The sequence below is a fragment of the Bos indicus genome, chromosome 2 (genome assembly GCF_029378745.1).
Source record: "Bos indicus isolate NIAB-ARS_2022 breed Sahiwal x Tharparkar chromosome 2, NIAB-ARS_B.indTharparkar_mat_pri_1.0, whole genome shotgun sequence".
Classification (NCBI taxonomy): Eukaryota; Metazoa; Chordata; class Mammalia; order Artiodactyla; family Bovidae; genus Bos; species Bos indicus.
Window position 1 is genome coordinate 111,926,765 of NC_091761.1, and position 288,358 is coordinate 112,215,122.

The 288,358-nt window shown below is 43.2% G+C and overlaps 3 protein-coding genes and 2 pseudogenes across 4 annotated transcripts; 2 read left to right on the forward strand and 3 right to left on the reverse strand.

Annotated features, from left to right (window-relative positions):
• Positions 1 to 40,737: 40,737 nt before the first annotated feature.
• Positions 40,738 to 95,825, reverse strand: WDFY1 (WD repeat and FYVE domain containing 1). The gene is made up of 12 exons (XM_019977689.2): positions 95,630 to 95,825; positions 74,171 to 74,238; positions 68,224 to 68,297; positions 60,987 to 61,041; positions 59,332 to 59,482; positions 57,455 to 57,567; positions 55,264 to 55,390; positions 54,169 to 54,274; positions 49,175 to 49,276; positions 47,393 to 47,523; positions 45,148 to 45,256; positions 40,738 to 44,112 (listed from the first exon to the last, which is right to left on the reverse strand). The coding sequence occupies exons 1-12, from the start codon at positions 95,764 to 95,766 to the stop codon at positions 44,053 to 44,055; spliced, it is 1,233 nt and encodes a 410-aa protein (XP_019833248.1). The 5' UTR covers positions 95,767 to 95,825; the 3' UTR covers positions 40,738 to 44,052.
• A 4,786-nt stretch (positions 95,826 to 100,611) lies between these two features.
• LOC139179042 (U6 spliceosomal RNA) lies at positions 100,612 to 100,706 on the forward strand (annotated as a pseudogene).
• A 790-nt stretch (positions 100,707 to 101,496) lies between these two features.
• Positions 101,497 to 109,461, forward strand: MRPL44 (mitochondrial ribosomal protein L44). The gene is made up of 4 exons (XM_019977700.2): positions 101,497 to 101,706; positions 103,529 to 103,997; positions 107,900 to 108,078; positions 108,915 to 109,461. The coding sequence occupies exons 1-4, from the start codon at positions 101,528 to 101,530 to the stop codon at positions 109,084 to 109,086; spliced, it is 999 nt and encodes a 332-aa protein (XP_019833259.2). The 5' UTR covers positions 101,497 to 101,527; the 3' UTR covers positions 109,087 to 109,461.
• A 10,981-nt stretch (positions 109,462 to 120,442) lies between these two features.
• Positions 120,443 to 191,012, reverse strand: SERPINE2 (serpin family E member 2). 2 transcript variants are annotated; one of them, XM_070773129.1, is made up of 9 exons: positions 190,887 to 191,012; positions 150,588 to 150,868; positions 147,310 to 147,537; positions 139,994 to 140,191; positions 129,714 to 129,912; positions 127,606 to 127,706; positions 125,355 to 125,441; positions 122,231 to 122,314; positions 120,443 to 121,074 (listed from the first exon to the last, which is right to left on the reverse strand). In XM_070773129.1, exons 2-9 carry the CDS (start codon positions 150,844 to 150,846, stop codon positions 121,037 to 121,039), a joined length of 1,194 nt encoding a protein of 397 aa, XP_070629230.1. In that variant the 5' UTR covers positions 150,847 to 150,868; positions 190,887 to 191,012; the 3' UTR covers positions 120,443 to 121,036. The 2 variants fall into 2 exon arrangements, with proteins under 2 accessions (XP_070629230.1, XP_019833280.2); XM_019977721.2 differs by lacking the exon at positions 190,887 to 191,012 and adding an exon at positions 190,279 to 190,455.
• A 21,105-nt stretch (positions 191,013 to 212,117) lies between these two features.
• LOC109575851 (GTP-binding nuclear protein Ran-like) lies at positions 212,118 to 213,370 on the reverse strand (annotated as a pseudogene).
• Positions 213,371 to 288,358: the final 74,988 nt, after the last annotated feature.

Consider the following 288,358-nt stretch of genomic DNA (forward strand, 5'->3'; position numbering starts at 1 on the left):
AAGTGAAAGTGAAGTCGCTCAGTCATGTCCAGCGCTTAGTGACCCCATGGACTGCAGCCTACGAGGCTCCTCCGTCCATGGGATTTTCTAGGCAAGAGTACTGGAGTGGGGTGCCATTGCCTTCTCCGAGTACTCTAGAAGAGGATTATTTAAGAAATAATTAAACCCCAGGCTATGGGATGAGTTTGCCTCCTGACAGAGGATCTGCAATTTACTGTAAATTTAGAAGAGCTGTTTTCTAAGCAAAATCTACCCCCAAGGTTCATTTTCTTCCTATCTTGGGCATTTTGGGCTTCAGTCTAAACTTTGTGCCTCCTGCTTGCTATCTGACTTCAGGGCTCACCCCTGTCCCATTCACCTTGCCCATTCTGCAAAGCTTCTGCTTTAAGGATATTGTTGCCATTGGAAAGAGATGGGAATGCTAAAGGTGAGGCTTAAAGCTAAAGAAATCTTGATGCTCTTGTCATGACAGTTAAGTAAAAGATAAAAGCAGAAGAAAATTCCCTTACTATGTGGCCCAGACTAGGAAAAGTTTGGTTTGAGAATCAGAGCATCCTTTGTCTGTCTTCCCACATGACCTTGCTGAGAGGGGCAGAGGATGCTCTCCTGGGCTATTTCTCACTAATGTTCTTCCCTCCACACCCTAAATCACTCTTGGGGCTGGACACTTTACATAAGTGGTCTTATCTGGCCCTCAAACAGCCTCCAAAAGAAGGAGTTCTTTGCCCACTGTACAGATGAGAGCCTGAATCTCAGAGGCATTGAGATCAAACCAAGCACAGACAGCTAATCAGAGGCAGAACTGAGCCTGGAATCAAGGCACTGAGGTTCAAGTTGATTCCTACTGAAGCCTCATACCTGGTAGAGCCACACAGGACACACACTGGGGAATAAACAATGTTTATTCAGAACACCCATGGGTCGTAGTGGAATAGCATGCATTTTTGAGTCTTGACTTCCCTAGCCCATCTTTGCTCCCTTTTGACCTTCACAGCAGGTCTACTATTAAGAAGGCCAATCCCAGGGAGTACCCAGAGGCCCTGTAAATCAAGATGCTTTACTGGGGAGATGGTCCTGAAAGTGCCTTTGATTCTAAATCTGCTGTCATAAGCAGAAGCCAGAAAGCATGGTACGTGACACATGATTCAGATCAGGTCGTCTGTGAGCTGATTCGTGTAATTCTGTGCACAAAGCCCTGGTATTAGATCAACTCGATTTGTGAGTTTCACTTCTCAGATGACTCTATAACTGCACATTAACAGAAAGAACAGAGAATACAAAAGCCACCATGAGGTTCACAGAAGAGGAAGGGGGTGGCGGTACAAATCAAGGACATGATAATAAAGTAAAACACTGATAGTCCATAAACGAGAATACTGACTGTCTGGAAATTGAGAAAAGTCAAACTGCTAGTTTTACAATATAGAAGGAACAAAGAAGAAGCCAGCTTCAAAGCCAGCCTGTGCAATTCCTCCATGGCAGCATGCATTTGACTAAAGCCCCGCTGTTCTTCAGTGTGTTCCTATTAGTGTCTTAAGCAATCAACATCCCCAGTAATCCCCTCTGAATTGTCTAGGAATTCACCTTGTCATGGGGAAACTTGTGACCTTATGTTTTTAGAAAACTTCTTCTCTTCTCAAAACTGGACAGTTTTATTCCAAATAAAAGAACCTTATCCAATGTATCTCTAAAGAATATTTTCAAAACGTTTTCAGTTAAAAAATAATATAGGTTCACTGTAGGTTTGGAAAATATAGGAGAGTGTTATTCTAAAGCCTCATTCCTAATCTTACCATCAAGAAATAAACACTGTTGGAACTTCCCTGGTGATTCAGTGGTTAAGAATACGCCTGCTAATGCAGGAGACATGGGTTCGATCCCTGGTCCAGGAAGATCCCACCTGCAGCAGGGCAACTAAGCCTGCACGCCACAACTACTGAAGTCTGCACACCCTAGAGCCCGTGCTCTCCAACAAGAAAAGCCACTGCAATGAGAATAGCAACTAGAGCAGCAACTAGAGAATAGCCACTGCTCACTGCAACTAGAGAAAGCCCTTGAGCAACAACGAAGACCCAGCACAGCCAATGTACAATGCATTAATTAATTAATTTTTTTTAAAAAAAGAAATGACCACTGTTATAGTTGGTGTATTTCCTTTTAGATTTGCATTTTACAGGCATAGAGGACAGAGCAAAATTTAGTTTTTAAAACAAAAATGAGAATCCTACCATATGTACTCTTTTATATTCTACTGATTGTTTTCTTGTTTGGGGCTTTTTTGGGGGCTGAGGGCAACAGTTACTGAACAAATATTAATTGAGCATCTGCTTTGTGCCAAGAATTGTGTTGGCCTTTGGGCATAGAACAGTGAGGCAGGGGGAAAGATATGAATGGTCCCTCTCAAGATGAGTATGCAGTGCTATAGGGAAGATAATTTTTTTTAAATAACATACATTAGTATATAATTATCAAAAAGAAAAAGTGCTATGCAAACACGTTAGAAATCCTGACAGACATTTACTTTTCTCTCCAGGATCCATTCTCCCTGCTGCCTGAAATCCCAGTTTTGGTTTGGAGACCCAACATACACATAACTCTTCGCTTCAGGAGTAGCACATGGCCCGACAGCATCCTGGCAGATCAGAGTGCTTTTCCCCAACAGAGACAGTGATTGGTCCTGGAACAGGCATATGCTTGGAGTTAAGTAACCCAAGCCATCAAGACTGAATTCTGGGGTATTAATTGGAATCCTCTTGGAGAAGTATATCCACTTTTCCCACTAGATTTGAAGTTCAAGGAGGAAGCTGGAGCCGTTGCAGCCATCTTAGCACCATGAAGAAGGAACATCTCTTTGAAGCCATCACCAAAGAAATGGGGGCCAAGAGACAAGACGATAATCAGGTCCTCATGACACTTTTTGAGTCTCAGATCAAGCCTGAATTTTGCAGTTACCTGAACCAGTTTGGTTGTCACCGTTTGGCTGGGTAAGATGATTCAGGGAGTAAATGAGTCAGGAAAGGTTTCTCAGAGGAAGGGAAGTATAAGATGAGGCCTGAGGCCTGTAGCAGAAGCCAGCGTGAAGGAAGCAGCTGAACGGAAGAAATAGCGCGCAGGGTCCTGGAGCTGATGGAGCTTCAGAGCACTGGACAAAGAAGCTTGAGCACACGCAGGGCCTCGGAGGCGGGATTAAAGATGCAGCATATGAAATCAAGAAATGAGAAGCCATTGAAGGCTTGCAAGTAGACAAGGGCCAAAATTGTGGCTTAAAGATGTTTATTAACAATCCCACTTGCTGTGGTTTGGACAGCCGCATGGGCGGCAGACAAAAGAGGATTCAAAGAGACTTAAGTGGTCTTTACAATGTTTCAAGTGAGAGATGATGCAAGCTTCAACCAGGAAGCTTGGTAATACATTTTTATGTAACATTATTTTGTGAGAATCTCTCAATATCAACTTCTAGTTAGACACACACATACACAGGGAATTCTCTGCTGGTCCAGTGATTAGGACTCTGCCCTTCTACTGCACGGACCGTGGGTTGGATCCTTGGTCTGGGAACTTAGATCCTACATGCCACAAGACAGGGCCAAAAAAAAAAAAAATTAATGAAAAATACATAATACTTAATAGTCCATTCTTGAGCTATTCATGTTCTAGTCCCTTATAAGAAACCCGTCATGAAATTCTAGAAATCTAAGTCCTTACAACTAAATACTGAGATTGTTTCCACTTCTTATGAATATTACAATGGAAACCTTGTACATACAATTTTTCTCCAAGTTTCTGGTTACATCAGGATAAATTCATAAAATTCAAACTATTTTTCAAAAGAATAAACCTTTTGAAGCCTCTCTCTATATATCCATCAAAAAAGAGTGTCCCAGTTTATACTGGTCTACATTCCCACCAGTAACAAACACCCCAGGTAACTCTTGAATTAAGAATAAATTTCAGAACTTTCCTGGTGGTCCAGGGGTTAAGAATCCACCTGTCAATGTGGCAAACACAGTCCTGGTCCAAGAAGATCCCATGTGCTGAAGGGCCACTAACCCCTTGTTCCACAACCACTGAAGCTCTCACTCTAGAGCCCCTGCTCTGCAATAAGAGAAGCCACTGCAATGAAAAGCTCTCGCACATCACAACTACAGAGTAGCCCCCATTCCCTGCAACTAGAGAAAGCCTACTTGCAGCAACCAAGATCCCAAGCAGTCTAAAATAAATAAATAGATAAATAAAATAAAAGTTCAGTTTAAACAAGGTTGGGGTCTCCCAGATGATGCTAGTGGTAAAGAACCCACCTGCCAATGCAGGAGAGTTAAGAGACACAGTTTCAATCCCTGAGTCAGGAAGATCCCCTGAAGGGAATGGCAGCCCACTCCAATATTCTCACCTGGAGAATCCCATGGATGGAGGAACTTGGCAGGCTACAGTCCATGGGATCACAAAGAGTCAGATGCTACTGAGCAAACAGCATTAACTTACCCAAGTCAGTGTCTGGACCTCTCTCATTTTCACGCTCACTTCCAAGTTTAGCTGAGATGTGGTGTGAATTAAGATAGTGTTTCAAAGCCGCTAGTGTGGTTTTGCACCAATTTTTGAAGGGCACTAATGTCAGTCAAGGGCTTCCCTGGTAGCTCAGCTGCTAAAGAATCTGTCTGCAATGCAGGAGACCTGGATTCGATCCCTTGATTGGGAAGATCTTCTGGAGGAGGGCATGGCAACCCACTCCAGCATTCTTGCCTGGAGAATACCCATGACAGAGGAGCCTGGCAAGCTACAGTCCATGGGGTTGCAAAGAGTCGGGCATGACTAAGCACAGCACAGCACAATGTCAGTCAAATAATTCCTGTTTCAGTTTTAGACAACAAGAATCTATTGATGTTTTTATAGCAGGGGCAAGGATGTCAGGAGGGGGAGCAGTGGAAAAGGTTAGCAGCGTGTGGCTGCAACAAAGCTGTCCTTGAAAGAGATAAACTTGAAAAGGTATTTGGCTGCAAGGCATAAGGACATGCTGCCAGAAGGAGTTGTTCAAACTGGATGCCCAATCAAGTGGGACCGTAAGTGTCTTTTTTGAGATCTGAAGAGAAACTAGTAACTTGGCCAAGAAATTCAGTGTGTGAATGTGATTTAATTTACTGACATGCATGTGAATTAACACACATGTGCATACACACACACACACATATTCCAATGAAAACAAAGTTTCCACAAGCAGTTCCTTCAGGTAATGTCTTTTATTGATTACTGAGAAAGCAGTACACAAACTTTCAAGTTGTTTCCATTTCTGTATAAGTGTGTTTCCAACATGTTTTTCATGCCGTAGGGATTTATAGAAAGAGGGTGTGAACTCCAGAGCCAGAGCTGTGGTGAGGTTGGGACAGATCCTTGAGGAAGATGGGAAAGCCAGAAAGTCAGATGCTGTAGGTTCACCGTCACCCCTACAAGTTCTTGGTGGGGGTACTTTGAGTAGGCTCCTCCCTCTTCGGGGAGAGTCTTGGACTGCCAAGCCCTATTGGTCCGTCCATGAGTTAATTACATCTATTTTCTCTAGAGACCACAAATGGGCTTTAAAAGCATAGCTACGTGCATATCACTAAGAGTGGACTGCTCTAACATCCCATCTTGACATACTGAAGGATTCGTGCAGACATTGCAAATCCCTGAGAATGTGAACTTATTAAAGAATGAGGAAAATATCCCTGTGGTTACCTGCATCTCTGCCTCAGAGGTTTAATGGTACTTAACCAAATGATATATTAATATCTATTGATTAATACTATTCAAATGTTTCTTTATCACACTGTAACTTCCAGATTGTCTTTAGAAAAGAAAAAAGGTACAAAGTATGCATTTGTGTGTGTGTGTGTGAGATTAAGCAAAATGCTTCCTGATACTATTGAATTCTTAAAAGTAATCTTTGGAATCTGACTTTGGAATCTTTGGAATAAATGACTTACTAATGTCATCAAAGAAGATTTGTCAGGAAATGAATAAGGTTATTCTTTTTTTCTAATCATAATGGTAATTTGGTTAAAGGCTAACTAAAGTAAAAATAAATGGAATGGGAGGAGTAGTTCCTGGGTTTCTCATCTTGTTAATCTGGTCAAATACAAGATACTTCAACTAAAGTAGGCTGATGGTTATCACTGCTTCACTGAAGGAGAAAAGAAAATGGAATGCGGATACAACTTGACATTGGCTGGCAGTTACAATTACGATTAAAAGTGCAGAATATGTCAGTGTAATGGATGCCAACTAAGCTCAAGAGCCTTTGAAACAATTCCTTGAGAGCTGTCCTTTGATCCTCCAGTCATGTTCAGAGACTTGCCTTGGTTTCAAAGGATTGGCATAATTCCTGACAACAGCACTGCACTTTTGTCTGACTTATGCCACCATTTTCTCCTTACTTATTCCCACCCTACTTTGGAATTCTGAATGCTCAAACAATTGCCATGCTCCAGGAAGCTCTTGTGGCCACTCACGATATCCAGTGGTGATGCTGATGAGTTGCCTAAGGCATAGATATGTTGTTTGGGGGCAGATTTATAACTGGGGAGGAGGGGCCTTCACTGAAGCTTAATGCCACAGTGGTATCATCATTGCCAAGTGCAAGTGTTAGTCACTCAGTCATGACCGAATCTTTGCAACCCCATGGATTGTAGCCCACCAGGCTCCTCTGTCCATGGAATTCTCCGGGCAAGAATATTGGATTGGGTTGCCATTCCCTTCAGAGGATCTTCCAGACCCAGGGATTGAACCCAGGTCTCCTGCATTGCAGGTGGATTCTTTACCATCTGAGCTAACAGGGAAGCCCATCATCATTGCCAGTCTCCTGTGAAATATACTGGACTCCATGGTTGATATTTAAATTTCATATCACTGCAGAATCCTTAGTCCTGATGTTCCTGATAAGCAACAACCTTTGGTTTTGTAGGATTTAGTCTAACTCCCCAGGTAATCCTATGGTCATGTGTAGGATGAGCATGCCTTCAGAATCATTAGATCCATGTATATGTTGGGCAAGGGATTGAACCTCAAAGCCAATGATTTCAAAATCCAAGGCAGGGAGTGGGAAGGGTGATGAAGAGTCAGAATCACCTAGTCCTCAAGTGAGTAGGGACAGGGAAAGAGTGGAGAGTTAACATGGCCCAGGGAAATGTGCTAGGATTGTCTTACGGAGGAGGAGTTTCTGCAATCAGATGCCCTAAGTGCAGAGCAGGTGAATTTGGGCAAGATGCTTAACCTCACTGCACCTCTATTTCCTCATCTCCAAAATGGAGATAACCATTGTCATGCCTCCAGGGATTCATAGGAAATTAGGATTCCCTGGTGGCTCAGATGGTAAAGAATCCATCTGCAATGCAGGAGACCTGGGTTCAATCCCTGGGTTGGGAAGATCCCCTGGAACAAAGGGAATGGGTACCCACTCCAGTATTCTTGCCTGGAGAATTCCATGAACAGAGGAGCCTGGCAGGCTATGGTCCATCGGGTCACAAAGAATCGGACACGAATGAGTGACTTTCACTTTCACTAAAGACACTGGCTATAGACCATGGGGTCACAAAGAGGTGGACATAGCTGAGTGACTGAGCATAGGATTAAAAAGTTCACACTCAATAATTACAGTTGCTGCTACTAGTAGTAGTTAATTTAATTAGTGTTAACTTTATCTTTTTTAATTAATTTATTTATTTTTTATTTCTGGCTGGGCTGAGTCTTCGTTGCTGCCTAGGCTTCTCGTTGCAGTGGCTTCTCTTGTTCTGGAGCACGGGTTCTAGAATGCAGGCTGCAGTAGTTGTTGCATGGCTTAATTGTCCCAGGGCATGTCTACATGCCCTGGGCTTAATTGTCCCAGGGCATGTAGAATCCTCCTAGACCAGGGAATCAAACTCCTGTCCCCAGCACTGGCAGGCAGACTCTCAAGCACTGTGCGTGCATGCTCAATCACTTTAGCTGTGTCCAACTCTTTGTGACCCCGTGGACCATAGCCCACCAGGCTCCTCTGTCCATGAGATTTTCCTGGCAAGAATACTGGAGCAGGTTGCCACGCATTCCTCCAGGGGATCTTCCCAACCTAGGGAGCAAATCCAAGTTTCCTTCATCTCCTGCATCTCCTGAATTGCAGGCGATTCTTTATTGCTGAGCAATGGGGGAGCCCCTCAACTAGTGTACCACCAGGGAAGTCCAGCATTAACTTTATTTAAAAGCTGACTTATTTCCTTACTGATCAAAACACCTTTTCCAAAGTCTGATGTGCCTTCTTAAAAGCATGTTTCACAGAAAAAAAAAATTTTTTTTAAGCATATTTCAAAGCCATGGAAAGAGCTGAGTGGGATGGAATGGTAGCTCCGTGTCTCCAGCCAGCTTGTCCCCAGCAGTGCAAGCCACACTTGACTTTCACACAAAACTCAAGCAATAGGCAGAGTAACAGTCTGCACACACAAGCAGGACTTGGGTGATCACATGGTCTCAAGAGTGTTTAGGGTCAGTGATGTCAATGCATAGGGGAGATGATCACCTAAGAAAATGTCAGCTCACTGTCTGTTGCATTCAGGAACTTATGAGAGAATGCTTTCCCTCCTTTGTTAAAAGAGATCAGGTTTTCTGCCTTATAATTTCTGTCCTTATAATGTTATGCCATCAAAATACTTAATTACATGCTGGCTTTTTTAAATAATAATAATAATTAACATTTACTAACTGCTTACTGTGATATCAGTGGAAGACTTTAAATGTATTGCCTTATCTAATACAGTTATCCATTGATATGGGTTATATGTTTATAATTGCATTTTTATTGAAGTATAATTGATTGACAATGTTGTGTTAATTTCTGGTGTACAGCAAAGTGATTCATTGTGTGTGTGTGTGTGTGTGTGTGTGTGTGTATTCTTTTTCATTTTTGGCAGTGCCTCACAGCTTGTGGGATATTGTTCCCTGACCAGGGATTGAACCCAGGCTTTCAGCAGTAAAAGCATAGAGTCCTAACCACTGGACCACCAGCGAATTTATGTTTCTCATACTCTTTTCCTTTATGGCTTGTTATAGGATAGTGAACGTCGTTCTCTGTGCTATATAGTAGGACCTTGTTGTTTAACTATTTTATATATACTGGTGTGTATCTGTTCGTTACAAATTCCTAGTTCATCCCTCCACTGCTTTCTCATAGTGTGTTTTCTATGTTCGTGAGTCTATTTCCGTTTTGCAAATAAGTTCATTGGAAATAAGTTCATTTGTATCACATTTTTGATTCCACATAAAAGTGATATCATGTGATATTTGTCTTTATCTGACTTACTTCACTTAGTACGATAATCTCTAAGTCCGTCCATGCTGCTGCAAATGGCATTATTTCATTCTTTTATATGGCTGAGTAGTATTCCATTGTTTATGTATACCGCATCTTCTTATCCATTCATCTGTTGATTAACATTTAGGTTCCTTCCATGTCTTGGCTATTGTAAACAGTGCTGCAATAAACACTGGGGTACATGTATCCTTTTGAATAAGAGTTTCCTCTAGATGTATGCCCAGAAATGGGATTTCGGGATTATACATTTAGATTTTGTTTTACATAGTGGCTACACCAATTTACATCCCCACCAACAATATAGGAATGTTCCTTTTTCTCCATACCTTCTCCAACGTTTATTATTTGTAGGTTTTTAGTGATAACCATTCTGAATGATGTGAGGTGATACCTCATTGTAGTTTTTATTTATATTTCTCTAATAGTTAGCAAAGTTGAGTATCTTTTCACCTGCCTATTGGCCAACTGTATGTCTTCTTTGGAGAAATGTCTATTCAAGTCTTTTGCTCATTTCTTGATTGGGATGTTTTTGTTGCTGCTGCTGCTCTTGTTGATTTGTGTGAACTGTTTGTACATTTTGGAAATTAGGCCCTTGTCAATCACTTGGCTTTTTTCTATTATGGGTCAGTACTCTAAAAATAGTGTTAGTAGGTACTAGATAATGGCTGTTAATTTTGTCTTTAATATAAACATACTGCCCTTTTGATCTAGGATTTTAAGACTTGGGTGAAGCAAACAACTAGCCGGAATTCATTCAGTGGTGAGGTTTTCTATGCAGGCTCAGTCCCTTCTTTATCTATTTTCTTAAACCACATGCTTTTCCTCTTTGGCTACTCATTTCCTCTCTGGTCACACTTGTTTCATTTTGTTTCCACCCTGGTCACACATTTTGAAAAGTACTGAGATTGCTCCAGATATTGTGTATGCTGTTATCTCTCCTTTGTACATGAGGAAACTGAGGCTCAGAATGATGAAAAATTGTTAACATCCCCTCAGTGGTAAAGTGCAGATAGAGCCGGGGTTCAGATTTGGGTAACTGTGGCTTCTAAGACCATCATCTTTCCACTAAGGTGATCTTTCAGCCCCCAGCACGTGTTTTATCCAGACTTGAGCCTTTCTTTAGTCTTGTCCCCTTCATCCCCAACTCCAAACCTTCCAGTGCGTTAGAGGACAATTCTGTGTTTTGTTTTGCCATGCCACATGGCACGTGGGATCTTAGTTTCCCAACCAGGGATTGAACCTGCACCCCTTGTGTTGAAAACTCAGAATCTTAACCACTGGACCATGGGGAAGCCATCAACCACAATTCTGAAGAGGCTTCCCAGTCCTGCACACATCATTCATACCCTTCTTCAGACTGAGGTATGCAGTCTCTACCTTAAACATGGGTCAGAGTCCCAAGGATGGGAAGGGTGAACTCAAACCCATGAGAAAGGTCCTGCAGTGGGAAGCTGTGAGAACTCTGGCCCTGCTCACTAGAGCCACTGAACTCCAAATTTTGGTGGCACAGAAGTAAGAAGAGCCCATGCTACTTCTCCCCTGCCTAGAGAAATGCAGTCTCAGGATCTCTGTTCCAGGGCTTAGAGTGAGGGCTCAGATTCTACTACAGGCTTTGATTTCAGTCCTGGTCTCACCATGCACTAGCTCTGCCACCTTGGACTGATTGCCTAGCTTCTCTGTGCCTCGGTTTCCTCATCTGTAAATGGAGATATAACATCAACATACAATTCAGTCTTGTTGTGACCATGAACCACAATAATTGTACCTGAAAAATATCTAGTGTGGTGCCTGGTACATAGTTGTTACTGTTTCAATCACTAAGCCGTGTCCGACTCTCAGGGACCCTATGAACTTTGGCACACCAGGTTCACCTGTCTATGGAATTTTCCAGGCAAAAATACCAGTTGTTGTTCAGTCACTAAATTGTGACTCCTTGAGATCCCACGTACTACAGCACACCAGGCTTCCCTGTCCTTCACTCTCTCCTGGAAATTGCTCAAATTCATGTCCATTCAGTCAGTGATGTTATCTAACCATCTCATCCTCTGTCACCCCCTTCGCCTCCTGCCCTCAATCTTTCCCAGAATCAGGGTCTTTTCCAGAAAGTTGGCTCGTCACATCAGGTGGCCAAAGTATTGGTGCTTCAGCTTTAGCAGCAGTCCTTCCAATGAATATTTAGGGTTGATTTCCTTTAGGATTGACTGCTTCCCTGGTGGTTCAGATGGTAGAGAATACTGGAATGGGATTGCCATTTCCTCCTCCAGGGGATCTTCCTGTCCCAGGGACTGAACCCAACTCTCACATGTCTTCTGCATTGGCAGGTAATTCTTTACCCCTGAGCCACCTGGGAAGCTCCTGGTACATAATTCAGTTCAGCTTAGTTCAGTCGCTCAGTCGTGTCTGACTCTTTGCAACCCCATGAACCACAACACGCCAGGCCTTCCTGTCCATCACCAACTGCTGGAGTCTATCCAAACCCATGTCCATTGAGTCGGTGATGCCATCCAACCATCTCATCCTCTGTTGTCCCCTTCTCCTCCTGCCCTCAATCTTTCCCAGCATCAGGGTGCTTCAAAAAAATTAACTGTGTGGGGGACTTCCCTGGGCTTCCCTGGTGGCTCAGATGGTAAAGAATCCTCCTGCAATGCGAGAGACCTGAGTTCCACCCCTGGGTTGGGAAAATGCCCTGGAGGAGGGCATGGCAATCCACTCCAGTATTCCTGCCTGGAGAATCCTCATGGACAGAGGAGCCCAGCAGGCTACAAGTTCATGGGGTCACAAAGAGTCAGACATGACTGAGCATCCAATGGCTAATACTTCATGCTGCCAATGCAGGCAGAGCAGGTTTGATCCTTGGTCAAGAAGCTAAGATCCCACAGGCTGTGCAGTGCAGCCAATAAATTAAAAAAAAAAAAAAAAAAAAAAACAGTTCTTGTTGATACTAAAAGTTTGTGATTTATTTCTTAGGCAAAAACAAAGATCTCATTCAAACTTTCTGTCCCCCAAGACCAGTAGAAAATTTGGAGTTCTGAGTTTGCCCTCTGTCCTGGCATCCACAAAGGCAGTTATTTTTCAGTTCACTTCTGTCTGGAATGCTCCCTATAGGAGGCTCTCCTCAAGAGCACTCCAAAGGCAAGGTAGAAACTACCCCTCACTTTCTAACATAAATGATTAGAGACCTCACAGCTTGTGAAGACCCCAGAGTCACTTCCTTATTCACAAGCACCACGTCAATACGCCACCATTCCTTTCTTTGCTAAGCCCAATTGTACTATCCTGTACTTTGCCCCTACTAGTTGGAGAAGGCAATGACACCCCACTCCAGTACTCTTGCCTGGAAAATTCCAGGACGGAGGAGCCTGGTAGGCTGCAGTCCATGGGGTCGCCAAGAGTCAGACACGACAGAGCAACTTGACTATGTGCTGGGCACTGAGTTAGGTGCATAAGCCCCATTGGATGAAAGAGACAGCATCCCAGTGGATCATAATCTAGTAGAGAATGGAAAGTAACCAGTATACCAGCAAAAACATTATCACTGGAAATTGTGATAAGTTCTATGATGGATAAAATCAGAGACCAGAGTGTAATGGGGAATCTACCTAGAAGAGGAATAAAAGGAGAGACTCTCTGATGAAGAGACATTTAACCTGTGGGCTGAAAGGGGACCTGCCAGGTAAAGGGGAAGGGAGAGAACAGATGAGTGCTTGGAGGGACAGAAGGGAGGCAGGTGGAGCTGGAGCACACCAGGGAGCAGAGCATTTGTCAGGCAGGAGATCCTCCAGGTTCCACTTTTACAACTCGCCTCCTGTTTGCATCTCATGGGACACCAAGACCTGAGCTTCAGGCTGAATTTTTACAATTAGACTCCTGTTTGCTTTTTCTGAGAGGGGAGATAGGAGGGCTCCAGGTAACGCATTTACCATCAGCCTCCTGTTTGCATTTTAAAATAGAAATAACAACAGAAACAGGGTAGACAGTCTTTGTCTCCTGTAAACACCTTAAGATAACAGTCAAGGCAAGAACAAAGAGGGAAAAAACCCTGTTTGAGTAAACGATTAAGGGATCACCACTCTCCCTCCGCCCACTTCTTGGGGCAAGGGAGACACTACACATGCTAGAAAGTCTCTTTGGGGTCAAAAGTCAGAATAATGCCAGGCTTGCTCCTCCCAGAAGCCTTCCCATCAAGATCCATCTTGGCTGAGGAGTGAGTGCTCTGCTCAGGAGAGTATCTTAAGACAAATTAGCCAGAGGGGGACAGAACAAGATGATTGGCCTAAAGGAAGACAAAGACCCAAGAAACTGTCCCCATATACCGCAGCCATGAAATTAAAAGATGCTTGCATCTTGGAAGGAAAGCTATGACAAACCTAGGGAGCATGTTAAAAAGCAGAAACTTTGTCAACAAAGGTCCATGTAGTCAAAGCTATGGTTTTCCAGTAATCATGTATGGGTGTGAGAGTTGGACAATAAGGAAGGCTGAGTGCCAAAGGATTGATGCTTTTGAACTGTGGTGTTGGAGAAGACTCTTGAGAGTCCCTTGGACTGCAAGGAGATCCAACCAGTCAATCCTAAAAGAAATCAACTGAGTCTTCATTGGAGGGACTGTTGCCGACGGGAGGAGCTACCCCACGCCCCAACACTGGAGGCCAGGGGCAGCGGCCAGGAGGAGCTACCCCTCGCCCGGGACAGGGATGGCAGCCGGGAGGAGCAACCCCACATCCAAGGAGCCATGGCTGCGCGGGTGCAGGAGGGCCTAGAGGAGCTATCCCACGTTGAAGATCAGGAAAGACGGCAGTGAGGAGATACCCCTCGTCCAAGGTAAGGAGCAATGGCTGCGCTTTGCTGGAGCAGCCGTGAAGAGATACCCCACGTCCAAGGTAAGAGAAACCCAAGTAAGATGGTAGGTGTTGCAAGAGGGCATCAGAGGGTAGACACACTGAAACCATACTCACAGAAAATTAGTCAATCTAATCACACTAGGACAACAGCCTTGTCTAACTCAATGAAACTAAGCAATGCCCGTGGGGCAACCCAAGACGGGTGGGTCATGGTGGAGAGATCTGACAGAATGTGGTCCACTGGAGAAGGGAATGGCAAACCACTTCAGTATTCTTGCCTTGAAAACTCCATGAACAGTATGAAAAGGCAAAATGATAGGATACTGAAAGAGAAACTCCCCAGGTCAGGAGGTGCCCAATATGCCACTGGAGATCAGTGGAGAAATAACTCCAGAAAGAATGAAGGGATGGAGCCAAAGCAAAACAATACCGAGCTGTGGATGTGACTGGTGATAGAAGCAAGGTCTGATGCTGTAAAGAGCAATATTGCATAGGAACCTGGAATGTCAGGTCCATGAATCAAGGCAAATTGGAAGTGGTCAAACAAGAGATGGCAAGAGTGAACATCGACCTTCTAGGAATCAGTGAACTAAAATGGACTGGAATGGGTGAATTTAACTCAGGTGACCATTATATCTACTACTGTGGGCAGGAATCGCTCAGAAGAAATGCATTAGCCATCATGGTCAACAAAAGAGTCTGAAATGCAGTACTTGGATGCAATCCCAAAAATGACAAAATGATCTCTGTTCATTGCCAAGGCAAACCATTCAATATCACAGTAATCCAAGTCTATGCCCCAACCAGTAACACTGAAGAAGCTGAAGTTGAACAGTTCTATGAAGACCTACAAGACCTTTTAGAACTAACACCCAAAAAAGATGTCCTTTTCATTATAGTGGACTGGAATGCAAAAGTAGGAAGTCAAGAAACACCTGGAGTAACAGGCAAATTTGGCCTTGGAATACGGAATGAAGCAGGGCAAAGACTAATAGAGTTTTGCCAAAAGAATGCACTGGTCATAGCAAACACCCTCTTCCAACAACACAAGAGAAGACTCTACACATGGACATCACCAGATGGTCAACACCGAAATCAGATTGATTATATTCTTTGCAACCAAAGATGGAGAAGCTCTATACAGTCAACAAAAACAAGACCAGGAGCTGACTGTGGCTCAGATTATGAACTCCTTATTGCCAAATTCAGACTGAAATTGAAGAAAGTAGGGAAAACCACTAGACCATTCAGGTATGACCTAAATCAAAACCCTTATGATTATACAGTGGAAGTGAGAAATAGATTTAAGGGCCTAGATCTGATAGATAGAGTGCCTGATGAACTATGGAATGAGGTTCGTGACACTGTACAGGAGACAGGGATCAAGACCATCCCCATGGAAAAGAAATGCAAAAAAGCAAAATGGCTATCTGGGGAGGCCTTACAAATAGCTGTGAAAAGAAGAGAAGTGAAAAGCAAAGGAGAAAAGGAAAGATATAAGCATCTGAATGCAGAGTTCCAAAGACTAGCAAGAAGAGATAAGAAAGCCTTCCTCAGCAATCAATGCAAAGAAATAGAGAAAAACAACAGAATGGGAAAGACTAGAGATCTCTTCAAGAAAATTAGAGATACCAAGGGAACATTTCATGCAAAGATGGGCTCGATAAAGGACAGAAATTGTATGGACCTAACAGAAACAAGATATTAAGAAGAGGTGGCAAGAATACACAGAAAAACTGTACAAAAAAGATCTTCATGACCCAGATAATCACGATGGTGTGATCACTCATCTAGAGCCAGACATCCTTGAATGTGAAGTCAAGTGGGCCTTAGAAAGCATCACTACGAACAAAGCTAGTGGAGGTGATAGAATTCCAGTTGAGCTATTTCAAATCCTGAAAGATGATGCTGTGAAAGTGCTAAACTCAATATGCCAGCAAATTTGGAAAACTCAGCAGTGGCCACAGGACTGGAAAAGGTCAGTTTTCATTCCAATCCCAAAGAAAGGCAATGCCAAAGAATGCTCAAACTATTGCACAATTGCATTCATCTCACATGCTAGTAAAGTAATGCTCAAAATTCTCCAAGCCAGGCTTCAGCAATACGTGAACCGTGAACTTCCAGATGTTCAAGCTGGTTTTAGAAAAGGCAGAGGAACCAGAAATCAAATTGCCAACATCTGCTGGACCATGGAAAAAGCAAGAGAGTTCCAGAAAAACATCTATTTCTGCTTTATTGACTATGCCAAAGCCTTTGACTGTGTGGATCACAATAAACTGTGGAAAATTCTGAAAGAGATGGGAATACCAGACCACCTGACCTGCCTCTTGAGAAATTTGTATACAGGTCAGGAAGCAACAGTTAGAACTGGACATGGAACAACAGACTGGTTCCAAATAGGAAAAGGAGTACGTCAAGGCTGTATATTGTCACCCTGCTTATTAAACTTATATGCAGAGTACATCATGAGAAATGCTGGGCTGGAAGAAGCACAAGCTGGAATCAAGATTGCCAGGAGAAATATCAATAACCTCAGATATGCAGATGACACCACCCTTATGGCAGAAAGTGAAGAGGAACTCAAAAGCCTCTTAATGAAAGTGAAAGTGGAGAGTGAAAAAGTTGACTTAAAGCTCAACATTCAGAAAACGAAGATCATGGCATCCGGTCCCACCACTTCATGGGAAATAGATGGGGAAACAGTGGAAACAGTGTCAGACTTTATTTGGGGGGGCTCCAAAATCACTGCAGATGGTGACTGCAGCCATGAAATCAAAAGACGCTTACTCCTGGGAAGGAAAGTTATGACCCACCTAGATAGCACATTGAAAACAGAGACATTACTTTGCCAACAAAGGTCCGTCTAGTCAAGGCTATGGTTTTTCCTGTGGTCATGTATGGATGTGAGAGTTGGACTGTGAAGAAGGCTGAGCGCCGAAGAATTGATGCTTTTGAACTGTGGTGTTGGAGAAAACTCTTGAGAGTCCCTTGGACTGCAAGGAGATCCAACCAGTCCATTCTGAAGGAGGTCAACCCTGGGATTTCTTTGGAAGGAATGATGCTAAAGCTGAAACTCCAGTACTTTGGCCACCTCATGGGAAGAGTTGACTCATTGGAAAAGACTCTGATGCTGGGAGGGATTGGGGGCAGGAGGAGAAGGGGAGGACAGAGGATGAGATGGCTGGATGGCATCACTGACTCAATGGACATGAGTCTGAGTGAACTCCTGGAATTGGTGATGGACAGGGAGGCCTGGTGTGCTGTGATTCATCGGGTCACAAAGAGTTGGACACGACTGAGCAACTGAACTGAACTGAATACTTTGAGCCCCTGATGCAAAGAGCTGACTCATTGGAAAATATCCTGATACTGAGAAAGACTGAAGGCAAAAAGAGAAGGGGTTGCAAAGGATGAGATGGTTAGATAGCCTCACCAACTCAATGGACATGCATTTGAGCGAACTCCGGGAGATAATGGAGGACAGAGGAGCCTGGCGAGTTGCAATCCTTGAGGTTGCACAGAGTCGGACACGATTTAGGGACAGAACAATATAAAGGAGTTAAACTTCCCAAAGGCGTGACTCTCTCTCTCAGTCCGCCTGTGGATCTTTCTGCACGTACTTTTCTTTACCAATATACTTCTTCCTTTTCTCCTTACCTTCTGCTTCCTCGACTGAATTCTTTCTTGACAAGGCAGGCATGGACTAGGGATCCAGACCCTAGCTGCTGGCCTCTGTGGTCTAATGGTTTAGGATTCCTGGTCTGGGAACTAAAATCTTGCTCCCTGCTACTGCTCAATGACATTTTCTGCTGTGTGTGTCCAAAATCAGTTGGAGAATATCTTGGTCCCAAGTGAGGCAGGCCTTGAGGACTCTGGTAGAGCTAGGATTTTATTTTTAAAAAACCTTACTTCTTTTACCTTTCTAAACAAAATGGGCCTTAGGAAGCACTGCTATCAATAAAGCTAGTGGAGGCAATGGAATTCTAGCAGAGCTATATAAAATCCTAAAAGATGACCCTATCAAAGTGCTACACTCAATAGGTGAGCAAATTTGGAAAATCCAGCAGTGGCCATAGGACTGGAAAGAGTCAGTCCTCACCCCAATTCGCAAGAAGGGCAGTATTTAAAGAATGTTCAAGCCACCGGACAATCGCATTCATCTCCCATGCTCCTAAGGTCATGCTCAAAATTCTGCATTCTAGGCTACAGCACTATGTGAACCAAGAACTTCCAGACATCCAATCTGGGTTTGGAAAAAACAGAGGAACCAAAGATCAAATTGCCAACACTGACTGGAACATAGAGAAAACAAGGGAATTCCAGAAAAACATATACCTCTATTTCATTGACTATGCTATAGCCTTTGGCTGTGTGTTGTGCTGTGCTTAGTCACTCAGTCGTGTCCAACTCTTTGTGACCCCATGGACTGTAGCCCACTGGGATCCTCTGTCCGTGGTGATTCCCCAGGCAAGAATATTAGAGTGGGTTGTCTTGCCTTCCTCCAGGGGATCTTCCCAACCCAGGGGTTGAACCCAGGTCTTCCACATTGCAGGCAGATTCTTTATCATCTGAGCCACCAGAAAGCCCAAGAATACTGGAGTGGGTAGCCTATCCCTTCTCCAGGGGATCTTCCCAACCCAGGAATCAAACCGGTATCTCCTGCATTGCAGGCAGATTCTTTACCAGCTGAGTTACCAGAGAAGCCCTAAACATATCTAGAAACACTCATTTGGAGAAAGATGTTTTCATACAGTTTGGGTGAAAATGAAGCCATCTGACAGAACCATGCCATAAACAACACTGACAAGTACAGACTTCCAGGCTGGAATCCTTCCCAAGCCCATAGTTCCCAATTGCCTCTTTCTGTCCAGGACCCTGGCCACACTCTGTGTTAAATGGTCACCACTGGGTACATCTTCTGTTTGCCGTTAGTGTGAGGGAAAGGAGCCTGGATCTGCTGGTAGCCCGTCTGCAGCCCATCCAGGAACAGGGGCACCGGGGTGATGGGCACTGAGTCTGGCTGCATGGTGTACCCTGCGAAGCGGGAAGGCAGGTACTGCCCCTGATGGGGCACGATTTGGCTTGCTGGGAGTTGAGCATGACGTTCATGGGCATGTTCATGTACACCTTGTTCATGGTGCCCTTGGGCAAGCAACAGTTGGTCTGGGACCTGGTCAGGGGTGCCTGGGCCCCTGAGTTGGCCCTGGAGCTGGACTGTGTGGATCATAACAAACTGTGGAAAACTCTTAAAGAGATGGGAATAACAGACTATGTTACCTGTCTCCTGAGCAACCTGTATGCGGGTCAAGAAACAATAGTTAGAATCTTGTATGGAACAACTGACTGGTTCAGAACTGAGAAAGGAATACAACAAGGCTGTTTACTGACACCCTGTTTATTTAACTTATATGCAGAGCACATCATGAGAAATGCTGGGCTGGATGAGTTACAAGCTGGAATCAAGATTACCAGGAGAAATATCAACAACCTCAGATATGCAGATGATACCACTCTAATGGCAGAAAGCAAACAGGAATTAAAGAAACTATTGATAAAGGTGAAGGAGGAGAGTGAAAAAAGCCGGCTTAAAACTAAATGTTAAAAAAGCTAAGATCATGGGCATCCAATCCCATCACTTCATGGCTTTCTATTGAAAGGGAAAATGTGGAAGCAGTGACAGTTTTCCTCTTCTTGGGCTCTAAAATCACTTCAGATGGTGATTTCAGCCAGGAAATTAGAAGATTGCTTGTTGGCAGGAAAGCTATGACAAACCTAGACAATGTGTTAAAAAGCAAAGAGATCGTTTTGCTGACAAAGGTGCGTATAGTCGAGGTTATGGTCTTTCCAGTCACATGCGGTTGAGACAGCTGGACTATAAACAAGGCAGAATGCCAAAGAATTGATACTTTAGAACTGTGGTGCTGGAGAAGACTCTTGAGAGTCCCCAGACAGCAACGAGATGAAAACAGTCAATCTTAACAGAAATCAACCCTGAAGACTCATTGGAAGGACTGATGCTGAAGCTGAAGCTCCAGTACTTTGGCCACCTGATGTGAAGAGCCAACTTATTGGAAAAGACCCTGATGCTGGGAAATATTGAAGGCAGAAGGAGAAGAGGGCAACAGAGGATGAGATGGTTGGATGGCATCATCAGTGCAATGGACATGAACTTGGGCAAACTCCGGGAGATGGTGGGGCACAGGGAGGCCGGGCATGCTGCAGTCCATAGGGTCGCAAAGAATCAGACATGGCTTAGTGACTGAACAACAAGAGATAAATGGAGAGACTTCTCTCTGCAGTCCAATGATTAAGACTCTGTGCTTCCAATGCAGGGGACAGGGTTCGATTTCTGGTTGGTGAACTAAGACCCTACCTACCGCAGAGGGCAGCCAAAAATTTTTAAAAACTTAAAACAAAATGGCACCCAAATCTCATTAGTTCCAATGACTAACAAATTCATGAATAGAATGTTTGTCCCCTACTCCTGTCTCCCTTCTCTGAATCCTTTTATAAATGGTGTCACCCATCTCAGCCCTTGGCAGTGGAGTTATTTGCTTATCTGAGCCCCCCATAAGCAACACAGGAAATCATTTTTCTTGGAATAGGGAGTTTTCCACATTTACCACTGCTTCCATATGTAATCACTGAACATTTGCCCACATAGTTCTCTTGCATTAAACTACACTTCCAGGCAAAAAGAGGAGTATACATATTAGCTCAGAGCTTGTTTACTCCTTGCAAGGAAAGTTATGACCAACCTAGATAGCATATTCAAAAGCAGAGACATTACTTTGCCAACAAAGGTCCATCTAGTCAAGTCTATGGTTTTTCCAGTGATCATGTATGGATGTGAAAGTTGGATTGTGAAGAAGGCTGAGCACCAAAGAATTGATGCTTCTGAACTGTGGTGTTGGAGAAGACTCTTGAGAGTCCCTTGGACTGCAAGGAGATCCAACCAGTCCATCCTAAAGGAGATCAGTCCTGGTGTTCCTTGGAAGGACTGATGCTAAAGCTGAAACTCCAATACTTTGGCCACCTCATGCGAAGAGTTGACTCATTGGAAAAGACTCTGATGCTGGGAGGGATTGGGGGCAGGAGGAGAAGGGGATGACAGAGGATGACATGGCTGGATGGCATCACCGACTCGATGGACATGAGTTTGAGTGAACTCCGGGAGTTGGTGATGGACAGGGAGGCCTGGCGTGCTGCGATTCATGGGGTCACAGTCGGACACAACTGAGCGACTGAACTGAACTGAACTGATTTCTGGTGAAATGAAGCTCTCAGAGGAATAAATAATCTTTTCTGTCTCTGCTGGACTTAAAGACTAGACTCAAACAGTCTTAGGAGAGTTAGGTGTTAGTATAGCTTTCAAAGAAGACCAAGAGTGAGCTGATTTCAGCCAAAACATGGCAGGAGAGACCCCGTGTGTTCATTCTGAGTAATAGCGACTGGCATGAACCTGGTTTTCCCCTGATTAGAAACAGAAAGAATAAATCAGGAGCTTGGAATGAACACAATTCACTACTATATACGACAGATGACTGATGGGGACCTGCTGTCTAGTCCAGGCAGTTCTACCTAATATTCTGTGATAACCTATATGAGAAAAGAGTCCATTTATTTATTAATAAAAACAAGTGACATTTCACATTAAAAAAAAGAAAATTATAGAAGTGTAAAAATGTTCTTTATGCACCAGAGCCATTCTTAAGAAGTTTATTTTTTTTCTCTGTAATTAGTTGCCATATTTCCAAATACAACTTAAGAAAGTCAGCTCAGATTCAGTGGCACTAAGAAATAGGAAGTTAGTCTTACAAATGCATTCCAATATACATTAGGTGCAGACAAGTACAGTTTGAGTCCACTTACATAAGTTACCTGCATGCATGCCTGCCAAGTTGCTTCAGTTGTATCTGACACATTACAACCCTATGGACTGTAGCCCACCAGGCTCCTCTGTCCGTGGGATTCTCTAGGCAAGAATACTGGATGGACTGATATGCCCTCTTCCAGGGGAACTTCCCAACCCAGGGATCAAACCTGTGTCTCTTACATCTCCTGCATTGGCATACATTCTAAGTTGTTTCAGTCACGTCCAACTCTTTGTGACCCTCTGGACTGTGGCCCGTCAGGCTCCTATATCTGTGGGATTCTCCAGGCAAGAATACTGGAGTGGATTGCCGTGCTCTCCTCCAGGGGATTTTCCCAACCCAGGGATTGAAGCCGCACCTCTTACATCCTGTATTGGCAGGCAGATTCTTTACTACCAGAACCACCTGGGAAGCCCATAGACAGTACCTAGAATAGTCAAATTCATAGAGTCAGAAAGAACATTGGTAGATGCCAAGGGCTGGGAATGGGGTGGGGAGCGAGGAGTCAGTGTTTAATGGGAACAGTGTTTCAGTTCAGAAAGTGAAAAGTTCAGGAGATAGATGATAGTGAGAGTTGCACAACAATATGAATGTACTTCGTGCCACTGAAATGTACAGGTAAATATGGTTAAAAGAGTATGTATTATATTATGTGACTTTTACAATAAAAAACATTAATAAAATAAATGGATCTGCAGGAAAAAAAAAAGAAGTTGGGTCAGTAATGAGCTGTCTTTCAGCCTTGATGAGACATGGTGTTACCATCGGTGAGCATAGTACATTTGGTCCATGTACTATCCAGCGGCCATTTCAACTCTCAACTTTCAGGAGCCTGTGATGACGACTGGAGATCTGGGTTCTAGTCTTGCCTTTGCCTTGGGTGGTTATGTCACTGAGCTTCACCCGGTCTCAGGGTCAAGAAGGAACTAGGGGATTGGATTCGGTGCTCTTGTAGGCTCTTCTCAGCTGTGTTCAACTAGTAACTTTCAAAACTTCCACCCAAATTCCCAGGCCTGAAAGAGTCCCCACTGCAACTTGTCCAAATATATGGCACTCCCCAAGCTTGGCTGTCAGTGTTTGGGAACACTGTGGTCTCTGTTCCCAAAAAAGACCTGAGTACAAAAGGCCAGTCAGGAACCAGGGAAGACAGATTCAGACATGAAACCATGGGAAGCATGTTGGACTCTTCAAATACCCTCTCATCAAGCAGGGCTGGGAACTGGGTGGAGGACCTGCTTGACACTATCTCTCCCTGGATAAGGACTCCCAGACTCCACCTGCTGGGCACGAGGGGCCTCTGAGTGTTTTGGAGGCCTCTGAGATACATTATTATTCCTTGAATTTCTAATCTTCTGGCCCAGGCTGGTGCATCAAAAAAGTGCAAATTTATTGGGCATTGAGTGTGGCAGGCAATGTTCAAAACATTTTGCATATATTAACTCATTTCACCTTCACTACAAGACCCTCCGCAGGCAATTACTGTCCCCACCACCTGGGTAAAGAACTCTTAAGCCAGAGGTTAAATAACCAGTTTGAGACCACACAGCTCCTAAAGGAACCTCAAGTCCAGGCAGTCGGCTCCACAGCCCATGGTCTTGGTCACCACCAATACTCTGAACCCCCACAGCTCTGCAGAGTGGCTGCTTAATGAATACATGTTGAGTGAATCAATGTTGAGTGAATGCTTGAATGAATCAAAATGCAACTCACTTCAAGATTCAAGATCCCACTGAGCAGTGTTCCTAGGTTCCAGATTCTCCCAGCCCCTTCCCTTCCTTTCTGGCCCCTATGCGCTTCTTGGCCAGCAGGTCAATTCCCGGCCCATGGAAGGTGTTTGCCCTTCATGACTACAGATCACTTGTAGCCACCTTTGGAGAGGCGGCCTCACCCATAATCCGCAGTCCTGCTTATTCAGATTTATGTTTATTTTTCTCTAACTGATAACAAGTACCGCTGGGCCTGGGCTAAGGAACACCTGCGTGCCCTGCCCAGTATAGGCATTTTGTTAAAGCATCCAGTGTTCTCTTTAGGCTGTGAACCAGGAATTCAGGATGCCATCAGGCCACACACCTTAACTCTCCACCCTAAAGTGAGCCTTGCTTCAAGGAACGTGTCTCACACACACCTCTATCCCCCATCAGCCTCCCCAAAGCAGGTTCAATCTCCACTTTAACTCCATCACTTCTAGTGAAGGGAAAGAGGAGAGAGAAACTAATATCTAGTACGAATGCTAGGCTAGCTACTTCAAAAACTTTATGCTTTCACATATACAATATTATTGTACTGATTCTACAGGTAATTAAAGCAATGAACAGCCAGGATGTTTGCATAACTCACCAGTGTTAACCTAGCCAGTGAACAGCAGTGCTGGAATTCAAACCAAAATACATGCTCTTTCTACCCCATGCTGTCTTTGAAGGTGCTTATTAGCACTTCCCCTGGGCTTCCTCTAGGATGCCAGAATCAATGTTTGGGTAGGAAAAACAAAACAAAACAGTATTTAAGGACCATTTATTTATCTGCAAAATAGGAATTAAAATAGTTCCTACCAGAAAGGGTTCTTAAAAGGGCTAAATGAAAAAACCCAAATAAAGAATTTAGCACCAAGATTAAAAAAGAATAAGCACCACGACCCTTCCTCTTCCATTATTTTCCTCCTCTATCTCCTCTGGACAACAGGTGAACAAAAACTGGACCTCACACAAGAGAAGCAGTAACACCAGGCCATTTGGAAGATGAAGGAGCAGTGTGGTGGTAAAAGAAAAGAAAAAAAAAAAAAAAAGAAGTAGGTGGTGTAAACATGTAACTTTATATCCAGACAGGCTTGGTTTCAAATGAATACAATTTAAAATCATGTGCTGGGACTTTCCTGGTGGCACAGTGGTTGAGAACCTGCCTTCCAATGCAGGGGACATGGGTTGATCCCTGGTCTCAGACGGTAAAGCGTCTGCCTGTAGTGCGGGAAACCCGGGTTCGATCCCTGGGTTGGGAAAATCCCCTGGAGAAGGAAATGGTAACCCACTCCAGTACTCTTGCCTAGAAAAGTCCACGGACTGAGGAGACTGGTAAACTACAGTCCATCGGGTCGCAAAGAGTCAGACACGACTGAGAAACTTCACTTTCTTTCTTTCTGGGAACTAAGATCCTTCATGCTGCTGGACAACTAAGCCCCTGAACCTCAATGAAGACTCAGCACAACTAAAGAAATAAAATAAGTAATCATATGCTAGCAAATATGTTTTCAGTAGAGAAATTAGTTAAGTTCTGATTCGAAATTTTTTTTTGGCCACGCCACTCAGATTTTGTGAGCTTAGTTCCTTGACCAGGGAGCGAACCCAGGGCCATTGCTAGGAAAATACTGAGTCCTTATCTCCGGACCACCAGGAAAACTAAAAATTTTTAAAGAACTGCCGGAAATTCAACAGAGAAAATCACACATGCAAAGAGAAAGCAACAAATAACAAAACACAGAGTTCTGAGATGCTGTGTTGTCAGAATTGGGCCAGCCCCGCTGCCTAGTGGGCTACAGTCCATGAGGTTGCAAAGAATCAGACACCACTGAGTGACTGATGTTCCCATACTGAAAGGTCTTCCAAGGTGGCACAGTGGTAAAGAATCTTCTTGCCAATGCATGAGTCACAAGAGATGTGGGTTTGATCCCTGAGCTGGGAAGCTCCCCTGGAATGGCAATGCACTACAATACTGTTGCCTGGAAGATTCCATGGACAGAGGAACTAGTGGGTTACAGTTCATTGGGTTGCAAAGAGTTGGACACGACTGAGCACACACACCCACACACATCCATGCTAAAACACAAGCACTGGATTAAAAAACAAAATATAATTCAATTCTATGCCTACTTTTACCATTTTTTACAAATTTCAGCATAGCTGGTTGCTCAGTCATTAAGTTGTGACAGACTCTTTGAGACCCCATGAACTGCAGGACTACAGGCTTCCCTGTCCTTCACTATTTCCAGGAGTTTGCTCAAACTCGTATCCATTGAGCCAGTGATGCCAGTCAAACATCTTGTCCTCTGTTGTCCCCTTCTCCTCTTGCTGACAGTCTTTCCCAGCAGCAGGGTCTTTTCCAGTGAGTCAGCTTTTCCCATTAGGTGGCCAAAGTATTGGAACTTCAGCTTCAGCATCAGTTCTTCCAAAGAATATTCAGGACTGATTTCCTTTAGGATTGACTAGTTTGGTCTCCTTGCTGTCCAAGGGACTCTCAAGAGTCTTCTTCAACACCACAGTTCAAAAGCATCAATTCTTTGGAGCTCAGCCTTCTTTATGGTTCAACTCTCACATCCATACATGACTACTGGAAAAATCATAGCTTTGACTATGTGGATCTTGGTGGGCAAAGTAATGTCTCTGCTTTTTAATATGCTGTCTAGGTTTGTCATAACTATTCTTCCAAGAAACAACCATCTTTTAATTTTGTGGCTGCGGTCACCATCTGCATTGATTTTGGAGGCCAAGAAAGTGAAATCTGACACTGTTTCCACATTTTCCCTATGTATTTGCCATGAAGTGATAGGACCAGTTATCTTAATTTTTTTAATGTTGAAGTTTTAAGTGAACTTTTTCACTCTCTCTTTCACTCTCATCAAAAGGCTCTCTAGTTCCTCTTTGCTTTCTACCATTAGAGTGGTATTATCTGTGAGGTTGTTGATATTTTTTCAGCTTGCAAGAAGCTATTCTTTGAAGGTGAACATTTTCAAGTTTATTTTTATAAAAATATGGCAAATGGTAAGAAACAAGCTTATTAAAGTGTTTTAAGATTACAGTTATAGGGAGCCAATGTAGGAAAAGCTGTAAATTAAAGATGAAAAGATGAAATGGCATGGACCTCCTCATGGTTCATAACATTGTATAGGAGGCGGTGATCAAAACCATCTCCAAGAAAAAGAAATGCAAAAAGGCTAAACGGTTGTCTGAGAAGGGCTTACAAATAGCCGAAAAAAGAAGAGAAGCAAAAGGCAAAGGAGAAAAGGAAAGATATATCTATCTAAATGCAGCATTCCAAAGAATAGCAAGGAGAAATAAGAAAACCTTCCTAAGTGAACAATGAAAAGAAATAGAGGAAAACAATAGAAGGGGAAAGACCAGAGATCTTTTCAAGGAAATTAGAGATACCAAGGGAACATTTCATGCAAAGATGGGCACAATAAAGGATAGAAACAGTATGGTCCTAACAGAAGCAGAAGATATTAAGAGGAGGTGGCAAGAATACACAGAACTATACAAAAAAGATCTTAATGACCCAGATATCCATGATGGTATTATCACTCACCTAGAAACAGACATCCTGGAGTGCAAAGTCAAATGGGCCTTAGGAAGCATCATTACAAACAAACCTAGAGGAGGTGATAGAATTCCAGTTGAGCTATTTCAAATCCTGAAAGATGATGCTGTGAAAGTGCTGCACTCAATATGCCAGCAAATTTGGAAAACTCAGCAATGGCCACAGGACTGGAAAAGGTCAGTTTTCATTCCAATCCCAAAGAAAGGCAATGCCAAAGAATGTTCAAACCACCACACATTGCACCCATCTCACACACTAGCAAACAGTGTTCAAAATTCTCCAAGCTAGGCTTCAGTAGTACATGAACTGAGAAATTTCCTTCCAAGGAATAAGTGTCTTTTAATTTCTTGGCTGCAATCACCATCAGCTGGTTCCATCACTTCATGGCATATTGATGGGGAAACAATGGAAACAGTGAGAGACTTTATTTTCTTGGGCTCCAAAATCACTGCAGATGGTGATTGCAGCCATGAAATTAAAAGACGCTTACCCCTTGGAAGAAAACCTATGACCAACGTAGACAGCATATTAAAAAGCAGAGACATTACTTTGCCAACAAAGGTAGTCTAGTCACAGCTATGGTTTTTCCAGTAGTCATGTATGGATGTAAGAGTTGGGCCATAAACAAAACTGAGCACTGAAGAACGGATGCTTTTGAATTGCGGTGTGGGAGAAGAATCTTAAGATTCTCTTGGACAGCAAGGAAATCCAACCAGTCCATCCTAAAGGAAATCAGTCCTGAATATTTACTGGAAGGAGTGATGTTAAAGCTGAAACTCCAATACTTTGGCCACCTGATGCAAAGAGCTGACTCATTGGAAAAGACCCTGATGCTGTGCAAGATTGAAGATAGGAGGAGAAGGGGACGGCAGAGGATGAGATGGTTGGATGGCATCACCTGTTTGATGGACATGAGTTTGAGCAAGCTCCAGGAGTTGGTGATGGACAGGGAAACCCAACGTGCTGCAGCCCATGGAGTCCCAAACTGTTGGACATGACTGAGTGACTGAACTGAACTGATCCATGTTTTAAAAATCCTTAGTATGCAGTAGCTGCTGCATAACTTCCTACTCAGTTTTGTCATTTTTTCCAGAGAATGACTTTATTAAAGTTGTATATCTAGACATAGATCTATATCTTTATCCCATAGGGCTGTTTTACTAACCAATCTAATTAGTCCTTTGCTAACCATCTTCATATCCTACTCAGTGTTCCTGTATCAACACCAACTAAGGAGTCATCTCCAATTAATGGAAGCTTCCCTGGAAGATGGACTTTTCCTTCTTGTTAAACTCTGGGTATCACACAAAGACCCTGTAATTTTAATTAAGATCCAGATAGATTATCAATAGTCCCTGGACAACCAAAATTTCAGCGAATGATTTCTCTCATTCTGTCATGTGATATAAAATCCATTGCTATATTCCTAGTGTTTTTCTTAAAACGGTGCCAGAAACTAAATATGTGAAGAAGATATTTGAAAAAGTGAATAAATAAACACATGAATCAATATTTACCCTCTTTGAAAAACGGGTTCTTCAATGCTCTACTTTTTAATTTGACTTTGTTGAAAGCACTAGTCGGCTCTAAGTAATAACCCAATATTCTTTCATTTCACCAAAGGTATATAGAAGAATATATTGGACATTTTTTTCCATTGAATTAACTCTGAACTCTGTGATGGTGGGAAAGATTAAAAAAGGGAACAAAGCTTTAAGAAGTACACATACTTCCTTTTATGGCATTTTGGATACTTGATTTCTAGACACTGAGCACAAACACTGAGATAAATTCTATAATGGTATCTTATTTTCTGAGATGTAAATGCCCTTCTGAATCCTGCCATGACTTAGTTTTGAGGCTTAGGCAATAGGTGGAAATATTCAACACTGGATTTAATTAGAAGCTTTCACTGAATTCATTAGGATGCAGATAAATAGTTTACATTGGGAGATTAAGGAACAATTAAAATGATTATAGGACTACAGAAACAACTTTGTAACTAGTGAGAATTCTCCTAAGTGTGTAATTGCATTTTCAACACAATTAGGTGCTTAATTGTGTACAATCCTTAATTAATACACTTTAACACATAAACCCTTAGATTGGGGGCCGGGGGGACTGTCTTTGTCTACTGCCTTTTGGCAATCTGAAAAATATATGGAGTTTTCTCTTTACCCTTTACCCAATAGGTTGCTCAAGTTTTGAATGGTGAACCTAGAGTATGTCATACAGAGTGAAGTAAGTCAGAAAAAGAAAAACAAATATCATATATTAACACATAAATGTGTTAGGGAAGCACACTGAAACAGCCCACCCTGGCCAGGCACCATAGTAACCATTTGCATGAGTTGTTTTACGACAGGAGGTCCAGATAAGGAATAAGGAACTAATAAGCCACCACCAACCGTAGAGTTCAAGAAAGGTCAAAAAGTGACACCACATGTCCAACCGCCTCCCAGAATCCTTCTCTCTGCCAGCCATCTTGGCTGAACAAGGCGTGCACCACCAGGAAGGACTCTGAGTCAGAATGATTGGCTAAAGACAACTGGGAAACTAATCCCATCACCATAAAACCCAGATTGCAAGCCAGAGTGACAGAGCAGTTCTCCTGGGTTCCCTTACCCTACTGTCCTCCGCCCTGGCACCCTTTCCCAATAAAATCTCTTGCTTTATCATCACGTGTCTCCTTGGACAATTCATTTCCGAGTGTTAGACAAAAGCCCACTTTCAGGCCCTGGAAGGGGTCCGCCTTCCTGCGGCATACGTGTCGACTAAAAAAGATGCACAACATGAGAATTGCAAGTTAAGTCTTATTTGGGGCAAAATGAGAACTGCAGCCTGGGAGACAGCACCTCAGATGGCTCTGAGAGACTGCTCTAAAGAGAGAGTGGGGGAAGATCAATATATGTGATTTCGGTTAAGAGAGAGTTCATGAAATCAAGTGTTTATCTTATTCTACCAGACACAGGAAGCTGATGTCACCACGAAGGGATTCAGTGTTTTTCTAGATATGAGGAAATGCAAAGATTGGGATCATGAAATTAGTTCCTGAGAATGTCTATCTAAAGACCTGTTTCACCAGTTTTCCTGGAGCACAGAGTGCCTCATTCCCCATCCTGAACACCCTTTGGGTGTGTTGAAGGTCAGCAGCTACAGCAGCACAGGATTCCATCCCTTCAGAGGCAGATGGCAAATGCCTTTCCTTTGGTTCAGTTCAGTTCGGTTCAGTCACTCAGTCGTGTCCAGCTCTTTTCGATCCCATGAAATGCAGCACGCCAGGCCTCCCTGTCCATCACCAACTCCCGGAGTTCACTCAAACTCATGTCCATCGAGTTAGTGATGCCATCCAGCCATCTCATCCTCTGTCCTCCCCTTCTCCTCCTGCCCCCAATCCCTCCCAGCATCAGAGTCTTTCCCAATGAGTCAACTCTTCGTATGAGGTGGCCAAAGTACTGGAGTTTCAGCTTTAGCATCATTCCTTCCAAAGAAATCCCAGGGCTGATCTCCTTCAGAATGGACTGGTTGGATCTCCTTGCAGACCAAGGGACTCTCAAGAGTCTTCTCCAACACCACAGTTCAAAAGCATCAATTCTTCAGCACTCAGCTTTCTTCACAGTCCAAGTCACATCCATACATGACCACTGGAAAAAACATAGACTTGACTAGACGGACATTTGTTGGCAAAGTAATGTCTCTGCTTTTTAATATGCTGTCTAGGTTGGTCATAACTTTCCTTCTAAGGAGTAAGCGTCTTTTAATTTCATGGCTGCAATCACCATCTGCAGTGACTTTGGAGCCCAGAAAAATAAAGTCTGACACTGTTTCCACTGTTTCCCCATCTATTTCCCATGAAGTGATGGGACCGGATGCCATGATCTTCATTTTCTGAATGTTGAGCTTTAAGCCAACTTTTTCACTCTCCTCTTACACTTTCATCAAGAGGCTCTTTAGTTCCTCTTCACTTTCTGTCATAGGGGTGGTGTCATCTGCATATCTGAGGTTATTGATATTTCTCCCGGCAATCTTGATTCCAGCTTGTGCTTCTTCCAGCCCAGCGTTTCTCATTATGCACTCTGCATATAAATTAAATAAGCAAAGTGACAATATACAGCCTTGACGTACTCCATTTCCTATTTGGAACCAGTCTGTTGTTAGCAAATGCCCTTCCTTGGTAAGTGCCGATTTGTAGTTGACATGTGGAATCTAGAAAAATAGTACAGATGAACCTATTTTGCAGGGTAGGAATAGAGATGCAGACATAGAGAATGGACTGCACATAGGGTGGGAAGGAGAGGATGGGATGAATTGAGAGAGTAGCATTGACATATATACATTACCGTGTGTAAAACAGATAGCTGGTGGAACCTGCTGTATAGCACAAGGAGCTCACTTAGATGGGTGGGATGGGGGAGGTGGGAGGGAAGCTCAAGAGAGAGGAGATATATGTATACATAAGGCTGATTAACATTGTTGTAAAGTAAAAACTAAAACAACACTGTAAAGTAGTTATACTCCAATTAAATATTTTTTGTAAGTTTTGAGTGGTTCAAATTCGTGTAAGTATAATCTGTTTAATATTTATAAACAATGGTTAAAAGTTTGACTTTTTTTTAACCTAGTTAAATATGAAGATTTGAGAGAACACTATATTGAAATGTACATTTCTTAATTTTCATTGATCTAGTTTTACAAGTTGGGTTGAAATGTAGCAGGAAAAATTCTTCAAGTAAATCACTGTATATCAATGATGTCCAGGTTTTATGAAAACTAACAGGTTTTTTGGGAGCAGAGGCAGAAACACAAAATTTTTTAAAACAGTCAGCACTCAATAAAAAAAAAAAATCAGCCAAGAAGTTAGGTATAATTTCAAAAGAGAAAAAAAAATCAATAACCTTCATATATACAATTACCAATTAGAGGATATAATGAGAAGCTTTCAAATCAACAAAATGAAAAGAAAAAAACATTTGGGAATAAATTTAATACAAAATGTGAAAAACTGTAAAGGAGAACCAAAATCACTGGCTGGGGAACAAAGATTCTCCCACCAAAATAGTGGGTTTTGGGGGATGTGATCCTATTAAGAGTCTAGGAAGGTATCTATACATGCTGTGCTGTTCTTAGTTGCTCAGTCGTGCCCAGCTCTTTGCAACCCCATGGACTGCAGCTTGCCAGTCCACGGTGATTCTCCAGGCAAGAATACTGAAGTAGGTTGTCATGCCCTCCTCTAGGGGATCTTCCAAACTCAAGGATTGACCCCAGGTCTCCCTCATTGCAGGCAGATTCTTTACTGTCTTAGCAACCAGGGAAACCCAAGAGTCCAGCAGACATGGGCATTTATGCAGCAGTAACTCCTCAGCCAGCCCTGCCACTGTTTTTCAATATCCTCCTATTGCATAGAATAGAAGTCTATGAAGATTTAAGAAAAAAATGTAGTTTATCAGGCATTCATAATAAACAGATCATCTGGCATCATAGAGAATTCACATGTCAAAAATAAAATGGTGCCAAAATCAGCACAGCAAAGATCCAGAAACTATAGGTAACTTATATACCTATGCTTGGAAACCCTAGGTATTTATTACTAGATAACTATAGGTAGGACTCAAAGAAACTTGACTTCAACAATCTTTGGCAGCAATGTGTTCGAGCTATACAAGATAATAAAACAGTAAGAACAGAAGCCATTCAAGTTGAATGGATTAAATCAAGTCGATTTGTAAGTATAAGGATACTGGAGAATATATTAGTTCAGAAAAATGATTTAGAAGGCAGTGACACTTTTTGTCGTTGTCACTAATTTGTGTCTGACTCTTTTGTGACCCCGTGGGCTGTAGTCTGCCAGACTATAGGCGCTACAGTTCCTACAGGCTACAGGCTCCTAGGTCCATGATTTTTTCCATGCAAGAATACTGCTGTGGGTTGCCATTTCGTCCTAGGGGATCTTCCCAACCCAGAGATCCAACCCATGTCTCCTGCATTGGCAGGCAGTTTCTTTACCACTGCATCACCTGGGAAGCCCTGTGATACTTTTTAGTCAATATTTTTGTCCTACACAACTGCATAGTTAAGCAACATATTATGATAAAGTAATAGTGAAAATGCCAGCTGCTAAGGTCCTAGAAAAAGACCTTGATGTTGACCCTGATGCTGGGAAAGACTGAAGACAGGAGAAGGGGTCAACAGAGGACGAGATGGTTGGATGGCATCACCAACTCAGTAGACATGAGTTTGAGTAAGTTCCAGGAGATGGTGAAGGACAGGGAAACCTGGTGTACTGCAATCCATGGGGTCCCAAAGGGTTGGACATGACTGAGCGATTGACCAACAATAACAAGGTCCTAGTGGAGGAAAGCTCCCTGCTCCCCCTCCCCTCAACTAGGGTGCAGCAGAATCAACAGGCAGTAGAGTCGAAATGGAATTGAATTCTGGCTCCTCCTCTTAGTAGGTTGGGCAAGGTCACTGAACTTTAATGTCTCTGAACCTTTCAGAACTTTAGTTTCCTTCTCTGTAAAATGAGGATTCATCCTCATTCATGAATGTTGTGTGAAATCAAGCAAAAATGCACAAGGAGTATTAGTTCAGCATCTGGTCCAAATACGCTGGGTTCTTTTTTGTGGTATGAGGTTCAGATAAAGGTTCCCAGCATCTACTCTTCAGCTCAACAACTGATCATAATTCTGAGCTATATGTGAGCTTTGGCCTTCCAATGCTCAGGGCAAACCTTGGAGCCTTTTCTGACTGAGCCACTGTCACTTTTTGCCTCGATTACTCCCCATTCTTGCCACTACAGGCAAAGAACAGCAGAGTGGCTGGTGACCCTAATGTAAGAGTCAGATCACATCGCTCCTATACTCAAAACCTTCAGATGGCTCCTACCTCATTCAGTAAAAGCCAACATCCTTGCAGTGGCCTCCATGATCCAGCCCCCACGAAGCCCTCACCGTCTCTGCTAACTCTCTCCTTCATTCAGACCACTGCAGCCACTCTGTGCTCTTTGCTGTTTCCTGACACACCAATCTAACTCCTGTCTAGGAACCTCTGATCCAGCAGTGTTCCCTGCCTGGGAATTCTGACAAATTGCCCCTCACCTACACACTCCATTTGCAGAAACCTGCTCTGTAGCACCATTAGAGTATGGGTGTGTGCTCAGTCGTGTCTGACTCTTCGAGACCCCGTGGACTGTTGCCTGTCAGGCTCCTCTGTCCATGCCATTTCCTTCTTCAGGGGATCTTCCCAATTCAGAGCTCCAACCCACCTCTCCTGCACTGAGATTCTTTACCAGTGTAAAGAATTCTTTACCAGTGAGACACCTGGGAAACCCACCTTCGAAGTATGCTATATAATTCATCTGTCTTTTACGTTTATTGTCTCCCACTGCAAGAATGTAGACTCCACAAGAGCAGGATCTTTGTTTAGTTCATTTTTTTTCCCCAAGGATCTAGAATAGTACCTATACATGGTAGATTAATTTTTCAAAGAATGGTGTTGTGTCAACAGAAACACAATATATATGATATGCATCTCATAGTAATGTTTCAGTGCTTGGAAAACTGGAAATTCCGTAATTCAGAACTCCCTATGCCCTAATCATGGTATATAACTTACATTTCCATAATGGGCAAAAACACTGAGAAAATTGAGCCCCCTTAAATATGGCCCATATAAAATCTGAATGTGCTTAGTACAGACGGGGTTAATTCAAAACCAAAGTCAATGTGGCCAAAATGAAAACCTCAAAGAAAAATTTGGAATGGAAATAGAAGGATGAGGCTAGGTGGGCAGGAAAATGGAGGAAATATGAAGAAAAAAATAACAAGGCTCATGACCCATTAACTATAGGCCTGTAGAATACTCATGCAAAAAAAAACTCATTGTTTCTGAATCAGCTCACAATACTACGGTGACTTGGGTCCACTTTTCTTGCTAAGGTTGGAGGGGGAGGGGAGGGGTAGCACTCTGCCCTCTGGTTCCCAGATGGGGAATTAATGGCTCCTTGTTCAGGTTACTCTATTGCTACAAAACAAATCACTCCACAACTTAGCAGCTTCAAACAAGTACTTTATTTTGTTGACAGTTTGTGGATCTGGAATTCGGGAAGGGCTCATCTTGGTAGTCCTCAGCTGGGTGTCTCTCCTGCTATGGCAGTTGGCAGCTTGATCTGCAGACATCTGAAAGCTCAGCTGGGCTAGACGTCCAAGAAGGCACACGCACTCAGCTGGCAGTTAATGCTGGCCATCAGCGAGAGCTCAAGCTTGGCGGCTGACCAGACACCTGTTGGTCTGAGGTGCCTGGTGTCCCACAGAGAACCAGGTGGAAGCAGCAGGGCATGTTCTAATCTAGCCTCAGATATTGCAGAGTCCCTCCTGCCACATTCTATTGGTGAATCACTAAGGCTGGCCCAGATTCAAGGGGAAGGTACATAAGACCCACCACTCAACAGAAGGAAGGTCTAAGCATTTGCAGAAGTATTTTAAAATCACACACCGCTTCAAGCACGAAGCTGCAGACTGGTTACATCTGATTAGGTCTTATGATGATCAGAAACCCGGAATTAGTGTTTGATGTTTTAGAAGTGTCTCATGTCCCCTGTGTACTTAGCCCCTGTAATATCTCCCCACTTTTCTCTAACTGTTCCTTCTGGCCGCTGGAAACTGTTTGAGTAGCTTGGAAGGTAGGACAGGGTGGGCAGGAATGATGGCAGTGGAGGAACAGGAATTTCACACTACCGACTCACTCCCTAAGAAAATTCACCTAAGTTCCTTGTCATTTACGCACACGGCATCCAAACTGTACACATACAGGTAACATTATGTATTTATTTTTTAAAGTATTGCTAGTTAAAAATTTTTTTTTGGCTGTGGTGGCACAAGGCTTGCACAATGAATCTTTGTTCTCAGGGATGGAACCCATGCTTCCTGACGTGGAAGCACAGAGTCTTAAGTAAGCACTGGACCACCAGGGAAGTCCCACATCATTCATTATTGATTGCCTACCAAGGTCTATGCTGTTTGCACAAATTCTCTGTCCCATAGCAGTTAGAGAGATGAACACAACAGCTGCGTGGCTAGACCAGAGTGAGCGAGGAGAGCAGAGGTCAGGGAGGTGATGACTGGATTGTTTACAACTAGGGTGTCTACCGTGGGTGGGGTGGAGTTTTGAGGGTTTTGTGTCCAACAATGGCATGATCAGAGTTGTGTTTTAACAGGCATGTTGAGAAAAGGCTGGTAGGGGCAGGAGCTGGGGGACAGGTTAGGAGGCCACTGGCACAATCCAGATGACAGGGAACTGAACTGTGGTAATAGGAGCTGGACGGTGAAAAGTGGCCGTACTGGGAGGATGCACTTTGAGGGCAGAGCCACTAGACTTGTACTGAGGCTTGGGTCTGCAAGCTTGTCTGTTATTTCAACACATGTTTGCAATGTGGGACTCATTACATAGATACAGTTGATAGACTCCTGCAGCAAAAGACAATTCAATGTCAATAAAATACAAACAACAGGAAAGTACGTTAATAATGTAGAAATAAAGTCCCAAGTCACTTGAGAAAAAAATTATTTTTATGCAAGTAAATCCAGAAATAAACAAATTTGTTTGACCATATGCTTTTTCCTCTGGAGTGGGTTTCCATTTCCTCCTCCTGGGGATCTTCCCGACCCAGGGATCAAACCTGCATGTCCCGCATTGGCAGATGGATTCTGTACCACTAAGCCAACTGGGAAGTTCCCTTTTGACACCACACTGGGTTAAGTCCACCAGATATTTCTACTTCATTTTAGAAGCTGCTCTCTAATTAGTTCCTCCAACTCTAGGTAACAGCTCAAGGAAGAGCACACAAAACCAACGCATTCAGCCTAATGTGGCATTCTCAACGGATGGGGAGAAACTCGGGTATGATGGGCAATGACAACACAGAAAGGCTAGTCCCTGCCTTCCAGAGGCTGTCTGGCAGGAACCAGTGCACATGTTAGCAGGCCATCACCATGCACGTGGCAACTTTCCTGTCATGATTTAAAGTATGTGGTGGGTACAGAAGAGTTTAAATAAACCTGCAAGTGTTGGAAAATCATTTGCCTTTCTATGACTTAAGTTATCTTGAATTCAACAAATTGTGCAATCATGCAAGTTTTAATATCACTGCATTAACTGGGAACATCTACGGAAATACTTGGTTACCATTATATTGTCAAAAGAATTATCATATTTAATAAGGGAATGACACTCTGAATTCTGAAACAGTAAAATCATGAAACATGTAAATGTAACATGAGACTCCATTAGGTGAGTTTGATTGTTTCTAGAGTCTACAGGCTACTGGCCATTCTTAAATGTTGCAGGAATAGATGATAATCCTCATTATGAGGGCAGATCTAAATACAAATCTGTTACAAGTGTCATACGCTTTAACAGCCATACTTTAGAAGAGTGATTCCCAAGTTCTTTCAAATTTTTGATTTGGGGGCATGCCTACATTATTGTGCATTAATCTATTTCAGATAAAAATAAAATTTACTTTCTAGAAGGAATTTAACCACTGTGAAATTATGTAAAAATAACAGAGAATCATTAAGTATCATAAAGCATAGATTAAGGATCCCTGTTCTTCAGAATATATGGGAAATGATTGGCTTGTAAGAAATTTTGGCATTATGTCACCAAAGAAGCCACTTTTTAGGGCCACCGCTGATTCATGACTGGGGGGTAAATAGAGTCCTAATGGCCCTCTCGATCTCAAACACTAGGCTGTGGGGAAACATGCCACACAACCCTTGTTAACAGTATAAATAAACCTCTATTACTTCGTCATTCTTCAGAATGTCAAGTTCAGGATTTAAATGTTCTTCAAAGAAAGGTTTTTTTCAAAGAAAGAGCTAGATGGGGCACTAGAAAGAGGAGCATGGGTTTTGAGGTCAGATGGACCGCAGCTTGACTCTTCAGTCTTCCACTTGGGTTTGACCTGGTAAACTTTCTCTCAGGCTCCATCTCTATGCTACAAATGATAGGACTCATGGTCTCAACTTTTATGGGAAACCATATGTATCAGTATGGGACAAGCCTTCTAAGGGATGGTCTGTATGTGTGGTGAAAGGATATAGAAAGAGATCTAATTATACTGTTGTCAAGGAAACTTAGGGACTAAAGACTGGCGGTTGGGAAAGGAAGCATATCTCAAGTACCTACATTCTCCTCCTGAGAATGTTTTCACAAGGAAGCCAGGTAACACCTAAAAGGGAAGGCAGGACACAAGAACTCGTCTTGTGTCTTGCTTCCACTTTCCATCGTCTTGTGTCTTGCTTCCACTTTCCAAGTAGAGACCAGCTCACCCTCCAGCGACCTTGGAGACACGCCTATCAGGCCGTCGTGACAGCAGCAAGGTCATCCACCAAACTTTCTTCCTCTGCATCCTGTCCACTAAGCAGCCTTCCTGGGGTGACTGGGGTTCTATCTAGACTGTCCCACAGAAACTCAAACATTAATAAACTGGAATTTCATAGACTAGGACACTAAGTTATGCCTGTTTATTGCCTGTGCAAAGGAACCAATTCAAGTATTGGCAATGGTATGAGGATATTTGCAATAAGAGTTAAAAACTTAGAACAGATATTCTTTGACCTAGCAATTCCTACTTCTAAGAATGCATCCTAAGAAAATAATTGGAAAAATGTGCAAATATGAATATACAAGCATGCTGAGTTTAGTATTTTTAAATGTTTAGTTTTATTTGAAAATTTAAATATTCTAAAAATGTATAACCTAACTTCAATTAATGGGATCAGTGAAATAAAGGATGGTTTAGTCACATAATGGAATAATGGAATACAGTTGTCCAGGCTAGATTATACTGCAGCTAAAAATCTGTGGTGTTGGAGAAGACTCTTGAGAGTTCCTTGGACTTCAAGGAGATCAAACCAGTCAATTCTAAAGACAATCAGTCCTGAATGTTCATTGGAAGGACTGATACTGAAGCTGAAAACCCAATACTTTGGTCACCTGATGGGAAGAACTGACTCATTGGGAAAGACCCTGATACTGGGTAAGACTGAAGGTGGAAGAAGGGGACGACAGAGGATGAGATGGTTGGATGGTATCACTGACTCGATGACATGACTTTGAGCAAGCTCTGGGAGTTGGTGATGCACAGGGAAGCCTGGTGTGCTGCAGTCCATGGGGCCACAAAGAGTCAGACACGACTGAGCAACTGAACTGAAAACCCTTATCTCAGCAGACTAAAACAACAGAAGATTTAGTAACACCCACTGTAGATCCAGAGCACGTTGGGTTTCATGGGATGGCTTGGCATCCCAAAGAAACTGGTGGTTAAGCCTCTTACCTGCAATTAAACTCTCCTGACTGCACGTCATGGGCTGAAGCAAGTCACGTGGGCTTACCTACCTTCACAGAGTAGGAGGCTGACAGTCCCAGTGCATGGGCACAGAGCCAGCATCCACTTCGACTCTACAGCAGCTGATGAGGCTAATAGGGGGCACAACTTTTGGGCATGGGGCAAACTCTCCACACTACATCAGGTGTGGCAAGAAGGTAGGTACATATGCATTAAAAAAAAAAGCAAAAATACTGGGAAGATATATGGCATAAATTTAACAGTGGTGTCTCTGCATGGTTGCATGCACTAAAGGACTTTTTAAAAATAAACATTTTAAATACTTTTGTGGTATTATCTTTTTATTTTCCTTTTTTTTATTGCAATAAACATATTATTATATTTTTTTCTTTGGCCACGCTGCACACTTTGTGGGATCGTAGCTCCCCAACCAGGGAGGGAACCAGGGCCCCTGACAGGGACAGCACTGATTCCAAACCACTGGACCACCAGGGAACTGCCAATAAACATTCTGATGATGAGAGAAAATAAAGCTTTGGTTCTTAAAAAAAAAAAAAAAAACTCTCAATAAACTGCTGTTCTGATCTCTAAATCAACCCCTCATCAGTTAAGCCAAGGACTCTCTTCTCCTGGATCTGAATCATCCTGTTTCTTCATAAAACTGAGCTGTTTGTGAGGGGACCCAGGGCAGAGCTCATGCTGTCTCCACGAGGCTCAGTGCTCTCAGGGGGCCTGGGTATCCTGAGCAATCTCACTCCAGGGCCTCATAAACTTCAAGACAGATCATACCTACTTCCTTTATACCAAACCCTCATTACACGCTAGCACATTAAGGCACGCGATATAAAGAAGGCACGTGCTTTTGAGTCAGACAGACAGACAAGATTCACTTCGTTTTCTCATTTGTAAAATGGAGAAAACAGTGCCTTGCAGAAGTGTTGCCAGGATTAAATAGTACGAGGTCGGCAGGGCACCCAGCACACAGGCAGCACTAAACTCATGGTAGTTACTCCTGCTGTACTATGTCCAGGTCAAACAGAACAAAAGCTAAATTAAACAACCGGGTAACAAGCAAGGAACATTTTATTGTATGCATGTTCTCAAAAAACCCACAAAAACAGAACCCACAAACAGGAGCAAAGAACAAAGGTTTCTAGCTCTCTGGGACACGCAGGGCACCCTATCTTATAGAAACGTAGCTAGTAGTACAAGACAAAATGTACTAATCAACATTGCCCTTTGCCTCCCTAGTCAAAAAAGTCTAGAGAGAAAAACACTTTAAATTGTATTCTAATATAAATTTGTTGCACAATTAAACATCAACTTACTCAAAGAGTTATTGTGTAGTAAACTGCAGAAAATAGAGTAGGCATTCAATAATCTGCTCACAATTAACAATTAAGCAATAGACACACAAATACAGCATGTATTACTTATTTGTTAAACTTCACATTTAAAATGAGCAGACGGTTTATCATTAATAGTAACCGGTTTCTTACATTTTAAGAGATACCAGATCCAGGAATGAAGTAGGAAGTAATTAATGAAAACTGCTTTTAGAAAATAACTCCTTGAATCTGAGCCACTGTGGTTTTATTCCATACTTAGGCCAGTTTCAACAGTTTAAATCTGTACGTACTACCAAACTGAATGCTGTAGGGGGAGAACAAAGTGACACCACCTTCTAAAGTATAAAGCAGTGTGTTTCGTTTATGGCCTCTAGGCAGCAGGACAGAACTAAGACACAGTAAACAGAGATTTACAAGTAATGAAGAGTCTGCTTCCATCTAATGCTACAAGAGTATATTCCTATCGCTTCCACTAATAAAGAGCAATTTTAAAACATGTTTAGAAGGAAGAACTGGAAGGTCTTGATCACGAACCTTTTGTTGTTGTTGTTCAGTCGCTAAGTCGTGGCCAACTCTGCGACCCCACGCATACTAGATCTAAACAGAAAGATCTTCTCTTAACATTCTGTTCTTCGTGATCCCCAAGTGGGACTCTGCAGGAGCATTCAGGAATGGAAAAACTGGTAAACCATTATTTGAAGAACTATATATTGTCAGTGACCCGTTTAAAAGTAACGCAGTCAAAATAAGGCAATAACCAGAAGTCTAACTATATGTGCCCAATCACTAAAATTTTTCCCCACCTCTATAAAAAATATTACCCCATTTACTACCTTGTGTGTGACAGAGACAAGGCAAGCCTACCACATGTGTGTTTAAAACAAAAAATGGTAGTAAGCTCTGGTGGAAAGAAAATATATTGAAACTTTCTCCTTTCCTTTTCCAGATACCTGGCTCCAATTCTTCCTGACACAGACCTCTCCCTCTTGACTTATGTTAGTTTAACCCCTAAGGAGGCACTGTATCAGCCTTACACTCTCTGTGAAACATTAGGTTTTTCATTAGGAATCTTTTAAAATAAAAAAAAGTCAAAAAGCTATGGCATATCCTTGACAGCTGCGAAACTGCTCAGTCTACCACAGCATCATAAAATCACATTTTACAGAGGCTGAAAGAAAGCAAAACCATCGTGTAGCATTCTTCAGCACGGCAAGAAATAGTTCATATTCTCTTTTCCTTTCAGGACTTCAGAGAATCCCCAACACAGCACCTTTGTGTGTATGAGCCAAACCATTAACTAAATTAAGCTGACATTCAACACTACCGTTCAAGTTACCACCACTTGATTTTTCTCCTGGATTATGTCAAGAACACACATTCTGCCAAGGGCCTAGGGCAAGTTTTGAAAGAAAACATCTTTTTCAGGTGATACAACACAAAAATTACAAGGAGCAATAAAACCCTTCAGTCTTATTTCTAAAGGCAAGTCGACATCTACTGCAGATCATTCTAGAACATGATGACCTGACCTCCTTTCCTAATTTGTGCCACTGGCCATTAAGACATCTTAGTTTAATTGCCTGTCTTAAACTGTTATTAAAAACACACTTTCATTAACAACTGTTATTTAAAACTATCAAGTCCCTTAGTTATGTCACACAGAATGATGCTGTCTTGGTTTGATCCCCTAAAAGCAATGCAGTAGTATTTTTCTATATCCATCAGTAAGACTAACAAAAATACTGCTGCTATCTATTTTAAAATCTATCCTTAAAATAGCCCTAAAGTAACAAGACACATGTACTGCCGGTTAAAAACAAATAAATATCTGAATATTAAAAGACAGGCTCCCCATTTCCTACCTCTTCCCCAATCCTAGTACTAAGTGGCCAAAACCTTTTAAATTAAAATGCCATTTGATAACAAAAGATTTTGCTAACTGTTCTGGGAATAACTTACAAGTTAGGAATACCTGTGCAGGACCTTGTTAATAGTCACTGCTCTGGGTTACCAATTTCCTTCTACGAAATAAGTTTTAACTAAAAGTCAACCTAGTTTAAAAAGCTTTGGAGTTCTCTTCTGAGGTGTCTACTGAAGTGTCACGGTATTTACAGGGGCTCATCTTGGGCTGCAAATAGACTGTGTCTTTCAGGAGGACTGGGCTGTTCCACGGAGCAGACTGCTCGTTTCCCATCCCAGTCACGCTGGTAGCTGGGTTTTCCATTAGTCATCCCTAATTGCAATGAGAAAAAGTCAGGCGGCTTGTGCGAGTCCCATGTTAACAGCACCATAGAGACATCTTGTCCTCAGAGCACATCTGGGGGACAGGGAAGGATGTGGACTCCCTTGGTTAGTATAGACACTGTACAGCTCACTTGGTGACAACAGTAAGGATCCGCCCACGGCACGCTGGCTGGGATGAGAAACAACTGAAGTGGACCACACACTAAGTGCAGACATGGCACTACCTGGAGAGGACAGGTACCATCAAGAGGTTTGTCAGTGACTAGGGGCAGAGAATGTTCACAGACGCCAGTGGACGAGGAGGGGCTCTGGGTTTCTAAGACCCCTGCACCCCCCCAAGAGAGAACGCAAGTCCTCCTCCCTGGACCCCTGCTCTGACCACAGAGATGCGTGGGAACCCCCGAGGGCCCAGCAAGTCTGGGAGGAGGGGAGTGTGTTTGCACTTGGAATTGCTTGCAGAAACTTCTAGGCTTTAAGTCTTTCGTTCAGTGTTTTTCTTCTGAAACTCTCGTGTGCTAAATTACTGTCTCGGCACACATCAGCTCACTGCTCGCGGGACGTCTCGCTGGAGTAACTCCACTCCTTGGGGACCCGCTATGTCAGTCCCCACGGATAGTTCCATAAATGCCCAAAAACACACGTTCACGTTTTGTTCTTTATAAAAATGCTGATTTGATTTTAGTGGCTGGCTGTCCATCCACCTGAAAGGGACTGTGGAGCTAGAGGGAAGCGTTGTGTGTAGGGGAAGGTGGCCGCCGTGAAGACTCAGACCCCGCTGGCCCCTGCATCAGTGTGGAGAGAAGCCGGTTGCCAGACTGCAGCCCACCACGGGCGTCATGTCCCAAATCTGCAAGAGAAGGAGGGGGAGGACCTGGAGAGGTGGCACTGGCTACGTGGTCCCACAGGAGGACAGACAGCTGGTATACTGGCCCGCAGGTCAAGACACACAGCTCAGCCTCTTCTTTCCCTATAAAGCTTCTGGAGATTTACACAGTGACAAGACAATGTGGTTGGCTAGAACACAAAAAAAGCTTATAAGCAGTATTTCTCTCAACACCTGCGAATTACATCATAATAATGTTTCACTACAATTTACTTTTATTTTTAATAAAAAGCCCACTGGGAAAAAGTCCATTTTTAAAATTATGAAACAAATTATGACAGTTTTATGGGGTTTCTCAGGTGGCTCAGTGGTAAAAGAATCGACCTGCCAAAGCAGGAGCCACAGGAGACATGGGCTCAATTCCTGGCTTGGGAAGATCCCTTAGAGGAGGAAACGGCACCCCACTCCAGTATTCCTGCTGGGATAATTCCACAGACAGAGGAGGCTGGTGGGCTACAGTCCACGGGGTCACAAACCGTTAGAGACAAGTGAGCGGCTGAGCACTATGCAGGCATGGCAGTTTTATAACTCAAGAATGGCACTAAGGATAAAGCGCTCACACTCAGTTTCTGTGCTAGTCACTCAGGGATTTAACAAAGGAAAGTATGGTTATTTCTTATAAATGGGGAGTATTCTATCCAGGATAAAGGACCATTAGCCAGGGAAGGAGCGACCAGAGAACGACGTCAGCTAAGGCCAGGCAGTGGGAGGGAGGACCCTGGGGCCGGCTCAGGGCAGATAGCGACAGAGAGGTGGCAGACCCTCACCAGCTTACTTGGAGAGACTGAGACAGTGGAGGGAGACCCCACTGGACTGAGCCACCGGGAAGGGCATGGAAACTCACAAACATGCAATTTGTTAGCCAGGGCTTTCACCTCGCCATGGGGAGTTCATCCAAAGGGAAGGCGAGCTTGTCCATCTGAACTGCCTTACACACTCACAGCATATCAGTGGAGCAGTCTGCACGGAGGTGCTAATTGGGACAATTAGGCAGCTTACCTTCACCACGCGGTCGGTCCCGCAGGTCACCATCAGGCCCCTAGCAACATCCATGGACATGTGGGAGATGTTATGTTTTCCTTCATGGAAGGTTGCTAGAGATGTCCGACTAACAGAGAGAAGAGAGGCCATTTAAACTCACCCGATGGTTTCTAGAGCTGAGGGATGAGTCGTCTTAGCAACATAAAGGAAATGTTTACGGTAACAGTGTCAAAATTTGCTCCCCGAAATGTGGCTATGGTTTTGAAAACCAATTTTAATTAAAGGATGACAGAAAGCCGAAGTTGCAGGACTGGTTTTCTGGGGGGTTTTTCTGGTCTTTCTGTTTGTTTTTGGTTGTGCCGTACAACCTCAGGGATCTTGGTTACTCAACCAGGGACTGCACTTGCACCCTCGGTGGTAAGAGCAGAGGTCTGACCACTGGACCTCCAGGGGATTCCCAAAGGCAGTTTTATAAAGGATTTTCCAAAATTCCCAAAATATTTGATTTTCTTTTAGTGGAGAGGCTTGTACATTCCTAGACATCAGAATTGAGAGAGTCATTTCCTAGTCAGGTTGATAGGGAGTCTAGGGGTCCCCAAGGAGAGGGGTCTGGAATTCTCAAGGAGGAAGAAAGGACAAACTTTTTTTCTTTCTCCACATTCCTTAGGATTATATAACAATAATGTATCCTGCCAAAGGACAGTCTTTAGATTCAACCTTCTGTTATCTTAAAATGTTAATTATGGGAGTAGACCTGGTCTTTACAAGGATGTATCTTGCCTGAGGACAGTGTTATCTTAAAATGTAAATTATGGGAGTAGGTCTGATAAGGTCTTTACAACCTCCAGACATTCTTTGGATTATATAACCTCATTGTCAACACTAGCAAGCGGGTACTCTTTCTGCCCCCTTCTGATGCCTATGTCAGAAGCTTTCTCTATCTCCTTTATACTTTAACAAAACTTTATTACACAAAAGCTCTGAGCGATCAAGCCTCGTCTCTGGCCCCGGATTGAATTCTTCTCCTCCGGGGACCAAGAATCCCGCTGTATTCGCGTGATTCAACAACCTTTCAGAATGAGAACCTTTAACAGAGAAGAGGAACTACACTGCATGAGATCACAGGCTGCAGGCTCCCCGCTAATCCAGGCTGGAGAGGCAGTGCTGCCCCGGGGTGCTGACCCTCACTCTACTCCAAAGCCCACACCCTGGCCACATCACCAGCTCACTGACCAAGAGCAGTGGTGGTGTCACACCAGCCTTCCTACTTGGGCATCCACCAAGGTGTGCCCAGCTACTGCTTTCAAAGATGATTCAAAAATGAGCAGAAGTAGAGAAGGAAATGGCACCCCACTCCAATATTCTTGCCTAGAAAATCCTATGGACAGAGGAGACTGGAGGGCTATGATCCATGTGGTCGCAAAGAGCCAGACACGGCTTCGTGACTTAGCATGCATAGCTGAAATTAACACACCAAAATAACTCAACTGCATTTCAATAAAATACATTTTTTAAAAAAAGGAGCAAAAGAAAATGCTGGTCCTGCCTTCATGGATCTATCTGATTCAGAACTGAATGGGGGACAGACATGTCTTATACACAGTTATTTAAGCATAGATCACTAGGTCAGACTTTATGTGGGAGAGAATGTGGGTCTCCAGGGTTTTCCCACTAATAAATTGTCCATGAGTGTGAGCACAGGTTGAAGCCGGGGTGCCTCTGTAGAGCGCCTGCTCAGCCACCCACCAGTGTACACACAGCCTTGACCCTCACAGCACTCTGAGTGGCTTGGAGTCTCAGGGCCGGCCACTCATAGCCTGACCGGTCTGAGCAGAATCATTCCTTCAAGTGTTTGGGAGAAACTTGTGTTAAGTCACAAAGCCAGGGCAGAATTCTCTCCTTGGAAACTGTTTACAGGAGACAAAAGATCAATACAGTGGATCCTTGAACAACACAGATTCAAACTATACTGGTCCACTTATATCCGGATTTTTTTTTTTACTAGTAAATATCATAGCACTAAATGATCTACAGACCCATGGATAGGAAGGTCTAAGTTATATCCAGATTTTTATACCCAGTCAGACCCAGAGGGTCTAAGGTATACGCTACACCCAACTCTTTAAGTTGTACCCAGATTTTCCACTGCATGGAGGACAGGACCCTAACCGTTGTGCAAGGGTCGACTGTGTATCCATGTCATTTCCCAGGCTCTCCCACTGCAGATGAACACACAGTAAGACAGAGACAGGCAAACACTCACTCCTCGTCCTTGATGGAGTCGTAGCAGGAATCACAGACTCGGACCTGGAACTCGAAGCCCATGACGGGGTAGCTGGAGCGCTTGCTGCTGCACTTGCCACAGACAGCCTGCCCACACTTCCGGCAGTGATGCTTCCAGAAGGAAGGAGGGAAAGGGGGAGTTAACCTCTTGTTTTAAGGTACGTGGTTTCCCTTCAGAGCAGGGGAATGGGATTGGGGATGATGTGCCTTGAATGATACTGCAAAGTCACTTCAGTCGTGTCTCTTTGTGACCCCATGGACCGTAGGCCGCCAGGCTCCTCTGTCCATAGGATTCTCCAGGCAAGATACTAGAGTGGCTTGCCATTCCCTTCTCCATGAATTATAATCACCCCTAATTCAGTGTATCAATTAACACACCAAAGGCTGACGATTTCAACACTTTTAAGGATTTCCAAATATCCTTGCTTTGTTATTGGTGAAATACTGATTTTTATTCTTTCATATTTTCGGCCTAGATGACAACAAACGACGTTTAAAACCAAGTTCAAGCTCACTTAGGAACCCAAATGGCTAGAGACTTTGGGAAGGAAAAACAATCCTATAACAAAGAAAAGTTTTAAATGGAAGTAAAGTTTTAAATGTAATTTGCCCTCATTAAGAAACAAACATCCATAATCATGTTTCGTTCTTTCTTTTACTCTTTCAAATGATGATTCTGAAAATGAGATTCAAGAACATTCCAAAATAGTTCAGCTATTATCACTACTTTTGACATATATATATTTTTAAACCACTGAAATTTTGTGACCCATACCTTTCCATGCTCTTCTACTAGCTGTTAACTCATAAGATTAAAATTAATTCTCCATGTTTCCTTTGAATTAGGGCCTACTTCACCCACCAGTTACTACCAGCCATGTGTTGTGAGAACAAGGCTAAAGACAGAATATTGCTGCAATTTCTGAGCGTTAGAATGTTATGAGTGATAAAATAATTCCTACACTGGCAGTCTTATATCTGACCTTGCTACAGAGCAGCTTCATAAGTAAAACTTTATTGACACACACAAACTGCACCAATTCCTTAGAGAGGGTACAACCCATAAGAAAAGCTATTAAAATTGGCATTCCATTTTTACTTACCTGCACAAATTCACATTCAGTCTGAGTGAGTGGCTACCTTCAAGCTTGCTATAGAACTATGCTTTTTGTAGAACTTTAGTATTACATGAATACCTAATGGTAACAGCTTCCTTGAAATCTATAGGCTATCTGGAACACGTTTTTTCAATTAATTTACAAAATTAAAAAACAGTACATACTTGAAACATGCTTAACAGAAATGCTGCGGGTACATGCACATGGAACAAGCTAAAATTCTTACTGTCAGAATATTTCAGCGAGGGCTAACCTGTTACTTTTCGTCTGTTCGTGAAAGTTTAAGGCTTAGAGGCCGAGTTCATTCTGACTTTGTGCTGGGCTGGTACAAATACTAACTTTAACAAGTAATAGCCCTAAACTCAGAGCTCTTTCATCCCTTTACAAACAGGCTCTGGGGGTTTTCTGGACATCCCTGCTTTTCCAGAGCAGGATGAGCGATGGCATACTTTGGGAAAGTTAAGTCTCACTATAACCCCAGGAAAGATCTGCTCATGTTTGTCACACAATGATGGTGACATCACAAACGTAGGAATTAACAGCATTCATAGGGAAAAGTGTGATTCGAAATAAAATGTTAGACTAATCATATAAATAACAAAATATGAGATTAACACAGTGACAACTGGATGCCAGCTACTCACCTGTCTCAACCCCAGTGTCTTCGTGTCCCACATCTGCTTAATATTCCAGAAAAAGGGCTGTTCACATTTCTGACAAGAATCACTTTCCAACCACTGAGGAGCCTGGGGGAGGAGAAAGTCAGACCCAACATCAGAGCATCTGCTGATTTATACCAAGTTTTCAGAAATTAATACAACAGTTCTAGACCTCACTGGGGTTCTTTTTTTTTTTTTCTTTTCTATGTATTATAGCTGTTTCCATATTCATTCAATATTATGTTTGTGTTTTGAGTAATCTTTGCCATTTTTGCAATGTTTTCAAGATTGTTTAATTTTAGATTGTTCTACCTATAGACAGGAGGGAGGAATTCAATCTGCATTATGAACTCTTAAGAGTTGTCCTTGCATATTTGACCTCAATCACTTGGCATCATATATATGCAATAAAAACAGAAAATACTCTAAGATTATACCAAAGATCATGAAGTAAGGAATAATCTTTTCTTGATTCTGAAAGTTAACACTCAAGAAAAGTTTATCTGATAAGAAGAGACAATATGGGAGAACCAGAGAAATCAAACTACACTGACTCTTAAAAAATCTTCAGTGAAGATGGTCAGCTTTACAGATTTGACAAGGTGGTTTAAAGAGTTGAGTGCCCCTAATTTTTTGTTTCCTATTGCATCAAAACCTTTGGCTTTCCTATTTCTTATTTTAGATATGGCATTACAAGTATTTCTACATAAGACAGCCATTACAAAAGTCTTTCTTCCTGGAGTGGGGGTGGAAAAGGGACCCACAAACAGAATGAAGCAGGCTAAGACAGAAGAGCCTTCCGTAAATGACTGGGGCAATGCTGGAAGTGGGAAGGGAGGACAGAAAGAGTGAAGAGGAAATGCATACCCACGTGACAAGGTTACTACCCGATGTAGAACTGCTCATTTCTGTGATCAGGGAAGAGAGGAGGGGGTTTGAGAACCCTGCCTGTGAACAACGTCCCTCAAGGAAAACCCATGACACAGTGGGGCCTGCTGCCAACACCATAGGAATGTTTAATTGCAGTGGAAGGAAAGCAGGGCCACTGTCTAGTCTTAGTTTGTGACACAGGCCAGTGTAACTCCAGCAACACCACCCGTATGTGGAGCAGTCACATGGAACAATCAGCACAAAAATGTCTTCATGGCAGCGATATTCAAGCATGAGTACACCATGGCTAAGGCTGTGAGCATTAAATGCAGTGCTTTGCAGTGCCTGGTATACAGCAAGTGCCATATAGTCCACCAGTGTGCTTCGTTCTCAACACAACCCTAGGAGATGCAGAAGAACATTCTCTCAGTTTGACAGGCAAAGACACTGTGGCTCAGAGACTGTGGTGGCCTGTCCACGGTTGGTCAGTGGGCGGAGCTCCCAGGAGATGCAGGAGTCCCGCCCACATCTTTGTGCTTGTCCACTGCACTCTACACAGCCTCTGGACATGGTCCTCTTCATTTCAACAGGGTCTCCAAACATGTTTCTGGAATATGACAACCAATGGGACTGAATTCCTGCCCTCAGGGAGCATAATTCTGTCTAAGGGTTAGGGAAGAATATCATTTTGCTGAGCTGGAAGGGACAGGGACACAAGGAAAGAAAAAATATGCTTAAAATAATCAGATAATGGACAAAAAAACAAACTCAGAAATATATTTTTGGAACATATTTTAATATAAGAAATAACCATGACTTTGTTTCTTTTAATAGGATTAAGTGTTATGGTATAGGCTCTCATGAACCATCCTACTGAATGCTCATTCTCTAAGGAGAAAAAATTTTCTTTTGTGCTGAGAAGAGCAAAAGAGAACATTATTCAAGTATTCTGACTATTGCACTCTCTTTTCTAAATCTTGTTCCACCTGCCTAACCTGGACAAAGATGATGTAACAAGAACCCCAGGGCACTGATAATCTGTTTTGCACTAATGTATAAAATACTTCCCATTCTGTAACCAGCTAGCTTCAAATACAATTTCTTCATGTGGATTTATTATGGCTACTTGCTCATTTACGTCTCTTGCCTCCTTCCAAAAAGGAGTCCCTTTGATTACAATCAGGCAGGGATCGTCTGCTTCCAACCTGCCTGTGTGGTGGCCGACAGCCACTGTGGGTTGGAGATGCCCCAGTCAGTGTTTCCAGGTGACTCAGAAAGAAACTCCCAGCAAGGGCTGTGGGGCTACAGAATCTGGGGTTAATCCTCTCAGCTGGTGCCTAAGGAAGTCCTACAAATTGTAGAAAACCCTAATGCAAGGTCAGAATCTCATATACCACAGGCTGCTTACTTTTGCACTTATATACTCAGTTGGTAAAAACAAAACAACAACTAAACCAAAAAGTCCTACTAAAAATATTGCATCATTTTGACATAATTTTATTTCCCACCAACACTGCCAACCACTGAGACAGTGTTACCAGCCAGTGTGCACATGATTTGGGATAATTGCCTATAAGTGATTCAGAGGAAAAGAGTCCTCCCCTACACACACAGGAAGCACCTTGAATGAATAGCCCCCAAAGAGAAGATAGGACTCTCTTCTTTCCCTAGAGGTACAAATAACCTCACACTCACATAACCTTGGAGGTAAGAACCCTGCTTCTACTTTCCACTTTTAAAAGGACTTAGCAAGGATGAGAACAGTGGACTGAAATCCAAGTAACTAAACCCTTACAAGAGCCACTAGTAGCATCAGGCCCCGATGGTCTCCTCCCTCCTGATTTAGGGAACACATCCTCTCCCCATCCTCCCCGAGTTCCTGCTCTCTCAGAATTAGATTGAAGAGCAACAAGTCTAGGAAACAGGGCCTGGTGCACTGCAGTGCATGGGGCTGCAGAGTCGGACACAAATGAGTGACTAAACTGAACTGAGGCAACAGTGCAGTACACTAGCTGCTGATGTTGCGTGAAACTAGGAGATGACAAATACATAACCCAGTTCAGATAAACATTTGCAAAGGCAGTATTACACATTCTGTAATATTGAGTCAATTTTACATATGTTTAATAACAAGTTATTCTAAGCCTTACCAAAAAGCTTTTTAGAAAATTCAAATAGAGAAATTAACCAGCAGATATGCCATCAATATTTCCTCTGACTTGTCTCACAAGGTCACTAAAAAACTAGCAATCAGTACTCCAGATTACGAACGAAATTTTATTATTTATATGGGAATCTACTTCCTTCATTAGATTGCAAGTTTTTGGCAGGCAAGAATCTTTACGTATGCTGCTGCTGCTGTTGCTAAGTCGCTTCAGTCGTGTCCAACTCTGTGCGACCCCATAGATGGCAGCCCACCAGGCTCCCCCGTCCCTGGGATTCTCCAGGCAGTAACACTGGAGTGGGTTGCCGTTTCCTTCTCCAATGCATGAAAGTGAAAAGTGAAAGTGAAGTCGCTCAGGTGTGTCCGACTTCTAGCGACCCCATGGACTGCAGCCCACCAGACTTGTCCATCCATGGGATTTTCCAGGCAAGAGTACTGGAGTGGGTTGCCATTGCCTTCTCCGATCTTTATGTATAGAGCACAGTAATTATAAAGCCTGCAAGTGTAATGTCCTGTAAAGTAATGTCGCTGTTTTTTTTTAATAGACGGAACCCCTCTGATTATGTCCCCGAGGGTATGCTAAAGATGCAACTGTATTCAGGGAGAATCAGACTCGCAAGTAATCAGAGGCGACACAAAGCAGCATGTGCAGGGCTTGTGGGGAATGCTGCATTCACGCCCAGCATCCACTGCAGTGGGCAGCAAGCTGACCTACACGCTGTATAAAGGACAGCACTTGGAACACATCGCGTGACATCAGAGTATGAGTTGTTTCTGATTAGCTGCTCAATTGTGCAACCCCATAGACTGTAGCCCTCCAGGCTCCTCTGTCCATGGGATTTTCCAGGCAAGAATACTGGAGTGGGTTGCCACTTCCTTCTCCAAGGGATCTTCCTGACCCAGGGATCAAACCTGTATCTTCCTGACCCAGGGATCAAACCTGTGTCTCCAGCATTGGCAGGCAGATTCTTTACTGAGCCACCTAATATGCACCACAATACAATATCATTTACGAGGTATATGTGGCTAAGTTTCCAGACTTTAGGGCTACCGTTTAGCTAATCAGTAAATGTGTCTGAGGTTAAACCATAAGACCCTAACCCCCTCACAAAAAAATCTTTGGAATCAATGCCACTCTCTACACCACAGGTGGTAGACGTCACTTGGGAAAGACAAATAACACCTATGCCGGTAAAGATGAGAATGGAAATCCTGCCTGGAAATCATCTGACAACATCTAGAAAAAGCCTTAAGACTGTATATACCCTTGACCCGAAGGGTCTATTTTCAGAATTTTGTCTGAAATAAATAACTGAACAATCACACAATGACAAGGTCAAAAATGTTCACTGCAGCATTATTTAAAATAGAGAAAAAGGAGAGACTGTTTATAGTGTCTGTCTAAATAACTGGAGGAGAGCTTAGAAGCCGTCTCATTCAATTATTTCACTTGATGGAAGAAGGAACAGAGACGAGGAAATTAAGGCACTTAAACTCAGGTCTCCTGAAAAGAACACTAGAGTGACACGGACTCAGTGGGACAGAGCTCGTGGGAAATAAAAGCAGAGAATGGGGAAATATTTTCCCAGATGAGCTATGTCCCTGGTGAGTGTCTTGGGGACCCCATGGCAGATGTGGAGCACCACCCTGGAGCACCTGCCTGCAGTCCATTCCCTGGACGGGCTGGGCTGTCTCCAGCGTCCTCTCCATGCACTTCTCTGTGAAAATCAGCCCAATGCCCCATGTGTGGTTACTGCTTGTCCCCGTGGAAACTCTCCAGTGAGTAGAGGACACAGTGACGGTGACATACAGGACCGCATTGGACAGCAACCAGTAAGCACAGCGGGGAGGAGCTGGGACTGCCTGCATCTCCAGCCAAAGGGTGGAAAACCAAGAGGCGGGCTGTGGGACCTCCCCGGGTCAGCCCTGCCTTGCTCCCTCTTACCTCCTCTCTGCTGACATCCATGTTCCACACTGCAATTCCACCATCCGAGGAACAGGAGACCAGCTGCCTCGTGAGCTGCAGGTAACACAGCGCCTGCACTCTGTCACTGCAAACAGACAGCAGTCACTGCCTCAAGCTGGGACACACGCAGTCTCTATGCAGGCTCCAGGGTCTCCCCTCGCTGGAATCAGCAACTGGCATTTTATCACTAACTAGTTGGTATGGTCATCTGGATCCCTGTATATACGTTACCAGGCATTCTATAATGTACTATACAGAATAACAGTTACTATGAAATAAATGCTACTGCTTTCAAGTCCGTCATTAAGAACTGCAGGTCAGAGAGGAGATGGTGACCATAGTTTTCTGGACCAACCACTATAATTTCTTACCAGGTGCACAAGATTGTTTCTGAACAAGTAGGTCTTCAGAACTTAAGAGGTGTTCACCTCTTAAAGGAGGTGTAACTCCCTTACTTACATAATCCGTAAGAACTAGCAATTGAACACGATGGAGATTACTGGTGTGCACGTGTGTGCACGCACACACTCTGACAGGGTAAGGGAGTCTGCCCTGCTCCTGCATGCTTGTCTGGTTCCTCTTCTGGATGCCCTAGGAAACAACCTCCTGACCTGTAGATTTGTGGGGAGAAGCTTTCCTCTCCTTGGCTGCTTTTCAACTTGACTCTGCTCGTAGCCAAGCAACAGACAAGCCTACCCAATGACGAGGAAAGGGTTCCTCTTCAAGACTAGATGGCAAAAACCTGAGCATTAAAATGCCAGAGCTTAGGCGAAGCAGGACTGGGTCAATCCAGACATTATTCCTTAATGAAATTCACTAATGAGACTGGCTTAAGTGTCGTACCGCAGGCCGTCTTCCAAGGTCAAAGTCCCCATCCATGGTCTCTAACTCACATTTGCCTGAAGCAGACATTTCACTGGGGTGACTCCTTGGCAGAGAAAGGTGGGAGAAAGCCCTATCACCTGGACAGCTGAAAGGATGCGATTTGGAGACAGTGGTCTCAGAGTACTCATGCCTCCCCCCGCCTCGCCCCAGCTCGGATTCCACCCCCACCCCCGCCCCCCAGTCACGCACTGGTGGCCCTGGAGCAGGAGTGTGCGGCCCTTCCTTCCCCCGATGTCCCACATGATGACGCTGTTGTCAGACGCTCCTGAGAAGAGTAACCGTTGAATAGGGTCCCACCAGAGGCAGGCGATACTCCCTAGGGGTGAGAGAGGGAGGTTAGCTGGAACACTCCACTGGCACACAACTGACAAGGGAAGACTGAATCAGGACCAGCTGAGTCTGGATGTAAAATGGATCTTCTTGGTATAAAAGGGCATCTAACACTTTATCATGAGTCACAGGGGAGACACAGCACAGTCCCTACCCAAGCTACAAGAAGAGGATTTTCAGGAGTTGTATATCAGACTACTCTGAACACAAAGGTGTTTAAAATAAGATTTTCCTCCTCTATACCAAAAAACTATTTTATAGCTGTAAATGAGGGTTAGTTCAGAAAAAGCTTTTGAAGGGGAAAAAAAAAAATAGCTACCAGTATCTAAAGAGCAAAGGCAGTGAAGGTTTCAGGAGTTTTCTGATTTAAAAGTCTGGATTATTCCAGGTCTCTGGGACCTTGTGGGTGTCCTACTCCAGGATGCCTCTGTTTAAGGAAATTAAGTGTCTTAGAGGAAGGGAAAAAAAAGTGAAATCGTACCACACAATTATGCCAAAGAATGCAGGTAAAAATCCAAATCCTACGTTTCACATTCTGTATTGACTAAACTTACTAAATTTGATACCCTTGGGAAAACTCTTTCTTTCTACAGATTTCTCTTTCAACAGATCTCTTCATTGTTCCATTAATTGCTGCTTGCCTAGAAAAAGTAATAAACTTATTAAACCAGTCACACAAGCTAACAGTATTTTTGGTGGGTGTATAGAAAACTGGTAAAGCCATATTCAGAAGCAAACCACAAGAGACTTGTTTCTCACAGAAGCTTAACCAAAGTGAAAAAAGAAGTACTGTGCAAAACTGGCTTCAGGGATCAATTCTGTAGAAACCTTAGCCCTGTTTGATCCTATGACCCACGTTTTTCAGCTAGAGCCTAACAGCAGACAGGCCAGCTCTTTCTACATGAACCCTGCTGAGCAGTTATCAGAACTCATTCTGTCCTGAGCAACCCAGAGAATACTTAAGAGCCTGGGATCATGAGACCATGAGTCATAAACAGAAAGTGGTTTCTGAGGGCCTGTGTTTTCCTGCCTTTAGATTTATCTACTCAAACTTACTGTCCTTCCCTCCCCCTTTTCCTCTACAAGGTCACAGACCCAGATTTATCTAAATAAATTACCTACAGAGGACATTTAAACTGGCTATACTTAAAAACACTATTTTCATAAATCAATCCATCATTAATTCCTTCAACAAACTCCTAATTCTTCAATCTGAACCAGATGGCCTCAAAGCTTCTAATGTTACGAAATACAGTCAATTGAGCTTTAAAACCTTTCCACGAAGCCCTGCCAGATCACTCTGCTACAGAAATAACAGAATTCCGCCCAATCATTCTTTTCCCTCGGTGCCTCCCCAGTGGATGTTTCCCAAATAAAGACAGAACCAGCTCATACACTTCCAATTGTACTGACGGACCTACTGTGTCTTGGTGTCCTAGAAAGCAACAAATTTAAAATAACAATCTTTTTCCAAAGGTCTTACCATTTACATAAAATTTTAAAAAGGGGAACAAAATTAAATTACTTTAAATTAAATTTAAATTTTAATTAAAGAAGGGGAACAGAACAGAAAGTAATGTCACATAAGTATTACAAATCTAGAAGGGATCATGACACCTAACCCCATACCTTGCCTTCACTTAGTTTTCATAAGATCTTCTGGGACTGAAGTCCCACATCTGGCCAGTCAAACTGAAACCTGACAAGATCTTAGGGAGCTAATCATTCATGAAACCACAGAGGCAAGAACTAGATTTGGATGCCCATATTGGGTGAAAAGGGCTTCCCAGGTGACGCTGGTGGTAAAGAAACCACCTGCCAATGAAGGAGATGTAAGAGACTCATTCGATCCCTGAATCAAGAAGATCCCCTGGAGGAGAACATGGCAACCCACTCCAGTATTCTTGCCTGGAGAATCCCCATGGACAGAGGAGCCTGGAGGGCTACATACAGTCCATAGGGCTGCAAAGAGTTGGACATGACTGAAGCGACTGAGCAGGCATACATGCACACATATTAAGTGAAAAACAGCGGTGATCACACAGCCTACCTTCATGTCCTTTAAGGGTGGTAATAACTGAACAGGTGCTCTGTTCAAGTTTCAGCAGGGTGATCTGTCCAGAGTAATCACCAACAAACGCATACTGAGTATCAAAGTCGTATCTGTGGAGAAGCAGTCAAGGATGTATAACACAATCCATCTCAAAGTTACAAAGCAGAAAATGTACATTCTATAAAGGGTAAGCACAAACCTAAAACTCTGAGAAAAGAAACACTCCACTGAAAATCATACAGCATGGAAACACCAAAGGAAAAAATGCTTTAAGCTAGAATTATCAGGAAAGTTAATATTCATTCATTCAATAAGCATTCACTGAGTACCTGTTATTATTTCAACTAATATCCTAGGAATTGGCAACAAAAAAGATAAAAGAGCTGATATATATAGAGAGAGACATAAAAATAAGTAATCATATTATAGTAAAGTTTTAAAATGTAAAATATTCAATAATGAAAACAGTCAAAAAGAACTGGAAGAAAAATGCTTTTTATGAAATTATCTCTGGAAATAATGTAAAACTGAGAGCAAATGATGGGAACTCATCTTTTGGGGGGCCTAGAGGATTTAGATTTAAGTGAAGAAGATGGTTTACTTTAAATTGCTGTGAAGAGTTTAGCCGTCCAAAAGGCAGTCATTTGGGGCAGTAGCAAATTTAAAATTTAAAAATATATTAACTATTGGTAACAACTTGCCATTAACACTCAGTTACTCTATGGCCATAGCAGTTTGTGGTAAATCAGGTGTCTACACACAATAAGATAATTACTGTTTTAATTCCAAAACATGGATCAAAAGGAAGACCACAGGCTGGACCACAAAGATGTAATTCTGTGCTATTTTCTATCAATCCATATGAAACACATAACAGAAAAGCCTATATAGCACATGATATATCTGAGTAGTCTTCCCTTGTTTGATTCTAAAGTGTATGGTACTATTTTAAGTATCTCATGATGTACGTTCATTTGTAGCAAACATTTTTATAAAGGCTCTCAATGGAAGAAAGAATTTCACTACACCAGATGTCCAACACGGAAAGAGAAAATACCATGGGGCGTTTGCCTGCGGCTGACAGCCTTGACCTTGCCAGCACTAAGATACATAGCTACCACAGGCAGCCTGATGCAAGAGCGCACTCTACATGAAACGAATACAGCAGCAGAATTTCAGAGCGGCAATTTCTTAACATCTGAGGGATCCAGTGGCACCTTCGAGAGTCATATAAGGATTATGAACCCTCTTCAAACACACACAAGAAAATGAAAAAACTCCTTGTAGCCCTTTTATGAATTCCAGGGTCACAAATTCTTATATTCTCTTGCCAGGTCTGCAAATAACCCACTACTAGAAGATTCATTCCTTTTTTTCCCTCTTTACGCAACAAAAAGTCTTTTCTTTCACTTCAAAAAGCAAGGGAGTGAAGGAGGGGTCTGTATTAATGAGGTTTAGATTTTCTGAGATTTCTATATTAAAACACCTATGGCACACCCCAGCAGAGAACAGCAATTCATTTATCACTTTTAATAAACCGTTTTTAAAAGTATTTCATTTGTTTGTTTTAATGTGGACCACTTTTAAAGTCTTTTCTGAATGTGTTACCATAGTTTTTCTGTTTTCTGTTTTGGGGTGTTGGCCAAGAGGCGTGAGGGATTTTAGTTCCCCGACTAGGGATGGAACCTACACCCTCTGCATTGGGAGGCCAAGTCTTAACCACCAAGTCCTAATAAACCAATTTTATACCCAAGAAAAGAGAGACATAAATTCTTCGATTTTATGTGAAATATGTAGGAATCATTCAGCCTTTAGGTCTCAATTAGCAGTTGAGGATCAGATGCAGAGCTAACTGCTGAGACTGGGAAGGATACTGCAGACACGAGGCCCAGGAAGAGAAGAAGTGCCTCCCGAGCATGTTCCCGCTGCGGGTGCACATCCAACTGACACACTTGTCGTGGCCAGTGCTGATCACCCACTCGGTGGCCAGGCTGAAGATGATCGCCGTCACCCGGTTCTGATGAGCTGCGGGAGCAGAGAAGAAACACGACCTGGGCAATCCAGTCTCAGTGGGTGGGAACTGGGGGTCCCCTTCTCCACCCAGTCAGCCTGCAGACTCACAGGCTGGACAGGCCCACCCTGGAAAGCCTGCACTCTCAACAGGCGGCAGAGAATCTGCCCGACCCCCAACCCATGATCTAATGGGCAGGCTCTCCGAGGCCCTGCCCTCTGCCTCCCTGCAAGGGAGGAGACCATCAGAAGCTAAATATCCTTTAAAGAATAATGCTCAAGAGGGATTCAAATAGTATATCAGAGGACAGATTAAAAAAAAATCTCAAACAACTATCAATGAGTTTCGTATGGAAAGCAGTAGTCTTTTCTTAACAGAACAGGTTTGTTTGTTTTTGTCTGTACCTTTAGTGCTTTGACTCTTTAGAAAACAGTGGCATTGTGAAAAGGGCAACTGAAATTTTCTGAAATAAACTTTTTATTATTTCTAAGATGAAGCATTTGTAAAGTTCCACATTCCAAAGTAATAGCTGAGAATGAGGAAGTATTCTATTACCTAACTTCTGGAATATTTCTATCTCCAGGTCAATTTTAAGCCATACCAGGGCAGTGACCTGTCTACGTGGAGCAGGGTCTTGCATACAGCTGGTGTTTAATAAATGCCAAGTCTGATGAATGAAGTCAGAAGCTAGACAGAGACACATCTGACCTTACTCTCAGCTGTACAGGCTGCTTCAGAAAAACAGAGGGACTGTTTCTTATAAATTAACCAGAAAACACTACAACCCCCTGGAAATGCAGGCGTAGTCATGTAGACATTCATAAAACATAACAAATGGCCAATATCAAATAAAGTTTAAATAATTTTAAAACAGAACTATTTTAACTATCAAACTGGCAATAAGCATTTAAAAAGAACAATGAAGACTTAATGAACAGGCACTTTCTCGATCACTACTCATTAAAATATTTACACTATTGCTGGAGAGAGTTTTGCAAAATAAATCTAGAGTATTAAAAAAAAGTTTTAATGTTTGATCCAGTTATTCTACTTTTAGTAATCTATCTTAAAGTAATAAGAGTTATAGGATCTGAGTCAGTAACCATCAAGGACACACACACACATATATATGAAATCACTTTTATACATATATATATATATATAAAAACACACAGATATATATAAACACACATGCCTATGTACATATCATCATATGTCTTAGTATGTGTTATCAAAAAATGGGAGCAGTACACATTTTCAAAAATAGAGGAATGGTTAAACTAAATCTGACACACGCACCCAGTGGAACAGTATACAAAATTTCAAATGTTAATAAGCAGGAAAAGGATGTGTAAATAACTCTGAAGAGATAACAGCCTCTCTTAATAACTGGGGTAACCAACCTTTTAAAAAGTTAATGTGAAAATCTAATTTTGATCATAAGACATGGTGTTCTAGTTTATTTTTGTGTGTATCTACATGTATATGTGTGCAAATGAGTGTGTGTATTATAATTACCTGGGTAGGTCTTGATAAAGTTCATTTTATTAAAATCTTCAGAAACGTGGAATTCCTAAAAGTAAAAACATGCAATAAGAGAACAGTTATAGTTTTAAAAACAATAGGAACTCATCTTCCAAAAGGATGTAAAATCTAAAACTGGCCATCACCAGCCTTATGACTCAAGACTGGCTCCACAAGAACAGCAGAGAATTGCTTCTTGGTCCTGTCCTTGCAACACTATTTATTTTGGAACCAGACAAGTAAAGAAAGTGCTGCTGACCACCACAGAATTTTTGTCTAATTCTTCCTCTACAAATGAGTGCTCTACACTTCCTTTCCCTCTAATTGCAAAGGAGGCATCCTGTTAACTTTGCTGTCTTGGTATCACTAAAAGTTTCTCAAGATGATATATCCAAAGCAAAGTGATATACAAAGACCCATTACTAACAGAGTTCTCAGTACCAGTGAAAATAAGGCATTGGGTATCTGAAGCAACAGAAGGGGCATATTACATATATTTAACACACAAACACACACACAAAAAAGAAATTTAAAGATTGTGGTAATTTTCCTTTTTTATCTCCCAAAGTTTTTATGGACTGTGTAATACTTTATAACTAGGAAAAATAAAAAGTATGCGCTTCTTAATGAAAAAAAATGAGCCTCAGGCATAAGACTAAGATAAAACTCTAAAGAAAATACACTACTTAAAAATTCTATTGATCAGTGCTAAATTGGTAAGCTCTTAACTGTCTAGATAACATGGACATTATGAATTGTTGATTGGTCAGGATGAAAAAAAATCCACAAAGGAATACTGATTTCTTGTTCTTCATCTTGGTTCTACAAAGTACAAAAATGTATCGGCATTTTATACATACTAATCTTTGCTGGGACTCATAGCTCAGTCAGTAAAGAATCCGCCCACAATGTACGAGATCCAGGTTCAATTCCTGGGTTGGGAAGATCCTCTGAAGAAAGAAATGGCAACCCACTCCAGTATTCTTGCCTGGAGAATCCCATGGACAGAGGAGACTGGCAGGCTACAGTCCAAGGGGTCACAAGAGTCAGACATGACTTAGCGGCTAAACCACCACCACAATCTCTGATGGGAAATCAACAGTTCAATACTAACTAATGCTAAATTGGACTTACAATGCCCCTTTCAACCGAAGAGCTGTAAGAGTTTTATATGCCATTCTATAATGGCAGTAGAGAGTACCCTTGAACCAGGAGCCACAAGAAGGGTCCCTAGAGAAAAAAATTCATGGCCACTGCCATTCCTGGAGATGTTATTTGAGGCCTGCACTCCTGGCCTCTTATTATGTGTAGGCACATCACCATATTCTGATAAAAATCTTCAGAAGGAGAAAAACGAGACCACTGGCATTTATTATCACACAACGGATTTACAGCAGCAAAAAACTGGTGGGCATCAACCCCCAACCATGTAGATCCCCTACCCCGCCCTCCGTTCTCACCGCCTGTCTATTGTCCAGTGAACTTCTTATGCAGACAGCCTAGCAGGAGAGCCTAGCTCTTTCCTTCCTGGCTCTTAAACATACTCAAGACTTCTAATTTAAAAAGCAAAACAAGTGAACAAAAAACCCTTTTAACAATGCTAAGAGTTTCTTTGCCGCGCCCCCCAACCCCATCCCAGCCAAAACCTTCTCTATAGATCAGCCCACACTCAACACTGAGGCTTTCTAGCTCCTCACCCCAGTCACCCTTCAATCCACTGCACCCCAGGGCACCACCCCACTGCATGGAAACGGCTCTCCCTGCAGCCACCAGCTGCTAACTGCCATCCCCAAGGTCATGTTCCTGTCTTGATCTCATCCTCTCTCTGCCCCACCTGAAACCTACTGCCCCTCCAGCTACCATGACCACTGTCCTGGCTGGTCCTCCCACCCCTTGGCCCATTTCGCATCACCCATGAATGGTGTCTCCCCGGTATCTTAACTGCACCACTGATTCCTCACTGTCCTTTTGCTCTAAATGCCCTCTCCCCGCACACCCTTAAGCCATTTCTTCTCAATGATGCACCATCCACCAGACACTCAAGCCAAAAACCCAGCTGTCATCTGGCTTGCTCCTCTCCCCACCCCTGCACCCAACCTGCCACAGCTGCAGCTCAAGACATCTGCTTCTGTCCGTCATCACTGCCACAACCTTCTCACCCAGATGGCGACAACAATTGATATTTCCGCCTCCATTTGTAAAATTTTTGTGGCAGTATAATTGATTTACAATGTGTTAGTCTGTGCTGTACAACAGAGCCGAACAGGCACACATATATAGCCACTCTTTTTAGATTCCTTTCCATTATAGGTCATTACAGAGTATTGAGTAGAGTTTCCTGTGCTATATGGTCTATTATTATTTACCTATTTTATATACAAAAGTGTGTATATTATCAATCCCAATGTCTCAATTTATTTCTCCCCTCTACTTCCCCCTCTGCTAACAACAAATCTGTTTTCTACATCTGTGACTCTATTTCTGTCTTGTAAATAGATTCATTTGTGCCATGTTTTACCATGCACATGGAAGCGACATCATATATTTGTCTTTCTCCACCTGGTTTACTTTGTATGATAATCTCTAGGTCCATCCATGTTGCTGCAAAAGGCATTATTTCATTCTTTTTATGGCTGAATAATAGTCCATCTTCTTCATCCATTCATCTTTCAATGGACAGTTAGGTTGCTTCTATTGTAAACAGTGCTGAAATGAACACTGGGGTGTATGTTATCTTTTCGAATTAGAGTTTTCTCTGGATATATGCCCGGAGTGGGATTGCTAGATCACATGGTAGTTCTATTTTTAGTTTTTTAATGAACTGCCATACTGTTTTCCATAATGGTTGTACCAATTTATATTCCCATTATCACTGTAAAGGGTTCCCTTTTCTCCACACCCTTTTCAGCATTTATTGTTTATAGATTTTTTAATGATGGCCATTGTGAGGTGATATCTCATTTTAGTTTTGATACGTATTTCTCTTGATGTTGATCATCTTTTCATGTGCCTCTTGGCCATCTGTATGTCTTCTTTGCAGTAATATCTATTTAGATCTTCTGGCCATTTTCTGATTGGGTTTTTGTTTTTTTTTAACTTAGAGTTGCATGAGGTGTTTGTATATTTTGGAGATTAATCCCTTGTCAGTAGCTTCATTTGCAAATATTTTCTCCCATTCTGTGGGCTGTCTTTTTGTTTTATGGTTTCCTTTGCCTTGAGAATCTTTTAAGTTAAATTAGGTTCCATGTGTTCATTTTTATTTTTATTTTCTTTACTCTAGAAGGTGGATCACAAAAGATATTGAATGCGATTTGTGTCAAAGAATGTTCTGCCTGTGTTTTCCTCTAAGAGTTTTATAGTGTCTGGCCTTATACTTGCATTTAGGTCTTTGGTCCATTTTGAGTTTATTTTTATTTTTGGTGTTAGAGCATGTGTGGTTTTTTTCGGCTGCACTGCATGGTTTTGCAGGATCTTAACTCCCTGACCACAGAAGGAAGAACCTGGGCCCTGAGCAATGAAAAGGCCGAATACTAACCACTGGACCACCAGGGAATTCCCTCCCACCTCCACTCTTGTTGCCCTCCAATCCGTGCTCCACTGAGCAGCCAGGGGGATCTTTGTAAATTAAATGACACCATTCTTCTGCTGAAAACCCTGGAAGAGCTTCCCACGGGTTTACAAAACTGAAAACCTCACCCCGACCCACAAGGCCTTGAATGACCTGCCCTCAGCCCACCTCACCCCGACCCACAAGGTCTTGAATGACCTGCCCTCAGCCCACCTGGTCCCATCACCCCCAGAGCTGCCCTGTCACTCAGCACCAACCAGCCAAGAGGATGTCCTCCAAGTCCTCAGACACACAGAGACGTCCTGCCTTGCGCCTCCACACATACCTTCACTCCTGGAAAACCTGCTCTGCCTGGTTGTCTCCTGCCTGCCCTTCAGGCCTCAGCTGGATGTCACAGCCTTGGAGCGGCCCTCCTTCCTGCAGATCCTGTCTGCTGGGCGCAGGGCCACACACCTCTCTGGACCCTCTCCTTCCCAATCCTGTTCATTTCTCCACAGTGCTCAACACGACCTGCAATGCGATGCTCACTTGTGTATTACCTGTCCTCCTTACTAGTCCAAAAGACCCCTGGGAGCAGGGCCCATGTCTACTTCCTTCTTAATCAGCATTCTGCAGGACACCCAATGCTGAGTAAAATCTGAACGCACGGCTCTCTCTGACCTGCTCTAGCCACCTCTTCAGTCTTAAGACGTTTCATGCTGCCAAACCACTTCATTCTTTCTCTCTGCACACACTCTGACCTTGAAAACCTCTCTGTCTTTGCTCGTACAGTCCTCTGTGTCTGCAAGTCCTCCTCCTCCTCTCCTGGTTAACTCCTCGCCACCCTCTAGGGCTTAGCACAGTTACAGCTTGGCCATGCCACTCTCTCCGGCCAGGTGAGTGCAGGCGCCGGCCTGTGCTCTCACTGCTCTGTGTGCATTCTTCACTTTACATGTGATGGAACCCCACTAGCCAAATCTTACTTATTGTTACCATTCCCAGTTCTGTAAAGCAGTGCTACTCAAAATGAGGTCTGCTTCTTTAAAGCAGAAAATTAGGGAATGAGTGTTCAGAAAACTTTCCAGCAATTTAATATCATCATGACATTCAAGCGGATAAAGTTAAAAGTGAAAGTCATCCAGTCGTGCTAGACTCTTTGCGACCCCATGGACTGTAGCCTCTGTCCACAGAATTCTCCAGGCAAAAATACTGGGGTGGGTTGCTATTCTCTTCTTCAGGGGATCTTCCCGACCCAGGGATCAAACCTGGGTCTCCTGCATTGCAGGCAGATTACCATCTGAGCCACCAAGGATCCTTCCAAATTTTCTCCCTTAATAATGTAATATCCAAAATATTAACCAAGCAAACTAAACTCAAAGCAAACCAAAGGAAAAATCTGAAACACATTATCAGAGACTAGAAAAATAATAGAGAAATCAACAGAGAATCAATGAAAACTGGTTCTTTCGAAAAAACTAACAAAATTGACAAACATGTAGCTAGAGTGGTGGAAAAAAAAGAGAAATGATTCAAACTACTAAACTCAGGAATGAAAAGGGGACTATTAAATCTTATAGAAATAAACAGGACTAAAAAAGGCTGCTATCAACAATGATTTCCCAACAAATTAGATAAGCTAGATATCATTTCACACTGACTAAGAAATAAACAAAATCAGAAAATAATAAGTGTTGGTAAATATGTAAAAATTTAGAACCTTCATAGATTGCTGGTGGGAATGTAAAATGGTACAGTAATTTCGAAAACAGTTTGGCAGTTCTGTAAAAAATTAAATACAGAGTTACCATATGACCCACAATTCCATTCCTAGATGTGTATACCCAATAAAATGGAAAACTCAGGTTCACACACACACTTTTATGTGACTGTTCATAGCAACATTATTCATAGTAGCCAAAAGGTAGATATAATCCAACTATCTATCAACTAATGAATGGATAAACAAAGTGTGGCATACAACAGAATATTATTCCACCACAAAAAGGACTGAAGGATTAATTCAAGCTACAACACAGATGAACCTTGAAAATATGATGCTAAGTGAAAGAAGCCAAATATAAAAAGCTATACATTTTATGATTCTATTTACATAAAATGTTCAGAATGAACTCAGAAAGTATATTACTGACTGCTAGGAACTGAAGAAAGGGACAATGCAGAGTGATTGCTAAAGGATATGGGATTTATTTTTGGGGGTGGGAGGCACTGATAAAAATAATCTAGACTATTAACGGTTGTATAATCTTGAAACTATACTATAAAACCACTGAACCGCACACGTCAAGCTGGTGAATTTCATGGTATATGAAGTATATCTCAATGAGATATATGCATACGCACCCTGTGGCTCTGACAGTAAAGAATCTGACCGCAATGAGGGAGATCCAAGTTCAATCCCCGGGTTGGGAAGATCCCCTGGAGAAGGTAATGGCAGCCCACTCCAGTATTCTTGCCTGGGTTATCCCACGAACAGAGGAGCCCGGCAGGCTACAGTCCATGGGGTCACAAAGTCAGACACGACCGAGTGACTACACTTTCACTTTCAATTTTGTAACTATACTATAAAACCACTGAATTGCACACTTTGGTGAATTTTATGCTATATGAATTACATCTTAATGAAATATATACATACACACACACAATTAGACTTACAAAAACACCAATCTCTAATAAATTGAAAATTTAAATATCTGGTCCTGAACCAAAGATGGTTTGAGAAGCACTGCCTCAAAGAGTTACACGAGTTGTTGGCCGAATGACTGGTCCCTGATCTTGTTCTTCTTCTCCCTCCTCTGTCATACACACACACACACACACACACGCATGCGCGTGATCTCCCCCACGTCCTCCTTGCCCCAGTCTCCTCCTTCATGGGCTCAGGGATGGGGCTGCCACGCGACTCATGTTTCCTGTACAAAGGCTGTGCATTGTGGGTTAGCCTGAGAATCAGCCATCAATCATCAGAGCTCCATGGAGCTACAGCTGGTCCCTGACTTAGGATGGCTCAACTTATGATTTTTCAGTTTTACAATGGTGTAAAAGCGGTACACATTCAGTAGAAACTATACTTTGACTTTTGAATGTTGATCTTTTCCCAGAAGGGTGATAAGCCGTATGATCCTCTCTTGTGATGCTGGACAAGGGCAGCCACAGCCCCTATTCAGCGTCCTGAGGGTGAACAACCGACACACTTACAACCATGCTGGACTCATACAATCATTCTGTTTTTCACTTTCAGTACAGTATTCAATAAATTACATGAGATATTCAATATTTTAGTATAAAATAGGCTTTGTGTTAGATGACTTCATCCAATAGTAGGCTAATGTAAGTGTTCTGAGCATGTTTAAGGTGGGTGAGGCTAAGCTATGATATTCAGTAGGTGTATTAAGGGTATTTTCAACTTACGATATTTTTAAACTTACAATGGGTTTATCAGAACAAAGCTTCGTCATAAGTCAAGGAAAATCTGGAGTTTATTAATTTATTAATTAATGCTAGTTAATTCTAGAATTAATCCATTTTGGGGTCTACCATCTGTACTGAATGAAACATTTCCTAATGCCAAACAACTGGGCATTCTTTGTTAACTTTATTTAAACTGTCCAACAGTGAACATGGGGAGGTCAATACAATGAATACATTCTGGAAGCTACCTACCATCACAGCTCCATTATCCTGGCCCACAAATATCCGTCTACTATCATGATGGTAAGCCATAGCAGAGCAGGGAGCTGCCAGAAAGACAAAGATCATATTATGAGCAGAGTTAAGCACGTTAAGTCATTGTTCAAGGTACTTTATTAAAAAGAGCTATATGACTTAGGTTAAAAAAAAAAAGAGGGCAAAGATGTTTTATTTTAAAAAATGTTATTAAATTTCTTTCTGCTGTTTTAGTTTCAAATTTTAACTTTAATAACCTTCCAAGTTACTTTTATGACTTTGGGTGAAGCGAGTCAGCGTGAAGTTTCATCTGATTGAAATTCCTACCTAGTTCTGGAAAGGTGTGGGGACCAGTGTTTAGAGCAGGCGATCTGCCACCCAGACTCTGTGGGTCATCCTGCCCCTCCTCCCTTCCCCATCACAGGCAAAACAGTGGCGGGCATCTGTGGAAAGAGAGGTGTCCAGTACCACAATTCCCATTCCAAGGTATGTGAGCAAACTGGGGAGGCTACTTGGGGATTACTTGTTGTTGTCTTTTTTCCCCAATGGTCAAAAAAGGTTCCGTTTTGCAGTGACTCATACAATCCCAGCTTGTTTCTTTGTCTAAAGCAGCGTCATGTGACTGAGACAGCCTGACTCTTCCCTTAGACACGACCCTTCCAGGTTCCACCTAAACTTCTTCCAGAAAACGTGTGCCAGAGAATGAGTTTCAGAAAGGAGAAACTCTAAATCCCTTCCTTCTGCTAAAAATCAAAATTAAAGTGATTTAGAAAATGGAACACTTGGAAAAAGAAATATTTGGGTTCACTTCAGCCTTAAGAATTTTAATTGACCACGGAAAGAAATAAATGCCAGGAAACAAACAAACTCGAGCTTACTTTGAAATAAAACGTCTTATAAAAAAGTAAAAGAGAAAAATCCTATAAATGAAGTTACCACTTGAAAACAGTTTAAAGTTCTCTAACTACCATGGCGGATATTCTCCACCACAGGAAGAAAACTGGAAGAAAAGCTGGATTGTACTCAAAGGCAGAAACATAGTTAGCTGCATGATCAGACTATAGAAAAAGACTATTTCAGTTGCATTCCAAGAACTATGTCGTTGAAATGTAGATACTAAAATTGTCTAACACCTAACAATTAGAATAGACTACAAGTTTGTACACCCTTATCCACCATATTGATGTTTGAAACTACAAAGAATGATCATGTTTAAGGATTATAACCACAAAGATACACATTTGTTTGTTTTAGTCACTAAGTCGTGTCCAATTCTTGCAACCCCCCGGACTGCAGCCCACCAGGCTCCTTTGTCCATGGGATTTCCCAGCCAAGAATACTGGAATGAGTTGCCATTTCCTTCTCCTGACCCAGGGATCAAACCCGCATCTCCTGCATTGGCAGGCAGGTTCTTTACCACTGAGCCACTGGGGAAGCCCAACGATAGATGCTATTGTCACACAAAATGCTCTTTAATAATCACACACAAAATTATCTTCAACAATCAAATGCCTTTGATGATTTTAAAGATTCACTGTCATCATTTTTGCTTGCTTTTCAGTTGTTACTAAATCTTAATGTTTTAGTTTTAAGCTTCTTTTCTTTTATGCTCAATCCTATAACAAACTGAACATGAATATGTAAAACCTCTCCTTTGTGTAAAAATTACAACATGCTGAGTAATTTTATAAGGTTAGAGACATCTCACATTGAAAAAAAAAAGCAAGCCTTCCTGGTTTATTTGTTTAGTATATAAAAATGCTCTTTTTTCCTAGAAGGGAGGCTTCTAGTGAGATAAACTTTTTTTAAAAAGATAATCTTTTTTTTTTTAATGTGAATGTTAACATAGTTTTACAAACAAGGAAAACACAAATCATCTTTCAAATCAGAGACCTTTTAAAAAGGTCAATGCAGTACAAAATCATTTGCTTTAAACTCTAGTTTTATAAACAAAGGGTTTTCTGGAATACAGCCAGTCTCATTCATCTATGTATTCTTTATGACTGCTTTTGATTCTGCAATGGTAGAGCTGAGAAGCTGCCACAGAGACTGTCTGGCCCACAAAGTCTAATATTTATGTCCGGTCCTTTGTAGGAGAAGTCTGTGGACCCACCCCACACTGTGGTGAGCAGCCCAGTTCTGGAGTTGGATGCACATGGACTGGAATTCCAACCTCTGGCCTCAGTTTCCTTGTCTACTAAATGATGAAAATATCATCTTTCTTATAATAGCTGTTGTGATGATTTGGTAAAATAGTACCAAGAAAAATGCATGAGACACAGAGAAGATGGGCTTTCCAGGTGGTGCTAGTGGTAAAGAACCCGCCTGCCAAAGTAGGAGACATAAGAGACACAGGCTTAATCTCTGGGTTGGGAAGACCTCTTGGAAGAGGAAACAGCAACCCACTGCAGTATTCTTGCCTGGAGAATCCCATGGACAGAGGAGCCGGGCAGGCTACAGTCCATGGTCCACGGAGTTGCAAAGACTTGGACATGACTGAGCATCTGAGCAGCACACACAGTAGAAAGAGAAACTGACAGTTACACTTCTCTTCAGCTAAAGCAGATTCTCAAAGTTCTTTTTGTTACGTGAGGATTGTTATGATTCATAATTGGTCCACGTACAGCGATATTCTAAGGTTTCACTTACTGATCACCTCTGTTTCATCATGGGGAACAGTTTAAATCCATGGATGACCACTAAAATGTCAACTGGTGAATCTGCAGTAGTTTTTAAATGCAACATGGCACTTTTCTTCTTGGGTTTTGAATTCAATTTTAAAAGTCACCCTAAAACAGACAAGCAAATTTCTCAACATTCATTCATTCTGTTTTCTTCTGGCAGTGTTCCTGCAGTTTCATCCACAGATACTGCTCTAGCTGGAGGTCATAACCACTATCCGGAAGCAAAAGGCTGCATGCATGTATACAAACACCAAGGTGTCAGTCACCCACGGCAGAGAAGCTGTGCCTGTTCTGTCCTGTTTTTTCCTGATCCTTCCAGCCACAGAGTTCTGGGAGCTACTTCCGGAGGATACAGTTAAGCCAAGATAGCAAGGGATGGCAATGGAGAAAGCAAAGCCATGTGCCCAAGACTCAAAAGCCAAGGAAGAGTGTGTGCTGCTGCTGCTAGGTTCTGGTGTCCCAAGAAAGAAATCAGTTACAAAGTGAACTAAGAATTTGGGGGAAATGCAAGAAAAATCCATCTTAGACTCTCCTTGTTCTAAAGGCATAAACTCCACAGTTGAGGTCTCAAGGAGACTGAGCTATGGCCAAAATCTGAAGTGTAAGCGAAGGAGGGAACAATCACAGTCAACAGCATTAATAAGACCATCCACAAGGATGACAAACCATCTCCCAGCACTGTCAGAGGTCCCCGGGTTGCCGTGGCTATTTCCAGCTACGGACCCATCACTGGACCATTGGAAGTAAGGAGTTACTCATCTAAGAGAAGCCTTTTTTTTTCCCCAGTTGAGTAAAAGGTAGGCTCAGAGGATGAGGGTGCTCCATCTACCTTTGCCCCACTTCCCCAAAATCCCAAAGTAAATTTATTAAATGGAGAAATTTGTATACAGGTCAGGAAGCAACAGTTAGGACTGGACATGGAACAACAGACTGGTTCCAAATAGGAAAAGGAGTTCGTCAAGGCTGTATATTGTCACCCTGCTTATTTAACTTATATGCAGAGCACATCATGAGAAACGCTGGACTGGAAGAAGCACAAGCTGGAATCAAGATTGCCGGGAGAAATAGCAATAACCTCAGATATGCAGATGACACCACCCTTATGGCAGAAAGTGAAGAGGAACTACAAAGCCTCTTGATGAAAGTCAAAGTGGAGAGTGAAAAAGTTGGCTTAAAGCTCAACATTCAGAAAACGAAGATCATGGCATCTGGTCCCATCACTTCATGGGAAATAGATGGGGAAACAGTGGAAACAGTGTCAGACTTTTATTTTTCTGGGCTCCAAAATCACTACAGATGGTGACTGCAGCCATGAAATTAAAAGACGCTTACTCCTTGGAAGGAAAGTTATGACCAACCTAGATAGCACATTGAAAAGCAGAGACATTACTTTGCCAACAAAAGTTCGTCTAGTCAAGGCTATGGTTTTTCCTGTGGTCATGTATGGATGTGAGAGTTGGACTGTGAAGAAGGCTGAGCGCCGAAAAATTGATGCTTTTGAACTGTGGTGTTGGAGAAGACTCTTGAGAGTTCCTTGGACTGCAAGGAGATCCAACCAGTCCATTCTGAAGGAGATCAGCCCTGGGATTTCTTTGGAAGGAATGATGCTAAAGCTGAAACTCCAGTACTTTGGCCACCTCATGCGAAGAGCTGACTCATTAGAAAAGACTCTGATGCTGGGAGGGATTGGGGGCAAGAGGAGAAGGGGACGACAGAGGATGAGATGGCTGGATGGCATCACTGACTCGATGGACGTGAGTCTGAGTGAACTCCGGGAGTTGGTGATGGACAGGGAGGCCTGGCATGCTTCGATTCATGGGGTCGCAAAGAGTCGGACACGACTGAGTGACTGATCTGATCTGATCTGAAGGACATTTACTGAGACAATGGCCACTTCATGTTCCACACTGAGTAACCAAGGTGACCCACCCACAAATAAAGGCGAACGTAGGACAGAAGATACTACTGCCTGCACGAGAGACCATGATTAGGGTTTCAGGTAGTCTTAACACGCTACATACATACAATGAAGTTTTACTTTTTATAATAGTTTTTTATAACTATTTTATAATTATATAAAAGGGTCCTTTTATAATAGTTAGCTTTATACCAGTATTCCAAAAAGTCTACTTCATTCTCATTGAATGGTTATCAAGACAGAAGGTGACCGGCCTGCCCAAGCTGTTAGTGGAAGGTAGGACAAAGGAAAATACTGATAAACTACTAATCCTTTGTGGAAATATTTATAGGATTGAAATCCCGCAGGTACCCTGCAATAAATGAGAAAGTGCTAGCAAGACAGGCAGTGCTTGGAAGGGTGACTCAAGCTGACGGAATAGAATCTGCTGAATAACTGGCTACTCTGCGTTTGTAACACACCCCACAGGCCCTGCAGTAACTCTTCATGGAGCTGCAGTGTCCGAAGAGTTTGGCCCTGGCAAGCACTCTTCTTTGGAGAACTTCATAATGGTCTTCAGTAACAGACCATCAAGCCTGCCCCAGAACCGTGTGTCTTTTCCCAGGGGGGGCTTCTGCACATTGAAACCTTAACTGAGGAAAATCTCCTCATTAAGGACCAAAACCACCCAGAAATAAGCAGCTATGATGCCTTCCATGTGGCCACTGGGGTGGTAGGACTCGATTCCAGCTTGGACCTGGGTGGTACCACATCTTTTTTTCAAGAAAGGGATGGAGAAGTGGGAGAGAAGGAGGCAAAGCTTAGATTGGCAGGAAGGGCAGGATTTAATTGCAATTTTATGTCACTACATCTCAGGGCTCTTCTAAAATTTCAATACAAAATCTTTATTTTTGGGGTTTATTTTTAGAACATGTTTGACTACTAAGAAACAAAAATCTCCATTTAGGATGTGTCGTGCCTTGGACCAAACTTGCCAACAGTACCCACAGTTTAAGAAAAAGCAGCACAAAGGCCAGGAATAAGACAAAGGAGTGTTCAGAATCTGATTTAGTGTCAGTATCGGCTATTACTAAGTAGAAAACTACTACTAATATAAGTTGGCAAAATGAAGACAAAGGAAAATGGGGGAGGTGGGCAGCTTTCCTCTTCCTATTTTTTTTCCCCAAGTTTTGTTCAAGTTGATTCAGTTAAACCAGTTGACTCAGCTTCCTTTTTGCAAAAGAAGGGGAGTCTTCCTGCATTTTAACACAGAATGCTGTAGGTATTAGGTAACCAACAAGCTCATTTTGAAATTTAAATCATCAAAGACATTCTTCTTGGGTGGAACAGAGCGGCTACTCACAGGCCATTGTGTGGTAAATGCTGGGCCAGTACTGACCGCTGTCTCTTTTCAGCCATACTCGGATAGTCCTGTAGAGAAAAGAAAAGAATGAGTAGTCTTTAATAAATTTATCCTCTTTGCCACCCAAGTAAACTTCTTATTTTCAATACTATTTCCCATTGACCTTATAACATTAATCAATTGGACAAATTAGACAAATACACACACATACACACACATAGAGAACATGGTATATTATACTAGTATGTACATGTACACACATACTCTACATATTTATTGTTGCTATTCAGTCACTCAGTCATGTCTGACTCTCTGCAACCCCATGGACTAGAGCAAATCCAGGCTTTCCTGCAGGCTGGCCAAGAAGTTCACTTGGTTAAGTGACTACACTGTTCAATAAAGTTCTTGATGAAAATGAAAAATATGTCTTTTATTTTTACTTACAAACAAATGAACTTTTTGGCCAACCCAATAGCTACCTACAGTTATGTCTATACATGGTAAGTTATGAAAGAACTAGGAGTCAGGATTCTAAATAATATCAATAACATGGAAAGTGCTCATTATATAGCGATATACAAATAACGCTGAGGACTACTGATTTCTTGGCAACCAACTGCAAACTTGGTGTCTTGGCCATCCCACCCAAATGAGGAAAGCAGCTGAGGTAAACAGAAAGAAAATGTTTCTGGAGAACTGGGAGAGACCTGCATACAGAGTGGAGCCCATTATCACTGTTCATTCACCGAGAGTTCCCAGCCATCTCGGCCTTGGGAGGAAACCCTTCCACACCAGTCCCTGGGCCTCTCCTTTCACCAGAGCACACGTGGGAGATGAGGAAGTCCTGCCCACAGGTGGGCAAAGGACACACGACCAAAACAGCCCAGGTTTAATATTTTGGCTCATTCCCTCAGAAGAACAATAAGGAATGCCTCTCCTGCACTCCACCTAGCCTCCTGGAAGCTCTCGGGCTCATCCCCTTCGGAGCAGGACACCGGCCGCCTTGCCCAGCACAGCCGTGCTCTGCCTTCGCCTTGAGTCCCAGCTCTCTCTTGTCCCTTACTGTCAGCTCTGTCACAGCCACTCTTGTATTTCCAACAGCAATGAGATTCTGGCTCACAGCCAGCACTGAATTAATGTTTACAACCTTGAGCTAGAATACATTAAGGCTAAGTGCTGACACTCTCTGTTTCCATTCTGTTTGAAGTTCGAGACAAGGAAGACTGGTCTCTGAGGATAAAAACTGGAACAGTGGCTGCTTCCGGGGTTGAGAAAGGACAGAACACAGCAAAGGGATACGAGGGAACTTTCTGGGGCCGTGTCAGGCTGTGGAAAGGTGGTGATGTGGGTGTATGCATGTGTCAGAATCTGCCTAGCTTATTTAAGATCATTGTGAATGATTAGACCGTAATAAAGAAAGACTATATGTTGACCCTCATTTATCCAAATAAATAAGATGACTGAGCAGCACAGGGGGCATCATGCTATTTTATATGTGACCTGGAGACAGGCCTTGGTGTATGAACTGCCATTTGTACAACACGTCCCATCTTCCAGCCACGGCGGACTGGTCACAACAGAATCTTTGCCAAGTTGAATCCAGGATTTTCCTCTACATTATCCCACCTCTGATCACCACTGGTCAGACCAGAGAAGAGATTAGTCAGTTCCTTCCCTGGGAAATCAGAAACCAGGAGAGAGAAACAGACTCTACCTCTCCAGGAGTTGAAATGACTATTTCTGGCCACACGTTTTGCAGTTTGGACTGGAGAATTCTGTACGTTAATAAATGGGGAAGAATGAAGCCGACCTATGAAGAGAAGCTGGAGACAGTTCAGGTGGAGGGGCCTCACACCGGCTGCTCTTGAGGCCCCTCCTGTGTTCTGAGGGTTCTGTGAGGCAGACACCCCAGCATCCTCACCACAATCACCCTCAGCAGCCTCAGCGAATCTGAGTGATTTTCATCATTTGCAATCAAGCAGGTACTAATATACCACGTCTGCATGGGCACCATGAAGACATGGTGACATGCAGTCTCTTTGTTCAAGCACCATCAAACGAGCTTCTACGTCACACGGTTCACAAAGCAAGAATCAGGCAGACTCCTCCATGAGTACCTGTACTGTGATAGGAAGTTCTAGGAAGTTCAAGTTCACATCCAAAATTAAAAGGGAAAGCGAGACACAGATCAGACTAAAGCATGTGTAAACAGATCTGTACTGTTTACTGTTTGTAGTTCAACATCTTAAATCAAAATTTGACACTCTGAGGTAATGTTTAAACCGCTCTGTTACTATTTGTGGGTTCTTGGTTACTGTTCACGATTATTTAGTTTTCTTCTTCCACAAATCTCAGAGGTTAAGATATTTCCATGAACAGAAGGAACAGAACAGGAAGAGAAGGGGATGACAGAGGATGAGATGGGTGGATGGCATCACTGACTCGATGGACAAGAGTTTGAGCAAACTCCAGGAGTTGGTGATGGACAGGGAAGCTTGGCGTGCTGCAGTCCGTGGGGATGCAAAGAGTCGGACAGGACTGAGCAACTGAACTGAACTGATGGAACAGATCTTTCTAGTTGGAAACCATTTAAATGAAGTTATGAAACAGAAAAAATACTTAATGGCATGGGAAAATGTTCATTATACAATGTTAAGTAAAAGGGCCTATATAAAATTGATAAGTGCAGTATGATACCAACTTTATTTTACAATACATCTGGTCAAACCTCTAGATCCAACTATCAGTCTATAGGAAATGCAGAGGAACACAATAACCACCACCACTGGGGTTTATTCAGCAAAAAAGCAAGACTACAGGAAACTCTGTACACAAATGACCTAGTTTCTTCAACACACAATTTGCAAGGGGGGAAACACAGAGATGGAGGACCAGCCTACCACTATAGAGGTTTAACAGACACATCAAGTAATCACCATGTGGAGACTTATTAGATCCTGATTCGGTCAAACTGTTACATATACATGCCTATATTATCATGCTGCTGCTGCTAATACTAAGTCGCTTCAGTCATGTCTGACTCTGTGCGACCCCACAGACAGCAGCCCACCAGGCTCCCCCATCCCTGGGATTCTCCAGGCAAGAACACTGGAGTGGGTTGCCATTTCCTTCTCCAAGGCATGCAAGTGAAAAGTGAAAGTGAAGTCACTCAGTCGTGTCTGACTTAGCAACCCCATGGACTGCAGCCTACCAGGCTCCTCTGTCCATGGGATTTTCCAGGCAAGAGCACTGGAGTGGGGTGCCATTGCCTTCTCCAATATTATCATGAAACAGCTGATAATAGGAACACTGACTAGATATCTGATATTAAAAGACACTGTTCTTTAGATGTGATAACAGTGTTGTAGGTTTCTGCTTATTTTTTAAGAAGTAATTCCAACCTAAGACACTGGGCCTTGCCTCTGTTCTTGGCACGTCCACCAACATCCAACCCTCACCACTCATGCCTCAGTGCACCCTCCTCCCATGTTACCTGGTGGGCTCCTCCCTCCAGACCACCTTGGGTATGTCAACTACTGGCGACAACTCCCAAGGAGCCACACATCCCATTGCCCCTGGGCTCAGAGACCACCAGTGGTAGTCTCAAATCAGGGGTTCAACTGACATGCTTGTGATTCCCACACCCAGACCCTGCATCCTAGCAAGCTGTCATCCTCAGGTGCCCAAAATACCGAGCTCAGGTTGTATCAGAAGCCCTCGTCCCTCACCTCCCTACCAAGGACTTTTCTCTCCAGGCAGTAGTCCCCCTGGGCAGCACACCACAGGATGAGTAGCATTTGGCATGGCCTTCCACATCTAAGGGCTTCCCTGGTGGCTCAGCTGGTAAAGAATCTGCATGCAATGCGGGATACCTGGGTTGGATAACTGGGTTGGGAAGATCCCCTGGACAAGGGAAAGGCTACCCACTCCAGTATTCTTGCCTGGAGAATTCCATGGACTATATAGTACATGGAGTTGCAAAGAGTCAGACACAACTGAGTGACTTTCACTTTCTCTTACCTAAAATCATCAATAGACGCTTATAATGATGATCCTTAGGCCTGAAATGGGAGAAGGCAATGGCACCCCACTCCAGTACTGTTGCCCGGAAAATCCCATGGATGGAGGAGCCTGGTAGGCTGCAGTCCATGGGGTCGCTAAGAGTCGGACACGACTGAGCGACTTCACTTTCACTTTCCACTTTCATGCACTGGAGAAGGAAATGGCAACCCACTCCAGTGTTCTTGCCTGGAGAATCCTATGGACGGAGAAGCCTGGTAGGCTGCAGTCTATGGGGTCGCACAGAGTTGGACACGACTGAAGCGACTTAGTAGTAGTAGTAGGCCTGAACTACTAACACAGTATCACATTTTGTTGACAGTATTTTGTTACTTAGTATAGAATGCTTATGGATACATTCCATTATATATGTTCAACACAGGGGATGAAACAGAAGGAATTATAAGAAGGTAAAGGCCAACTCTCCTCTAAGCATTAAATCTGCTCCAGGAGGGACTTCCCCGGTGGTCTGGTGGCTATGACTCCATGCTCCCAATGCAAGGCCCCTAGGGTTCGATCTCTAGTTGGGGGACTAGATCCCGTGTGCCGTGAGTGAAGAATTCACACGCCTCAACTAAGAGTTCACAGACTGCAACTAAGATCCAGTGCAGCCAAATAAATAAATATTTCTAAAAATTACATTAAAGCCTGTTCAAGGATTCTACTCCACTCGCAAACAGGACAGTAAAGGCCAAGGCACTTGGAGATGAGGGTGTCGGGCAGCACCTTCCTTTACTCAAAGCGATTAACAAGCTCCCTATCTGTGTGGTTTTAAGGGTCTAAAGATCAGAATGTGGACATATTCTAAACCCCCCAAAATCAACCCCAAAAGTTGTAGTCACAAATGCGTCAGTAGTTCAATGGAGGCCTCAGGGGACGTGCTCTTCCCTGTGTCTTCTTGAAAGAAGAATGATTTCAGACAGCAGAGAAGCTGCCGTGAGCAGAAAACCTTAAAGTCACCTCTTCCATTAAATCATCTAACCTGAAAAAATCACACTTAACTTCATGAAGCTTCAGAATGATAAACTGGCCCAAGGTCAAAATGCGACCTACCTAGACCCCAGGAACTCTGAAACACAGTAGTATTTCCTTTGGAGGACAAACATCAGACTACCATGTGGTCTGCACCCAGCTCAAGCGGACACACTAGAAAATTGGCAAGACTTGTACTATTTGTTGGGGGTGTTTCACCTGAAAAAATTTTTATCACATTCAGGCTGAGAGAAGACCATCCTTGCTTGAGAATCAGGTTTCAAACCAGGCAGCTGACCTTGATAGCTGGCTCTACTTCCATATTCACACGTTCTATCTAAAATTCCTTCTTGCTCTTTTTCCAGGCATACTCCTTTACTTCCTTGGGTGACAAATTAAAATCTCCCACTTCTGAGATAAAATCAAAACAATATTAAGTTCAACTCCTAATACTCCAGCACGCTCAAGAAACTGTGTATTAAACAAAGTTGTATAACTTTTATTAAGTAATACAGAAATTTGTTTTGTATTTAGGATACGTCTCATTGGCTTACAAAATGGTTATTAAAACAGGCTTAAGTTGGGCTGTTTTATTTTTAAAAATCAACAAATTCCAGACTAAAAAAATTTACTATTAAGCAAACTGGAAACAAAATCTACTATTCACAACAATACAGTTTAGCAACATTTTATAGGCACAAGCTATTAAAAACTCCTGAATGATATTAATAAACTGTATCAAAGTATCAAGACCAGATGGCTTTATTTTTACAAAAACTACCTTCATGAATGTCTAAGCCATACTCTCTGTGTTACTCGATCAGTCGTGTCCAACTCTTCGCAACCCCACAGGCTGTAGCCCGCCAGGCTCCACTGTCCATGGGATTTTCCAGGCAAGAATACTGGAGTGGGTTGCCATTTCCTTCTCCAGGAATCAAACCTGGGCCTCCCACATTGTGGGCAGATTCTCAATCATCTGAGCCACTAGGGAAGCCATGCTCTGCACCAAGATAAAATAGCTTCCTTTTCCTTCACTGTTTTGACAACTTACACCCACTCACCTAAACTCATTGTACGTTTTGCTTGCTGCTTATTCTACCCATTTTTCTAGTAGAGGGATTTTCTTGGATAGTCTAAGACTGTGTCAATGTAGAAAAAAAATTTTAGAAACGTGTTCATTTTGCCAAGCTCTATGTTTAGGTTATTTTAAAACAATAGCCTGAAACTTTTCCAAAAGGTACTTAGAAAGGAAATGTGTCATTTCTTCCAGAGAAGAAATGTGCTTTTAAAGTGCTTTTTAAACTTCCTTACACTCCTGCTGATCGTGTGGAGGGCCCTACCATCAGTCTCCTTTGCCCTCCTAGTCCGAGAAGCACGAACTCACGTAGGGCTGCAGAGTTTTTCATGGAGAGAAAACAAAGAGAGGTCTCTTCGTAAGAGATCAAATCATGATCTTATTTGTCTTGCTGTTCACCCCAGTGGATCATCATTCATTTAATTTCTGGGAAAATGAAAATGCCAAAGCTGGATTATATTTCTTTATTTTAAATATTTCAGACTGAAACTGCTGAGCAGGGCTAAGCAAGGAACAACTGAGAACAACAATAACGTGCCATTTCCAGGGTTCTCATGATGTTTTGTCAGCACTGCACATTAGAACTACTTCTGTGGCAAGAATCCTGTTCCATTTAGTGAGAAACACATTACCTACCTAATAATAATAACAGTAATGATGATGATGATAAAAACAATAAACTGATTTAGGAATTCCAGGCTTGGTAACTGATCTGCAGAAATTTTTTAACAGATGAAGAGAAAAGAACTATGTATTTTTAAAAGTTCACATGAGCCTTATTCAAAAGAGTAAAAATTAAAGGAAAATGCCATATAATCAAATCGGTTAATGACATATTAATTCAATAGCCTATATAGTCACTAAGATGAGTTATGATGACCATGGTAGCATGAAGAAATGTTTACAATTTTTTTTAAGCATAATAAAAGATAATGGAACTAAATTCCACAGCCACGCTGAGTCAGGCTGGGCAGAGAGGGCAAGAAGGCTGATGAGGGGCAGAAAGAGAGAAGTGAACACGCCTTCAAGGTAGACTAGGATTTTGGCTTCTGAGGAGGGCAGGATGGGGGGTGGTCCCCAGAGAAAAGATGTGGAGCAGCTGAGAAGCAGGAGGACAGCAGGGCCACCAACTATTAAACACTTCGTCATAAGCCTTGGGGCGTCCCTGGTGGCTCAGACGGTAAAGAATCTACCTGCAATGGAGGATGCCTGGGTTCGATCCCTGGGTCAGGAAGATTCCCTGGAGGAGGAAATGGCAAACCACTCCAGTATTTTTGCCTGGAGAATCAATCCCATGGACAGAGGAGCCTGGTGGGCTCAAGTCCATGGGGTTGCACAGAGTCAGAAACAGCTGAACGACTAACACTTTCATAAGCCTTGAGGTACATAGGTCTTATTTTGTCTGATTTTTCAAGTGTGGCTATCTCAAATTCTAAATGTAAAAACCGTCCACTCCCTGGAAGTGTGCTTAACAAATTGTTACCACTGAAAGCAAGAGAGGGTGAGGAGTGAAACAGGATCAGCCTGAAGCTCTGGGCAGCTGCAGGCACTAGAATCAGTGCTGGCGTGCTCACTCACTCAGTTGTGTCTGTGGTCACTGTCTGTGAACCCATGGATTGTAGCCCGCCAGGCTCTGTCCATGGGATTCTCCAGGCAAGAATACTGGAGTGGGCTGCCATTTCCTCCTCCAGGGGATCTTCCCAATCCAGGGACCAAACCTGCATCTTCCGCAGCTCCTACACTGGCAGGAGGATTACCACTGAGCCACCTGGGAATCAGAGGCAGTTTCAAACAGGATACAACCACTTTATTTTTAGTGTGGCAGACTCTGAGAGGCTCTGTGGCTGCTCAGAGTCCAGCTGATGTATCCATGGAGGTCAGCACAGAGGGGTGAGGAGGGCTTGGACACAAGGGCGAGAGGTGTTGGGTGGATGGGGCCTTGAAAGCAACAGTTACTCCCTGGGATCTGTGAACAGGGGCAGGGCAGAGCAAAGAAGTCTGGGGCAGAAAGGCAGGAAAGAGAAGGCACCAAAAGGCAGGGACTCACTGGCCTGAAAAATATAAGCAATAAACCATGCCTCTGTGCATTCAATATCATAGTAATCCAAGTCTATGCCCCAACCACTAATACCGAAGAAGCTGAAGTTGAACTATTCTACAATGACCTACAAGACCTTCTAGAACTAACCCAAAATAAAACGTCCCTTCCATTATAGGGGACTGGAATGCAAAAGTAGGAAGTCAAGAGTTACCTAGAGTAACAGGCAAGTTTGGCCTTGGAGTACAAAATTAAGCAGGGCAAAGGCTAATCCAGTTTTGCCAAGAGAACACACTGTTCATAGCAAACACCCTCCTCCAACAACACAAGAGACAACTTTACACATGGACATCACCAGATGGTCAATACCAAAATCAGATTGATTATATTCTTTGCAGTCAAAGATGGAGAAGCTCTATACAGTCAGCAAAAACAAGACCAGGAGCTGACTGTGGCTCAGATCATGAACTTCTTACTACCAAATTCAGACTTAAATTGAAGTAGGGGAAACCACTAGACCATTCAGGAATTACCTAAATCAAATTCCTTAGGATTATACAGTAGAAGTGACAAATAGATTCAAGGGTTGAGATCCCATAGAGTGCCTAAAGAACTATGGATGGAGGTTCATGACATTGTACATGAGGCAGTGATCAAGACCATCCCCAAGAAAAAGAAATGGAAAAAGATAAAATGGTTGTCTGAGGAGGCCTTACAAATAAATGAGAAAAGAAGAGAAGCTAAACGCAAAGGAGAAAAGGAAAGATACACCTATCTGAATGCAGAGTTCCAAAGAATAGCAAAGAGAGGTAAGAAAGCCTTCCTCAGTGATCAATGCAAAGAAACAGAGGAAAACAATACAATGGGAAAGACTACAGATCTATCTCTTCAAGAAAATTATACATAACACGGGAACATTTCATGCAAAGATGGGCACAATAAAGGACAGAAACAGTATGGGCCTAACAGAAGTAGAAGATATTAAGAAAAGGGGACATGAATACACAGAAGAACTATACAAAAAAGATCTTAAGGAGCTAGATAGCCATGATGGTGTGATCACTCACCTAGAACCAGACATCTTGGAATCTGAAGTCAAGTGGATCTTATGAAGCATCACTATGAACAAAGCTAGTAAAGGTGATGGAATTCCAGCTGAGCTATTTCAAGTCCTAAAAGATGATGCTGTGAAAGTGTTGCGCTCAATATGCCAGCAAATTTGGAAAACTCAGCAGTGGCCACAGGACTGGAAAAGGTCAGTTTTCATTCCAATCCCAAAGAAAAACAATGCCAAAGAATGTTCAAACTACCGCACAATTGCATTCATCTAACATGCCAGCAAAGTAGTGCTCAAAATTCTCCAAGCCAGGCTTCAACAGTACGTGAACCAAGAACCTCCAGATGTTCAAGGTGGATTTAGAAAAGGCAGAGAAAGCAGAGATCAAATTTCCAACTTCTGCTGGATCAGAGCAAAAGCAAGAGAATTCCAGAAAAACATCTACTTCTGCTTCACTGAAAATACTAAAGCTTTTGATTGTGTGGATCACAACAAACTCCGGAGAATTCTCAAAGAGGTGGGAATACCAGACCACCTTAACCGCCTCCTGAGAAATCTGTATCCAGGTCAAGAAGCCACAGTTAGAACCAGACATGGAACAATGGACTGGTTCCAAATTGGGAAAGGAGTATGTCAAGGATGTATATTGTCACCCTGCTTGTTTAACTTATATGGAGAGTACATCATGCGAAATGCTGGGCTGGATGATGCACAAGCTAGAATCAAGATTGCCAGGAGAAATATTAATATCTTCTGGTATGCATATGATACCACTCTTATGGCAAAAAGTAAAGAACTCAAGAGCCTCTTGATGAAAGAGAAAGAGGAGAGTGAAAAAGCTGGCTTAAAACTCAACATTCAAAAAACTAAAAGATATGGCATCTGGTCCCATCACTTCATGGCAAATAGATGGGGACACAGCGGAAACAGTGACAGATTTTATTTTCTTGGGCTCCAAAATCACTGCAGATGGTGATTGCAGCCATGAAATTAAAAGATGCTTACTCCTTGGAAGGAAAGTTATGACCAACCTAGACAGTATATTAAAAAGCAGAGACATGACTTTGCCAACAAAGGTCCATCTAGTCAAAGCTATGGTTTTTCCAGCAGTCACATATGGATGTGAGAGTTGGACTATAAGGAAAGCTGAGCACCGAAGAATTGATGCTTTTGAACTGTGATATTGGAGAAGACTCTTTAGAGTCCCTTGGACTGCAAGGAGATCCAACCAGTCCATCCTAACAGAAATCAGTTCTGAATATTCACTGGAAGGACTGATACTCAATTTGAAGCTCCAATACTTTGGTCACCTGATGCAAAGAGCTAACTCACTGGAAAAGATTCTGATGCTGGGAAAGATTGAAAGGAGGAGGAGAAGGGCACCACAGAGGATGAGATGGTGGGATGGCATCACCGACTCAATGGACATGAGTTTGAGCAAACTCTGGGATATGGTGAAGGACAGGGAAGGCATGCTGCAGTCCATGGGTCACAGAGTCGGACACCACTGGACGACTGAACAACAATAAGAACAACTGCAGAAACGTGCTTAACTCTTAGAGTTCACAGTGAAGAACCCCAGTGGCACAGGCAACACCTTCTGCCTTCTACCGCATCGGGAGTCTAGAAAAATTGTGGTCTGTTGAGTACATGCTGGCCACATCCTCTCGACAAAGATGCCAGCCAAGACTTCTGTTTTATACTTAGGGAAGCAGAAGCCAGGAGGGAGAAAGCCCTACAAATCAAACAAGCCAACAGCAGCACTGGATCAGATTTTCTGACTCTTGTCTACTTATTCTGCCAGAAGGTGATGAAAATTCACATTTCAAGACAACACCAATGTAAATAATTCAAAAGTAAAGACGCTTCATATGGCAATTAATACACAGAACAATTTTCTAAAGGGCATTCAGAAAACTCTACATTTTATCCTCCAAAGCTGATTCCTTTTTTCTCCAAATAAATGCAGAATGTGGAAAAGTCTAGGTTCAACCCCAAAACTCTCACTTGGTTAAAAAAAAAAAATAATAAAAACCCAACTTCTGCGCTAAACAGGAATAGTGATCCTAACAAAATTTCTCAGTACCTTAAGATCAACTACAGTATCCAATATGGTATTTAAGTGCTTGGGGTGGTAAATTGCAAGAACAAGCCCAATTCTTACCCCTCCCTGCTTGTGTGCGCTTTACAATGTGCCCTTGCAGTTCTTCCCAACAAGAGGTGGAAACTATTGCTCCAACCTTGGAGATGGGCTGTCCTGAGACTTGCTTTGGCCCAGAGAACGTGGCTGCAGCAATGCAGTACCGGCTCTATACTGGGCCTGAGTAAAGGCTACGTCTACATGAAGAGGGATTAGCCCGCTAGAGGATGGATCACAAGGAAGAGAGCTCCAAGTGTCAGGTGATGCCATCCTCTACCAGTCTGTGGCCAGCAAGCCCCGTGAAGAGACTGGCTGAAATGAGCAGGGCCAACACGTGTATAAGCAAGCCTGGCTGTGAGCAGGTGAACTGTCTAGGGGATTCACAGGCTCACAAGCAATGATGACACTTGTTGTTTTAAGCCTCTAAATTTCACGACGGCCTGCAACACAGCAAAGAGCTAACCGATACAATGCTGCCTGTTCCAAGTAGTACATCTTTAAGAATAATTAGGACTCTGACCTTAAAATTGGAAATAAAAACAGCATTTGGCATTGACCAAGTGCCAAAAATTTCAGAGTACTTAGTAAACACATTAAGTCCACTTTTAATTTTAACTGAGCTCTAGGATCCTCACTCTGCTGCTGCTGCTGCATCGATTTAGTCGTGTCCGACTCTGTGTGACCCCATAGACAGCAGCCCACCAAGCTTCCCGTCCCTGGGATTCTCCAGGCAAGAACACTGGAGTGGGCTGCCATTTCCTTCTCCGATGTATTAAAGTGAAAAGTGAAAGTGAAGTCGCTCAGTTGTGTCCGACTCTAGCGACCCAATGGACTGCAGCCTACCAGGCTCCTCCGTCCATGGGATTTTCTAGGCAAAAGTACCGGAGTGGGGTGCCATTGCCTTCTCCTCACTCTGCTCAGATGCTAATTTGATTTCCAAGAAATTGAAGTTATGCAAAAGCACAAATGATCGTATTACTCTTAATTAAATATTACTCAATATTTTTCATCCTATCAAGAATAAGAATTCTGTATGTTCCTTTAACTTACTGGAGTAGATACATAAAAAGCAGACTAAAACCAACAGGTTTGAGAAAGAAGCACCTATTCCAGGGAGACGAGTCTGTGACCTGCTCACAGATACTCCTGATGAGGAACAAAGGTTCCTTTGATCTTTTCTAGCCCCTTGATTTCACTCTGTCAAAGAACTGGTGAAAAGCGAGTTAAAAAGATACTTTAGGAAATCACCAAGTTTATAAAATCTCATTTACATATGCTACAACACAGAGAAAAGACAGATTAAAGCATAATTTTCCTCCTGAAAAGCACTGGCTCTCAAACCAGGAGGCACCTTGTGCAAGTCACGATTAATACCGTTTTCAAACCTATCGCCCAATGAGAACATACATTTGGGTTCAGTACATATTATTTTCTGGTATGGTTACTTTGAAAATCATGCCCATACTTTGATAAAGAGATTCAAATAGCACACAGGTATTTCTATAAAATCCCAAGGCCAAATTCTACCTTGCCTGATACATCAGCATTTCTAAAACCGGCTCTTTCAAAAAGCTCTCCAAAAAACACCCTAATCATCCCCAAATAGCTAACTCAAAGCAATTTAATCATCTTTAAATTGTAAACTGATATACAGGGCTTATTCATTGAATTGGCTTAAAAGAATACAGAATATAGCATGTGTTACAAATTAAGCCCCAAGCCTGACTTTTTTTAAACTTGGAAAAAATAGTAAGTTTGGGGAACTCTGATTTTCCAGTCGCTCTTAGGATTGCTGATGCTATTTTATACCTTGATAAATGACCAAACATTTGTGTTACCTATGTCAAAGGATGTGTTTTCCTAGTCTGACAGTATCTCCAGGGTTACAGATAAAAATGCATAACTCTGATAGCCCGAGTAATTTCTACTGATGTAACACTAAGATGTTGGCCTAAAAGGGAGAGGAGGAAAGGATACGGTACAATGCTGTTTCAGTGGCTTCAGTTGTGTCCGACTCTTTTGTGACCCTATGGACTGTAGTCCACTAGGCTTCTCTGTCCATGGGATTTCCCAGGCCAGAATACTGGAATGGGTTGCCATTTCCTCCTCCAAGGGATCTTCCCTACCCAGGGATCCAACTCAGGCCTCCAGTATCGTCAGCTGGGTTCCTTAACAATGAGCCACCAGGGAAGCCCTAATGGTACTATCTGTTTTTATCAAACAAACAGCAGTTTCCTTCCAGCCAAGTCTCTTGAACTCTGCCCTATTCATTAGTATGACAGAAAGCAGCCTTCCTCTTTGAATAACAAAGGGAGAAAACACTAGATTTTTACTGAATTAACTAAACTGAAAGGCAGGGAAACTTGCCTCTTTTGAATAAAGGAAAATCAGATTGGCTTAGAAAATTTAAATTTCCATCCCCTTCTACAGTCTAGGGAAGGAATCCTGTCCATGACACTGGTGACCCTCAGACTGCTGATTCTGTCACCAGCAGACTTTTACCCAGGGGCAAAGGGCATGTGCACCTTTGCCAGCCCCTAAATTAGAATAATGGCTCCACAAGCCGGGTGGCTGGGTCTTCCACCTAGAAGATGTTTTCTTTCTGACTTGAGGAACCATTCCTGTTGCTGTTTCCACTGTCAGCCTCAAAATTATCTTTTGTGACCTCTGTGCCACCCAGGAGGGTAAAAGCTATTTTACCCTGTGAGCCAGTGTGAGGGTAAAAGCTATTACAACCTCTGAGGAGCAGGAGAGGATGGAGTCAGTCCAGGTAGGGTCCATGCAACATTAACTTCCAAATTACAAAAAAAAACCAAAAACATTCCAAACTCTTCACAGCCTTGAAGTCTTGAAACACAAGGGCAAACAAACTTAAAAGAAAAACAATTGGAGACAGTGAGGCTGTTTTGCAATTCTGGTCCATGCTTCTTCCAGATTTATTTACTGAGGGTTTTCTCAAATTAACATTTGAGCAACTTCCCTGGGGGTTCAGGGGTTAAGATTCTGAGCTCCGGATGCAGAGGGCCTGGGTCTGATCCCTGGTCAGGGAACTGGATGCCACACACCACAACCAAGAGTTTGCATGCTGCCACTAAGACCCAGCACAGCCAAATAATTAAATATGGGAAAAAAATAAAACAAAACCAAAACCAAACTACCATTTGAGAGACCACTGACCTCCTGCTTTCCTTCTGGGAGTCTGGGATTTCGGCACATGTGAGGCAGAGGCTGCCTTCAGGAACATCCCCCAGTGAGAGCCTGGGTATCTTGAGCCTCTAACCAGCTTGGAGGTAGCCAGTGTGAGTATTTCACACGTGTGGGATGACTCCAGGCTGGGGGAATGGAACGTCTCCTGAGAGTTTCTACAGGGCCTGGACTCCTGGAAGCTCACGCTTGGTTTCCTCTGGACTTCACCCCATACCTTTCCCATCATCGATTTTGTTCCCTGTCCTCCCACTGAAATACAGCGCGGCCGTGAGGATGACCACTCAGTGGCAGTCCTCCTCGTGAATCAAGGAACCTGGCAGTGGTCCGGGGGGGTCCCTTACACAGCAAGCAGGGCAAGGACTTTTATAAGTGAAAACATGTGACTGACATGACTTGCAAGCGACCAAATATGGAAATGCTGAAAAGGCATGACTCAAAGACAGTTATAAGGTCTGTAAGGGACCCCCAAAGTGGAAGTTCTCAGTTTATACACAAAACCAGAATGTTAACTGCTGTATTTTTGTTGTCTCGCAGTGCCTAAAAATAGACTCTTTCATTTGTGTTACAAAATAAAGTGAAGAAGTGAGAAGTCAGAAGCCTGGGCAGGAAAGCATCTATTGCTCTGAAACTGTTCTATTCAGGCAGGAAAAATTTCACATTATTTACACACACACACATATATACCAGGGGCTTCCTATATGGCTCAGTGGTAAGGAACACACCTGCAATACAGGAGACGCCAGAGATGCGGCTTTGATCCCTGGGTCAGGAAGATCCCCTGGAGGAGGAGATGGGAACCCACTGGAGGATTCTTGCCTAGAGAACCCCATGGACAGAGGAGCCTGGCGGGCTACAGTTCATAGGGTTGCAGAGAGTCAGACACAACTGAGCACGCACGCACATGCATACTCAAAAGTCACCGTAAGCAAAGACATGTTTAGCTTCTGATGAGATTAAAGCAATTAACTGCAAAATAAATGGGAATGAAAATAATAATAGCCAACACACATGAACTCTGTGCCAGGTACAGTTCTAAGTGTTTTACATGTGAATTCATCTAATTCCCACAATTAGGAGGCTGGAGCCTTTATTATCTCCATTTTACAGATGACAGAACTACAACACTGGGAGAAAAAAGTAACCTGCCCAAGGTCACATGGCTAGGATTCAAACTCAGGCATTCAAGATTCAGAATCTGTTCTAAACTATGCTATGAAAGAAAATGATCTTAACAATGAAAACCCATTCCTAACGACACAGCAATAGATGCTTTCCTGCCCAGGCTTCCAACTTCTCACTTCTTCACTTTATCTTGTAACACAAATGAAAGTCTATTTTTAGGCACTGCAAGACAACAAAAATACAGCAGTTAACATTCTGGTTTTCTGTATAAACTGAAAACTTCTAGCTACACCAGGTTTCTTCCCAAGGATAACACTTAAAAATCAAGTTGCTTGTTTATTTAGCATTGTTTCTATAAGAACAGCTACTAAATACACAATTTTCCTTCAAACCATCTTAATATGCCTAGAAATGTCTAAAAGGAAACAAAAAAATAAACAGCTAATGTTTATTAGGGGGAAAATGTTTATTGGCGGGGGGGAAGGAAGATGCTACCAAAAATATTTTAAAAGTTGGTCTTCTGTGATCTCTATTGCTTACCAGCCTAAGTGCAACATCCTAAAATATCTTAAAATATACGCAATCTCTCTTTGTTTGACTTAGGCCAGACAAAACAATTTCTTGCAGAAATCAACCTTGACCTTTAGGCCCCTGAAACAGTAGTATCAGCAGGCATCTCTCCAAACTCTATTTTTCAAAATTGAAGATAGCTAGCCCACAGCCTTAACTTACTGGTAAGACTTTTAGTAAGATTTTACCTTTAAAAAAATGCTATCTATCCTTTTCAACCAACTGTCTAAATATTTGGTGCAACTCCAAGAAGTTCAGAAAGCAAACGTGTCTGGGGGATCATTTCCAATTGCCTCACAACATTTCAGTTCTGTCCTGAAAGTACAGTCTCATTTTCTGTTTCTCTGACCAGAAAAATGACTGCTGCAGTTAAATTCTGAAACGTAATACTGAGGTTATTACTTTTATTTTTACAGTTTCCTGACTAGAAAGACAGTCATACTCCACTGACTCAAGAATATCTTTTTTTTACTTTACCAATGTATCGTTTTTCTACGCTGCATGCTCAGATATTCTAGTTTCAACGTGCAACTTTTGAAAACTAAAATTTAAAAATACTAAGGTTTCATGAATAACGAAGCTTAAACAAAGGAATTTGTGTGCATGTGCTTAATCATTCAGATGTGTCGCTCTTTGCGACCCCATGGACTGTAGCTCACCAAGCTCCTCTGTCCATGGGATTTCCCAGGCAATAATACAGGAGTGGGTTGCGATTTCCTCCTCAGGGGATCTTCCTGACCCAGGGATTGAACCCATACCTCCTGCATTGGCAGGCAGATTCTTTTATCACTGAGCCACCTGGGAAGCCCCAACAAAATACAAATGAATCCGCATGAAAGAGCAGCACGTTCTCTGTTAACCCTTCAGGGCACAGTAATCCCTGAATGTTTCTGATTAGACCCCTAAACTTGCTGCCCAAACCATTAGCAGTGACTCCAGGTCCCATGGAATTAAGCTGAATCCTCCATATTAGTTTATTACTCCTTGGGGGAATTCTCTGTATTTAGCACTACCAGATATAGCTCGGTTTTACTAGGAAATAGATGGGTATATGTAAATGGCTCCAGGCAAATATATCCCATAAACTGACAAAAAAAAAAAAAAAAAAAAGAGGACAAGGTATAAACAGTATTCTTTCCCAGTGCCTCTCCACAGACAAGCACGACGAATAATTCTCTTTTGCGTAAAGCAATTGCCCTCCAAGTGTGACCAGCAGCATCAGCATGGACATCACTGGGAACTTGACAGAAAGGCAAACTCTGGGGCCCAGCCCCAGACTTACTGAACCAGGATCTTTGTGCTTTAACAAGATCCCTCTCCAGGTGACCCTGATGCACATGCAAGCCCTGAGAACCACTATCTAGGCAAATCAGACGAACAAGTACATTAAGCCTAGACAAGGGTTTCTCCAACTCGGCATTAATGACATTTGGAGCTGGCCAATCCTTTTCATGAGGGACTGTCCTGTGTGTTACAGGATGTTACATCCTCTACCCCCTAGATTCCAGGAGTACCCTCCCCCAGTTATGACAACCAAAATATCTCCAGATATTGCCAAATGTCCCTCCCCCAGAGGGCGGGGGGGAGGGCAAAAGGCAGAATCCTAGCATTTTACACTTGTTGCTGGAGTCATCAACCACTGACACTGCCTCAACTCAGGTTCTCCAAACGTGTAGGCCCGGCAGAAAGAACCTGGGCCTCAGAATCAGACCTGGGTTCAAATCTCATTCCCATCATTTACTGGCAACGTGACCTCGGGTATTAATAGTTACTTCAGTGCCCCTTGCACCCCAGTTTTCTAAATGGCCAAACGCTCATTACAATAAGACACCTACACTACATGTTCCATAAAACTCCCAGTAGGACCCGCAATAAAATGCACTGATATCTCCACAGTAAAACAAATGAATATTCATGCCACATGGGATAAATACAGATTACAAATACTCTCATCTATGGAGGTCAAGTTTTAGCACCAATGAGTTTTCAGGCCTAACTCACAAAAACAAACAAACAAAAACACCTCTGACTTTTACAATACCTTGAATTTTGGAACTGTTGATAAGAGAAAGTGATTGAAACCATCTCACCAGGAGATGTGAGGACTGGATGCAGTCACATACACTGGTCCAATTCTCTACTGAAAGAGGGAGGGGACTTTTAAAGGTTAACTATTGCTATTTTTAAAGTACAAATGCTGGGGGACTTCCCTGGTGGTCCAGTGGCCAAGACGCCATACTCCCCATACAGCGGGCCTGGGTTGGATCCCCGGTCAGGGAGCTAGATCCCACATGCAGTGGTTAAGAATCCGCCTGCCAATGCAGGAGAAGAAAGAGATGCAGGTTAGATCCCTAGGCCGGGAAGATTCCTTGGAGGATGAAATGGCAACCCACTCCAATATTCTTACCTGGACAATCCCAAGGACAAAGGGGCCAGGCGGGCTACAGTCTATGGGGTCACAAAGAGTCAGACATGACAGAGTGACCAAGCACACATGATGCAACTAAGACCCCCTCGTGCCAAATAAATGAGTAAATATTTTGAAAAAAAGAAAGATTTCACGTACACATTCTGAGGGTATCATTTGCTTGCTTTAAACTCTTTGATGGTCTCTCACTGCTCGCAAACTGAAGTCCAAATCTTAGCAGTGGCACACAAGGCAGATCCTTCTATAACTGGACACTGGGCCTTCAGCTCTCAGTACACTTTCCGCTCTGGGCATCTAGAAATAACCATGGTTCTGTACCGCCTGTGATTCCCTCCTGTCCTTTCCCTCTGCCTGGACCAGGGTAACAGAGACCACTCCTTTCACCAGTGATATCTCTTCCAGGAGGCTTTTCTTGAATCCCAGTGCTCACCCAAGGACCCTCCTTCCCCTGTGTCTCCCCAGCACCCAGGGAGTTGAGAGCACAGGGCCATCTCTTCACCATACCATCCAGCCCTTTGGGAACATCAATTTCAGCATGTTTTCTACCCACAGATCTAAGACGGGCCTGCCACACAGAAAGTGCCCAATAAATGCTTGTTTGATGATAAATGGTGGTCAGTGTTCTATTTCCTGGCTGGTTCTAAAAGGTCGGGGGCCATAAAATCATGAATCAGAAGTTATATAAGGGCAAGTGCTATGACTTTTGCTCTTTGTTCTGTCCAGGGCCTGGCACTCAATAAGGAGATTATTTCTAAATCTATAAATGAGTGAATAAACAAACGACTGAAGAATATGACACAGACTTATGACAATGTGAAAACAAACCACCATATCCAACAACAAAAAACCTCATAGCCATGTGCTTTCATAAATCTCAGAAAGTGTAGAACCTGTTTCAACCAGTGTCCTGCCTCCCAGGAAGTTCCATGGGCCTGAAACACAAATTAAAAACCCAAGGCCCCAACCCCCACCTGGTCCAGTCCTCTGCCAGGACCCTGCTGTGCCCCCATGAAAGTGTTTCCTGGAACACTTCAGTCCCAGAGCAGCTAAGTAATCACTTTCCATAAAACACTGATCAACACTGCTCCTGGCCAGTAATCGCAAATACTCAGCAATTTACCCAACACACATAAGTCACGACGAAAATATTTTACTGAACAAAGACAGCTAACTTGTATAAAGTGATGTCTCCATCTATGTTCACATCATGCAAATATCATTATTGTGTCCTTTGTCTTTTTTTTTAAACAGTTCCCTCTTCTCCCTGAGAAGGACAGGAGACTTAGCAACTGAACAAGAACAATTTCACCCTGTGGCTCAGGCACCCCCCTGTCTCCCACTCCTTCCTGGTGACACACCCACATTCAGGTTTAACCAATCACTCTCCACCTCGTTGGCGGTCAGTGACTGGTAAATAGCCTGCTCACAACAAACTCACTCAAAAGCCAAATACAAAGGTCAAATAGGCACTGGGGGCTTCAGGTTTCCTCTTATCAGTGGGAGCAGGCCCTCAAAACTACCGACTTCAAAAACTAGACGACAAAAGGCTGTACCGTGCCTCCCGCTTTAACAAAACAGCACAACCTCCCTTCTTCCAGAAAGACTTTCCTCTTTTGCAATATCACCGTTTAAGAACACTCACTGCAGCAAGGAAACAGTTTCTCTCAAAAACATCAGTCATTTCCTCCAAATTCCCACAGTAAAGCCACTAACCTTTGAAACTTTTAAGGGTTTACAAAACGCTAAAGTTACAACACAAATAATCTCTCTCCCATACAATCACAAAACCCTAGAAAGACCAGAGAGCTGGACTGGGGAATCTTGGAGTGCATTTCTGGCGTCACCAGAATCTCTGTGCCTTTCTACGAACCTGTTTCCTCTTGGGGAGAATGAGAAAATCGCATAGGATCAGTGTTTCCCAAAGTATGATGGGCAAGACGCCCTGTTAACAAGACAAGAGCTGACTTGAGGTGCACAGAGATGAACGTTTTAGCCATCCATTTTTTATGGAAAGGGATAACTGGTTTTCCATTAACACTGGAAATATCAAATTTCTTTAAAAATAAAAGCATTTTTATTATTCTTAGAGTCTTAAGTGAGTCACTTCTGGGGAGGGGCGGGGGGGAACCTTGTTTTGTAAATAACAATTCAAGTGGTTCTAACAGCTGTGGAAAAGTAACTGATCTAGAGACCTGGTGAGCGCCAGAGAGAGGTGTAAACCCCAGCATAGAGCAGAAGAGTGCTGAAGCCCCGGGAGGTTTGTTTCAAGAAAGGGATCCCTGGCACCCGGTCCCTCGGGAACCAGAGGCCAGTCCTGGCTACCAGAGAAGGCGGCTTGGAACGGACCGCGGAGGAGACGCTTCCAGCTCTAGGCAAAGGGGGTGGGCTGCGCGCGGGGGTCCCGGGCTCGAAGGGTATACCATGGGGGGTCTCGGACCGGAGGGGCGCGGCGGAGATGAGGGTCCCTGGCTGGGAGAGCGCAGTGGCCGGGGGTTGGGACAGGTGTCCCGGACCGGGAGGTGAGAAGCACAGACTGGGGTCTGAGACCAGAGAAGCGCGGCGGCGGGTCAAGACTAGAGGACCCCACAGGCGGGAACTCGAGGGAGGGGGTCCCGGCGACCAAGAAGGTCTGGCGGGGGGCGACGGGCCGTGGGACCCGGGGACCGCGGACGCCCCCACGCGGAGAGGGCCAAGGCTGGCGACCCCCATGGCCCCCATACTCGGGAGCCGGTGGAATCCGGGCCGCCCTCGTCGCGCCTCGGCCCCGCCGCGCACCAGCCGCCGGCCCTACCTGTCCTCGCTGGCCGTGATCACTCCGTCCTCCTTGGGGATAAGCAGCGCGGCCGTGACGGCGTCCTGGTGCCCCTCTATCTTGCTCAGCAGCACCGGGCGGCTGCTCTGCGGCCTGGAGTGGATCTCGGCCGCCATGTTCGAGCGGCGGCGGCGGTCTCCGCGACGGGCGGCCCATCAGCTGACTGCGGGCGGGCGGGGACCAGTTGGGTTTCGCTCCGGCTCCCTCGGCCGCGTGGGTGCCGCGCCGCCGTAAGCTCCCGAGTGCGTCCGCCGCCTACCGTATTGGCTGAGGAAGCCGCGCAGATAAAAAAATTACGTGGCCAGGAGAGGCCTGTAAAGGGCTCGCCTGAGAAGTGGGGGAGGTTACAAAGTTCGAAAAGGAAACTCACGGACCCAGGAATGGATTGAGCAGTTGGCGGTGAAAAGGAATTGTCCCTCAAACTAGAACCTATCGAAAATAACAATACTATACTGTATCCATTCTAAGAAGCCTTTGTTTGGACCACACCTCCATTCCAGACATGTTAAAGTGCGAAAAATAAGAATGCAATTTAGAATCTTTGAAAGGCACTCATTGAGTGGTGATTGTATACCAAGCACGATCCTAAAATCTTTATTGGGTTCAGTCAGTTCAGTCGCTCAGTCGTGTACGACTCTTTGCGACCCCATGGACTGCAGCACGCCAGCCTTCCCTGTCCATCACCAACTCCCGGAGATGGCTCAAACTCATGTATCAAGTCGGTGATGCCATCCAACCACCTCATCCTCTGTCGTCCCCTTCTCCTGCCTTCAATCTTTCCCAACATCAAGGTCTTTTCCAATGAGGCAGCTCTTTGCATCAGGTGTCCAAAGTATTGGAGCTTCAGCATCAGTCTTTTCAATGAATATTCATGATGGATTTCCTTTAGGATTGACTGGTTTGATCTTGCAGTTCAAGGGACTCTCGAGTCTCCTCCAACACCACAGTTTAAAAGCATTAATTCTTTGGCCTCAGCTTTCTTTGTAGTTCAACTCTCACATCCATACATGACTACTGGAAAAACCATAGCTTTTTTACATGGGTTATCTTCATCCAGATAACAATTTAAGAGGTGAAGAGGTAAGTGCTCTCGCAGTCTCACTTTGGAAATTACAAAACTGAACCATGGAGAAGTTGAATCACTTGTTTAAGGTCACAAAGCTATGAGAAAGAGAAAAGCAGCCTTTGACTTCTAGGAGTTGGCTTGGTACTGTCAGTCAGACTTGGGTGTTGCTAGGAGCTGGCTGGGTGCTCACAGCTAGTATCTGTGGAGCATAAATGTTGCTGAACCAAATTTGGATCTGTTAGCCCCAAGCACAGCAAAGCTACTGCCACCACACTGTAGTGAAGGAAAGTCAGAGTTAATTTGCAGGTTGGCTTCCCTGATGGCTCAAACACTGAAGAATCTACCTGCAACACAGGAGACCCAAGTTTGATCTCTGGGTAGGGAAGATTCCTCTGGAAAAGGGAATGGCTATCCACTCCAGGATTCTTGCCTGGAGAATTCCATGGACAGAGGAGCCTGGTAGGCTATACAGTATGTGGGTTCACAAAAGAAAACACCAAAACAAAAAACATGACTAAGCAGCTGTGTAAGAGAAGCAAGGAGAGCAGGCAGCTCATGCTCAAAAGAGCCAATTCCCAGAATGGCTTTCAGTGAAGGTTTTAAAGGCAACATTTGGGGTAAGGGTTGCGACTCATGACTTTCTTCTGGTTGCTTGGTGGTGACTGGCTATGTTTAGAAATCTTAATCATCAACCTTCTGGTTTCCACTTGTCTAGGGTACTGGTACTTTTGGTCAGCCTGTAGACACCATTCTCCACCTGAGTGGAGCGGGTCTTAGTTTCTGCAAAACAACTCAAAGATATGCATCAGATTGCTAGACTCTCCCTTGAGGAGGAACAAGGACTGTTACCACTGAACTACTGTTTAAGCTACTATTACTTTTCTTGATGACCGCTTTTCCTTTGTTTCTGTGTTCCCTCACTCCCCTAATTAGTAACCACTCTTTGGAACTCAGGAAAGGTCAGTGACTCCAGCCTTTTTCTGTAAACAAAAAACTGTGGTCCCCCGTTTCCTTTAATACTCCTCTCTCCAACTATATTAGTAGATCATTTATTAGAGTATTTCTCTCAATTAATGAAATACTGCAAAAATAACAGTTCCTTGTGCTTTCTTCAATTTATTTGAATGATATTCCATGAATTTTCAGTATTTCACATGCAATGTAACACAAAGCCCAATCACAATCCCCTCTCACCTCTTCTGAGAGAACTTGCTTCACCCAGAAATACATAAGCTTGTTTTACCATATGTGTCATATCCCTCTTTTCTTCTCTCCCTCCCCATAGGGAACCCTTTTACAAACTGGAATGAACCATTCAGATTCTTCCTCTTGATAGGTTAAGCTAAGAGATCTGAACTGAGTTATATGACCTGTCAAAGAAAAATGAGAGCTGGACAGTAGTTAATACATTCTATTTAGGAACTATTTAGGAACTATTCCCCTAAAAATAGGGGAAAAGACACACCAGCATAGAACTGGGCTCAGTTTCCAATACAGCATGGACAAGTGGCGATTTTTGAACTGTGGTGTTGGAGAAGACTCTTGAGGGTCCCTTGGACTGCAAGGAGATCAAACCAGTCAGTCCTAAAGGAAATCAGTCCTGAATATACATTGGAAGGACTGATGCTGAAGCTCCAATACTTTGGCCACCTGATGCGAAAAACTGACTCATTGGAAAAGACCCTGATGCTGGGAAAGGTTGAAGGCAGGAAGAGAAGAGGATGACAGAGGCTGAGATGGTTGGTTGGCATCACCGACTCAATGGACATGACTTTGAGCAAACTCCAGGAGTTGGTGATGGACAGGGAAACCTGCCCTGCTGCAGTCCATGGGGTCACAAAGAATTGGATATAACTGAGAGACTGAACTGAACTGAAGTGGGGATTTAAAGCCAAGGCGTAGGGTAGAGGTCAGTGACTAGAAAAGTACCAGGAGGAAACATCAGGGGTACTAAGGGATTCTGCCTAAACTAAGTTGACAAAATTTTTACAAAAGGCAGGCCAGGGTGATCAGACATAACTGGAGGATAGTAAGGTTTATGAATTTGATTAGATATCAAGGATTGTCAGACATTGGGTGGGAGGAGCCTCTCTAAACAGACTTAACTTTATTGCTGAAACTGTGATGCAGGCCTGTCAACAGGGCAGACTGGAGCCTGAGGTGGAAGCCTTGTTGAGAAGAGGGCTTAGAGAAGCCAGACTGAAGTTTGGTCAAGGAGAATCTTTGCCAGATCCTAACACTGGAGATTCTTGAGCTAAGTCGTAGCATGCTTTGGGATGGTTTTGGTCACCACCTCCTGTACATTGTTATGAACCAGTTTTCAGGGAGATGAATGTAAGTGAGATGTGTCCAGGAAGAAAGGAAGGAAGAAGATTGATTACAGTGGAGGCTGACTACAATAACCTGGGAGAGGGGTAGGCTGGCCATCAGGTAGCTCCTATGGAAATAAACTGAAAGAAGACTTGCCACCTGGACAAAAGAGGGTATTTGTGGAAATAGGAACAACTGAAGACATAGCAGTCCAACCTGGGTGACTATGGGGGATGCCATTAACAAGTAGAGAGATCACAGAAAGAGGTGCTCTTTCAATATCTACATGTTTTGTGGGCAGTTCAAAATTTGAGGATTCAGTCTTCTTTTGTGACTTAATATTAAGTTTAAAAAATAAATTAACAGTTTGGTAAGAAAGCAATATTCATTGGAAGGACTGATGCTGAAACTGAAGCTTCAATACTTTGGCCACCTTATGTGAAGAACTGACTCATTGAAAAAGACCCTGATGCTGGGAAAGATCGAAGGCAGGAGGGGAAGGGGACGACAGAAGATGAGATGGTTGGATGGCATTTCCTACACGATGGACATGATTTTAAGCAAACTCCAGGAGATGGTGAAGGACTGGGAAGCCTGATGTGCTGCAGTCCATGAGGAGGCAAAGAGCTGGATCCGACTGAGTGACTGAACAATAAAGAAAGTGATATAATGATATTGCTAAAGAGTGAAAGATAAAGAAAAAAAATGACATAAATCCACTGTTCCCATTTTGACCCATTTCTCCCATCCTCCTCCCCCTTTTGCTGTAAAACAGTTTGTACTTAGATTGTTTTTAAATAAAAATGTTTAAGGAAGGCTTCTGGAGACATGCCAGGTAAATATTTGTCCATAAACAGCTGCTAGATTCATTGTCTTGAACTCTTTAAGACTACGCCTTGATAAGAAGTATTTTCTTTTTAAGAATTTAAGAGTTTTCTTTAAACATGAAACAGCTTGTCTTACTTTAATTAGGACAGAAGGAACAAGAGCAACAGACAAGATGAAGAAACTTCTTCCAGAAATTTCTGGACCCCAAAGCCCATGAAGCTCTGTACACTCAAGAGTGATTAATATCCAGGTAGGAATAAAAAGGTCAAATTACCAGAGATAAAATTGTCAACATCCATTGGATCATTAAAAAAGCAAGAGAATTTCAGAAAAACATCTGCTTCACTGACAACGCTAAAGACTTTGACTGTTTGGATCACAACAAACTTTGGAAAATTCTTAAAGAGATGGGAATACCAGACCACCTGACCTGCCTCCTGAGAAATCTGTATGCAGGTCAAGAAGCAACAGTTAGAACTGGACATGGAACAACGGTCTGGTTCCAAATTGGGAAAGAAGTACATCAAGGCTGTATATTGTCACCCTGCTTATTTAACTTACATGCACAGTACATCATTTGAAATGCCGGGCTGGATGAAACACAAGCTAGAATCAAGATTGCAGGGAGAAATATCAATAACCTCAGATATGCAGATGACACCACCCTAATGCCAGAAGCGAAGAGGAACTAAAGAGCCTCTTGATGAAAGTGAAAGAGGAGAGCAAAAAAATCACTTAAAACTCAACATTCCAGCTCGCGTCAGCACATATGCTAAAACTGGAACGATACAGAGGTTAGCATGGCCCCTGCACAAGGATGATATGCAAATTTGTGAAGCATTCCATATTAAAGAAAAAAAAAACAACAACTCAACATTCAAAAAGCAGATCATGGCATCCTGTCCCATCACTTCATGGCAAACAGATGGGGAAAAAATGAAAACAGTGGCAGATCCTCTTTTTCTTGGCCTCCAAAATCACTGTGAATAGTGACTAAAGCCATTAAATGAAAAGATGCTTGCTCCTTGAAAGAAAAGCTATGACCAGCTAGACAGCATATTAAAAAGCAGAGAAGTTAATTTGCCGACAAAGGTCCATCTAGTCAAAGCTATAGTTTTTCCAGTAGTCATGTATGGATGTGAGAGTTGGACCAGAAAGAAGACTGGATGTTGAAGAATTGATGCTTTTGAACTGTGGTGTTGGAAAAGTCTTGAGAGTCCCTTGGACTGCAAGGAGATTCAACCAGTCAATCCTACAAAAAAATCAACCCTGAATATTCACTGGAGCCACTGATGCTGGAACTGAAGCTCCAATACTTTGGCCACCTGATGCAAAGAACTGACTCTTTGGAAAAGACCCTGATGCTGGGAAAGATTGAAGGCAGGAGAAGGGGACGACAGAGGATGAGACGGTTCGTTGGCAAAGAGCCAGACACGAATGAGCCACTGGACTGAACTGAGGGAAAAACAAAACAAAACAAAACAAAACAACAACAACAACAACAAAAATCCAACGTTTGCGCATGCCCACTAAAACACCCCCACTGGCCCCCACCCACCGGGCGCTGGCTCAGCCCCCGCCTCTCCCGCGTCTCCTGGTTTCCGGGGGAACTGTGTTACCGTGACACTACTCTGGCTCTCCTTTTTCCGCCCTCCATTGCTTTCTCCGGTGCAATGGCGTCCGGCCTGACGAGGTTGCTGCTGCGAGGTCCCCGTTGCCTCCTGGCAACGGCCGGCCTCACTCTCATCCCGCCTGTTCGGGGAGTGAAGAAGGGATTTCGCGCCGCTTTCCGGTTCCAGAAGGAGTTAGAGCGGTGGCGCCTGCTCCGGTGCCCGCCGCCGCCTGTACGCCGGTAGGAGCCACCGGGAAAAGAGGTTAGGGGTGGCGGTCCTGGAGCCGGGGCGCGCTTCCCCGCGGCTTCGGCCGGGTGGCGGGTAGGGATGCTCATCGCTCGTTTGCTCCTGGCCTGACCCTAGTTGTGCGATAGAGACACCCACGGGTCGTGGACGCGTGGCGGAGGTAAAGGGAATACATTTCTGCTGAGGAGTTGGGCTCATGGCTGCCCCCGACGCTCTTGGAACTCCTATTTGGAGTCCTGTAGACTGAAACTTGTGAGAAATAAGGCCAGCTAGAGGGTAACCTCGGAGAAGGCAATGGCACCCCACTCCAGTACTCTTGCCTAGAAAATCCCATGGACGGAGGAGCCTGGTAGGCTGCAGTCCATGGGGTCGCTAGAGTCGGACACGACTGAGCAACTTGACTTTCACTTTTCACTTTCATGCATTGGAGAAGGAAATGGCAACCCACTCCAGTATTCTTGCCTGGAGAATCCCAGGGACGGGAAGCCTGGTGGGCTAAAGCGACGCAGTAGCAGCAGCAGCAGCAGCAGAGGGTAAACTATACCCGGGCTTGGGTGTTTTAGCCCCTTTGTATTGCTGCCTCAGAATTCCTTGGGTACGGACAAGAGGGAGGAAAGCACAAAACAGTATTGCGATATAGGGCAAGAAAAAGTACACAATCACAAGTCCACTATCCAGAGGAAAGGGAAAACAGTTTGGCTTTAGGTTTTTGCCATTATTAATCTTGTTCTGCTAGTGGAAAGTCTGGTAGGAAGACCCTCAGATCTTTATGTAACTCCAGAAAAGATCCCCTTATACGTGAGGTTTTGCATTTTTTTAAATAATGTTTCTTTGACGTGTGTCGTGGTCGTACAAATAGATGCACCTCACTCTTTGATGGCTCCGTTTGATGGGTGTTTGAGTTACTGTTGCTCTTACAACCGATGTAACACCGAATAGCTTTGAAGTTACTGCTCCTTTGGAAATTTAGTATGAAAATTGATAGCTATTTTAATATTGCCCTCCCCCCAAAAAAGCCGATCTAGTTTATACACCTGGTAGGAATATATATGTTCATAGTTCTATATTTTTTCAACACAGAATATTAAGTTGTTTCCTAAAAACAATAGTAAAATAGTGTTCCTTCTTAATCTACATTTGGTTATAGTGAGGTTAGTCATTTCAGGCTTTAATAGTTGTTAGAAACTTTATATATTATATAGATTATATATATCTTAATGACTTACAACCCAGATCTTTTTGCAGCCCCTTTTTACTTGAGAGTTTTATTTTTGGTTTATTGTCTTTAGTTTTTAAAAGACCTTTTAGTCGTTCTTGAGAATGATTGTGAAGTTTTAACCTACTTACAATATTGATAACTAGATTTTGTTGCTAATTTTCACTGAATGCTTCCAAATCTTAAAATAATGAAATACAAGATAACTATAATATACTTAGTGTTTATGACTTGAACATATGACATTATAATTTGTGTTTCATGTGTAAGTATAAAGCACAGTTCCGTGGTTATAACAGTAGAACCTAAAAGTGAGGCTAAGGTCTTAGTCGCTGTTGATGAACTGCTTTGATGTGGCAGTTGACTCAGAGGGACAATTAATCCAGCAGAGGACCACAAGTAATCAGCTGACGTAAGTAATTTTTAGAAAATCAGATTCTGGAATTAAAATGAAGCTCAATCTTCATTTTAAAATTTTCTATAATTTTCTAAAATTTTATATAATTAAATAAAATTGCATCACAACGAGAAATGTTTGCATCACAGCAACATCTTGTTCTCTTTATTATCTCTTACTGTCTTCTGTTTTACATTTTCAGTTCGGAGAAGCCCAACTGGGATTACCATGCTGAAATACAAGCATTTGGCCCTCGGTTACAGGAAACTTTTTCATTAGATCTTCTCAAAACTGCATTTGTTAATAGCTGCTATATTAAAAGCGAGGAGGCCAAACGCCAAAAACTTGGTATAGAGAAGGAAGCTGTTCTTCTGAACCTCAAAGATAATCAAGAACTATCTGAACAAGGGACATCTTTTTCACAGACATGCCTCACGCAATTTTTTGAGGACGCGTTCCCAGACTTGCCCACTGAAGGCGTTAAAAGTCTGGTTGACTATCTCACCGGTGAGGAAGTTGTGTGTCACGTGGCTAGGAACTTGGCAGTGGAGCAGTTGACGTTGAGTGCGGACTTCCCTGTCCCCCCAGCTGTGTTACGGCAGACTTTCTTTGCAGTGATTGGAGCCCTGCTACACAGCAGTGGACCCGAGAGGACTTCACTCTTCATCAGGGTAGGTGATTGTTAGTTGCACATGCTGGAACATGCTTGAGGTAGAAAGAAACATTTCTTTTTGTACTTTACTTCTTTGTGCTATGACCTTGGCAGGTTACATGTGAATTATTCTCCTCATCCAAACTGAGAAAGACCTAAAGCTTTTTATCAGTTCAGCTCAGTCACTCAGTTGTGTCTGACTCTTTGCGACTCCATGGACTGCAGCACGCCCGGCCTCCCTATCCATCACCAACTTCTGGAGTTGATTCAAACTCATGTCCATTGAGATGGTGATGCCATCCAGCCATCTCATCCTCTGTCATCCCCTTCTCCTCCTGCCTTCAATCTTTCCCAGCATCAGGGTCTTTTCCAAGAAGTCAGTTCTTGGTATCAGGTTTCAGCATTCAGTCCTTCCAATGAATATTCAGGATTGATTTCCTTTAGGATGCACTGGTTGGATCTCCTTGCAGTCCAAGGGACTCTCAAGAGTCTTCTCCAACACCACAGTTCAAAAGCGTCAATTCTTCGGTGCTGAGCTTTCTTTAGTCCAACTTTAACATTCATACATGACTACTGGAAAAACCATAGCTTTGACTAGATGGACCTTTGTTGGCAAAGTAATGTCTCTGCTTTTTAATATGCTGTCTAGGTTGGTCATAACTTTTCTTCCAGGAACAAGCATCTTTTAATTTCATGGCTGCAGTCACCATCTGCAGTGATTTTGGAGCCCCCCAAAAATAGTCCATCACTGTTCCCACTGTCTCCCCATCTGTTTGCCATGAAGTGATGGGACCAGATGCCATAATCCTAGTTTTCTGAATGTTGAGCCTCAGGCCAACTTTTTCACTCTCCTCTTCCACTTTCATCAAGAGGCTCTTTAGTTCCTCTTCGCTTTCTGGCATTAGGGTGGTGTCATCTGCATATCTGAGGTTATTGATGTTTCTCCCTGCAATCTTGATTCTAGCTTGTGCTTCATCCAGCCCGGCATTTCACATGATGTACTCTGCATGTAAAATAAGCATGTAAATAAGTAGGGTGACAATATACAGTCTTGATGTACTCCTTTTCCTATTTGGAACCAGTCTGTTGTTCTATGTCCAGTTCTAATTGTTGCTTCCTGACCTGCATACAGATTTCTCAGGAGGCAGGTCAGGTGGTCTAGTATTCCCATCTCCTTAAGAATTTTCCAGAGTTTGTTGTGATCCACACAATCAAAGGCTTTGGCATAGTCAATAAAGCAGAAGTAGATGTTTTTCTGGAATTCTCTTGCCTTTTCAATGATCCAACAGATGTTGGCAATTTGATCTCTGGTTCCTCTGCCTTTTCTAAAAAAAGCTTTTTATGATAGTATCTTAATTATTTTTATGATAGTATCTTAATTATTCTTGAATAATTAGAGGTGAATTAAATATTAAATTTAGTGTTTACGTCATGGCAGGACTGCAAGCCATGTTTTTAGCTTTACATCCTAAGGGACAAGGGTAGTGCCTGCACAGTAGAGGCTCAGGAGTTTAGTGAGTGAATGAGTCCAAAGCACACCGCTGGAGGGCCTAGTGTGGTTTGGCAGCTCCTTGCTTAAGTACCAGCTGCTATTCTGCTTTTCTGAGTCATACAGTCTTGGATTTCTGAGTCCCTATTATGGGCTTTGCTGGTGGCTCAGACGGTAAAGAATCCCCCTGCAATGCAGGAGACCTAGGTTCAATCCCTGGATCAGCATGGCTACCCACTCCAGTATTCTTGGCTGGAAAATCCCATGGACAGAGGAGCCTGGCGGGATACAGTCCATGGGGTTGCAAAGAGTCAGACACAACTGAGTGAGTAACACTTTCATTATATACACCAAATTCCTTGTTAGCCAGTAGCTTGCCTAATTAAAATACTTGAGTAATTGGTATGATTTAACTCCACTGTCCTTTTAGAAGTTGTCAATTGGGAGAAGTTTTATTCTTTGCTTTTGGATGAAAACATGAGTTTTGGTCTTTCTTACATAATGGATAGTCCAGGCAATCACTTCAAGTCACAAAAAAGAGTCTTGACTCAGGCCTTTGAAATTAGTTGTTTTAAACCAGTTTCCCTTACTGTTGGAATCTATGTATTTAGTTTTGACACTAAGTTGATCTGATCATTTTGATCAAGAAGGATACTTGCATTAACCAGCACTCAGACTTCATTCAGAGTTAAGGTCTCCCTTCCAACTTTCCAGCCAGGACTTACCTGTCTGTCTGTCTTACGGAAGCAGGTTTTTAACTGACACCTCTGGAGATGGAGCTGAGGGAAATAGAAGGAAGGGAAGGCAGAAGGTGTTTACTTGACTTGATGGCTGAAAGCTGGTTTAGTGCTTTCTGAGTCTGCTCACTGTTTAAACAGACACTAGTGAGCATTTTGTTCCCAGCTGGAACCTTACAACCATGTACCTTCATGTGGGCATTGGCTGTCAGCTTCTAGTTTTCTGGATAGGGTTCCTTTCAAAATGACATCCCTGCTATGAATCCCACCTCAGGTCTTAAGGATTTTTGTACCCCTGACATCAGGTGCAGACTTCGGCCCCATTACTGCAGGTAACTTCTGCCAGACTGTCGCCTTAAGCGGGAGTGTTTGTTGACTGCCAGTTGACTGAACATCCATTGCCTCATTCGGAGGCCAGGGGACCCTTTAAAGCCCTCTAGGAGAAGGCAATGGCACCCAACTCCAGTACTCTTGCCTGGAAAATCCCATGGATGGAGGAGCCTGGTAGGCTACAGTCCATGGGGTCGCTAAAAGTCGGACACGACTGAGTGACTTCACTTTCACTTTTCACTTTCCTGCATTGGAGAAGGAAATGGCAACCCACTCCAGTGTTCCTGCCTGGAGAATCCCAGGGATGGGGGAGCTTGGTGGGCTGCCGTCTATGGGGTCACACAGAGTTGGACACGACTGAAGCAACTTAGCAGCAGCAGCAGCAGCAGGCCTGAGGTGAAAAGGAAAGCCTCGCTTGCCCCCTCTTTCCCCTGCAATTAAACATTTTTTTATAAAGAAATTCTAACAAAATCCTCCCTTGATTTCCATTCTCTCCCAATCACTATAGCTTATGTAGAGTCTTAGAACTATCTAAACAATTTTTGGTCACCATTTTGAAATTTTCACAGGGTAGTCATGAGACCATTTTGGAAATACTTGTTTACCATATTTTAGTGCCTCTGTTGACAGTTCCAATTATAGATCCTCAGGTCTCCCGCATTATAGACAGACGCTTTACTGTCTGAGCCACCAGGGAAGTCTATAGATCCTCAAAGAGATAGATAATTCAAATATCTTACTTCTCAGTCAAGAGCTGTGACATCTCCCATAGTAGAACTTACTGTGTTAGTGGTATAGTGTGAGGACAGCCACTCTCCATAGTGGAACTGACTGGTTTGAATGGTCTTATTTCATTCATTTGCTCACCTAATATTTATTGTTTCCTGTGTGCCAGGCACTGTGCCAAGCACTGGAACCAGAGTTTAATAGGATTCAGTCTTTGCTCACAGCTCATAGGCAGAGAGAGTAGAATGTGGACAGTGCCCTCAGGTATTATAAAGTGTAGAGGGAACTCAGGGGAGGCAACTACTATTTCCAGCAGGGTTAGGGAAGTTTTAGAGAAGTGACATTTGCCCCAAGAAGGTCATTCCAGGAAGAAACCTTGAGGAGCATATTCCCTTTGCTGTACAACATACGCTTGTACTTTATTTATTTTATATTGAGTTGCCCAAAAAGTTTCTTTAGGTTATTCTGTCACATCTTATGGAAAAACCCAAATGGACTTTTTTGGTCAACCGAATACATACTAGCTCATACCTTTTAATCGCATTAAATTTTAAAGTTTCTGTTAGAAGTGAACTTTAAATTATGGTCCTTATTTTCCTTATACTAATTTAAATGTATAAATTATGTTTTTATATGCAGGACTTCTTAATTACTCAAATGACAGGAAAAGAACTCTTTGAGATTTGGAAGATAATAAATCCCATGGGGCTACTGGTACAAGAACTGAAGAAAAGGAATATTTCAGTTCCTGAATCTAGACTCACTAGGCAATCTGGAAGCACCACAGCTTTGCCTGTGTATTTTGTTGGCTTATACTGGTTAGTAACATTTTAATCTTTATAATATTGATCAGAAGTCTTAAAAACTGACTTTTCACAGTTCTTTAATAAACCTCGAATTGCATTAAAGGATTTTTTGAAAACCTCATTCCCTTTGTGATCTAGTCACTAACTACTTCCTTTCCTGCTGGTCATCCTTAGGGGAAGGTAGGTAATCTGTGGTTTGCTAATTGTAGCTTTTGTTAACCAACCATTTACGATGGAAATCTCATAGAGTATCCTGCTAATCTAAACATTTCTTTAAAAAAAATTTGACTTGTAATAGAGATTTAACCCCAGTCCACACTTGTAACAGCTTAAATTGAGCCTAGAACTGAAAAAGAAATTGAACGTTGCCCATCAAAATAAGTCAGCCCATGCTGAGAACTTTTAGGTTTCTTAGTAACAGTCGACCTGCCTCAGGTTGATTTCAGGTGGATAGAAGTGTTAAGTGTAAACTATGAATATATTTACGATGACTTTTAAAATTTAGGTAAATATTTTTCTGATTTTATATGATGTAGGACTTCATAGGTATAAAAACAGTGGAAGACATTGCAAAGGAGAAAATTGATGGTGGTGTAAGATGTTGCATCTTTAATTTTAATTGAAGTGCAAAGCAAAATGAGATGCTCTTGCTTATCAGATTGGCAAGCTTTAAACGCATCCTTCATCAGCAGTTCATACACTGCTGGTAGAAAGAAAAGAAAAGGCACGATATTTCTGATAGTTTTGGTGAATATTGCTGCGAAAATTAGACCAGGGAAAACTGATCTGTGTGCTTTGTTTTATGATGCACCGTGTAATTTCAGGCTATTGTTGGGTTTTTTTCCTAGTGATAAAAAGCTGATTGCAGAAGGCCCTGGGGAGACGGTACTGGTTGCAGAAGAAGAAGCTGCTCGAGTGGCACTTAGGAAACTCTACGGGTTCACTGAGAATCGCCAGCCCTGGGACTACTCTAGGCCCAAAGAGCCTGTGAGAGCAGAGAAGACCATTGCCGCCAGCTAGCCAGCCAGAGATGTGCAGCCTGAAACTTGTGAGCAAAACAGCGAGACTAACAAACGTCAAAAGATGATCCAAGCTGGACGTTTTTTAAATTGTAAAGAAATATGTCTTATTCCTCATACTGAGTTCCTAAGATTGAACAAATGTTTATCAGGTCACTTCTTTTATTTTCTTTTTAGTCATTTTTGTTCTGTCAAAAATCTTTTGATCTTTTGGTATTTTCCTGATAAATTTTAACTCAAATTCTTCATCTTATTATTGTATTTAAATTGTACAGTTAGGTGTATTTTATTCCCTTCTGACTTTGAAGTATCATAATTTGTATGTTTTACATGAAGTTTGCTGTAATGCCAATTAAAAAAAGTTATTCTTCATGTATTTCCTTGTAGCTTAATTTGATTTACCCAGATTAGTGAACCCTGCCTCTCTAATACAGTTTTAGCTAAAATAGTTATAACTCTTAACTTTTAGAAATGTAAGGTGCTGATTATAACAATTAGGCATTTACGATAACTTAGGTGGCGACTACTGAGCCTGTGTTCTTAGAGCCTGTGGTCCATGGTGAGAGAAGCCTCGGTTTAAAATTCTGTATGCAAGTTAATTTCATAGCTATTTAATTTCTATAAAATGAATGGCAGGGATGTACATTTTATGCTTTCAAAATAAAACATGAAAATCAAAAGCAGATTAAAATGTTGAAGCTAATGGAAAAATAAAGTATGTATTTATCAATTTAGTATTCCATAATCATGGTGACCATGTCCCAAGCACAGCTCTTAAATATTTCTACACAGTTAATTCAGTAGAAGACACATCTTAAGAGTGTGTGTTTCTGATTCTTTAATCTTTTGTATTTAATTCAGTAATCTTCCTACTGCAAATTCCCTTTATTTCTTTTAAACTTTTTGGCAACAGTAATAATTTTCAGTTTTAGTCTGCCAGCAGTCACTCCCCAGAAGTTAACAAGAAAAGTGGGAGTTGAGAATAGAAAAGAGGTAAAATGTTTAAATTGGTAACACTTTTTGCCATGAAATCTTTTTGTAAAGGAAGATGAAGAATCTTTGAAACTCCTAACCAGTCTCAGGCAAGCAGTTTCAAAGCGGACTTAATATCATCTAGGAGGACTTACTGGAGAAGGAAACGGCAAGCCACTGCAGTATTCTTGCCTGGAAAATCCCATGGATGGAGGAGCCCAGTGGACTTTAGGGGTCGCAAAGGGTTGGATGCAACTTGGCGACTAAACAAGGTGAAAAAAGAAGACTTATAGCTATGACAGCTAACACAGAGACTGCTTTCGAAGGGGAGTTTGAGAATTACCTAGTTGGCTGGATTGGTTAGGTTAAGTGTAAACTCTTTCATCTTTCTTTTGAGAGTAATTCCAACTCCTCTAATAATTCAGCACAGGGATAGAGGACCAAACCCAATAGTGAAATGGTACCCTTAAACGTATCATCCACAAGTAAATACATCAAGTATCTCATTGACAACATAGGAGAAAAGAGATACTATATAAAAAGTTTCTGGGAAGCAAAAGATGGTATGTGTCCTCCAACCACTTCTCATCCAGCATGTGCTAGACCAATGTTCTAGTTTTATTTAGTTGAATATTTTTTCCCAAAAGTCTTTGGAGAACTTAGTTGTAAACTGAGTAATCCTTTTTTTTTTTTTCTGAGTAATCCTTTCCTTCTCTGTAAATTCTATGGATATATTTCTCCTGCTCAGGGCAGTTTGCAGGACCGTAATCTACAAGTTTGGAGGGGAATTATCTTCACCCTTAGGTTTTTCAATCTGCTAATCCTTGAATGCTTTTAGGGTTACACGTGCAACAAGTCTAGGTCTCTAGTTCATAAAAACTACTTTGTAGTGTGGCGTTGGAGAAGGCAATGGCAACCCACTCCAGTGTTCTTGCCTGGAGAATCCCAGGGACGGAGAGCCTGGTGGGCTGCTGTCTATGGGGTCGCACAGAGTCGGACACGACTGAAGTGACTTAGCAGCAGCAGCAGCAGTGTGGCGTTAGTTGCTCAGTCGTGTCCGACTCTGCGACCCTGTGGACTGTAGCCTGCCAGGCCCCTCTGTCTATGGAATTCTCCAGGCAAGAATACTGGGAGTGGGTAGCCAATCGTTCTTCGGGATCTTCCGACCCAGGGATTGAACCTGGGTCTCCTTCTTTGCAGGCAGATTCTTTACCATCTGAAACACCAGAGAAGCCGGTACCTTTAAAAAGCACCAATCAAAATACCATGAACTAGAATGTAGAAGACAATTAATACACTCTCGCCCTTCCATGTGAAATAGCTTGACACTTGGGACCAACTTGAACGACTACTTAATTTGCTATATGAGAGTAAGTATTACAGAAGTTAGATGTGTGAGCAAGAGGACCATGTGGGTATGAGGGTGTTGCCAAAGGACTGTACCCAAGAGCACTCAGTGACCATTCCAGGACCCCTTTTTGACTGATGTTTAGTCCATGTTGAGAAGACAGTCGTTATAACCGTGGGAAGTTGGTGGCATATGAAAGCACTGACTAAACCTTGGTACTGGAGAAGAAAGATGTTGAAGTCATTTACTTTGAAATTCAGACACTCCCATCCTCCAGTTTCCTCAGCCCCAAAAAAGTTCCTTATCCAAAAGTGTAATATTGATGTCTATAGACTCAGTTATCTAAGCCTTATTTTTTTTTACTATAGTTCATATGTTATATACATATATAAAATAGGGCATATTATTCTCAAAAGTATCATGTGGTTTTAAGGAAGTGAAATATTAGTAAAAACTATCTCTGCAACTATACATTATAGTAAGTGAAGTAGGTCAGAAAAAAATACCATATGGTATCACTTATATGTGGAATCCAAAATATGGCACAAATGAATGTAATTATGAAACAAAAACAAACTCACAGATAAAGAGAACAAACTTGTGGTTGCCAGTGGGGATGGGAGAGGAATAGACTGGAACTTCTATATTACATATTGAATCGATAAACAAGGTCCTACTGTTGGGAACTGTACTCAGTATTCTGGGATAAACCAAAACGGAAAAGAATATTAAAGGAATGTATGTATGTGGATAACTGAGTCACTTTGCTGTACAACAGAAATTAACACAACATTGTAAATCAACTACACTTTAATTTTAAAAAAGGCAAAAAAACTCCCCCCAAACTTTTATCCTAGTTAGGAATGAAACAAACGAGACTATTTTTTAGTGCTCAGCATTTTAGGGATTTTGGCCACAAGATGGTGTTCTAACCCTACTTCTCAGTGAAGTATTAGTAGCATGCAAAGTAACATTAGGGGGAACACTTTTCTCCCCAAACAGGAAAGACTTATTACATAGAATTATAGTGAAATATGACTTTTCTAGACCTCTTACAGCTCTCTTCTGCAAGCTCGCCTTTTCTGAGCAATTTACTTCTGATGAAAGAGCCAATGTTTGGAGCTCTTTTTATCTTTACTAGAAAAGTGAAAATTTAAGGGTTGTCATAGATAATATGTTCAAAAGACCTTTTTTTTCTTCTTTTTTTGGCCCCTTCTTGTTATTCTTTCCTCCTCATTTTTATGATGGAAGAAAATGCACTGCAGAAGCAAGGGACACTGTCCGTCTTGACACCAGATGTTGCCATCCTTCTCGTGGGGGTAGGGAAGGGTGGGGTCCAGCTCACAGCTTTCCCCAGCTGCAGGCAGCCCCTTGAGGATGCCCAGCAGGCAGCATGCTGCACACCTCTGCATCTTCAGGCCCACCTTTTTTCTTCCCTTCAGCAGATCCCTGAGTCGTCTCCATTGGTGAAGCCCTCCAGCATGGTCGCTAGATTCTAGAACCATGGTTCACAACTTCTGTTGCTTCTCAGAGCATTCGAAAGCCACAGTTCTTTCTGGGATACCAAGGCTGATTGCTAGACTGAATTGAATCTTGCAAACTGAGGACAATTTTTCCAAGAAAAAAAATGCATGCAGTCAAAAATCATAACCACAAGCACACAGGCTCCTGAAAGAAGCAAGCTTTCTTGATATTAGTAGTATCTGTGCTTCCCACTCAGTGTTCATGGGCTCTTGTTCAATAACCTGGCTACCTGTTAGGTCTCACTAACGACCAAGGAGTAAGGGTTTTAAGAAAATTTTCTGAGATGGAGAAAATGGAATACGTTAGTTTATTCCCCTTCAATTGAGGAGGAACCCATTATTTGAGTATTCATAGAACACTTTTTTAACCTATCTGTTGTGCAGTAAAATTGCACAGTGAACCTGTGACTTTATTTTAATGAGTTTTGGAGAAGAGAAGAGAAATGAGGACATTGTCAGCTGGAGAAGGACATTTCTAGTTAGACGAGGAAGGTCTACCTGACTCTCTGATGACACTTCCTTTACATAAACTATTGGTATCAGCGTCTCTACAGCAAGACAACATGTCAGTAAGAGATATTTATCAGCAGACAATACAGTTAATGAGGCAAATGCAGTCAAAACAGCACAACCCTCAGACTAACAACAACGATCACCATTAGGTCAGGCTCCTGACAACCTGCCGCTCAGGTTTTGATCCTGGGATTGCTTTTTGTCCAAGAGGGACAAGCATGAAGGCCTCCAGTCTTCTCTTTACCTTCTGCAGATGGGATTATAAACTTCAAAGTTTTTTGTTATTTTTTATTAAACTTTGTTTCTAATGTGGACCATTTTAAAGTCTTTATTGAACTCATTACAATAATTATGTTTTGGTTTTTTGGCCCCAAGGCACATGGGGTCTTAGTTCCTCAATCAGGGAATGCACCCCCTGCGTTAGAAGGCAAAGTCTTAACCACTGGACCACCAGGGAAGACCCAGGATTACAAACTTTAGATGAAAGAGGTACAGCATTAAGAAGTTAAAAAAACTTGTTTACATTTTGCTACCTCATATACAGTAATTTAATCTGCAAGCAACAATGTACCTGGTATTGTGTAGAGTACTGGTTTCTCATTTAGCAAATTCCTCCTTTAAATCACAACTGCCTCCTTTTTTCTTCAAGATTTCAGTGAGTGTGAGAGGTACAGTTTGGGGAATCTTGAAAGAAATGGAGCTTAGCCAGTGGTGTTGTCTACCCTTTGGCCGTCCAAAGTGGACAAAGTGGACTCTTGGTAGGACACAGTGTCTTTCTGCATCACAGGACGTCAAGGACATAGCAATCGGCCATCAGCTTACAAAAAACCTCACCTCTCCTAGGGAGTCACCACCAATCACAGCTACTCCGCTTGTTCCCAGCAAACTCCACCCTTCCTCTTTCAGTTTTTAGGTCCTTCAGTGTGGAGCTCAGGTGTCCTTCAGTTTTTAATTTTCAGAAAAACAAAGAGCTACAGGGACAAAAGCCACTCCTTTGTGTCTTTTTGTAAAAATGATTGGCATTTTTTTCAGGTCATCTGTCATCATTTCCTTTTCAGGACAAAGACTCAAAGGCTGACAAGACAGCACTTTCAACTTATTTGGGTCAGTGCCCACTCTTTTTCCATTGTGTCTCAGGTGAATTGAAATCCCCATCTCATTAAGTGTCCAAGGAGTGAGTTTCCTGGTTGTTGATCTCCACTTTTCCATAAGTTTACCATTTTGTGACCTTAGGGAAATCGCAGCCAATCTCCTGTCCAACTTCAATGTGACATCTAATCCACATAAGAATTGTTTGCTCAAATATCTACATAGCAAATAAAGATTCTGATACCCAGTTCCAGCTTGTGCGGGGGTTTTCCCCACACCAGCTGAGAGTCCTACAATTCAACTCAATTCCAACACTACCCACCTGAAGAGAGCATCAGATTCCACAGATTAAGGGCTCATAAGACTGCTCCATTTGACATGCCAAGTGCAAGCCCAGGTTGCCATTGACCCACTGGCTATAAATGAGAGGTTTCCATGACCTCTCCTTGGGTTCAATAAATTTGCCAGAGCAGCTCCCAGAATGCAGAGGAATATTTCATTTACTAGATGACTGGTTTCTTATAAGAGGACATAAGAACAGCCAGATGGAAGAGACCAATAGGGCAAGGGCTGAGGGAAGGGCAAGGGAAAGGAGTTTTCAAGGAGCATGGTGCCCTCCCTGTATCTCAACTGTCGAGTTCACCAATCCAGGAGCTCTGCAAGCCGTCATCTTGGGTTTTCACAGAGACTTCATGTCATAACCTGCTGCTGTTGCTGCTGTTTAGTTGCTAAGTTGGGTCTGACTCTTGGCAACCCCAAGGACTGTAGCCCATCAGGCTCCTCTGTCCAGGGGATTTCCCAGGCAAGAATGCTGGAGTGGGCTGCCATTTCCTTCTCCAGGGCATCTTCCTGACCCAGGGATTGAACTCGCATCTCCTGCACTGGCAGACAGATTCTTTACCACTGAGCCACCTGGTTTCATAAGCATGATTGGTGAAATCATTGGCCATCAGTGACTGATAGAACCTCTAGCCAGCCCCCCAGCCCGAGGTTGGGGTGTGGGGCCCCCGAATCAGATGGTTGGTATTCCTCATGACCAGTCCCCATCCCTGGGAGCTGCAAGTTATTTTAACATATTAACATAACAAAAGGCACCTTTACTGTGCTTCTCACTTAAGACATTCCAAGGGTTTTGGGAGTTCTGTGCCAGAAGCTGGGATGAGGAACAAATACTGTATATATATATTTTTATTATAAATCAAAACAGCACAGCAAATATAATCTTTTACCCCAGGTCTGTCATATTTGTGGCAATCTCTGTATTTTAAATGTATTCGTTTCCTTCAAAGTTTTCATAAATGTTATCATTTGAAGGCAAGGTCTTCAGACCTACTAAGTGTATCAAAAGATAAAAGTTGAACTTTAGAAAAATAATTCGATGAACTTTCCCCCTAAATCCAGGAATTATAAACAAGTTTTACAAATCAGCTCTCTGGGCTGGGAAGATCCCCTGGAGAAGGGCTTGGCAACCCACCCAGTATTCTTGCCTGGAGAATCTCCATGGACAGAGGTGCCTGCAGGGCCTATAGTCTATGGGGTCACAAGAGTCAGACATGACTGAGCAACTAAGCACAAGCACAGGAGTCAGCCAGGATCGAAACTGGGTATTGACTGGAGTATAAAAAAAGTTAAACTGAAGCCTATTGTACAGAGTGAAGTAAGCCAGAAAGAAAAACACCAATACAGGATACTAACGCATATATATGGAATTTAGAAAGATGGTAACTGCCGGGGTCCAGCCCCGATGGATCCAGGGGTTTCGAAGGGGAGACGGCATCGGCGATCAGGAAACAACAGCTTATTTAAATGTTAATTAAAGATATAAAGAGTGATTAAATAAGGATAGCTCAGTGAGGAAATTCAGTGGAGAAAAGAGGCTGAATAATTCAGCCAGAAGGTGAGAGAAAGAACGACATGGGGAGACGAAGTTTCGGTGAACAAGGCCCGCACTTTATTTTCCAAAGTAGTTTTTATACCTTAAGTTATGCATAGAGGATAATGGGGGAAGGGGTAGAGTCATGCAGCAAGCCAGGCTTTCTTCCTGCAAACTTATCATATGCAAAAGCTTAGGTGATTTGCATCATCTTCTGGCCCAGAGGCCTGTTAACATTTTAAGACTCTTTCTTCAGAAAACTTATTTTTCTCTAAAGGTGATTAGTCAGGTGCCACCCTCCAAAAGCATTAAAGTTGCATTCCTATAGGGCAAAGGTGTGGTGGGCTATAACAAGAAAAAGAATTAACTCAAGGGTCCAAGGTTACAAACATTAAAGCTATTACTTACACCAATCATATTAATCAATACACTGCCAGGGACACAGCAGGTAAGGGATATGGAGACTTAGCAGCAAACATTGGCCCAACAAGTGAAAAACCCTTCACCAATACAATTTCTAATCAATCTTTTAACTGCTCAAAGGAATCTGTATTTAGACAGTTTAGAACATCTCATGCCTCTCACAGTTGGGAGGCTCTGAGCAATCACATGTGGCCGGAAAAACCTGTTCAGGCAGGCTAGAGGACTTCCAAAGGAGTTTGTAGGTTGAAACACTATCACACCCAGGAACTTTATTAACTGGAGCTGTAAGTTAACTCTTTTTTTCAGAGAGAGGTAGTGGGGGACAGCCCCCCGTAAAGTCAGAGGTGTAGGTGAGAGCACAAAGCAGAAAGTAGTCAGACTCTGGTTTTAGGGGTAGATGCTCGAGAATTTCCAGGGGGACTCCTGAGGCTCGATCCCGCCTTTGCGTATGCCGAGCCTCCTTCCTCATGACCTTTGCCATGAGTGGAGCTCCTCACCGCCGGCCGGCTCCCGGCAGGTAACGATAACCCTGTATGCGAGACACCAAAAGAGACACAAATGTATAGAACAGTCTTTTGAACTCTGTGGGAGAGGGCGAGGGTGGGAAGATTTGGGAGAATAGCATTGAAACATGTGTATTATCATATGTGAAACGAATCGCCAGTCCAGGTTCGATGCATGATACAGGATGCTCAGGGCTGATGCACTGGGATGACCAAGAGGGATGGGATGGGGAGGGAAGTCGGAGGGTGGTTCAGGATGGGGAACACGTGTACACCTGTGGTGGGTTCATGTTGATGTATGGCAAAACCAGTACAATATTGTAAAGTAATAAAAAATAAAAACCTAAAAAATAAAAATGTTAATAGAAACTGCAATAGAAACTGGAGACCAGAAGGGGGAGCTCTCACACCTGTGAAGACAGATGAGCCCAACAAAGAAAAATACTTTTCTTTTCTGGCAAGGAGTCAGCCAGTGGGAAGCCATGAACCCTTTTTATCACAGCTCCTCAACTTCCTGTTCTCCTCTATAAAAGCATTTCCTTCTCTTGCCACGGGTGTAGATAGTACTCCTCTCACCGCAGTTGCATATCCCAAATTGTAATTCTCTGCCTATCCTGAATAAACCCATCTTTGCTGAATGCCATACCATGGCATTCTACATGTTTTAGGTCAACAGGAGGAAGGGCTAAAGATGAGTAAGTTGAGAGGATAAAATGAAAAAGAGAGGATATACAAATATATTAAAGCTCAACATTCAGAAAACTAAGATCATGGCATCTGGTCCCATCACTTCATAGGAAATAGATGTGGAAACAGTGGAAACAGTGTCAGACTTTATTTTTCCGGGCTCCAAAATCACTACAGATGGTGATTGCAGTCATTAAATTAAAAGACGCTTACTCCTTGGAAGGAAAGTTATGACCAACCTAGATAGCATATTCAAAAGCAGATATTACCTTGCCAACAAAGGTCCGTCTAGTCAAGGCTATGGTTTTTCCAGTGGTCATATATGGATATGAGACTGTGAAGAAAGCTGAGCACCGAAGAATTGATGCTTTTGAACTGTGGTGTTGGAGAAGATTCTTGAGAGTCCCTTGGACTGCAAGGAGATCCAACCAGTCCATCTTAAAGGAGATCAGTCCTGGGTGTTCACTGGAAGGACTGATGCTGAAGCTGAAACTCCAATACTTTGGCCACCTCATGTGAAGAGTTGACTCATTGGAAAAGACCGTGATGCTGGGAGGGATTGGGGGCAGGAGGAGAAGGGGACGACAGAGGATGAGATGGCGGGATGGCATCGCTGACTCAATGGATGTTGAGTCTCAGTGAACTCCGGGAGTCGGTGATGGACAGGGAGGCCTGGCATGCTGCAATTCATGGGGTCGCAAAGAGTCGGACACGACTGAGCAACTGAACTGAACTGAACTATACTAGCATGTTTGCTAGAATACAAGTGGTCTTAGGTAACCATTCAAAATAATTCTTTGGCATTTACACTTAAATCAGGAAAACAATTGTCCCCTTTCTCCCTTCTCTCTTGGTTAATAATCAAGGTTGTTATTGTTCACTTGCTGAGTCACATCCGATTCTTTACGACCCCATGGACAGTAGCTAGAGAATACTAGGGAAGGTTGCCATTTCCTTCTCCAGGGGATCTACCCAAATCAAGGGGTCAAACCCGAAGCTCCTGCTTGGCAGGTGGATTCTTTACCTCTGAACCACCTGGAAGCCCTAACAATCAAGGTATCCACATTTAAATAGTTGCAAACAGCAAGACTCAGTCCATCTGACAAATAATTGTAAACAACAAACTGGTGAAGAGTTGAATGTGAGGTTTTAATGTACAAGGAGAGGAATAGAGCTAATAGGTTTAAAAAAAAAAGTAGTTTTTGATAACTACTGTTCTTACAAACTATTCTTATTTAGAATACAAACTATTCTTATTTAGATAAGGGTACCCAAAATCTCTAGAAAATTAATAAAACAAACAAAAAAAAGGTAAACTTAGAATTGTGATGAGTTTTCCAAAAACACAACAGACAAAGAAAAAATCCACAAAAACTTGCTTTGAAAAACAAGCGTTCTAGCCTATCATCAAAAATGAAACAGCCACTGTTCACCGAGTAATTTCCTTCTGCTCTTGCTACCAAACCCCTCCCTACCTTTGCTGGGAAGCCTCAGCCCTGGCCTGAGGAACCCTATCTGAAATTAGAGACAGGATTTCTCTGTGATAGTGGTTCCCCGGAACTGATGCTTTTGAACTGTGATGTTGGAGAAAACTCTTCAGAGTCCCTTGAATTGAAAGATCAAACCAGTCAATCCTAAAGGAAATCAGTCCTGAATATTCATTGGAAGGACTGATGCTGAAGCTAAAGTTCCAATACTTTGGCCATCTGATGCGAAGAACTGACTCCTTAGAAAAGACCCTGATGCTGGGAAAGATGGAAGGCAGGAGAAGGGAACGACAGAGGATGAGATGGTTGGATGGCATCACCGACTCAATGGACATGAGTTTGGGTGAACTCCGGGAGTTATTGATGGACAGGGAGGCCTGGCGTGCTACAGTCCATGGGGTCGAGAAGAGTCAGACATGACTGAGCGACTGAACTGTGTGTGCTATGCTAAGTCACTCAGTTGCATCCGACTCTTTGCAACCCCACTGACTGTAGCCTGCCAGGCTCTTCTATCCTCAGAATTCTTCAGTCAAGAATACTGGAGTAGGTTGCTATGCCCTCCTCCAGGGGATCTTTTCCACCCAGGGATTGAACCCAGGTCTCTTGTTTCTCCTGCACTGGAAGGGAGATTTGGGGAGGTGCTGGGGCAGGAACAGTGACTGCCAGATTTAGGTGAGGGATGGGAAGGCCAGGGTTTTTTTTTGCTGTTTGCCTAAGTGCAAAGGTTTATTAGAAGAGACTGAGGTATTTTTAAAAGGCTGTTTCTTTTGTTGTATTTTCAAATAGCAGAGAAATGGCTTTTTCTTCTTCTTCTTCTTTTTTTACTACTCATAACACTTTATTTTTACTTTGTACAAAATACAAAAATGCAAATCCAAAGAGTACAGACCAGTAGTTGACAGGCACACTGCACAACAGCAAACCTTGTCTAGCAAGACATTAGTTTTTTAAACTTTATTTTAGTGGATACATGCATTATATAAAATAACAACAACAAAAACACACAAAGAAGCTAAAGATTTCACTATTTCTACCCCCAAAGTAATGCAAGATTACTTTCAAGACTTTGGATGAGACCCAAAAAATTTTTTAAAAGGCCAATAATATTTTTTTCATATAAAAGTAAAAGCTACCATAAAATGTCCTTTTTTTCCCCTCCCCCATCACAATGATTAAATTTTTCTGAAAAGCCACACATATAAACAAAACAAAACAAAAATCCTGAACTGGACAGTAAATACTCAAGAGGGTTGTTAACCTAGGTAACTGCTCAGTAGTTTAAAGAATCTTTTAGACATTTTGAAACCTTTCTATTCATTTCTCAGTACAGTGTTCCACCATCCTGCCCCTTACCCCACTTAAGACTTCCCAGAACAGAAATGCTGCATCATTGAGTCTCTGAACCTAAGAACTAGTTTTGAAAAAGAAAGTCATGTACAAAAATATTTAACAGAACTAGGAAAGATGTAGGAAAGGAGTCTTTTCTTCATAGCAAAGTAGTCTTTGCTTTGCATGGTTCCTTCCGTATATTCTTCAGGGTTTGTTTATCTGCCCCATGAATAAGACAGCACCTAGAGAATTAAAAGGAAACAATACATAACTCTAGTCCTTCAGATAAGATGGAAGATATATCTAAGGGGAGGTTTCTGGGCTGTCTTTAACCCCACTGCTCTTAAGCAATGCTATCCAATGGAACTTTTTGCAGTGATGGGAGTGGTCTGCATCTTCATTGTCCAATATGGTAGCACTGGTCACGTGTGGCTATTAAGCCTTTGAAATGTGGTTTAAGAAACTGAATTTTAAATTACATTTCAATTGTTGTTTAGTCACTAAGTCACGTCCAACTCTTTGCAACCCCATGGACTGTAGCCTGCCAGGCTCTTCTGTCCATGGGATTTTCTAGGCAAGAATACTGGAGTGGGTTGCCACTTGTTCTCCAGGGGATCTCCCTAACCCAGGGATTGACCCCAAGTCTCCTGCATTGGCAGGTAAATTCTTTACCACTGAGCCACCTGGGAAGCCCTTCATTTTAATTAAAGTTAAAAAGCTAAGTCTCACGTGTGGCTAGAGGCTCCCATTTGGACTGTTTGGCTCAGGAGCATACTAATTATAATGATTAAAGTGCAATGAGATAAAAGGATAGGAGGCAGCTTAGGTTATCGATCAAAAGCAGAATAAAAGCTAGAATATGTTAGTTTCTACTCTGTACCAACATGAAGACAACCTCTTTACAAAGACAGTCTTAATTATTCTTCATAACTGTACTAAGAGGTAGGAATTACTGTTATTCTAACTTTAAAGATGAAGCTAAAAGACAGTGCCAACTCTGAAGCCATGACTCACGGAGCTAAGACTGACTGAACTAACAATTCTCAGGTCATAACAGCAGGGTGCCCTTATAAAGGTTGAGGACATGTAGCTTCCTGAAAAATTTACCTAATTGCATTTATTTAAAATAAAAAGTCAGCAGATGTCAAAAAGCCCCAAAGGACTGCAGAGCTCTTCAGATATTTAAAAAAAAAAAAGCAAAGAGACAAAACCTAAAATCCTGTGTTTGAGAGATGCCATCACACCATGTAAAAACAGTCTGATTCTCCTTTCTCTGCAAAGGGGGCAGTTACATGACTCAAAGCGTTGGCACTTGTTGACACATGGCAGAGGGATTCAAAGCTGCACTGCTGGAGTTAACTCACAGCTACAGAACAATGGGAGAAGGCAATCACTCACCTGTAGGATTATGTCGGATGAAAAACAGAAAAGGTCTGTCTACTATAAACCAGGGAGGTGATGACCTTGCAATCAGAATTGCAGCTGCAGGAAGAAAAGGAAAACCCATTGTACACCCAGCATGAGGCCAGCAAAGGCAGCATGTAATTCAAGGCAGGACATCATTCCTGTCCCAGAGGCTGGCCATGAAACAACAGGCCCTGTGGTCACCACTGACGGCACAGCCACCATGGGCCAGGCCTTTTCCAATCTGCCTCATTTAGTTCACACAAGCCCATCTCCTTTAAAAACCATGCTTACTCCAGGTAGCGCTGTTATGAGGATGAACTGAAACATATGACAGCTCTTAGAACAATGTGTGTGTATGTGCTCAGTCACTCAGTTGTGTCTGACTCTTTGCAACCCCATGGACTGTAGCCCACCAGGCTCCTCTGTCTATGGGATTTCCCAGGCAAGAATACTGGAATGGGTTGCCATTTCCTCCTCCAGGGGATCTTCCAGACCCAGAGATTGAACCTGTGTCTCATGCACCTCCTGCATAGGCAGGTGGGTCCTTTAACAGTGTTTGCCACTTAATAAGCACCCAACGCACATTCACTGTTACTATGAACTGTGCTTCATTCATACCATCTACCTAGCTGAGGCCTGGCCCCTGGTCCTTCTGGCCTATCCAGATCCTTTCTTGGTACCAAGGACCAGCTCACTTATCCATTTTGTCTGTGCCTTCTCCCTAGAGCTCATCATCTAGACTTTCTTCATATTGGCAGTGTAGACTGCTCATCTGGGGCCTACTGCCTGACGCTGCTGTTCAGCTCATCTGGTGCGGACACTGGAAGCAAACGTATCTGCGCTTATGGTCTTAGACACGTTTCCTCTGCCCTGTTTCCCAATGGTAGTTTTGATCTAATAAGCCAGTGATAAGGCCTTGCAGAAGGGTGGATACCTGGCATAACTGCCCCATGCTTGCTGCAATGGCCCAGTATTCTTCCTCAAACCCCTGGGAAGCCTTAATAACTTGGGCTTGATGTTGTAAGGGTAACAGCTGTAGCTATGCTTAGACAAACTCAACCTAGGGTTATTACAATCAAAGCAAGAGTCAGTAAGAGATATGGACTGAACTGTATCCCTCAAAATCTGTCTGCTGAATTCCTAGCCCCAAGTGTGAGTGTATTTGCGTACAGGGTCTTTAGGGAAGTCTTTAAGTTTATTTTCAAATTTTTAAAACTTTATTTTGGCTGTGCTGGGTCTTCGTTGCTGCTCAGGTTTTTCTCTAGTTGCGGTACGCAGGCTTCTCATTGAGGTGGCTTCTATTTTGGGGGAGCACAGGCTCCAGGGCACAAGGGCTTCAGTGGGTTTGGCTCCCTAGGCTCCAGGGCACAGGCTCAGTAGTTGTGGCACACGGGCTTAGTTGCTCCATGGCATGTGGGATCTTCCTGGATCAGGGATCAAACCTGTGTCTCCTGCACTGGCAGGCAGATTCTTTACCACTGAGCCACGAGGGAAGCCCCAGGAAGGCTTTAAGTTTAAATGAGGCCGTGAAGGTAGGGCTCGAATCTAACAGGACTGGTGCCCTTACAGGAAGAGAATGAGAGGCCAGGGATGTGAACAGACAGAAAAGGCCATGGGGGGGATACAGCGAGCAGGTGGCCGTCTGCAAGCCAAGGAGCGAGGCCTCAGGAGACACCGACCCTGACAACACCTTGATACTGGACTTCTGCCTCCAGAAATGAGAGGTAAATTTCTTTTGCTTAAGCCGCCTACTCTGTGGTAGCTTGCCATGGCAGTCCTAGCAGACTAACACAGCAGGGCTGGCTTCAGGAGCATGTGACCTGGGCCGTCACAGGACCCCACACTCACAGTGGCCGTATACTTGGTCTAGTGCTTTGTGGATGTTGATTTGAAATTGTTTTTTTTTTTTTTTAAGTATTATTTACTTATTTGACTGTACTGGGTCATAGCTGTGGCATGCAGGATCTTTAGTTGTGGCGTGTGGGGTCTAGTTCCCTGAGGAGGGACTGAACCCAGGCCCCCTGCATTGGGAGCACAGTCTTAGCCACTGGACCACCAGGGAAGTCCTTGAAATTCTTAGTAAGTTTTGAACAAAAGGCTCCATGTTTTCACTTAGCACGGGGCCCTGCAACTTACGTAGGTGGTCCTGACAGTACTAATTGGCAACACTTCTCAATAACTTTGGCAAAATTTAGATGTCACTTTCTAGCTCTTTGTTTTAAATGTTATTTTAAGGAAATAAAAATTAAATGTTTATTCTAGAAAAGCAATAAAGGGTCTATTTTGAGTACAAATGGTACATTTTAATGACCAGAAATATTTGACCCAGTTACAAGTAAAGCTAAGACAGTCAGTTTATGAGTTCACAGAGTTTGGCCAGATCTATTCATCCAATTTCATATGGATAATTAGGGGGTACAAAAACCAACCTAAGACTGTTCTGTTTTCTCCTTCATTGTATGAGCCATTGAGGAGAAAGCAAATGTGGAAGTTCTAATTATCGAGGAAGGCTGCGGAGCAATCCTGCCAGAATTCAACAGTTGCTTGCTAATTCTTCACTTGGTCCTAGATAGACTCAATTGGCTATTTTCCTATTAGTAGTTGCTAGTATTTTGTGTTTCAATATGAAGATGGGGCTTTACTGCCAGTAAGAAGCCACAATATGCTTGATCCATCTGAGAGTGGGGGCAGGGGTGTCAGTTAAGCACCACCCTTAGGTCAAGTCTGAGGGGTCCTGTTCTTATGAAGAAAGACGTACTAGCACACAGCCGTGTCTATTTGCTTGTAAGTCGGTCTATGCTGCTTTCACACTGCAAAGGCAGAGCTGAGAAGTGGAGAGGGAGCCTGTACAATCCACAAAATCATAAACTAGGTCCCATCCAGCTCTTGACGGAAAAGGTCTGCTGACCCCTGTCCTGGAGGAATTTCTACTGAAGTACTTTCCATAATGTAACAGACCCTGAGCTTCACGGACGCGGGTTTCCCCAAATTCACCACTGTCTCCCGAGGTCAACCCGCAATGCCTGGCTAGAAATGCGGCTCAGGACACAGTAGCTGAGTTGATGAAGGAACTGGGTGTACTTGCTCCCAGCCCCGAGACCCAGGGCTTACTTACTTGTTGCTGCTGAAGCTTTGGTTCCATCTTCACTGACTTCGATTTTTGCTTTTTGCAAGATGTGAGAAACATGAAGGTTTTCTGACCCTGTTTCCAGAAAATAAAACAGAAACAGCATTTGCTTGATATGCAGGCCACTGGGTTGGGTGAGAGAAGTAATTTTGAAGCCACGGCAAGTTTCAGTCCTTAAAAGGTGCTAGGAGAGGGTGGGATGAATTGAGACAGTAGCATGGCCACATATACATTACCATATGTAAAATAGATAGCCAGTGGGAATTTGCTGTATGACACGCGGGGAGCTCAAACCATGATAACCTAGAGGGATGGCATGGGGTTGGAGGGGGTTCCAGAGGGAGGGACATATGTATACCTATGGCTGATGCATGTTGATGGATGGCAGAAACCAAGACAATATTGTAAAGCAATTATCCTTCAATTAAAAATAAATTTTAAAAAAACCCAAAAATCAAAACAAAGAAGTGTCAGAGGAAGTGACTTCTGACAGTCCCCATGATGGAAGGGTGTAGGGTGACTGTCACTGTGGTGAATTTCAGTCTCTGCTAAGTGAACTGTGACCTCACTTCACAGCAGGGAGTCCGGGACCCCAAGCGTGTTAGTGCCTCTGTCGGTTCAACTCCCATCACTTAAGAATTTTATTAAAAAAATAAAAAGAGTGGAGCTTTAAAAAGGTAATCTAGTTTTCTGGAAGAAGCAAGCCAACAATATTACTTTTCAATTACAGAATCTCACATCCAGAAAAAACATAGCACTTACACACAGGGAACCTGTGGCCCAGAGTGTTAAGAAACTGTCCCCCAGTCACATGGCTCATTAGTGGCAGAGGAAGAGCCCTCTTTTCCTAACAAAAGTCCCTCACTTAAGGGCAGAGCAGTGACAGAGGAGGAGGAGCCAGGCTCAGAAGTGCAGCTAGGCCCCTGGGACCTTCTACTGAACACCCTTTCCTTCTCAGCAAATCTCACCATTCCAGCAACACCCACTGGGGTCAGAGTTTGAGGAGAATGCAAACAGAAGTTAATGTTGACCCTGATGGGTCTGGTGCAAAGGGAGAAAAGTGCTTTTTGTGTTGTCTGCTTTTAAACCGTCTGCACTGGTGCTCGGCTCTAATGTGACTGATCATGAATGAGAGACACATTTCCAGGGCCCTCGTCACCTGCACGGTTAAACAGGACGTCTCAGGAGAATTTCTGGCACCTGCTCCTCCCTCGGAACCCGTGTGAATACCCTGTCACAGGTATCTAGTATGTAAGCTACAATGCGTAATCCTGAAGGGGAAAGTGCAGGGTAAAACAGCACTTCCCCAGCTTCACTGGGATGAGGAGCCTTGTTCAAGCAAAGACGCTGACTCTAGGTCTGAGTCAGACCCACGATCGTGAATTTCAGACATGGTGATACTAATGCAGCTGGATGAGGGAAGAGAGTTTGGTTAACACAGGATGAGAGTCTCAGAACATCCACGGAGCTGCAGTTTTACCAGGGGAGTCGCGTTAATCCCCACGACAGGTACCCAGGTGTTCACTAAAAGGCAACTGAGGTTGGTACTGAACTATTCTCTTATCACTCAGGGGGAAAAGTACAAAATAGAGCACAAATAATGTTTAAGTCTTGTCTGTGGAAGGAGCTGGCTGTGCTATCAATTAAAAAGACAAAGACCAAACATTGAGATATGACTCTAGGGAAAAAAATTACATGTAACTGGCAAATGAAGGGATATCATACCAGCTGTGTCCCAGATGGTGTGGCAAAGGCAATTAATCAGCCTCCTTTGAATTTATATTTCAGATTAATGGGATTGAGATGCCAAAATCCTATTTGCACATACTGGCACCTGCAGTTGTTTGGTGGAAGTTAAGCCATTTGAGAGCTCAAACATTCTTGATCTTGAAAATTGGAAAATACAGGGGGAAATTGTGCATTTGGAAAAAGAAGAGACTAATATCTAATTAAGAGCCAAATTTTTAGGTAATGGAAACAATACATGAAATGTTTCTTTAAATGCATGCAGTCACGTAGGTTTCCCATGAAATGTACATGGGAAATGTAAGGGATGCATGACTCATGCTGATATAAGTGATGGAGGCTCGGCAGCGTCATTCAGTGAGGCATCCAATGAAACCCTGAAGAGTTTCACAGCAACACATCCCTAATGCTGACCTTTTCTTCCTGAACAAATCAGAAACTTGGTTTATAACACACTGTTCAAGTTTAAGAGCAAATTCTAAATTGAACATACTTGTTATTTTTGCAAAATTCGCCTTTGATGGATCAAACATATCAGTGATGCCAAGGACTTTCAGCGGCTCCTTCAAATCTGTCTGTGCTACGGCTGTGAACCTAGCACAAAAGCAGAAAACAGGGGGAACATCATTATAAATGATACAAAATGATATATTCAATGCCAGTGGGAAAAAATGTTTACAAACATGTTTTTAAATGTATACTCTGAACAGTCATATCTTAAATTTTAACCCCAAGATTAAAGTTCCAGGTAAGTAGAGAACGATCCATCTCTCAAACATATATATGGCAAAACGGAACAGTAACAGCAAGTAGGGGGGTCCTCAACCTCGTGGGCAACAGGCTCCCCATTCTAGCCTGAGGAAGAGCTATGGAAGTACTTTCTCTTATGCTGAATGGGGAGATGCAGGGTTGCGATAGGAAAGAATCTCTGTATTCTCTTACAAGTTAATTGCTAAAGGGATGTTGCCTTTACGTTTAAATTATACCTACTGGCCCATCTCTGGGAACCCTGCCTCCCAGGTAATCAACACTAAGCTAACACACTTTTGTTTAGCTCATAGGAAATAGGCCAGGCCCACCTTTGAATGATTGCAGGGAGGAAGAAATTGACACATCCCCTCTGGAGACTGATGGAAACCAGGAAATGTTCAACTTTACTCCCTCCCTTTTTAGTATAAAAGAAGCCTGAATTCTAACTCAGGCAAGATGGTTCTTTGGGACACTGGTCCACCATCTTCATAGTCTGCTGGCTCTCTGAATAAAGTCGCTATTCCTTGCTCCAGCAACTCATCTCTCTCTCTCTTCCCTTTCTTTTAGAATATTTATTTGGCTGTTCCAAGTCTTAGCCGCAGCACTTGGGATCTTTGATCTTTGTTGCGGCATGTGGGATCTTTAACTGTGGAATGTGGGACCTAGTTCCCTGACCAGGGATTGAACTCAGGCCCCTTGCATTGGGAGGAGGAAGTCTTAGCTATTGGACCACCAGGGAAGCCCCAGCAACTCATCTCTTTATTGGTCTGTTCTTGATGAGCAGTAGACTCGGTAACAGGGTCTTGACAAGTGTTCAGTATTCTACAGTCTTCCCCCGTATCCAACCACAGAACCACCATGGTTATTGGGGTTGTGGATGGTCAAAGGGAGGAGATACATTCCTGCTAGTTAAGTGTTTGCATTCTGGAAGCATTTTATCATTAAAACAGGGGTAAACATTAGGAACGATATTCCTTTGCATATGATATGGATTTGTGGGATGCTTGGACTATCTGGCATTATAGCTATACATGTGTAAATGTCAGTTATTAAATCTGTCAACAGAAGATGTGTTTACCAGATTTTATCACGTCCTGTGGGAGAGCAGCAAGGGTAAGTGAGCAGACCCATCACAGATGGGCTGTAATGGTAATTTACTTACAATTATAATTTATGTACATCACCAGCCTATTCATTTATGGCAAGCATTGCCTTATGTGAAGGCTTATTTTACAACAAAAAACTCTTGGGAGGATTACTATAATACTTATTATGAATATATGCCTCTGATTGCTTATCTCAGTGATTAGAGAATTAAAAGCTATCAGAACTGGAAGGTATACATGTGTGTGTGTTCGATTGTATCCAACGGGCGACCCCATAGATGTAGCCCACCAGGTTCCTCTTGTCCATGGGATTTCTCAGGCAAGAATACTGGAGTGGGTTGCCATTTCCTATGCCAGGGGATTTTCCCGACCCAGAGATCAAACCCTCATCTCCTGCACTGGCAGGTGAATTCCTGACCACTGAGCCACCAGAGAAGCCCCCTATGAACAGTGAGATATACTATAAACCCTTGTAGTGGCACAGCAGCCTGTGGTCTGGTAGAGGGCTTAGTGATCAGGCTGTTTTCTCTGCTTCCCCATCATCATTATCCTGCCACAGAAGAGGCACAGGGATTGAAAACCAACTTCTACAAAAGCATAGCTTTGTATTCCCACCATGCAATATCTGCAAAATAAAGTGGGGTTTCATGATGCGTCACCCTTCGGTTGTCCGGTATGTGACACAGTCACTCCCAGGGCTCGAGGGCTCCCGCTGTTTTCTCTTTTAGGGACAGGGGCTACTTACTTGGGCAGGATGACCTGCACCCGCTTGGGCACCATGGTGCTCACCCAGCTGTCTATGGTCTTGGTGCTGATGTGAGGGACAATGGCCGAGAGTGGGACGGAGCTCTCTGTTGGCAGCGCGATCAGCATGCTGATGCTTTCGCCGTGGTAGGGCAGCTCGATAAAGTTGTACCATAGGCCACTGGGGGTGCTTGTAGACCCTAAAGAAATCAGAGGCAGGTTCAGGGCACCCTTGGTGACTTCCAGAAGGGGCATGAGCGGTTGCTGATAGCCAGGGTAGTTTTTTATTTATTTCATTGTGTTTACTTTGGGGCACATACTTTTATCGTTCTCCATTTTTTATATGCCCATTTCCCAAACATGTTTATTCACCTTTTGAATCTTTCAAATCTTCGGGACCTACCATATAGTGTGTGTGTGAGTCGCCCAGTCGCATCCAACTCTTTGTGATGCCATGGACTGGAGCCCACCAGGTTCCTCTGTCCATGGGATTATCCTAGGCAAGAATACTGGACTGGGTTGCCATTTCCGTCTTCAGGGGATCTTCCTCACCCACCCAGGGATCAAATCTGCGTCTCTTACGTCTCCTGCACTGGCAGGCGGGTTCTTTACTGTCTGAGCCACCAGGGAAGCCCCCACCACATACCACATAGGAGGCATCAACAAACACTTCATTTTCAAAGGATGGGCATCCATTGTCCTTTTAATAGTAAGAAGACAACTGATATTCAGGCACCATATGCGTATTTTTAAAAGATGAGAAACAGCTCATTTTCAAAATCGTGATAACATTCAGGTGAGTGTGTCAGGTGGTTGGGTCCTAACTGCTTCGCCTTTTATTTCATTTTTTGTATTATAAGATCTCTAGAAGACAAATAAATGCCCAGCCACGTTAGTCTACACAGCACTCACTGCTTTCCCCCTTCATTTTCTGTTTTTATGAAAGCTTCCAAAAACAGCTTTCTTAGAAAATAAAAGACAAGGGCAATTATTTTTTCCTTCCCTGGTAAAGAATTCTTTAGTCTAGACATGTCTAGAATGCCTTTGGCCACACTAAATCTAAGCAGAATTAAACCAGATCACAAGGCATGTAGATAGAATACAGTGCTTTGTAAGAAGTTGACCTGTATCAGATGGATGAAGGGGTGAATGTGAGCTGCCTAAGCATGATTCTTTTGGTGGAGCCTCTGTGTGTGTGAAGGAGTTATGGCAGGGGGTGTAGTAAACAGCTTCCCCTGTTTAGGGTCCACTCTGTGCCAGGCCCACACCAATTATGCCAACACATTTAGAATCTACAGCACCCCACAAAGTAGATTTAAGCAGTCTTATTTTACAGCTGTGAAAGTGAAAGTGTTAGTCACCCAGTCATGTCCGACTTTGCAACCCCATGGACTGTAGCCAGCCAGGTTCCTCTGCCCATGGGATTCTCCCGGTAAGAATACTGGAGTGGGCTGCCATTCCCTTCTCCAGGGGATCTTCCTGACTAAGGGATCAAACGTGGGTCTCCTGCATCGCAGGTGGATTCTTTACTGTCTGAGCCACCAGGGAAGAATTTTATAGCCAGGGAGGCTACAATTAGAGACACTAACTTGTCAAGAAGGGACACGTGGCTGAGAAGTGGAGCAGAGCTCCATAATGACTCAGTACGTCTAAACCCAAAGGTACTCCTCCTTCACTCCCAGACTCCCTACTCATTCTTCATCCATTCCGGTAATTACCATGAGGGCTTTCTGATAGTTTACGGTACCCGTGCTTACTAATAAAGACCCAAGAGTGATTTAAACCAGCACTTCTCACAAAGTCATCTAGAGAACACACAGCCTGCAAGACACCTGGTAGACAAAACGAATTCCACATCCCAGGAAGCTCCGGACACTTGATCCTTCTTGCACATTCATAATACACAACAGTTCAAGAAAGGCTCTGAGAGGTCCCGAAGAAAACTGTTTAACTCTAGTTATTCCCAGGTTTCCTAAATTTATTTGATCTTAGAATCCTTTTATCCCATGTGAAGGGGCTTCCCTAGCAGCTTGGTGGTAAAGATTCTGCCTGCCAATGCAGGAGACAATTCCTGGGTTCAATTCCTGGGTCTGGAAGACTCTGGAGAATGAAATGGCTGCCCACTCCAGTATCCTTGCCTGGAGAATCCCATGGACAGAAGAGCCTGGTGGGCTATAGTCCATGGGGTCACAAAGAGCTGGACATGACTTAGTGACTACATAACAACAACAATCCCATGTGAAACATTCAAAACAAAACTAAGCAGGACAACTGAGGATCGCCCATCAGAGAGAGCACGAGTGCAGTCATGGCGGGTGTTGGGGAGAAGCCCAGGGCGGGGGTGTGGGGCCCAGAGGGGCCACGAGCATCCCAGGAAAAGAGCCTTCCACAGAGTATGCCTGAGCATCCCAAGAAACCTTTACCTTAGCCATGCAATGGGACAGCTGTAAGAATTAACTACGTGAATGGAAACCCAGCATTTCTAGATTATGTGGAATTCTGAAATGTTTTCTTGAACACTTCCAACTTTAGAAGAAGACCTCGGTGATCCTGGTGAGGCTCCTTAACCTCTGTGCGCCTCCTGGTTTGGAGAACAGAGAGATCAGGAAAATAAAAAGTATGAAAAAATGTAACCAACCAGGTCCTACTGTAATAGCACAGGGAACTCTGCTCGATGTTAAGTGGCAGTCTGGAGCGGGGACTTGACGGAGAGCGGATACATGTATATGTATGGTCGAGTCCCTTTGCTGCCCACCTGAAACTATCCCAACGTTGTTAATCAGCTATACTCTAATATAAAATAAAAAGTTAAAAAGTGTGTAGCCCACAAGATCATTGTGAGGATGAATGAAGCCATATACAAGGTACTCAGCGGGGTTTCCCTGGTGGCTTAGTGGTAAAGAACTCACCTGCCGATGCAGGAGGCATGGGTTTGATCTCTGGCTTGGGAAGATCCCCTGGAGGAGGAAATGGCAACTCACTCCAGTATTCTTGCCTGGGAAAAATCCCATGGACAGAAGAGCCTGGCGGGCTATACAGTCCATGGGGTCGCAGAGTTGGACACAACTTAGTGATTAAACAAGGTTCCCAGCAGGGCCCGGCCATGGTGGGTGCCCAGTGAATGCTGGGCCCCTCTTCCTCCTCCTCTGAATGACCAAGAAGGACAAAACATTTAAGGATAAGAGAAAAGAGAAAGTGAGTTTCTCTCGTGATCTTCACTTGACTGTTTTTTGGGGATGACCTTTGCTAATCGCTGTATCTGAGACAAGGAACTCCAGTAAGCCCTTTCTCCAGATAGGGGTTGGGAGGGAGGTCCTGATGAAGGAAGAGACTTCGAACTTTGATACATAGTGAAGTGAAGTGAAAGTCGCTCAGTCCTGTCTGACTCTTTGTGAGAGAGACTGCGAACTTTGATACATAGTGAAGTGAAATGAAAGTCGCTCAGTCGTGTCCGACTCTTTGCGACCCCATGAACTATATAGTCCACGGAATTCTCCAGGCCAGAACACTGGAGTGGGTAGCTTTTCCCTTCTCCAGGCGATCTTCCCAACCCAGGGACTGGACCCAGGTCTCCCGCATTGCAGGGGAATGCTTTACCAGATGAGCCACAAGGGAAGCCCAAGAATACTGGAGTGGGTAGCCTATCCCTTCTCCAGTGGATCTTCCTGACCCAGAAATCAAACCAGGGTCTCCTGCCATTGCAGGCAGATTCTTTACCAACTGAGCTATCAGGGTATGTAAGAAACACCTTTAGCTGTGTGTGTGTGAGTGGTTCGGTCCTATCTGACTCTTTGTGACTCTATAGACTGTAGTTTGCCAGGATCCTCTGTCCATGGAATTCTCCAGGAAAGAATGAGTGGGTAGTCATTCCCTTCTCCAGGAGATCTTCCCAATGCAGGGATCGAACCTGGGTCTCCCGCATTGCAGGCAGATTCCTTACCGTATGAGCCACCAGTAATATGACAAAATGGTGAAGCTCTTAGAATACATGACACTACAGGAGGACATGACAGGCTCTCCTTGAGGAAGAACTATTCGAGCAATTCGTGAGTCACTTGGTGTCTCCTGTTCCCACCATATGCTTCTGCCTGTGGAACTGCCCAGGCACCTGGGGTGCTGGTCTCAGCTCAGGACACACGTGGACCTCACTCTCACCCAGGTTCTGTCTCAGGGCTGCCGGAGAATCCAAGATGAGATTCTGTGTCTTTCCCCTGCATCATAAAATGGTCTCAGCAGAAACTGAAAATGATGGGAAAGAGAAAAAAAACAACAACAAACCACTTCCTAATAAACCTTTTAATTCTCAAAGAAAACATTAGGTTCCTATGCTGGTAGAGCTCATTTTTGGAAACTGTGAAATCTGGGAAGTTGCTAATAAAGGACTGCTCCGTTGCATGAAATAAGGACCCGGAGGTGTTCATTAACCACTTCTAGAAGTGTTTTCTGTTCTGGTGAGAATCAGGGTCATGAAAAATGAAGTTATGAGCTGGAATGTGTTTTAGGTGGGGCGAGAGCTGCTACTTCTACCAGGGAATCCAGCCTCGAGGGGATACATCGTTAACTGATCAGTAAGGTGAATAACAGCTAATCAATTTGCATCTAGTCGCTCAAAGCTGCCTGATGTTCCATTTCTCCCTGGCCCCACTTCTCATCACAGGAGCAGATGACAAATGTCAGCTAGGAAGACTCCATAGACAGCCCCCTTCCACGCTTATCTTTGCTTGTGGAAACTGAAAGTGAAAGTGTTAGTTGCTCAGTCGTGTCCGACTCTGTGACCCCAGGGACTGTAGCCCACCAGACTCCTTTGTCCACAGAATTCTCTAGGAAATAATCCTGGAGTGGGTAGCCATTCAAGGGATCTTCCTGATCCAGGTATCAAACCCAGGTCTCCTGCGCTGCAGGCAGATTCTTTATCGTCTGAGCCACCAGGGTGAAAAAACACTTTTCCTCTCTGTCCACCCAATCATGGAAGTACCGCTTTCATAGCATGGTTTTACAGAGGGCAAAGGTTAAAGACACAATTATCTGGAGTCAGAGGACCTGGATTCAAACCCTGGCTCCAACACACTAGCTCTGGGATTTGGGCAAGTTCCTGAACTCCAAGTCTCAGTTTCTCTATCTGTAAAATGGGATGATAGTACCGACCTTACACAGCTGTTGTGAAAATTAAATGAGATAACTCGTGCCTGGAGCTCAGCCCAGTGGCTGCACACAGCAAAAAGCCTTCATCTATGGGTATGAGCAGCTTTGTAAGATACTTTACTTCCTGAGTGCCAGAACTGATCCATCAGGAGAAACCACACCTGCTTCAGTGGGGCACAGCTCCTGGGTGGAATGAACCAGGCGAGGAAGCGGCATCTAGGGATTTTGTGTCAAAGCAGGGAGCCTGTTGCCATCCCAGACCTCTTTCTGCCCCAGACCCTCCATCCTTTAACATCTGGGAAGCAGACTGAGTGTTCTCCAGTGAGGAAAATTCCTGGAGTATATAGAGATGTGAATGGAGCAGCCCCATTCATTCTAAAGAGAAGGGAAAAGGTGAAAGAGGGAAAAATCAGTTTTTTCTTTTAGATGAATGAAAGTGAAAATGTTAGTTGCTTGGTGTGTCTGACTCTTTGTGACCCCCATGGACTGTAGCCCACCAGGCTCCTCTGTCCATGGGATTCTCCAGGCAAGAATACTGGAGCAGGTTGCCAGTTCCTTCTCTAGGGCATCTTTCCAATCCAGGGATCAAACCCGCATCTCCTGTATTCCCTACATTGCAGGCGGATTCTTTACTGCTGAGCCACTAGAGAAGCCCTCTTAGATGAATGGCGATCCAGAAAATCTTTTAATGAACAGGCAAAGAATCAAACCTTGAAAATACAGAGAAGATATAGAACTTTCTGTAGGTGGTGCTTTGCGGATGGTCTGGTTTTTCTGGAAAGCCCTGTAAAGTACTCTGATTCCTACTTTAAGTCCTATAATGGAGGAGATAACCACGGTTCTTAAGTGTTAAGAGCCCTTCTCAGCCTGTAAAAAAGGAGAGAGAATATTTTAAATATTCAGTATCAAGAAATCCTTGTAGATGAAAGTCCCTCTAATTACTTCTACTACAAGCAGCTTTGTGGATTTCGGAGTTCTTAAGGAACTGTTCAGGCTATTCTTAAGTAGAAATCGAAATATATATTTGAGAAAAAGAAGCACACGATCCACTGTACATGGTAGTCTACAATCGGGCTGCAATGGAAAGGGAGTCTGCGGAGAGTTGATGGAGAAGGAGATGTGGTTTGAGCAACTGGGTTGAGTACTGGCGCCATTTGTTGGGCAAAGGAACACTGCGGGGAGAAGCAGATGGTGAGGGCAATAGCGTGTCTACCTGCGGGATGAGAACTTGGTAGACAACCAAGCGGACATGTCATCTGGACACACAGGTACAAGCCATAAGCTCCGAGGAGAGTGGAAGCTGGAAACATACTGGGTATTCACAGAACACACGTGCACATATTCATATGCACGTATGTCTGGATTCTTCTGTGGTCTTTTTCAAAATAAGTGAGTCTCTTAAGTCTAAATTCATAGCAATAAAAATAAAAAACTTGTTAACAACTTTGACTCAGCAATTCATATCCAAGGAAATTGCCTTTATTGAATTATTAATTTATTCATTTGGCCATGCTGCATGGTTTGTGGGATCTTATTTCCTTGACCAGGAATCAAACCCGGGGCCCCGGCAGTGGAAGCGCAGCATCCTAACCACTGAACCACCAGGGAATTCCCAAGGAAATTATCTCTAGCAGTTCCAACACAAACATCTAAAGATTCATGTACAAGAATGCTCATTCTAGTGCTGTCACAGAAAAAAAGTAAATGGCTATCCAGAGGATACTATGATATGCGGAATGCTATGTAGCTGATAAAAGGATCAAGCAAATCCAAAGAAATGACATAAAGTTTTCCAAGGGAGATTGTCTAATAAAAAAGGTTACTGAATAGAAATTATAGTGTAATCCCATGTATGCAAAAAGTTGCACAGACGTTTTATATACCCACAGAAAAGGTCTCAAATGATACACCAAACACTTAATAGGAGTTTTTATACTAGAAAGGGGATTATTTTTTTTCTACCTTACATACTGTTACGTTTGAAGATTTTGTAAGGAATGTGAAATATACTTCCACTAATTTTAAAGCTTTTTCTTAATGGAAAAATTTCTGCCCTCAAAGTACTTACAGTTTATGGAACTTAAAGTCAGAAGGGTTTTCCCCTCTTATTTCCATCCTCTCCCTTACTGTTTTATTAAGTGAATCCTCTCAGAGACCTTGACATCTCGGGTGAAAAGTCAGGAAGGCTGATAAATGGGTAAATGGAACAGCAATGTTGCAGCAAAGTGACCAAGGATGGCTCAGCTTGGCTGAGGCCTACGAGAAGCTGGGCAGCAGGCACCAGAGGCCATGTGAGTGACCAACTGCCAGGACCGCCTGCCTCCCAGCCCTGGCTGGTCATGTGGTCAGACAGTGATGAGACAGGCAGGAAATGGGTGACCCGCTGGGCAGTCTGCTGTCATGAAAACAAATGCCTGCCTGCGGCCACCATGGACTATTGGGCTTTCTTCACAAGACAAACTGGCCCCCTCTTTCCATGAAAAGCTGCCTTGCCGGCCCAATGGGGAAACCTGGGAACAGACAATGCCATGGAAGGCCCTGGGTTCCAATCCCAGGTAAAGAAAGTGGGGCACGAAGGACGGCCCCGGGCCACTTGCAGTGTTGACTTGGGAGGGAACAGGACCGTCAGGACTTTCATGGTCTGCTCTGAATTCAGCACAGGTGAGTCAGGGTCCAACGGCTAACAGGCAGGACACCAAACAGGGCAATTAAATTCATGGAGGGACCATTTAGGAAGCAAGGGGAGAACACAGAGGAGTCATAGAATGGTACCCTGGACCACAAACCTGAGCACCATTACCAGCCCTAGGCGGGGAGGGCTGAGGGGAGGGGGTGTTGGCCCAGAGACAAAGGGCCCTTGGGCAGGTCCTGACAGCGGGAGACCTTGCCTGGAGGGATGAGGCGGCCCGGTGATGCAGGGAGAGCCCTGGAGTGCCAATGCCTGACCCTGCCCTCCCCCTTTACTCCACCACCTGCTGGTTCACCCCATCAGCCAACCAACAGGAAGCCCAGGGGCAAGGAAACCCACTGATGCGGCCTCCTGGGGGCTCAGAAGGGAATGAAGGAACGAGAACATGAATCAGAGAAGGCGGGGAAGAGATTCCCCACACCGTGGACCGTAAGAATGTATTTGTCTCGCTTTCTGTAAAGCACACACATATTCTTAGATAAATTAGTTCTTAATTGAGAAGCCACCTGGAGATGTAACTCCCTCCCAGGAAACATCCTATATGTTCAAGAAATTCCTACGAATACAAACATTACATTTTGCTCTTCATGGGAATGTCTACAGAAGCCTTGCATTTGAATCTTTCCTGACTTATTCGTTATTTTTCAGCAATAGAAATATACAGTGAGGCCCTCTCCAATTTGGTGTATTAGAATGTATAAATACTGATCTAAAACAAAATAGCTTTTCTTCGGATAGGAGCTAGAGGCAATTCTAGTTTTCCAAAAGATGTCTTCCTAGGAAACGTAACCTGCAAGTGATTTATAGACAAAATGAGCCTTCTATTTTTTTTTTTTTTTGCCTTCTATTTTTAAAATTTTATTTATTTGCTTTTTTTTTTTGGCCATGCTGCGTGGCTTGTGGGATTTTAGTTCTCTGACCAAGGACTGAACCCATGAGAGTGTGGAGAGAGTGGTTAGGACTCTGGACTGCCAGGGAATTCCCAAGAGATTTTTATTCTCCTCAGTTTCTTTGCATGACACCTTTCTGTAGGACTTTTAAATACATATTATCTTTAAAAAAATGTACTGAGTGGGCGACAAAATACCACCTGGAAGCTTAATAGATGACAAGAGGAAGAAAAGTGACTGCTTATTGCGTCCCTCCCGTGAGTCATTCCTTACTCTAAAGAATTAGGCAGCTAGAGACATGAAGAGAAGTGCCTGATCTAATACACACTGTATATGCAAACGCAGTGCTTGGGACCCACACATCCACATACAGATTGGAGACATGAAGGTTAACTTACAAATGAAAAGGTAGTTTAACTGGACCACAAGTATTTCAATGAAAGCAGGTTTATCAAATAATCACCAGCCTTAGTTCTCTGTGGTAATGAGGCAGAAATAGGTCATTCCCCACCCCCACCCCCCCGGCTATAAAACTGACATATGCTCATTTAAAAAATTTTCAAACTCAAAGCAAAAATAATCATTTGAAATACTACCACTTAACATCTTATTGAACATCCTCCAAGACATGACTGTGTGAATATATAGAAAGTATTTTACATAAACGAGATGAAACAGCATCTGCTGTTCTGTAACTTGTTTTCTGAAATCAACCACATATTATATAACTTTCTACTTACATAAATCTAATTGTCATGTGTGTTCCACTACATGTACGTGTATAGCTTCTAGTTGTTTGCCAGTGTGTGATTATCTTCAGATTATAAATTCCTTGGTGTGAAACTGTTGGGGCACAGCTTCTAGGAAGTCAGTCAGACCACAGTCCCCCCAGCCCCACAGCACTCAAGGGCGCCCATGTGCCCGCACACCAGAGTCATGACTGGGCTGGCCTTGTCAACTTTTGCAATTTTTGCTAATCTGATCAGTGGAAAAGAAATCTAATTTTTACTTTCATTTTTAATTTGGTAATGTAAGATTGCTAATGATAAGTTGACAACGCATTCATACGTTTACTGTCCATTTATACTTCTTGGGTCCTAAATTGCCCTTTTATCCTTAAATTTCAACCTAAAAGGGATGCATGTGTTACACACTAATACATGTTGCTGTTTAGTCGCTAAGTGGTGTCCCACACTTTCATGACCCCACGGACTGTAGCCCACCAGGCTCCTCTGTCTATGGGATTTCCAGGCAAGAATACTGGAGGGGGTTGCCATTTCCTTCTCCAGGGTATCTTCCCAACCCAGGAATCAAACCCACGTCTCCTGCAGTGGCAGGCAGATTCTTTACCACTGAGCCATCAGGAAAGCCCACAGTAATACATAACCTTTGTAAATAATGCCAAGACTTACCATGAGCTTTTAAAAAATCCTGCCCTCCCCTCCCCTGTGCTTTTTAAAAACTGAGAAGGCAGACTGCCCCTGAACTTAGTGACAGCACTCAAGGGCCTTTCCATGGCTGGCACATTCTACAACACAGCCTCACCCAGGGTGAACTTACCGCAGCGGAACACAGAGAGCTGGGCCAGCATGGGCACTTGGTAGGATTTCCCGTCAGCTGCCACAAATGTGCGCTTCTTGGTGTTCTCAGGCAGAAACCGTGATCTCCACAAACCCTTAAAATACACTGCGTTGACCAGGACCAGTCTGGTGAGGACGCCGTTGAGAAGATCTGGGGACAGCAGACTGTCGATCATACCTGTGCAGGCAGAGAACAGACATGGAGGACACTTGGGACCGGCCATCCATTAGCGGGCAAAGGCAGCTGAGGGGTCAGGGGGAATGAAAAAATCTAACAAGTTTTAAGATTCAAAGATTTTTAAAAGACCTTCCACAATATCCTCTTGTCCTTCTAATTGTTTTCCTCACTAAAAATTAAAAGCTGAAAAAAAAATTAAAAATCAGTGAACTAGAAAAGACTTCAGAGACCCTCTATTTAGAGTCACCAAACTTTTCTTCAAGAAATTCTTTTAAAGTTGTAGGATATAAGAGCAACATACTAAAAATCTCTGTTTCTGTACACTCAGAATGACCAATTAAAGAATAAAATGAGAACAAATCCACTTATAATAGCATGAAAAATAATCAAAGGAATATATCTGATAAAAGCACAAGACAAGAACACTGAACCAGAGATCAAATTGCCAACATCCGCTGAATCATAGAAAAAGCAAGAGAGTTCTAGAAAAACATCTATTTCTGCTTTATTGACTATGCCAAAGCCTTTGACTGTGTGGATCACAATAAACTGTGGAAAATTCTGAAAGAGATGGGAATACCAGACCACCTGATCTGCCTCTTGAGAAATTTGTATGCAGGTCAAGAAGCAACAGTTAGAACTGGACATGGAACAACAGACTGGTTCCAAATAGGAAAAGGAGTACGTCAAGGCTGTACATTGTCACCCTGTTTATTTAACTTATATGCAAAGCACATCATGAGAAACGCTGGACTGGAAGAAACACAAACTGGAATCAAGATTGCCAGGAGAAATATCAATAACCTCAGATATGCAGATGACACCACCCTTATGGCAGAAAGTGAAGAGGAACTAAAAAGCCTCTTGATAAAAGTGAAAGTGGAGAGTGAAAAAGTTGGCTTAAAGCTCAATATTCAGAAAACAAAGATCATGGCATCTGGTCCCACCACTTCATGGGAAATAGATGGGGAAACAGTGGAAACAGTGTCAGACTTTATTTTTCTAGGCTCCAAAATCACTACAGATGGTGACTGCAGCCATGAAATTAAAAGACGCTTACTCCTTGGAAGGAAAGTTATGACCAACCTAGATAGCATATTCAAAAGCAGAGACATTACTTTGCCAACAAAGGTCCGTCTAGTCAAGGCTATGGTTTTTCCTGTGGTCATGTGTGGATGTGAGAGTTGGACTGTGAAGAAGGCTGAGCACCGAAGAATTGATGCTTTTGAACTGTGGTGTTGGAGAAGACTCTTGAGAGTCCCTTGGACTGAAAGGAGATCCAACCAGTCCATTCTGAAGGAGATCAGCCCTGGGATTTCTTTGGAAGGAATGATGCTGAAGCTGAAACTCCAGTACTTTGGCCACCTCATTCGAAGAGTTGACTCATTGGAAAAGACTCTGATGCTGGGAGGGATTGGGGGCAGGAGGAGGAGGGGACGACAGAGGATGAGATGGATGGATGGCATCACTGACTCAATGGATGTTGAGTCTCAGTGAACTCCGGGAGTTGGTGATGGACAGGGAGGCCTGGCATGCTGCGATTCATGGGGTCGCAAAGAGTCGGACATGACTGAGCGACTTATGTGATCTGATGTGATAACTAATTCCCTATAAGCCCGTTTTAAGAACATTTTGCTGCTGCTGCGTCACTTCAGTCGTGTCCGACTCTGTGCGACCCCATAGACAGCAGCCCACCAGGATCCCCCGTCCCTGGGATTCTCCAGGCAAGAACACTGGAGTGGGTTGCCATTTCCTTCTCCAGTGCATGAAAGTGTAAAGTGAAAGTGAAGTTGCTCAGTTGTGTCCGACTCTTAGCGACCCCATGGACTGTAGCCTACCAGGCTCCTCTGTCCATGGGATTCTCCAGGCAAGAGTACTGGAGTGGGGTGCCATTGCCTTCTCCGTAAGAACATTTTACTTATCCTCATAAGCTATACTCATTAATTCATTTCTGTGTTTGATAATAACTGACATGTATGACTGCCATTGAGGGCTTTGGTTGGTACAAGATAAACTGGTGTCATGTTGATTTGTTTTAACTCTTGGGTTGATTTAATCCCAGTTAAAAATAAAGGAACATTTCAGCCTATGCAATGTTATCAAAGCTAAATGCTTAATTTCTCTTAAGATTTTAGGAATGTGGAGCATTAGTTTGGAATCCCTGGTTATTACAAAGCTACTTAAAGAAGAGGTAGGACTAAAATCGGTGTCTATATTGATGGGTCAGGGATCCGTCTAGGCTCATATTACAGAGATTAAAAAGAACCAAGGTCTGTCTGTACGAAAAAACTATTTGTTAAGGAAGAGCTCTTCACAAGACATCGGGGTGGTCCAGCTTGTTTGTGCAGGAGTGAAGGAGCAAACATAGCTGTTGTGGTTTCAGGATGCTCTTGTGAATGCATGAAGATCCCCCTCAAGTGCCATCTCTGCCTGAAGCTTTGGATTTTCATTTAGGTTCCTTTTGCTTGGCGTTTAAAGATTCAACTGTGTGTTGGTGTGTGTGTGCACCTGTGTATGTGTGTGTATCTGTCTCTCTGAGTGTGTACAGGTTTAAGAGAGATCACTAATACCAAAACTATTAAAAATGAGTTCACTGTAGCTTTTAATCCAAAAAGTACCTAATATAAATGCCTGTTACAATACCTTAAATGGTGGGAATAAAACCAACAGCTTCTGAAGAAGCAAGACTATCTAATTCAGCAGAGAGAGCTTTAAGTCCTTTTAGATGAAGCTCAAGAAGACTCAGATGGACAATAAACAGATGTTTATGTGAGTCATGGTTAAGAAGCACACCAGGATGGATACCCTAACCAGCAGGGTTCTCTTAAGTCAATCAGTGTCATCACTGTTCTTTACTTACACCAGGGGGCGCCAACGCCCCCTTATAGCAGGATCTGCAAGAACACAAGCGCTATAAATAGCCATTTTTCTAAGCAAGCGGCCTCTGTGAACACTGGATCCTGTGGGAAGGAAGTGAGAATTCTGTGCTCCAGCAAGTCGGTTTCCCAATAGCTGTGTCTTGCCTTCGCTGGGACCATTATCCATCCAGTCCAACTCCTACATACCTTTGAGATACAGCTCAATGGTCCCCTCTTACAACTCTTGTCTGACCCTCCTCCCATCTCCCAGGAGTTTCCATAAAACCCAATGCTCAGCACTATTGTTACACTGCAGCATTTTATTCTAGCCAAATGTAACATCTGTCTCCCTCAACTAAACCGTGAGCTGTACAAGAGCAAGCACCCTGTCATCAATTATTGAAAAATCACACCTAAGACGCTACGTTCACTCTTCTGTCGGTGCATACCAAGAGTCTGAAGCAATCTCTTCTGCCCTTTTTCCTGAGACAGATAAAGCCTCTTACGGCCACTAGGTTTAGGCTGGCTCAGTGGTAAAGAACCTGCCTGCCGATGCAGGAGACACAGGTTCAATCCCTGGGTCAGGAAATTCCCCTGGAGAAGGAAATGGCAACCCACTCCAGTATTCTTGCCTAGCAAATCCCAGGGACAGAGGAGCCTAGTGGGCTACAGTCCGGGGCGGGTCACAAAAGGGTCAGATGCAACCTAGCAATTAAACAAGAACACTGCTACTGGTAGAACTGAGATATAATAAAGGAGCACAAAGAAATAAGAAGAAAAAAATGCATGGTTTAGAGGCAAGGAGGGACCTGCCATCAATAATTGTCATGAACATGCATCCATCATCTATCCACGCATTCATTCTTTGATGCCTGCCTACCATGTGCCAGGGATTCTTTTAGGTAAGAAAACAAAACAAAAATAAACCCTGTCCCTCAAAAAGCTATAGATTAGAGGGAGGTGGAGACTGACATAAGTGACTTGGAAATACAATTGTAATAAATATCCTGCAGTAAAAGTATGGATACTTAAGGATGTGAGGGCAAGTAAGAGGGGGATGCGATCTGGTCAGTGAGATCAGGGATGGGTGGGCTCCTTGAGGAAGTATTACATGAACCCACAGCTGTAAAAATAACTCACATTTGCTGAACATTATTTCTAAAGTGTCAACTTTCAATGCCTTATGAGTATTATTCATATTCCCATAACAGCCTTAATGTTATTACAAGAATTCTAGTAGGCACCACTGTCTTTTTTTTCCTTCCGTCTTTCTTTTTTTGGCTGCACCATGAGACTGGCAGGATCTTAGTTCCCCCACCAGGGATCGAACCCGTGACCTCGGCAGTGAAAGCACTGAGTCCCAATCACTGGACGTCAGGGAAGTCCGGAACCACTATTATATCATCTCCCCATTTTACAGAGGAGGATGCTGAGGCACAGGGAGGTTAAGTAACCGGCCTGAGGTTACATGGCCAGTAGGTGGCAGAACTGATATTCAAACTAGGCACTTAAGCTTGTAAGGGCTATGCCATTCATGAGATAGTGTGAAATGAACAGGCCAGGGGCTACTGGGGAGAGAAAGCATTCCAGGAAGCAGGATGCACGAGGGTGTCTGTGATTGGAGACAGGATGGCCGAGAGATTGGGAGGGGGCCCGCGTGGCTGGGTCCGAGGCCATAGAGAGGGTGTCCCAGGCAAGCCGTCACCATATCCCTGGCACACTGGAAAGTCTCCCCCACCCTCTGCAGGGCAGGATCTGTCATCTCCACGTGGTGGTCTTCCACATGTGGACTGATTCACCTCCAGTGTCTCTCTGAGACTTCGCATGTAGCCAAGTGCCTCTGAGTGGGGCCGTCTGAAAATCTGTAGGAGTGTTTCTGGCTGAGTGGACAGTGACCAGAGATGCTACCTGTCTTGTAATGTTCAAAACAGCCCCACGCCGTGAACGGTCCTGCTTCTGGCATAACTTTCCAACACTCCGCTGCAGAGTCATGTTGCTGAGAAACCTGCTCAAGGTCATCTGAGCCCAGAACCTCACTCTTCTTGCTGGTAAACACAAAGTATCTTTTTTTAAAATAATTTATTTTTAATTGGAGGATAACCGCTTTACAGTATTGTGTTGGTTTCTGCCATATATTTTGCGTACTGTTGACGGACACTGAATTTGCCAGGAAAGTGATGACCACGCAAACCAAGAAGGGCCTGTACTTGTTTTGGTCGGAAATTTACAAAGAGTTTTGCAGTGTTTTAGAAAAAAACTGCATCAGTGATGGCAACACAGCCTGTGGTTTTTATGTCACCAGTGGGGTGGGCCTGACTCTGCTTTTGTGGCTGTCAATTCACAGTCAGTGTGAGTGTCAATTCCCATGTCAATTCTTATTCTAAGATTCTGTTGCATATTCAGGGGTGGCTGTACCCAAGGGTTTACCTATTGAACTACATCCATAAACTACTTTTGTTTTTCCTAGTATTTCAGCTTGGCATTATATTAATTTTTTAAAATTTATGTACGTGTGCATAGGTTACAGGAGCTATGCATTTCACTTCAAGAGAGTATGAAAATCTTTTTTTGACAGCTAGTGTTAGGTCTGCAGGGTTGAAGAGTACTTGTTTAGCCTTACTGTTTTCCTTTCCCCAGATGCTATGGGCAATGCATTGAGTCAGTGTGTGTTCAAAGTGGCCTGAAACTGTCGGGCGGCATCCTAAGGGACTTACTGCTCCCAGGACACAGCAGAGGAGAAGACTAGGTGGGATCTGACATGTCACATCACACAGCCACTCTGTATCTGAGTGCCATCAGCTTCCTGCCTCTGTTCTCAGTCCTACAGGCTCAGAAGTCACACTAATCCCCTCCCACTCGCTGGTCTCCTGATCATTTCGTGGTTTCAGGAAGGGAGCCTAGGTTGCACCGTGCAGGGTCCTGTTTAGAAGGGATGGCACGGGTTTACCAACACCACCCTGGCTCTCCTCCACCCTCTGGAGCATCTTTTCTAGCCCCTCATGTGGTTTGCAAATATTTGCCTTGACAAGTTTGGAGGGAGACTAGGGGAGAACTTGTTTTAGTGCAGAAGGCTAGGCCCCTGCCTCAGAGCTTCTGCCTCAGCAGACTGGGGGTCCAGGGATCAGAATTCTAAACACATGCCCTGGGCCATTCTGAGGCTGGAACCGTGCTTTGAGAGATGTGACCGGAAGAGACAGAGTTTCTCCAAGCTTCCTCTTTGGGCTTATTCTCCTTCTTGCTTCCACTCTTTTGCTTCCACTCTCTTTTGCTTCCACTCTCATGACCTTAACTCCCCTCTTTGTGAAAGATGGTTTCCAAATCTCTGTTTCTAGCCTTAACTTTTCCCTGTTGTTCTGTGCCTATCCCACCTCCTGAATGTTTCCACCTGAAACTGCATTCACATGTGAACAGGCTAAAAACACTGATGTCAGACATTTCTTCAGTTTCACGGGGGAAGGGACGCACATGCACAAATGACCATCACGGTGGACGTGCTGTATCTAATGAAGGGCACAGTCATGTAAGCACATGCCAACCACAACCCACCAACACACCTACTTCCTGCAATGACAGGTGAGAGGGGAGGAAGGGGAGGAGAGAGGCAACACAGGGGCAGGGGGCCGAGAGGTCCAAACGATTATGTAGAAAATACGCTACAAGGATGTGTTGTACAGCACGGGGCATATAGCTAATATTCTGTAATAACCGTACATGGAGTGCACCCTCTAAAACCCGTGAATCGCTACACTGTACACCGTACCTTATATAATACTGTACATCAACTATACTTCAATAAAGAGAAGCAGGAAGGTGTGGGGAGGGCTCAGTCCTGAACCTTACAGGCTGAGAAGCAAATTCTGGGCAAGGGGGATGCAAGTATAGAAGCAGGAAGAAACGAGCAAAAAAAATCTGCAGAACAGACAAGAGCCTGGGGGCAGGGACCTGGAGATGAGATGCATCGAGGAAGAAAAAGAATCCTCGGAGCTGTATTCTGCCCTGGTCCCTGAGCCACAGGGAGACAAGTCCCCGGTGGTGGGGCTGGGGACGAGCTGTGCCCACAGCAGGAAAAGGGAAGGAAGAAGACTGAGCCGTGGGGCTGCTAAGAGGGAGAGGATGGTGCAGTCAGTGGGGTCCAGGGCTTTCACCACGGACAGGCCGCTGGACTCACTGACCCCAGGTAGGGTCTCAGAGCCTAACTCACGCCTCTGTCCACAAAGCAGAAAACCACCCCCACTCGCCCTGGGACCCGTGGCCACTCACCCTGCGTCTCGTTCCTGACCCACGCGTTGATGGACGCACAGGCGGAGGCCGGGTCCTCGAAGTTCGCGTTCCGGACTTCACACTGGAACACGTCCTTGTTCCTCGTGACGAAGGGCACTTCCATCTTAGAGTCGTTCTTCACAAACACGGCGTTGGCCACCATCACAATGTCTTTATTCTTCTTGGAGACGATGGCCTTGTTGATCTTCTTTAACATCTTACCGACTCCTGAAACAGAAAGGAGAAAATGCAGAGATATTTCCATAAGAATTCAAGGCTTTCTTTTTAAAAAAAAAAAAAAAATATCATCTGTAGTATGGAAAATAAGAACAGTATAATAAAAAAGATGAGTATGAGGAGCAAGAGACTAAATCATCTGATTTTTCAGTGGCCTCCTGTTAAGAAAAGAGGGGAGGGTGGAAAATGATACATAACCATTCACAACCCCTCAAGATCAACTGCGGGCTTCCCAGATGGCTCAGTGGTAAAGAAACCGCCTGCCAATGCAGGAGATGCAAGTTCGATCCCTGAGTTGGGAAGATCTCCTGGACAAGGAAATGGCAAGCCACTCCAGTTTTCTTGCCTGGGAAATCCCATGGACAGAGGAGTCTGGCGGGCTACAGTCAGTCCATGGATCGCAAAGTATCAAACATGACTGAGCACACAGACAAACGAGATCAACTGTACGTCTTGCCTGAAAACAGGCCTCTCCCTGGGCTTCTCCACACCTTCCCCGTGTAGGCCTCGCTCTCCTGAAGAGGTTCCTGGCACCAGGCCAACAGGGAGACTGGAACCCTCGTCAGTTATGTACCCATGGGGGAATCAGCCCAAGGACTCTCCCTAATCTGTCTCTCTTTCTTCTGAAGCGCTATTTCCTTTCCTGACAAAGATTTAATAGTTCAATTTTTTGTCTCTATTTTGAAAAAAAAAAAAGGTATCAAGAAACGTCAGAAAGACTACGAAAAACTGCCACGCGCCACCATCCAAGAACAATGTTATTTTTACTTGATACCAAGCTCACAAAGGGGATTCATTCTATGGCAACATAAGCTTTATTTTTGACTTCCCTGGTGGCTCAGACAGTAAAGCGTCTGCCTACAATCCAGGAGACCCGGGTTCAATCCCTGGGCCCGGAAGATCTCCTGGAGAAGTTAATGGCAACCCACTCCAGTACTCTTGCCTGGAAAATCCCATGGACGGAGCAGCCTAGTAGGCTACAGTCCATGGGGGTCACAAAGAGTAGGACACAACTGAGCAACTTCACTTTTCACTTTTCACTAAGCTTTATTTTACACGAGTGACTTGTATGCGCTCCATCTGGTTTCAGGGCATGGAAAAGAGGGAAAGAAGTCACAGAGGATGAAATGCGTGCCTACAAGAGAGCTCAACTTACAGATCCGTCTAACTCACTTGGGGTCCTTTCAAAATGACACTGTTCTAAAACAACCAGCAGGGTCACCTTGACGGTCACTCTGGAAAAGGGCAGGTGAGAGCCCCATGGTCCGGCCCTTTGTGAGGCCTCTGGGGACCCCACCCCTCGTGGGTTCTGAGAGGCGGGCCCAGCAGGAGCGGGCAGGCCCCCTGTATGATGAAGGGACCAGCCGCTGCCAGGGCCCAATCCTGGCACTCGTTCCTTTCAGCTGCACGGCCTCCTCCACCGGCCCCGGCCCCCTCCTCAGAAAAGGTCAGGGTAAGTCCTCCTCCCCTGCCCTGGATTGCCTCACCTCCCTCCACAACCCACGTACCGCCATTCTGAGTTCCCAGAGGCTGAGCCCAAACCAGGGCCTGACAGCCCACCCGGGCTCCCCTGGATGAGTCTGTCGTGTGAACTGACTTCGGTCAGGGGAGGCTGCCCACCGACCGATATTGTCAACATTTTAGAAATACTACCTGACATGGATGTGGCTTGGCAGGAAAACAAACAAGAATCTAGTTGCTCTTTTAAAATAGTGTTGGCTGGCAGGGCCTGGCCGGCCCTGGGAGAGGCCAAGAACCCTATGGGTGGTTTGCTCTGAAGTTATAAATCACCAAGAGTTCTGTGGGCTTCCAACGAGGGCAGCACAGTGCGTTCCAAGCATTTAGTCCTCCTGTGCTTCCAACAGGTGAACGAACTGCAAACTCAAGAGGAGGTTTCATGCTGTGTAAACAAGAGTGAGGGCCAGCGTGGGAGGGCGGGGGCGGGTAGGCCTCTGGGGCTGGTGGCCCCAGAGGAGGCTGCTTAGAGAAGAATCAAGCTGGGGTGCAGAGGGAGGCACTCAAGCTCCCAAACCCCCATCTCTCTCCTCTGCTCCGAGTGTCAACAGGGTCAAGACTCCTAGAACCTGATGGCAAGTGGGAATAGAAGAATGTGGGTGGGAAAGCACCTTCACTTCCCAATAAAGCAACCAAGAACCAGACGTGAGAAAGGAATTGTTCAAGGTCACGGTGCCTGCTGGTGCCAAAGACCAGCGCTGCCCCCCATACCCCATGCCCTGGAGGAGGTGGTGGATGGGGACTCAGGTAAGAAAACCTGAGCTAAGGCTGAGTGACAACGCTTAGAGATGCAAGCTCCTAAGTTTAGGCAGGTAATTCAAACAGGGTTTTCCTTCAAGAAAACGAAACCATTCCTATCGGGCCTTACTTGAAAAAGAAATCAAGCTTTTTATTTTGCAATAGTGATAGAGTCACAGGACGTTGCAACACCATATATTTTTCCCTGTATATTTCTACCTTTCACCCGAATTTCCCAATGATAGTATCTTGCATGATGGTAGGATACAGACCCACAACCAAAAAACTGCCACTGGCCCAGGCTCCCACGCACTTGTTTTACATGCATGTGTGTGTGTGTGTGCGTGTGTGTGTGCAGCTCTTTGTAATTTCATCCCCTACGGAGACTCATGTGTCCACCACCAGTGAAGACGCAGATGGATTCCCTAGCACAAGGCTCCCCGCTGCTGCCCTCCATGGTCACAGCCACCTACCTCCCCAAGCTTATGGATTTAAAAGCATATTCACAGCCATAATGCATTCTGAGCCCTGTATACCATTGGGGTGGGGCAGATGGGAAGTTTTGTTTGAGATGAGAAAACAGGAGCATCCAGAGATCAAGTGCCTGCCTGTAGCCCCACAGCTGCAGAGCAAAGCCCAGAGCCCTGCTCTCCCGAGCCCCAGCGCTGCCACTGGCCCTTAGAGGAGGCTGGTCCTCAGGCCCAGGGCGCACTAGCGAGACCCCTCCTGGCTGAGCAAGGGGCCCTCCTGCCCGGGACGCCTGTACAGCCAGGCCCAGACACACGCACCGTTCACGCCGTATCTCATCACCGTGGTGAGCTGCTTCTTGGTCCTGCCATCCGCTCCCAGCTGTAGCATCCCCAGGACGGACGCAATCCCATGCGGAGAAATGATGATGTTGTCATGAGGCTGGGACTTGACGATCTGATTGAAAACTTGGATGCCCGTGTCGGAGCCGAGTTCCTCCAGAGACAGAGGGTTGAACTGGGAGCACACAGAGGGCCACGTCACGGAGGCCACCAGGAAGAAGGGGAAATGCCAATTCATGGTTCCTTCCGGCAAGGACAACCTGAAAGAGGAGACAGAGAAAATATTTACGTTCTATACTGAACAAACATTTATGGCGAATTACTTTGTACTCAGGCTTCCCTGGTGGCTCCGTGGTAAAGAATCCGCCTGCCAATGCAGGAGGCACAAGTTTGATCCCTGGATAGGCAAGATCCCTTGGAGAAGGAAATGGCAACCCTTTCCAATATTCTTGCCTGGAAAACCCCATGAACAAAGGAGCTGGCAGGCTACAGTTTAGGGGTCACAAAAAGAGTCAGACACGACTCAGCGACTTAACAACAACAAAACAACTCTGTACCCAGGTGGCTATGATTTATTAAATCCAGTGTAACTGCAGATCTTTAATATAGTCAAGATAGAACAGCATAGATGAAACTGTTTTCCTTTATATTTTGTGAGGGGGATGGGGAGCTACAGGAAGGAAACTTCCACTTGCTGGTCCCAAGACTGCAGCAAACACAACTCTAATCATTATTTCTTTTTCGTAACCACCCTTCATCCCATCATACCAATATTTACTGAGCACCCGCAGTGTGCCAGGCCCTTGTCTAAGTGCTGAGCACAGACTGTAAAGAAAATGGCCATGAGCCCTGCCCTCCGGGAGCTTATATTCCAGAGGAGACACAGAAAACCAGGAGGCAATAGAGTCATTACAGAGAGGGAGCAGGGTCATGACAGTATGAATGGTGATGTAAGTGAAGGAAGCAGTAGGGGTGGGGCAGCATGGGCCTGGATGGGCAGGGAAGTCACTTCTGCAGAGGGACACACGTGCCAAGGCCAGAGTAACCAGAAGAAGTGCGGATCAGGGGAAAGGATGTGCCAGGCGGAGGGGCAGAGGATGGGTTATCAGAGGTTGATGCGGCTGCAATATAAGGGACATGGGGAGGGGGGGTCGGGGAGGGGGTGAAGAAGCAAAAGGGGCCAGATTCTGAAGGGCTTGTCAAGCCCCGTCCGGCTCTTGCATTTCATTCTACAGGTCGTGAGAAACCACTGGAGGGTTTGAAACAAGGAGTGAATCTCTCAGGTTGCTGCGATTATCTTATTAACTACACGTACATGATTTTTACGATAAGCATATGATTTTCTTAACTAAAGAATGCTTAATGAAACTAAATTTAAGTGAAAATAAATGTAAACCTGCAAGAGGGCAGAGCAATCGGAAAATTCAGCGACTGTGAAGACGGCATTGTTTACAGATATTGCCCGTTGTGGTGATTCCTTTGAAATACGCTTTCTTCCTTGATTACTGCTGAGCTTTCTTTGGCTGTGACAAGTAAGAGGTATGAAATTTACATGTGTTTATGGAAAAGCAAATACTCTCGTCAAACAAGAACTTGGAAGTGACAACTGGTAAAACCAGCACAGAACTCAAGGTGTGGCTAACTTGGCTCCTCCCTAGATCTGAGCTCCTGATGGGCACAAGTTTCTCCAGGAAACAACTGGTCCTCCTGTTACATGCTTCCCTGGTGGCTCAGATGGTAACGAATCTGCCTGCAATGCAGGAGACCAGGGTTTGATCCCTGGGTCGGGAAGGAAGATCCCCTGGAGAAGGAAATGGCACCCACTCCAGTATTCTTGCCTGGAGAATACCATGGACACTATGCGTATTTGCATGGGGAAGGTAGAGGGTGTGTCTTCAGAGAATAAGACTGAGGGGAGCCTTTTAGCAGAGGTAACCTGGAGGGGAAAATAGTGTCCATGTGCTCCAGGGAAGGAAACGGAACCAGGACAGCATCAGGCAACACGGGAATGTGTGTTCCCTTAGTTCTTGTTTAGTCACTAAGTCGTGTCTGACTCTCTGCAACCACCAGGCTCCTCTGTCTATGGGATTTTTCAGGCAAGAATACTGGAGTGGGTTGCCATTTCCTTCTCCAGGGGACCTTCCCAACCCAGGGATTGAATCCACATCTCCTGCATTGGCGGATGAAGTCTTTACCACTGAGCCACCTGGGGAGCTCCGTGTTCTCTTGCCTTCCTCTTTATTTACTTCTCCTGCTCCCCACTCCAGTAGGTGTTCAATAAATGCATGTGGGATTAAACTTAATGCCTTATATACATTCTATTTTTGTTATTTTTCATTGCATCAAAATAATGTTATTGAGCATGACTAGAAAATGATTCCTTTTAAAAAATGTATCTTATTTATATTTCTCTGGCTGCACACAGGCTTTCTCTGGTTGTGGAGCACGGGTTCTAGGCTCGCAGGCTTGAGCAGCTGTTATGCACACGGTTTAGTTGCCCCACAGCATGGAATCTTCCTGGACCAGGGATTGAACCCCTGTCCACTGCATTGGCAGGTGGATTCTTAACCACTGGACCACCAGGGAAGTCCTAAGAAAATGATTCTGTTTAGTCCTGAGCCTCACTCACTTTTAGCTTCAAACATTTTCCAACAGAGTAAAATGCACTGGAGTGGGAAGAGGCACCCACTACTTCCCCACCTGCTCCCCACCGAACACGCAGGGCCCCAAGGTGAACCACTAAGGCCATCAGTGAAAGGTGATGGTGGAATATTCTTTATATTGGGAAACAAGCACATTACAAAAAATTCAGAACATTCAGAGCTTAACTGTAGAATGAGTGTAAATACAGCCTGTCTAAATTCAAAACATGTAAGTGACCTACATACACTCCCACTCAGGGCTTTCCTATGGCCAGGGTGGCCTAGTCCGACTTTGGCACCTTGGACCGGCTCTAATACCACAACAATCCTCTGAGTTTCTTTTGGCCTGGTTGACAATGCAGAGCTTCCCAAACCTGACTATGGAAGCTTTACTCAATGCATCTAAAAATTAAACATTAGACACTGTATCCATCCCCTCTCCCTCCCTTCTTTTTTTTTTTTTTCTGGAAATAAATGTCTGCTTTAACCTTTGAGATACTACAAAGCCAGCATAAATATAAAATAGTCAGTACCATCTTTGTTACAAATGGGCCAAATCCGGTGACTGGTACCAACTTAATCAATCTGAACTGTTGACTCTTGCATTTTGGTGGACTCTGGCAGCTGCCTTCAGTGTGCCATAATCCATACTCCCCAAACCTCCCAACAAAATTCTCCCGGATTAGCAAATATTTGAATCTGCATACTCAGAAAGGACACCAAATTGGTTTAGCCTCTGCTAGCTTAAAGCTGATTTACCCAAACACTATAGATTTATGTAGAAGATTGTAAAACGGGTAGAAAGGATCAGTAACCAGGAAAAGCTACATTCCAAGGTCTTGGAATCAGCAAAGACTGTCTCCCAAATAAACAGCCACCTTATTTAGCAGAATTTTGCTTGGTCGTGAATTTTAGCTAAAAGAACAGTTTCATTATAAAGTGGGGGAAGTCTGCCAGGGGTGTTTTTCTTGGTTCCTTGGGTTGGGAAGTTTTTGAGAGATGTCTGTGTGTAGTTTCATAACAGTACACTGCGACAGGGTCCGGGGCTGTGCAGAACTTGGAATCAGAGCTGTTTGTGATTGATGTTCTGGGCAGAACTTCTTCTTGGCCTCAGTTTCATAGGCTAAATGCTCAGCTGTCTAAACTTACCTGGCTTGTGCGCGTGTCTAAGATTAAGCTTTTACTTCTTCCCAAAGTTCTGTAGCCAGGACAGTGAGTATTAATCCAAACATTACTATCGGCTGATAACATTCCTGATATGAATACATATTCATCTTCAAACAGTCTTTTACATGAAATAACTGTTAGAGTTATCAGGCTTTGAAATGCTTACTCTCTAGAAGGAAGAGATTCTCATTATGGGAGGAACATAGTAACATCCTATTTTATTTTTTTGAAAGAAATCACACTTTAAATGTTCAGGTAAAAGAAGGAATAAAGATGTCGCCCAAATGTATTACACAGCATCAATATGGACGATCCTGCTGCTGCTGCTGCTGCTGCTAAGTCACATCAGTTGTGTCCGACTCTGTGCGACCCCATAGACGGCAACCCACCAGGCTCCCATTTCTTGAATAATCTTTTCATAGTAGTGAAAAGTCTCTACTTTAAGCCATTCTTGTAGGGAGATCACAAACCTATAAATAAAGCCATTATTTCAGGTGAAAATGAAAGTCACTCAGTCATGTCCGACTCTTTGCAACAGTCCATGGAATTCTCCAGGCCAGAATACTGGAGTGGGTAGCCTTTCCCTTCTCCAAGGGATCTTTCCAACCCAGGGATTGAACCCAGGTCTCCCACATCGCAGGCATATTTTTTACCAGCTGAGCCACAAGGAAGCCCATTATTATAGGTATATCCTTCCAAATGTGGGCTTCTGTTTCCCCATGAACTTCTTGTTTCTGACTTCAAATCTTTCCTTTCCAGAGTGAGGAATGTTTTTGAGCTTTAAGTGAGATTTAGTGTTGTAAATCTGGCTTCCCAAATGGCACTAGTGGTAAAAAACCTGCCTGCCGATGCAGGAAACACGAGAGACGTGGGTTTGATCCCTTGGTCGTGAAGATCCCCTGGAGGAGGAAATGGCAACACACTACAGTATTCTTGCCTGGAGAATCCCATGGACAGAGGAGCCTGGTGGGCTAGTCTGTAGGGTTGCAGAGAGTCAGACACGACTAAAGCGGCTCAGCACGCATGCACACACAGTGTTGTAAATAATGGGTTGGCAGTTTTGCAAACAGGGCTTCCCTGGTGGCTCAGTCAGGGAAGAATCTGCCTGCAATCCAGGAGAAGCAGGTTTGATCCCTAGGTCGGGAAGATCCCCTGGAGAAGGAGATGGTAACCCACTCCAGTATTCTTGCCAGGAGAATCCCATGGACAGAGGAGCCCAGCAGGCCACAGTCTATGGGGTCGCAAGAGTTGAACACAACTTAGCAACTAAACCACCATCAGTCTTGCAAGTGCCAGACCCAGAGAGCACTCTGACCACCTATATAAATGTACCACCTATCAAGGGCAGCCATTAAAGAAACACACTCTTTACAGGGCCTGTGACTCAACCATCACTTCTAGGAAGACGATGGCTCCAATGTGCAGCTCACATGCTCAGCCAAATTTCAGTGCCATGCTTCCCACTGTTTGCTGACTATTCATCTGATTGTGCAGAACACTATCTCGGCCTGAAAACCCTTCCCTGGTGGGTCGTGGAGGGCCACTGGCCGAAATCTCTTACATTTATTTGGCCGCCCTGGGTCTTAGTTGTGGCACATGTGATCTTTGGTCTTCGTTGTGGGATCCTTTTTAGTTGCAGTGTGCAAACTCTTAGTTGTGGCACATAGGATCTAGTTGCCTGACCTGGCATCAAACACGGGCCCCCTGCATTGGGAGCGTGGCACCTTAGCCACTGGACCACCAGGAAATTCCCCAACTCTTCTCTTAAAGGGTTGGTTTCCCGTGGCTGGGTCTTGCTCTTGCCCCTGTCTGCGGCATTCCTTCTCTCCCTGGCCCTCCACCTAGCACACCAGAGCTTCCCCCAACTCCTTCCACGGCCTGTGGGAAGTACTCCCTTATTGTCTCCGATGGGACTAGCCACCCCCTTCTCTGAATTCCCACAGCATTTTCTATCTGCACCTCTCATTTTGTTTTTCAAGTATTTTTTTCCCTCCCAACTAGACTGGAAGTTCACAGAAAGCAGGGCCAGAGCACTTTAGAACCCCCATGCCCTCAGGCTCTCGTTTAGGGCCCTGCCACTGGGGAGGAAAGCTAAATCTGAGGTCTAATCCAGCCATTTGAGGGTCTGGTCTGGAATACAAGGTGCTCTAGAAATATTTCAGGCCAGCAGTCCCCAACCTTTCTGGCACCAGGGACCAGTTTCATGGAAGACAGTTTTTCCATGGACCGAAGATGGGAGTGGGGGGATGGTTTTAGGGTGACCTGCATAAGGAACACACAACCTAGCTGTCTTGCATGCACAGTTCACAGTAGGGTTAGTACTCCCGTGAGAACCTATTGCACGGCTGCTCTGACAAGAGGCGGAGCTTGGGATGTAATGCGAGTGATGGGGGGCGGCTGTAAATACAGACATTTTGCTCACCTCCTGCTGTGCGGCCTGGTTCCTAACAGGCCAGTAAAGTTAGAAGATGTCACATACAATCTAGATGTAGAGTTCTTCTCAGGAAAAAGGAAAATTGATGGGCATCTGGTAACACAGGGCCCTCATTCCCATGGCAGACATCCCACACAGCAACCACCCCTGGAGCTGACGCCTGCTTTTCTGCATCCCTGGCTCCCACTGCATCCCACCGCCTCATCCCCGCCAGTTGCCGTCACTCACATTACCTCCCTTGTGGAAAGGCCTTGTGGCCAGATTCCTGCAATCGCTCATCAGTTAAACAACGGGGGACCAGTGGAGCTGGTCACAAAAGATGAAGCTTATTTTCAGTCTTATAAATTCTCTCTCTCCTTTTTTTTTTTTTTAACAAAACATCTTTTACATATAACATGTGAGCAAATGATAAGTAATATACTTGTGAGCTCAAATGATAAATAATGTGATATCTGCTGAGTCTATTTAAAATAACAAATAAGATGTCTATAAACAGTTTTGGGGGAAAAACACTGGAAAGACTTTTGGTGCCAACTTTTAGGCAGATGATTCCCATCTGTTTTAAGAGGACACAGGAGTGTCTAATAAAAAATGCTCCATCCCTTCTTATTCTCCAAAATATGTTTAAAGTGATGTATTTGGTAAAATGTATATATTTTAAATATCTTTCTGTCATAAAAGATTTCAAGTATATGCAAAAATAAATCCTCAATACCTAACATCCAGATAAAATAACTGTTAACTTGTGGCTTATTTTCTTTTAAAATCAAAGATTATTTTGGAAGCAAATGCTAGACAGTATATAATTCAAAGTATTTTCAATACATACTCTAAACCCAAGGAATACATACACATATTATCCCCCTCAAAAATTAATAACTATTTATTATGTTAAATATCTAATCAGTGTTCAAATTTCCCCGATTGTCTTCCATTTTTGCAGTTTATTTAAATCAGGATCTAAATAATTAAATCAGGATCTCAATAAGCTCCATACCTGGCAACTGGTTGACATGTCTCTTGTCTTTTTAAAAATCTTTCCCTAGTTACTTTATTTTTAACTTTTTCCTGGGGAAGTCTTTCTTTGAAGAGACCAATTTGTCTGTTCCATCATTTCCCAGTTGAGATTTTGCTAACTGCATTCATGTGATGCTGTTTAACAAGCTCCTCTGTCTTCCTTCCTTTCTGTAAACCCATACTTAGACCTAGAACGTTGGTCTGCAAACTCCTGGGTCAGATCTGGCCACGCTTTGTTGCTTTGTCTCTGGTCACATTTAAGCTCCTACAGCAAGTTGAACAGACAGCTGCCCGGTTGGACCGCAAAGCCAAGAAACATTTACTACCTGGCCCTTCACAGGAAGTTTGCCAACTTCTGCTCCAGAGGCTGATCAGATTTAAATCTCTTTTTTTGAAAGAGTATTTCACAGAGGTTTTGTACAAGGGGCTGGAATCAGGAGACAGAGGCTGTCTGTGTCTTTTTTGTGATGTTAGCACTTACTCATGATCATTGCCTAAGTGCATTGTTTTATTACGGCTTGCCAAATGGTGCTGTTGTAATTCTTTCTTTCTTTATTAGTTGGAATATTTCTGTAAAAAGAAATTTCCCATAACCAACTATTTGGTTGTCTTGAGGTTCAGTTTGTATAGCAAAGGCAATAATCCATTCCTTATATCATTCTCCAAATAATGACTTGGTTACCCAGAATTCTTAATGTTAACCAGAGGGGGTTTCCTTGTTTGTTTGCTTAGTATAATTATGAATGCATGTTTTCCAACATATTTTAAGGCTTTTGATTGACTGAGATACTATTACTTTTATTGGTGCTCAGAACAAGCCTCTTCAGGCTGGCCCCTGAACCTTTTATATGACCCTGCAGTCTCAATAGCTCCCTTGTTTCTGGTTTGGCAAGATGTTCTAGGCTTGTTTGACATACTTCCTGTCCCAGTTGGAACCAGATACTTCTCTAGGGAACTCTGGTTCCTTTTAGTGGGAGACAGTATTTAGAGACCACAATCTTAGTATCCTGATCAAATAAACCCTAAATTAACCGTGGGGATACTGGGCAACAACAATATGGAAAAATACAAAATCCATTTACATCTCTCTCTGGACTACAGCCAAATATTAAAATTCAAATTATGGAAGACAGATTGCTTACATGTGAACTGGTTTGCTTCCCAGGGCTATACAGCCCTTATAGTCCTGAATGCTGAGAAGATGAGGGTATGAGCTGGGCATTAGAAGTTGAGCTAGGATAATTAAAACGGATCACTCTCATGTGGAGGTGGTAAGTCTCCTGGATCAACCCCATCCTGAGTGAGACCCTAACAATGCAAGCTCCTAGAATGAACAACTGGCCCACAGCATGACAAGGAGAGTCCCCCAGTTTATGAGGGGGAGAGGGGAGGCATGACAATCAGCTCCCTCCCCTTGATAAACGCTGACATATTCTCAAGTATTAGGAAACTGGAAATGGTTAATATCCTTCTGATTTCAGTGCTTCTAGGATCCTGGTTCTTAGAAACTAAGACCCTTCATTAATTTGCCTCTGGATTAACCAATTCTTCTAGCAGGGGGCTACAGGAGGTAGAGAAAAAGAACAGCACATCAGATTATATTAGAATCATGACATCTCCCAACAGATTTCTTGATAGAGCTTCCCAAAGAAGTAAATGTGAAGGAAAGGTGTTGGGCTGCCGGACTGAGACCTCTAAGAGGCCTGAAGTAGGACTGTGCTGCCTAGCCATCAGGCCAATGTTTCTCACCAATGCTTTGCCAACAGGCAATGGCCCAACTGGTAAGGGTACTTGGCAAGAGGCAGCCTGGAGAACTTCAGGAGTTGCTCTACGGAGGTGAAGTCCGTGTCTGCAAAGTGACTGTAGCTGTTAAAGCACAAGTAACTGTGGTTAAGTCTGGTCCTATGATGGAGAGAGGGGGACTCCAGTCCCTCAAACCTCTACAAACATTACTGATATATGGCCACCAGAATCTGTCCTCGTTTCCAAATATCTACCACATTCTCTTAAGATAGAAAATTAGATAAACAAGCAAAACGAAAGGGCATCTTGATATCCTTCTTGGGAAGGTATGGAGTGTTATCTGAATGAGTTAGCATTCTTAAGACTTAAGAGAACAAACAGGAAATGCCAACTGATCAAAGTGACAGCAGCTTGGTGGTTTTAAAATGTCTCCTTTCAGGTTACTGGAGAGAGGCTTAGAGAGACCTCTTTGGATTTTTTCTTAAATTTTTTAAGACTTCAAAGCAGATGCTTGATCTGTGACACTAATTCCCTTTGCCAAAAAGGAACCTAAAAATACCCAGGAAAGAAATGTTCAGCCACGGAAATGTATGGCATCAGCGTCTAAAAGGTTCCTTCAACCAAGAGACACACATTGTAAGTACACTCTAACCGACATCCAAGTGCCTTTCATCCACACACCATTCATTCTGAAATCTCTTTTGGGGTGAAAGGGAAAGGCTAGGAGAAAGAAGGTAATTGGGGTTTTGTTAGTTGTCCATCTCTTTTTTTATGGTTCTTTTCTTAAAAATTGAGAATTGTCCAATTTTTAAAATACAAGATAATGAGACGTTTATTTTCTTTTCCTCTAAGTGTCAGGGTAAATTTATCTAAGGCTCAAATCCCAGTTTTACCATCCACTAACAAAGAGATCCAAGGTAAGTCACAATCTTTATCAACTTCAGCTTTCTCGTTTACTGTATTAGAAATCAAATTTCAAGGGTGGTCATGGGAATGCCATCTGCACAACAGAAAGGCAGACAGGACCGAGCACAGTGCCTGGCTCAGAGGAGGGGGCTCAGTAAATGTTGTTTCGTCTCCCTTGATGCTCAAACAGTCTCTGATTTTCATTTCAATAGCTATTAAGAAAGTCTCAAGGATCGAGCTAAGAAAACAGGTCAAACAATACTTCCACCTTAATAGAGCCCTGTCTGTATCTTTACAACTTCTTTATTTACGGAAAAGGAGACAGCAACCCACTCCAGTATTCTTGCCTGGAGAATCCCATGGACAGAGGAGCCTGGCGGGCTACAGTTCATGGGGTTGCAGGAGTCAGACACGACTGAGTGACTAAACCACCACCAGACTATTTACACAGAGCAATACAGTGCTGGTGTGTTCCCAAATCTTTATAAGAGAAAGAAGGGGTTTTATATGGTGGGAGTGGAGATAGGTAGGGCTTCCCAAGTGGTGCAGTGGTAAAGAATCCACCTGCTGATGCAGGAGACGTGGGTTTTATCCCTGTGTCAGAAAGATCTCCTGCAAGAGGAAATGGCAACCCACTCCAGTATTCTTGCCTGGGAAATCCCACGGACAGGGGAACCTGGCAGGCTACATCCATGGGGCCACAAAGACTTTCACAAGACTGAGCAACTGAGCATGGGAGGCAGGTAAGTATGTTCCAAAAAACCTTTAATGGTTGTGTGATATGTTTTTTTAGGCTGCTGATTTGGGCCATTAAATGTTTTACATGTGATGTCAAGTCCTATAGACTTCCTTATTGACAAATCTTTAAGACACAACAGTTTATATGGATGACTTTCTAATCAATAGCCTAAAATATTAGAGTGATACGGACTGGTGGTTCTCAATCTTTAGAACAAGGCAGCACATTTTTGAGACCTAAGAAAAGTATTACGGATGCTTCATGACTAATTATATTTTTAGTATTGGTGAAAAGACACAATAAAATACTACCATGAATCCATAAACACCATTAAAATGCAAATTATTTCTATTTATACATAGTAGCATCTTGATACATTTTAAGACAATCATGTTTTGAGATATTATTTATTCAGTCTATACTGAAAGTTAGACCAGGAACATGACTTTTCTGACCCTTGAGAATAACTCTGTTGTCGTCTACAGGTCTTCAATTCATAGGTCAGAAATCAATGCTCTCTAGACTTGTTGCTTAAAAAAAAAAAAAGAGTAAACAGTAAGTGCTGAAAGTGTAAATTGATAAAATTCTTTCTGAAAAACAATTCTTGGTATGAAAATTCTTAAAAGTGTGTATACCTACTGGAACAGTAAGAGCTCTTCAATCTTAAAGTAACAATAATAATTATAAAAGATTTGAGCCTAAAAAGGTTCACTGTGGAGTTGTTTCTCGTAGCAAAATCACACAATATTCTTTGCAATAGATAATTGCAACAGCAATGGTCACTGCAACCTAAATTTCCAAGGGAGGGACACTGTTGGTGACCTCTTAGCAGCTCTGTGCCCTTTTCCTCCAGCTTCTGTGTGCTTTGATGTTAACTCTATGTACCCGTTATTTTCAGAGGCTTGCCACTGCGAGTTGGAGCCCACAATCTTAGTGGGCTGTAAGTGCCTGGGAGGTTACATACACCATTCTGCCCAGAAAAATTAAATAAACCTCCCAGCTCATACAGATCATACAAGGTGAAGAGATGTCTGAAAACTGACACATTTAGCCAGTCTATCATGCTGACTCTTGGGATGCAGTTTAAAGGGTCAGCTGAGGGAAGAGTAAAGAAACACTGCCTTCTTTCTACCTCTCTGTCCTGTGCTTAAATCATCAAATACTCAGAGTAAACAAGTGACCACAGCTCTACAGAGCACAGGAACTGAACAGAATGCTTGTTCCTCTAGGGCCATGGTTCCAACTGGGAGGGGGAGTGACACTGCCCCCCTCCCCTGCCCCAAGGGACATTTGGCAAGGTCCGGAGATGTTTGGGTTTGCCGTACGTGGGAGGGGGTGCTGCTGGCTTTTCACGGGTTGAGGCCAGGGACGCTGCCTGAGCTGGCTCCCCGCTGCAAAGAGTCATCCGGCCCCAAATGTTAGTTGTGCCGAGGATAAGAAGGCTGTTCCAGCACAAAAAAGCACACATGTGCACTCTTCCCTCGTGTGTCATGACTGACTTTCCTTAACTTAGAATCGACGCTTCAGTCCGATCACAAGACTTGTTTCTTATCAAAGCAACAAATGTCACAGTGACTCTCCCTGGAACTTTGGACCCCAGGCTTCTCTACCTAGGGGAGGAAGGCAGCCTGCCCATCCCTTTTGGGAATCCCAGACGGGAAGCTTTGTGTTACCATTAGATAAAGCTGTGGCCTGTCAGCCGCCTTATCAAATCAGGCTCTTCTACAAGCCTGTGAAGTTCTGCGGCTGGAGCAGGGGGTGGTGCCCATGTCACCCTGAGCCCCCTGCAAGGAGCAGCACGGAAGGCGTTAACAGCAGGCCCAGTTGCTCCTGCACCTCGGGAGGACCAGCCCGAGCCTCCCTCTGCTGCGGCTCACCCTTGATGTTCCTCCCATAAAGCAAGAGTAACCAGTTATTACCCCCATCAGCCTGCCCCCTCCCCACTGCCTACTCCTCCACACCCAGCAGTCCTTTCTTTCTCCGCCCCACCACCCACCTCAGTGGTTCAATGGTAAAGAATCCATCTGCCAATGCAGGAGATGCAAGAGACGCGGGTTTGATCCCTGGAGAAGGAAATGGCAACCCACTCCAGTATTCTTGCTTGGAAAATTTCATAGATGGAGGAGCCTGGCAGACTACATACAGTCCATGGGATCACAAAGGGTTGGATGTGACTGAGCACACATGCAAAGCAAAGCCCACTCTATCATTCAGGCTCACGGCACCAAAACTGCCAGGTACAGAGAAAAGCCTAAACTGCTCACACATACCCTACATTTATACTTACGGCTGACTGCGCTTACTCCTTGGCATGTTTCTGAACTAATTATATTCAGTTACATGCTTAGCTAAGCAAAACTGAGCCCAAACCTCTATTTTCCTCCCTTTTCTCATGAAAAGGGAGCAGAGGCCAGCAAGAGAGGGGAGGTGACTCAGCTGATGAATGCCGAATTGCGTCTCCAGGCAAGCCCTGCGCCAAATTACCCGCAAAATGCCACCTGCAGGAGGTTCCTGTTCTGCCCGTAGAGATGCTCCTCAGAAGGAGCATTCAGAGGTAGCAGGAGGCCTCCTAGCTCTGGGAATGATGGAGATGCTTTTTCTAGGCTCTGAGGGCCCCTGCCCTGGCTGTGTTAACAGAGGATGTGGGCTTTAATCAGGCAGGAAGTCAAAGACTCCTGCATCCTTACTCCAGGCAGCAGGGGAAGGGGGTAAGGAAACCATACTCAGCTAAGAAGAGGAACTCTAGATTTCGAAGGCTCAAATTCACAACGAAACCCATTTGGTTCTTTTGAAATCAGGTGGTCTTTCTGAGGATGCCACATAAAGAACTGTTTAATGAGGAGGTACCGTTCTTCCATTTATCAATTTCACAAATATTAACGAGGCACTGGTGTGCCAGGAGGACTAGGGGGAGAACCTGGACAGAACGGGCTCGGCGCCTACCCTCTGGAACAGTCTAGTGATGCGGTTCTCCACTGGGGTGGTCTGTCCCCCAGGGAACATCTGGAAACAGCTGGAGGTCTTCGGTCATGACAACTGGGTGTAGAGGGTAGGGTGCTATGGGCATCTAGTGGGCAGAGGCCAGGGTGGTGCTCAACACCCTCCAAGGCTTAGGACAGCCCTGCACAAGGACCTGTCCATTCCAAAACGTCAAGAGGGTCGAGGTTGAGAAACCTTGGACTAGAGGGAAACAGACTTCAATGAGATCATCATGAATCCTGGGTGGATGTTTACATTCACACTGACATATCTGCTTTGCAAGTGCTCTGACAGCAAGTACAATGGACAACAGAGGAGCCGAGACACACCTGGGGAGAAGGAGGGACAGGCAGGGGTTGGGGAGGTGCTCTGAGGAAGGGCCAGCCTTGCAGGATGAGCTCAAAAGGACAAAGGGGGAGGAAGCTGGGGGCAGGGGAGAGTGCTCCAACAGAGGATCTCAGGGGAGAGTGCTCCAACAGAGGATCTCATGTGCAAAAAAGTTTTGTGTCAGGAGGTACTGTGGATGGTTCTGAAAACAGAGATTTTGATTTTTTTTTTTTTAACACCATCATCATCCTATAGTCCTTGTAGGACCAGGTCTAACCTGGGGCCATAACCTTAAGAATAACTCATCATGACACACACCTCCTGAGTCTAAACTAGACAGAGGCTGGAAGAACAACGCTTCACAATCCAACATCCATCCTGTCCCCTCACCCCCACCTTCGGAACCCACAATCAGACACTGCAAGTTAAAGGAGGCAGGAACCTATTTTGTCTTAGCTTTGAAATTAAAAATATGACCCCCAAAATGAAAAACTGATGAACTGTACCTGGTGGCTCACTGGTAAAGAATTTGCCTGCCCATTTGCCAGGTTTGATCTCTGGGTCAGGAAGATCCCCTGGAGAAGGGAATGGCTACCCACCCCAGTATTCTTGCCTGGAGAATTCCAGGGACAGAGGAGCCTAGCAGAGAGTAGAACACTACTGAGCGACGAACACTTTCATTTTTTATTTTCATAAAAAATAAAAACATTTGCTCTAAACAAACTTATGGTTGCCAGGGGGAAGGATGGGGGAAGGGATAGTTGGGGAGCTGGGAATGGACATATACACACTGCTATATTTAAAATGGATAACCAACAAGGACCTACTGTACAGCACAGAGAACTCTGCTCAATTGTATGTGACAGCCTGGATGGGAGGGGAGTTTGGAGGAGAATGGATACATGGATATGTATGGCTGAGTCCCTTTGGTATTCACCTGAAACTGTCACAGCATTGTTAATTGGCTATGCCCCAATACAAAATAAAAAGCTAAAAAAATATTTGCTCTACCAAGGACTCTGCAAGGATGATGAAAAGACAAGCTACAGATTAGCAGAAAATATTTGCAAACATCCTATCTAACAAAAGTCTAATATGGTATTTAGAACACACAAACAACTCTCATAACAAAGAAGTAAAAAAAACACCAAACAATTCAATCTGAAAATGGGCCAAAGAAACAGACTGACATTTCCTTGAAGAGAACATACAAAAGGCAAACAGGCCCATGAAAAGATATTCAACATCATGAGCCATTCAGTTCAGTTCAGTCGCTCAGTCGTGTCCGACTCTTTGCAGCCCCATGAATCGCAGCACGCCAGGCCTCCCTGTCCATCACCAACTCCAGGAGTTCACTCATACTCATGTCCATTGAGTCGGTGATGCCATCCAGCCATCTCATCCTCTGTCGTCCCCTTCTCCTCCTGCCCCCAATCCCTCCCAGCATCAGAGTCTTTTCCAATGAGTCAACTCTTCGCACGAGGTAGCCAAAGTATTGGAGTTTCAGCTTCAGCATCAGTCCTTCCAATGAACATCCAGGATCGATCTCCTTTAGGATGGACTGGTTGGATCTCCTTGCAGTCCAAGGGACTCTCAAGACTGTTCTCCAGCACCACAGTTCAAAAGCATCAATTCTTCAGTGCTCAGCTTTCTTCACAGTCCAACTCTCACATCCATACCTGCACTGGAAAAACTATAGCAAAGTTTTAGCCTTTGTTGGCAAAGTAATGTCTCTGCTTCTGAATATGCTATCTAGGTTGGTCATAACTTTTCTTCCAAGAAGTAAGCGTCTTTTAATTTCATGGCTGCAGTCACCATCTGCAGTGATTCTGGAGCCCAAAAATCTACTTCCCATGAAGTGATGGGACCAGATGCCATGATCTTAGTTTTCTGAATGTTGAGCTTTAAGCCAACCTTTTCACTCTCTGCTTTCACTTTCATCAAGAGGCTCTTTAGCTCCTCTTCACCTTCTGCCATAAGGGTGCTGTCATCTGCATACCTGAGATTATTGATATTTCTCCCAGCAATCTTGATTCCAGCTTGTGCTTCTTCCAGCCCAGCGTTTCTCATGATGTACTCTGCATAGAAGTTAAATAAGCAGGGTGACAATATACAGCCTTGATGGACTCTTTTTCCTATTTGGAACCAGTCTGTTGTTCCATGTCCAGTTCAAACTGTTGCTTCCTGACCTGCATACAGGTTTCTCAAGAGGCAGGTCAGGTGGTCTGGTATTTCCATCTCATTCAGAGTTTTCCAGTTTATTGTGATCCACACAGTCAAAGGCTTTGGCATAGTCAATAAAGCAGAAATAGATGTTTTTCTGGAACTCTCTTAGGGAAACACAAATTAAAACACCACCACAGGCTGGTACTACACTCCTATCAGAACGGCTAAAATAAAAACTAGTGATAATACCAAATGCTGGAGAAGATGCAGAGAATCTGGATTGCTTACACATTGCTAGTGGGAATGTAAAGGGGTACAGCCAATCGAGACAACAGTTTGGCAGTTTCTTGTATGTGTTGAACCATACGATCCAGCTATCTTAGACTTTACTTAAGAGAAATGGAAACTCATCATCACACAAAAACCTGCACCAGTGTTGTAGCAGCTCTATCTGTAATAGCTTCAAACTGGAAACAACCAAGATGTCCTTCAACAAGTGACTGGTTAAATAAACTGTGGCACATCCTACATGGAACACAGCACAAAGAAGGGACAAGCCATGGATACACACTGCAACCAGGATGGGTCTCAAGGGAATTACTCTGAGTGAAAAAGTCCATTCCCAAGGGTTACCCACTGGGGAATTCTCTGGCAGCCCGGTGGTTAGGACTCAAGGGTTTCACTGCTGGGGCCCAGGTTCAATGCCTGGTTGGGAAACTAAGATCCCCTACAAATCACACGGCACAGCCAAAACAACAACAACAAACCCAAGCCCCAAAATCATGTATGCTGTATGATTTCCTTGATAAAATAGTTCTCAAATAACAAAATTATAGAGATGGAGAACATACTAGTAGTAACCAGGAATCAGCGGTCTGAGAGGGAGGTGGGTGGATGTGACTATAAGAGGCTGACATGAGGGGTCCTGATGATGAAACTGTTCTGTGTCTTGACTATGGTAGTAACACGAATCTACAATATGATAAAGCTGCATAGGAGTCAATACACACACACACAAGTACATGTAAAACTGCATGAAATCTGAACAAGGTGGAGGATTATACAATTCAATGTTAATATCTTAGTTGCAGTACTGTAGTTATAGTACAGTGTATATAGTACAATATAATATATATTGCTGGGTACTACAGTTGTGCAAGGGCTTTCCAGGTGGTACAGTGGTGAAGAACCTGCCTGCTAATGCAGGAGATGCAAGAAGACGCAGGTTTGATCCCTGGGTCTGGAAGATCCCCTGGCGTGGGAAATGACAACACACTCCAATATTCTTGCCTGGAAAATTCCATGGACAGAGGAACCTGGCAAGCTACAGTCCATGAGGTCGCAAGAAGTAGGATATAACTGAGTGACTAAACACACACACACACACACACACACACACACACACACACAGTTGTGCAAGATGATACCTTTGTAGGAACTAGGTGAAGGGTTACAGGCAATTTCCCTCTACTGTTTTTTTTATGGCATATCCATCTGCAACTATCTTAAAATGAAAAATTAAAAATAAAAAGCATTATTTTAAAATTTTAGTCAGCAAATGCACCTTAAGACAGACCTTTTCATTATTTACTTTCTTTTCCCAATATTGCAAGCACACTAAAAATGTCAATATTCTAAAAAAAAAAAAAAAAAGATGTCAAAACTATGTGTCTGAATAATTCTGCCTTTTCATAATTCTTTGAGAGAGCACCAATTCTTAGCTGTCTTGGCCGCTGTAAGCTCCGGAGACAAACCACTCAAATTCAAACTGGGTCCCCCACCAATTCACTGCCTGATTTCTGACAAGCACTATACTTCACCTGCCTACTGCACAGGGCATGTAACAGTAGTCCCTGCTGATGCGCTGATGTGAGGAATGAAAAAGGGCGACACAGCTCAGGTTCTTTGGACAGTTCCTGAACACCAAGGAGTCCTTGGGTCTCTGTCCTCAGTCTCTGAACATAGACTCTTGAGCCCATCCTAACAGTTCTTCCTCAACTGCAAAATTTCCCCAAATTCCAATCTCTGAAAATCAAAGGGAATTTTTAAAGCTGCCTTTTCTGTTTTATTCATGGTCTCTTTGCAACTGTGGGCCATTTCCTTCATTTCTTTGGGCTTCAAGGATCTACCGTCTGACTTTATCAGAGTTTCACGTGTGGGCACAGGTCCTCAGGGAAGGGACCTGAGAGCAGCCTTGCCCTCCCAGGGCAGCAGCTGGGCCCCGTGAAGCCTCCTGGAACAGCCCTGGTGATGGTGTCAGGGCTGCTCTAGAATTTTTTTTTTTTTTTTTAGAAAAATGTATCTGATGTCACTGGGTGACCTAGGATATGGGTATCAGGCTCCAGTGACTTTCTGGTGCTTCTTCTGAGACTGCCAGGCTCAGGCATAAGGAGACATGTTTCCTACCAGCTGAAAATGAAATAGGGCAGGACCAGACTGATAAAATTCAGAAAACAGTTTCAGCGTGGCAAAGCCAGACGAGCCCTGTTTCAGAAGCGTGAATGGTGAGCGGAGTCTCATTACTGTTTTATTTACCTAGGTAGAGGGGAAGTCTAATACAGAAAATGCTTGATGATTGCCCAAGGAAGCCATTTAGAAATCACTCTGAGCTGCACTGGAAAGCCTATTATGATGGTAACTGGAGAGAAGAAGCAACCCAGGAGAAATATGTTAGATTTTAGCTCACAGAGCAGACTCTAAAACCCAATGTTTCTTTTCAAAAGAGACACGAGGTAGAAAGATACAGAGAAGTCCCCTTACCGGTTTTCACAGAAATTCTAGGATGGGAAGAAAAAAGAGCCCTCCTCTAAACTTGCTGTTCCTCCCTGTACTACCTACATCCCAATAAGGGTAGCTCCCCATCCATCCAAGAGTCTAAGCAGAAAGTCTGGGAGTCACCCTGCATCTTCTCCCTGACCCCATTTAACCATCAGCAAGCTCTATCCTTCTACCTCTAAGATGCTTCCTGAATGGTCTATGTTCTCCACCTTTGTACTCAGCAAGCCACCGACATTCATGGAAGAGGACATCAGTCTCCCACATCCAGCCCAGAGTCTGCCCTGTCCAGTGACCTTGCTGATAGGGAAGGCTGACCTTGACCCTCGACACCAAGACCGGCATCAAACAGGTCTTCCCTGAGCTCTTACCCTCCCACAGCCTCCAACCCGGCCAGTCTGGTCTGATCTGGCTTCCTCTGCAGCTACACTCTCCCCCTGGCAGTATGCAAAACCTGCCAGGCTCTCTCTAGCTTCAGGCATCTATAATCCTGCTCTGACTACCACACTTGTTGCCTCCTCTTCTCTTTGTGTCGGGGGTGGGGTGGGGGTGAGGGGAAGTGCACTTCTTCTGTCCTGTTCACACTTCCCCGGCATCCAGTGCTGCGCATGGGACACCACAGCGCCCTCTTGGTAACCAAGCCATTAGTGAAGAAGCCAGGCCTTTGGTGATCACCTGAATTCACCTCATGTAATAATACTGATTTGGGGCTTCCCTGGTGGCTAAAGAATCCACCCTGTGATGCAGGAGACATGGGTTAGATCCCTGGATGGGGAAGATCCCTTGGAGGAGTTAGATACAATTTAGCAACTAAACCACAGCTAACATCCATTACAGAAGCCACCATCTTGCAAGCACCGAAAGGTTCGTTCAGATTTTTCCATTAAATGTTATGGAAAAATCCAAAGGAATCTTTTGACCAACCCACTATTTGGGGAGTCATTTCTTTTTTTCTAACACAAAACAAAAAACTTTCTAGACCAGGGCTTCACAACTTTGGCACTACTGACTTTCCATGTTGGATAGCTCTGTGTTGCAAGGCATGCCCTGTGTATTATAGGGTGTTTAGTTGTCTCCCTGGGCTCTCCTATCAGATACCTGTAGCATCACTCATGTGGCTGTGACAAACAAATGTCTACAGACACTGACAAACGTTGCTGGGAGAAAGGGAGCTCACCCCTGGCTAAGAACTGTTGATCCTGAGAAAAGTTAAATACTAGTGGTTAAGACTTCAATTCTGCTCACAGAATGCCTAATTAACCCATGCTTTGATTGAATTGCAGGAGCAAGAATGCATTTTTTCTAATATCTAAATTTTATTTTTAAAAAAACTTTTAATTTTGTATTGGGGTATATCCCTGATAGCTCAGTTGGTAAAGAATCCACCTGCAATGCAGGAGACCCCAGTTTGGTTCTTGGGTCAGGAAGATCTGCTGGAGAAGGGATAGGCTACCCACTCCAGTATTCTTAGACTTCCCCTGTGGCTCAGCTGGTAAAGACCTGCAATGTGGGAGACCTGGGTTTGATCCCTGGGTTGGGAAGATCCCTTGGAGAAGGGTACTGGCCAGGAGAATTCCATAGACTGTATAGTCCACGGGGTCACAAAGAGTCGGACACGACTGAGCTACTTTAACTTTACACTTTCATAAATTAACAGTATTGTGATAGTTTCAGGTGAACAGTGAAGGGCTTCAGCTATACATAAACATGTATCCAAGGGATGCATTTTTGAGGGGGCTTGCCATGTGGCATAGGGGATCTTAGTTCCCTGACCAGGGATCAAACACACACATCCCTGCAGCAGAAGCTCAGAGTCCCAACAACTGGTCTCTCAGTGAAGTTCAAGAATGCATTTTAATACAATGTTACCTAACCAGCATTTACATCTTTTCAATTCGGTGGGAATACGCATTTCAAGCCTCTCCTAACATTTATGAACAACCACGGAGGGGCTAGTGGGTCCATTCTGAGAGACTCAAGCTAGCTTTCTGCACCAGTGCACTAGGTGAGGAGCTGAAGTGAAACAGGAAGAAAAGTATGGTGGGGGTGGGGGGATGGAGCAGGTAGTCCAAGAAGAACTGGGGGAAGGATGAGGCTTCTTATGTTTGATCTAACCTTCTATCTGTGCCTGGTGCGTGAAAACAGGAGAGAGCGCCAAGAGGACACCTTAATGCTTCGTTCGAGTCCTTGCTGAGTGCCCTCCCGCAGGCAGCCGCAAGTTCTCTTTCTTTCCATGCTGTGGCAGAGTCCAGGAATGAAGTGGGAAGGGTGGAATCTCAACACTACTCTGACCCTGTCGACCACCTGCCCCTTAAGACTAACATAAGGCTATTGAGCTTGGAAGAATTCAAAATGACTTCCTACTTTTACCTGCCACACTGCAATAATATTTTCAATTATTGGTTAAACTGCAAATACTCCCACGAGTCATTTAAATAAGTCTCACATGTATGAAATAACCAATTGTGTTCTCAGAGCAATTCCCAGCTGTAAAAATAGACCCACACTGAATGTACTTTTTTCTGCAGCTAATTGAAAATACTGCACGTAGAATGCATGAGCGAAAGCCCCCAGGAGGAATTTCAATTTGCGTTCCCTGTTTTAAAACGTACAATCAAATGCTGTCTTAAAGTGTTCTGTGCACATTTGAGTCAATACTGCTTGCCTGAAGCCCCAACACTTAAATTTTCACACCAGGAATTGATGACCTGAGGTTTTTAATGCTCCAGGTGACTTTTTAAACAATGGCTTTAAGAGGGCTGTGTTTCCCAAGAATACAAACATTCCTGGACTTGATAGATTCAGACCTCTGTGGCCCAGAGAGGGCTTCCCAGGTAGTACTAGTGGTAAAGTACCCACCTGCCAATGCAGGAGACACACGAGATGCTGGTTTGATCCCTGGGTCAGGAAGATCCCCTGCAAGAGGGCATGGCAACCCACTCCAGTATTTCTGCCTGCAGAATCCCATGGACAGAGCCTGCCAGGCTACAGCCCATAGGGTCACAAACAGTGAATGAAGTGACTTAGTACACACGAGGCCCAGACAAAATCCCCCAGGAGACAGCAACGAGTATTTAAACAAAATCCAAAGGAATATTTAAGAAGATGACCACTCTATATTTATCCCATCTTCCCTGGTGGCTCAATTGGCAAAGAAACCGCCTACAATGCAGGAGATCTAAGTTCAATCCCTGGTTCGGGGAGACCCCCTGGAGAAGGGGATGGCACCCCACTCCAGTATTCTTGCCTAGAGAATCCCATGGACAGAGGATCCTGGTGGGCTTCAGTCCACGGGGTCACAAAGAGTCAGATGCAACTGAGCAACTAACACACCACTCTATATGTATATGTTGTCTGTTGCCACACCCTGGCAAGAAACATCCAACCAGCAAAGTTACGCAAAACTTAGAAACCATCTGAAGTGATGGGAAGTATAATTTCAAATTTGGCTTCAGTCACCCAATACCGAGGTTCTTCCTTTAGTCTGACTCAGTTTTCCTCACTGAGGTCCCTGCTGGTGCTTTCTGAAGGAATCTGGCGAGGGGAGGGGGAGTAGGGGAGGGGAGGTGTTCTAACCTGTGTCTACTTGGACATGGTGATGGAATAAGACTATTGAGCCCTAGGCCTGCCTGTGTGGGATAAATTCCATCCCTGCTCTGTGACTCCGCTCTCCCATCAAATCAGTGATACCTGCCCCCTCCCCCAAACAGCAAAATCCACACACGAGACACCATCCTGAGAGGTGACCTGACAACTCTTTGGTCCCACAGAACTCTTCCTCATGGGACAGGCCTTTACACAAAGCTGAGGGAGAACAGGGATTTCTGGAATTAAAAATCAAGGACTTACAACACTATGTTGGTTTTCAGTTTTAGGTGTACAGCACTGTAAATCAATTATACTCCAATAAAATAAAAAAAAAGAGAATCAGTACCAGATATACCAAAAAAAAAAAAAAAAATCAGTGACTTAATGGAAGTTCTCCTCACCCATCTCTAACCTCTGCTATAAGATACTGCAGTGAGAGATCATTAGGGATGGAGGAGGCTGGGCTTCTTTTTGTCAGGAAGTCACAGTTTTTGGGGGGGCTCCAAACTCACTGTGGATGGTGACTGCAGCCATGATATTAAAAGATGCTTGCTCCTTGGAAGAAAAGCTATGGCAAAACTAGACAGTATATTAAAAAATAGAGACATAACTTTGCCATATAGGTCCATATAGTCAAAGCTACAGTTTTTCCAGCAGCCATGTATAGATGTGATAGTTGGACCATAAAGAGGGCTGAGTGCCAAAGAATTCATGTTTTCAAACTGTGGTGCTGGAGAAGACTCCTGAGAGTCCCTTGGACAGCAAGGCGATCAAACAAATCAATCCTAAAGGAAATCAACCCTGAATATTAATTGGAAGGACTGATGCTGAAGCTGAAGCTCCATTACTTTGACCACCCGATGTGAAGAACTACTCTTTAGAAAAGACCCTGATGTTGGGAAAGATTGAAGGCGGGAGGAGAAGGGGACGACAGAGGACGAGATGGTTGGATGGCATCACTGACTCAATGGACATGAGTTTGAGCAAACTCAGGGAGATGGTGAAGGACAGGGAAGCCTGGCGTGCTGCAGTCCATGGGGTCTCAGAGTAAGATGTGACTGAGCGACTGAAAAACAACAACAATACAGTTTGTAGGGGAGAATGTCTCTCCAGTTTCTGAGGACCAGTTATGTTCACCATAACTGGGGAGCTAGTGAGTTACTGCACACAGGAGAGGGGAGGGCTAGTTTATGAAGCTCTTCCTGTGTGCACAGCCCTGTGAATGCATGGTCTTACTGAATCTCACATGAGCCCTTTGGGTTAGAGCTGAATTAACAGGGATGCAGAGAGGCTGAGTCATCTGTCTCACATCACACAGCAAGAAAGAGGCCTTAGACGACATGGACATGCCCACCACCACGTGACAGACATTGCCAGAGGCTTCTCCCAGGTAGAGTGCAGAGGTGGTCCCGTCACTTGCCTCCCCTCGTCCACTCCCTCTGGATCCTCTTTCACCCCCCAAGTCAGAGCTCAGGGTTGGTGCTGATCCCTTCCCCCAGCTTCGCCTTACCTTCTGCTCCTGGATGCTGAACAGTGTGTTCTGAGCACATCTGCCAAGCGTCCGCCACGCTGCTGCAAAAGGCGCCCCTTCTTCCAGCATGAAAGTCTGTTTTTTTATGTTCTAAGTATCATCTGTGCTTGAATACATAGTGTCTCCCAAAAAGGACAGTTCCCTTGTCCAGCGAGAGAATCCCAACACCTCCATCCCAGCACGCCCAACCCACAAGTTCTGGTCAACATGACTAAACAAACTTTATGACTTAGTATGTGAAATCACATATATTATGATCTAGAAATAGAACCTTTCCATTTCCACCTTCCATGAAGCAATTTAATTCAGAGTTCTCCCCACAAGTCTTCTCCATGCCTGTCATCGCTTTTTGAGTCTAACCATTTCCTTCAGCACATTATCTACTTTCCTTCCGAGCTCCCTGTGATACTGTACTTTTCAAATCTGTGTGTGACACTTCATGAAAAAAGTCTATCCTAAGCCATAAGAAGCCCCTCCACAGATCATCAGAACAGTGGCCCTCACAGACAAAACTATATCCGCGATCCCCACAGCATATTACTGGCTGTGTTACATTTTAAAGTGACCCTTTGTGGCTTAAATTTGACCTGACAGAGTAGCTAACCTTCTCAGCAAACCTGTTTCCTCTTCTGAAGACGGGGCAATAGCTTGTGCTGTAGGTGGGAGTGACTACAAAACTGAAATGCAGTGAACAAAATGGGAGTAGAAATGCTGTCCGCAGGCCTGGCCCATCCAGACCTGCCCTATGCAACCTGCCATGACCTTTCTGGTTCCACCAGCTTGATGCCGACCAGCATCATGCCCTCAGAATCCACCTGTTAAATGAAGTGGAACCACGTGATGGAAAGAGGCTGCATCACTGAATCACCAGGTTGGAAAAGAACGCACCAATCTGGGGCTTTATGCAAGCGGAGAATAACGTTCCATCACATCTGCACCATGGCACATGTTTGGGTTTACTTTTTACAGCAACTAGCATGACCATAACTAACACAACACATTCAACATTTGGTAACTGTGAAACCATGACCTCAGGAATAACGACTAAGCCTGTATTCAATTTCTCTGCCTTTTTAAAAAAATGCCTTTTCATCATGCAATCTCTCTAAGCACTCATACTAAGTATTGATAAAGGTGATTTCAGGCTTATGTGCTTTCTGTCTGTGTTCTCATGAGTCTCACCCATCCGGTGTTTTTGGTAAGCTGTGACCGATAAACATATCAAGATCTTTGCAAAATGGAAGATTTTGTAAGGACCCCAATATAGAGCAAATCTCTCTTTGGCTGAGGGACAATTTCAGAAAAATTTTCACTTCATATTCACACAGGTTTTGAACTAGGATACTCTCTTTTTCACAGACAAAATTCCCCCATTTTAGTGCCTCTGGGGGCTTCCCAGATGATGCTGGTGGTAAAGAACCCAGCTGTCAATGTAGGAGATGTAAGAGATGTGGGTTTGATCCCTGGATTGGGAAGATCTCCTGAAAGATGACGGCAAGGCAACCCACTACCGTATTCTTGCCTGGAGAATCCCATGGACAGAGGAGCCTGAAGGGCCACAGTCCATAGGGTTGCAAAGAGTCGGATACAATGGAAGTGACTGACTTAGCATGCCTGCAATGCTTTTTAGTGACTCATTAAGGCATCTCCAAAATACCCGTTTGGCATACCTGACCCAGAAAACAGCAGGCCTTGCTGCAATTTGGGACACTTCAGGGTCTTGAAGTCTAGAGTATTTACTGAAAGTGAAAGTAACATGCAAGTAACATTTTACGCTTTCCAAAGTCATACATTAAAACTTCCATATTTTTTATGAGATCTGATCTCTCTGCCAGGAGCCCATGAGAGACTAAATGGCCAACTTTTATTATGGATACAAATCAGTAAATAGCAATTCTACACAATTTAGGGCAAAATGGATTTTGTGGAGAGTAACCTGAAAGAAAAAGAAAGGGCCACATTACCCAAGAGGGCCATCTGCACGTTTGTGCTTGTTAGCCACAAGCCAACACTTCACACTGTGCACACTTTACCTCAACACATACAGACACACGCATATGAACACACGTGAGTTGTAGCGACTGACATTTAGGAAACTCCTCTGAGTAAAGGGCTTTAGCATCAGCATGGCTGAGCCTTCCAGGCTCCTGGAAAGTGGGTATCACAATGCTCAATTCAAGGGGGAGGAAACTGAGACCTGGACACAGTCCATTTCTTGCCCAGCTTCCTGACCCTCAGGAAGCCTCCGAGTTCCTCATTCACAGAACATCCTGCTGCTAAGTCACTTCAGTCGTGTCTGACTCTGTGTGACCCCAGAGACGGCAGCCCACCAGGCTCCCCCATCCCTGGGATTCTCCAGGCAAGAACACTGGAGTGGGTTGCCATTTCCTTCTCCAATGCATGAAAGTGAAAAGTGAAAGTGAAGTCGCTCAGTCGTGTCCGACCCTCGGCGACCCCATGGACTGCAGCCTTCCAGGCTCCTCTGTCCATGGGATTTTCCAGGCAAGAGTACTGGAGTGGGGTGCCATTGCCTTCTCCAACAGAACATCCTAGGGCTGGTCAAGTGACCTAATTCGTAATACTTCCTATTTCCGTGTCTGTAAAACAGGAACAGTTCAATCTCTCTCTGCAATGAAGCTGCATCCTTTATCATCTCCATTCTTTAGCTTTGGAAATGGTGCTCAGGACTGATGGTGGGGGCGGGGGTGGAGGACGCAGAGAGTATTTTACAGATATAAAACTACTAAGCGTAGAACAAGACATTTAAGTCCAGGTTCATTTGACTTCCCAAGTCACCCTCCATCCAGCCATGGTCTGTGGGTTCAACCACCATTGTTTAGCCTTAGTTGTTCCCTGAAAACACTGTTTCAGAATCAAAAATCTCTACTGAGACACCCAGACCTGGAGTGAACATCCCATGGGCAGGAATCTCAGAAGGGTGCTTCACACACTTGAATCTCAGTGTTCTCACCTGTGAAGTATGACTGATTTCCACCTTACTTAATTTCCTTCTGTTTAGATTCAACAAGATCATGTATAAAAGGTGTCTCACAGCAATTGACACCCTAATGACCCAGTGATCTTTCACTTCATTCCCCATTTCAAGCATCTTCTGGGCTCCTCTGTGTCAAGTACTGTAGAAGGAGACCAGATGAATAAAAGAGACTACAAAAGCCTGAAGATTTCCTAGTGGGGCAGAGAAGACACACTCAAATAACTAGAACACATGATAGAGGGTATGAGAAAAGCACATTTTTACCAATGTATATATAAAAAATATATTTATCCTTCTTAAAGAAACTTTAGACTAATAAGTGATACACGTGCATGAAACAACTCTGTGTTCAGTAACTGCTGAATCAATTCACATTAGTATGACTAGCACTGGTCATGATTAATGACCTAGCTGCACAAGAAGAGGTTCACTATGAACAGTTCAGCATCTCTGGCCAATCTTCTGAGTTGCTATTTTAATTAACGTGTCTTTAAGAAACGAACACAGGTTTGGCAAGACATGATATGAGTCTATCACTAAAGTAACCTCAAAGAGAAAATTCACACTTTTAGAAAGAAAACTCTTTCTAAATTAAGTCATCATCCAGAATCTCCTTGGCATTTCCCAACTCTTTGTCCGAGCAACAATTTAGGTTCGGGCATACACTGGGTGCTATAAAAAGTCCCACGTGGATATTTGCCAGTAAAATTCTTAAATCATACTAATGGCAGTAGAAAATACATTTCCTATCTAGGAATGTTGGCAATGGTTAATCCAACATTCACAGAACTCTTTTGTATACTGAAGGAATCAAATCATAATTAGATGACCATGGGTTTTAAGTATGTTCACCATGTGCTTAAAATGGCTATTTCTGGATATATGGACATCACTGAATACAACAGAATGACTTTTTCACAGTCGGACAAACAAGAACAAAAGGAGAAGACTTTGGATGCTGCATCTGCAGAAACCTAAATATTAAAGCTTACTTTTACCTAAGATTACTTTTCCTATTGTGTAATTTATTCATTCTTCATAACTACAATAAGAAAAAAAAAAAAGCACCCAGTCTGACAAGGCGAGCCTGCAATGCACCCCTATAAAGACCTAATGGTAACACTGCTGCTTACATTTCCTCAAAGGTGGACTAAAACGGAGTTGATTTCATGCACCAGCTATCCTTTGCTCTGTGGCCAATACTGGAGGAGCTGGAAGCCTGTGGAAAAGACAGATGACCAGCTGATCACTGGGAACACTGCTCAGGAGAGTTTTACAGAAAAAGGGTCTGGAAACTAAGCATGCAAACACAGACAGCAAGTCACTCATTCATGAGGTCAAAGGCACAATGAAAACGCAGGTCCCAGAGGAGTGAAACATTCACATGGACTACTGTGACAAATAGAACCCCACCTCCATCTCATGTCCTGGAAGTCAACTCCATTCGAGACTCTGTGCTCAGCACCTAAAGCATACTCTCCATTGCATCCTCACAACACTTAAGATATGATTACCTTCACGCCCAGTTCACAGATGAAGAAACTGAGGCTTGGAGAAGTCTAGTAAATTGGCTACAGCCTCCTGACCTCCAGCTAGTATCCAATATAATCTAGATAGAGATGAAAGCCCATTCATCTCTACATCCTCCATACTCTTAATTACTACACTATACAAAGGAGGAGGAGGAGGATGGGGAGAATATATACCACAAGATATGACAAACTCTGAAATAAAGTTAAATACAAAGAAAACCATAAAACAAGTTAAATCTCAATGTTTTCACCTAAGTCTCTAAACAGTTGTGGAGTAGACCTCCTTTAAAAATGTCACATTTGTTCTTTAGTTTTATCCAGCTTAAAGATATGTTATTCCCTTGGACTCTGGGTATATGCACTCTATCTTTTCAATCCAAAGGTCAGTATTAATTTTTAGAGTGTGAGTCCCAGGAAATAAAACAAGTATCTAAGAAACAACTGGGCCCAGGGGCCCAAAGGCGTGAAAACATAACTTCAAAAGTAACACAAAAGTATTAGCCTCTTTCCGTCTCTGTTTTGTTTGTCTTATTGAAGGACATCATAGAGCAAGGAAAGAAGATAGTCTCTTGAAAGGAGGCCCACGGTTTGACACGGGTTTCTTCTTGAGAGGTTATAAATATTGATGAGTCATAAATCTTTGGCGGTTCATAGTATGAGCTCAGAGCTCACGCGTTTACAGACCTGGGTTCAGCCTCTGGCACTGACACATACAGGCTGTATGAGTAACCACGGATACCTGGGCTGCTCTACACTCTTCTGCACAACTGTCTGAATGGGAATGATGTTCGTATCTGTCCTACAAGGAGCCATGAAGCTGGAGGAGACGACGCTGAGCCTCTGTCAACTGCATACAAATACTAACCAGCACACCTCTCTCAATACTCCTTCCTCCTCTGACAGCAGGCTTTGAACATGTGACTCAGAACCTGGCCAATCACAGTCACTTATTCCTTTGACCACAGCCATTGGTCCAGGGAAAGGCACATGACTCAACCTGAGCCAATCAGAGTGCCTCCCTGGGATTTTTTTTCTGACTTGAACAGCCCGGAAGCTCATCTTTCCTCTTTGATCTTGAGGCTGTAGGGAGGTCAGCCTGAAGGTGCCTGCAGTCATGTTCAGAGACAAGACAAGACAGGGTGGGAGAGAAAAGAGGCTCAAGGATGTGAGTCTCTAGTTCCGGTCACCTCCAGGGCCAAAGCACCCTTGCCCTGGCTCGGGGTCAGCAACGTAAGCCAGTAGCTCCTCCCAGGCTCTCCGTGTTTTTGAGTCAGTTATTTTGATTACACTTGATTATACTTCTGCACTTGTAACCAAAAGATCAGACGTAATTAAAGCGCATATAATCTAATCAGTAACCAAATCCTCAATAAAAATAATTTTCTCCTAAGTGGATTCATTGGTTATAAAAGACAAACACTGCCATTATTTATACTCATTTTCTCAAAAGAAAGAAACATCTATTTTCATTTTCAGTCACCTTGTTCATTTTCCAGTGGGGTTCGTATTCGGCGTTAAACTTTCTCACTTGCCCATATTCACTTTCAAGATTTGGCCCATAAAAACTGGGGCCAAAAACAGTTATTTTTTTCTATAGCTGTATTCAGTTCAGTTCAGTTCAGTTCAGTCACTCAGTCGTGTCCGACTCTTTGCGACCCCAAGAATCGCAGCACGCCAGGCCTCCCTGTCCATCACCAACTCCCGGAGTTCACTCAGACTAACGTCCATTGAGTCAGTGATGCCATCCAGCCATCTCATCCTCTGTCGTTCCCTTCTCCTCCTGCCCCCAATCGCTCCCAGCATCAGAGTCTTTTCCAATGAGTCATCTCTTCGCATGAGGTGGCCAAAGTATTGGAGTTTCAGCTTTAGCATTAGTCCTTCCAAAGAAATCCCAGGGCTGATCTCCTTCAGAATGGACTGGTTGGAGCTCCTTGCAGTCCAAGGGACTCTCAAGAGTCTTCTCCAACACCACAGTTCAAAAGCATCGATTCTTTGGCACTCAGCTTTCTTCACAGTCTAACTCTCACATCCATACATGACCACTGGAAAAACCATAGCCCTGACTAGATGGACCTTTGTTGGCAAAGTAATGTCTCTGCTTTTCAATATGCTATCTAGGTTGGTCATAACTTTTCTTCCAAGGAGTAAGCGTCTTTTAATTTCATGGCTGCAGTCACCATCTGCAGTGATTTTGGAGCCCCCCAAAATAAAGTCTGCCACTGTTTCCACTGTTTCCCCATCTATTTCCCAGTTGACACTAAATACAGAGGGTATGTAGGGGGTGGGGCACTGGCCAGGAACAAAGGACTGATGCTATTTTTATCTTGCTCATAGAAATTCCCCAGGTTACTGGACTTCTTACTGCTGTAAGGTGGGGGAGGGCATTACAAAAACAAAACAAAGTATATTCACCAAGGTTTACAATCACTGTAAGAAATCCTTTCTGCCTTTTCATAGGATTTAATTCTGTTTTATATTAAAATGTCCGCATATTATCATTCTCCCAAAAATGAACTGATAAAAATAAAAAGGCACAGTGGGCTCCAATTTTCCAATTATCTTCTGAGGCAAAAGGGCAAAGTCTGAGGTCAGACTGAGGCAGGAGCATGGGGTGTTCCTGGTCTCATCTTGAATTAGGGCATCCACCCCAACCTTTGAAGGAATTCAGGGAGGAAATGGGGATGAAATGTTTGTCAAAATGCATGAATGGAATTACAATAGAAGACTGCTGAGGCTCAGTGGCCATCCCCATGCACAAAAAAGAGGCCCAGAAGGAACGCCAACTTCTCTGGACTGGGCTGACATCCAGACCTGGAAATCTAACAGCAGAATAAAGGGAGAATCATTTACTGTGTAAATTGACTTGGCCTGTTGGGTGAAAGGTAGCATTTCTCAAAAGAGAAATAAAATTGTCCTAGTCTTTCAGTGTTCTTAGACAAATTGTGAACTTAGAGATAAGAAATAACCTAAAGATGTAGTTTATTGCATTTGACTCCATTCCATACCTAAGGGTATTTTTTTAAACACAATATTGATTTTTAGATTAGACATGCAATCTACTCACGAGGAAAGATAGTTCTGCAAAGAGAAGGCAGACACATTTATGAATGGAGACAGAGGTTTACAAAGAAGATCCCAATATACGGGACTCAATGTATCACACATTTTTATAAATGCCTCCAAGTAGGAATACAAACCAAATACATCTTCCTGTTGGGCCTCAATGCTATTCCTGAGCCCTAAAGAGCCAAACTGAATGATTTATTTTGTTCAAAAGAAAAAATTAAAGAGAAGAATTAATTTCATGCAGATAAACATAAAACTGCATTTAAGAAAAAATTTCATCTAGGCCTGATATTTATGAGAAAGCTGGATCAGAAAGGAAAATAAGCCAAGAAGTTAAACTGTTTTGTTTTTTAAATAAGACATGTTTGAGATTACTATTTCAACATACCTATTGTATAGGTAAGGAAATTAAGATCCAAATGATCAACTATATAAATCCTTTATGGCACAGGGCAGACCCTCTCCCAACCCAGGCCTTCTTCCACTAAGCTTAGCTGAAGACATTAGCCCAAAAACTGCCCTGGCAAAAACTGAAAGAAAAAAAAAATCATAACAACAAAAAAATGGGTCACAAAGAAGGTATGCCATTATTGAAAAGGTTAGTGGAAATAAGCTAGAAGGTATTCTACCTTGTGGGCTTCCCTGGTGGCTCAGTGGTAAAAAATCCACCTGCTAATGCAGAAGACATGGGTTCAATCCCTGGTCTGGGAAGACCCCTGGAGAAGCAAATGGCAACTCACTCTAATATTCTTGCCTGGAGAAACCCATGGACAGAGGAGTCTGGTGGGCTATGGTCCATGGGATCGCAAAGAGTGGGACACGACTCACAAACTGAACAAGAATTCTACTTTGTACAAATTGTGAAATATGAAGAATAGCCAGTGGACTTCAAGGAAGACAGAACGAAGCCAAAAAGGGTTCAAATGGGGATAACTGAAGTGAACACAGCCACGGAAGCCCTTCTGTGTTAGACTTCCACTTTTTTCTCAGTAATGTTCTGTCTTAGAAGACATGGTTGATCAAATATTCTTTTTATGTTAGGATATAGATTGATTAAGTGCAGAAGTCCCAGCACCAGGGGTAGAGGTCTAGAGACAAAGCTCCCTTTAAGCCCAGAAGACAAGCACTGTTTCATAAAATGTGCAGCCAACTTATGAAAGATATGAAAATGGTTTAGTTCAACATCCACTAAATGCCTTTGGGTCATGCACCATTGCTGGTATAAATGTAACCAGAACTCAGGCACAACTTCACACCACTTGGGAATCTGGTGGATAGAGCATGTTGCTATGACACAGTAACCACCATCAGAAAGGCATTCACTGCGTAGTGTACATGCGTGTGTAAACACACCACATGTACATCAGGGAGGACAGGCGGACACTACCAGTCTTCAGGAAAGATTTTTTGGAACAGGTGACACTAGCCGTGAGTCCTGAAAAAGTGGAAGTTGGCCAGACAATGAATGCAGAAGATGGAGAATGAGAATTCCAGACAGAGGTCCAGTAGGAGCCAAAGTAAGGAGGCAAGGGCAGCATCATGGTGTGAGAAGTCTGCAGGGAGTTCAGTTTTGCAAGAAAATAAAGTTGTGGTGTTAGAGAAGACTCTTGAGAGTCCCTTGGAGAGCAAGGAGATCAAACCAGTCAATCCTGAAGGACATCAACTCTGAATATTCATTGCAAGGACTGACACTGAAGCTGAAGCTCTAATACTTTGGCCACCTGATGCCAAGAGCCGACTCTCTAGAAAAGACCTGGATGCTGGGAAGGATTGAAGGCAGGAGGAGAAGGGGGTGACAAAGGATGAGATGGTGGGATGGCATCACCAACTCAATGGACACAAGTTTGAGCAAGCTCTGGGAGATAGTGAAGGTCAGGGAAGCCTGGTGTGCTGTAGTCCACAGGGTCACAAAGAGTTGGACACAACTTAGTAACTGAACAACAACAAAGCAGGGAGGTGGGAAGCTTGGCCTTTGTAAGGTCATTACTAATGGCCAGCAGCCTGGGGAGGTACTGGAGAGAAGGGCACTGTGGAAAGTTCCCTGGCTGAGTGCTGAGGACTTCTGGGATAGGACTGCCCAAAGGGAGCTAAGCGATCTTGGGAACACAGCGCATGACTCTGGGCACCACGTGAAATGAGCTCCGCCGTGTTCCAAGGGCTGAGGTCTAATGGCCTTGGGACGTGGAATTCAGCCTGCCCTGTCTCCTCCAGGGGTAATGGGGCAGGAGGAGTGTGGTGAGGTCTATGGACATGGTTTATAAACAGCAGAGACTGCATCTCAACACAGGTGAGACAACACCAGAATTATGTATCAGCAACCCTCCTTGAAGAGGCTCAAAAGTATTTTGAGAAACTCTGGTACAGCACCTTTAAATGTGAACAGAAAGATCACCTCTTCAGTCTGAGATATCTACCTTGTGACACAACACAGCTACTCTTTCAGAATAGGGCTTTGTCCCCAAGAGGGAGGCACTGAGTTTTCTCGGGAGGGACACAAATGGATTCTGATTTAAGGGGCCCACGGCAAGTAGGCCCAGCAGCAACGTGGACGATGGTTTGAAAGGGGTACAAAACTAGCGTGAAAGACCAGGCAGGAGATGGTGCCGTCAGTCACTCAGGACTGCCCGTGGTCATTCCCCAGCCTGTGGTTGCCAGCTCAGAAGACCATGGGCACTGGGAAGCTGCTGTAAGCGGGGACCAGGGGGTCCAGGGGGAGTGGAAAGCAAGCAGTCTCCAGCCTACCCGGGCCCTGGGAGCTCCATGCCAGCCACGTGCTGCTACATGGCAATGCAGGCCTCCTGTTGCAGGGCCCCTGGTTTTTAAGAGTAGCTGTAAATCCAAGTGATAACTTAACCTTTCTAAAGATTAAGTCAATTTCTGTAGACTTGTGTTCAGGCCAACGGCATGTCTGCCAGCTAGAAGTGGCACACTGGCCATCACTGTGCCACTTCTGGACTGCAAAGCAGAACAGGGCCACGGTGACTGGAGCAGAAGCTTAATGGATTTCACAGCACCAGCACTAGGACAGGACTTGGTGACTGTCTGGATGTTGGGGGGCTGGTGGTTGCTGGAGGAGTCTGGTGACCCTAGGAGGTCCCTGCTTTAGCACCCTGGTCAATGGTGGCGCCATCACATAAAACGGGACAGGTTTTCACTAAGGATGAAACAGGTGTGGGGTGCATGATTAAAAACTAAAATTGCTTTTGGACTTATTGTGGGTTTTCTACCTCAAGAGCATGGATCAGCCCACTAGACTGTGGGGAACTAGGTGGAGATACAATCTGGGACTTTGAACTGGTGAAAGTGGAAGCCATGGGAAAATGGTAACTCTAACACTCCTCGTAGAGCTCAATATGGATGAGAACTGAGCCCCAGGAAACCCCAGGAGGTAGTGGAGTTGCCAGGGAGGCAGAAGGCAAACCAGGAGGAGATGACAACTAGGGAAGAAGAAAAGTACCCATGAGAAAAAGAGGAAAGATCCATACCCAGTCCTGCAGAAAGGTCTACAGGACTTCCTCAGATCCTTCAGGAATTGTGGTGTCTAGATAGGGAAAGAATGGAAACCGGTGACAGACTTTATTTGCTTGGACTCCAAAAATCACTGCAGATGGTGACTGCAGCCATGAAATTAAAAGACGTTTGCTCCTTGGAAGAAAAGATATGACAAACCTAGACAGCATATTGAAAAGCAGAGACATCACTTTGCCGACAAGGGTCCATATAGTCTAAGCTATGATTTTTCCAGTAGTCATGTATGGTTGGACCATAAAGTAGGCTGAGTGCCAAAGAATTGATGAGTTTGAGCTGTGGTGTTGGAGAAGACTCTTAAGAGTCCCTTGCACATCAAGTAGATCAAACCAATCAATCCTAAAGGAAATCAACCCTGAATATTCACTGAAAGGACTGATGCTGAAGTTTAACTTCCAATACTTTGGCCACCTGATGCGGAAGAGCTGACTCAGTGGAAAAGACCCTGATGCTGGGAAAGATTAAGGGCAGGAGGAGAGCGGGGTGACAAAGGATGAGATGGTTGGATGGCATCCTCAACTCAATGGACATGAGTTTGAGCAAACTCTGGGAGATGGTGAAGGACAGGGAAGCCTGGTGTGCTGCAGTCCATGGGGTCGCGAAGAGCCGGACACAACTGAGCGACTGAACAACAACTCCTACTGTGGTGAGATTGGCCAGGTTGCAGAGAGTTGAGAAGAAAGGGAAGCCTAAGGAAGGGTTAACTCACTTAAGAAGACTTGGATACACAGGTGGTCACTGTAGCTGAGTTGGGGATGCAGGGACAAGGAGGTTATGGTGTTTTAAAAATACTGATAACATGTACACCCATGGCTGATTCATGTCAATGTATGGCAAAAACCACTACATTGTAAAGTAATTACCCTCCAATTAAAATAAATAAATAAATTTTTTAAAAAGTTCATGGGGAGACATGGAGCACTGTCATATGTGTGTCTGTCTCTCTGATCTTCTCTTAAGTCCCTGACCATCCCCCGATTTTTCTTCTATTATTCTACCTTATTGCAACTCTATCAGAGCATAGTTACGTTTGCTTTGTGTCTGCCTGCTTCCACAAGAAAGACTGTTCTAGGAGAGCAGGGACCTGCTGTTTACCATACATCAGGGCCTAACAAAGTGCTTGGACACAACAGCTGCTTAAGATTTCCTGGATGTGGGTAACTGTGGAAAAGTCTGCGGGAAGGAAATGGGGTAGGACATGGAGAGACATCAATCCAGTGATTCCTGTTTTCCTGGCAGAAGGGGTCATTCAGTTCAGTTCAGTCGCTCAGTCGTGTCCAACTCTTTGCAACCCCATGAATCGCAGCACGCCAGGCCTCCCTGTCTATCACAAACTCCCAGAGTTCACTCAGACTCAAGTCCATCGAGTCAATGATACCATCCAGCCATCTCATCCTCTGTCCTCCCCTTCTCCTCCTGCCCCCAATCCCTCCCAGCATCAGAGTCTTTTCCAATGAGTCAACTCTTTGCATGAGGTGGCCAAAGTATTGGAGTTTCAGCTTCAGCATCAGTCCTTCCAATGAACAACCAGGACCGATCTTCTTTAGGATGGACTGGTTGGATCTCCTTGCAGTCCAAAGGACTCTCAAGAGTTTTCTCCAACACCACAGTTCAAAAGCATCAATTCTTCAGTGCTCAGCTTTCTTCACAGTCCAACTCTCACATCCATACATGACCACTGGAAAAACCATAGACTTGACTAGATGGACCTTTGTTGGAAAAGTAATATCTCTGCTTCTTAATATGCTATCTAGGTTGGGCATAACTTTCCTTCCAAGGAGTAAGCGTCTTTTAATTTCATGGCTGCAATCACCATCTGCAGTGATTTTGGAGCCCCAAAAAATAAAGTCTGCCACTGTTTCCACTGTTTCCCCATCTATTTCCCATGAAGTGATGGGACCAGATGCCATGATCTTCGTTTTCTGAATGTTGAGCTTTAAGTCAACTTTTTCACTCTCCTCTTTCACTTTCATCAAGAGCCTTTTTAGTTCCTCTTCTTTCTGCCATAAGGGTGGTGTCATCTGCATATCTGAGGTTATTGATATTTCTCCCGGCAATCTTGATTCCAGCTTGTGCTTCTTCCAGCCCAGTGTTTCTCATGATGTAATCTGCATAGAAGTTAAATAAGCAGGGTGACAATATACAGCCTTGACGTACTCCTTTTCCTATTTGGAACCAGCCTGTTGTTCCATGTCCAGTTCTAACTGTTGCTTCCTGATCTGCATATAGGTTTCTCAAGAGGCAGGTCAGGTAGTCCAGTATTCCCATCTCTTGAAGAATTTTCCACATAGTCAAAGGCTTTGGCATAGTCAATAAAGCAGAAATGATGTTTTTCTGGAACTCTCTTGATTTTTCCATGATCCAGCGGATGTTGGCAATTTGATCTCTGGTTCCTCTGCCTTTTCTAAAACCAGCTTGAACATCAGGAAGTTCATGGTTCACGTACTGCTGATGCCTAGCTTGGAGAATTTTGAGCATTACTTTACTAGTGTGCGAGATGAGTACAATTGTGCGGTAGTTCGAGCATTCTTTGGCATTGCCTTTCTTTAGTACTGGAATGAAAACTGACCTTTTCCAGTCCTGTGGCCACTGCTGAGTTTTCCAAATTTGCTGGCATATTGAGTGCAGCACTTTCACAGCATTGTCTTTCAGGATTTGAATGGGTCATGAGTCACCTGCCAAAGTGGAAGGTGGGTAGGGAAGAGATCTCCTGTGTTCAAGAAGAGTTGTGATGGGAGGACCAGTCTGCAACCCGGAAGGAAGGAGCTTGCAGTGCAGAGACACTGAGATGCTGATTTCAGAAGCTGAGCAACTCTGGGAGAGGGCAAGACCCGGATGTACAGGACCCAGTAGTGAGAGTGGGTGGAGGTCCCTGGAATTGAGATGGTCAAAGAAGCAGGCATGGGAGCATCTTCCACATGAACTGTGGGACGAGGGGAGGAGAGAAAGCTCACGGGTCAACTGTCCATGCTGTGGGACAGGTTGGCAGAGGACAGCCACAGAGACGGGTAGCTGGGACCTGACTAGGTCCCCACATCATTTCCAACTCTGCCACCTCAAACAATCTCTGACTAGTATCTAGTTACTGACGTGTGGAACTGAAAATTACTGTCCTTTAGAGACTGACTCATTTCTGTCCTTTTAAAATTACACTAATAAGTAAAGTTCACGGGGGATGAAATTTTCTGCATAGATTCATTTTTTAAAGAATTAAAAAAAAGAAAGATGACACCTTGCTGACCTTCAGTAATTGCCCTACACTGTACAATATTTTTGAACCTCATTTCAAGAAAGAATCAAAACTCAGAGTTGAAAGAAACCTTACATGATTTCAGCTAAAACCTTTATTTGCATGCCTGAAGAAAAATTTCACTAAAATACTGCAAACAGCACATAATTACTGATTTAGATATGCAGACAGCATGGAAGGTATCTTCAATTTCTGAAGTGTGCTTTATATATACAAATTAGCAACGCTTACATTTTTCCCAGTTATCAGTGTTCAACTTTCGATATAAAATCTCCAAAGTATAAAATTATCACGTAGATTGCTCCTTAACAGTTCAGAGGAGTAAACTGCTTCCTGTCTTGAAAGAGGAAGTCAAATCTTCAAACACCTTTTTATGTTGATGCTAAATATAAGAATATAAATATAAAAACGCTCCCTGAGAAGTAGTCAAAGCAAGCCACAGCAGCATTAGAGATTTCTCAAGAGAGACATAGGCGAAGATTATTTTTCGTTCATTAAAACAGTAAAACCTTTGAGAGCATCTTCCATGACACCTGAAGGTGGAGTGCTGTCTTATGTAATAGAAGCCTTCCCTCCGCACTCAGTTTGTAGGCAAATTAAACACCCAGTTCCCCCAGAATTTCTGAGTACTTTCACCTTACCTGTAGGCACTAATCAGTATTGCAAGTCCCATTGCGACAGGCGATTAAAAAAGAAAGAAAGAAAGAAAGATCTGCTCCACAGGGTTAAATCGGAGGCAGGAAACCAATTTAAAGGTTCTCCCCCAAACCACCGGTTACCCCTACCCTGCTCAGGCAGCGGTAACAAGTAGGAGTCCGTAGGAGTCCTCCCTAACAGAAGGTGCACCAGTAAAGTACGGGGTAGGGGACGCCCGCGAGTACCTGGGTACCCCAAGTTCAGGGTCAGGGGCGCCCGCTAGGACGGACCGGCAGCAGCCACGGCGGCTCCAGAACTCCCGGTCGCGGGCACACCTGGACGCCACCGCACGCGCGGCCCCTCGGCTACCAGCCCTGGTCCCACCCCGACTCCCCGCGGGGCCGGGCCCGCACGCCGCGGTGGCCGAGGCAGCCCGGTCGGGCGAGACTGAGAAAGTTCCTCCGCCCGACGCCGGCGCCCTCGGGCCCCGCTCGCCCCGCAGCCTCCCGGCCGGGCGCAAGGTCGCGGCGCGGAGCCTGCGGCGCGCTGAGCCCCGGGACCGTCCCCGGCGTGGCGGGCAGCCCCGGCCGCTTCCCTCCCGCCCCTCGGGCGCCCGGGATCGGCCGCGGGCGCGCAGCCCCGTACTCACCGCCCCTCGATCGTGATCCCCAGGTGGCTGCCGCGGGGCGCGGCGCGGCCCGAGCCGGAGCCGGGTATTGGCGGGGCGGGGGAAGTCTGAGGAGGAAGAGCGGCGAGGAGAGAAGCGGCGGCGCCTGCACAAGCCGCGCAGCCCGGCAGCCCTACAGCGCGAACCGCCGGCCACGGCGGCGGGGGCTTTATCGGCTGCCCGCGCGGCCCCCGCCCCTTCCTGCCGCCCCCGCCCCCGGCCCGCCCCGCCCCGCCTTCCCGCCGCCTTCTTTGTGTGCCGGCGGCTGCCGCGTCCCCGCGCCCGCACTCCGGGGCGCCCCCGCTCCCGCCGCCGCCCCGCTGAGGCCACCCCCTCCCCGCGGGTCCCCGTCCCGGGGCTGCGCCCGGAAAGCGCCGGGAGACACGCCGACCCCGAGGTGCGGCGCCAGCCCGGGCCGTGCTGCACGTGGGTCGCCGGGCTCGGCGGGGGGTGTGGGAGGTGGGGAGGGACCCGAGGACTCGCGGTGCGTCCCTGGGACGCCAGCCGAGTCGTCTGGGCTTGTTCCCCAACCCCGCATCCCCCAGCCCACCCCAGGAGAGACGGGTTGGGACGCCCGGGAGACTGCCTACCGTTCCGGGTGATGGGGTGAACGGTGCCAGGTCGCGGCTGGGGACGGACAGATCGCCGGGTGCCCCAGAGCCGACTTCTCCCGGCCTCGGGGACAGAGGAGCGGCCGCTGGTCGCCCTAGGCAATAGGCAGACGAGGGAATCCAGAAAACTGAATTCCTGCTTGTGGTGACAGCGTAAGGTAGCCGCAGAGCCCAGGGCATCTGGCCCTTCCCAACCGGTTACTGCCGCCGATGGGACCTTGTGCGCTGCAGAGAGGCACAGACCCCAGAGGCTGGCGACAAATCACTGTGCCGCTTCCATCTGTGTTACCCAGATCTCCCGTATTCAGCCCTCCTTTGCGTCAACTTAGGTTCGTGGGTACCCAACTTTAATGACATATAATTTATGTCGCCCTTATACAGTGCGGAATCCTCATCACCAGGCCTACGGCCCCAACTGTGAAAAAAAAAAAAAAAAAAGTGTAAATCTGAAACACATCTTGAACTAAGCTTGCACGTACTGATGAGAGCATCTTGGACTCTTAGAAGGGTTTTCACGGCCTCTCATATAGGGAAACTATCTATGGGAGGTTTGGTCCTAAAACAAAAAGGAAACAGTCCACAAAGAGAAAATGCCTTTCACTGCTTTACTCTCATGTCTAGTATTTATATTCAGTTATATGCATGATACAGATCCTTTTTTCTTGTTGTTCCCTCTGCCAGAAATGCTTTTTTTTTCTCCCTACGGTCTTCCTCATGACTACTTCCTTTTACCTCGGGTCACAACTCAAATGTCACCATCTCTAGAAAACCTTTCCTGGTCACTTGAGCTAAAGCCACTTCTTCCTTTCTCCAACCCATTACATTCTTCGTAACTCTCATCATGATTTTTCTCTTCCACCTGTTTCTTGGCTAGTTTTTTCCCCATCCTTCTTCATTAGAATATATACTCCCAGAAAGCAGGGAAGAGAAACCAGTTGAATATGATTTCTAACTCACCTAGTTCTTAGTGCCTGAAGCCAGTACTCCATCAAAGTAGTTGCTCAATAAATATTTGTTGACTAATGGGTGGACAAGTGCCAAGTGACTATTAGCAAGGTTAGGTATTGCTCCAGGGACAGGGTTATCGCTTGGTCTCATCTGGCAGGGTGAGCTGGAGCTGGGAACAATGAGATGGAGGTGGAAGAGGCTAGAGGAGAAAGCCCAGAGATGGAGAAACTGGGATTCATGTGTTTGAGAAACTGGGATTAATGTCTTCCAGATAGGAGTCATCCAGGGGACTAGAGGAGAAACAAATGAGAACCAAGATGTAGGTGAAGCCAGCTTATGAAAGCCTGCATGATCCCCCCCATCCATTTCTATCTCTATCACTTTTGAAAACATTTTATTCATTTTTGGCTGCACTGGGTCTTTGTTGCTGTGTGTGGGCTTTCTCCACTTGTGGCGAGTGGGGGCCACTCTCTAGGTCAATGCACTGGCTTCTCATTGCGGTGGCTTCTCTTGTTGTAGAGCACAGGCTTGAGGGCTCGCGAGCTTCAGTAGTTGCAGCACGTGGGCTCAGTATCTGTGGCACACTGGCTTAGTTGCTCCTGTGGCATGTGGAATCTTCCTGGACCAGGGATCAAACCCATGTCCCCTGCATTGGCAGGTGGATTCTTATCTGCTTACTCCATCATGTTTTTTAAACTGAACACTTTTATTGAGATAATTGGGTAGCATTTTGTGAAACTACTGTATAATATCATAATCAGGATATTAACATGGCTAGATTGATTCATGTCTCAAACACTTTGGTAATTACTTTCAATTTCAAATTTTTTGGTAAAATTACTCTGATTTTTGAAAGAAATGAATATTATTTTAGAGGGTGTCAGTCTCTTGTTTTAATGGAATCAACTTTTTTTTTAAGGTGAAAAATGTTTTATTTTCCCAATTAGAACATAGTGAGGGTTCAGATTCTTCATCTCTAAAAGACAGTCCGAAATCTTTGGAACTTGTCTCTGACCATTCACTTCTCCGCTCTACCCAGGACTGTCGAAGGAATGTTTTGAGCAATACTGTACATGACTTGTCAATTCTGAAATCAGACAGGATGCAGTGTTAACTAATATGCTGAACTATGCCTAGCCACTAATGGGCCTTTCTCTCTCCTTGGACATTGGATGAGACTGCCAATGAGTGCCTCCCAGAGGGAAGTGATTCAAGACAAAGACCCATTCTGCCAGTGCGATATGCTGGGAATATCAACTATGCTTGCTACAGAATGTGCATGGAGGCTGCTGGCCAGTCTCCCCATTGCCAGCAAGAGGACATAGGTGCAATCTCCCAAGCTTTCCATGTCACTCAAGTGACCAGGCACGTTGATACCCATCATTAGGGGCTGCCCAAAAGTAGCTGTGTTGTTCCTACCTCACTTGGTGCCCATGAGCAGCAGTTCCTCTGGTGTTTAACCCTCACTGAAATGGATTTTTCACTGGTGTGCATTTTCAATCAGCATTTCCCTCCTGTCTCTACCTCTGTTTTGTTTGAAAAATCCAAATCGTTTAATGCTCCTATCCACTTCTTTTTTTACGACTTCACATTCATAGCAGGATTTCATTTTGTCCTTCAATTGTGTGGCTTGCCTTAATCCTCTGATAGAGCTTCAAATTGTTTATTCCTTAAAAAAAAATTTTTTTTTCAAGTGACCTGGAGTTTAGCCAGCTCCAGCCAGTCTCTGAGTTTGGCTTTGTGTCCATAAGCTGCAGTTGGGAGAAATGCAAGAAAATGCCCAAACAGAATAAAACAAATGATCTATTTAGTCTCGTTTCCTCTCTTGGAAGAGGTCCAGCTTTGAGTGCTTTGGAAGAAGATGAAAATCCACCCCCCCCCCGCCCCACCCCCACCATTCCCTCAAACACCCAAACAGTATGACCTTGTATTTAAATAAAAACTACCCTTAGCTCCCAATGGGTGATGGTGTTTTGTCTGGAAGAACTACTGATGTTTCTATAATAAGGTAATAATCATTGCTCCTCTCCTATCTAACCTCTATTTAAAATACATTTCATCACAACTCGACTTGTTACACAACTTCACAGATGCAAATGCTGTTTCATAAGATGGTTTTAACCAGAGGCAAGGAGATTGGTTACAATAGTTCACTTAGACAATTAGTTTCTGGGGCTGTTGCATTGGTCTAATTTCTTTCTCTTTTTTTTTAGCTTATAATAGGCAATTGTCTTTTTATTTCTCTTTCAAGTTGGCTTTCAAATAAATCCAGTTTCCTCTTGCTGTAACTTCTGAAACAATTCACGCTTTCCCATTGTCATCAATACTTTCCCCCAAGAGCTTCAGAGAAAAGATATCGCTAGGTGCTGTGTTGAGGATGACTTGCTACTTGTATTTGACCAAAGAAAATGGAAAGCCCTGGGTGCTGAGGGTCATTGTGATGCTCACCCATTAAAACAAGAGCCTAACTCTTCTTCCTTTTATCACTGAACAGGGATGCCACGTCTCTTCTTTTATACCCTCTCTGCCCTCTCTTCATACCTGCGTCACTGTATCTCCCTCACGCCCCTTCTCTCTCAAAAGTTACCAGTAACTTCCAATGCCAACCCCAGTGGTTTTCCATCATTCATTATCACCCTTGTTCTCTTAGCACCATTGAACTCTGCTGTTTTGTCCATTTTTGAAATTCCTTTGCTTTTTCTCTATCCTCCAGTTCCTCAGCCAGCCTTTATCTTTGGCTCATTAAATCTTCCTCCTGCCACATATGCCACATGTGCCATATACTTGTCTGCCCTTAGCTGTCTCCTCTCCTTCAAATATTCTGTCAGTGGCAGGACCATTGATTGGTTTGTGGCCACCCCCATCTATTCCCTGTCTTTTGATTGCCAAATCTGGTTGCCTTTGGAGAATTACCTCTCCTGCTTTATGCATCACCTTGTTAGCAGTGGATGACATGGTGTCTTTAACTTCTTCTAGCCAAGGGATGGACATATGACCAAACTCACTGGATCCCTTCCCAGGACCCTGAATACTGAAAGGAGTGGGGAAAGTAGTTGGAACTGACTCATCCTAGCTTGCTAAGATTGTTTATGAGTTCTTCCCATCTGGATCTCCAGAACCACCTTGGTCCCTGACTCTTCTGATTAGAAGTCCTCACTGGACTCTTCTTTAGTTAGATTTGGTTTCTGTTGCTTGTAACCAAGGACTCTTAACAGAGACATTCTAGATGCGTGTAATTTTTCTTAGTTCTGGATGATTTTCAAGCCTGTATCTACAGATGGCCTTGACCCCTGTCCAAGTTCCTACTCCTATTATCTCCAAATACCTGGCAGATACTTCTAATTCATATCCCACCATCGCCTCCCACCTAACATGTCTAAAGCCAATTTATTATCTCCCTGCCAAAGCATCTCTTCCTCCTGAACTCCATAAGGCAGCAGTCTGCAACCTTTTGGGCAACAGGGAACAGTTTCATGGAATACTATTATTTTTCCATGGGTAGGGGATAAGAGGGCTGGTTTCAGAATGATTCGAACACATTACATTTATTGTGAACTTTATTTCTATTATTATTATGTCAATTCCACCTCAGATCATCAGGCATTGGATCTAAGAGGTTGGGGACCGCTGCCACAAGGGTTTTAAAGGGATGACTACCATCTCAGTCACAGAAACGAGAAGATGGAAATGAATTCTGACAACACCTCTTTCCTTTGTTTATCCTATATCCAGCCATTTCCTGGATGGGATTAATAGCGTCTTCCTGATGTCTCTCATCACTCCAGCACTCTTGCCTGAAAAATCCCATGGATGGAGGAGCCTGGTAGGCTGCAGTCCATGGAGTCGCTAAGAGTAGGACACGACTGAGCGACTTCACTTTCAGTTTTCACTTTCATGCATTGGAGAAGGAAATGGCAACCCACTCCAGTGTTCTTGCCTGGAGAATCCCAGGGATGGGGGAGCCTGGTGGGCTGCCATCTATGGGGTCACACAGAGTCGGACGCGACTGAAGGGACTTAGCAGCAGCAGCAGCAGCAGATGTCTCTCATATTTATCCCTTGCTCTTTTTTTTTTTTTTTCAAATTAGTTCAGACTCTTTTCACTTCATACCTGGACCACTCCAATGTATCCTAAACTTTCTGCTTCCAGATTCTATCCACCTCTGCCTGCTTAATTTTCTAAAGCACTGCTTCAATTATGCCACTTCATTGCTTAAAATGGTTTCATGCTTATCACTAAGGTCCAAATTCTTTGGCTTAGGCCATCTTTTGTAGAGGTTGGTGTCATAGGTTCTGGAGTTAGAGTGCCTGAGTTCAAATACCAGTCTCATCAAAACATTTTTTTTTTCAAGTAACTTAACCTCTGAGCCTCAAGTAATAGTATAACCTACACGAGAGTTATGTGAGAACCAGCTGGTCCATGAAAAGGGTTTAGCTGAATGTAGATAGTAAGTGCTCAGTAAGAAATTATTACATTGAAACCTCACCACACTCTAACTCTAACCTACCTTGCTAACCTTATCCTCTTATTTTCTCTAATATGTTCATAAAGGCTTTACCAATGAGAATTGCTCATCTAAATTTATATTATAGTTTTCTACTATTGTACCCTTGTTTGAACCATTCTATCTACCCCAAATACCTTTTCTTTCCACCTGTATCAATTTCTAGCCTTGTATTATGTACTATCCTAATCTTAATGGCTTAAAGTAGCTACTTCGTTAGTTCACAGTTTTATGGGTTAGCTGGGCACACTTCAGCTAGGATGGTTCATCTCTGACTCACCTAGTGTTGTCGGACATGCGCAGCTGTAAGATTTAAGATGGTGCCACTCACATATATGGACCCTAAACAGGCTTGGCTGGAACTCCATCTTCTCTCTCCTCCACTTCATTCATCTTTATGGGCCTTTCCCCTCCTTTCATATTTCAAACTAAGAGGCTTCTTTCTACATTGATTTTCCAGCAATATGCAGACTTCTTTACATGATAGCACAAGACTCTGAGAGGGTGAAACCAGAACTTGCAAGACCTCTTAAGGACTAGCCTTGGATTTAGTACAGTGTCACTTCCGGTTGCAAGGCTTCCCTGGTATCTCAGCTGCAATGCAGGAGACCCCAGTTCGATTCCTGAGTTGGGAAGATCCTCTGGAGAAGTGATAGGCTACCCACTCAAGTATTCTGACCTGGAGAATTCCATGGACTGTGTAGTCCATGGGGTCACAAAGAGTCGGACATAACTGAGCGACTTTCACATACATACACCTCTGTTGCATTCAGTCACTTCTGTGACATTCAAAGTAGGACTATCTCAAAGAAGGAGGAGTAGTAGACTCTGCTTCTTGATGAGAGAGACAATAGTCTCCTAGAGCTGCCAGAATAATATATCACAGACTTAAACAACAGACATTTTTTCTCACACAGAGATCTTAGAAATGCAAGATCAAGGTACTCTTAGGGTTGGTTTCTGGTGAGACCTATCTTCCTGTCTTGCACATGGCAGCCTTCTCACTGTGTCCTCCTGTAGTCTTTTTGTGTGCATGAAGAGAGAGAGAGAGATCTTTGTTGTTGTTTCCTTTTATAAGGACACCAGTCATATTAGAGAAGAGCCTCACACTTGTTTCCTCACAGATATGCAGAAAATAGCACTCTAATGGCAGAAAGCAAAGAGGCACTAAAGAGCCTCTTGATGAAGGTGAAAGAGGAGAGTGAAAAGTCTGCCTTAAAACTCACCGGTCCCATCACTTCATGGCAAATAGATGGGAAAAAAATGAAAATAGTGGCAGATTTTCTTTTTATTGGGCTCCAAAATCACTGCAGTACTGACTGCAGCCATGAAATTAAAAGATGCTTGCTCCCTGGAAGAAAAGCTATGATAAATCTAGATAGCGTATTAAAAAGCAGAGACATCGCTTTGTTGACAAAGGTCTGCATAGTCAAAGCTATGGTTTTTCCAGTAGTGATGTACAGATGTCAGAGGTGGACCGTAAAGAATGCTGAGCAGTGAAGAATTGATTCTTTCCAACTGTGGTGCTGGAGAAGACTCTGAGAGTCCCTGGGACAGCAAGGAGATCAAACCAGTTAATCCTAAAGGAAATCAACCCTGAATATTCATTGGAAGGACTGATGCTGAAGTTCCAATACTTTGGCCATCTGATGCAAAGAGCCAATTCATTGGAAAAAACCGTGATGCTGGGAAAGATTGAGGGCAGGAAGAGAAAGGGATGACATAGAATGAAATAGTTGGATGGTATCACTGACTCAATGGACATGAATTTGAGCAAACTCCAGGAGACCGTGAAGGACAGGGAGGCCTGGTATGCTGCAGGCAGTAGGGTTGCAAAGAGTCAGATGTGACTTAGCAACTGAAAAACAATCCTAATTACTTCCCTGAAAAGCTTATCTTCAAATTAGCCCCACAGTGGTTGGGGCTTCAACATATGAATTTTGGAGAGATACATTTTAGCATAAAACAAGAGAAGTGGCAAAATCACTTTGCAAAGGACCCGTAGGATGGGAGGTATCAATTTTGGACTTAGTTCACTATCTTTCTCTGCCACTGAATTAATAATTTTCATGCTTCACAATTTCCCCTTCTCAGCCTAGCTGGTGTTGAGATCTCCTCACTCAGCACTCTTGCAGCTCTAAGTATGGGTTGTTTATGTCTCATGACCACATCCTGTCTTGGTTATAAGCTTTTGGTTTAGGCTGTAACTTGAAGGCAATCACAATTTTTTTCATATCTTTAAGTTTTCATTTCTGTGTTCTCTTCTAGCTCCCTATACCATTGCATGGGGGTAGAACTAGAAGACCAGACACTGGGAACCAGAAGGCCTAGGTTATTGTCCCATTCTGCCTCCTCTTGATTGTGTTTGTGAGCAAGTAATTTGATTTCTCTGAGCCTCAGTTTGAAAGAAGAATAGCAATGCCTTTTCAGGTTTGTCATGAGAGAGAATATGATATTTAGCAGTAAGCATTTTTTGAAATCCAAAGAACTTCACAGATATTATTACTTATATTACTCTGGTTGGGCTGCCATAACAAAATACGTAGACTGAGTGGCTTAAGGAACAGAAATTTATTTTCTCTCAGTTCTGGAGGCTGGAATTCCAAGATAGGGTGCCAGCATGGTCAGTTTCTGATGAGACACTCCCCCTTTGGTTCTGGGTGCCTTCTTTCCAATGTGTGCTCACATGATCTCTTCTTTGTGCCTATGAATGGGAGAGAGAAAAAGAGAACTCTGAAGTCCCTCTTACAAGGAAACTAAACCTATTGGATCAGGGCCCCACCCTCATGACCTCATTTAATTTTAGTTTCTTCCATAAAGACCCTGTTTCTAAATTCTGTCACACTGCAGAATAGGGCTACAACAGATAAATTTTGGGGGGACAAGCATTCATTCATAACATTACTGTTGTTTGGGGCATCTCAGGTGGCACTTAGAAGTAAAGAACCCACCTGCCAATGCAGGAGACATAACAGATGTGAGTTCGATCTCTGGGTCAGGAAGATCCCCTGGAGGAGGAAATGGCAACCCACTCCAGTATCCTTGCCTGGGAAATCCCATGGACAGAGGCGCCTGGTGGGCTACAGTCCAAAGGGTTGCAAAGAGTCAGCCATGACTGAAGCCACTTAGCATGCACGCACTGTTGTTCTTTCTGGGAGAACACAAACATTCAGCCCTCAACATTATTATTGTTAATTCTGAAACACACAATTGATTGTTTTTGTTTTTTTTAATGTTTATTTATTTGGGTGCTCCAGGTTTTAATTGCAGCATGTGAAATCTAGTTCCCTGATCAGGGATCAAACCTGGACACCTTGCTCTAGGAGAACAAAGGCTACTGGGCCACTGAGGAAGTCACGCATTTGATCTTCACTGGTCTGTCTTGGTTCTTTGTTGATTCTGCTCTATACCAACTCTTCTGGTGTGCCTTCCATAGTGCCTGGCACATCATAAAAATCAATAGATAATAGCATTTATTATTGTTTTTCCAGTCCCTATGGACAGATGTTTGGGAAGGGGAAAGTGAAGCCAAGTGTTCTGAGATTTCCAGTTCTAAACAGAAGGAATGTCTTTTTCTAGGTTCCCAACTTCACCAGGTTAGAAAGCTGTCTTCAAGTGTTCAGGAAGACCCCTGAATTATCAAAGGTGACTCAGATTGCAGAGAGAATAACTAGGGTTTAAAATCTCAAGAATGGCTTCTGAGTGAAAAAGAAATTGAAAAAAAAAAAAAATCACAGTGTGTTTAATAATCTCTGTAGCCAGTCACAGGGCAGGAGCTGAAATGCACTGCCTCTTGCCTCCCTGTAGGGCAGTTCTTGCTGTCCCAAGCTTCCAGCATCTTTGTTGTGGAGAAGGTCCTTGTGTTCTACCCTCTTCAGCTTCCCCCTTATCAGCTCTCCTTATACACCATTTTAGATTTAATGCGGATAATCATGTCCCATCCTTATGAGACCCTGAGATAATAATAATAAGACTGGTTCTTATTAAAGAAAAAGTCAATTATTAAATCATACCAGACATAGAAATCCATTGTCATTTTTAAAGTAGTAATTCCATAGGGGACCACTAAAGAAGCCTCTGTAGTCTTTCCAAACTATGCTTTGTGCATTTCTACCAAAATCACTGCAGGTGGTGATTGCAGCCATGGAATTAAAAGACGCTTACTCCTTGGAAGGAAAGTTATGACCAACCTAGATAGCATATTCAAAAGCAGAGATATTACTTTGCCAACAAAGGTGCGTCTAGTTAAGGCTATAGTTTTTCCAGTGGTCATGTATGGATGTGAGAGTTGGACTGTGAAGAAGGCTGAGCGCCGAAGAATTGATACTTTGGAACTGTGGTGTTGGAGAAGACTCTTGAGAGTCTCTTGAACTGCAAGGAGATCCAACCAGTCCATCCTAAAGGAGACCAGTCCTGGGCATTCTTTGGAAGGACTGATGCTAAAGCTGAAACTCCAGTACTTTGGCCACCTCATGCTAAGAGTTGACTCATTGGAAAAGACTCTGATGCTGGGAGGGATTGGGGGCAGGAGGAGAAGGGGACGACAGAGGATGAGATGGCTGGATGGCATCACTGACTTGATGGACGTGAGTCTGAGTGAACTCCGGGAGTTGGTGTTGGACAGGGAGGCCTGGCGTGCTGCAATTCATGGGGTCGCAAAGAGTTGGACACGACTGAGTGACTGAACTGAACTGAACTGACCCTGAAGGATCTAGGAACCAATGACTGAACCTGTAAGTGTGATCTTTGACTAACTGTATCTATTAACACATGCTGTTGACGTGTTAATGCTGTATCATCTTAGCATTGAACATTTCTTCAAAGACTTCTGGAGTGAAGAAGGAACCTTACTGATCAACAGGCCAGCATTTCTTAAAAGTATAATCCAAAGATGGCTGCAAGATCATCTTTGAAATTCTTATTAAAGTTGCACCTGGGAATCCATCTCAAGATCTATTCATTCAGCAGCCATCTCAATATGAATTTTTTTAACAGGCCTATCATATACATCATTTATACACATACATCTAAACACTGATGTAGTCCAAGCCTTTACTTCTTTAAAAAAATTTTAATTGAAGTATAGTTGATTTATCAAGTTGTGTTAGTTTCAGATGTACAGTACAATGATTCAGTTATATATGTTTATATCTATTCTTTTTCAGATTCTTTTCCCTTATAGGTTATTACAAAATATTAAGTAGAGTTCCCTGTGCTATACAGTAGATTCTTGTTGTTTACGTGTGTGTGTGTGTGTGTGTGTGTGTGTGAGTTCCAAACTTCTAACTCCCCTCACCCCTTTATCCTTTGGTAACCATAAGTTTGTTTTCTGTGTCTGTGGGCCTGTTTTACCAAAAGTTTTACTTGAGTTTTAGGTTTGAAGGATTTGTTAACAAAATAAACCACTCTTTATTCACAAATAAGCAATTTCAGTTTTTTATAGATTATTTGACTTAATCTCAATATACAGTCATTAAAAGGAAAGAAATAGAAACAACAGAGAGAAGTAACAGCATCAGTCAGTTCAGTCAGTTCAGTCGCTCAGTTGTGTCTGACTCTTTGCGACCCCATGAATTGCAGCACACCAGGCTTCCCTGTCCATCACCAACTCCCGGAGATCACTCAAACTCATGTCCATTGAGTTGGTGATGCCATCCAACCATCTCATCCTCTGTCGTCCCCTTCTCCTCCTGCCCCTAATCCCTCCCAGCATCAGAGTCTTTTCCAATGAGTCAACTCTTCACATGAGGTGGCCAAAGTACTGGAGTTTCAGCTTTAGCATCAGTCCTTCCAAAGAACACCCAGGACTGATCTCCTTTAGAATGGACTGGTTGGATCTCCTTGCAGTCCAAGGGACTCTCAAGAGTCTTCTCCAACACCACAGTTCCAAAGCATCAATTCTTCGGCACTCAGCTGTCTTCACAGTCCAACTCTCACATCCATACATGACCACAGGAAAAACCATAGCGTTGACTAGATGGACCTTTCTTGGCAAAGTAATGTCTCTGCTTTTTAATATGCTACCTAGGTTGGTCATAACTTCCCTTCCAAGAAGTAAGTGTCTTTTAATTTCATGGCTGCAATGACCATCTGCAGTGATTTTGCAGCCCCCAAAAATAAAGTCTGCCACTGTTTCCACTGTTTCCCCATCTATTTCCCATGAAGTGATGGGACCAGATGCCATGATCTTCATTTTCTGAATGTTGAGCTTTAAGCCAACTTTTTCACTCTCCTCTTTCACTTTCATCAAGAGGCTTTTGAGTTCCTCTTCACTTTCTGCCATAAGGGTGGTATCATCTGCATATCTGAGATTATTGATATTTCTCCCGGCAATCTTGATTCCAGCTTGTGCTTCTTCCAGCCCAGCGTTTCTCATGATGTACCCTGCATAGAAGTTAAATAAGCAGGGTGACAATATACAGCCTTGACGTACTCCTTTTCCTATTTGGAACCAGTCTGTTGTTCCATGTCCAGTTCTAACTGTTGCTTCCTGACCTGCATATAGGACAGCATATACATCACCAAATTGGGCCGACCACCAGAATTGAACAGTGCTGGGAAGTCCCCCGTTAACAGCAATCTGGAATCCCAAGTGAGAAAGTGTCCTGGGAGGTGCATCCACTCCACGGGTGAGAATTTGAATTGCAGTTTGGGGGGCTCCCCCTTATAATCTCAGGCCAGAAACTGGTATCATTAGTTTGCATGCAAAAATGCAGCTCTGGTTTTACATTTGCAGTGCTGCTTGTTTCACCTTGTAAGTCACAACATTTCTTAGGCCCTGGGCTAAGGCCCTAAGGGGAGAGGGGTCCTGGCCAGACCCTCAGGGGTTTAAGAAATTATGGGGCCCGCTCTCTTTCTTATCTAAAGTGCTGCCTGATCTGCTGTGCTTACAGGCAGTCACAGAATCCTGGCAGTGCCCAGGCAGGTCAGAAGCAGGTCAGAGGCCAGCTCTCCTGCTTATGAATTCTGAATAAGATTTCCTCAATTTTAATTTAACAGGGTCTATTTCTGTTTTGTAAATAAGTTCATTTGCTTCACTGTTTTTTAGATTCCACACATAAGCGATATCATACGTTATTTTTCTTTCTCTGTTTGGTCAAACCCTTACTTCTGAAGACATAGTCCTTAGACTGGTGGTATCAGTATCACTGAGTAGCTTGTTAGAGATCCAGAATCTCAGGCCTTATCCCAGACCTAGTGAATCAGAACAAGATCCCCACTTGAGCCATATGAACATTCAAATTTAAGAAGATTGCTCAAACTCACTTATATACAAGGCAGCTGGGATCCAAGAACCCAGTTGACTTGCCCAAGGTCACATGGGTAAACCATGGGATGATATGGGTAACTGGATAGGAACCTATGCTTGCGGTCAGGTAGACCCCTGTTCAAATCCAGGCACCCCTATCTTCTAGCCTAAAATCTTAGGTAAGCCCCTGAACATAGCACTAAACTTCCCGTTATTCATTGTTAATGAGGTTTCATAGGCCTGTTGAAAAGGTAAGATGAAAAGCATGTAAAGAGCACCTGAAAAATTCTCAGTAAACAGCTCTGATGATCATTACTCTAACTTGGATTTCCTGATTCTGTGCTGCCTCCTGGGCATCCCATGTTGCTTGCAAGAAATGGAAAAAGTAGTGCTTTGGATAAATTTGGTCTTTCTGAGACTATTCTATCTAATTTACATTCTGAGGTTTGAAAGAATGAGGACAAGGGTGGGGGCCCTCAAAAGGAAAGTAAACGCAACATCATGCAGCTTCTTCTCAGACCCTGCTTCCCAGCTCCTCCTAGCTTGGCCCTTCCTTCGTGTCCAGCAGAGACAACCACCCCCTGGAGAAATGATCAGGTGAGTGAGGTGTTTGTTTGCACATTTCCACTGCCTTCAGGGGCTTCTCACTTTCTTCACCCTCCTCTGACCCCCAGCATTCCCACACAGACTCCCTACAGCCTTCCTAAAGGGGGCTCCTCCTCTTCCCATCTCCTGGAAAGCTCAATAAACTTAGGATCTTACCCTGACACATCAAAAGTCACCTTCTCTGTGCCTCATTCCAGAGGATGGGCCAGGCAAGGTGATAAGCAAATATAACACTTGCTTCATGCTAATGTTAAGTTGCTTCAGTTGTGTCCGACTCTTTGCAACCCTATGGAATGTAATCTGCCAGGCTTCTTTTTGTTGATGGGATTCTCCAGGCAAGAATACTGGAGTGGGTTGCCATGCCCTCCTCCAGGGGATCTTCTGGACCCAGGGATCTAACCCGAATCTCTTATGTCTCCTGCATTGGCAAGGCAGGTTCTTTACCACTAGCGCCACCTGGGAAGATTCACTTCCTTTCAAATAATATTTGCATTTTAATAAGCTCTTTTCTTGTCTTAAACACTAAACAGTGAGCAATATATTATCAAGTTGTTAGGGCATTTATATGATGGTATAGGCTCATCTTATATTCTCTACAGAGTCCTAGAATCAGTCATTTCTTCAAGAGCCCTGAGTCCTTTTATTGGGGAGCAGCATTTAGAAATGAATATCTGGGCACCATGTGTGTTTGTTGCTGCTGAGGCATGGGGCATCGCCAGCGTCGCTATGCTAAAGTTTTAATGCATAAGTTATATCCGTATATATGATACCCAATGGCTCTGAGAGTGTCCCATCTCTTGCTCACTGTACATCTCCTGCTTGACCAGCTTCACCTACACTTTGTTTCCCTAACTGACCTTTTCTCTTAGTCGTAGAGCCCAATCACTGAATGCTAACATACTTGCCCTCAGCCCCAGCTGGTGATTGTTCTAAACTTTAGATCAGAACCATCTCTTACTAGGATAGTTTATCAAAGGGCCATCTCCTTCTGTTGGTTTCCCTAACGTCAATTCTCTGTATAGATGGTGACCTCCCTCTCCCCCTTCCCAGCCCCTCTCCTCTCCCCGCCGGTGAAGACTGCTGCCTAGTCCTGCCTATTGTCTGCCACACACGGTGGACTGTCACTTCAAGACCTTGCTTCCAAAGTCTAAGCTCCTCCCTATCCATTAAACCACTGAAGTCTCTGTAACTGATTCTGGACTCTTTTTTCAGTCTTGAGGCTGAGCAAATAAGGGCTTGCAGGCCTGTGGAGAACATCCTAAGACGTAGATGTGAAATAACCCACTCAGTGCCTCTTTAAACCTATATCCTGGACGTTTACTCTGATTTACTCATGAGAAAAGGTCTTCATGTGTTCTAGAATACATATCTTTGTAACACTGAATGCTTCTGACTCTTATTCATGGGAAAATACACTCTGTACTACCCTACAGCAAGACAACTAGCTCAATAGCAATTTTATCTGACACCTATTAATATATCAAAATATATATTCACATAATACATTCTGTACTCAGATCAAAATCTGGCAATAAGTCTGTAAAGTTGCCAACCACTGTGTAGCAACAGTGGTTTGTCTGTGAATGCCATCCCCCTTTCTTGCTAGCAGAATCAGAATTTCATTCAGGCATCTATCCATCTATGTCTCTAATACCTATCTTAGAAGTAAATCCTCTTTAATCTTGGTCAGCAATAATTTTATTCTCTTTGCCAGTGCTTGGTTTAGAGGTAGAAATTATCTGTAGGGAAGTCAATTGGCAGGAAGCTTCTGAAAAAGGTTGTCTTGATGATAAAAAGTGGTTTGTACTGAAAGAGGGGATCACTTCTATTTGTTGCCCAGAACTACAGCAATCACCTTGTGACTATGGGAGGAACTAAGTTACACGCTGGGGATGGAAGAGACAAAAGAAAGACTCTGAGTCTTTGATGATGTCACTGAGCTGCTGAATTAACCAACTCAGGAGATGCCCTACCTAGGAACACCAAGTTATATGAGGTAATAAATAGCCCATATTGTCTTGGGAATTTTGAATCATTATTTCTTTTACTTGCAGCCAAAAGCATCATCATGAATACATCCTACTTTAGAATATTTTAAAGCAATTAACTTTGGGGAGAATCCAAAGCCTTTTTTAGAATTCACCCATTTGCTCACTCATTCATTTTAAATAAATATTTACTGAGAAGTGGCAGCAAAAAAGAGATTGATCAATAATCACATACACATAAAATGAAAAACTGTGATAATCAGTAAGAAAGGAAAGCATAAGAAACTATGTGAGGGAAAACTGGAAGGGTATAATTTAGACTGAAAAGGAGTGATGTTAAGACTTCACTTAGCAAGTGACGTGTGTGAACAGAGGTCTGAAAGCAGGTATAGAAGGAGGAAGGTATAGGGATGGGGCACAGTGTATGAAAAGCACTAGCATGATGCCCTGGAGGAAACTGAAGATCTATAGGATGAGGCTGAGAGGTTGGGGGAGGGCGTGGTACATCGCAGACTGAAGAGGTCTGCAGGCTCCAGATGACACAGGATGGGTCCTGGAGACCATAACAATTTCTCTCTTTCTTCTAAAAGAAAGAAAGAAATAAAGTTATGTGCTCTAAGCTGTGCTTCCCTAGTAGCTCAGATGGTAAAGAATATGCCGAGCCTGCAATGCAGGAAACCAAGGTTCAATCCCTGGGTCAGGAAGATCCCTCAGAGAAAGAAATGGCAAACCACTCTATTGTTCTTGCCTGGAAAATTCCATGGACAGAAGAGCCTGGCAAGCTACAGTCCATGGGGTCGCAAAAAGTTGAATATAACTGAGCAACTAAACACACACACACACACACACACACAGTTGTGCAAGATGATACCTTGGTAGGACTAGGTGAAGGGTTACAGGCCATTTCCCTCTAGTGCTTTTGTTATGGCATATCAATCTGCAACATACAACCTGCCCAAGCCTGCAGGGCCATGGCTTTCCCATGACCTCTCCTTTTAAAAAAATTTTGGCTGCACCACACAGCTTGTGGGTGGGATCTTAGTTCCCTGATAAGGGATCAAACCCGCATTCCCTGATTGGAAGTGTGGAGTCTTAACCACTGGACTGCCAGAGAAGTCCCCAACCTCACCTTTTTCCTCCCACCTCTCTATGTACCATCTCTCCAAATATTCGTCTTGAATCAGGATCACAAGAATCATGAGAAGTGCGCTGACAAAAGCAGAACACCCATGGAGAGCAGAGCAAAAGGGAAGAAATGAAAGAAGCAAAAGCAAAATATTTCAGTGGATGAATGGGAGTGGAAGGGTGGAACCCTCTAAGTCAACAGGCTGCCCCCATCAGCACTGCATTTTAAAAGATCATTCTGGCCCTGGTTTGAGTCTGCTGGTAAAGGGTGGCACGAGCATAGGTCAGGAGGCCCCTGGGAAGAAATTGCAGAAGCTCTGATGGCTCAGACCATGGTGATGGAGGAAGAACACAGGTGCAGATATAGTCCAGGAAGAGTAGTGATAGGATGGAGAAAGGGTGGGCGGAGGGTAGTGTCTCGTCAAAGCCGTGGATCCCATTTTCAGGAAAATGAACCTTCACAACCTTTTATATAAATACAGTGACTCCTATTGTGGACTCCTGAAACTCACTCTCATTCCTGAGCTTAAAAGTCCTGCCTCAAGGGGCAGAATTGCAGACTTTTGGGGAAAAAAGTACTTCCTTCATCCCCACTTCTGATAGCAACTGAGCAACAGCGGGGCTGATGTTATTCTTTGTGAGGGCTGCCCCGAGTGGTTCAGTTTGCCTGACCTGAGTAAAGCCATTGGCTTTAATAGCCCAACACCTGTAAGACCAGGGTGCCACCTGCGAGGAGCCCGGTCAAGAGGACAGCACAGGAAGGGCTTTCATAACTTTTTTTTTCCTCCCCAAAATGCAATGAGTAAAGAAGAAATGCAGTTTCAAAATGGGAAAAGCCAGTGGATATCTAGGGGAATTCTGGGCAGAGGTGAGAGGAGGCAGGCCCCCGAAAACAGAATATCCAGGACAGATCCCGAGAAGTGGGAGGGCGTACAAGAGGGAGCAAGGTCACATCAGGTCCCGTGACTCCCAGCCCTGCTTGTATGGAGCCAGGCAGCTCGCAGTGGCCCTTGTCCTGGTGGCCTATGCTAAGGAGCGCAGTGCCTGCCCCTCATCATGTAGGGCTGGTCCATCAAACCTGCCTTCTGTTTGCAGCCTGTGTTATGATGACGTATTCCAAGTTGGTCCCCAAGGATGTAGGGACTCCTCCACAGGCCTGTGGGGCAAGTAAGCAGACTCAGACTGGGCTAGAGCTGCAGGGACTGGAACAATTGGGAGTGACCATTTAGGAGATCCTGCCCAAGGAAGGTAGCTAGCCATCTTAACTATGAGGTAAGATTGGGTTTAATCAGGCCTGGCATAAGCAGAAAGCTGGTCCAGTTTGAAGACCAAGGGTACAGTAATAAGATCTCTGAGTAGCCATAGTAACCAACATCAATGGTTGGTATTTTGAATCCAGGGGGGATATATCCAGGATGAAGCAGCGTTACTGACAAATGGCTGTTGGGTTGAGGAACAGGGTTCAGCTCACTGGAGAAACAAGGAGGCAGAAAGGGGCTGAGCAGGTTTTTAGGGTTCTAGTCCAGCAGGGAATGGATCAGGATCTGGCTGGATCCAGTGAGGGGCCACACACAGTGCTGGCTGTGAGCAGGGCTGGAGGGAGTATGCAGGTTCTGGTTCCCGCTCTGATCTTTTAGGTAACTGTTGGCTCCGGGTCAGACACAAGTGTGGCTCTGGTGGTTTGGCAACTGAATATGTTGCCAGGCTTGTCTCTCATTGGCTCATGAGTACAGTTTGAACAACACCTACCGGGTCTCTGGTCTTCATCCTGGGCTTGCCTGAGACAATCAGACTTCGACACTGCCATATGGATTTTTGCTGAGGTGTAACACTAGAACTGCCCATGCCTCCACTCATTAGACTCTCCTCTCCGCAGGATTTCCCTTAGCCTGCCCGGTCCAGAAATTGTTCTCTTGGGGTGCTGGCTATTCACCACCTTCCTCCAGAATCCTCAGGCAGCTTCCCACCAGACTGGGCACTCCATCTCTACCTCCAGCACAGGGGATCACCCTGGTATCACCCAGCCATTTCTAGTCCGGGTCTTGGAGCCAGATTTCCTGTTCTGAGTTCTGGCTCTGACACTTCCTATGAAGTAAAATCTTGAGTAGATTTCTTCACCCCCTGAGACCTAGTTTCTTTTCCCATAGATGAGAAAAATAACCCTAGAGCAAGGGTAGATAAAAGGATTTCATGAGGCCATGCGTGTGAAGCACTTGACCTAAAGCCCAGCACACGTAAATACTGTGTGATATTATTATTACAGTGCATGATTGGTTGGTCTGGTTGGTCTTAGAACTGGTGCTGCCCGCTGCCCTTGCCCTGGCTCCTTATTTTGGCTTCTGCCCTTTCTTCATCAATCTAGAATGCTGCGATACTCTCAGGCTGAGGTGCCTTGAGGTGCCTTAATATGCCTTAGGGAACTTCTGCCATTGCATTCATGTGAGAGGATATTCACATGTATATTAATATATTTGCATGTATTTTTACAATGTTATTTATTTATTTTTGGCTGAGCTGGGTCTTCATTTCTGCACAGACTTTTCTCTATTTGTGGGGAGCAAGGTCTACTCTCTAGTTGCCAGGTGAGGGCTTTTCATTGCAGCAGCTTTTCTTATGGGGCAGGGGCTCTAGGCTGCATAAGCTCAGTAGTTATGGAGCATGGGTTCAGTTGCCTCAAGCCATGTGGGATCTTCCCAGACTGGGGATTGAACCCATGTTGCCTGCATGGGCAGGAGGATTCTTTACCACTAGGGCACTAGGGAAGTCCCACATGCATATATTGTAAAGGAAGGATAGGGATCAAATTCCATCAGTTCAGTATGATTCTTCCTTTTTAAAAAATCATTTCCATCCTGAATGGAGAACAGAGGGACCTCTACCCCTTCTGAAAACATAGTGAAGGTTTCACCTTTTCTTTCAGAAAACTTGTTAAGGGCTGAGTACATAGGATTGATGAGAAAAGATCATTTGATCCTTCAGCTTGGTTCACAGCAGGACTGGAATTGGTTTAATAATGGTAAGCACACAAGGAGATATTTGTAGGAAGGGCAATGACATGTTATTCTCCACCATCACTAATAATAACAGTATAAAAGTAAGTTAATTATAAGAGGCAAAAGTCAAGGCATCTGGTCCCATCACTTCATGGCAAATAGATGAGGGGAAAATGGAACCAGTGGCAGATTTTATTTTCTTGGGCTCCAAAATCACTGTGGATGGTGACTGTAACCATGAAACTAAAAGACACTTGCTCCTTGGAAGAAAAGCTATGGCAAACTTCTACAGTGTATTAAAAACCAGAGACATCACTTTACCGACAAAGGTCTGTATAGTCAAAGCTATGGGTTTTCCAGTAGTCATGTATGAATATGAGAATTAGACCATAAAGAAGGCTGAGCACCGAAGAATTGATGCTTTTGAACTGTGGTGCCAGAGAAGACTCAGAGAGTCCCTTGGACAGCAAGGAGATCAAACCAGTCAATCCTAAAGAAAACCAACCCTGAATATTCCTTGGAAGGACTGATGTGGAAGATGAAGCTCCAATACTTTGGCCACCTGATACAAAGAGCTGACTCACTGGGAAAGACCCTGTTGCTGGGAAAGATTGAGGGCAGGAGGAGAAGGGGACAACAGAGGATGAGATGGCTGGATGGCATCATCGACTCAATGGACATGAGTTTGGGTAAGCTCCAGGGGTTGGTGATGGAGAGGGAGGCCTGTGTGCTGCAATTCATGGGGTTGCAAAGAGTTGGACATGACTGAGCAACTGAACTGAACTGAGCTGGGAGTTAGTGAAGAACAAAGAAGCCTGATGTGCTGCAGTCTATGGGATAATAAAGTTCAGACTTTGCAGCTGAACAACAAGAACAACAGAAGTCAGTTTAGGTACAAAGAAGAGAGGACAGAGATAGTTTTAGCAGAATAAGCTTAGAAAATACAAAACTTGGAATTGTCCTTGAAGTCACATTTAAGATATAGAGTGCAGCGATGTTACCATAGGTAAGCACTCAGTGTGGATCTGTTAAGTCTATATGGTCTTACAGGGAAGTAGTAATTATCATGGCATTTTCCCTCATAATGGATCAATTTCCTTCTCCTTCACCTTTTTTTTTTTTTTTTAAGGATATTTGAAATATAACTTTACTTTGATTCTAAACAAGATTCCACCTCTCAATATTATAATATGACTATCAGATCAGATCAGATCAGATCAGTCGCTCAGTCGTGTCCGACTCTTTGCGACCCCATGAATCGCAGCATGCCAGGCCTCCCTGTCCATCACCAACTCCCAGAGTGCACTCAGACTCACGTCCATCGAGTCAATGATGCCACCCAGCCATCTCATCCTCTGTTGTCCCCTTCTCCTCCTGCCCCCAATCCCTCCCAGCATCAGAGTCTTTTCCAATGAGTCAACTCTTTGCATGAGGTGGTCAAAGTACTGGAGTTTCAGCTTTAGCATCATTCCTTCCAAAGAACGCCCAGGACTGATCTCCTTTAGAATGGACTGGTTGGATCTCCTTGCAGTCCAAGGGACTCTCAAGAGTCTTCTCCAACACCACAGTTCAAAAGCATCAATTCTTCGGCGCTCAGCCTTCTTCACAGTCCAACTCTCACATCCATACATGACCACAGGAAAAACCATAGCCTTGACTAGACGAACCTTTGTTGGCAAAGTAATGTCTCTGCTTTTGAATATGCTATCTAGGTTGGGCATAACTTTCCTTCCAAGGAGTAAGCATCTTTTAATTTCATGGCAACTGTGTTCCAAAACACCTAAATATGCAGGTCCAAAAAATGAAGGTATTTTTTTTTTAAACTGCCATATTCACTCCAAAGCCCATCCATCTCCTTCAGCATCCAAAGATTAAGCACATGTTCTGCTTAGATATATAATAAAGTGGCAAACACACCACACCACTGACATCATAGGATAGTTGCCTATATAACTAGACTTCTGACACTGGGCCCCAGCTTCACTTTCTCACAGGTCACGAGCTTCATCCAGGAGAGCATTTGTCTGAGCAACCTCTAAATCGTCCTTGTACTGTGCAGCCAAGGCCGGGTCCATGAACACCTCTGGCAGGGCAAGAGCAGGCAGGCATGGCGACAGTCCCCAAGTGAGGATCTCCAGTCAGTTTTCTAGCAATCCAGAGGAAGGGCTTTTCAAAGTTGTAGTTCGTTTTGGCAGAAATGTCATAGTCCTGAAGATTCTTCTTTCGGTGGAAGACAATGGACTTTGCCTTAACCTTTCTGTCCTTAATATCCACTTTGTTGCCACACAACACAATCGGGATGTTCTCACACACTCATACCAGATCTCTATGCCAGTTAGGCACGTTCTTGTAAGTAACTCTCGATGTTACATCTCCCGACCAGCTGTATCACATACATTGAACTTAATCGGTCCTCTTGGTATGGAACAAAAGAGGATGGACCTCAACACCCAAGGTAGCTACACACTTCTCAAATTCACCAGTCAGATGACATTTCACGAATGTAGTTTTTCCAGTACCACCATCACCAACCAATACAAGTTTGAACAAAACTTGGGGTTCTCCTTGGGCAGCCATTGCGAAGCATCTCCACACTCGTCTGACTGAGGCTTCCTTCACTTTTTAAAACTGAAAAGTTTCATTATATTTTAATTGATGTATAGTTGCTGTATAATATTATGTAAGTTACAGGTGTGTGATATAGTGATTCACAGTTGTAAAGGTTATACTCCATCTATGGTGGTGGTGGTTTAGTTGCTAGTCATCCAACTCTTTGCAACTCCACAGGCTATAGCCCTCCAGGCTCCTCTGTCCATGGAATTTCCCAGGCAAGAGTACTGGAGTGGGTTGTCATTTCCTTATTCAGGGGATGTTTTCAACCCGCATCTCTTGCATCTCCTGCATCTCCTGCATTGGCAGGTGGATTCTTTACCACTGACCCATCTGGGAAACCCCATACTCCACTTATAATTATCGCAAAATATTGGCTATCTTCCCCATGTTGCACAATATATCTTTGTAGCTTTAAAAAAAATAAATTTAACATTTTATTGGAGGATAATTGCTTTACAATGTTGTGTTAGTTTATGCTGTACAACAGTGTGAATCAGCTATATATATACATGTATTCCCTCCCTCTTGAGGCTCCCTTCCACCTCCCCCATCCCACCCCTCTAGGTCACCACAGAGCACTGAGCTGAGCTCCCTGTGCTTCTGACTAGCTATCTATTCTACACGTGGTAGTGGATACCTGTCAATGCTACTCTCAGTTTGTCCCACCCTCTCCTTCCCCCGTTATGGCCACAAGTCTGTTCTCTATATCTGCATATCTATTCTTGCTCTGCAAAGAGTTTCAGCAATACCATTTCCCCAGATCCCCATATATATGCATTAATATATGATATTTATCTTTCTCTTTCTGACTTTCTTCACTCTGTATGACTGAAAGATAATATTTAATCCATATGATTGATTACATATTTATTTATTTGGCTGCACTGAGTGAGTCTTAGTTGCACAGCACAGGGATCTTCAGTTGTAACATGCAAAATCTTAGCTGGTGGCACGTGGGCTTTAGTTCCCTGACTGAAGATCAAACCCAGGACCTCTGAGTTGGGAACACAGAGTCTTAGCCACTGGACCACCAGGGAAATCCTACTTGTAGCTTGTTTTATACCTTATAGCTTGTATCTCTTAATGCTCTCCCCCTATATTGTCCCTCCCTTGCTTCTCCCACTGGTAACCACCAGTTTGTTCTCTATGTCCGTGAGTTGGCTTCTTTTTTTGTTATCTTCTTCACTTTTCATTGTTTATGTGTCTTTTTACTTCCCCATATTCTCTACTCCCTTTTTCATTTTGCCTTAGTGACTATGTTGTTGTTTTCAGCCATTCAGTTGTGTCCAGCTCTTTGCAATCCCATGGATTGCAGCTTGCCAGGCCTCCCTGTCCTTCACTGTCTCCTTCACTCGTGTCCATTCAGTTAATGTTGCCATCCAACCATCTCATCCTCTGTCACCCGCTTCTCCTCCTGCCTATGATCTTTCCCAGCATCAGGGTCTTTTCCAATGAGTCGGCTCTTTGAATCACGTGACCAAAGTATTGGAGCTTCAGCTTCAACATCAGTCATTTCAATGAATATTCAGGACTGATTTCCTTTAGGATTGACTGGTTGGATCTCCTTGCTGACTAAGGGACTCTGCGAGTCTTCTCCAGTACCACAGTTCAAAAGCATCAATTTTTCGGCACTCAGTCTTCTTTATGGTCCAACTCTCACATCCATACATGACTACTGGAAAAATCATAGCTTTGACTACATGGACCTTTGTTGGCAAAATGATGTCTCTGCTTTCTGATACACTGTCTAAGTTCATCATGGACTTCCCTGGTGACTCAGATGGTAAAGCGTCTGCCTCCAGTGTGGGAGATCTGGGTTCGATCCTTGGGTCAGGAAGATCCTCTGGAGAAGGAATGGCCAGTTCTTATGGCGACCCCCAGACAAGCAAGTATTTTAATTAACCAGTGGGTTTCCCTATGGGACCACTGCATGGTATGAGGACTAGGCCTCCACCACGTCCGTAAATTTCTCAGGCACCTGAGAAAACCAAAACTGGCCAGGAGGAGTCTTGTCCCTTTCCTTCAGAGCAGAGCTCTCAACAATTTTCCTCACTTTTATCCTGACAAATTCTATAATGGCAGTCAAATTGAGGAAAATTGTTAGATCAGACTCTTAACCAGTTAGCCAAGACCATTCAGTCTCCTACAATAGAGTAACCTCGGCATCTTTCAGCCAAGCCCCAGGTATTTCTTGATTTTTTTCCACTCAAGCCCCCCTCCCCAGGACCTTTCCACTGGGTGGGCAATTCCCCTGCCATCTGTCAGCCAGCCTCCTACCCAGTATCTTTTGACTGGGTGAGAATTTCTTGGTATCTTTCAACCAAGCCCCACTCATTGTCCAGACCAAGAGTGGGTGTGCCCCAGATGTTTCACCTGGGCACCCCCCCTGCCAGTATCTTTTCTACTGGGAGGAGGCAGGTAACCTGCTCCACCACCAAATAAAACTCAGAATCTCAACCAATATGGGAGATTCGAGAACCAGGAGAGTCTTACCCAAATACATCTGCACTCCCCAAGGAGGTGGATGGGTACAAGTGGCCACTGCTGGTACCAAAGCTCCAGTTCCTCGCAGAGTCCAGTGGAAGGAAGGAAGTCCACTCTGGGTCCCTTCACAGTTGCCATAACTTAACTCGCAGCTCTCAAGTTGTATATCTTTTTTTAGTCGACAGTTATGGCAACCATGAATCAAGAAATACCTGGGGCTTGGCTGAAAGATGCCGAGGTCACTCTGTTGTAGGAGACTGAATGGTCTTGGCTAACTGGTTAAGTAACAGGCTGATCTGACAATTTCCTCAATTTAACTGCCATTGTAGAATTTGTCAGGATAAAAGTGAGGAAAATAGTTGAGAGCTCTGCTCTGAAGGAAAGGGACAAGACTCCTCCTGGCCAGTTTTGGTTTTCTCAGGTGCCTGAGAAATTTACGGGCATGGTGGAGGCCTAGTCCTCATACTGTGCAGTGGTCCCATAGGGAAACCCACTCATTAATTAAAATACTTGCTTGTCTGGGGGTTGCCATAAGAACTGCCCATTCAGCAACCTGAGCAGCCATGGTGGGATCGCTGGAGGCAGAATCTGAGACACGTAAGAGGAGCTGAAATGACTTTGGGGAGGCTCCAGGAGGAGTTAAGCTCACAAGCAGCACACGGGCCCACTACACAAGTTCATGAGTGATTTTTATACCTGACAAATTCAGCTTAAAATGGGAAACAGAAGGGGTGTCAGAAAGCCAGCCTCTGACTAACTCTCTAGCCAGATTCATGTACAATACGTACGGAGCTCATACTTGGAAGTACCTAGTTAATTGGAGAAATTATACTAAAAGAGATCTCAACCTAAAATGGTCAAATTGGGGTTGTTTTGATATTCTAAATTGATATTTTTGCACACACGATTAGAAAAGGCCGGCCGTGATTTGACTAGTATCTAGAAGCTTCTAAAACAGGAAATGATAGAGTAAATTCTTCACAGAAAATCAACAAGAAATTTCTTGAAACTATATCAAAACTAAAAAAAGGCTGCTAGAACTGACTTTGCCAGGTACAGGTCTAGTCGAACTGGGAAGTCACGTTTGGCATTTATTTGGCTTTTGATTTCTGGGCATCTCTTTGCCTTTTGTTTCATTTGGAGTGTGACTCCTGGCTGGTGAAGTTCTGGTTTGGTTTGCTTTTGTTGGTTTGGTTTGAGTACACAGATATCTGGAACAAACTGCTCGAGCTAATATGGGAATTGCTCACTGTAAGGTTCCACACTCCTTAAGGTTCCACACTGCAAGTTTCCATCTGGGAACCCCTTGAGAAAAAACTAAAAAAAAAATGTTGATGGGTCAGTCTATAGCTGTGATCCAATGACAAGAAAAATGGCCTAAAAAATCTTAGATCTTTATTGACATAGGATAGGAAAATGGACTGAAGTTCCCTTATGTCCAGGACTTCCTCCTATAATCAACAGCCGGGGACTGATCAAACTAAGACTCCTACTTCCCCAGAGGGATAATCCCTGCTAAGACAGATCTGCCCTTGTTATCAGCCAAGTTGAGCACTATCTGGTCTAAATTTTGGCTATAAAACTATGGTCACAAAAAGATATGATTTTCGACAATTTGGTCACAATATTCTTTAGACTCCAGAGGAAGCTTGAAGAAAAATATCTCATTAAGAATTCTTGCCCTGAGGAAATAACTTCTCCTATACCTTTAGACCAGAGCTCTCTGGATCACTTATCTAGACCATCTCTAATTCCTGAAACCAAAAGGAAAAAAAGGGGAACAAAGCCTTTTAAAATTGTATTCCAACTATTTTTTATTCATAACTAAGTTTGGAAAATAAAGCTATAGGATCTCTTGTGTCTACTTGAATACATGTATGTCTCAATGTGTATCTTTGTTTTTTTTTTATAATATTATTGATTGCTGAGATCAGTTTGTAAATGAGCTCTAACCTAATTGGCCTTATAAGCACTTACAAATCAAATAATTCTAAATACAAGAGAAAGTAACCTAAATGAATTTCAGGTTCATGTGAACTGGAAAATATTCAGTATTAAATACCTGATATTAATGTTTATTTGTTGATCTAAATAATGTAGTCATGTCTAAGAGTAATTAACATTAAGGAGAATATTTTCATTGTACCTAGGTTTAATATGTTAAATATCATTATATCTGTTACAAGTTTGTCAGCAAGGAAATTACCTCAAGTGAAGAAACTTCTAAAACAATGTAAATGAGATATGAGCCTTTAGATAGACTCTATTAAAAGTAATTATGCTCTTTAGGAATATGTTTATAAAATAGTCTCTCCGGATTGGGGTAACTTGAACTTCTAAGGGTTGTGCTAAACTAAGTATTGGAAGTCAATTGAATAGCTATGTCATTTCCAAATAAAATAAGATTTTGAAACAATTGCTACTAAACACTGATTTCCTCTTACAAAGAAACTAAAGAGATTTAGGATTAAAAATAAATGATGTTTGGTGCTATCCTAAAATGTTCTCTCTAAGAAAATAAGGTTTTAGAAATTATCACTGGTATTTATTCTCACAATCTATAAAATGCTAATATGAAAATCAGTTCTTGGTTGCCTAAGGGAAATAGGAAGTGTGTTTTTGGTAAAGAAGGTATGGGGAATGGAATTGCATTTTATGAAGGGAAAAGGAAGTAAGCCTGATTTACAGGTGGCTTTTTAGGATGGGAGAAGACAGTAATGGGTACAGAAAGTGGTAAGTTTTGTGAAAAGTGAACCATGAAGAAAGAGTTTTGCATATGGTTAGGTCTAAGTTTAAAATAAAGTTAATTAAATTTACCTTTTAAGTAAAATGAGCTCATGCAAAAGCTTGAATTTAGCTTTTCTCTCTGTTAAGAGGACATCTTTTCTTCAGATATTGAACTGCCTGTGATAATAGATTTAAGTTTCTTTATCTCTTAAATGATCTGTTCTGAAATCCTTTATTGTTACTTTGGCGAAATGAATAGCTATTGTTTCACAATGGCCTATAAACCTATCTGACTGAGTGTTTTAAATCATTTTGATATTTGTTGACAAGACTTCCTGAATCATTCTAATGAAGAAGATTTCTAGCTAACTTTGGGATGCTTCAGAGGGCCCCTGAAACATCCCAAAGAGAGATATTACACTAATTAGGTTCATTTTGTATACAGAATTACATGGGGAGTATTGTCAAGTGAGTAATAAGTCTCAGGTTATAGTGTATGGCGAAAGTGAAAGTGAAGTCGCTCAGTCGTGTCTGACTCTTTGCGACCCCATGGACTGTAGCCTACCAGGCTTCTCCATCCATGGGATTTTCCAGGCAAGAATACTGAAGAGGGTTACCATTTCCTTCTCCAGGGGATCTTCCCGACCCAGGGATGGAACCCGTGTCTTCCCCATTGGAGGCAGATGTTAAATGTTACTAATATAGATATCCTAGAAACTGTATGGAATTTCCAAAATTCTGATATGTTTGGGTAAAATGTTATCAGGTATAATTCTAGTTACTGTTTCAAAATATTGTCATAGCACTAACCAAATTTCGCAAAAATGCTTCCTCTTCAAGAAGATTTATAAAAAGGACTTTTGGATAAATACCAGTTCCTGAACTGGGTAAGGATTCTAATGGAAAACCTGATGACTTCACAAAGGTTAACAAAAGGACTGAATGAACTGGTGAATATGCTTATAACTTTTATGGTTTCTATCTGAAAAATTACTGATTTGAATCTGTGTTTTCCAGGTGTAAGAAAAAAAACCTTCCCCTGAAACTAATTATGATAGTAATTTGGTAAAATTATATTTTATAAACAAATTGAAACATTTATCTTTTCTCTCTATCCAAACCTTCCAGAGACTGGAAGCTCTTAGTTTCCAGTAACTTTATCAGGTAAGTTAGGAAGGTTATCCCAATAACAGGTACAGAATCTCAAGGAATTTTGGAGACCTTGAGACGGGAGAAATTTACTTAGATCTGTTAGGCAAAATCTGTGATAAGCCTTTGGCATGACTTTCCTAGCCCTGAAAAGTCTTATTTTAAAAGTTCAGCCTGAGACTCTGTAAAAGTCCCAGCAAAAGCAAGAGTCTATGATCAATTATGGTTATATAAATCATCAGGCCAAGATTATTGAGACCAGACCTATATTACAAACAGGTCTTAGTTATATTTGGTAAAAATGATGGTGATTTTAGGGAGAAGGAGATGTTTCAATGAATGTTAAATCCCAGTTTGTTAATGGAGGTCTGTATCTACTAAGACTCATTTCCTGGATAGTTCTTTGCTGTTAGGGTATATTAATGTAAAATTTAATTGAATTATTAAAGGATACGCTAAGGTTGTTTCTGAAGCTTATCTCAGTAATCTGTCTTTGGATGAAGATCAGACACTTCACACATGACCTGCAACCAAGACTGGAAGCAGACATAATTCAAGAAATTGTCTCCAAAAAAAAAAAAAGAAATTGTCTCCAACCTGGATGGAAGGACCTTTCTATCAGGTACTCTTAACTAGCTCATGGCCAGTGAAATTGAAGGGAAATTAACTCTTGGGTTAACTCCCACTTTCAAAGGCCCCTAAGCTGGACTGGTCCATAGAGAGGCTTGCTGACCTCAGACTCACCTTAAAACAATGTTCAAACAGAGAAAACTACACTACACTAGGGTGAGGAGAAGATGACATCAGAAGTAGACAGCTTGCCCAAAATGCTGATCTGACTCTTATGGTCATTTATGATGTCCCTGAATCCTTGGACCTATGCCTATCAATCAAATGTTTTCTATCATGGACACGAGTCTATGCTAGTTTAAAACTCAAACCAATTGTTTGGTTGTGGCCAATAACCTGTGTCTAGTACTTCTGGGTTCAGAGAAGGCAATGGCACCCCACTCCAGTACTCTTGCCTGGAGAATCCCATGGACGGAGGAGCCTAGTGGGCTGCAGTCCATGAGGTCGCTAGGAGTCGGACACGACTGAGCGACTTCCCTTTCACTTTTCACTTTCATGCACTGGAGAAGGAAATGGCAACCCACTCCGGTGTTCTTGCCTGGAGAATCCCAGGGATTCTTCCAGGGGGAGCCTGGTGGGCTGTCTTCTATGGGGTCACACAGAGTCGGACATGACTAAAGTGACTTAGCAGCAGCAGTACTTCTGGGTTACCTTGGTGGATTTCTGTGCTCTAGGGCTCTGATTGGATACCCCCTAGGAAATTTATTTTAGATGAATGTTCAGTCCTATTCTATTTTCACGATATTACTAGATGGGATCCTTTCACCTGGCAAATTAATAATACCTGCTCTGATGCTGGCCATAGATTTAAGTTTTCTCTTAGGGTCATTCAAATTCAATCAGAGTGATGAGCTAAGTATCAATAAAAAAATTAACCTCTCATCTATTAAAAGGAAAATTCCCACAATTATGGGGTGGATCTACATGGTTAACACCAGGCTATGGTCATTTAAGTTTAAAAGCTCCTCTATGTTGGGAAGGGTTAAATCACACTAAAAATGATCAACCTGGTAATTATGAGACAAGACTGGGTGCTTTATAAGCTATGTCTATTTTTACCCTTAGAGAGAGTGATTGGTATAGAACTCAGTGTATTTGTAGCATTAAGTTATAGCCTTCACATCCACAGAGATGGATACGAAGGTGTAACCTGGGATTCCCATAAATTTAAGGTCATACATGTTAACAAATTAGAGGTAACCCCAACCAATCTACCACTGGTATGATCACAGTGGGTCAAGGATCTGTATTCTACTGGTATGACCATTTAGCAGCTGTGTGTGTGTGTGTGTGTGTGTGTGTGTGTGTGTGCATGTGTGCCTTCGATGGGGTTAGAGGATAGCCTTAACAACTTTCAAAAGCTTTAAATGATAGTAATTGGGCTATTAGCCTATTGAATTCTGAGATCTCTATGATGAGAAAGGCAATGCTACACACTGCAAGGCCCTTGACACCTTACAGCATCTCAGGGAGATATCTGTGCTATAATTCAAACTGAATGCTGTATTTTCACACCTGATAAATCCTTTAATGTAACACATTTGAACCACATGAAAAATCAGATTTCTGCTTTAAGTGACCCATTCCCTAGTTTTGATGATCTTTAAAAAAAAAACTGGTTTGGTGTGGGAGGCTCATGGTTAAAATATTTGCTTTTAATTCCACTAATATTATTAACATTTGCATTTTGCTTGTTTCACAAGATTATTATTTCTTATATTCCAAGGGTATGACTGAGCCTCCAACGAAAATGATGATAGACTTGAAGCAGCTGATCAAATGTATGGCTCGATATATGATCAGTGATTGTAATAGTATAACTCTAGGTATGAAAAGATGCAATGAGAGAGAATACTTTCCTGGACCATAACTAGAAGACAGGTGTCCAGAGATTTTTGACTATTAAGACCTAGTCCAGTAATAACACATTGAGTGGCTTATCAACCAAAACCTTCTTCAGAACTGGGAACAAGCCTTCCCAGCAACGTGGGACAAGATGGTTATGAAATGCCCCCCAAAGTATTGTCGGATTTATGACTACAACAGGCCATGTCAACTACAAATTGGCACTTACCAAGAGCATTGCCAATGACTGAACAACAAAGGCATTTGCCATCTGCCTCTATGGAGACTGAACCCCATTCTGCTATAGCTGTTGACCTTCAACAACCTCTGAGGGAGTTCAGGGTGGAGAGAGGCACTCTGTGCTACAGGGGATCTGGTGGAACAGGTATTTAAATAGTTGGATGTTTTTAGGAACGGATTTTATGATCTCAATCCTTGCATCTCCTCATATCTAGAGAAGCACCAAATCCCTTGATGGTGACATCAGATCCTCATGACTAACAAAAGAAAGTGAAAGTGAAGTTGCTCAGTCGTGTCTGACTCTTTGGGGCCCCATGGACTGTAGCCTACCAGGCTCCTCCACCCATGGGATTTTCAAGGTAAGAGTACTGGAGTGGGTTGCCATTTTCTTCTCCGGGGGACCTTCCCGACCCAGGGATCGAACCCTGGTCTTCCGCATTGCAGGCAGACGCTTTTACCATCTGAGCCACCAGGGAACCTTTTGTAAAATGAGTGCTTCATGGCATTGAACTCCCTCTTCACCAAAACCTTGTATATTGACTTTCCCCCACTGCAGCTTTGGGGCAGTCTCTCAGAGCTATCTAAGATGCTGCCTCCTGGGCTGCAGTCCTCATTTTGCCCCAAATAAAACTTAACACACAGCTCTCAAGTTGTACATCTATTTTTAGTTGACACAGGGAAGGTGGTCTGGTATTTCCATTTCTTCAAGAATATTCCACAGTTTGTTGTTATATACACAGTCAAAGTCTTCAGCAAAGTTAGTGAAGCAAAAAATAGATGTTTCTCTAGAATTCTCTTGTTTTTCCTATGATCCAGTGGATGTTGACAGTTTGATCTCTGGGTCCTCCGCCTTTTCTAAAACCAGCTTGAACATCTGGGAATTCTCAGTACACATACAATTGAAGCCTCACTTGGAGAATTAGAGCATTACTTTGCTAGCGTGTGAGATGAGTGCAATTGTGCAGTAGTTTGAACATTCTTTGGCATTGCCTTTCTTTGGGATTGGAATGAAAACTGACCTTTTCTAGTCCTGTGGCTACTGCTGAGTTTTCCAAATTTGCTGGCATATTGAGTGTAGCATTTTAACAGCACCATCTTTTCAGTTCAGTTCAGTTCAGTCACTCAGTCATGTCTGACTCTTTGCAACCCCATGAATCGCAGCACGCCAGGCCTCCCTGTCTATCACAAACTCCCAGAGTTCACTCAGACTCATGTCCATTGAGTCAGTGATGCCATCCAGCCATCTCATCCTCCGTCGTCCCCTTCTCCTCCTGCCCCCAATCCCTCCCAGATCAGAGTCTTTTCCAATGAGTCAACTCTTCTTATGAGGTGGCCAAAGTATTGCAGTTTCAGCTTTAGCATCATTCCTTCCAAAGAAATCTCCTTCAGAATGGACTGGTTGGATCTCCTTGCAGTCCAAGGGACTCTCAGGAGTCTTCTCCAACACCACAGTTCAAAAGCATCAATTCTTTGGCGCTCAGCCTTCTTCACAGTCCAACTCTCACATCCATACATGACCACAGGAAAAACCATAGCCTTGACTAGATGGACCTTTGTTGGCAAAGTAATGTCTCTGCTTTTGAATATGCTATCTAGGTTGGTCATAACTTTCCTTCCAAGGAGTAAGCGTCTTTTAATTTCATGGCTGCAGTCACCATCTGCAGTGATTTTGGAGCCCCCAAAAATAAAGTCTGACACTGTTTCCACTGTTTCCCCATCTATTTGCCATGAAATGATGGGACCGGATGCCATGATCTTTGTTTTCTGAATGTTGTGCTTTAAGCCAACTTTTTCACTCTCCACTTTCACTTTCATCAAGAGGCTTTTTAGTTCCTCTTCACTTTCTGCCATAAGGGTGGTGTCATCTGCATATCTGAGGTTATTGATATTTCTCCTGGCAATCTTGATTCCAGCTTGTGCTTCTTCCAGTCCAGCGTTTCTCATGATGTACTCTGCGTATGAGTTAAATAAGCAGGGTGACAATATACAGCCTTGAAGTACTCCTTTTCCTATTTGGAACCAGTCTGTTGTTCCATGTCCAGGATTTGAAATAGCTCAACTGGAATTCCATTAACTCTACTAACTTGTTCATAGTGATGCTTCCTAAGGTCAACTTGACTTCACACTCCAGAATGTCTGATTCTAGGTAAGTGATCACACTGTCATGGTTATCCGGGTTCTTAAGACCTTTTTGGTACTGTTCTTCTTCGTATTCTTGCCACCTCTTCTTAATCTCTTCTGCTTCTGTTAGGTCCATATTGTTTCTGTCCTTTATTGTGCTCATCTTTGCATAAAATGTTCCCCTGATATCTCTAATTTTCTTGAAGAGATCTCTAGTCCTTCCCATTCTATTGTTTTCCTCTATTTCTTTGCATTGTTAACTTAGAAGGCTTTCTTATCTCTCCTTGCTATTCTTTGGAACTCTGCATTCAAATGGGTATATCTTTGCTTTTCTCCTTTGCCTTTCGCTCCTCTTCTCTACTATTCGTAAGACCTCCTCACACAACCATTTTGCCTCTTTGCATTTCTTTTCTTTGGGGATGGTTTTGATAACTGCTTCCTATACAATATTATGAACTTCTGTCCATAGTTTTTCAGGCACTCTGTCTATCAGATCTAATCCCTTGAATCTATTTGTCACTTCCACTGTATAATCATAAGGAATTTGATTTACCAGGGAATGTCCTGGTGGTTTTCCCTACTTTCTTTAAGTCTGAATTCTGCAATAAGGAGTTCATGATCTGAGCCACAGTCAGCTCCAGGTTTTGTTTTTGCTAACTGTTCTCCATCTGTGGCGGCAAAGAATATAATCAGTCCGATTTCAGTATTGACAATCTGGTGATGTACATTTGAAGAGTTGTCGCTTGTGTTGTTGGAAGAGTGTATTTTTCTCTTGGCAAAACTGTTAGCCTTTGCCCCGCTTCATTTTGTACGCCAAGGCCAAACTTGCCTATCACTCCAAATATCTGTTGACTCTCTACTTTTGCATTATAGTCCGTATGATGAAAAGGACACCTTTTTTGTGTTAGTTCTAGAAGGTCTTGTAGGTCTTCATAGAACTGTTCAGCTTCTTGGGCATTAGTGGTTGGGGCATAGACTTGGATTACTGTGATACTGAATGGTTTACCGTGGAAATGAACCAATATCATTCTGTCGTTTTTGAGATTGCACCCAAGTACTGCAGTTCGGCCTCTTTCATTGACTATGAGGGATATTTCATTTCTTCTAAGGGATTCTTGCCCACCTTAGTAGATATAATGGTCATCTGAATTAGTGACTATAGTAAGATCTTTTTTATGCCTAATTAAGCTGAAAGCTAATACCTTCTCTCCTTTCAAATTGCCCTTAACATATTTTATCCCCCATCTTCACTCCAGGCCTAGTCTATGAATTGTTTTTAGTGATATCTTAATCTTGATAGGCTTCCCTGGTAGCTCAGCTGGTAAAGAATATGCCTGCAATGCAGAAGACCTCAGTTCATTTCCTGGGTTGGGGCCCACTGCAGTATTCTTGGGCTTCCCTGGTGGCTCAGATGATAAAGAATCTGCCTGCAATGTAAGACACCTGGGTTCAATCCCTGGGTTGGAAAGATCCCCTGGAGGAGGTCATGGCAACCCACTCCAATATTCTTGCCTGGAGAATCCCCATGGACAAAGGTGCCTGGTGGGCTACAGTCCATGGGGTTGCAAAGAGTTGGACACAACTGAGTGGTAAGCACAACAGGTAAGTCTTGACATAGAGCTGAAGATGATGGAGCAATGGGAGGGAGATATTTCTTTAGGTTTTATTCAGCTTTCCAAAGTCTTCTGGGCGTAGTTGTCTGTGTAGACTTCTGACGTTTGAGTTCTCAGCACCTGCTTTTTGTTATTCAGATTACGGAGCCCTGATTTGCTTTGGGGACCCACCTCCTTTTCTTCTATACACACCACTGAATGCACTCCTTTCGGATCTGAGGCAACCTAGCCCTCCCTTGGGCAAGAGTAAGTAGGTGTCACAAGTTAGGCCAAGTGTCTTCCTGGAAGTGGAATCATAAAGAAAATCGGCACAAAAAGACTGAAAACAGCTGGAGGCTGTTCATCAAGACAATGACAATCTGAAGGGGTGACATAGTAAAGAGGTCCTGGCACCTCATAACTTGGAACTACTCTGTTTCTTGTCTTTTCAGTAGTCTGTGGGGGCTTTTTATTTGTTCATTTTAGCTTTTCTTTTGATTATGACAGTCATCCCATATCCTTCTCAACAAGTTCCTTTTTGCTTAATTTAGTTACAATTGACTTCTGTGCTATAAGCACAGAACCCTCAAAGACACTCCAGTACACTGTTCTTTAGTAGATTATTAAATATTACAAAACAATTCCCATATGTTCTTTTAAAAAACATCTTTTCTTGCTTTAAGGCACTAATAAAAATGTTGATTATTGGCATGGAGATAGTTGTAACATTTTGGAGAAGTCACCAGATGGTGACATTACATATTATTTCCTAATCCAATTTATCTTGAAATGTGTTTGTTAAATCTTGAGGAAATGCCTTATCATCATTATTATGTTATAGCTCTGCTTTAAAGAAAACAAGCTACAGAATATCTTCTGGGGATAGAATTTGGATGTGATGTAAGCAGTTCTTTGGCAGTATCTCAGAAGTATGTACTCTAACTTCAAAAAATTTATGTCTGAAAGCAAACAAATATCCTCAGAAGGGGAATATTTCCTAAGTGGATGAGGCCAATATGTAGATTTTATTACAGTTCTGTCAGGAAGCAATGACTTATACATTGCTGTTGCTCACACATAAACCTTTCACAGAATATGATTAATGCTTTTTTGATATGTAAGCACTACTCTCAGCAAAACCCTCAAGCAGTGGACTCTGACCAGAAGCCACGTGTGTGATAGAAAAGACCTTTGCTTTGGATTATATAGAAAATTGCAGATTAAATTGTTATTCAATATGATAAGTAGGGGCTGGAGAAAAGTTTTACATTTGTCATGGGAAGTCCATGGGTACTTTTTTTTTTAACCAGAGTTATTTCGGTAGATCAGATCAAAAGAAGAAGGTGATGGTAACACTGAACTCAGTGCTGCTGACTATGAGAAACTCTCATTGGTAAATATCAGCTTCTACCAGGAGGGAACAAAAACATTTTTTTAATTTATTTTTTTACTGAAGTATAATTGCTTTACAGAATTTTGTTGTTTTATGTCAAACCTCAACATGAATTAGCCATCAGTTCAGTTCAGTTCAGTCGCTCAGTTGTGTCTGACTCTTTGCAACCCCATGAATCACAGCACGCCAGGCCTCCCTGTCCATCACCAACTCCCAGAGTTCACTGAGACTCACGTCCATCGAGTCAGTGATGCCATCCAGCCATCTCATCCTCTGTCGTCCCCTTCTCCTCCTGCCCCCAATCCTCCCAGCATCAGAGTCTTTTCCAATGAGTCAACTCTTTGCATGAGGTGGCCAAAGTATTGCAGTTTCAGCTTTAGCATCAGTCCTTCCAAAGAACACCCAGGACTGATCTCCTTTAGAATGGACTGGTTGGATCTCCTTGCAGTCCAAGGGACTCTCAAGAGTCTTCTCCAACACCACAGTTCAAAAGCATCAATTCTTCGGTGCTCAGCTTTCTTCACAGTTCAACTCTCACATCCATACATGACCACTGGAAAAACCATAGCCTTGACTAGACGGACCTTTGTTGGCAAAATAATGTCTCTGCTTTTGAATATGCTATCTAGATTGGTCATAACTTTCCTTCCAAGGAGTAAGCATCTTTTAATTTCATGGCTGCAATCACCATCTGCAGTGATTTTGGAGCGTATACATATATCCCCTCCCTTTTGAACCTCCCTCCCATCTCTCTCCCCATCCCACCCCTCCAGGTTGATACAGAGCCCCTGTTTGAGTTTCTTAGCCATACAGCAAATTCCTGTTGGCTATCTATTTTACATATGGTAATATAAGTTTCCATGTAACTCTCTCCATATATCTCACCCTCTCCTCCCCTCTCCCCATGTCCATAAGTCTGTTCTCCATGTCTGTTTCTCCATCGCTACTCTGTAAGTAAATTCTTCTTCTAGATTCCATATATATGCAGAATTGCATATGAATAACAGAATGACATATGAATGTCATATGAATTTGAAATTTTTTATGAGGATTTTCTTTTTCTCTTCTGATTCTAGTTTTGATTTCTCTCTTTCACAAATGTTATCAGTTAGCTAGTGCTGTGTAACAACCACTCCAAAAAGCAGTGGCTTAAAACAGCAAACATTACTTAGCTCATCAATTTGTGTGTTGGCACGGTGGTTCTTCTGGTCTCAGCTGGACTTGCTCATGCATAGGTGATGGGTTCATGGGCTGGCTGCTGGCTGGCTTTGCTGATATTGGCTATACTCTTACATGTTTTGGAGAAAGAAATGGCAACCCACTCTAGTATTCTTGCCTGGAGAATCCCATGGACAGAGAAACCTGGCTGGCTCCAGTCCATGGGGTTGCAGAGAGTCAGATACGACTGAGCAGCTAACACTTTCACTATATATTTATCTAAGATGTTCTCAGATGGAACTACCAGGCTCTCCTCTACTCATCTTCCAGCATGCTACCTATACTTGTTCATATAGCCATGTCCAGGCTGAGAGAGAGACAGAGAGAAATGCGGTGGTGGGGGGTGGGGGTGGCAGGGAGGGAGGAAGTTAGAAAGAGAGAACAGGCAAGGTATTTTTTGAACTCTAAACTCAGAATTGGCACATAGAGCCTTCTATGTCCAGAAGAGGAGATACAAAATCACATTGCAAATGGTATGGATATAGAGAAGCATGAAAAATTGTGGCCATTTTTTATTTCTCACACTTAGGAATGTTGCAATGCTGCTAGTCTGGTTGTCTATATGTGTGTGTGTGTCTGTCTGTCTCTGTGTGTGGTGTCAAATGAGAAGAATGGATATGAGAGGGATAGTGGACCAGAAAGGAGGATGGAAGAGAAGAGAGTTCATGTGGGTTGAATGTCAGAAAGAATTTTGGGGATTTGGTAAATGAGAGGCTTTCAACAGCCTCAGTGTAGAAGAGAAATAGGTATAAGAGGAAACAGGATTTGGATACGCATTCCCATGATTTAAGAATTTGATCTCTTGATATTCTATAAGAGATGCAAGTAAAGAATGAAATTTCTATTATGTAATCTTTTTGGCTGTTGAGCCATGCATTTTTAAAATGCAACTGTGTAAGGCGAAGCACTGTGGAGTCCCAGGACTCATTTGGATTAAGCATTTAGTCTTCTAAAGGAAGACCTTTTTTTAAAAAAAAAGCTCTACCAAACTTGAGGAAAATTAAAACATTGACTCTCTGCACCGTCCCCCACCCCCATCCCCCAAGAGGACAATCAATCATATCTTGATGTTTAATATTTTCTGGGTACTCTCAGGTTTAGCAAGTCAAAATTTTGAGTGAATGTGGTGTTTTCTGAAGACTTTGTGATTTGAGATTTTTCAAATATCCGTGGGAATGTAAAGAAATCGTGTATTGACTAATTTCTAGGCTCATGATGCTGCCAGTTTATTTGAACATTTGACAGCTCCTGTGAGCCCACACACTTTTCTTCACCATTTTCTATAATAATGGTGTTCGTGCTTAAGATCTGTAATACCTACAGAATGAATGGGAAATGCCCTGAAAGTTAGACCAACCTGTAATTCAAATCCTGACTAGCTACGTGAGCTTGGGCACATTTCTTACCTGACTAAGCTTTTCTAAACTCTTAACATGAGGATAACAATCCTTTTGCATACATTTGTAATAAGGATTAAAGATAACGTATAATCAATGTTAAGCATATACATGTTTATTTTTGACTCCTTAAAAAGAGTCTATAAACCAGCCTTTATTGGACCAATGTCAAGATAATAGGATTTCCCAAATTTGGTCAAATAAGCCTAAGGCCAGTATTGTGAACCAACAAAGACCCCTTTTCTTCTAGTTACTTATAAGAGAAAACCAAGGGTGTAGCTATGAACTTAGGTGTTGGTGTTAGGTTTTATATGTTATGCCACTGGGGCCATTTACAAATAAATCGATCATCAGGTATAGTTTTTATTTTCTATATAATTATTCAAGATCTCAAGGTACTTACAATTTACTTGGTTAAAAAAAACAATAGAAAACTTTAAAATGCAGTGAGTATTTAATGAAATGCTTAAACTTGGACCTTTCCGGCCTTCGAGCAGAAATCGATAAAGGCTTAAGAGGATCTTGAAAATGAGGTAAGTTTTAGGGTAAAGACATGTCAAAGAGAGCATCTGAAAGAACACCTGGAGGGTAATATAGACCAGAAAGACAGGTAGAAATTAGAGATATGAGTGGGTGCAGGCTGATCTGGTGGGGGAAAGTAGATGATGGAAGGTTTTGAATGCCTTTGAAGACTCTTGTTTGGGCAGAGGCTATATTATCACTACAATTTCTGAATAAGTGGAAGACATCCTGAAGATTAATGCATGGCAGGGACCCCCAGATTCTTGAGGCAGAGCCTGGACTCAAGTGTTGGTTGGCAGGAAGTCAGGCACATAGTGACAGAACCCTGCCCAATGTAGTGGTGGTAGGGGCAGGGAGAAGTCACAGAGACTCTTCACTACTGGAGTTTTGGAGGGCTTTGGAGTTTTGGGTTCTCCTGGGCCCCACTTAGTCAACTGACCACCAGTGTGATCCTGGCTCCAATATCTGCTTTGGGTAAAGATTCCGAAGGCAAAATCTGTCCTGTTGGATACTGGCTGGATGAACTCAGCATCCCTTTCCTTGTTGTCAACTTTGCAGCTCCTAAGGGACCTGCCTATTACATGTTTCCAAGCAATGCCTAGTCCTTCAAGTGCTAGACAAATAGGAATCACAACAGTGGGCCTCACCTGGCAGTTGATACAACAGCTACAATTTTCTTTCTATCTGAACTCTAGTAAAACAGGCAATTCTCTCCCCATCCCCTTATATGAAGGGACAAATAGAAAAGTAGAACATGGGATGAAATAACATGGGTCATTCCCTTAATGACTAACGTTCATTTTTGCCTTCCCTAGATTGTTAATTAGAGATAAATTGGTCCTCAGGCCACTTCAGGGAAAAGTGAAGGTCAAATGAATCCTCTAATTCAAGAGTCAGCTGGACTTCTAATGCTATACTTTTCTGACAACTAAAGGATGAGAACTTATACGTTTTAAACAAATGATTTCTTCTTTGTCCATTCATCTAACTACAGACACTTAGATTACTTCCATATCTTAGCTATGGCAAATAATACTGCAGTTAACATTGGGGTACATATGCTTGCTTGCTTTCTTGGGTGTGCTGACTCTTTGTTGCTGCACATGGCCTTTCTCTAGTTGTGGCGAGCAGGGACTACTCTCTAACTGTGGTACTTAGGCTTCTCATTAAGGCGGCTTCTCTTGTTGCGGAGCACAGGTTCTAGGGTGTGTGGGCTTCAGTAGTTGCGGCTCCCAGGCTCTAGAGCATGGGCTCAATAGTTATGGTTCATGGGCTTAGTTGCTCCTCAGCATGTGGGATCTTGCCAGACCAGGAATGAACCCATGTCCCCTACGATGGCAGGCAGATTCTTAACTACTGGACCACCAGGGAAGTCCTGCCTATGTTTTCTTCAGGTAAATACCCAGAAGTGAAGTTGCTGAGTCATATGGCAGTTCTATTTTTAATTTGTTGAGGAATCTCCATACTTTTTTCCATAGTGGCTACTCCAATTTACATTCCCATCAATAGTGCATATGGTTCCCTTTCCACCATATCCTTGTCACTTGTTATTTACACTTGTTCTTTGTAGACTTTTTGATGATAGCCATTCTGACAGATTTGGGGTGATAACCTCATTGTGGTTTTGACTTGCATTTCCCTGATGATGAGTGACATTGAGCATATTTTCCTGTCTGTTGGCCCTCTGTGTCTTTGGAAAAATGTCTATTCAGGTCCCCTGCCCATTTTTTTTTTTTTTTTTTTTAACAGTGTTGTCTGTTTTTTTGATGTTGAGTTGTATGAGCTCTTTGTCTATTTTGGACATTAATTCCTTAGGGGATATACCTTTTGCTAATATGTTCTTCCATTCAGTAGGTTGCCTTTTCATTTTGGTGATAGCTTCATTTTCTATGCAAAAGCTTTGTGTATATATACATATATAGTACACATGCACAAATATACACATATACAATGAAATAAAATATGAAATCTTGCCATTTGGGACAACATGGGCAGATCTAGAGGGTATTTTGCTAAGTGAAATAAGTCAGACAGAGAAGGACAAGTATGATATGATCTCACTTATATGCAGTATCTAGAAAACAAAGCAAACAAAACAAAATGAAAACTGATTTACAGATATAGAGAACAAGTGGGTGGTCACCATAGGGGAGTGGGGTGGGGTGGGGAAAATATTAAAGAGCATTAAGAGGTACCAACTCAACGGACATGAGTTTGAGTAAACTCTGAGAACTGGTAATGGACAGAGAAATCTGGTGTGCTGCAGTCCATGGAGTTGCAAAGAGTCAGACACGACTGAGTGACTGAACTGAACTGAACTGAACTGAAGAGGTACAAACTTCCAGTTATAAAATAAATAAGCCACAGAGATGGAATAAACCACATTAGGAGTATAGTCAATAATGTTGTAATAACTTTGTATGGGGGCAGATATCTGGCTACCAGACTTATTATGGTGAACATTCTATAATGTATGCAAATATTGAATCATGACATAGTATGCCTGAAACTGGCATAATATTGTATATCAACTACATTTTAAAAAACACTTCCATGTTTCAAAGCTGGATTTCAGCATGGAAGAAAGAAGGTAAAAGATTCGACTGGAGAAAACTATTCCCTTCTTGTTTAAGGTGTTTTCTTATGGATAGGGTCTGTCATGATGTGAGAAGGGGAAGGTGAGAGAGACTATTTTCTTGATAGAATACAAATATTAAAATCTAACACTTAAATATTTACCTGCAAATCATCTCTGGACTTCCCTGGTAGTGCAGCTGGTAAAGAGTCTACCCACAATGCGGGAGACATGGGTTCAATCTCTGGATTGGGAAGATCCCCTGGAGAAGGGCATGGCAACCCACTCCAGTATTCTTGCCTGGAGAATCCCCATGGACAGAGGAGCCTGGTGGGCTGCAGTCCATGGGGTCGCAAAAAGTTGGACACAACTGAGCAACTAAGCACAGCACACAAATCATCTCTATAGAAATCAACAATTTAAAACAAACTGTGGAAAATTCTTAAAGAAATGGGAATACCAGACCACCTTATCTGTCTCCTGAGAAACCTGTATGTGGGTCAAAAAGCAACAGTTAGAACATTGCATTGAACAACTGACTAGTTCAAAATTGTGAAAAAAGTACGATATGGCTGTATATTGTCACCCTGTTTATTTAACTTATATGAAAAGTACATCATGCAAAATGCCAGGCTGGAAGACTCACAAGCTGGAATCAAGATTTCTAGGAGAAATACCAACAACCTCAGGTATGCAGATGATACTACTCTAATGGCACAAAGTGACGAGGAACTAAAGAGCGTCTTGATGATGGTGAAAGTGGAGAGTGAAAAAGCTGGCTTAAAATTCAGCATTAGAAAAACTAAGATCATGGCATCTGGTCCCATCACTTCATGGCAAATAGTAGGGGAAAGAGTAGCAGCAGTGACAGATTTTCTTTTCTTGGGCTCCAAAATCACTGTGGGTGGTGACTTCAGCCATGAAATTAAAAGACACTTGCTCCTTGGAAGAAAAAGCTATGACAAACCTAGACAGCATATTAAAAAGGAGAGACATCATGTTGCTGACAAAGGTGCATATAGTCAAAGCTCATGTATGGATGTGAGAGATGGACCATAAAAGTCTGAGCACTGAAGAACTGATGCTTTCAAACTGTGGGGCTGGAGAAGACTCTTGAGAGTCCATCAGATAGCAATGAGATCAAACCAGGGAAGCCTAAAGGAAATCAACTCTGAATATTCATTGGAAGAATTATTGCTGAAGCTGAAGCTCCAGGACTTTGGCCACCTGATGCTAAGAGCTGACTCATTGGAAAAGACCCTAATGCTGGAAAAGATTAGGAGAAGAAGGCAGCAGAGGATGAGATGGTTGGAGAGTGTCACCTACTCAATGGACATGAACTTGAGCTAACTCTGTGTTACAGATGAGGACAGAGAAGCCTGATATGCTGCAGTCCCGTGGGGTCGCAAAGAGTTGGACACAACTTAGAGACTGAACAACAATAATAAGCCACTGATATTTATTTATTCAACAAATAGTTGCTAAGGATCTATCCTGTGCCAACTCTGTCTCAGGAATGAAAAAAAAAAAATGTCAGTAAATGAAACAAATCCCTATTCACGTGGGGTTGACAAGGCAGGTAGAGAATCTGGACAAGAGCCTTGTAAAAATACTCTGTCAGGGGGTCCTAAGTGTTAAGAAGAAGAATTAGTTTGGGAATGGGGGTGGAGAGGGATGGAGTTGATGATGGTGACCTGCTCTTTTAGACAGAGTGTCCAGGGCAGCCCTCTCTAATGGGATGCTATCTGAGGGAAGTGAGGAATGGAGCCATGCAGACTGGGCCCAGGGAAAGGGTGGTCTGTGTGGAAGAATCACCACATAGGGTAGCCAGATAAAATATAGGACGTCCAGTTCAAGTTGAACTTCAGATAAAAAACCAAATTATTTTTAGTATAAGTATGTCCCCAATATTGCATGGGACATATTTATACTAAAAAAAATTATCTGAAAATCAACTTGAGCTGGGCATGCTCTATTTTATTTGCTGAATCTGGAAAGGCTTGTTAGGTCTTGAGGAAAGAGTACACTTGGTGTGTTCAAAGAACAACAAGAAGGCCCAAGATATGAGCAAGAGGAAGACTGATAGGAGATGAGGTCCTATAGGTGGCAGATGGCTGGGTCACAGGGAGTCTTTAAGCTACTGTACTAACCTTGACCTTGGCCTTTGAGTGTGATATGATAGCAGGAGGCTTTGAGCAGAGAAATGTCATGATTTATTCATTTTTTCCCCCAAATGCTTAATGAATTCCATTCTATACTCATTCAAACAAATTACTGAACATCTACTAGATTTCCTGAGCTAGGACAATGTTAGGATCCTGTCCCTGCACTTAACAAAGTAGGCAAATAACAATATAGATGTACGGGTCAGCATAGGTGGCTCAGCCCAGAGCACCATCGGTAGATGGGTTACTTGGGCCAGAAAAGTCTGAGAAGCATTTTGGAGGAGGTTGGACTAAATGGCCCAGGAAGGATGGGTGGAAAGGATCATATTCTGCTCCCTCTCTCCCCCCCGTGTTAAGCCTGTAGATGTTGTCCTCTAAAATGCGAAAGGAGCTCCAGGGAGCCTTTTAGCTTTTGCACCTAATATCCCCTAGAGACAGGGCTCCCTGCTGCATTATACAGAACAGCACATTCAGAAGTAAGCAAATCATAGGAGGAGCATCCATCCCCAAGTAACAGGTCAGACAGAGGACTAGAACTCTGAACAGAGTCAAAATGGATCTTCACCCCACTGACATACCACATGCACAAACCCTTGTCTGGAGTGAGAATATGCACCTCAATAAACCATTTTATAGAAAAGAAAATCATTACTTTTCGCTATGGAGTCCTATCTCTGTTAGCACCCAGGAAAATTCCTGGTGCCCCAGAGAAGCTGAAAAATGATTGTGGAATAAATATCCATCTTGTTCATCAATTTGCAGAATGCATTTTGAAATGCTTCCAATAGAGTAATCAGCTTCTTCAATTAGCTCTAATTTAACTCATTTTTTTCTACCCAGACTGCCTAAGTGAGTACAGAAGAGATTCCATCTCCTTTGGCTTCTCTGAAATGGCCAGAGAACCTCAGAGAAGGATAATGCTTGTGGTCTGGAGCCAGGGGACCAGTGCTGAGAATCTCCTGGTTCTCAAGGCGTGGTGTGCCTCTGCCAGTCAGGGAAATGCAGTCAGTGTAGATCCTCCAAGGGAGAGCCTGGGTAGGACTGGAGGACTGGTCTGTGTGCAAGCTTCTTTATTCCTCAGTAAAAAGCTGTCTTCGGAGAAGGCGATGGCACCCCACTCCAGTACTGTTGCCTGGAAAACCCCATGGACGGAGGAGCCTGGTGGGCTGTAGTCCATGGGGTCAATGAGGGTCGGACATGACTGAGCGACTTCACTTTCACTTTTCAGTTTCATGCATTGGAGAAGGAAATGGCAACCTACTCCAGTGATCTTGCCTAGAGAATCCCAGGGATGGCGGAGCCTGGTGGGCTGCCGTCTATGGGGTCGCACAGAGTCGGACACAACTGAAGTGACTTAGCAGCAGCAACAGCAGCAAAAAGCTGTCTTAGGCTTCCCTGGTGGTCCTGTGGTTAAGAATCCGCCTTGCAATGCAAGGGACACTGGTTCGATCCTTGATCCCAGCAGATCCCACATGCCACAAGGCAACTAGGCCTGTGTGCCACAACTACTGAGCCCACACTGCAACTGTGGAAGCCCAGGCACCTAGAGCCTATGCCTTACAACAGGAGAGGCCACAGTAATGAGAAGCCCGAGCACTGCAGCAAAGAGTATGCCCCACTTGCCTCAACTAGAGAAAGCCCACCCATAGCAATGGAGACTCACCACAACCAAAAAATAAAATAAATAAATCTTAAAAACAAAACAAAAAGGCTCTAAGAGGGCAATGGCTACTGCCCTTCTCGAAAGAATGCCAAACACATTCAGAAACAAATTTATGGAGACTTCCTATTTTCATTTCCTAGGCCTGCTATGACAAATTGCCATAAACTGAGAGGCTTAAAACATCAGACACAAATTGATTCTTTGCATGGTTCTGCAGTCCAGAAGACCAAATCTAAGGTGTCGGCAGGGCTGTGGCCCTCCAGTCTTTAGGGAAGAATCTCTTCCTGCATCTTCCATCTTCTGGTGGCTCCAGGTATTCCTTGACTGTGGCAACATCAGTCCCATCTCTGACCCCATGGTCACATTGCCTCCTCCTCCTCCTCAGTCATAAGATTCTCTATCTTATAAGGACATTTACCATTGAATTTAGGGCCCACCCAGATCCATATCTCAATATCCTTAACTGACTTACATCTGCAAAGACCCTTTCTCCAAATAAGTTGACTTTTACAGGTCCCAGGGGTTATGAGGCAGTTGTATCTTTTGGGGGGGGGACACCATCCAATCCACTATGGGGCTTCTCTGGTGGCTCAGGGATAGATAATCTGTCTGTAATGCAGGAGACTCAGGAGATACAGATTCAATCTCTAGGTCTGGAAGATCCCCTGGAGGAGGGCATGGCAATTCACTCTAGTATTCTTGCTTGGAGACTCCCCACGGTTAGAGGAGCCTGATGGGCTACAGTCCATGGGGTCATAAAGAGTTGGACACAACCGAAGCAACTGAGCACACATGCATGCATACACCCAACCCACTATACTCTCCCAAACACAAAAAAGGGAGAGGATCAGAGAAAATGAAATTGTATGAATAAAGTGAAAATGTGTAAGAAGATTACTGTTATTGTATAACATGTGCAAACGCAGACAGCAGCAAGTGCTGTCATTGCCTCGCCTGTAAACCCCAGCATCCACCATTCCCACACACCTATGGCTTCTAACTGCAGGCACCTCTCACACTCTGCCTGAGTATTCCCTCTCTTTGCTGGATTGTGTTTGCTCCAGAGCAGGTGAGGCAGAATGAAAATTACCAAGGAATTAACACTCTAGGGAAAGGATCCGGCAGATGACAGATAGTAGTTAGGGGCAAATGTCCCAGCTTCCTTACTTTTCTTTTTTTAATAAATCATGTATTTATTTTTGGCTGTGCTGCATCTCTGTTGCTGCATAACCTTTCTCTGGCTGCAGTGAGCAGGGAGCTTCTCTTGTTGTGAAGTGTGGGTTTTCGATGCTGGGGCTTCAGTAATTATGGCATTCGGGCCAAAAAGTCACTATGCATGGGCTTTAGAGCCTGGGCTCAGTAGTTGTGGCACAGGGCTTAGTTGCCCCTGAAGCATGGGGGATCTTCCTGGACCAGGGATCAAACTGGTGTCTCCTGCATCGGCAGGCGGAGTCTTAACCACTGGACCACCAGGGAAGTCCTTCCTTACCCTTCTTGAGGAAAGCGAGTTCTACCCAACCTTTCAGAGTTCCCTGGTGGGACTGAGTCCTAATTGCCCACATCATTAACTATCTTGTTGACTTCCTTTTTTTTCTCCATCTCACATACTTTTTCCCCAGTGAGTGCTTCGTGGGATCACCTCCCCAGTAATCTACCCACATTGAAATAACCAGACTCAAGGTCTGCTTCAGGAGGAACCCAGCAGAAGGCACATTTAAGCATATGTGCTTTCATTTGAGTGCTTATTATGCCAAACACTGTGCTAACAACTTTATCATATCTAATTTACTCAGCAGCAGCAGCCATTTGAATGCCACATTCTTTTTTTTTTAATTTATTTATTTTAATTGGAGGCTAATTACTTTACAATATTGTATTGGTTTTGCCATACATCAACATGAATCCGCCACGGGTGTACACATGTTCCTGATCCTGAACCCCCCTCCCACCTCCCTCCCCATACCATCCTTCTGGGTCATCCCAGTGTACCAACCCCAAGCATCCTGTATCCTGCATCGAACCTGGACTGGCGATTCGTTTCTTATATGATATTATACATATTTTAATGCCATTGAATGTCACATTCTTATTATCATTTTACAGATGCAGAAACAGAAAGTAAGCATCTTGCTTACAAGTTCACAGGTAGTAAGTAGTACATGGAATTGGAACTAGCTCTATGGATCTTCAGAATCCACACTCTCCTTAAACCCTTTGTGATACCTGATTTTTATATTCAAGCTCCTGTCTTAGCTTCCCCAGGGAACAGACTGTGAGTTGGAGGTTGGTCAGTAAAAAGTTCATTGGGGAGTGTCAGCAATCTTAGTACCCATGGGAGATTGTGAGTTGGTCAGAGGAACAAATTGGATTGTAACACACCATAAACAAGAGTGAGCACTAAAGAATGGATACTTTTGCACTGTGGTGCTGGAGAAGACTCTTAGGAGTCCCTTGGACAGCAACGAGATCAAACTAATCAATCCTAAAGGAAATCAACCCTGAATATTCATTGGAAAGACCGATGCTAAAGCTGAAGCTCCAATCCTTTGGCCACCTGATGCGAAGAGTCCACTCATTGGAAAAGACCCTGATACTGGGAAAGATAGAGGAAGGGAGGAGAAGGGGATGACAGAGGATGAGATGGTTGGATGGATCACCGACTCAATGGACATGAGTTTGAGCAAACTCTGGGAGATAGTGAAGGACAGGGAAGCTTGGCATGCTGCAGTCCATGAAGTTGCAAAGAATCATACATGACTTGGTGACTGAAGAACAACAACAACAGCAGTCACAAAGGCCTCACCCTGTTTTATGGGGAGTTCAGAAACTGAGATGGTCCTTCAGTGAATCCTGCCTTGAGGCAAAGGGGGTGGTTATTTATATTCTCCTAGGATTATCCGGTCACTGAACATGGGCTGCCAGTGAGAAGAAGGCATGGTTTTGTGTGAAGTGGCTCTACTTGGCAGAGGACAGTTTCTGGAAGACGACTCATCTGAAAGTCCTCTGCTGTCAATTTGCAGCAATAGAGGGCGAAGGTATCAGAGTCTTGAGAGGGAGGATCTGGGTTGTACCCGAACATGTGCACAGCTGTTTACCCTCTACACTGCTTGGATCCACTCTTTGTCATATAATACATTCTGGGGATAACTCTCCTTGGATTCTATTGATCTATTTCTCTAGAGATACTTGGAAGAAAACTGTTAGTAGGATGAACTATGGGTCCCATCACTTTAGCTCATCTCAGAGCTGCCACTAATCTGCTTATTCCAGATCTCTCACACCCTCAGCTGTCACTTCTGCTGGTTCAGCGGGGTTCCTTGGTGGGATGACCCAGAACCCCCAGCCTGAGAGGTCTGAACATTGGTCAGTCTGCCCTTCTCAGGCTGCAGCTGCTACCGTTACCCATTCACTATCAAAACTGGGCATGACATTACCAAGAGAGGCTCAGGTGGGTCACCTGGGTACGAAATATAATCTTCCTTCTGGAACAGCAGCCTCATCTCGTGTGAGTATCAGAATCAACCACTCCTGCCAGGGTAGAGGCAACTTGCTTTACCTTCTTGTTTCTTGGCACAAGGAGAGCGAAGTGACTGGTGCAGCCCAGTAGCTTAAAGTTTAGTGGGACCCTTGCCTTGCCCCTTGGTGCATGTTTCCATTCTGGGAATTAGGACCTTTACATCCATAGGAAGTAGAGTTTTGAAGACCAAGAGCATTTCACTGGGCATCATGGCTGATGGGACCACTCCTACTTCCGCCCATTGATTCTAGATACCTGTGTTCTACCTTCTGTGAGCCAACATCATGCAGTGGTGACTGATTTAGAGTATATGCTGAGTCCTGGCGGGGTGGAGGGGAGGGAAGGTAGCTCCTTTTCAGGGTATCACCTTCAAGATGGTGCCTTAATTATACCTTATAAAGTCCATTCTATTGTTCTATCAGGCCAGCAGTTTCGGAGTGGTATAGTAAGTCATGGGACCAGTAGTGCCCATGGTCATGTGACCCCTGCAACACCTCTGTGCTCTATAGTGGGTTCTTTGGTCCAATATGACGTTATGCAGGACCCATGTCAGTGGATCAGATGCTCACACAGTGTTGCTGGTTGAGGTCCTGTGGGAAGAAGAGGCCAACCCAGACCCCATAAAATGTGTTTATATGTCTGTCAGGGTCAACTGCTGTCCCTTCTATGGTGGAGAGTCCAAGGTAGTTCTCATCAAGAGATGGTGTTTTGTCACGGCATTTGAAACAAAGGTTTCTGTCCATCCCACAGAGGGCTTGGGGAAAGGATGGTCCTGTAGGGTGGTCTTAATTTAAGGAGAGAGGACTGACACTTTATACTCACTTCTCCACCAACCAGTCATCGCATGGGGTCCCCAGAAAGGTAAAGACTTCGGGACAGACAGCTGCTTTCAGCTGCCGCGGATTCCCAAAGAGCAACCCAGCTGAACGCCTTCACTTCCAACCGCCCCAGCAGCTGGGGAAGGAGCTGACAGCACAGCCTCTACTAGGGCTCATTTATCTTCTATGAGCAAGACTATGTTTGCCACTGTTTTTCTTCCCGGGAGAATAGATTGGCTCTGAATGGTCCTTTCTCAGAGCAGTTAGCAGATTGTTGGAGGTTTTTAGAAGGAATTATTTCAGTGGAGTGTTAGGAGGAGGTAGGAATCCGGGCATAGAAGAAATAACTCTGAAAAAAAGGAAACTGAGCTAATGACTCTAAACATCCCTGGCAAGAAAATGTCGAGAAGAAGAGGGAGTCTGTAGATTTGGGGAGAGTGAGTTAGAATACCTTCCTTCCCCAGTAAGTGCACTTCCAAAATAGATGGCTGGGGTTGTGGGGGAAGTTTGGACAAATTTTTTCTCTGTGATAAACTAATTAGTCCTCAGGGGAACCAAGTCTGTAGTCCCAGTTTCGTTACTTCCATTCCAGCTGAATCGGCTGGCTGGAGAGCAACCAGTCTTCAGGCAAGCTGCAGCAGTTAAATCCAGGATTATCTGGGAGGTCAAGTTATTGACTGAGTCAGACAGACAGGGTGGGTTTAGATACGCGTTATCTACAAAACATTTATATCATAGCGTGTGAGGTCTGATGTTATGGAGTCTAGTGGGGTTTGGCTGAAACTTTGAGGAAACAATCCTATTTATGCCCAAAAGGGAGAATAGATTTATTTTTCAAAAAGATGAACATAAGTGACTCTGGGATATTTTAACAGAACAAATTTGAAGGTGGCCGATAGATTCAGATGCAATCAGAAGTTTCCATGTTATCAAATGAGCAAGTCCACTGTAATTGTACTTTCTGGGCATCGTTTTTGCTACACATCTGTTTAGTGTATAAAATATTGAAAAACAAGCTCATTATGCAATAAGTATAACTGTTGGCCTGTATCCCTCAGGCCTGCCAGCCTTGTAGCTGCCCAGCCTCGAGACGGAAGAAAGAGCCTGAGACAGTGACAGAGACACCAGTGATTTAACAGATGGGGGCTTACACAGCTGATGCAAGGTCCTGGGGCAATGAGGCTCCCACAGCGTGCAGTTGACAGCGGGCAGGACAGAGCAGAAGGCTTCGTTACCTGTGGGAGAGGAGGTTACCTCTTATAGGGGAATTGACATCAGGGTAGTGCATCAGCTATCAGGGAAACCAGCAGCGGGGGGAATGTCCTTCACAGACCCTCAGGTTAATGACCTTCACAAGGGTGAATGGTTCCCTTTGTCCAACCAGCAGGTGGAGCTCTTCTGGTCTGAGGGACAAGGAGCAAACACATTTATGGAAGTACCGTGTAGGTGAAGCAGGGACTGTTAAAGCCCAAATGTACAGAGAGCAAGAGAACAGCCATCTTGAGTGGCCTGACCATATAATACCTGACGAGAACAGGTGGGATTCTCACCTGCTCATGAATCATCTGAATAATTTCCTAAGTCCTATATTTGATTTTTTTCCCTCTTGCCAGGAAGCTCAGCTCTCAGTCTAATCGGGAAGAAGTCAAGCTGGTTTGAGCAGAGCTACGAGTATGAAAATGAGCAAAGCTTCAGCTTCAGTCCTTCCAGTGAAAATTCAGGGTTGATTTCCTTTAGAATTGACTGGTTTGATCTCCTTGCTGCCCAAGGGACTCTCAAGAATCTTCTCCAGAACCACAATTTGAAAGCATCAATTCTTGGGCTCTCAGTCTTCTTTATGTTCCAACTCTCACATCCATACATGACTACTGGAAAAGTTATAGCTTTGACTATATGGACATTTTGTGGGCAAAGTGATGTCTCTGCTTTTTAATTCTCTGTCTAGGTTTGTCACAGCTTTCTTTCCAAGGAGCAAGCGTCTTTTATTTCATGATTACAGTCACTGCAATGATTTTGGAGCCCAAGAAAATAAAGTCTGTCACTGTTTCCATTTTTGTATTTGCCATGAAGTGATGGGACTGGATGCCATGATCTTAGTTATTTTAAATGTTGAGTTTTAAGCCAGCTTTATTATTTTGAATTGAATGAAGAGTTGAACCAGGTATATGTAAGAGTCAGGCATGGTTCATCCTTGGACATCTTAAGCATGTCAGAGAACAGTCTGGATTGACCTTCATGCTCAGCAACATTGAAAGCACCTTTGTATGCTCAGAATCTTTTTCTTATGCCCCTCCGAACTCTTCTCATGGCTATCTCTTTTTCTCCCCTCAGAGATCTGACCTTAAATGCCTCTTGTGTCTAAAGTTGGGAGCTATTATTTGATAGGCAGCTGCTGTATCTAAAGTAGATACTTCCCTGTTTTTCTCTTCATCCTGTTAAAAAAATATTTTTAAGAGCTTATAGGCTAATTAGTAATCATCTGGGAGCTTTCTAGGTGGGGCAGTGGTAAAGAATCCACCTGCCAGTGCAGAAGATGCAAGAGACACAGGTTTGATCACTGGATTGGAAAGAGCCCCTGAAGGAGAAAATGGCAACCCACAGCAGTATTCTCGCCTGGAAAATTCTATGGACAAAGGAACTTGGTGAGCCCATGGGGTCACAAAGAATTGGACATGACTGAACACACGCATTGTAATCATCTTACTTATGTGTTCATCTATTTCACTCAGCCGGATGTAAGCTCCATGAGGGCAGTGACCAATTCTGCATTATTTCACAGTCAAATCCCAGTGCCTGGTACTTTGTAATCAGCCAATAAGCTCATGCTGATTGAATAAATAATAATGAACGGGTTTGGCTTGAAAAGGATGTGAAGGCAAAAGCAGGGCTTCATTTTAGTGTCAAGGTATAGAGTTGGTCTTGGTCTGTTAGTAACCAGCTCCCTAACTTTGGACACAGCTTTCAGTCTCTCTGGTCTTCACCTGTAAAATGAAAGGTCAGAAGGGATTCAGCCTGACTGCAGTTATGTGACTAGAACTGACACAGACTGGAGACATTTTGGAGTTTCACAACTGTGCTAGTTTATGCTGTAGCATCACCTCAGGAGTTTCTCTTTCTAAGTGATTTATGTACCTTATTTTTCATAAAGCAGCTTGTTCTGACCCAAGGTGTATCTACAGCCAAAACTGAACAAGTCCTTATTGGAAAAATACATCCATGTAATTAAATTCCAGGATTCATGATTTCCCAAACCACTTAACAGAGAGGATACGGTCAGTTAGTGTAGAAATTTCCAATACAAATTCAATCAAGCAGTAGGATCCACCATTCAAAATGGTTACAAATAACATACAGGAAACTCAAAACTTTTGTGGTGTATCAAAATATTTCACATACTTGAAGCAATGGCCTTATTTACTAAGGTATCAACAAATTATTCTTTAATGTTAAGAACAAAGGTATTGAGAAATCCCCTTGGCAGATTTGTTGGTGGGGACAACGGCACACTATTACCACTATGTTTATTCTTTGACCACAGAAAAGTGGTCATCAGGGTTCAGAAACACATGACCTGCACATGAGTTGCCACTTGAGCCTCGGTTTCAGGTTCTTTTGTATGGGTCAGTGTCACTTTCACTAGCACCACAAGTAGAAGGAAGTCAGGTCTGCTTCTCTTGGTTTCTGTGATATCAGCAAGTCTTTTCTGGGGTCGAGACGATTTCTAGGACCTAGCTATTCATTTCATCACCCTTAAAACTCTAGTGGTGGCTTCCATGGGGTTGGGGAGGGTAATGTAAAGCAAGTCCCAACATCTATAATGGTTGGTAGCATTATTTACATTTTCCTGAGTAAGTTGCACTTAGTTGACTCTGTGGCATAAATACTACTTAGAGCACTGAAGTGCTGAGTTGGAGAAATAGGTAACAGGGTAGAGGTGAGCTCAGCTGCAAGGACTCAAAAGACCATATCATCTGGGAATGGCTGGTCTGGAAATGAGATGCCCTAGATAACATCACTGACTCAATGGACATGAATTTGAGCAAACTCCAGAGATAGTTGAAGCACAGGCAAGCCTGCCTGCTGCAGTCCATGGGGTCGAAAAGAGTCAGACATGACTTAGCAACTAAACAACAACCAGGCTACTGTGGCCAGGCTACTGCGTAGAGACTTCATCCATGGAAACATGGATGACCTAGTGCCTTTATTAATAGGGCACTATGATAGAGTTTTTACTTTGGATTCATACTCAGAGAGTGATTAAATGCATTTCTGTGTTTTAAGAGGGATTAGTAAAAGCCTATAAACCAAGAGGGTGTGTCCCAGAAGAAGCAGACTTTTTTTAAGAAATCTAAATTCCGTTGATATTGACTAGACAATTCTTTGAGCCAGTGGTAAAGGATGTATTTATTCCGACTTCAGATTCAAGTCTTCATAAGATCAAAGAAAAAAAAATGTTCCAACAAGTAAACACACTTTATACCCTTGTTAGGGCTTCCCTGATGGCTCAGACAGTAAAGAATCTGCCAGTAATGTGGGTGACTCGGCTTTGATCCCTGGGTCGGGAAGATCCCTTGGAGAAGGGAATACCTTGGTTAATCTGCTCCAGGAGAAAGTAGTTCCCTCCAGCTTTCCTCTTAGAACTCATCAAGTTAAGAAGGCTTTGCCCCATTTTCCTTTTTCCCATTCATCTTTACTTTTTGTTTTGCACACCGAATGACATGTGGGATTGTAGTCCCCAGACCAGGGGTTGAACTTGCACTCTCTGAGCTGGAAGCATGGAATCTTAATTACTAGATAGCCAGGGAAGTCCCTCTCCTTTTCTTGTGTTTTCCCACTTTGCTCTCTCCCTTATCCCAAAGCCTTTCATGAAAATTTCTCCAGAGTGCTAGACTATTTGCCTTTTCTCTTCTTTACTTTTAATCAAGAAAAATCTATTTTCTCTCAGCCCCAGAACCTTCTAAAAGTGTGCATTTTAAAGATTCCTTTCCTTTCATGAACACATTATAAGAAATATGAATATAGATAGGAAATACAGGGTGTCCATTAAGTATAGAAACATAATGTTATGCTATTTCTTTATATACTGAGAGTCTCACAGAGAATATTTTACTTATTTACTTTTTTCCCAGACTCTATGGACACCCAATATATTGCCTAAGTCCCCCAGCTTCCAAGGCGGAAATCTATAGCCGGATGTTTGAGGCTTTGTTGTTGCTGTTCAGTTGCTAAGTCACGTCTGACTCTTTGTGGTCCCACGGAATGCAGCACGCCAGGTTGCTCTGCCTTCCACTGTCTCCCAGAGTTTGCTCAAATTCATGTCCATAGAGTCGGTGATTCTATCTAACCATCTCTTTCTCTACCACCACCTTCTCCTCTAGCCTTCAGTCTTTTCCAGCATCAGGGTCTTTTCCAGTGAGCCAGCTCTTCGCATCAGGTGGCTAAAGTATTGGAACTTCAGCTTCAGTATCAGTTCTATTAAAAAGTTATTATGTTAAGCTGTTCTTAGTCACATACAATAGAGTGTAGGAGTTTATTCGCTCCTTCCTAACAGCAAGTTTTGCCAGGGCAAAGAGTGGACAACATATAGTGAAATGGAAACTGGGAGATGGGAGGAATCATACAAGATGGTTAAAGCGGAGGTTCTGGTCCCCTCCTGCCACTCCAGCTCATCACCTTCTCAGTTTCTGCAAAAAAGAAATGGTCAGTGCCTAGTAGGTTAAATTCTCCCTACTTTTCTTAGCCTGGCTAATAACCAAGAAGTCCTAAGTTACTTCTTTCTTCTGGCTAACTTTATTCAGTCATTTTTCTTTTTTGTTTTGGTTTTAACTTTTCATTTTATATTGGAGTATAGCTGATTAACAATGTTGTGACAACTTCAGGTGCACAGCAGAGTGACTCAGCCTTACATATTCATGTATCCATTCTCCTCTAAACTCCCCTCCCATCCCGGCTGCCACATAACATTGAGCAGAGTTCCCTGTGGAAGCTACAGAGTTCCCAGTAGGACCTTGTTGGTTATCCATCTTAAATATAGCAGTGTGTGCATGTTCGTCCCAAATTTCCTAACAATCCCTTCCCCAACTCTTCCCCTTGATAAGAGTCATTTTTCATTCTCTACAATGTGCCAGACATTGTGCTAGTTGCTCGATGTGTGTTAGCAAATAATGCATGTCCCTGAGTTCATGGGTCTTACAATCTAGGACTAACAGGAGACAGGCAAAGAAATAAATAAACCTGTAGTCAAGTGTGATTAGCCCCATGAGGGAAGCAAATGAAGCTCTATAATAGAGAATAACAGATAAGTGGCCTTTATTATACATCAGGCAAGAGAGCTTCTCTGTGAAGTTGAAAAGAAAAGGGAGAAGGGATATAGATGTGAAAGGAAAGATGGATGTCTCAGGAAGGGAAATAGGAAGTGTGAAAACCATGACTCAGAGGGCAAGCTGGAATTTTAAGAATGTTCTACCATGAATCACTGACTCTACCTAAAATCTTCAGCAAATGTTTTTAGGCTGAGTATTGAGTATTCAGTATTAGTATTAGTATTGAGTATTCAATCATAGGATGATTCATAGTTCTCATAACAGTTGACTAGCTTCTGGGTTGGGGGATATCTGAGTAAGATAGAAGGATAGTATTTAAAAAAATGTTTTTAACCTCATTTTAAGCAACTGAATACTAGAGGTGGGGGGATTGGGGTGAGAGGGAATTCTTGAAGTCTAAATGAAACATAGGAGTTCCCCAGTTGAGGCTAGTGGTAAAGAATCTAATACAGATTAGATTCTTTATCTAATGCAGGAGACTCAAAAGACGCAGGTTTGATCCCTGAGTTGGGAAGATCCCCCCTGGAGTAGGAAATGGCAACACACTCCAGAATTTTCTTGCCTGGAAAATTCCATGGGCAGAGAAGCCTGGCAGGCTACAGTCCCTGGGGCCACAAAGAGTCAGACGTGACTGAGCACGAGCACACAAGCACACAAATGAAGCATAATTTTTCAACAGATACATTTTTAAAATGTTTTCTTTGAATTCGAGGCATTTTGTCTCACTAAACCTCTTTTTATTGCTGGCACATTTTTGAGTGTCTGGGTGTCAAGTCTCCAATTCTCATGCATCTCAGAGAGAGGGGGATAGTTGGGGAAGAGGTTTTACACATGTGGTATAAGATATCACAACTGCTAGGAGTCCTTAGCAGTGCCTTGCATAGGGAGAGGAGGCTAGCTGAGCTGAAGTTCCCTTCAGCTCTCCAGTGCTATGGTTGTCAGGAAGCCGGTGTCTTTTGTATTAGCCATCCCTTGTGTGTGCCTGTCAGACTTTCTTCTTTTGGAAAACTGTCCCTTCCACCATGATAGTGGGATATCAGCCATGCTTTTCTTGACCTAGCGTGGGCACATGACCTAAGATTGGCCAATCAGAGTAGCTCTTTACTCTGGTCACGTTTATTGGAGTAGCCATGAGCATGTGACTCAAGCAAGTCCCACCAGAGCCTTCCATGAGATTTTTATATTGAGAATACTGGAAGATAGTCTCTTTCTTCCTCCAGAATCAGAAGATAGACAAGGGGTGCTTGGGGCCATGAATAGAGTCTTCAGGTCAGATGGAGAAAGTGCCTGAGACTAAAACCGAGCAGTGGTGAATGGAAAGATGAAGAGGGAGCGAGTTCAAGTGTCACAAACAGTCTCAGATCTCACTATCCTTGAAGCAAGATGCACATATCAGACTTCCCAGCCAACACATTGTCTTTTTGGCTGAAATGCTAGTCTGAGTTTTATTTCCATCTCTTTCAGTCAACACAACTTCCAATTTTTTTTCCTCATTTTCACCAAATTTTGATAGAAAACTTAGATATAAATTCATGTATGGGTTCCGTCCACCACCAAACATTGGCAGCTCCTCATAGAGGACAGTTAGGTAGCTTTCCTGGACTCTCTCAAATTTGTAACAGAAGACTTTTAATTCTTCAAGTACAGATTACCATCCAGAAAAAAAAAAAAATCAAAGCATATGTTTGCATCTGTGATAAGAACAAACAGTAATAAGAATAGTTGCTTAATGGGAATTTTACTTTATAACAACCTTCTTACCTACCTGGAAGAATAACTTTCAGACAAAGCTCTGTTCTCATACATAACCAAAAAACCTGTTTTCTTCCTTAGGTTGGGAAACAAGCAGAAATATTTATTTTTATTTCTTGGAATTAGAAAGAAAACTCATAAGTTGCAGAGGTTGGTGACCTGTATTTGTGACTTGCACAAACTGCTTCTACTTCTTTCTGAATGTTGAAAATAGTGGGGTTGTTGTCTGGTCATTTAAGCCAATCCTGAAGATGAGTCATTAGATTTAAACCCCAGGAAGTGAAGACTCAGAGGGAGAGGAGTTGAGTCTGTGACCTCCTTTTCCATCCTTGCTTAGTGTAATGAAGAAAGAAAATCTAACCCGAGGATAAACTGGAAACACTGGAGGGGTCCTAACTTCAGACCCACTTCTATCATGTTTAAGAAACTGAATAATAAAGTCTGTTAGCCTCTCTCAATTTCCTTATTCAAATGAGTAAGAGTTCTCATGATAATTCCATGAAAAATCTTGAATTGATGAAGCAGCCATCAGCAGACATTTTTAGTGATCTTAACACACAAAGGCTTGAAATGCCACTTAAGGAGCAAATCGGCGTGTCTCTGGGGAAAAATAACCACTTAGCCTTGAAATCCTAACTGTATTTCTGCCAAGTCAGGTGGGTCTGAGAAGTCCTAGAACTCTGTTTTATAGGATAGCATTCCTTTTCTTCATCCCCTTTAGCTACTTAGTGAAAAAGACCAAATGCCATATCATAATGCTCTGGGGCAAATCAGAAACTTCGAGCTGGAAGAAAACTTATTCACTTTCCAGATGAAGACAGAGTGACTCACAGGAGTTTTGAAACTTGCTCAAGGTCTCATAAAGGTCTTATAATTTTTAAGGGTGGCTCAGTCACCAGGGGTGATGCTAAAGTATTTAGCATTTGTCCTAAATTCTGCCCAACAGATTGCACTGGCATTTTTTTCAAAGTATGTGCCTTACAATACTGGTGAACAGAGGCTCTGGGCATAGATTTTGCTAGACAGATGAATTTACAAAGTAGCATGTACTGTATCTTTTCTTGGAACATACTGACAACACAGATTCTACAGTAAAAACTACATTTGACTACATTTATCAGAGAATTTGGGCTTTCTTTACCTATGTGGCTCAGTGGTAAAGATTCTGCCTGCCAATGCAGGAGATGCAGCTTTGATCTCTGGGTCTGGAAGATCCCCTGGAGGAGGAAATAGCTACACATTCCAGTATTCTTGCCTAGGAAATCCCATGAACAAAGGAGCCTGGCGGCCTATAGTCCATTGGATCACAAGAGTTAGACACAGCTTAGCAACTAAATAACAACAGCAACAAAAATCAGCATATTAAATGACAAACCTAGACAGCATATTAAAAAGTAGAGACATTACTTTACCAACAAAGGTCGGTCTAGTCAAAGCTATGGTTTTTCCAGTAGTCCAGTATGGATAAAGAATTGATGTTTTTGAACTGTGGTGTTGGAGAAGACTCTTGATAGTCCCTTGGACTACAAGGAGTTCCAACCAATCCATCCTAAAGGAAATCAGTCCTGAATATTCATTGGAAGGACTGATGCTAAAGCCGAAGCTCCAATACTTTGGCCACCTGATTTGAAGCATTGACTCGTTAGAAAAGATCCTGATGCTAGGAAAGACTGAAGGCAGGAGGGAGAAGGGGATAACAGCGGATGAGATGGTTGGATGGCATCACCGACTCAATGGGCATGAGTTTGAGCAAGCTCTGGGAGTTGGTGATGGACAGGGAAGCCTGATGAGCTACAGTCCATAGGGTCACAAAGAGTCCGACATGAGTGAGTGACTGAGCTGAACTCAACAACAATCAGAGAATTTGCCCAATATATTTGACCAATGAACACTTGTTGTGTGGAACATCCACTAACTTGAGATCAAAAGTGGGAAAACTGATATTAGCTGTTTGGTGTTTGTTCTGCCACAAGAACTCAGTCTCCTGGGTACATTTTTCACTTTTGTCCTGGGATTTATTGGGCCAGTTTAGATTTTATTTAAAATTCTAAATTAAAAATTAAACATTCCACTGAAGGAAAAATTCAGGTATATTGTTTCTGGTGTTTTTATAGCACATCTTAGGAAATACCAAAGTACCATAACCCAGTGAAAGTTAGCCTGTGGTTCTTGGAATCAAACAATCTGACAATTAACTATCTGAGTAAACTTGAAATATGAATCCATGAGTCAGGATGAACAAACCAGCTCTGCATGGGTGTGCCTAGCAGACTTAGGAGTCATTAATAATCCTATGTGGGTCTATTAGCCAACACTACCGAACATCTTCCAGTGAAATTGCTACATCTCTCTAGAAATCATTTCAGATGCCTCAGGCAATGGCATAAGTGAATAAAAATGAAAAGGAAAGTGGTAGGAACCACATTGAACTGGGGAGTACTTGATCACTTAAAAGCAAAAAAATAAAAAGGTTTTTATCCTATGTCTTCCAAAGAAAACTCACCTGGGGACAGTATTAGTTACATGAGCTATCAGTGTACAGCCCTTGTCTTGAACTGAGAGATGTGCATGTGTGCTTACTTGCTTAGTTGTGTCCAACTCTGTGACTCCATGGACTGTAGCCCCCCAGGCTCCTCTGTCCATGGGATTCTCCAGACAAGAATACTGGAGTGGATTGCCATTGCCTCCTTCAGGGGATCTTCCTGAACCAGAGACGGAACCCATGTCTCCTGCATTGCAGGCAGATTCTTTACTGCTGAGCCATCGGGGAGGCCCCGAAACTGAGACACAAGATTTAAGTAATAGCAGCCAGAATGATCCTAGAAAATAATAATGTTCTGCTATCTGGTAGGACTAGGGAACAGAGCAGATGGCTTATCAACATCATGATTTCTGATTCACGATTGCAAGCCATGAGTTTTATCTTACCAACAACATGCAGATTTGCCATTTCCATGAAATTGGCAGAGGGGAAAATGTATTTAGCATCCCAACTTGACTTATTATTATTGATTCTCTTAATGATTCATTATTGCAACCCACTCCAGTATTCTTGCCTGGAGAATCCCACAGACAGAGGAGCCTGGCGGGTTATAGTCCACGGAGTCGTGAAAGAGTCAGACACGACTTAACGACTAATATTAATGATTCAGAAGACACTAAAAGTGCCTGGTGATGCTTTGAACAGTAGTCTCATTGTATCAGGGAAATCCAGAGGGGGACACAAGGAGGGATTTAATGCTCTTAGGAACTTGCTGTGATTAGGTTAGATCTTTAGAATCCACTGCCCACAATTTAGAACAAGAGAAGATTGCTAAAAAGTGAATGAAAGGTGGAAAGTCAGTAATCACATGAAAACTTAGCAGGACATGGGCTTATCTAGTTTGTAAGAGTTGCCAAGAAGCTGCTACCTAAAGCAGGTTTTCAAGAGAGGAAAGGTAATTTCTTTTTGGAAGAGGTTTTTAAATTAAGATAAATAATCCTATCATCAGTAATGGTGAGAGTACTTGCCTTCCTAGAGGCAGAAAAAGCCATGACCTGCGCTGGTTGCATTCAAGAGCATTACCAAATCTTCCTCTAGGAATTTCAGAACACAGGAAAATCTCTTTGTTAATTCTCTAGAAGCAATGATGTTTCTTCTCCAGCTTCAGAAACATTCCCATTAAGCCTGTTACTACTGTGCCATACCAAGTGTAGACACTTAATGTCACCCAGAAAAAAAAAAAAAAAATGTGTTCACTGGAAGAACAGTAATACTGGCTAGCATTGACTGACTCTTTGCTGTATAGGGGAAAGGCACTGAACTGGTGCTTTGTGTATTTGTGTGTGTGTGTGTGTGTGTGTGTGTGTGTGTGTTCTTAGTTGCTCAGTCCTGTCTGATTCTTTGGGACTCCATGGACTGTAGCCCGCCAGGCTCCTCTGTCCATGGGATTCCTCAGGTAAGAATACTGGAGTGGGTTGCCATTTCCTTCTCCAGTGGATCTTCTCAACCCTAGGATAGAACCCATGTCTCTTGCATTGCAGGCAGAATCTTTACCATCTGAGCCACCAGATGGACTCTACAAAATATCATTAATTCTTACGGTGATCCCTATTTCTTAGGTAAGGAGACTGAGCCTCAGAGAGGTTCATACCTCCTCCATGGTGACATGACAAAGTGACAGGGCCAGGATCATATGCTTTTTTTTTTAAATTGTAGTAAAAGTCACATAATATAAAACATACTATTTTAACCATATTAACTGAACAGTTCGGTGGCACTAAGTACATTCACATAGTTGTACGAATGTACAATGAAACTCTCACCATCATCCATCTCCTGAATTATTCATCTTCCTAAACTAAAACTTGGTCTCCATTGAACACTAACTCCCCATTCCCCCTCCCCACCCTCTCTACCCCCTAGCTCCTGGTATCTACCAATGTACTTTCTGACTGTATGAATTTAACAAGTCTAGGCATTTTGAATAAGTGGAATAAAACAGAATTTGTCTGCCCCTAATGTGTTTGGAATGTGTTTTTTTTTTTACTATAGAATAAAGTTTCTTTATTGTTTACATATTTTTCTGTTTATAAAAATTACAAATGTTGAAAGCATAGAAATTATAAAAAGGGAAATCAAAAGAACCTATAAATAATTTCATCATCCATTGGTAAGCCCTGGATTGGAAGAATCAATATAGTGAAAAAGAATATACTACCCAAAGCAATTTATAGATTCAATGCAATCCCTATCAAGCTACCAACAGTATTCTTCACAGAACTAGAACAAATAATTTCACAATTTGTATGGAAATACAAAAAACCTCAAATAGCCAAAGCTATCTTGAGAAAGAATGGAACTGGAGGAATCAACCTGTCTGACTTCAAGCTCTACTACAAAGCCACAGTCATCAAGACAGTATGGTACTGGCACAAAGACAGAAATATAGATCAATGGAACAAAATAGAAAGCCCAGAGATAAATTCACGCACATATGGACACCTTATCTTTGACAAAGGAGGCAAGAATATACAATGGATTAAAGACAATCTCTTTAACAAGTGGTGCTGGGAAAACTGGTCCACCACTTGTAAAAGAATGAAACTAGAGCACTTTCTAACACCTTACACAAAAATAAACTCAAAATGGATTAAAGATCTAAACGGAAGACCAGAAACTATAAAACTCCTAGAGGAGAACATAGGCAAAACACTCTCCGACATACATCACAGCAGGATCCTCTATGACCCACCTCCCAGAATATTGGAAATAAAAGCAAAAATAAACAAATGGGACCTAATTAAACTTAAAAGTTTCTGCACAACAAAGGAAACTATAAGCAAGGTGAAAAGACAGCCTTCAGAATGGGAGAAAATAATAGCAAATGAAGCAACAGACAAACAACTAATCTCAAAAATATACAAGCAACTCCTACAGCTCAATTCCAGAAAAATAAATGACCCAATCAAAAAATGGGCCAAAGAACTAAATAGACATTTCTCCAAAGAAGACATACAGATGGCTAACAAACACATGAAAAGATGCTCCACATCACTCATTATCAGAGAAATGCAAATCAAAACCACTATGAGGTACCATTTCACGCCAGTCAGAATGGCTGCAATCCAAAAGTCTACAAGCAATAAATGCTGGAGAGGGTGTGGAGAAAAGGGAACCCTCTTACACTGTTGGTGGGAATGCAAACTAGTACAGCCACTATGGCTAACAGTGTGGAGATTCCTTAAAAAACTGGAAATAGAACTGCCTTATGATCCAGCAATCCCACTACTGGGCATACACACTGAGGAAACCAGAATTGAAAGAGACACGTGTACCCCAATGTTCATCGCAGCACTGTTTATAATAGCCAGGACATGGAAGCAACCTAGATATCCATCAGCAGATGAATGGATAAGAAAGCTGTGGTACATATATACAATGGAGTATTACTAGCCATTAAAAAGAATACATTTGAATCAGTTCTAATGAGGTGGATGAAACTGGAGCCTATTATACAGAGTGAAGTAAGTCAGAAAGAAAAACACCAATACAGTATACTAACACATATATATGGAATTTAGAAAGATGGTAACAATAACCCTGTATACGAGATAGCAAAAGAGACACTGATGTATAGAACAGTCTTTTGGAATGTGTTTTTAAGGTTAACTTAAAATATGTTCTACAAATAGATTGTACCTTCTACTTTGCTTTATAGCAGGTTCTCATTGGTGGTGGTGGTGGTTTAGTCGCTAAGTTGTGTCTGACTCTTGAGACCCCATTGATGGTAGGCTGCCAGGATCCTCTGTCCATGGGATTCTTCAGGCAAAGTACTGCAGTGGGTTGCCATTTCCTTCTCCAAGGTTCTCATTAGAACCTATCAATATTCGCAAAGTAGAAATAGAGATACGAACATAGAGAACCAATGTATGGACACCAAGAGGGTGTGGGGGGAAATAGGTTGGGAGATTGGGATCAATATATATATATATGTTGCTGTGTACAAAATAGATAAATAATCAGAATTATATGTTTTTCAACATACTCTGTAATAAGATATGGATTTGCAGAAATAGAGGTGCCTGAGGAACAAGCAGGATTTTGGGAGGGAGTTGCTGGAATCTATAGAAATTATTGTGATTTGGGAAGATATGAATCAAGAAGAGATTTGAAGATGAATGAAACAGGGCTTTAGAGAGAGGAGGAGCACTGCAGAATTACAAGGGCACAATGCTATTCATCTTATCTGAGCTTTAAAACCAGGTGATGCACATATTTGTGGCCCTGTGACTGGGACCCTGCTGAGAACTTGGGTTAAGAGCATGTAGTGTGTTAAAGGAGAGTTGGACCATAAAGAAGGCTGAGTGTTGAAGAACTGACACTTTCGAATTGTAGCACTAGAGAAGACTCTTGACAATCCCTTGGACTGCAAGGAGATCAAACCAGTCAATCCTAAAGGAGATCAACCCTGAATATTCATTGAAAGGACTGAAGCTGAAGTTGAGGTTCCAGTACTTTGGCCACCTAATGTAAAGAGTCGACTCATTGGAAAAGACCATGATGCTGAGAAAGATTGAAGGCAAAAGGAGAAGGGGGTGGCAGAGGATGAGATGGTTGGATAGAATCACTGACTCAATGAACATGAATTTGAGCAACTCTGGGAGATAGTGGAGGACAGAGTAGCCTGGTGTGCTACAGTCCACACAGTCAAAGAGTTGGACATGATGACAATGGGTTGAATAGTGTCCTCCTAAAACATATGTTCAAGTCTTAACTCCTGGAACCTCAGAATGTGATCTTATTTGGAATAAGGGTCTTTGTAGATGTAATTAAAGTAGAGTTCACTAGTTAAGATCATTAAACCCAATGATGAGTGTCTGTAACAGCCAGAAAAGAAGACAGATACAGAGCAGAAAGCCATATGAAGATGAAGGCAGATATTGGAGTAATCTGTCCACAAGTCAAAAAATACCAAGGATTCTCAGAGCCACTAGTATCTAGGAGAGAGGTATAGAATGGATTCCATGTCAGAACTTCCAGAAGGAACCTATCTTACTGATTTCAGACTTCTGGTTTCCAAACCATAAATTATTTCTCTGTTTTAAGCACCAAGCTCATGGCAATTTGCAGTGACAGCCCCAGGAAACTGATACAGAGTACCTGTCACATTTTTTTCTGTGGATCTGCTTCCACAGAGTTCCATAGAGCTCTGGTGTCTCGCCAGGGTCAAAGTGTACCTTCTGAGAAATGGCTTCTTGATGGAGAAATTGAGCTGAATGCTTTGGCTTGGAAGCCAGAAATGGGTCCCATAATGTGACCTCTTGGGGTTTCCCAGAGGGTATAGTGGTAAACGATCCTCCTGCCAATATAGAGGATATAAGAGATGCAGGCTCGATCCCTGAGTCAAGAAGATTCCCTGGAGTAGGAAATGGCAACCCATTCTAGTATTCTTTCCTGGAAAATTCCATGGACAGAGGAGCCTGGGGGCTACAGTCCATGGGCTTGAGAAGAGTTGGATATGACTGAGTACGCACACACACAAAAAATATGGCCTCTTAAGTGGTCAATTTTATTTTCTTGCTGCAGAATTTTCTAAACTGGAACTAAAAACAGATCACTAGTTTGAATTCTTCAACTCCTCATCTTGATTTCTCTTTAATTCTTTCTGTGACCTGGCCTTAAACAATTTATTCCATATCAGTTTCCTGGTTGGTAAAACAGGACTGCACCATCAGCTGCTTTACTCAACCACTGGCCAGAAAGTGAGCAGTACTAAGCCCAAGGAACTGGTGTCATTGTTGCTTCCAAGTTCCTTTGTCCCAGAAGCTGTTGCAACCTTAACCTTTGGTGTTGCAAGTTAATGATGATCCCCTGTAAAGGGTTAATATTCTGGCATCAACATATTCCACCACAGATTCATGATGCAATGTCTCAGTGGGCACCGTCAGTAAGCCTGTCATGGAAACAAAGGCCCAGAGCTCTTAGATGATGCTCTGAGATATACCTTTAGTGAAGATTCAAAACACACATCACTGGTCTGTAATGAGCTAAAGCACTTTTTCCCAGTGGACATGTCTATCTAACCTATGCTACACTAACAGGTTCCTGTGGGTGAGAGGCACTCAAATACACTGCAAAGATACCAACAGGTAAGAAACATGTCCCCCACACTCAAGACTAGTCTGTTCACTGTCCAGCATCACCTAGCACCATCACACTATTTCATCTCCTGTTCCATTTTGCTCTCATAGGTTTAAGTAAGGTGTTGTCCTGGCAGCATTTCGTCTGTGCTACGTTTTGAAAATGTTTGCTCTCTTTGCTGATAAAGGCAGGTTAAGTGTGATGCTTTCACTTGGTGAAGCAACAATGCTCTTTCCACCGTCATCAATGCTAAAAATCCCTTCTTACTGTTTCACTCAAAATTTTTGACAGGTATTTCTCAATAGTTTTTTGGTGCAGCAGCACTTATAACAGACAAAGTTTTTCTCCATTGAGCATGTATTCTGATGGGGAGAGCCAAACAGCACACAAATAACAAATATATATACAAAGTCCAGGTGGTGATAAAGGGCTATAAAGAACTAGGTAGGATAGGTGGTTAGAGGGTGTTGATAAGCACGTTCCTCCATTTGAGCTGTCATAACAAATACCATAGGCTGAGTGGCTTACACAAAAGAAATTGATTCTCACAGCTCTGGTGCCTGAAAAGTTCAAGGTCAGGGCACTGGCTGATTCAGTTCCTGGTGAGGATTCTCTTCCTGGCTGGCAGATGGCCACCTTCTTGGTGTGTCTTCGCATGACAGAGAAAGAGGGAGTGCTTATAAGAATGCAAATCAGATTCCGTTTCCATTCTTATGACCTCACTTAATATTATTTCCTTTTCCAAATATAGTCACATTGGGGGTTATAGCTTCAACATGTGAATGTTGAGGGGACACAATTCAGTCACAGTGGTGAGATGATGCAAGTTGCTATTTTATGTAGGATGGCTGGGACAAGCTCCCCTGACATTTGATCTGAGAGATAAAGAAGTGAGGCAAGAAAACTTGTGGATTACTGGAGAATGCTTTCCAGACAGACAAACAGCAAAGGCAATGTCTCTAAGATAAGAAAGTGCTTGAAAAACAGCCAGGAGATCAGTGTGTCTGGAGTGCAATGAGCCAGGGAGAGAGTAAAAGAAGTTGGATTCAGAAGAGCTCAAGGGTTGGAGCAGGTTGTGTATTCCTTTGCAGACAGTGGTAGGACCCTGAGTGGTGGAGCAGTGTGATCTGACTTAAGTTTTAGGAAGATCCCTGGGCAGGTGGTGGTGGTTCTCTATATATTTCTCTCTTACTCCCTATGGTAGTTGACCCTCCAAAGATGTCTCACAAGAATCCTTCCCCAACCTGTAAACATAAATCTCTTCTCATTTCAAGAAGCAGAGCCTATTTCCTCTCCTCTTGAATCTAAGCTCTTACAACTGGCTCTGACAAGAATGCAGGGGATGTGACATTATTGCACTGCTGCCCCAGATCTAAACAAAATGGGTCATTTCTGCTTCTAGCCTCTTGAAACCCAGCAACCATGCTAGGAGGAGCCCAAGGCACATGGAGACACCACATGGAGGAGAACCACGAGGCTGTGGTTTACAGCCCCAGCTAAGATCCCTCCCAGACAGCAGTTGGCATGGTCATGGGTCAGTGCCATCTTGGACGTTCCAGCCCAGCCAAGTCCCTTAATATCTGCAGCCCTAACCAGTATCATATGGAGCTGAAGTGTCACTCATCAGAGCCAGTCAATCCACAGGATCATGAAAAAACGGAATAGCTGTTTTTTTAAACTACAAATTTTAGAGTGATTTGTTACGCAGCTAGAGATAACCAGAGCACCCCCTCTCTCATTTTTCCCTCCATCCCTCCATTCCTTTTTCCTTCCTTCTCTGCTCTTTCTTCTTCTTCCCTACTTTCTTTTCTTCTTTTCTCTCTTATCTTTCTTTCTTCTTCTTTCTTGTACACCATCTCTGTTCACTCTGTCCTCCTACATTCAGCCCACATAGAAGGGATACAGGCTAAGCTGTTATATCTAAGGAAGTATTTAATAAGTAAGGGAAATAGGCAATTAGTCCATGAGAAAGATGCCTACCTACATGTCAGAGAATGGAAGGAAAAAGATCTGGGAAAAAGGTAAACAATTAAGTAATGCTCTTCTTCTTTTTATAAAAATAATCCTGAGATATAATTGATATATAACAACACTCACTTATTAGCCCACAGTGTTACAGATCAGAAGGCATGGTGTGTCTAGGATTTCTGAAGAGTCTCAAAGGCTGAAATTAATGCATCAGTCTGGTTGAGCTCTTATCTGTGGGCTCCAGGGAAGAATCCACTTCCAGGCTCATTCAGATTATTGGCAGAATTCAGTTCCCTACAGTTGTGGGACTAAGCTCCCCATTTCTCTGCTGGCTTTTCAGCCAAAGGCTGCTCTCTGTTTCTACAAGCTGCCCACATTCCTTGCCTCATGACCTCCATCTGCCAGTCAGCAAGTGTTCATGGAATCCTTTCCAACTCCCAATCTCTCACTTTCTCTTCTGTGATGAGCTGGAGAAACTCTCTGCCTTCAAAGAGCTCCGGTGATTAGCTCAGGCAGGGATGACAGAGGATGAGATGGTTGGATGGCATCACCAACTCAGTGGACATGAGTTTGAGCAAGCTCCAGGAGATGGTAAAAGGACGGGGAAGTCTGGCGTGTGGCAGTCCATGGGGTTGCAAAGAGTCGGACACGACTTAGCAACTGAACTGAACTAAACTGAACCCAGATAATCTCCCTACCTCAAGGTCAATTATGGCATAAATGTAACCTAATCACGAGAGTAAAACTGATCATATTCACAGTTCCAGGAACTAGACAAAGGTACACAGGGCTCAGGGGAGAGGACTGTGAGGACTCTCTTATAATTGTGATGGTCAGTACCACATCTTTGTAAGTATTAGAGTTTTGCAAGACTTGGTTTTCTATGGAGTAGAAAGGTCAGACAATGAAGCTACTTGACTATGAGCTGACATGCACAGAGACTTGTTTTTGACTGAAGGAGGAAAGAGGAGAGCTTTTGTTTTGTTTTGTCTTTGTCAGTGGGTGTCCAAGAGTGGTGGAAGAGACAAAAAGAACAATTCAGCTCACACTTCCCACTACCACTGTGGATTGACTGTGAATCCTGGTCATAGCTCTGCATTCAGGGGATAAGATTAAGTGGTTTTTTAAAAAAAATCTTCTTTTTAATAAAAATTTGATTTTTAAGGAAATATCAATGACATTTTCTAAATCCCAGCTAAGGATGGGAATTTTGAAATTAATTTCTATTTTACCACTTTCTGGGAAATATTTTTATCATTTCCCTTCCTAGAAATTGCCATAAAATGTCCACAAACTTATTTTGCTTTGTTGCTGATAATTTGCATCCCAAGAAACACATTTCTTTGTCTTTTTCATCTGACTGTTTAAAAAGTCACTCTGATTATATTACTCAGCACTGTAGACTGCTGCTTTCTAGGTACCAGGAATCTTTTTGAAGACTTCAGTTGGTGTCTTTATTTTAAAGAATATCCAGACATCAACAGAGGATAATTACCCCCAGGGTAGCCTTTCCAGAAGTATACACATTACCTAAAAGTAGACAAGAATAGTTTTTACATTAATGATATCTAAGGTTACAAGGTTTAATGATGTGTTTATGTCAAATGTGCTTCTTGGTCATTCTAAGAACAACTTCACTGAGCATCACCTATCCCTTGACTTTATTATTAGGAGACATAGGAGACATGCTGCAATGCACTCTCATAGATAAGAGAAGTGTGCCATTTGTGTGGGAGGCTGAGGAAGAGGGTGTAGTCTTGCCCAATCCAGGCAAAATTCATATTGTAAGGAACACTGGCTTTCTCTATGCTTCTCAAAATAGCTAAGCTTACTCCCACCTCAGAGTCTTTGCACATGCTGCTCCATTTGCCTGAAATTATCTCTTCCCATATCTCCAAAGGGCTCAGTGATTTCCATCATTTTGGTGGATGCTCAGGTACCACCTTCTCCAGGAGGCTGTCCTTGATCTTCATATGTAAAATGAATCCTATCTCCTTTTATCATGTTACACAATTTCATTTTCTTCATAGCACTTGGGAAAGCATTGTTATATATATCCTTTGTAACCTTTTGTTGATGGAGACCTTTTATATTATTTTTAGATAGCTGACTTAGGCTCAAAACTGAGGACAAATCATTTGTTACATACTCCTGAATTCTAAAAATTGGCATAAGAAATCAGGGCCGGCCCTTCCCTTGGGTCTATCTAAACAGCTGCAGAAAATGGCCCTGTTAACCCCAACAAAAGGGTAGGGAGAATTTCTAGAAAAAAAAAAGGGAGCTGGAAAGAGAGAGAGAAAGCAAAGGACCACTGGCTTTGAGTAAAGATGAAAGGTTACTTCCTCCACTCTGCCCAGCCAAGTGACCCTGGAATCTCCAAGAGATTTGTTTCTGGAGTTGGAGTTGGAAAGACCACATCTGCTTCATGGAGAGAAGACTGACTAAGCTATCTGGTGGGCAGGTTGACCCTGGTGTCTGAGTGCATTGAGGGAGTTGCTGTACAAGTTTCATGAAGATTCTGGGGAGCCTGGGGTCATCAGTAAACAGGGAGAGTTTGTGACTGCTTCTCACCTAGAATTATGGAAAGGTAGGATGCTGAAGCTGAAGCTCCAATACTTTGGCCACCTAATGCAAAGAGCTGACTCATTGGAAAAGAACCTGATGCTGGGAAAGATTGAAAGCAGGAGTAGAAGCGTGCAATGAGGAAGAGATGGTTGGAGGGCTTCACCGACTCGATAGACATGAATTTGAGCAAACTCTGGGAAATAGTGAAGAATGGGGAAGCCTGGTGTGCTGCAGTCCATGGGGTTGCATAGAGTTGGACACGATTGAGCAACTGAATAACAAAGGATGCTTACTGGAGAAGATGGGATGCGAAGAGTGAGTTTGGACTGTGGTCTGGTGTACCTGGAGAACTAATATTTCCCATGGCTCTTAGAGGGCCTGGAAAAGGATCGCAGGGTTCTTTTTGCTCCAGGTCAAAGAGCACAGAGGTTGCAGGAAAGAACAGAGTTGTACTCTTGACCAGGTGACAAGGGAAATGCTGCCCACCTAGAGATCATTGGAAGGTGCTCAGTGTCCCAAAGTACATGTCCAGAGCCCATGATGAGATCCCATCATTTACAGACTATTTGGTCTAGCAGATGTTTTTCTAATGAAAATTTATCAAACCAGCTCAGTTAAAAGTTAAGATATGATAGTGACAGAAGGCTTTAGCACTGCACCATCAGCTAGAAGGTTTGTTTGCCTAGGGCAGAATATCTGCTCAATGTCTGGCATTTCTTGATGACCATTTCATTATTTGGAACGAATTCTAGACATAGTAAGACACACGTCCAAGATATTACCAAAGCAGATATTTTTATAAATGTGAAGAAAAGATTCTAAACAAGAGTATGATTCAAAAGGGAAGGGCATTTCTAAAAGTGCATGATGTAGAAAAGGAAGTCTCTAAAAACACCCCAAATAGTCCCCCAGGGAGCTACCCAGTGAGTGCACATTTTAAAAGGTCATGTACAAAAAAAACTGAATGAGCCAGAGATAACCAAGAAGGAAAGCAAGAAATGTGTTGTGAAAGCAAATGCCTGGGCTCAAGGAGCACTTGTGAAAAGTGAAGGAAGCTAAAGTTGTAATATCTGTTCTCAGAGCAGAATATGGGGGAAATGGCCCAGAACAATTTTTTGACAAGATAGTGAACATTAGCAGGTAAGAGAGATGTCAGAATTTCCTTGGCCCTGTAGGGGGCAGGGATGAATTGGGATTGACATACATACACTATTGATACTGTGTATAAAACTGAACTGATAAAATAGATAACTAATAAGAATGTACTATATAGCAAAGGGAACTCTACTCAGTGCTCTGTGGTGAACTAAATGGGAAGGAAATCCAAAAAAGAGGGGATATATGTATATAGCTGATATGTTTTGCTGTGCAGTAGAAATCAGCATAACATTGTAAAGCAACTATACTCCATAAAAATAAATAAGATATACACCCCTAAAAATTTATTTAGATATAAATCCCTAAAATACACGTTTTGCTGTGCAGTAGAAATCAGCACACCATTGTAAAGCAACTATACTCCATAAAAATAAATAAGATATACATCTCTAAAAATTTATTTAGACATAAATCCCTAAAATATACATCCCTAAAAATAAATAAATATAAATCCCTAAAAAAAAGGAATTTCCTTGCTCTTGTCTTCTTTCTATCTCTTTGACCAGGGCTAATGGGCATCAAATTGGGTAAGTATAGAAAAATCACCACTGAAAGAGACTTGAATTTTAAATAAATGGATAGATCTATCAAGTTACTGGATCAAGGAAAGAAAGTATTCAATTCTTGCCAAAGTTATGTATGGAGTTTGTAGAAATTCTAATTAAAATCCCCATGGCTATATGTTCACCAAAGCATATGTTCAAGAATGATTATAGCTGCACAACTCATTATAACAAACATTTGGAAATGATCCAGCAGAATGTATAAATAAATTGTGGATTCCCACAATGGAATACTATACAGCAATGAGAATCAGCAACTACAAATTACAATTTGGATGAATTTTACAAACATAATGCCAGCTGATGCAAAGAGCTGACTCATTGGAAAAGACCCTGATGCTGAGAAAAATTGAGGGTAGGAGGAAAAGTGGGTGACAGAGGATGAGATGGTTGGATTGAATCACCAATTCAATGGACATGAGTTTGAGTAAACTCCAGGAGTTAGTGAAAGACAGGGAAGCCTGGTGTGCTACTGTCCATGGGGTCTCAAAGAGTCGCACACGACTGAGCGACTGAACAGCAACAACAATGGAGATAGATCAGGCAGGCTGAGGAAGTATGGCTCAGCTGGTAAAGAATGTGCCCACAATGCGGGAGACCTGGGTTCAATCCCCGGGTTGGGAAGATCCCCTTGAGAAGGGAAAGGCTACCCACTCCAGTATTCTGGCCTAGAGAATTCCATGGACAGCATAGTCTGTGGGGTCACAAAGAGTTGGACACGACTGAGAGACTTTCACTTTCACATGAGCAAGTATTAGTTCTGTGAAAATTTGAGTATGTGCCCGTGATTTGTATACTTTTCTGTGTAAATGCTATACGTTAATAAGATGTTTCGTCTTCTGCAAGTAAAGAAACATTTCCATGAGATTTTCTTTTAGAACTTAACTGAACTCCTCTGAAGTTTATTTGGAAAATTACAATGATAAATGTGTCTATTAGTAAATTCCAATGATGAGTAGACTTAAGTATTATGATATAGAGTCAGTACATCTTATGTTGCAAGATAAGGGAGTAAGAGGGGAGAAAACAAAGAAAATGTGACCCCATGGACTGTAGCCTGCTGGGTTTCTCTGTCCGTGGGATTTCTCCAGTCAAGAGTACCAGAGTGGGTTGCTATTTCCTTCTCCAGGGGATCTTCCTGACAGGGATCGAACCTATGTCTCCTGCATTGGTAGGCAGATTCTTTACCACTGAGCCACCTAAGTAGCCCAGAAATATTAGTACATACATGCAAACATATTCATAACAAAGTAAGGAGGAAATACACTTGACAGTTATGTACTCATTTCTGTAACTGATCATGGTGATTGTAGCTGGTATTTGTACTGCTTCTTCCACCATTCATTCTATATTCCTTTGGCTATTGGCAAACGTCTTAGCTGGTCATTGTTCTTTACCAAGAGAGATGACTCAGCCCTGCCTTCATTCCTGAAGAATCTGGGCCAGTAGTAGTCCTGTCTAGATGAGCTTGTTGCAGTTTTCCATTGACGTTAATCAGCAGGCTTGGGAATACTAAGAGATACCGTAAGAGAGCTTCTGTATTTCAGACCCACTCTTCCTTACCCACTTTGTGGAGCTACAGTCCAATTTCCCCTTGACACTCAGAACCAATCTCCCCAGACAACAGTAACTCTTTTCTTTGCCTGATGATTCAGAAGTATGAGGAACCCAAAGTGACCAGGTGACAGTCTTGATTTCCAGTTCAATGAAATCATTGTTGTGTCTACTGGTGGAAGCATTGCTCTGTTTGGAACTAAGACCTCTAGACCAGCAGAACATAAGGTCACAGAGACAGGAAGCAAAGCTTTTGCTAGTGTGTCACTAAGGGTAATGGTAAGTGGTGCCACTCCCATCTGACCTCTTGATCCTGGACTCTTAAACCCTGGTTATGGGAGAAACAGCACACCATATATTGAATGTTGGTTCAGAGCATAAACAGCCATCTGGAGAACTAGGTGGCTAAGGATTGCCACCTCGCTAGCGCTATAACTGAGATCATCCTTTTGTTTCCTCACTTTGTCCTTCAAAATTCAGAGCAACCAGCCAACCTCCTTATATATTAGCTCTCCCAAAATGTCAAAGTATTTATAAATGTTCAAATGTTTGAAAAGACAAAAATGTCTGTGTGATTGACTCTCCAGAGTCATGCTTATCCTTGCTTCTAATAAGTCCTTAGTTAGGACTTTCGGATGGTGATATTTTGCAGATCATTATTGCCAGATCATATCATAAATGATTAGCGCTTAACTTACAACTTAAATAGAGTTGTACAACCACAAGAAATTCAATTCTGTAACAGTAAGAGAGCTAGGGAGAGGTTTCCAATCCTCAGATAAGAATCACAGCCCTTCTGACACCTTGAAACCCACTCAGGTTTGTGAAGCGCTGACCTGAAAAAACTGTAAGGTTGTGTTGTTTTAAGACACTAAGCTTGTGTTGTGCTTAAAGTGATGCTAAGCTTTGTTGTACAGCCATATAAAATTAATACAGTAAGAACTGCTTGGAAAATTTTGAAAATAAGGAGTATTAAGAAAAGCTTTATTATCTGAGATTTTAAAATTCATTTTAAAAGTTTGATCATCAAAACCATGTCATTTGTAGCAACAAAAGGTGATGAAGATCACCAGAAAAGAGCAGGTAGTTCTGTAACCAACAGAGCATGTACATACACAGATACGGTACCGAACATAATAAAGTGGTTTTTAACATTGTTGGGAAAGTTGACTAGATATCTGGGAGATAATGGAGTAGGAAATGGCAACCCACTCCAGTATTCTTGCTCGGAAAGTTTCATGGACAGAGGAGCCTGGCAGGCTATAGTCCACAGGGTCGAAAGAGTTAGACACGACTGAACAACTGAGACCCTCCCCTCTGCCAGGGGGTAAAATTAAATTTATAATCTTGCCTTATAGCTATGACAAGAATATTAAAGGGTTAAATCTAAGAAGTGAAATTATTAAAAAAAAAATAGAGCTGCAGAAAGATTTGCAAGTGTAAAATATGGTGACATATACCATGTGCCCTAGTAAAATTCAAATTCCTAAATCTAGTAATTCTACTTCTAAGAAAGCATTTTCAGGAAACTGAGAGATGAGATAAAGAGTTTTAAGTCCGGTTTTTCTTTCAGCATTATTTGTAATTCCAAAAAATCAAATAATAGAGGAATGTTTAAATAAAGTATGATACTTCATGTGAGCTCAGCCATATCCAACTCTTTGCGACCCCATGGACTATAGCCTGCTAGGCTCCTCTGTCCACAGAATTTTCCAGGCAAGAATACTGGAGTGAGTTCCCATTTCCTTCTCCAGGGGAATAAATTATAATATAGTGTTGATAATATAGTAGTATGTACACATACTACTTTTTTTTAAAAAAGAGTCTGAGTACATTAGGCAAAACATTTTTTACTAAAAGTATTTATTTGCTTATACTAAGATGTTAAAAAAAAAAAAAAAGCTAGTGGAGGTGATGGAATTCCAGTTGATCTCTTTCAAATCCTGAAAGATGATGCTATGAAAGTGCTACACTCAATATGCCAGCAAATTTGGAAAACTCAGCAGTGGCCATAGGACTGGAAAAGGTCAGTTTTCATTCCAATCCCAAAGAATGCTCAAACTATGACACAATTGCACTCATCTCACACACTAGTAAAATAATGCTCAAAATTCTTCAAGCCTGGCTTCAGCAATATGTGAACCACGAACTTCCAGATGTTCAAGATGGTTTTAGAAAAGGCAGAGGAACCAGAGATCAAATTGCCAACATCCTCTGGAACATGGAAAAAGCAAGAGAGTTCCAGAAAAACATCTATTTTTGCTTTATTGACTATGCCGAAGCCTTTGACTGTGTGGATCACAATAAACTGTGGAAAATTCTGAAAGAGATGGGAATACCAGACCACCTGACCTGCCTCTTGAGAAACCTATATGCAGTTCAGGAAGCAACAGTTAGAACTGGACATGGAACAACAGACTGGTTCCAAATAGGAAAAGGAGTATGTCACGGCTGTATATTGTCACCCTGCTTATTTAACTTCTATGCAGAATACATCATGAGAAACGCTGGGCTGGAAGAAGCACAAGCTGGAATCAAGATTGACGGGAAAAATATCAATAACCTCAGATATGCAGATGACACCACCCTTATGGCAGAAAGTGAAGAGGAACTCAAAAGCCTCTTGATGAAAGTGAAAGAGGAGAGTGAAAAAGTTGGCTTAAAGCTCAACATTCAGAAAACTAAGATCATGGCATCCGGTCCCAACACTTCATGGGAAATAGATGGGGAAACAGTGGAAACAGTGTCAGACTTTATTTTTGGGGGCTCCAAAATCACTGCAGATGGTGACTGCAGCCATGAAATTAAAAGACACTTACTCTTTGGAAGAAAAGTTATGACTAACCTAGATAGCATATTGAAAAGCAGAGACATTACTTTGCCAACAAAGGTCCGTCTAGTCAAGGCTATGGTTTTTCCAGTAGTCATGTATGGATGTGAGAGTTGGACTGTGAAGAAAGCTGAGCACCGAAGAATTGATGCTTTTGAACTGTGGTGTTGGAGAAGACTCTTGAGAGTCCCTTGGACTGCAAGGAGATCCAACCAGTCCATCCTAAAGGAAGTCACTCCTGGGTGTTCTTTGGAAGGAATGATGCTAAAGTTGAAACTCCAGTACTTTGGCCACCTCATGCAAAGAGTTGACTCATTGGAAAAGACTCTGATGCTGGGAGGGATTGGGGGCAGGAGGAGAAGGGGACGACAGAGGATGAGATGGCTGGATGGCAAATGGAAAAACAAGAAAAGAACTGTTAAATTACTTAAATATGCCATGTTTATATAGAAAATTCAGAAAACATAGTAAAAAAGAAAAAAGTGTAAACTATTATAATCTCACCATCCAGGGCCATTTTGTTAAATTTGATTTTTTAATGCATGTACCCATATTTAAGTATAACTTAAATAAAATGATAATAATGCCTTATACAGTATTTTGTAACTTACTTTTCACTCAACAATATATAAATATTTTATGAAAATAAATTTTAGTCTAAAAACTTGACTAGCTGCATAAATTTTCATTTTATTCAAGTGATTTATTTAATCACTTCCACATTGTCTTCTTTTTAAACTTTTTCTTTTGCTCTAACATTTAATGGTGTGAAGATCAATCTGATAACTAACTTCACAGACTTAAAAAGTTACTTTAGGGTATTTTTTTAAAGCCAGGAAAATATTAAAAGTGTTATGATTTGTAGCTAATATGAAATTATAAACATATATGGGAAATGAGCTCTAAGATGATAATTTAGTAAGAAGTTTACTTTAGTTTTAATTTCTAAATGTATGAAGATAGCTTTCAAAAATGTTAAAGAAATAAACGTGTGTATTAAAAAATCAAAGATTCCAGAAGAGTTACTAGGTAGCTCTATGCAGAAGGGTGAAGCTTGTTTACTAAGTCAGAGTGAAAGAGTGGTGATCCAGCTCTTTTGCTTTAGAGACTCTAAAGTTAGAATGTAGAGAATATTTCTCTAGGGTACCATCTTCCACATAAAGATCTTAGTTCTCTTGAATCTTCCATTCAATCAAGAAAAGAACTCCTTATTGGAAGGGAAAGTAATGCCTGTCCTGGGCACCTGCTCCTGGGGTGAAGGTTGGCTTAACCTGTTAGTCCACAGACTTCAGTTGTTCCCCTGTCATGACCCACCCTGACCCTCTGTTGTACTTTGAATCCCCAAATTCAAGCTTTCCTGTACTTCTTGAAATCAGGCAAATCATTTCCCTTCCCTGATGCTCACCCATCTCTCTACTTGTTATTGACCACAAGTTCCTCCACTTGAATCATCCATAACTCTAGCGTCTGCTTTCCATTTTTCTAGGAGTTTATTGAAATCTTAAATCTATTGATGGTCTCCCCTTTCTTTCCTTTGTTGTGAGAAGAAACACAAATACCTATTACTATGCTGTTATACCTGTTGTTGCTGTGGCTACTATTAATCCATTGCAATAAATTTAGTGTGGGCACAGATGGGAAAGCAGACAGATGCACTGGTCTAATATACCACCGTGGAGTGGAAGTTACCTACTTGTTTTATTTTTTAATCTAATTTTATTTTTTAAATTGTTATTGAAGTATATAGTTGATTTACAGTGTTGTATTAGTTTCAAGTATAAAGCAAAGTGATTCAGTTACACACATATATGTATATATACATACATATGTATTATTTTTATTTATTTTTTAGGCCACACTGTGTGGCATGCGGGATCTTAGTTTCCTGACCAGGGACTGAACCCATGCCCTCTGCAGTAGAAGCACAGAGTCTTAACCACTGGATCTCCAGGGAAGTCCCGGTGTATTCTTTTTAAGATTCTTTTTCATTATACATTATTACAAGATATTGGGTAGAGTTCCCTGTGCTATACAGTGGGTCCGTGTTGGTTATATATTTAATATTTTATATATCAAAAGTGTAAGTGAAAGTCAGTCAGTCATGTCTGACTCTTTGCGACCCCATAGAGTATACAGTCGGAGAAGGCAATGGCACCCCACTCCAGTACTCTTGCCTGGAAAATTCCATGGATGGAGGAGCCTGGTAGGCTGTAGTCCATGGGGTCGCACAGAGTCGGACACGACTGAAGCGACTTAGCAGTAGCAGCAGCGGAGTATACAGTCCATGGAATTCTCCAGGCCAGAATACTAGACTGGGTAGCCTTTCCCTTCTCCAGGGGATCTTCCCAACCCAGGGATCAAACCCAGATCTCCCACATTGCATACAGATTCTTTACCAGCTGAGCCATAAGGAAAGTCCAAGAATACTAGAGTGGGTAGACTATCCCTTCCCCGGTGGATCTTCTAGACTCAGGAATTGAACCAGGGTTTCCTGCATTGCAGGAGAATTCTTCACCAACTGAACTACCAGGAAAGCCCCGTTTTATATATAGTAGTGTGTATATTTTAACCTACTTGTTTTAAATGTGCTTGATTATCGGCTCTAGAATGTGTACTTAGCAAGTTAATATCAATTTCTTCATTTGCACATTGAGCGAAGCAAAACATGCCCTATCTACTTCTTAGATGAGATTGAAGGAAATTATCTTATGCATGCCAAAGGACTCTTCAAAGCACAAAAGCTACACACAGCCAGGGTTTCTTTTATTCCTTCAGTCTTCTTCCACTTGAAATATTGTTATTTCAGCTCATAATCTGGCTCATAAAAGAAGGTTTCTCAAAGAATATAGACTCTCTTCTAAACCTATTTTATGCTAAACAAAACATAATATGAATTTTTAATAGTCAGGCAAATTTGTTTTAAAAGGTATTACTTTTTGGATCACCTTTTATGGTGCTATTTTCTTTTATTATTTCAAAACGTCACTGGTTTTAGTGAAATATTATAATAGGGTAGAATATGCCAGGCTTTCTTTTTCTCCAATAAGAAAACCTATTAGCAGATAAAAGGAGAATAAAAGTACTTGTGAAATCTTTAATCCATGTGTTAATTGAAAAAGTAGTTTGATTTCCTTGTTGCTGTCAGATCGTTAGGGTCATGTTGCCGCTCATTCATCAGCCTCCAAAACACAAGGGAATGTGGACTGGTTCAAGCAACTTGACTCCTGGTGTCTTCACTCGACATAACTTTCCTGTACTGCCTTGCTCTGTGCATTCTAGCTGACCTAAAGGCAAATGAAAAATGGCGAATACAGGGCTTCCCTTGTGACTCAGTGATGAAGAATCCATCCACTAACGAAAGAGGCACAGGTTTGAACCTTGGTTCAGAAAGAACCCACGTGCTGTGTAGCAACTATGCACCGCAAATATTGAACCTGGGCTCTAGAGCCCTTGAGCTGCAACTACTGAAGCCCGTGTGCCTAGAGCCTGTGCTCTGCACCAAGAGAAGCGTCCACAATGAGAAATCTATGGATTGCAACTACAGAGCAGCCTCCGTTCCCTGAAACCAGAGAAAAGCCGATGCAGCAATGAGACCTTAAATGAAGAAATACAATTATTTTTAAGTGGTTTAAAAAATAGTGAATATGACTAAGGTCTTTTTCTTTCCCCGTGACTCAGTGGAGTTCACTTTTTGATGATTAATAACTCTAAGACAACTTGCCTGTCGGTATGCACAGAATTCTCTGTCCGGTCATTAAGCAATCAAGCTGCATACACACAATAGACTTTCATCACTATACTAATGCACAGTGTTGCTATTAGGCCAGAGATTAGAAGGAGTGCAGAATGCAGCCATTGCTAAAAAATGAAGGATTCAGTTCCCATTTCCAGGCCCTCGAATTCTTCACTTGAAGATCATGATTGCACCATAGACTGTTACTCTAGGATTAACACAACTTGCTTTTATATCAGTTCTGCTGAGGGATGGGGAAACTGAAATCTATTTTTAGAAGGTTTGTGATGCTCATGGGTCATGTACCTGATGGTCATAGATCATAATGGTGGTAGCAGCAAACACAAGAATGGAAACAAGCGAGGCTTCTGGAGGTTTAGGCTCAGAACTGGCCCACTGTTCCTTCTGCCACAATCAGTTTGTCAAAGTAAGTCAACAGAGTAGCCCAAATTCAAGATGGAAAATAGACTTCCCATCTTTATGGGAAGAGCTGCAATACCACATTGCAAGACTGCAAGTGGCACGGATACAGGGAAGAGTGGAGAATGTTAGCCACCTGGGCAAAGTTAAAAATCCACCTCAGGGAATATGTTTTAAAACGCAGATTCCGAGGCCCTCCCCGAGATATCGTTGTCACTTTTAAGACCAAATGAGCTTATTCTGTTTAATACTATTCCCATCCAGTGCTCTCAGAAAACCTGGGAAACTTTCTAGTCTACTCTATGGATTAGGGAAATTAAAATGGAGGAAGTCTTGTTCAGGTTTCAGTAGTGGGAGAGCTGACCTCTGACTTACCTCTGACCTGCCTGAATACTGACCGGATTCCATGCCTGCCTGCAAGCACAGCAAGTCAGGCAGCACTGTAGATAAGAAAGGGAGTGAGTTTTGGAATCTCTTTAAGCCCCTGTAGGTCTGGCCAACCCCTGGAGTCTAAGAAGTCTTGTGAATCACAAGGTGAAACAAACAGCATTGTAAAAATTAAAGGAAAACTAGAGCTGCATTTTTGCATCAAACTGATGATGATATCAGTTTGCAGCCTGGGATTATAAGTGTGAGCCCACAAAGCTACAATTTGAAGTCTCACCCTTGGAGTGGACACACCGCCTGGGACCTTTTCCCAATTAGGACTCCAGATTGCTGCTAATGAGGGACTTCCCTGTGCTGTTTAAGTCTAGATGTAGGTCAGCTCAATTTGGTGGTGTATATGCTGTTACTTCTATTGTTTCTGTTTCTTTTTTTTTCCCCTAATGACTCTATATTAAAATCAAGTTAAATAATCTTCTATTAAAAATTGAAGTTGTTTATTTGTGAATGAGTGGTTTCTTTTGTTAACAAATCCTTCAAACCTAAACGAAAATAAAACTTTTGCAAAACACCATCTCATCAACCTCTTCCCTCTCTAAGACAAGGAAGCAGGCAAAGATTTCTCATAGCCTATTTTCTGCAAAATAAGATAAACCAGGCTCATCTTTTTCATTCCTTTTTAAAATATGGGATGCTTCAGGGAGAGATTATAGTTCCACAGTGTTAGTATACCAATGTTGCTGGCCATTTGGTCAAATTCAGCCTTCAAAATATGGTACTATTAACCCGGTGACAAAGTATTTCCAAAGTCATTCCCTTCACAAACATTTTTTGGGTATCTGTTATGTACCAGGTTCTATAAACATAAAGATATTAAATACAGCCTTTTTGTGTAAACATCAGTTTTATTAGCAGAAAGAAGTTTATTGCCAGAAAACTTTCCAGGAGTGACTTGGAATTAATGACATTAAACAAATAACATATTTTATTATGTATCTACTTGAACTAAACATTGTCAAAAGCCTTCATCTTGGAAATTCAGGTAATGTTTGTACTATAAGAGTATATATAAAAAAAGAATTTAATGTTCAGATTCATTATTAGCACCCTTAAAATTTGTTTTCCTGTGAGCTTTTTCTTTGTTGGGGCATCTTGGTTGGAATTCAGTCTAATAAAGAGTGGAACAGATCTTAAAATTATCAAAATTCACAGTGTGACAACAGGTGGAAGAGGAAATTTTATTTTTTGGCAAGGGCATTGGTGTAGATTAGACCATTTCAATGTTTAAACTTAATGAGCTGTATCAGTGGGTCTCTCATATATTAATGACTTAAATAATGAGCTCTTTCTTCCCTCTGGGAAACTTTCCTGAGTGTCTGTTAAATGTGAAGGCTTGGGATACATCAGTATACAAAACAGAGCTCCCTGCTTTTGTGGTTCTTAGCTCCAGTGTATTGAAATCCAAAGGATTTCCCCATCTTTAAGGGTTCTCAGTGCTGGTAACAGTACCTTGTCCTTAAATTAAAAAATAAATTTGGGGGCTGGGGGGATGTACTGTGTTACAAGGAGCTGCTCACTTTATAGACTTCCTCCAGAAGGTTTTGATTTTGGATGATATCAATTGCACCTCCCCTGAAAAACAACCTATTTAAATTATGGAGTGCTGGAAAATAAAGATAGGAAATACTCTCCGAGGAGTCTGGCGACCTGAGAGTGTCTGGGGAGAAGCATGGGAATTTGGGTATTCATGGTTCCCAGAGAGTTCTGCAGAGCGGGAGGCTGAACAGGGAGGCACTCAGGCCAGACAGCCCTGCTCCAGCTGTGCAGCTCCGGCCAGGCCAGGGCCCACAGGAAGCCGAGGGCGTGGCTGGCCAGGGCTGAAGGAAAATTCCAGAGCCCGGAGGCAGGGCCAGGGGGACATCACAGTGTCTTCAGCCTAGGCCTCCTTAAACAAACAACCAAAAACCTCTCTGAAAATAACAACAAAAGTCACTCCTACAGTGGGATTATTCAGAAACGAAATAAAACAAATAACATGGAAGTAGTTTATTTTATTAAAAAAGAACACCAGAAAAAAAGGGCTCCAGTCCTCAGGCCTTGTTAATAAAAGAAATGTTAGTAAAAAGATATTGCAGAGGAAGCAGGAAAGAGGCGGTGGACCCAAGGGAGCTGCTGTTTGGGGGCAAAGCCAAGTTTGGATGAAGCAGAGGCTATGGAAGATGGTCTGGGAGGAACTGGCCTTGAAATGATTGCCAGACAGCGGAGCAGAGAAAGAAGGTTCTGAGAGGAATCTGAGAAGCTTGACTTAGTGTGTGGTTTGGGCCTGAGCACAATCCTGGCCAAGGAGCCAGTGAGGTTTAGGAGTTTGTCTCCCTGACGGCCACATCCATCCTTGCCCACGCCCTTCACAGCCGCTGCCTCATGGAACAAGTCATGGCTCATTTCCACCAAACAGCTGCCCCAGTGTCTATAGCTTAGTTTTTCTGCTCCTTTTGGGCCCTCGGAGTTTGAACCAATCAATATATATTTGATATACATGTATATGGGCTTCCCTGGTGGCTCAGCGCAAAAGCATCAAGAATGCACCTGCAATGCAGGAGCCGCAGGACATGCGGGTTCGATCCCTGGGTTGGGAAGATCCTCTAGAGGAGGGCATGGCAACCCACTCCAGTGTTCTTGCCTGGAGAATCCCATGAACCAGAGGAACCTGGCAGGCTACAGTCCATAGGGTCCCAAAGAGTGACTTAGCACACACATGTATGTATGTATGTGTATGTAAATATATATGTGTGTGTACTAAGGAGCTTCAGTCATGTCTGACTCTGCAACCCTATGGACTGTAGCCTGCCAGGCTCTTTTGTCCATGGAATTCTCCAGGCAAGAATAGTGGAGTAGGCTGCTATTTCCTTCTCCAGAGGATCTTCCCGACCCAGGGATCAAACCCCGCATATTCTGCTTGGCAGATGGATTCTTTAACAAATAGCACCACCTGGGAAGCCCATACATATGTATATCCTTGCTTAATAGACACATAACACATAGCTTATATGATGTTTTACAAATATGAAATTCATTATTTATACTATAGTATGGACCTGTAGGTGCAATGTACATGTACATAGGGTGAGAAAATGCTCTGAGGCCAGAACTGAACCAAGTAATCAACCAGAAGTGAGATCACAAAATTAGAAATATTCTAATGAAAAGGGCAGGTATCAGACATATAGCCCTACCCTGCCCCACACTTGGAAAATGAAAACCTGGAGGACTGCAGCGTGTGGTCATCTCCGTTTTAAACCGGGTTGGTTTTTACCAGGCCATCCTAGTAACCACCCCCTTGGTAATTAGAGCACATCTTAACTCATTTCCAGCAGGCTGCTTTCTGCTCTGCTGAAGGCCTCGTGTGGGGCCCTGAGTTGGCTACAAAAAGGAAAGAGATGCCTGTTCAGACATGAAGGACCTCCACACAAAGGCATGGAAAGGTACAGGTGGTTCAGATATTTGAGAACTGATTCAAGCCCAGCCATGTGGTTCAGCGAACACTTCCATAAAGCTCCGTTCCTGGGGTTTTGGTTTGGATAAATTTTCTCAAATACGGCCTTTGTCCCAGGACTTACTTAGGATACGAAATCAACTTTTGAGATTTTGCAGATGGGTGATTTGACGTAGGAATAAGTCTAAATACAGGAAGCACAATTGTTTGTTCAGTGTATATAATAAAAAGCATTCTACATTTGAGAATTTAGTATCTTGGTTGTTTTCTGGCTAAGGGCCAGCTTTTGTCTAGCCTTTTGAATCTACTCAAGTTCTGTCTGCAGCTTGCAGTAAAAGGTATCAAGATGAAAACCAGGGAGATTTCCTACAGCAACTCAGGAGATTATCTCATAATCTCAGCCTTACTCTCCCCATTTTCTAATTTGTTCTTGAAACTACATGTACCTGCTTGTTCTTCCTGGAGAAGGAAATGGCAACCCTCTCCAGTATTCTTGCCCAGAGAATTCCATGGACAGAGGAGCCTGGTGGGCTACAGTCCATAGAATCATTCAGAGTTGGACGTGACTGAAGTGATTTAGCTTGCCCTCATGCTGGTTGACAAAACAGTACGTGACTGCCTTTCTTGCAACCTCCTTCTGAAGAATGTGTCTTGGGAGGTTCAGTCTATAGTTTCTCCCTCCCTAGGACCTTGTCGCCCTAAACACAATACACTGGTTCTCAGGTCTTCTTCATAACCAAATGGAACTGTAAGGGAAATTCAATAATGAGGTAGCTTGGGCTGATTCTGCCTGACAGTCGAGTTTCATAGTGAAACCTTCCATACTGACTTAAGGACATCTTCTCTCTTGGGGGCAGTGAATGGGAAATTCATCAGGGAGAGAAGTAGGGAGAAAGATGTATTCTTGTTCTAGGGTACAAGATGACCAAAATCCTTGGAAGATAGTAGGCACTCAGTTTGTTAGAACAAATTAAGCCATGATTTCTCAGAGGAGAGAGTTTCATTTATTCATCATTTATTTGTTCATTCATCAAAATAGCTCACACATGTAATGCCTCTTGATATCCTGGGCACTGTGAGATACACACCTGAGCTCATTCTCAAAGACTTGAAGTCTACTCGGGCAATGAGATACAAAGTCGAATCCCAGTTTATGAATTCAATAACAGAAAAAGAGTTGTGATTATCAGCTTTCCCAGAACTCTTTTTTTTTTTTTTTTATCCAACATCAGAGAGTTTTTCCTTTAAGTACAAAACTTCTTTTGAGGCCTCCCTGACTGTCTACTGAAAACTGTAGCCCACTCCTCTCCTTTGCCCGTCTCCTGACTTGTATCACCTATACCCTGTGTTTCTTCTGTCACTGTTAGCACCTTTGAACACAGTGTATGCTTGCTTCCTTGCATAATTCATTGTTTATTGCCTGTTTCTCTTGGCAAAAATTTAAGCTGCCCAAGAGATGTCTGTTTTGTTTGCTGATCCAAAGTATTGATCAGTGCCTGAAATGTGACAGGGCCTCAGTAAAAATTTGAAAGATGTTAATTGAGTGAAACTTGAAAAATCGTGGATGAAAATACTTCCAAAATCTTTCTTACTCCCTGTCTTCTTAACTATAATATTCTGGATAGAATGCAAACTTTGGGGGCAGGAGGTAGGTGTTGTCGTACTGAACTATTCTTTGCCGAGTTTTTATAGGAGAGTAAGACTATTTTCTCTTATTCTGGGCCCTACAAGACTGCAGGGAGATGGACAATTTGAATTCTGGTGCCAGCTTTTTCTTTGGTATCAGATGACCCGAGAGTCTTTCTCACCACCATCCAGGGGAGTGTCTCACTGCTTCAAATTCTTGGGCTACTCAGGTGGACTTGGATAAAACCAGAGAAGGAAGCCCTCTGTATTTATGTTGGAAAGAAGACAATAATTACCTTTGAGATCTTATTTTCTAACCTCCAATCATAATAGCCTTTTAATCTAAATTTCATATGGCTGATTTATGGATAGAGGAAATGGGGACCTCTCACCAAAACGGATCCAGGTTCACACAGTTGATCAGTGAAAGGGGTGAGACTTGACAAGGGTCTGCCTGGCTTCACAGTCAGTACTCTTTCCTTACCAGCATTTTGCTACTGTGAAAATCTAGAAATGTGTTCCTATCAGGAGTGTGCTCAAAATTCCATTCATGAGACTTTCCCTGCGGCTCCTGGTTGCCCATGGTACTTTTACTTCTTGATTCTCCTTTCTTCTTTCCTTCCTTTTTAAAACAAAAAAAAACAAAAAAACAAAACAAAAAAAAACCTTCCTTATAAAATTGAGGTTTCAAGGGGCTGAGTTCTAGTCAGAGATATTTCAGAACATATGCCAATGATTGGTACACCCTTGTTTCTGGAGGGTGTGAGTGGGGTGGGAGGGTGTGGTGTCTCTTTTGAAAACTGAATGCATATTTGCAGATTAGTACTGGGTCTGGAGTAGCATGAAAGAGCAGGTATTTGGGCAAATGACTCCCTTCAGGATGGGGCAGCCACCTATGATGACAGTAGTGACAAAGGCTTTGACCAAAAAATCAATAAGGAGCAGCTCTTAAATGCTTTTCCAGATTGAAAAGTAACACTCCCTCCTGAGAGGAACAGTGACATATCTGTTCCTGGCATCACTTTAGAGGTTTAAGAGAAAAAATTAATTACTAAAGCTCCCTGCACAGTGAGTTAGAAGAATGAAAGAGAAAATGACCTAATGAGATCAGGGTAACAGTAACACCATTTTTATTATAAAAAATATAAACAAACACTCCCTAAGTCTCCCTCTGAGGAGACCCCTCAGGTAAAACTGGTCTCAGTTTGACTTCCAGCACTGAGACCCATTCTCCATGGAAATCCTCCCACAGCCCTGGGAGGTCTCACAGCGACAAATAACTCTAAGGCCTGAGAGTAAACACACAGTCTGGTCAGTGAAAACAAACAAACTCTCACTTATGCAGAGCCCAGGGGTTCAGATTTCCTCTCACCATTTCTACAGCAGGATCTTGCTCTTAATCATTATGCCTGGCCTCTGACCAAACTAAAGAGTTCAGCTGCTGCCTCTTCTGTGGCCAGAAGTGTCTTTGCATGAGTCTCACTCTCTTCTTTTATCTTTACTTCCCCTCCTCTTTCCCAACATTGCCCTTATTTTTCAGATCTTTTTGGCCCAGACTCCACTTCTGAGAGGCTATTTTCTTCCCGACTTCCTGACTGTTGACCATTCTTTGGTGTCAGATGGTTCTTGAGGGTTGACCCTTGAATCCACTTTCCTTATCCTCAGGCGATGGGAAGAAGGGGTGTGACAGTAGACTCATTGGGCAGTTTCAGTACCTTTCTTCTCTTTAAAGTTTTGGCTGCGCTGTGTGGCATGCAGGATCTTAGTTTCCCAATCAGGGATGAAACTCATGCTCTTTGCAGTGGAAGCACAGAGTCTTAACCACGACTGCCAGAGAAGGCCTTCAGTGACTATCAGAATAAGTTCTTTGGCTGATAACATGGAGACAGGAGGCTATCCTCAGGGCTCCAGGGTCTCTGATATCATTCATTCATTAAATCCCTTCTTTGTTCATGCCTTCAATCTCCCAACATACTGTTTCATGACCCTATGCCTTAAGGCTTAGAGAGAAATAAAGGCAGGACTTCCTGTCCTATTCCAAATGCTTCACGTACATGTTCAAATCTCTTCACTTGCATATTGTGTCCAACTCTTTGTGACCCCAAGGACTGTAGCCTGCTAGGCTCCTCTGTCCATGGCATTTTCCAGGCAGCAATATTGGAGTGGGTTGCTATGCCCTCCTCCAGGGGTTCTTCCCCACCCCGGGATCAAACTTAAATGTCTCCTGCATTGGCAAACTGGTTCTTTACCACTAGCGCCACCTGGGAAGCCCCTCTCTTCAATTATTTAATTCTTATTTACTCTTTAGATTCCAACCCAGTTAAAACCTCTTAAAAGAATCCATCCCCAACCTATAACTGTCTGCACTCACAGAATCCTTTTTTCTTCCTTAATAGCACAGTCGATGCTTTTATTTTTATATCTGATCATTTGATCATTGGTTTTCCCCACTAGATTGTAAGCTGAATGTTTGTTTTGCTCTCTAGAATATTCAATATATAGCAAACATAGAATAAATGATTGTGTAATGAACGTAGATAGATCAAGAGATGATTACACTACTTTTAGTGGGATGGCAGCATAAACCTTGGTGTTCTTCTAATGCATATGGGGTTTTGGGCGGATGGGATAAAGGAAAAACTTCTGGAAATGACACTTGAACTGAGTCTTAGAGTGTGAGGAGGTGGCTCAACTAAGAACAAAGGGGTGGGAACTTGTGGTGACAGACTTTCAGGTTGGGTGACTCTGTGAGCTGAACCTTGGATATGGGACGGAATGTAGCTGGCCCGTTTGTGTAAAGGCAAAAATCTCAGAGAGTCTGAGGTTCAGGGGGTAAGTTGCAGAACGGAAACATGCCAGTTGAGACTAGGCACATAGATGAAGGACATGCGATTAAGACCTTGCACACCATGCTAAAGTGTCCTGACCTTCTTCAGCAGGGGATGGGGCAGGGACCACGTGTTTTCTTTTTTTGCCTTTAAAGATTTTAATTTAACTGGCAAATACAACCTAATAATGACAGTCACCAAGTACTAAGGGTAAATTCAAGATACAGAGAAGAATCTAGTCTGGTCTGATAAGGAGTCAAAGGAAGGCTTCTTGGAGGAGGTGGGGCTCAACCTAAAACACGCTGCTGCTGCTGCTGCTGCTGCTAAGTCACTTCAGTCGTGTCCAACTCTGTGTGATCCTATAGATGGCGGCCCACCAGGCTCCCCTGTCCCTGGGATTCTCCAGGCAAGAACACTGGAGTGGGTTACCATATCCTTCTCCAATGCATGAAAGTGAAAAGTGAAAGTGAAGTTGCTCAGTCGTGTCCGACTCTTAGTGACCCCATGGATTGCAGTCTACCAGGCTCCTCCGTCCATGGGATTTTCCAGGCAAGAGTACTGGAGTGGGTTGCCATTGTCTTCTCCACCTAAAACACAAATGTGCATTAAAAAAGGGAGGAGGAGGAAGAGGCAGTAAAGTAAGAACATTCTAAGGAACGGGAATAAAAATGCTAAAGATGGGGGAAGGAGAGTGGCATAGTACTATTATACTGGTAGCTTTCATTCATTAAAGATCGAAGTACTTTAGATGGAATAGAGGCATGAACACACATGCTCCAGGTTCACTCAGATGGGTACATAGACCCCACTGTACATCACAGGCTACTGGAGGATGGTCAGGAAATTGCTAAGCCTGTTGGTCCTGAAAGCAAGTTGCCAGGAGAAGTGGGGGTCCCAGAAAGGATGGGGGAAGCAGTGGCTTTAGAGCTTCATTGAGGTGAAGGAAGAAATCTGGTTAATGTTAATGAAAGGAAAATTTTGTTCCTATTTCAAAAGCCAGGATTTTAGAAACTCATCCTTCATTTTCTGGGGAAAAAGAAAGCATTTGGGGGTTTGGATGGTACATAACAGCCAGGAGTTCAGAAAGTTAGGCATCATTACTCTTTCCTCATTTGTGGTAAACTTCAGTGTATATGCATCATTTAATGTCATGGTCAATGGGACCAGCCACTTTGTTATCTTACCACAATGCTTGTGCTTTAGGAAAATGCTCACCAAAGAAATTCTAAGATTATGATGCAGGAGAAAAGGGAATTTTTGTCTTTCATTGGAAATCATTTATGACTCAATGATCATGATTCAATTAGGACTCCCTTGAAGTTCTCCTTTCTGGGATGTCTGAACACTTGGTTTTCATTCTTTTGAAGAATTTTTACCCTTTTACAAACCAACTTTTAATTTTACCACTTGCCAAACTGCCTCGTTCCTTTTAACTCAGGATTTCCTCAAATCATCCAGCTTCTGAACCCAGGAAACCTAACACGGTCCTGACTCACCAGCCTCTCTGATTTTTCCTTCGTTCCTCTGTCCACTTTGTGGGAGGGAGTATCAGCCTGTGAAAATCTTTGTTCCAAACCTATTTAATTCTTAATATTCCCAAATGTCTCACCAGCCAAGGCAATACCTGTCAGGGACAGAGTAGAAGAGTGTGTCTCCAGGGTTGGAACAAGGGCCCTGCCCTTTGTGTGGGGCTCTCTAGATGGACTGGCCTCCTGCGGCCAGTTCCAGGGTAAATTGTGAAATCAGTGGTCTCTGGCTTTTTCTCTTAATTTGTTCCAGGTTTTATTTCCTTTCCACTGTAGCCTCATCTCTCATCAACCACACAGCCTCAGCCTAGAAAGACCCTGGATTAAAATAAGTGTTGTGCTCAACTCCCAACTAGAGTACAAATTGTATGGACATTGTGTGAGTTCTGGATGCTTCATTTATTCACAGAAGCAGAATCCCCATACTTACCAGCCATGTTAGCTTTGAGAATCAAATTTTATGATACATTTACAGGGGTTTTCCAAACTGTTGAGTGCCATGTAAATGTGAAGGATATTGGTACTGGTGATGCCCAAAGCCTGGAAACTGCTGGGCTGTTTCTTAAACTTTCTTCCATTTATTGTAAGTTATTCAGCCTGGACATAATCCCTCTTGGTCCTTTGTGTTTGTCTCCAGTCCCTTTTCCAAAAAGGTCCTGTGTATTTTTCTCTCAGGTTCACATTTTCTCCCTACAGCATTCTACATAAGTATTCAGATTAATTTATGAGTATTAATGAACAAGTAAAAAAAAAAAAAGAAGAAGAAGGTAGCTGTGATATACTGTGCCATATACTTATGTATTTGATTTCATTTAGAACCAGGCAATCCTAGAACTGATTCTTTGGAAAAGATGCTGAGTGGTGCTGGGAAAGATTGAAGGCAGGAGGAGAAGGGAGTGATAGAGGATGTGCTTTAGGAAAATGCCCACCAAAGAAATTCTAAGATTATGATGCAGGATGCAGGATGGCTGAGTGGCATCATCAACTCAATGGACATGAGTTTGAGCAAACTCTTGAGAGACAGTGAAGGACAGGGAAGCCTGGCATGCTGCAGTCCATGGGGTTGCAGAGTCAGACGTGAATTAGTGACTAAACAACAATACTTATGTGTACTGTGGCAAACACATATATATTATGAAAAACATACATATTAATGAACTGGTAAAAGAAAGTGTGCTGTATAGTGAGCTAGGTAAGAGTCATCAAACCACAGATTCACACCTCTGCCTTCTCTCTTACTCCTTGTCACTGGGTCTGTGGTTTAGGCCCGAATTTCCAAAGGTGTTATATAGGAACAGAGAGATCAAAGTGTGGGAACCGCTGGGTTAAAAGCAGCTAAATGAGTTATTTTTATAGTGAGATTCATGTGCACTGGGAATATTTAAGAAGGGGATTTATGCATCTTTTTTCAAACTTGGAATACTTTTTTTCAGAATGAAGTATCTGGATAGCTAATGTTTCATGGGATGCACCTTGGGAAAGTCTGCCTTTAGCAAATTTTGAAAAATGGGACAATGATAGTGATCATAGGAACTGAAAAAATTGCTATGTACAGTAGCCCCTCATCAGCCATCTACTTCACACACACACTTTGTTGTTGTTTAGTCGCTAAGTCCTGTCTGAATCTTTGTGACCCCGTGGACTGTAGCCCACCAGGCTCCTCTGTCCATGGGATTTCCCAGGCAAGAATACTGGAGTGGGCTACCAATTCCTTCTCCAGGGGAGCTTCCCAACCTAGGGATCGAACTTGAGTCTCCAGCATTTCATGCAGGTTCTTTACCGCTGAGCCATACATTTATACCAGGTACCCAAAATAGTCAAATTCAGAGTCAGAAAGTACATGAGTAGATGCTGGGAAAGATTGAAGGCAGGAGGAGAAGGGGACGACAGAGGATGAGATGGTTGGATGGCATCACCGACTCAATGGAGATGCGTTTGAGTAAACTCCAGGAGTTGGTGATGGGCAGGAAGGCCTGGCATGCTGTGGTCCATGGGGTCACAAAAAGTCGGACACGATTGAGCGACTGAACTGAGATGCCAGGGGCGAGGTGGTGGGGAGGTAGTAGAAAGTGGAGAAGGGAGTTGGGGAGTTGGTATTTAATGGGAACAGAATTTCAGTTTAGGAAGGTGAAAAATTCTAATGGTGGATGATGGTGAAAGTTTCAAAACAATGTGAATGTACTTAGTGCCACTGAACTGTACAGTCAAATCTGCTAAAATAGTATATTTTGTATGATTTTTTAAAAAATAAAAATTTATGTGACAATAAAAAAAATTTAAGAAAAACAAGTAATATGTGGACATGTATGCAAGGGTTCTGGGCTTGAAAGGCTTAGATAGCAACATCTCACTGCTTGCATATGAAAGATGTTCAGGGCTGATGCTCAGAGGATGTCATGATGATGACAAATAGGAGCACAACCTCTGATAGGCTCTGAGCAGGTAATGACTCCCTCTGCCTCCTGGCAAAGGGATTTGCAAATTTTCCATGATTCAGGCATTCCCGGATCAGGCTGTGGGCGGCACAGAAAGTACTGACAGGATTTCAGGGCAAGGAATGCAGGTTAGCCAAAGTCTCACGACTCTCTGTGATCATGCTAAGGACTCCTGAGTAAGAAAGGGAGCTTGGAAGACAAAAGCAACGTGGAACCCTCAGGAAAGGAAACAGAGAGGACCCATACAGAGGCCTTAGCGACCCTGGTTAAACTGGATACCAGCCTTTTAGTGAAGAGGAACTAAAAATCAATATAAAACCCATTGTCTTCCCTTCATGGTTGCTCATGTATACCTGTGTTTAAGACACTGGAACTTGTTCTCATTAGGGGTGTGGGATTGATCATCCTCAATCTTTTTCAATGACTTATATCTCTGTCATAAACCTTACATTAAGCACACCCCAGGAGGGAGATTCAAGAGAAAGGGAACGTATGTGTACCTATGGCTGATTCATGTTGATGTATGGCAGAAACCAACACAATATTGTAAAGCAATTATCCTTCAGTTAAAAATAATTTTTTTTTTTTAAAAGAACCTCTAAGGTATGCTCTCAAGGGGTATCTGGTGAGGGTGGACCAGACACTCAGGCTTTGGCATCCAGAGGGGGCAAAAATAGGCTAGCAGTGCCCTTTATAGAATACTGTCTTACAATTCATAGCATCAGTCACAGAAGGTGTACAATGGACAATATCCACTGGGTGCTTAATGCAGAATCTCACTCATTCATTAGTTTGTTCTATATTCACTGAGTCCACAATGTTCCTTGAAAATCCTTTCTTTTTAACAGGCACTTTGATAAGATCTGGGAACTCAAGGTGAACACAACAGACAGGGCCCTGATTCTCATGGGCCTGTGTTCCAATGATAGAAAATACTTCTTCAGTTAATCCAGAAGGAAGGATGGAAGGGAAATCTTCCATCCTATCCAGGCCCCTTACTTCAGTCAGTGTCGTGACCTGTGAAAGGCATAGCACTCTCCCCTGGTGCAAAGGAGAGACCCTAATTTAGGGTGTCCAGGCAGCCCAGGTCAGTGGAAAGTAGCCCCATGTCAGGCATCTGGGAAGACAGGGCATTGCCAAGTACTCAATTCTTTGCATGTAAGAACTGTTTTGTCAGTAAATGGCCTGGGTGCTGTGAAAAATCACATTTATTTCTCATTCTCTTCACCGAAGTCATTACTCAAGAAGACAAGGACCTTTCTGCCCTGATTCAAGGTGGAAGCTTGGTCCAGATCTACCCAAAATGACTGGCCACTCCCAAGCAAGTGGGCATGTTGGACCTCAAGTCAAATTCCCACTGAGGAATGTTCTTGGCACACAATCTTCCCCCTCGATTCACTCTCCACCTTCTGGCTTTAAACACAAGAGGCTATTTAAAATGAGATATTGTGGAAGAATCTACAGATTACTATTGTGTGAATAAAAGCCTAACTTCCCATTCTGAACTATAGTCTGTCCTGTGTTTCCAAGTAACCTTGATTGTACTAAAAATGATGTCAAGTTTCTCATCAACTATAATTCTGATTAGGAAAAGGACTGTTGTAAATGGATGAAGGTTGATGCCAATAGTCAACTCAAAGTTCAGATATTGCAGGAAAAAAACATTGTTTTGACTTTCCTGGATGGGAGTGCAAGATGGATATAAAAGAAAAAAAGAGAAATGAAAAGAATAGTTGCAGGAAAAGGCATTCGGACAAATGGTGGACATTTCCCTTGAACTTGGTTTTCATAAGATTCAATGATAAACAGAGAGATTTTATAAAATTGTGAAAAGTTAAGGAATCTGGGAAAATAATGAGAGAGGTGGCTCAGATGTTAGAGTCTGCCTGCAGTGCAGGAGAAGCAGGTTCCAGCCCTGGGTTGGGAAGACCCTCTGGAGAAGGGAATGACTATGCGCTTCAGTATTCTTGCCTAGAGAATTCCATGAACAGAGGAGACTTGTGGGCTATTTAGTCCATGGAATCACAAAGAGTGGGACATGACTGAGTGACTAACAGGCATGTCATATTTTAGATTCCATATATAAGTGATATATTATGGTCTTTTTCTTTGCTTGGCTTATTTCACTTAGTATGGTCATCTCTGGGTCCATCCAAGTTGTTGCAAATGACATGATTTCGTTCTTTTCTATGGCTGAGTAATATTCCATTGCATACATGTACCACTTCTTTTCTATCCATTCATCTGTCAGTGCACTCTGAGGTTACTTCCATGTCTTAGCTTTTGCAAATAGCTCTGCTATGCACATGTACATGCATCTTTTTGAATTAGGATTTTCTCTGGAATAACATCCACTTAAAATCTGAGGACAGAATAAGGTAGTATCTATAAAGCACCTAGCAGAGAAAGTGGAACATAGTATGGGCTAAATAAAATGAATTGAGTTTGACCTTTGTTCTAGATCCCACAAATAAGTGATACCATGCAGTATTTGCCTTTCCCTGACTTGTTTCTGTCACTTAGCATGATGCTCTCCAGGTTCATACATGTTGGTTGTTGCAAATGGCAGAATTTCTGTCTTTTTAAATGCTGAAATATATCTCACATTTACTTTATTCATATATCCATCAACACACATTGAGCTTGTTTCCATACCTTGGCTATTGTGAATTATGCTGCAATGAACATGGGAGTACAGATTATCTTTGCATGATAGTGATTTTGTTCCCTTTGGATATATACCCAGAAGATGGCTGGATCATATGGTAGTTCTGTTTTTATCTTCTTGAGGAACCTCCATACTACCTTTTATGGTGGCTGCACTCATTTACATTCCCACCTACACTGTACCAGAGTTCCATTTTCTCCACATTCTCGCCAGCATTTTGTTATCTCTTGTCTTTTTGATAACAAACATCCTAAAAAATGTGAGCTCAGTTCAGTCACTCAGTCGTGTCTGACTCTTTGGGACCCCATGGACTGCAGCACATCAGGCTGCCCTGTCCATCATCAACTCCTGGAACTTGCTCAAACTCATGTCCATTGAGTCGGTGATGCCATCCAACCATCTCATCCTCTGTGTCCCCTTTTTGTCCTGTCTTCAATCTTTCCCAGCATCAGGGTATTTTCTAACGAGTCAATGCTTTGCATCAGGTGGCCAAAGTATTGGAGCTTCGGCATCAGTCCCTCCAGTGAATATTCAGGACTGATTTCCTTGAGCATTGGCTGGTTTGATCTCCTTGCTGTCCAAAGGACTGTTTAGAGTCTTCTCCAACACCACAGTTCAAAAGCATCAATTCTTTGGCGCTCAGCTTTCTTTATGGTCCAACTCTCACATTCATATATGACTACTGGAAAAACCATAGCTTTGACTAGACAGACCTTTGTTTTAATATGCTGTCTAAGTTGGTCATAGCTTTTCTTCCAAGGAGCAAGTATCCTTTAATTTCATGGCTGCAGTAACCATCTGCAGTGATTTTTGGAGGCCAAGAAAATAAAGTCTGTCACTGTTTCCATTGTTTCCCCATCTATTTGCTATGAAGTCATGGGACTGGATGCCATGATCTTAGTTTTCTGAAGGTTGAGTTT

Coding starts and splice junctions, on each gene's coding strand:
- MRPL44 (XM_019977700.2), top strand. CDS start 101,528: ATGGCGTCCGGCCTGACGAGGTTGCTGCTGCGAGGTCCCCGTTGCCTC. Junction 103,998..107,899: donor GGACTTCACTCTTCATCAGG/GTAGGTGATTGT, acceptor TTTTATATGCAG/GACTTCTTAATTACTCAAAT. Junction 108,079..108,914: donor TATTTTGTTGGCTTATACTG/GTTAGTAACATT, acceptor TTTTTTTCCTAG/TGATAAAAAGCTGATTGCAG.
- WDFY1 (XM_019977689.2), bottom strand. CDS start 95,766: ATGGCGGCCGAGATCCACTCCAGGCCGCAGAGCAGCCGCCCGGTGCTG. Junction 59,483..60,986: donor CTTTATCAAGACCTACCCAG/GTAATTATAATA, acceptor CTGCTCCCGCAG/CTCATCAGAACCGGGTGACG. Junction 47,524..49,174: donor AGACACTGGGGTTGAGACAG/GTGAGTAGCTGG, acceptor TCCTTCTGGAAG/CATCACTGCCGGAAGTGTGG.
- SERPINE2 (XM_070773129.1), bottom strand. CDS start 150,846: ATGAATTGGCATTTCCCCTTCTTCCTGGTGGCCTCCGTGACGTGGCCC. Junction 129,913..139,993: donor GCTCTCTGTGTTCCGCTGCG/GTAAGTTCACCC, acceptor TGATTTCTTTAG/GGTCTACAAGCACCCCCAGT. Junction 125,442..127,605: donor GAATTTTGCAAAAATAACAA/GTATGTTCAATT, acceptor TTCTGGAAACAG/GGTCAGAAAACCTTCATGTT.